Source organism: Myotis nattereri (genome assembly GCF_964212035.1).
Source record: "Myotis nattereri genome assembly, chromosome: 12".
Taxonomy (NCBI): Eukaryota; Metazoa; Chordata; class Mammalia; order Chiroptera; family Vespertilionidae; genus Myotis; species Myotis nattereri.
The window spans coordinates 10,207,971-10,496,328 of record NC_138087.1 but is presented as its reverse complement, the minus strand read 5'-3'; the positions used below and the strand labels follow the sequence as shown (position 1 = coordinate 10,496,328).

Below are 288,358 nucleotides of genomic sequence, written 5' to 3'. Positions count from 1 at the left end.
CCTAACTGCTCCCCTACCTGCCTGGTCACCCCCAACTGCCCTCCCCTGCTGGACCAATTGCCCACAACTGCCCACCCCTGCTAGCCCAAACTGCCCTGCTATGACCCGCCTCCACCACCGGGACCTGCCTCCTCTGCACGAGGTGGTGAAGACGACGGTCCCGTGGAGCTGAGAGATGCCCAGGCCTCACTATGAGGATCGGTCACCGGGCCCGCCTCCACTGTGCGCATGGCCATCTTGTGGCAGCCATCTTTGTGGCAGCCATCTTGTGATGACATCACACACAAGGGCGTGATGCCACCTAGGCTTTTATTAGTATAGATACCCAAATCACCTGGATATATTGCTAAACTGCAAATTCTAGTTCAGTAGGCACTTTAACAAGCTCACAGTTGATGAAAATGCTGCAGGTCCATGTATTTCACTTTGATCATGTTTACCTCAAACAAATAGACAGCCAGATATTTCTCCAGCAAAAATGGTTTGTTAAAGAACAATAAGAATTATATTTTGGGACATGCAAATCACACACAAGTCCAAGAAACAAGAGGGGCTCTTTTACGGACCTGGGAGGGGCTTTTGTAAGTGAAGAGTTCTTTGAAAGAAGCTGAAAGTTTGAAATCTAGTGGCGTTTCATTGGCTGACCTACAGAAGTCTCCCATTTGCTGAGCTGTTACTGGGCAAGAAGAAATCTTTTCTTCCTCCTGCTAAGGCAAGATATGTCTCCTGCCCTTGGGGTCAGTAGTGTGTGTTGAGTGACAAGTGCATGGGAGTTCTCTCTTCTAGCCTGCTGGCCCAGTGTCCATCTGGTAGGAGCATGTGTGGGAGGTGGCCAGTCAATGTGTCTCTCTCACATCGATGTTTCTCTCTGTCTCTCTCCCATTCCTACCTCCCTTCCACTCTCTCTAGAAATCAATGGAGGGGATATCCTTAAGTGAGAATTAAAAAAAAAAAAAGCAGCAAGAGGAAAGCAGTTAGTTACCTACAAGTTTCATATTACTGTCAGCTGCTTTCTCAACAGAAACTTTGCAGGTCAGAAAAGAGTGGCAAGAAATATTCAAAGTGATGAAAAGCAAGGACCTACAACCAAGATTACTCTACCCAGCAAAGCTATAATTTAGAACTGAAGGTCAGATAAAGAGCCTCCCAAACAAAGAAAAGCTAAAGGAGTTCATCACCGCCAAATGAGGAGGAGGAGGAGGAGGAGGAAGAGGAGGAGGAGGAGGAGAAGGAGGAGAGGGAGGAGGGGGAGAAGAATATGAATAATAAAATGGCAACAAATACATATCTATCAACAATTGAATCTAAAAATCAAAATAAATCAACAAGCAGAACAGAACTAGACTCAGAGATAGAGCATATTGACAGTTGCCAGATGGGAGAGGGGGTGGAGAGGAATGGGAAAAAGGGTGAAGCAAGTTAGAAATACAAATTAGTAGTTATAGTGTAGTCATGGGAGTGTAAAGTACAGCATAGGGAATATAATCAATCAATGATATTGTAATAATTATGTATGGTGTCAGATGGGTATGAGATTTTTTCAGGATGATCATTTAATTACTTTTATAATGTCTAATCACTGGGGTGTACACCTGAAACTAATATACTGCATTTCAACTGTAATTGAAAAAATAAAAAATAATGATAAAAGAGTTCTTTCAGAAAGAAAAAGGTTTTCTAAAAGTAGTTTCAATACTATAGAAACAATATTCAAATGGTATTATGAATCAATATCTAAAAGTGAACTCAGGAAAATATCTATCCTATCTAATAAAAGAGAAACAGGGTAATTAGGTGTACGTCTGCTACCCTTCCCATTGGCTAATCAGGGTGATATGCAAATTAACTGCCAGCCAAGATGGTGGCCGGCAGCCAGGCAGCTTGAAGCGAACATGAGGTTTGCTTGATTCAGTGACGGAGGACTCCAACGTTCCCCACCTGCCGCTGCTGGCCTCTGAGCTTGCAGTTTGAAATATTGTTACAAATATAGACCGGAGTTTGCTGCCTCGAACAACCACTTCAAAAATACAACTAAAAGATGGAACAGAAATCGCCCAGAACCACAGGAAGAATGGCTGAGGGGAAATTCTTCAACTAGAAGGAAAGAGAACAGCATACCGAGACTCAGAGGAGGTGCAGTGCAGAAAATACAAAGGTGCGGAGGTGCGCGCGGAGCGGGCTGGTGGCTGAGGGCACAGTTGTCGTTTTAAATCGGGAGGGAGTCTCAGATTCTGAGCTCCAGTTCTGGGAGAGTCTCTAGGGACCCAGACTCAAACCGGAGAAGCGGGACTGTCTGGCATCGGTCGGAACGCGAGGGCAGCTTTCTCTCTGAGGTTTGCAGCGGTTGCTGGGACTCTGAGAGGCAGAGCCTCTGGGGACAGGACTGAGAGCAGCCATAACTGCTCCCTCCACCCACCCTGTTGATCCCGTGCGCCCCGCCCCGCCCAAGCCCTGCACAGAGCCATTTGCCAGATAGCCCCAGGCAAAGGCTAGATTAGCACCTCCCCAGAGGACAGAAGTTTTCCCACTGCAGACACAGCTGATTCTCACAGCCAATTGGCCTGGAGGTCAAATCCCCCTAGTATTAACTACAACAATCAAGGCTTAACTACAACAAGACTGCGCACAAAGACAACTAGGGGGTGCACCAAGAAAGCATAAAAAATGTGGAGACAAAGACACAGGACAAAATTGTCAATGGAGGATATTGAGTTCAGAACCACACTTTTAAGGTCTCTCAAGAACTGTCTAGAAGCCGCCGATAAACTTATTGAGATCTACAAGAAATCTAATGAGACCCTCGATGTTGTGATAAAAGAACCAACTAGAAATTAAGCATACACGGACTAAAATAAAGAATATTATACAGACTCCCAACAGCAGAACAGAGGAGCGCAAGAATCAAGGCAAAGATTTGAAATGCGAAGAAGCAAAAAACACCCAACCGGAAAAGCAAAATGAAAAAAGAATCTGAAAATATGAAGATAGTGTAAGGAGCCTCTGGGACAGCTTCAAGTGTACCAACATCAGAATTATAGGGGTGCCAGAAGATGAGAGAGAGCAAGATATTGAAAACCTATTTGAAGAAATAATGACAGAAAACTTCCCCTTCCTGGTGAAAGAAATAGACTTACAACTCCAGGAAGCACAGAGAACCCAAACAAAAGGAATCCAAAGAGGACCACACCAAGACACATCGTAATTAAAATGCCAAGAGCAAAAGACAAAGAGAGAATCTTAAAAGCAGCAAGAGAAAGAAACTCAGTTACCTACAAGGGAATACCCATACAACTGTCAGCTGATTTCTCAACAGAAACTTTGCAGGCCAGAAGGGAATGGCAAGAAATATTCAAAGTGATGAATACCAAGAACCTACAACCAAGATTACTTTATCCAGCAAAGCTATCATTCAGAATTGAAGGTCAGATAAAGAGCTTCACAGATAAGGAAAAGCTAAAGGAGTTCATCACCACCAAACCAGGATTATATGAAATGCTGAAAGATATCCTTTAAGAAGAGGAGGAAGAAGAAAAAGGTAAAGATACAAATTATGAACAACAAATATGCATCTATCAACAAGTGAATATAAGAATCAAGTGAATAAATAATCTGATGAACAGAATGAACTGTTGATTATAATAGAATCAGGGCCATAGAAAGGGAATGGACTGACTATTCTTGGCGGGGGGAAAGGGGTGTGGGAGATGCGGGAAGAGACTGGCCAAAAATCGTGCACCTATGGATGAGGACAGTGGGGGGGGGGGGTGGGAGGGGGGTAAGGGCAGAGTGTGGGGAGGGAACTGGGTGGAGGGGAGCTATGGGGGAAAAAAAAGAGGAACAAATGTAATAATCTGAATAATAAAGCTTTAATAAAATAAAAGAAAAAAAGAAAAAAAAGAAACATTGTTACAAATATAGAAGCTAAACAAAACCCCAGAAACCTGCTTTCAGCCAGCTGGGATCTCAGAGCTGGAGTTGAAACAGTGTTTCAATTATAGAACCCAAACAAACCAGATACCTGCTTTCAGCAGCGGAGGCCTAAGAGCTGGAGCCAAGCCTCAGAGCTAAAGCTGGCTCAGAATAAAAAAAAAAAAGGAAAAAAAGGAGCGGTTGGGAGCTTCAGTCACCCACCAGCCTGAAAACAGCCCTCAGCCCCTCACCCAGACTGGCCAGGCACCCCAGTGGGGACCCCCACCCTGAAGGGTGTGTGACCAGCTTCAAACAGCCATCATCCTCTCATCCAGGCTGCCCAGGCACCCCAGTGGGGACCCCCACTCTGATCCAGGACACCCTTCAGGGCAAACCAGCTGGCCCCCACCCGGCCTCTATCCTATATAGTAAAAGGTAATATGCCTCCCAGCACCGGGATCAGCGGAGCCGCCAGGCCCCCCGGCAACGGGATCAGGGTGACAGGGGCAGTGCCCAAACCCCCTGATCGCCCTGTGGCTCTGTGTGTGTGACAGGGGGGAGTTCCCCAACCCCCTGATGGGCCCTGCTCTGTGCATGACAGGGTACGGAGCCCCAACCCCCCGATGGGTCCTGCTCTGTGAGTGACAGGGGGCAGCACCCCAACCCCCTGAATGGCCCTTCTCTGTGCATGACGGGGTGGCGCCGCAACCTCCCCATTGACCCTGCCTTGAGTGTGACAGGGGCCAGTGCCCCAACCCCCCAATCAGCCCTACCCTGAGCGTGACTGAGGGTGGCATCACAACCTCCCAATCTGCCCTGCTCTGTGCATGACAGGGGGCGGCGCCCCAACTCCCCAATCGGTCCTGCTCTGATCCCGACCAGGGGCTGCACCTAGGGATTGGGCCTGCCCTCTGCCACCTGGGAGCAGGCCTAAGCCAGCAGGTCGTTATCTCCCGAGGGGTCCCAGACTACGAGATGGCACAGGCCGGACTGAGGGACCCCCACCCCCCCGAGTGAACAAATTTTTGTGCACCCGGCCTCTAGTATATATATAAAAGCCTAAGCAACGGTCGGTCCGTCTGACCGTCTGACCAGCCAGTAGCTATGATGCACATTGACCACTAGGGGGCAGACGCTTAATGCAGGAGCGGAAACCCCAGGTAAGAAACATGGAACAGACTGATGAACCTCAGAGTGAAGTGGGAGGGGGAAGGCGGTAAGAGATTAACCAAAGATCTTATATGCATACTAGAGGCTTGGTGCACAGATTCCTGCACTGGGGAGTCCCTCGGCCTGGCCTGTGGAGATTGGGCCGAAACCAGCTCTCTGACATCCCCTGAGGGGTCCCAGATTGTTAGAGGGTTCAGGCCAGGCACAGGGATCCCACTGGTGCACAAAACCGTGCACTGGGCCTCTAGTATATATATAAAAGCCTAAGGGACCAAATGACAGAATGACCAGTCACTATGATGTGCACTGACCACCAGGGGCAGATGCTCAATGCAGGAGCTGCCCCCTTGTGGTCAGTGTGCTCCCATAGCCAACCTCCCCTGGCCCCTCCTCCAAGCTGGCCAACCTCCTGCGGCCACAATCGGACTCAATCACTGGCCAGACCAAAGGAACCCACCTGTGCATGAATTTGTGCTCTGGGCCTCTAGTCTATAATAAAAGCATAATATGCTAATTAAACTGGACAGCCAAATGCCATTTTGGACATCCTTCTGGACAAAGCTGCGGTGGCTGCAAGAGCCGAGGGCAGGCAGTCGCAGCAGCTGTGAGGGCCAACGACAGGCAGCTCTCACAGTGGCTGGCAGCGGCAGCAGCGGTGGGGTGATGGGAGTGGTGTCTTCCCCTGATCGCCCAGTCACCTCCCACAGATAAGATATCCCCTGAGAGCTCCTGGACTGCGAGAGGGGGCAGGCCGGGCTGAGGGGGGACCCCCCCCCCAAAGTGCAGGAATTTTCGTGCACCGGGCCTCTAGTGAAAGTATAATACACTAGAGGCCGATGCATGAAATTCATGCAAGAGTAGGCCTTCCGTCCCCCAGCTGCCGGCACCTGCTTCCCTCCGGCATTTGGGACCCAGGTTTCCCTGGCAGCTCCAGCTTCGTTCAGAAGGTCGTACAGAAGGATGTCCGGTCTAATTAGCATATTACACTTTTATTATTATAGATAAACTTGCTGGTGCCATATTTGAAGTTTGTCCTATTATCATCAAGCAGGTTTTTCTTGCTTAATTGTGATATAATTGACAAATAACATTATGTAAGTTTAAAGTGTATAATGGGATGATTACTACATTAGGGTAGTTATGAGATCAATCACCTCACACAATTATCTTTATTTTTGTGTTTGAGAACATTTAAGATTTACTTTCTTAGAAACTTTCAAGTATACCATACAGTATTGTTAACTATAGTCACCATGCTGTACATTAGATCCCCAGAACTTATTCATCTTATAACTGGAAGTTTGTACCCTTTGACCAACATCTCCCTATCTTCCCACCCCAAGCAGTTGTTTTATTGCATGACTGAGTGTACTTAAACCTTAATTAAGCACATGAATAAATAAAAAGATGCAGTTAAATAATTTTTATTGAAAAACACTAGGCAATTAAAGAGTCAATCTGAAACAGACATACAAAGGGGATGAAACTTATTTTTGATTTAATAATTGCCAGAATTAATGTAATTATAAATGTGCATTTCTCTTAATTTGGAATTTTTAGTGCTTAATCTTAGCAGTTCTTTAAAATCAATTTTATGCTAAATTAATGATTATAAAGTACTTACGAGGAAAATTATTTTTAAGGCATGTGCTCATTTAAATGTACCTTATTACTTTCCGCAGGCAATACACATGTGCTATATTAGTTACAACACACCACGATTGGTGGGAATGCATGCATGCTCTAAATAGGAATACATTTTTTTACTGAACTAAAGAAAATTAGACTAAAATTGCCTTCACAATTAAAAAACAACAACACACAGGGGGTATCATTGCTCAATGGAAAAAGGACAGATTTTTGTTTTCTGGGAGTTGTGTGTTAGAGATTGCACAATGAGAGAGTTTTCTCCATTCTACAATATTCACAGGATTTTAGTAGGTGGATAAGAGTTTCCTGCCTTCCGGTGTCTTGGTGTGGTTTAGGTCCCCCCCCCACCCCCACCCCCATTTTTGAATGAAACTTACTACTAGGAGTTTATCTCCTTTTGACAGGTACGTATGTTTTGAGCTATGCTGCTGGGAGAGAAGATGTTAAGGAAGACTCCCTTCACTAGAGTAATCTGCACAAGAGCAGAGAACACTCGTCCTTTTTTAATTTTTCCACCACAGTAGCCGAGACCTTGCTATAGTGCCTCAACTGAGTTCAGCTGCTTAGCAACGGAGGTCTAAGACAAAAGTAGTTGAAACAAAATAGATTTTTTATTTATTGTTAAAGAAGTCCAGAGTTAGGCAAACCAGGTAACTCCTGTGATTACTGGGAACCAGGGACCTTCTACTACTTTTTGTTGTTGTTAATCCTCACGCGAGGATATTTTTCCATTGATTTTTAGAAAGAGTGGAAGGAAAGGGGAGACACAGAGAGAGAAACATTGATGTGAGAGAGACACATCAATTGGTTGCCTCCCACCTGGGTCTCAATCAGGGTCAGGGATCGAGCCTGCAACCTAGGTTTGTGTTCTTGACCAGAATCGAACCCGGAATCCTTCAGTTTACAGATTGATGCTCTACCCACTGAGCAAAACCAGCTAGGCCACCTTCTACTTCTTTTGCTCTGCCATCCTTATTCTATGACCATCATCCTTGATTATAGTCCAAGATAACTGAACTACAACCATCTTTCCCTTACAGTAGGAAGCAGTAGAAAGGGGAAAGGGCTACAAAGCTCCTTGCCTATTGCCTTTCTACCTTTTAAGAAGCCTTTCTGAAAGTCCCACCCAAAAGCTTCCACTTATTTCTCATTGGTTACAATTTAGTTACAGTGCCATCCCTGATAGCAAGGCAGTCTGGGAACTACAGTCCTTTTATTGGGCACATTGCCTTGGTAAGTAAATGCAGTGTTCTCAAACTAACAAAGGAAGTGGTAACAAGAAATTAATAAGGACATTGTTCTTTGACTCTCCCCATCTTTTCTTAAAGTTAAAAATTTTTTTTTTAGAAATTGAAATGATGGTAGACCCCTCCCTCCCCAAAGTCTTTACTTGACCAATAAAAAGTTAACTGCTAGTCCTCTAATATTATGTATATTTTACTGGCCCAACAAACCCAAAATCTAGGGAACTCCTGGACCTGTGAGATTTCTCCCAACTCCAAGATACTCAGATGGATCTGTATCTTCAACACAGCCTGTATGCTTCATGTCTTCTGCTGGAAAGGTTCTCACTAGGTACCCATTGATTAGTGTAGGGCGTGGCTATAGGGCTAAGCCTCAGACTGACCTGTTGGCAAAGCCACAAACAAGTCCCAGCTTAGAGGGCACAGTCCTCTTAGCATAATTAGGCTTGACCTTATGATGCTCCCTAGATCTTATCTGAGTAGCTAATGGGCTGAGGGAGGTACAGCAAGTGCTGCCAAACAAGTGAAACTCACAAGAACATTGTAACTATGGTGACCACTACCTTGTTTACCTCTGACTATAAAATAAAGGCTCAGCTTGCCATCTGGATCTCTCTCTGTGGCCTCAGCCAGGAATAGGAAAATCCACCTAGACCCAGCTTATTCTCTTTGTCTGTCATTTTTCCATCCTTCACTGCCCTCGCTCAGGCTTGTGGAACCCTTAGCTGAGCTGGCTTGGCACAGATTAGTGTATCAATAAGGCTCAGACCAAGTGTTAATGCCCAGTGACACAAAAAAATTGATGCCACCTCCAGGTGCTTAGTCAGGGCTTGCTTTGCAGTAAGGTAGAGAAACTCACTGAAGTCAGAATAGGTAAAGAGGTAGTTGTTGTGAGGACATGGGAGAATCTTGTGTACAACTGGGAACCAAAAAAAGAAATAGAGTCAGGTTGCCTTAAAATTATGCTTAAAAATAGAACACGGGGAATGGAAGCTACCCTCTATCTCTCATGGAATAACATGGCCTTTTTTTCAACTTCTTTTTTGCTTTCCTCTGCCAACCAACTTTTATTGTTATACTAGAAGCCCGGTGCACGAAATTCATGCACTGGGGGTGGGGGGGGTGTCCCTCAGCCCAGCCTGCACCCTCTCCAATCTGGGACTCCTCGGGAGATGTCTGACTGCCAGTTTAGGACCGATCCCTGTGGCAGGGAACATCACTCACACAATCCAGGACAGCTGGCTCCCAACCACTCGTCTGCCTGCCTGATTGCCCCTAACTGCTTCTGCCTGCCAGCCTGATCACCCCTTAACCACTCCCCTGCCAGTCTGATCAATGCCTAACTGCTCCCCTGCTGGCCTGATTGCCCTCAACTGCCCTCCCCTGCCAGCCTGGTGTCCCCCAATGCCCCCTCCCAACTGCCCTCCCCTGCCGGCCCGGTCACCCCTAACTGCCCTCTCCTGCTGGCCTGATCAACCACAACTGCCCTCCCCTGCAGGCCATCTGGTGGCCACATGGGGGCGGCCATCTTGTGTGATGGTGTGACAGTCAATTTGCATATTACCCCTTTATTATATAGGATTTTCCCCTCAGTAACTTTGGCTGGCATGGGAGTTTAGCTTTTGTGGTGTACAGTTTCTCATGTACAGTTTCTCAGTTTTTCAATTCCAAATTCCCCAGCAATAGGGTGATTGGTTCACCAAGGGTCAGGTTACCATTCCTGGTTTAAGTAGCTGTGGCATGGAGTGGGATGATTAGTACAAACATGACTTCCTAATATGCATTATTTCAGAGAGCCCAGAGAGTCAGCATGTGGGGAGAGGGGGCTATACTTGCAACATGTTCCTTTTTCCATTAATTTTCATCTTGGGCAGCACTCTGTTTCCTGACCTCAGATCAAAGACCTTCACTGTTACTTTCACTATTTCTTAAAGCATTTCATGCACAAATATTCTTCTTGTTTTCTTCTCTAATTAAATGTACATTTCCTTAGTCAGAATGTATTAAGAGGAAAGCAAAGTAGTAGTTAAAATGCGTAAGAGTCTGGGATCACATCACCCCATCCTCACTGCTACCCTACTTGGGAAGTGGTCTGGTACCTAGCCTGGAGCATGAGCAAGAGCATAGCCTGTGGTTAAGAAGTACAAGCCCCAGAGTCAATTAGCCTGGATTTGAAGGTACAATACACCTACTAGTAGCATTTGCTCTGTGTATCAGTTTCTTCATCTGTGAAGCTGGAATATCATCTACCATATAGTACATAAGATCACTGTGAAAACTAAAGAAAATAATCTGGTCAAGGAGTCAGCTAAATGACTAGATGATCTTAAATGACTAGATGACCTGGGACTTAATAAACACTCATTAAATATTCACAGTTGAGAAACCAGAGGTCAATATTAGAGCCACGGACAAGACAGTGTTAAATGTTGGGGTGCCAACTAGAAACTAGGTGGGTGTTAGGATTAATTCTTGAAATGACAGCTGGAAACTAGGTTGGTATCTGGACTAATTCTGGGAATGAGTCTTACTACAATGGCTAGAATCCAAGACAGCTGATTTTATTTGTTGAATTCTGAAGAAGATTTGATACTGTCAGGAACTCTGCAGCACTCAGTTGTGGTGTTTCCCCCTCTAGAATGTAAAGATTCTAGTGGATGGATTCCATTAGAATGGACTCTAATTCTAATTCTTTCTAAAGATGAAATAATTTTCACATACACATGCCATTTTTCATTTTTGCCACATTATTTAAATGTGATTGGACTTTATACTATGAAAACTTTCTAGAGGCACACGTACTCAACTTTCTAAGCCAATTAAAAATAGGATTTGTATCTATGAATTTGTTTCTTAGGAGACTTTTTAGGCATTTTAAAAAGAGATCATCTAGCCCTAACCAGTTTGGCTCAGTGGACAGAGCGTCGGCCTGCCGACTGAAGGGTCCCAGGTTCGATTCAGGTCAAGGGCATGTACCTTGGTTGCAGGCACATCCCCAGTAGGAGGTGTGCAGGAGGCAGCTGGTCCATGTTTCTCTCTCATCGGTGTTTCTAACTCTCTATCCCTCTCCCTTCCTCTCTGTAAAAAATCAACAAAATATATATTTTTTAAAAAAGAGATCTAATTACTTCTTAAAGTATAAGGATAGCACCATACATATGGATACCAGATGAAGTGAATGTCTATAAATCTCCCTAAGATTAGTTGAATACTTATCCTATATGTGCTACCCATTTAGGTCTAAATTAGGTGTAAATATGTTGTCCTTTATTTACTATAAAGTTGAATGAGCCTAGCAACTCTTTGCTACCCACTGAATGAAAAAGACATAAAACCCGCAATATGGGAAGACCTCAATTATAACTACACTACAAACACTAGAAAGGATTTTTTTTCAGAAAAATATGTAAAAGGACCTGAGTATCAAAATAGATATTTTCTCTAAAGAAACACAGGGTTCAATTCCTTCCTTTGCTATTAAATACAAGACTTAAATATTAAACTGCTCAAATTTATCACCACAAACACAATGACTTCCTTCTTATGGCCAAGGGCCAAGGTGAGTGTTGCTCGTGCATGTGACTCTCGACACTGGCCCACACTGACCTAGGCACACATCAAAAAGCACACACCTCTTTAGTTGCCAGGGAATGAGTATTTTCAAGAATGAATTTCATACCTGATTCCTTAATGCAGTTGCAGATCCTGACAATTTTCTCTGGGTTGGGTTCATAACGTCTACCTTGGTAAATTACCTAATTCCTGAATTCAATTTACTCTTTGGTAAAATGGCTATTCCTTCATTTTAGAAGGCTGGAAGTGTTGGACTCTTTTTATTACACGTTTACACTGCCTTGTAGAACGTTTTTTTGAAAGCACTCCTTAAGTTGTAGTTTTATGAGCATGAGGCATTGATTTAAAAAAAAACTGAAGCTGAAGGCTAGATTCCTCAAATTATTATTTTACAATGTCAACATCTATGAAAAATCTTATGCACTGCTAATTTCTAGAGTAAAAAAAAAATTCACCACGACAAGCTAATACTATTACCATGAATGAATTTTATACAAAATGCTGCTTTCCAGGTAAGTGGTTTAAATTCAGCTTTGAACCCGAAATCAAACGCTGTATGGAACTGACTGGCAGCGGGGAGAGGGTGTCATGAACTCAAGGAGGATTCCTTTTGTGTGCGACCACAGCTAGAAAGCACAGTCTAGGCCAGTGATGGCGAACCTATGACACGCATGCCAGAGGTGACACACGAACTCATTTTTTTGGTTGACTTTTCTTTGTTAAATGGCATTTAAATATATAAAATAAATATCAAAAATATAAGTCTTTGTTTTACTATGGTTGCAAATATCTAAAAATTTCTATATGTGACACAGCACCAGAGTTAAGTTAGGGTTTTTCAAAATGCTGACACGCTGAGCTCAAAAGGTTTGCCATCACTGGTCTAGGCCTTGTTTGGTGGTCTTAGCCCCTTAACACTCAATTTTTCTTAAAAAAAAAAAATCCAATTTCCATTTTACCTCCCCTGCATTGTGAAGACAGCGTTGAAATAATTGGGCCACAACCCGATTAAAACCCCCGGGTTTTTCCTCCGCGGGTCACCCACAACTCGAACAGAGGAAGCAGAATTGGGCGAAGGCAACCACAGTTCGCCCACCACGCCGGCGGAAGCCGGCCCGCCGGCGACTTCCGCCCAGCCGGTGACAGGCTCCGCCCCGCCCCCTCGATTCGTCGGAATTTTCCCGCGATGCCGCGGAGGCGCGGAGGGCCGCTCGCCAGGCCCCAGAGTGCACTGCGGGCGCGCGCGGCTCCACTGCCGAGCGACCGCGGGAAAATTCCAAAAAAGTCAAAACAAGACAAAGAAACAGTAGGAGGCGAAGCCAAGTTTTCAAGCCACAGAACTCAGGCGGTGGCGTCCTTCCCGCCACGGCCCAAACTGCTGAAGCAGCTCCGGCGCGGACCACCGGGTAAGAGGCCGCAGCACCCCGCGAAGGCGGCCGCTTCCTCTGGGGGGGTCTGGCCGACACGTCAGCCCGGGCGTGGGGGTGGGTGGGAGGGAAGACTCGCGAGAACGCCCAGCCGCAGCGCTCGGCGCCCGGAGGTGGGCGAGCGGGCTCCCGCCGAGTGCAGGGGGCGAGGAGGGGAGGTGGGTGGGGGCGTGGGGTGGTGCCAGCTCGCGCAGGGGCGGGGCCGCCGGCGGGGGCGGGGCCGGGAAGGGGGCGGGGCCGGCGGAGGGCTCCCCGGGAGAGGCGGCAGATGCGGTTTGGCTTTATTGTTGTTTTGGTTGGTTGCCGCAGGCTGCCAGGTCTTCCTTGGGGAGGGCCGCAGAGGTGAATTTCCTCCTCCCGGATCCGGGGGCCTTCACCCTCTGCCGCCGGCCGCGCCCTCCGCTCCCCCTCCCCTCCCGCTCCCGCGCCGGAGGGCGAGGCCCAGCCCTCGTGCCCTCAGGCCTTTCGGCCTAGGAGGGGAGGAGGGTTTTGATGGACTTTCGTCTCCCCACCACTGCCTTTGAGCGCCAGGCCAAATCGGGTCCAAAACCCTTAAAAGAGTTTTCGGGGGGTGTTGTTTGTTGGCTTGCTTTTTTTCTATTATTATTTTTTTAATCGGGGGAGTGTTTACAACCACAAACCCTTCATGGTCGTTTTCCCCTGGAGAGGGGAAAGGATTTGGAGTTTTTGAAACAACAGATTTGGGACCAGAATTTTAAGGAAAGGGGCCGAGGAGTTTTCTGGCCAAGGTCTGTGTGTGCGTGTGCTTTTTGTCCTAATCTGAAGCTTGGAAAGCTCCCGGGCTCCTGGGTTTATTCTAACTTGTGTCCCATTTAATGAATGGATCTTAACTGAGATGTGATTGATTGGTTGATCAGAGGAACAGGGCACTTTCGGGCCACCCAACTTCAGCTGTTTGTGGATGTCACTCACCTTCAGTGATGTGCAGCTCAGGACATTTTCTCATTACTCCCCTCAAGAGGGGAGGGAAGGTTGTTACAAGTGGTAGAATTCATACCATGTGTTGGGATCATTTATTACATAAGCTTAGATAGAAAACATGTTCATTGTGACTTTATGCATTAAACTTAAAGCAAATTGATGTTTCAGTCTAATGTACTGTGCCAGATTCACATGGAAATAAGCACATATATACATTACTCATACGAGAAAGATCGCATCCAAAAAGAATTTGCTTTCCCTAGTTAAAGCAAAGGCCTTTTACCCCGGGGTAAAAGTTAGGTCCTGCTTTAGAATTTGAATAATTATATTTTGTTATACATTTTCATTCATTTTTTTCATTATTCAGTCATATTCCTCTTGATTTCTTGAAAAATATTTACTAAGGTTCCGGAAAAGACAGGCAAACTCTGTATTAGACTTTTTTGTTCCGTTCCTTAATAAAAAGCATTAACTTGATTGGCTGAGTGTGGAAGATGTGTTGCTGCATGCATGTGAAACTGTGCATGTACATTTTAAAATAAGTGGTGTTTTAAACTAGTTCCATATTTCAGCAAGTAGTTCCAGTAACAATTATACAAATTTTGTATTTATGAAAACCAGCTACAGGGAGGCCAGCCTAGGCAGTAGAAAGTTGGATTGATTAGCTAGGCTGCATAGAGTGCCAGAGAAATCGCACATGTGTGGCAGTTCCAAGTTGGTAGTGGTGAAGCCTCAAATCAGGCTTGAAATCAGCACCAAATGCATTTGTAAAATTTTATTTTAGCTGGGTGGGGTCTGTATATTCTCTGTTCTTGTTTATGGCTCCCGAATGACTGACTTTTTAAGATGAAAGAACACCTTTGGAGAAGTACATTGCGTTTGTAGTGTTTTAATAAAGATGCATAAGTGGAAGGAAAAAGTTAAAAATTCATCAGAAAAGTTATGTAACAATGCAAATCTAATAAAAGAAAATAAATTCTAAATATCATTTTTGTTTTTTTTTTGAAATCAGTTTAGAAGAGACCTTGCAAAGCTATCTGGTTCATTCTCTTAGGTTCTTCATGATCCCTTCTGGGTATGTAGAAATCATTTTCCTGTCATAATCTCTAATATAGGAGCATCTGTAATCTTCCTGATACCTTTCTCTAGTTATAAGAAGGTACATTTCTAATGGAAATCACCTTTTTGAAAAAATATACTCTGATATATAAAGAATTGTGTTTTTTAGTAAATTTAGTAGATTTTTTGAATTGTGCAATGATCACCACTATTCAGTTTTAAAACATTTGCATCATCATAACAAGTTTGTGTTTGCAAGTTCATACTGAATCCTGGCTCTGGCTTTCAAGACCTCAGACAACCATTGGTTTGCTTTCTGTCTGTGTAGATTAGCCTTTCTGGACATTTCATATGAATGAATTCATAAAGTAAGTGCTGTCTTGTGTTGGGCTTTTTTCACTTAGCATAATGCGTTTGAGATTTATCCATCTGTAGCATGAGTAAGTAGTTCATTTATTTGCTGAATAGTATCCCATTGTGTGGATATACCACATCTTGTTTATCCATTCATCAGTTGATGGACACTTGAGTTGCTTTTACTTTTTGGCTATTATGAATAATGCTGATTTGAGCATTTGTGTGCAAGTCTTTGTGTGGACATATGTTTTCATTTTTCTTGAATAGATACATGAGTGGAATTGCTGGGTTGTATAGTAAGTTTGTGTTAGCAGATTATCTTCGCTCTTCTTCCCATTTTTATTTTACATACAAGTTGTTGGAAATTAACTTTACAATTTAATCTTTAGGCAACGGAATATTCAGTGAGACTATCGCCATACGGTCAGCAAAAAATACAATAACTCTTGGGATTGTGCTTCTGCTCATTTTGGAAAAAGGGTAAAACCTTGTTCTTTTGTAAGAAGGATGGTTCTATCTTGTTAGGTAGCCAATGGGTCAAAAAGAAATTACAAAGAGAATTAGAAAATATCTTGAACTGAATGAAAAAACCACAACATATTAAAATTTGTGGGATGCTATTTAAACAGTGCTTAAAAGGATATTTGTAACTTTAAACAGTTGTATTAGAAAATAATAAAGGCTGCAAATTAATAACTTAAGCTTCTTCCTTAAGAAATGAGAAAAAGGAGCAAATTAAACCCAAAGCAAGAAAAAGGAAAGATATAATAAAGAGAAGAGTGGAAATCAGTGAAATAGAAAACAGAAAAACAGTAAGTAAAATCAATGAAATGAAGAATTGATTCCTAATTTGTAATTAAGATTTTTCCCATAAAGGAAAATCCAGGAATAGGTAATTTCAGGGTTGAATTCCATCAAATATTGAAAGAAGAAATAACACTTATCCTTCACAACCACTTTCAGGAAATATGAGAAGGGAACACTTCCCAACTCATTCTACGATGCCAGCATTACCATAAAACCAAAACCAGACAAAGACATCACAAGAAAATTACCCACCAATATTTGTCATGAACATAGACACAAATATCTTAAACAATATTACAAAGCAAATTCAGTAACATATAAAAAGAATTATATACCATGACCAAATGGGATTTATCCCAGGAATGCAAAGTTAGTATAACATTAAAAAATCAGTTAATGTGATAAATTAATAGAATAAACAAAACCACATCCTCATCTCAATAGATACAGAAGAGCATCTCACAAAATCCAACATTTATTCATGATAAGAACTCCCAACAATCTAGAAACAGAAGGAAAGTTTCTCAACCTGATGATAAACATTTTTGAAAAATGTATGGGTGATATCATAATGTATATTGGTAAAAGATTAAATGCTTTCCCCCTAATATTTGGAAAAAAGTTAACAAAAGAAGGGCAAGACTTGCATAATGAAAATTACAAAACATGGCTGAAAGAAATTAAAGATCTAAATGAACAGACATTCCATCTTCATGTTAAGTTGGCAGTTCTCCCCCAAACATCTACAGAGTCAATGCAATTTCTATTAAAATCCATCCTAACAGGCTTTTTTTTTTTTTCCTTCAGAAAAAATGACAAGCAGTTACTAAAATTTATACGGAAATGTCAGGAACCCAGAATAGCCAAAACAATTTGAAAAAGAAAAAAAGGAATGAAATAATTATACTACCAATTTCAAAATTTACGATAAAGCTATCATAATCAAAACAGCATGCTGCTGGTATCACTGACATAAAAATGAGAGTCTAGAAATAATTGGTCAATTGATTAGCGACGTTGAGCATTTTTTCATATGTCTATTGGCCATCTGTATCACCTATTTGGAAAAGTGTCTATTCAGGTCCTTTGACCATTTTTTAATTGGATTGTTTGTCTTGTTGGTGTGGAGTTGTATAAGTTATTTTTAAGTTTTTTATCTACTTTGAGTTTATTCTTGTGTGTGGTGTAAATTGATGGTCTAGTTTCATTGTTTTTCTTGTACCTGTCCAATTTATTATATAGGGTAGTACTAGAAGTTCTAGCCATAGTAATCAGACAAGAAGAAATAAAAGGCATCCAAACTGGAAAGGAGGAAATAAAACTGTCTTTATTTGTAGATGACATGGTATTATATATAGAAAACCCTAAAGACTCCATCAAAAAACTACTACATCTAATAAATAAATTCAGGAAAGTTTCAGAGTACATAATCAACATCCAGAAATCGATGGTATTTTTATCTATCTATAATAATAAAAGGGTAATATGCTAATTAGACTGGACATCCTTCCAGCCATACTTCCGGATGAAGCCTGGGCTGGAGCTGTCTTTATTTATTTTTTATTTTTTTAAATATATTTTATTGATTTTTTACAGAGAGGAAGGGAGAGGGATAGAGAGTTAGAAACATCGATGAGAGAGAAACATTGATCAGCTGCCTCCTGCACACTCCCCACTGGGGATGTGCCCGCAACCAAGGTACATGCCCTTGACCGGAATTGAACCCGGGACCCTTGAGTCCGCAGGCCGATGCTCTATCCACTGAGCCAAACCGGTTAGGGCTGGAGCTGTCTTTAAAGAGACTGTCTTTACTGCATTGTATGCTCTTGCCTCCTTTGTCAATTATTAATTGACCATAAAGGTGTAGGTTGGTTTCTAGGGCTATTTTTTGTGTTCCATTGGTCTATATGCCAGTACCAGGGTGTTCTGATTACAATGCAGTATAGTTTGCAGTATAGTTTGATATTCAGTATTGTGATTCCTCTGACTTTGTTCTTCTTTATCAAGATTGCTGTAGCTATTTGAGGTGTTTTTGGTTTCATATACATTTTTAGATTATTTTTTCTAGTTCTGTGAAATATGTCATTGGTATTTTAATAGGAACTTCATTGAATCTATAGATTCCTTTAGGTAGTATGAACATTTTAATGATGTTAATTTTTCTAGTACATGAACATGATATATGCCCTCACTTATTTTTGTGTTCCTTAATTTTTTTCTTCAATGTCATATAGTTCTGTCAGTAGAGGTCTTTTATCTCCTTGGTTAAATTTATTCCTAGATACCTTATTATTATTATTTTTTAATTGCAGTAGTAAATGGGGTTGTTTTCTCAGTTGCTCTTTCTGGTAGTTCTTTATAGGTATACTAGAGGCCTGGTGCATGAATTTGTGCATGGGGGGGGTCCCTCGGCCTGGCCGGCAATCCAAACCGATTGGGGCCATCTCGCCCAGTCCTGATCGGGGCCGGCAGGCCAAGGGGAGGGACCACGGGAGGTTGGCTGTGGGAGTACACTGACCACCAGGGGGCAGCTCCTACATGGAGCATCTGCCCCCTCGCTGTCAGTATGTGTTATAGCTACTCCTGTCGTCCGGTCATAATGGTCGCTTAGGCTTTTATATATATACTAGAGGCCAAGTGCACGAGTTTGTGCACTGGTGGGGTCCAGCCGGCCTGCCCCGATCAGGCTGATCATGGCGGGCCTGCTGAGGAGAGGGGCTGCGGGAGGTTGGCTGGCCGCCCCCACGCCCATCAGGCCAGTTGGTCTCATAGTGACCGGTCATTCTGGTTGGTTGGCTTTTATGTATATATATATAGACTAGAGGCCCGATGCATGAAAATTTGTGCAAGAGTAGGCCTTCCGTTTCCCAGCTGCCGGCACCAGCTTCTCTCCAGCACCTGGGACCCGGGCGGCTTTGCTCCAGCCCTGGCTTCATTCAGAAGTACGGCTGGAAGGATGTGCAGTCTAATTAGCATATTACCCTTTTATTATTATAGATAGATAAAAATACCATCGATTTCTGGATGTTGATTATGTACTCTGAAACTTTTCTGAATTTATTTATTAGATGTAGTAGTTTTTTGATGGAGTCTTTAGGGTTTTTTATATATAATACCATGTCATCTACAAATAAAGACAGTTTTACTTCCTCCTTTCCAGTTTGGATGCCTTTTATTTCTTCTTGTCTGATTACTATGGCTAGAACTTCTAGTACTACCCTATATAATAAAAGGCTAATATGCAAATTGACCAAACAGCAGAACAACTGGTTGCTATGACATGCACTGACCACCAGGGGACAGATGCTCAACGCAGGAGTTGCCCCCTGGTGGTCAGTGCGCTCTCATAGGGGGAGCACCACTCAGCCAGAAGCCCTGTGCCCAGCTCACGGCTAGCGAGCACAGTGGCGGTGGCAGGAGCCTGTCCCGCCTCCATAGCAGTTGGACATCCCCTGAGGGCTCCTGGACTGCTAGAGGGTGCAGGCTAAGGGACCCTCCATTGCATGAATTTCATGCACCAGACCTCTAGTATTGAATAAGAGTGGACATCCCTGTTTTGTTCCTGAACTTAATGGAAACACTTTTAATTTTTGACCATTGAGTATGACATTGGCTGTAGGTTTTTCTTATGTAGTCTTTATTATGTTGGGTATGATCCCTCCATTTCCACTTTGCTTACAGGTTTTACCAAAAATGGGTACTGGATTTTATAGAATGCTTGTTCTGCATCTGTTGATATGATTATGTGATTTTTATTTTTCATTTTGTTTATGTGATGTATCACATTTATTGATTTGTGAATATTGTACCAACTGTGTACCCACAGAATAAATCCCACTTGGTCATGGTGTATGATTTTTTTAATGTATTGCTGGATCTGGTTTGGTAATAATTTATTGAGGATTTTAGCATCTATTGGCTTATAATTTTTTTTTTTTTTGCCGTGTCTTTATCTGGTTTTGGTATTATGATAATGTTGGCCTTGTAAAAAGAGCTTGGAAGTCTTCCCTCCTCTTGTATTTTTTGGAATAGTTTGAGGAGGATTGGTGCTAGTTCTTTGAATGTTTGATAAAATTCACCTGTGAAGCCATTTGGTCCAGGACTTTTGTTTGCTGGGAGTTTTTTGGTCTGTTTTTTATTACTCTTTCCATTTTATTAGTTGTTATTGGTCTATCCAGGTGTTCTGATTCTTCCTGATTCAGTTTTGGAAGAGTGTATGTTTCTAGGAATTTGTGCATTTCGCCCACGTTGTCTATTTTGATGACATGTAGTTACTTGTTCGTAATATTTTCTTAAATCACTTGTATTTCTGTGATGTCTGTTGTTACTTCTCCTCTTTCATTTCTGATTTTATTTATTTGGGTCCACTCTCTTTATTTCTTGATGAGTCTGGTTAAAGATTCATCAATCTTGTTTATCCTTTCAAAGAACCAGATTTTGGTTTCATTAATCCTTTGCACTTTTTTAAAGTTTCTATATCATTTATTTCTGTTCTGATCTTTATTATTTCCTTCTTTCCACTTATTCTAGGCTTTTCCTGCTGTTCTTTTTCTAGTTCTTTCAGTTGTAGAGTTAGATTATTTCCTAGAGATTTTTCTTGCTTCTTGAGATAGGCCTATAATGCTATGAACTTCCCTCTTAGGACTGCTTTTACTTTGTCCTATAGCTTTTGGGTTGTTCATGTGTTAATTTTCATTTGTTTCCAGGATTTTTAAAAATTTCTCCCTTGATCTCAATGGTAAACCACTCATAATTTAATATCATGCTACTTAGCCTCCATGTATTTGAATGTTTTTGAGTGTTTTTACTTTAGTTGATTTCTAGTTTATGCCATTGTCATCTGAGAAGATGCTTTATATGATTTCAATCTTCTTGAACTTATAACTTAGTTTTGTGTCCTAATATATGGTCTATCTTTGAGAATGTTCCCTGTGCACTTGAGAAAAATGTATATTTTGCTACTTTTGGATAAAGTATTCTATAAATGTCAATTAAACCATGGATCTAGTGTGTTGTTTAATTTTTCTGTTTCATTATTGGTTTTGTCAGGAAGATCTATCCATTGACCATATATCCTCACTTTAACAGTGAGGTGTTAAAGTCCCTTATTATGACTATATTTTGCTGTCAATATCACCTTTAAAGTTCTCTAAGGTTTTCTTTCTTTCTTTTTTCCCCATATATTTAGGTGCTCCTATATTGGGTGCATATATGTTTATCCTTTTGTTGGATCGATCCCATTAGTATTATGTAGTGACCTTCTTTGTCTCTTGTTATTAACTTTGTTTTAAAGTCTATTTTGTCAGATGTAAGTATTGGTACTCCAGCATTTTCTTTTGTTTCCATTTGTATGGAAAATTTTTTTCCATCCCTTCAATTTCATTTTGTGAGTCTTGTTCTGAGGTGGACCTATCATAAACAGCATATATATGGGTCATGTTTTCTTATCCATGCAGCTATTCTATGTCTTTTGATTGAAGCATTTAATCCATTTACATTTAAGGTTATTATTGACTAGAGGCCCGGTGCACAAAAATTTGTGCACTCGGGGGGATCCCTCAGCCCGGCCTGTGCCCTCTCGCAGTCCGGGACCCCTTGGGGGATGACCACCTGCTGGTTTAGGCCTGCTCCCTGGGGAATTGGGCCTAAGCTGGCAGTCAGATATCCCTCTGGCAGCCCTGGAGCCCTCGGGGGATGTTCACTTGCCAGCGGGGAGCAGGCCTAAGCTGCAGTCGTACATCCATAGAGCTGCTGAGGAGGCGGGAGAGGCTCCTACCACCACAGCTGTACTGGCAGCCATCAGCCTGGCTTGTGGCTGAGCAGAGCTCCCCCTGTGGGAGCACACTGACCACCAGGGGGCAGCTCCTGCATTGAGCATCTGCCCCCTGGTGGTCAGTGTGTGTCATAGTGACCAGTCATTCCTACTTTCTGCTGTTAGGGTAGTTTGCATATTACCCTCTTATTATATAGGATAGAGGCCTAGTGCACGGATGGGGGCCGGCTGGTTTGCCCTGAAGGGTGTCCTGGATCAGGGTGGGTGTCCCGCTGGGGTGCCTGGCCAGCCTGTGTGAGGGGCTGATGGCTGTTTGCAGCTGGTCACACCCCCTTCATGGTGGGGGTCTCTACTGGGGTGCCTGGCCATCCTGGGTGAGGGGATGATGGCTGTTTGCAGGCTGGTCAAGCCCCCCCCCAGTGGGGACCATCACCCCATGGAGGTTTGGCCAGCCTGGGTGAGGGTCTGATGGCTGTTTTCAGGCTGGCCACACCCCCTTTGGGGTGGGGGGTCCCCACTGGGGTGCCTGGCCAGTCTGGGTGAGGGGCTGAGGGCCATTTTCAGGCTGGCCAAGCCTGCGGGCGATGGAAGCTCCCAACCTCTCCTTTTTTTCTTTTTTATTCTGGGATTTATTTACCTTCTATAATTGAAACTTTGTAGCCTTGAGAGGAGCTCAGAGCCGGCCAGCGCAGGCAGGAGGGAAGCTTGGCTTCCTCCATCACCAGGGGCAACCCAGCCTCCTGCTGGCTCCAGCTCCGTGGCCATGGCCAGCTGAAAGCATGTATCTGGGGTTTATTTACCTTCTATAATTGAAACTTTGTTGCTTTGAGTGGAGCTCAGAGCCGCCGCGGCAGGCGGGAAGCTTGGCTCCCTCCATCATTGGGGCAACCAAGCCTCCTTCTTGCTCCAGCTCCGTGGCTGCTGGCCACCATCTTGGTTTGGTTAATTTGCATAAAGTCACTCTGATTGGCTGGTGGGCGTGGCTTGAGGCATAGCGAAGGTACCGTCAGTTTGCATGTTTGTCTTTTATTAGTGTAGATAGGTACTTATTTATTACCAGTTAAAAATATTTTTATAGATTTCAGAGCAGAAGGAAGAGGGAGAGAGAAAGAGAGAGAAACATCAGTGATGAGAATCATTGATCAGCTGCCTCCTGCACGCCCCCTATTGGAGATCGAGCCCGCAAATTGGGCATGTGCTCTGACAGGGAATCGAACCGTGACCTCCTGGTTCATAGGTCGATGCTCAACCACTGAGCCACACCAGCTGGGCTTATTACCATTTTTATTCTTTATGCCTCTTTTCTTCTGTCTGTCTGACTTTCTTTCTCTCTCTTCTCCTTATAGCAGTCCCTTTAACATTTCTTGTCATGCTGGCTTGGTGGTGATAAACTCCTTTAGCCTATTTTCTCTGGGAAGCTCTTCATTTCACTTTCAATTGTGAATGATAGACTTGCTGGATACAGTAGTGTTGGTTTCAGATCCTTGCTTTTCATTTATTTGAATACTTCATGCCATTCCCGTCTGTCTTGTAGTGTTTATGTTCAGAAATCATCTGACAGCCTTATGGTAATTTTCTTGTAGGTAACTGACTATCTCTCTCTTGCTGTCCTTAAGATTCTCTCTCTTGCTGCCCTTAAGATTCTCTCATTTCCCATTTTAATTATCATGTATCTTAGTGTGGGTCTCTTTGCTTCATCTTGATTGGGACTCTGTGCTTCCTGAATTTGTGTGACTTTTTCCTTCATTAGGTTAGGGAAGTTTTCTGTTGTTATTTCTTCAAACAGGTCTCTCTCCCATGCTCACTTCTTTATCCCTCTGAAACCCCTATGATGTGATGTTACTACATTTCATTTGTCCCAAAGTTCTATTAAACTATCCTCATGCTTTTAAATTATTTTTTCTTTTTACTGATCTAATTGAGTGATTTTTTTGTATTTTGTCTTCTAATTTGCTGATTCAGTGCTGTGATTCCTCTAACCCAGTGGTCGGCAAACTCATTAGTCAACAGAGCCAAATATCAACAGTACAACGATTGAAATTTCTTTTGAGAGCCAAATTTTTTAAACTTTAAACTATATAGGTAGGTGCATTGTTATTACCTTAATTAGGGTACTCCTAAGACTTAGGAAGAGCCACACTCAAGGGGCCAAGGAGCCGCATGTGGCTCGCAAGCCGCAGTTTGCTGACCACTGCTCTAACCTACAGTTTATTCCTTCTGGTGTATTCTTTATTTCAGCTATGTCATTCTTCATTTCTGATTAGTTTTTTTTTTTCATGGGTGTGTTTGGGTTTTTCATGCTGTTGAACATTCTTAAAATCACTACTTTGAACTCTATTTCTGATAAATTGCTTGCCTCCATTTTACTTAAATCTTTTTTTGGATATTCCTCTTGTTCTTTCACTTGGGACCTATTTCTTTGTTTTCCCATTTATGCTGTTTGTTTGTGTTTGTTTCTGTGCATTGGAAAGGACTGCTATGACTCCCAGTCTTGGTGCAGTGGCCTTCTGTAGGGGGTGTCTTGTGGGATCCAGTGGTGTAGTCTCCATAATCTTTTGAGCTGGGTGCTCTAGGAATGTCCCTTGTGTGGGTTATGTGGGCCCTTCTATTGTATTTGGGTCTTGATTGTTGTTGATCCCTTCATAGGTGGGATCAGCTCTCGTCTGGCTGACTGTGAGGCGCTATCCTGACCATGTTGTGCTAACTGTTATACAGGTGCTGATAGAACAAAAGAAAACAAAACAAAATAAGACCAAAGCGAAAACAGCATGAAGGAAAAACATACAAATCACCCTGGATATTCTTTTATTGATTTGAGAGAGAGAGGAACAGAGATGGGGGTTTGGAGGGGGGGGCGGGGGGGGTGTGGGGGGGGGGCGAGGAAAGGGGGAAAGAGAGAGCAAGAGAAAGAGAGAAAGATTGATGTGAGAGAGAAACATCAATTGGTTGCCTCCTATGTGTGCCCAGACTGGATATTGAATCCACACCCGGGTATGTGCCCTGTCCAGGATTCGAACCTGCCATCTTTTGCTGTAGGGATGACACTCCAACTGACTGAGCCATCCATCCAGAGCTGGCTTGCATGATGTTTTAAGATTTTTTTTGTCATTTATGAACATTGAAACACTAAGCAATTTCACCTTAAAAGTCCATATTTTCAATTTATTATAATTATTTTTAAGACGAAGGGCGGTCTGACACACTCAGTCTGACACCTCTTTTGTCAGCAGCTGTCTGGAGCTAAGTTCTGGTTGTCTTCTGTGGATGGAGCTTTGTCTTCCAGTTGCCTCGAGCCCATCAGATCGCTTTACTTATTTACTTTGCCCATTGTGGACATGTGAATTTATGACCTTTGTCTAAAATAATTTAGTAACTTTTGAGTCATTTTGAAATGCATTCAGTTGTCAAACCAACACTGAGGGGGAAAAATGGGTAGCTAGTTCAGAACAAATTTATCATACTTATTGGAGGAATTACTAAAATAATCTATGTTCTCTGGCTAGTTCAAAATTTCATACTTGTAGGAAAAAAGCTTATTATTATTGTTCCTTAGCAATAATATACCATATACCCTTTAGATGTCGGCACTTTTGTTCTATTGATTTAAAAATTTATTTTATTTTATTTATTTATTTATTTTTTACCTCTTTTGGTTTCTTGGTTCATTTCTAACATTACTTTGGTCATAAGCCCTAGTAAACGTGTTTCACACTTTCCAAATTAGTTTCATATAGATTGTATGTGATTCTTATAGTAACCATATGTTCCAAGGTAAGGCAGACATTTTAAAAAAAATTGAGTGGAGCTTTTTAAAAAATTGTAATTTGGACCTGGATTAGGGGGTTCCTGAAAGTTTTCCCCAAAAGAGGATAGCTGCTGAAGAACTTCTGGGGTTACTTCTGTTTGTGCAACTTTTAAATGTGTCTCAATTATTATGGCATAATAACCATAATAATTTTAGTTACTAAAAGAGCCAAGCATTTCTTGTTACCCAGACTCAACTGAATTTAGCGGAAAACATTCACCTTCAACAATATGTTCTTTTTGAAATGTTTACAGAGAAGGAAACAGAGGTTGGTGACAATGCTGTTGACCGTTACCCAGGGAAATTAAACTCTTGTCTGGTGCTCTTTTCATTGCCCCAGCAGCCCCATGTCCAAGGGTTGTGGAGGCTTCCCATTGGAACACTCTTAAGCAAGTCTTGGCAGGCTTTTTAGTTGCATCTTTCTACTCTGTAAATAGAGGTATTAGAAGAAATGTAATTTTCTTTAATACTGCCTAACCAGTTTCTGCTTGGTAATGTGCCCTGAGACTCTCAAGGAGTGCCAGCAAACAAATTAGATCCACAGTGTATTTGATATGCATATCTTTTCCCCAAACAAAATTTAAATTCCACAAACACAAATTGAGTCATTTTCCAAATGTTTGTATATGAATGGAGGGTTTTGTCCTATCCCTTTGTAACCAATACCATAAAACTTTTGAAGGTCCATGATGCATTTGTTGTACAATGTTAATCCAAAACAAAACTTTATTCTAACTAAACTTGTAGCAAGGGAGAGATACCAAACTCATTTCCATTGATCAGTACAACATGTTTGTACCAACCAGATCTAAAAACTGCATAAAGGAGTGCCATGCTGTAAAGACGGTATTATAGTTGTAAACACAAGTGCAGCTGTTACAAATCTAGCAAAACCTCAGATTAAACAATTTAAAATTTACTGAAGATGACATTCCAGACCCATTTTTCATAATATAAACACTCTGGGCCATGACTTTGAAATGAGTGGGATTGTCATTAATATTAATGCCACTGAATTCAAGGCTGGGAAGTCATTTCTTTTTGAGCTTTATTTTCACTCCTAATTTTGGAATAAAATATACTTTTAAAAAGCCTGAAGTATGGCATGTTTATTCATGGCCTGAAAAAAAAAAAGAGCCTGTTGCTTTTGAATTGTAGGAATACAAAAATATGGAGTATTTTATCCTTTCTTTATGATCTTTTAAGTTAAATGAGTTTGTTAGAATTAAATTTGGCAAAAATTAGCTATTAATGGAATTTAATTGCATTGGTCAATTAAAAAATGACACTAAAATGGTTGATATTTTAGGATTGTATTAGTTTGCTATTTTAGCTTTATTTAAGGAAATAATTTTATTCTGAGTGATTGTGAGCACTTTTTTTGTGGTGTTACCTTTCAGCTAGACCTGGGTGGGACAAGCCTTTCAATATATGCACCTTTAATTTGTTTTTCTTCTCAGTTTCTACTTAGTGGGATAAGTGGTGAGTTTGGCAATATAATATTTTCTAGAGCTACATTCTGCACTGTGATCCTATATAATAAAAGCCCAGCGACCATAATGCCGTCACTACCAGAATGATCGCTCGACCAGTTGCTATGAGGTGCATTGACCACCTCTCAGTCCCGCAGGCTCTGATTGCCAGATGGTGAATGGTAAACTGGGGTGGGTAGCGGCGGGGTGCAACTGGGGATTGGCGAACAGGTGGAATGACTGACCTCTTGGTCCCTCTCGCCTGCCTGCATGCTCCGATTGCAAGATGGAGAACGGGGAACCACGGGAAACGGGTGGGTGGCAGCAGGGTGGGACTGGGGACTGGCGAGCAGGCAGAAGATGGCCCTGATCGAGGCTAGGCCTAGGGACCCTACCCGCGCACGATTTCATGTGCTGGGCCTCTAGTTTCCTATAAAATCCTATATGATTTCTGTCAAATTTAAGAGTACAAAGGGTCCACTAGAAGTTCTTTGAATGAACTGGGCAAAATAATTTTGGGGTGGGAGCAAGGGTGCTTGTTTTGTTTGCTTGTTTATTGGTGACTGAATTTTAAAATTTCATTTGCTTGTACTGATTTTCTTCACTGGACTTTTGGAGAAGCCTCTAAATTGGGTAACAGAGCAGTTAAATGACGTTAGTCCTTGATTAAAAAGAGGCAACATTTATCAAAAAAAGATAGTTGACAACAGACCTAAATAGATACTTTTCAAAAGAAGACAGAAGAAAGGCCAAGAGACATATGAAAACATGCTCAAAGTCACTAATCATACTAGAGATGCAAATCAAAATGACAATGCGGTACCATCTCACACCTGTCAGAATGGCTATCATCAACAAATCAACAAACGACAAGTGCTGGCGAGGATGTGGAGAAAAAGGAACCCTTGTGCACTGCTGGTGGGAATGCACACTGGTGCAGCCACTGTGGAAAACAATATAGAGATTCCTCAAAAAACTAAAAATAGAACTCCCTTTTGACCTAGTGATTCCAGTTCTAGAACTATATCCCAAGAAACTAGAAACACCAATCAGAAAGAATATATGCACCTCTATGTTCATAGCAGCACAATTCACCATAGCTAAGATTTGGAAACAGCCTAAGTGCCCATCAGTAGATGCGTGGATTAAAAAACTGTGGTACATCTACACATTGGAATACTTTGCTGCGGTAACAAGGAAGGAGTTCTTAATATTTACAACTGCAAGGATGGAACTAGAGAGCATTATGCTAAGTGAAATAAGCCAGTCAGAGAAAGATAAATATCACATGATCTACTCCCTTTATGGACTATAATGAACAACATAAACTGATTAAAAAAAAAAACAAACAGATCCAGAGGGGGGAAACCGAGATGGCGGCACAGGTAAACACCTGAAATTGCTGCCTCACACAACCACTTCAAAAATACAACTAGAAGACAAAACAGACATCATCCAGAACCACAGGAAGGCTGGCTGAGTGGAAATTCTACAACTAGAAGGAAAGAGAAAAGCACACTGAGACTCAGAGGAGGTGTGGAAGTAAAGTGCAGAGTTACGGAGGTGCATGCGGAAAGGGCTGGCAACTGAGGACATGGTCATCTTTTTCAATCGGGAGGGAGACACAAGCTTCCGACTGCTCTGAACTCCAATTCCGGGCAAGTCTCTGGGGACCCAGACTCATACGGGGAGAAACAGGACTGTCTGGCATTGGTCGGAACTCGAGGGCGGCTTTCTCTCAGAGGTGCTTTCAACGATTACCAGGACACTGAGACGGGGGGCTCTTAAGGTAGGACTGAGGATCAGCCATAGCTGTTTGCTTCGCCCTGTTGATTCCCTGAGACCCCGCCCCACCCAAGCTGTGCGGAGAGGTTTTTGCATATGAAAGACCTGGCCCTTTGCAATCTGAAAATTACGTAACAAACTGCAGCTGGGTCAGAGAGACCCAGAATTTCCAAAAGAAGGCCCAAGGCCCCACAGTAGCTTGCATTGCTTCACAGCGGGGCCTCATCTGGGCACCTCCAAACCCTAAACAAAGAAGAGGAATCTGTAGATCTCTCCATAGCTCCTGCTGGGTAGCCTCAGACAGAGGCTAAATTAGCACCACCTCAGAGATTCAAGAGCCAGTGTACCCAGTGGTCAGAGTGGGACCATCCAGATTACAACTCCTCAGATCCATAAGGGACACACTCAGGGGGCAGACTCAGTGAGCACCAAAGCCCCACTGAAGGGTGTCTCCAGCACAGAAGTTCTCCCACTGTAGACACAGCTGATTCTCACAGCCAATTGTCCTGGAGGTCAGTTCCTCCCAATGATACCTACAACAATCAAGGCTTAACTACAACAAGACTGTGCACAAAGCCCACAAAGGGATGCACCAAGAGTGTCCACCTCAGGTAACTGGGGAGGCTGAGCCACTGAGTCCTATAGGACACCTAGCACACAAAGCCACTTTATCAACACAGGGAAGCAGCCAAATGCAGAGACAAAGAAACAGGTCACAAATGACAGAAATGGAGGAAAGCAAATGACTGGATAGAGTTCAAAACCACACTTATAAGGTTTTTCAAGAATTTTCTAGAAACCACTGATAAATTTAGTAAGACCCTCAACAAGGCTAGTGAGACCGCTGATAAATTTAGTGAGATCTTCAAGAAATCTAGTGAGACCCTCGAGGATATGAAAAAGGACCAACTAGAAATTAAGCATACACTGACTGAAATAAAGAATATTATACAGAGATCCAACAGCAGACTAGAGGATTGCAAGAATCAAGTCAAAGATTTGAAATGTGAAGAAGCAAAAAACACCCAACCGGAAAAACAAAAAGAAAAAAGAGTCCAAAAATATGAAGATAGTGTAAGGAACCTCTGGGACAACTTCAAGCGTACCAACATCCGAATTATGGGGGTGCCAGAAGAAGAGAGAGAGCAAGATATTGAAAACCTATTAGAAGAAATAATGACAGAAAAATTCCCCTACCTGGTGAAAGAAATAGACTTACAAGTCCAGGAAGCACAGAGAACCCAAATAAGAGGAACCCAAATAGGATCACACCAAGACACATTATAATTAAAATGCCAAGGACAAAAGACAGAGAGAGAATCTTAAAAGCAGCAAGAGAAAAACAATCAGTTACCTACAAGGGACTACCCATACGACTGTCAGCTGATTTCTCAACAGAAACTTTGCAGGCCAGAAGGGAGTGGCAAGAAATACTCAAAGTAATGAATAGCAAGAACCTACACCCAAGATTATTTTACCCAGCAAAGCTATCATTCAGAATTGAAGGTCAGATAAAGAGCTTCACAGGTAAGAAAAAGCTAAAGGAGTTCATCACCACCAAACCAGTATTTTATGAAATGCTGAAAGGTATCCTTTAAGAAGAGGAAGAAAAAGAAAAAGGTAAAGATACAAATTATGAACAACAAATACACATCTATCAACAAGTGAATCTAAAAATCAAGTGAATAAATAATCTGATGAACAGAATGAACTGGTGATTATAATAGAATCAGGGACATAGAAAGGGAATGGACTGACTATTCTGGGGGAGGGGGAAGGGGTGGGGGGTGCGGGAAGAGACTGGACAAAAATCGTACACCTATCAATGAGGACTGTGATGGGGGGGGTGTGTAAGGGCAGAGAATGGGGTGGGAACCGGGTGAAGGGTAGCTATGGGGGGGGGGGGAAGAGAACAACTGTAATAATCTGAACAATAAAGATTTAATTAAAAAAATTAAAAAAAATAAAATTACGAACAACAAATACATATCTATCAACAAGTGAATCTAAAAATCAAGTGAATAAAAAATGTGATGAACAGAATTAACTGGTGAATATTATAGAATCAGGAGCATAGAAAGGGAGTGGACTGACAATTCTCAGGGGGGAAAGGGGTGTGGGGGGTGCAGGAAGAGACTGGACAAAAATAGTACACCTATGGATGAGGACAGTGGGGGGGGGGGGCATTTAGGGCAGAAGGTGGGTTGGGAACCGGGTGGAGGAGAGCTATGGGGGCAGACTGTAATAAAAGAGGAACTGTAATAATCTGAACAATAAAGATTTAATTAAAAAAAAAAAAAAGATCCAGAGACAGAGAAGCATCGATCAGACCATGAAACCTCAGGGGGAAGGCAGGGGAGGGTGGGGGTGAGGGGGAGAGATCAACCAAAGGACTTATATGCAAGCATATAGGCCTAACCAATGGACACAGACAACAGGGGTGTGAGGGCATGAGTGTGGGGGCGGGGGATAATGTGAGGATAAGGACACATATGTAATAACTTAATCAATAAAGAAATAAAAAAAAAGATCGTTGAATCTCTCTCACATTTGTTCTTTAATTTTTATTAAACATTTTTCTGATCAGGAGAATTAATCGAACCATTGTCAAGTACCATGTTGTAACCTGAAGTTGGTAATTGTGGAAAGACATAACTGATATGGTAATCTCTTATTCAAAAGAACTTTGGATTTTTCTTTCTTTCTCTCTTTTTTTTTGTTGTTAATCCTCACCTGAGGATATTTTTTCCATTGATTTTCAGAGAGAGTGTGGAAGGGATAGAAAGGGGTAGGAGAGAGAGAAAGAGAGAGACAGAGACAGAGACAGAGAGACAGACATTGATATGGGAGAGACACATAGATTGGTTGCTGGGGGAGTGAACCTGCAACCCAAGTACGTGCCCTTGACTGGGGATTGAACACAAGACCCTTCAGTGCACAGGCCGATGCTCTAACCATTGAGGGCTGGATATTTTTTTGTTTTAAATCTTTATTGTTGAAAGTATTACAAATGTCTCCCTTTTTCCCCCATTGACCTTTCTACCCCTCCCTCCTCCTCCCCCTTCCCCTCCACTCCTCGCCTCAGGCCTTCACCACCGTATTGTCTGTGTCCATGGGTTATGCATGTATGCGCATGTATGCGTTCAAGTTCTTTGGTTGATTACCTCTCACCTACTCACCTTCCCCTGCCTTCCCTCTGAGATTCTGCACTCTGTTCCATGCTTCCTTGTCTCTGGAACCACTCTGTTTATCAGTTTATTTTGTTCATTAGATTCCACGTATGAGTGTGATCATATGATACTTGTCTTTCTCTGACTGGCCTATTTCGCTTAGCATAATACTCTTCAGATCCTTCTTTTTTACTGCTGCATAGTATTCCATGGTATAAATGTACCATAGCTTTTTTATCCACTTATATACTGCTGATTAACTTGTATTTATTGATTTTTTTAGAAAAAGAGAGAGAGGGAGAGAGGGAAAGAGTGAGAGAGAGGAGCAGACTTGTTGTTTTACCTATTTATGGACTCATTTGTTGATGCTTATATGTGCTCTGACCTGGGCTCCAACCCGCAACCTGTGGCATATTGGGATGAGGCTGTAACCAACTGAGCTACCCAGCCAGGGCTAGAACTTTGGATATTTATATCAGTATAGAACAGTGATTTTCATCCGATATGCTACAAGAATGTTTAAAACATGTAGCACAGACCTCTTTTCCCTTAGATTGTCAAATAAAAAATGACAGCAGCCAACACAGCAATAGTCATCTGGTATCAATGCCTTATCTTGAACCATATATATATAGGTCATATAATAGAGCTGATCTTATAGAGCTCTATGGTTGCATCTGATTGGTTAATTCGTGGTACCAGAATTCCTTATATACCAATAGGCACCTAATTTTCTAAAAAGTCACTTTGGAGCACAAGGGGTATGTAATTACTTTTATTTTGGTAAATCAATAAAAACTATACTTTTTCTTGTCTAATTGGCTAATATATATATTTTTTGCTGTGCTGCAGAATTTTAGTAATTTGTTTATGTGTACCATGAGATGAAAAAGGATAAATTCGCTGTCATAGAAGGTGGGCATATCGCAATGATTGCATCTGTTGCTTTTGCGTCCTCTTTCATTCTTTTCTTTTTTCTAAATTAGAGTTCACGGAGGTTTAAGTCTTTTTGCACTTATATAATATTTAACTTTTGAGAAAGACATCTGGGCTAGTATAAATAACTAGAGGCCGGGTGCACGGATTCGTGCACTGGTGGGGTCCCTCAGCCTGGCCTGTGCCCTCTCACATCCTGGACCCCTTGGGGGATGTTGGAGAGTTGGTTTGTGCCCGATCCCCGCAGGCCCGAATCAGACAGGAGGGAGCCTGATCCCCGCAGGCCCGAATCAGACAGGAGGGAGCCTGATCCCCGCAGGCCCGATCCAGACAAGAGGGAGCCTGATCCTGTGCGTTGAGCATCTGTTCCCTGGTAGTCAGTGTGCATCATAGCAACCGGTCAACCGGTCATTTAGTTGCTTAGACTTTTATATATATATATATAGTCCTTTCCTGTTTCAAAACTTATTTATAACCATTCTAGGTTTTTCCTTCATTATCATTCATTCTCCTATGCATTCTCTGATATCGTATCTTGTTTACTACCTCTTTCTTGGCTTACTCCCTCGTTTTGGTGGAGTACATCCTCTAGTATCTTTTTAAAATGGTGTGTGGGATAGAAATCATTTTGTGTCACATTTGACTGATGATTTATCTGGACATAGAATTCCAGGTTGGAAATAGCATTGTTCCATTCCCTTTTACCTTCCAGTGTTTTGTTTTCTTTTTGTTGTTGTTGTTTTGTTTTTTTTTTTATCTCTGACATACCTTCCAGTGTTTTTACAATTTTATGATGATGTGCTATGGTGTGGATCTCTTTTCATCCACTGTGTTGGGCAGTTGGTTAGCCCTTCCAATCTAGAAACTCTTGTCTTTTTGTTTTAAGAAAATTTTTGTGATTATATCCTTCCCTCCATTTTCTTTGGAGTTTCTTTCTTTGGAGTTTGATCTTTAGGACTGACCCTCTGATTTTCTTATCTTTCTCCTGTTTTCCATCACATTGTCTTTTGGCTTTTGAGATTTTGTTGTTGTTGTTAATCCTCACCCAGGACATTTTTCCTGTTGATTTTTAGTGAGAGTGGAAGCGGCGGCGGGGGGGTGGGGGGGGGTGGGGGGGTGGGGGGGGGTGGGGGTGGGGAGTGGGTGGGGGGGGCAAAGTTATACACACACACACAGACACACAGAGAAACATCAATGCAGAGACCCACAAATTAGTTGCCTCCTGCATGTACCGAAAGAGAGAGAGAAACATCAATGCAGAGACATACAGATTGGTTGCCTCCTGCATGTGCCCTGACCTGGTGGAGATGGAACCTGCAACCCAGGTTTGCTCCCTTGACCAGGAATTGAACCTGAGACCTTTCGGTGGGCAGACTGACACTCCAGCCACTGAGCACACTGGCCAGGGCACATTTGAGATTTTCAGCTTTAAATACTTTCTTTTCTATTGAGTTTTTCATTTTTGCTATTATATTTTTAATTTCCAAGACTATTCTCTGAATGTCCTTTTTGTTAATATTCTCTTTCTTTCATGGATATAGTATTATTTCCTCTGCTGTAAAGGCACTTAACTGACTTAGGTTCCTATTAAAAAGATCCGGTTGGGCTGAGTGTTCGGGAACCCTCTCATGTCAGTAACTTCAGATCTTATTTATTTATTTATTTATTTATTTATTTATTTATTTATTTATTATTATTTAATATATTTTTTATTGTTGATAGTGTTACAGATATCTGCCGTTTTCTCCTGCTTTCCCTCCTTCTCCCAGCCCCTACCCACCCCTCAGGTCTTCATGACCCTATTGCCTGTAATACCTTTAAATTTTTACTCTTTGGCTTATCAGAGTTGCTTGTCATCTATAAATCAGACTGTCATTGTTCTAGGACCTGAGTAGGTTAGAAAACTCTGGGGGTAGAGAGTTTTTAGCCTTCAGTATTCCAGTTTACACATTTTTATTTAACCCGTGAACACTCCCCCAACTCCCTAATTTGTGGAATTTATCCAGAGAATAAACCACCTCTTTTTGGTCAGGTTGGGGGCTAGGCTGCAAGAAATTGAAATGGAGATCTGGGGTCTAACTGCCTCTTAGATAGACTTTAAACCAGTTGACCTCATTTTAGGTCCTCCTTCATCCTATTTCCAGATGTCTCAGATGTCCTAATTTCCTGATCTTGTTAGGTTAGGGGTCGAGTGAAATAAAATGGGATGTGAAAAGGGCTGGTTTTAGCTTTCCCATTGTTCCTCTCAGATTCAATTTTCTCCGATCTATTTATTCAGTTACCATTTGTCTATCTGCTTTCTAGCTTGTGAAATTCTATTGCTAACTTCTCCTATTCTCATCCTTTTAAGTTTACACCTTAAAAATGAAAATTAAATTTGTTTTATTGTCATTTTAGTGATGTTTTAAGAAAGAATGAATGCATGTCTTCAATCTGCCATCTTTATTTGGATTTCTGAAACACACCCCCCTTTTTTTTTCTTTTAATGATTAAACTTTCACAAGTCTAAAGTTTTCATCCCTCTATATTTTCTCCTTAAAATGGGTAGCTGGCTATTCCAAACCATTTTTTTGAAAATTCTCATTCATATAACTAATAAAGTGAGATTACCAATAGTGACATTTCTAAATGGTGTTCCATTCTGTTTGCTGCAGGTCTGATAGATGGCTAATGTTATTAATTTATTGAATAAATATTTATTAGACGGCTGCTCAGTGCATAGCATTTCACCAAGCTCTACTATAGTAGTGAACTACCAATTAGGAACAGTTTCGCTGGAATACCAAAAAGACATGTTAGGGAAAGGATTCAGATAGTCTTCTATAACTTTGGATTGCTATGATTTAGTACTAGAGTCAGTTCAATTATAAAGCAAACATGTCTAGATGATTTTTTAAAAATCTTGTGTGGCTTAGTTGGTTAGAGCATTGTCCTATGCACTGAAGGGTCATAGGTTCCATTCCCGGTAAGGGCCATACTCAGATTGCAACTGATCTATGTTTCTCCCACGTCGCGTTCTCGCACTCTCTCTCTCTCTCTCTGTCTCTCTCTCTGTCTTAAAAAAAAAGAAAAAAAAGAGAGAACATCAGTCTAAGTATTGTTTGGTAAGGTCCATAGACGTACTTGCCCTCTAGGTGTTTGGGGTAAGATTCTAGGGCTTAGGACAGGTGACTGGGCTAAGTTAAGGATTTAGAAGTTACAGGTAGAAGCTAAAGTTATGGAAGTGAGTGTAAAGGTCCATGGGAAGTGAGATAATAGGGGGCATTAAAACAGTGTTTGGAGGAAGGAGAAACTTCTTTGTGGATTGGAATGCTCTGTACCTTCTACCCTTGCAGAAAGGTCAAGTAAAATGAGGCTAAGCATGGAGAAGCTCCTGGGAACATTATTTTTACTGAAAGATGTAGGAAACAAACAGTTTTATATTGAAGAAGAAAAAATATTCCCTATCTCTTGGATTATATTCACCCTAGTTATAGAAGCATTGACATATAGAGAGGGATTTGATGATTATCTTATCCTAAGTGATTGTGATAATGTAGATTGTAGACTGGATAAGGCCAGAGCTGGGAGAATTATGGGTTGGAATGGAATCTGGGAAGATTAAAATGTAGGAATACAGGGTTCTTTCACTAGGGATAGATGTTTGATGATGTGAATTAAAACAGTGGATTGATTGATGTGTTGGGGGCCCTCAAGACCACCCTTGGGTTTGATGATTCACTAGATAGACTCACAGAATTCAGCATAATCAGCATAAGTCCTCATGATTATGACTTATTACAGAGAAAAGCTACGAAGCAAAATCAGCAAAGGGAAAAGGTTCATGGGATGAAGTCTGGCGGAAACCAGGCACAAGCTTCTAAGTGTTCTTTCCCTGCGGAGTTACACAGGACACACTCAGTTCCTCCAGCAAAATCGTGACAACATGTGTGAAATGTCATCCATCAGGGAAGCTTATTAGAGATTCAATGCCCGAGGTTTTTATTGGGGGCTGGTCATGTAGTCATCCTCTGCTTAGAAGGTACCAAAATTTCAGATCCTCAGAAGGAAAGCAGATGTCCAGCATAAATCACATTGTTTGTACAAACAGTTTAAGCACAGTAAGTCCCTCTTAGCAGTTAGGGAGGAGGAACTCTCCCAGTATCCAAGTTCCCAGATTCTAGTCCAGGGCCAGCCTTCAAGCTGTCCTTCCTGAGGGGAGCAGTGTCAGGCTTGCTACGTTAACTCTTTTCTGCACAATCATTTTAGGAGGTGGGAAGTCATTTTGAGGGCCAAAGCTAAGTTTAACCTTGATAAACTTCACAGTCGTCCGAAGGCAGGGTTAAAGCCTCTCTCAGGTGTAAACTGATGGTGTATTAAAAACAGGCAGAAAACTTAGCCTGTAGAAGATTATAAATTAAGGATGAGAAGCATAGTCCATGCAATATTGGAACTCATAAGAAATCTGGATATGGGAGGGAGAGTGGAGAGTTGTGCTATGGACTGAATTTTGTGTCCCCCTCCCCCTCCCATAAATTCATATGGAGTTAGAGCAGCCTTGGGCAAACTATGGCCCGCGGGCCGGTTCGGCTGTTCTATCCGGCCTGCAGAGCCGAAAGAGCGGAGGGTTCTCTTGCTCGCCCCTCCGCTCCTTCACCAGCAGCAGTGTTAACATGTATTAGTTCACACAAACACTCCATCCATGCTTTTGTTCCGGCCCTCCGGTCCAGTTTAAGAACCCATTTTGGCCCTCGAGTCAAAAAGTTTGCCCACCCCTGAGCTAGAGCCTTTAGAGAGGTAATTAGGTTTAAATGCGGTCGTAAGGGTGGGAGTCCTAATCGGATAGGGCTGGTGGCCTTATAAGAAGGGGAAGAGAGATCTTTTTCTCTGTCTGTGCATATGTACAAAGAGGCCATGTGAGCACACAGAGAGAGAGCGGCCATCTACCAGCCAGGCAGAGAGGATCCTCACCAGAACCAGAGTCCAGACTCTTGATCTTGGGCTTTCCAGCTCCTAAAACTAAGAAAATAAATGTGTGCTGTATAAGCCATCTAGTGTATGTTTTTTTTTGTTATAGCAGCCTGAGTAGACCAGACTAGGACTTTAGCTTTATCAAGATGAATGCTATATGGAATGAGAGAATATGAATACGGTGCTGGTTTTGTGTGTGTTTTGTTGTTGTTGTTTTCTGTTTGCCTTTTTGTCAGTTTGCTTTTTAAACTTAGCTAACGCACCCACATACCACCCTTTTTCATTTAGCATCAGCCATTAACCCAAGTTTCTAGATCTGTGCCATTCAATACCATATTTGATGATGTAAATTTAAATTAATTAAAAAAAATAAAAAATCCAGTTCCTCAGTTGCACTAGCCACATTTCATGTGTTCAGTAGCCACATGTGGCTAGTGGCTATGATATTGGACAGTATATATATATATATAAATAGAACATTGACATCATTGCAGAAACTTACACTTTCTAAATAGTTGACTCACATCTCTCGCTATTTATTTTCTGTTTCAGTGGTTCTGAACTTTTCCAGGCTTAAGGCATGAATATTAACATTTTTGGTTGATATCCTTAAAGGTTTTAAAACAATAGCACTAAAAAAATGAATAATGATTACAGTTGAAACTCTGAAGTGTAATATGTCAAGCTGAGTCTGTAACAATATCATGCTATTCATTTGGTCATGCTTCTACAATATGTGCCTTTAGAAAAGATGTTTTCTACCCCTCCTGGGCTTGCTTATATATTCATAGGACAGAGAACTTGGATACCACAGGTTCACTCTCTGACACCTGCTGGATGTTTTTTTCTGCTGTTTCCTGGAGGTGGTAAATACAGACACTTTAGAAGGAAGCATCAGTAACCAGACTGCTCTGTTGAGCACTGAGGGGTCCAAGGAGTCACAGGCCAAGGGGAGGTCAGAGTAAGTGGCAAGCAATCTGGCATTATATGGAAAAGATTATTTCCTGAGGTAATAAAAAGTATAATATTGGTCAGAAAGGTCATTGGTAATGCACTCACCAATCTGTGTCATTGTATATGGGTACTGTTCTCAAAACAACCCTGTGAGGTATTCCACTCGAGAAGCCAAGTGAAGGCCGCACTCAGAAATCTCATCTAATTTGCTCGGGGTCACTGAATTACTGAATAGAGATGCTGGATTCATACCTTTCCATTGGTCTTCACAGCTTGTGTTTTTTTTCCACCCTAATACAGCTGGGCTTGGCCCCTTCATCCCACTGGGTGAGAACAGCTCTGCCGAAGCTATGTTCTATGTGAAAGGGGTTCTTTGTAAGTTTCATACACATTTAATTCAGTTAAAGATTGAATGACGTGGAAGGGCACATTTTTTCTTTTATTTTAAATAATTGTTATTTTAATTATATTGAAAACAAAAAAAATTTAAAAAGGAAAAATCATTAATAATTCCAGCATTTATTTTGGAGTAACTTAAAAACTTTCCTGTGCTTATGCAGACATATTTTAACAAAAAATGTTATCATGCTATTATGTTTGTCTGAAGCTTCCTAATTTGATTTAAGAATTTAGGATGAACAGCTCTCCAAGTCAGTCAGGAATTTCTTTGTGCAGTTAACTGCTCTGTTAATTTAAAAAGTATGTTTTTTTAAGACAGTTATTGTTACACACACTTTAACCAGTCTTCTTCATTTTAGCCTATAGGTCTATTTTTTTCTTTTTGTGGTGTTACTAACAAATAATTGAAGAGAGGAACAAAGTCTTAAATTTGGCATTCAGTACCAAATAATTCCAGATGTTTGCTTTGCCCTGAAGATAGAAAGGATGCTGTGTTTGTTCTTCTCATCCCCCTTGTCTTGATTTCTCTTTCATTTCATTTAATTTAAATCTTAATACTATAGACTTGTTTTACGCAGCCCTTGGTGATATCTTGGCTCTGGTGATATCTTTGCCAGTGGCTCTCTCTCTACCCCCAGTCACTGATGGGTCTCTTGGCGGGGAATGGTAATAATGGTGGTCCTTTCAAGTTGACTCAGGAGCACCCCAAGTCAGCAGTCATATTTGGCATCACAAGTAGGAGGGTGTGATAACCATACGTCCCTCGATTGTTAGTTGCTCTGTGAGCTGTTCTTTATAGCGATCAACTTAAGCAGGAGATTGAATTTATTTCTTGCAGGTTTTTTTTCTTGGTGATTGCCTGACATTATTGCCTTATTATTATCTATCTTATTCCCTTTTATTATCGTTCTCCTAAAATTTTCTTTTAGTCATTTTACTTTGATCATTTTTCTTATATTCTCCTTCCTATTTGTGATTTCTCAGACTTCTTCCTTTTTCTTAATCAGACTTATGCTAATGAGATTTTTCCTTCTGCTTGATTGTAATGATGTAGTTTTTTAATAAAAATATTTTATTGATTTTTACAGAGAGGAAGGGAGAGGGATAGAGAGTTAGAAACATTGATGAGAGAGAAACATTGATCAGCTGCCTCCTACACACCTTCTACTGGGGATGTGCCTACAACCAAGGTACATGCCCTTGACCAGAATCGAACCCGGGACTCTTCAGTCCACAGGCCGACGCTCTATCCACTGAGCCAAACCAGTTAGGGCATGATCTAGTTTTTTATTGGAGAGGGATGGGAAGGTGAGGTGAGGTAAGAAAGGTGGAGGTAAATATGCCACCTGCTAATTGTTAATATAAAACAAGGTATTAGGGAATCTAATTCCTTTCTGATTTCTTGTGTTTGGGAGACCATAGAATCAGCTGGGTACTTACATCAGTTGGCTTTTGTGTGCAGAGCCTTATAAGAATATTACTGACAAGTCCCTGCTTCCCAGGAGATAGGCCACCTTGTGGGAGAACGGACCAGCCCATGTAGAAGATACAGAAAAATATTCCAGCAAAGGTAAAACAACATGACCGAAAGAAACTGTGATATCAAGGACACATATTGCGAATAAAGGATAGATAAAATGGAAAGTCTTTCAGAAGGAGCTGAGTTTAGATTATACAGAGATGTTTACTTTGGTGATAAACAGGGCTGCACTGTAAGTAACTTCTGTTTGAAGGATAGGACCTATTCTGGGGCTTAGAAAACAAGGCTTTGTTTCCCGAAGACAGTTAAATATGAATAACACTTTCAATACTGAATTAGACAGTTTTTTATTAAAATGTGATCTGAGTGTCTATATTTATTATACCTAACCTTACATCTAGCAGTAGAATAATTGTTAATGAAGCATTTAAAGGAATATACAGATGAACCAGACAGAATTTCCGAACGTGTGTTTTTATCTTTGGGGAAATCATAGTTGAAACTGGAAAAATTTCAAGTTTTATTATTGCTCTTTACAAATTATAGAGATTTTGATATTGTCCAGTTAAAAATTTAATAGGTTTTAGAATCTAGTTATCAATTGACCTTAATTCTCTACAATTTTGTTGCTTTATAAGAGTACTTTTGCCCTGGCCAGTGTGGCTCAGTTGGTTGGACCATTGTCCCATACACCAAAAGGTTGCAGTTTCGATTTCTGGTCAGGGTGTGTACGGGAGGCAGCTGACAGATGTTTCTCTCTCAAGTCAGTCTCTCTCTGTTTCTCCTTCTCCCTTTCTCTCTCTCTAAAAAAATCAGTAAAAATGTATTCTCAGGTGAGGGCTAATAAAAAGAGTACTCTTAAGGTTAAAATCAACTTAAAAGCAGGGTAAATGGTATGTACCTATAAACTCAGACTTGTCAGCACTTGAATAGAAAAAAAAAAATAGTCTCAGACATGACAAGTAGGATATTCCTCAAAACCACATATATTGCCCTAGCTGGTTTAGCTCAGTGGATAGAGCATCGGCCTGCAGACTGAAAGGTCCAGGGCTTAATTCCCATCAAGGGCACATTCACCAGCCCTGGTTGGGGTTGTCTGTGGGAGGCAACCAATTGATATCTCTCTCTCACATCAGTGTTTCTCTCTCTCTCTCCCCCTCCCTTCTACTCTCTCTAAAATTCAGTGGAAAAATATCCTTGGGTAAGGATTAACAAAAACAAAAAAAACCACATATACTACAGTATTTTTAAAGCCTGCAACCAAAATGTAGAATCATTGTGTTTTATAGCACTTGAAACTATATCTGATATTACTGTACGTCTGTGCTGTCCTGATACAACTTTTGGGTTACATTAGGTGCAAGAATGATTCTTACACTTAAGTAACGTGCATTGCTTGAATGCACAGATGACAACAGTGTTGAATCTATTCAGTAAAAGAAAATTAGGACAACTGGTTTTGCCAGTTCATTTTCACTGATATTTGTTTACTTTGTGTGACTATAGTTCTTGTAAAGAAATTACAAAATCTAGAAATTAGAGCCAAGAACAGAGTGGTGGGTGCTCCTTCTGCCTACCACAGGTTGGTTTGAGCATTGTTCCACATACCAAAATGGTTGCAGGTTTGATTCCTGTCAGGGCACATATCCAGGTTGTAGGTTCAATCCCAGATGGGGGTGCATGTGGGAGGCAACCTATTGATATTTCTCTCATGTTGATGTTTCTCTCTCTCTCCTTTACTCTCTCTCTCAAATCAATAAAAAAAAAAATTCTCAGGTGAGGTTAAAAGATAGATATTCAGAAAAAAAACCAACCTAGAAATTTTAAAAATGCAAACTTAAATTTGTCATACGCTGAGCACTTTGCTGAATCCACTTGAAGTGATGCGTAGACATACCTTGCTGTAGCTTATATGCAAATAAAGGTTATACAAATACTACACCATTTTATAATAAGGGACTTGAGCATTTACGATTTTGGTATCTGCTAGGTTTCCTAAACCAGTCTTCCATGAATTTGAGGGATGACTGTACCGATTCATTTCTGTATACTTCACTGGCAAGAGACAGATAGATAGCGCTGTATGTAATAATTATATGTGCTTTAGAGAAGTGGTTCTCAACCTTCCTAATGCCGCGACCCTTTAGTACAGTTCCTCATGTTGTGGTGACCCCCAACCATAAAATTATTTTCGTTGCTACTTCATAACTGTAATTTTGCTACTGTTATGAATTGTAATGTAAATATCTGATATGCAGGATGTATTTGCATTGTTACAAATTGAACATAATTAAAGCATAGTGATTAATCACAAAATCAATATGTAATTATATATTCAATATGTGTTTTCCGATGGTCTTAGGCGACCCCTGTGAAAGGGTCGTTTGACCCCCAAAGGGGTCGCGACCCACAGGTTGAGAACCGCTGCTTTAGAGGAACAGAAAACAGTGAAGAAAGAGGAGTATGATTTGAAATAAGAAGACTGAAGTGCTATAAGATTGGTTAACTGGAAGCACTGGGTGCAAATACTCAACAAACTGTAATCAAGGTTGAAGAGCATAGGAAATATGTGTCATGGCAAGAGCTTGGTAATGCAGGATATCAGGAACCATGTGTAAGTGCTGTAATTATTACCTGTTATGAGAACATGTAAAAGGAAATTTATGTAGGATATAAAGCCATAGATACCTGTATGAAAGTACAACTTGCCAGTGGATATCAGCGCAGGCTAAGATTAGGTCACGGCCTTGAAATTGGTCCAGTGGGTTTCAAGTATGTGGGTAGGTAAAGATCTGCTGGAACAAATAGTTATTACACTAGCCATGGAAAGTTGAGGTTTCTCCTATATATGGTCTTAGTTAAGACAGATCATCTTATATAAAAAAAGACATGCTCAACTTGGGCTGTGAAATTGTAAATAAACCCTACTTTACAAATTATTCTTTCTTGTTGAAACATTAACCTATGTTTTTGAGAAAGCAAAAATGTTTTTAGATTAAAAGGAACAAGTCTTCATTCTCTTTATTAATATTAAATACCAAACATTTTACTTTTATGTCATATAAACCTCTTCTAATGCATAGATTTTTATTAACCTGGAAATGAATCTATGCAGTTGAGAAATGTCAGAGCTCCTGAGAGAGATTATGAATTGAATTTGGGAAAATGGGGGAAACTTATCAACTGGAAAACCTGATTTTACTATTGCATAGCAATTGTTTAAAGAAAATATTATCTGGCATATTTATTTTGGGTATATATCTTGAATTTTTATATGACAAGGGAAATAGCAATAAATTTATATTTGGCCAAAAAAAGGGTGCATGTTATAGATATGCAGCTCCTGCCTAGAATTGTCTGCCTTTTTGTTGTTGACCAAAAATAAACATTTCTGGTTAACTTTTTGAAGGCAATTTGAATAGTTTCCATTTTGGAAATCATGCGATTTTCTATTAAATAGTGGGTGGTAAGGTGGTCAGATGGAAGTGTTCAGTTCATTCAGCAGCATCAGATTGATCTGACAAATGGCATTCTTTTAACTGAGTGGAAAACATTTTGTTTCCTTTATCCTTTGGCAGAAGCAGACATTGTCTGTGGTTTCCTCACAGAAGTTTGGGTGGGTAAACTTGGGATGTGTAAATAGAAACAGCAGACAGAGAGATTGTCTCTGACAGATGGAAAGACCCACTGAGGATCTTAGAAAGAGGCTGATGACACTGATGATGTGGTGTGGGATCGGTTGTTAGAGTCCTGAGAGAGGAATTAAACAATGTGGACATAAATGAGGAATGCAAATGCTCAGAATAAAGTGATGGTTCTTCCTTAAGGAAATAAGCCAAAGATTTTACGTTGAGGTTCCTGAAAAATTTGCTTTTGATATGGATAAGAACAAACAAGTTCCTCTTTATAGTTCACCTCCATTTCCTTCTGTGACGTCATCAGTGATTTCTGATGAGCATGCGATCAATGTGTTTCTCAGTTACTGTCTCTGTCTCTCATTAACCACTCTTTGCCTCAGTTTCTCACCTATAAAATGGGATTGTGGAGACTGAGATATGTCTAAAGCTATTATAATTGTCCTGGACATAGAATGAGCACTGTGTAAGTGTTAGCTGCTATACAATAATTGTTATTTTATCATTATCATCATACTTCTTAATTCAGTAGAAGGAGGAAGCCTCTTGAGGAGAAAGCTATTTGCTTCCTCTAATAACCTTAGTATATTTGATGTATTTTTATAGAAATGAATCAGGAATGAATTGTTTAATGTTTAAAGTGATTTATAACGTATCCATGTTACCTTTGAAAAATTCATTTTTGAAAAATATTAGTAACTATGGATATTTTCTATTTTCTTAGCATTTTTCCAGATTAAAACACAAGCCAATAAATGTCAAATAAAAACCATATAGCTACCTGGGGCCATTTACCAGCACAATACCCCAGTGTTCCCTGAGGGCATTATGTCTTACAAAGCTATGTGGTAATTCTTCTTCTTCTTCTTAATCTTTATTGTTGAGATTATTACAGATGTCCCTCTTTTTTCTCCCCATTGTCCCCCTCCACCCGGTTCCAGTCCTGCCCCGGGCTTTGGACACCCTATTGTCTGTGTCCATAGGTAATGCATATATGCATATAAGGTCTTTGTTTAATCTCTTCCCACCCTCCCACCCCCCTTCCCTCTGAGCATTGTCCGTCTGTTCCATTTCCATACCTTTGATTCTATTTTATTCACCACTTTATTCTGTTCATTGGATTTCTTATTTTTATTTTTTTTGGCAGAATTTTATGATTTCATTAACACAAATACAATGTGTACACAATCTGTCTATTCGTTTTCTTCGCTGCGCAGCCTGGCATTGGGACTGGTGACTGTGAGGGCCAGCTGGGCTGCTCTTTCCACAATAGCTTGCGGTTCTTTGAGGAGATGTGAGCAGTCTCAGCACGGTGAGATTTATTGCACATCAGCAGCACTGCAAGCTCCTTGACGTTAAGGACCAGGAGCTTCCGAAAGCCACTGGGCAGCCTGTGCTTTGTTTTCTTGTTGCTCCCATAACCAATGTTGGGCATTAAGATCTGGCCCTTGAATCTTCTATGCACCCTATTGTCAGTGCCTCTGGGCTTCCGCCACTTCCGCTTAATTTTGACATATCAGTCTGACTGGTGCCGGATGAACTTCTTGGTCCTTTTTTTGACAATCTTGGGTTTCATGAGGGGTCTGAGGGCAGCCATGATGCCAGGTAGGAGATGGCTGCCACCTCCGTAGGCAGCGCCAAGGAAGGGAGGGGCTGTTTATTTTGATTTTTAGATTCAGTTGCTGATAGGAATGTATTTGTTGCAATTTTGTTGTTCATATTTTTGATCTTTTAATCTTCTTCCTTTTCTTAAGGAATACCCTTCGATATTTCATATAATACTGGTTTAGTGGTGATGAACTCCTTTAACTCCTTTAACTTTCTGTGAAGCTCTTTATCTGACCTTCCATTCTAAATGATAGCTTTGCTGAGTAGAGTAATCTAGGCTGTAGGTCCTGTTGTTCATCACTTTGAATATTTCTTGCCATTCCCTTCTGGCCTGCATAGTTTCTGTTGAGAAATCAGCTGACAATCTTATGGGCATTCCCTTGTAGGTAAGTAGCTGCTTTTCTCTTGCTGCTTTTAGTATTATCTCTGTCTTTTGCCCTTGACATTTTAATTATGATGTGTCTTGGTGTGGTTCTCTTTGGGTTCCTCTTGTTTGGGACTCTCTGTGCTTCCTGGACTTGTAAGTCTATTTCTTTCACCAGGTTGGGGAACTTTTCTGTCATTATTTCTTCAAATAGGTTTTTTGAGGTTTCGAGAACAGTGGTTGGCAAACTGTGGCTCGTGAGCCACATGCGGCTCTTTGGCCCCTTGAGTGTGGCTCTTCCACAAAATACCATGTGCGGGCACGCACGTACAGTGCGATTGAAACTTCGTGGCCTATGCACAGAAGTCGGTTTTCAGCCTGGGTGAGTCTATTTTGAAGAAGTGGCGTTAGAAGAAGTGGGGGGTGTTGGTCGGTCAGGCGATGGGAGACGCGGCACAGGTGGGCCGCGGGATACGCAGCAAGGGGGAGGCGCGCGCGATTCATGCATGAGTTGATGATGGGAGAGTTGGAAGGGGTCGACCTCAGCGAACGTACCTCAATCAGATTGAGGACGTTTTTTAGCAAAGCCAGCTTAGGAGTACCCTAATTAAGTTAATAACAATGTACCTACCTATATAGTTTAAGTTTAAAAAATTTGGCTCTCAAAAGAAATTTCAATCATTGTACTGTTGATATTTGGCTCTGTTGACTAATGAGTGTGCCGACCACTGTTCTAGAAGATTCTTGAGTAACCCTATAACCATGGTTTTAAACTCTGTATCCAGTAGTTTGCTTTCCTCCATTTGTGACATCTCTGCATTTTGGCTGCCTCCCTGTGTTTGTTTCTATGTATTGGGTAGAGCTACTATGTCTCTTTGAGTTGGTAGAGTGGCCTTATGTAGCAGGTGTTCTATAGGGCCCAGAGTCTCAGCCTCCCAGCCTCCCTAGTCACCTGAGCTAGGAACTATAGATGCACTCCTTTGTGGGCTGTGAGTACAGTCTTGTTGCTGTTGGTGTCCCTGGGAGGAATTGACCTCCAGGCCAATTGGCTGTGAGGACCAGCTGCGACTATAGTGGGAGAGCTGCTGTGCAGGAGACACCCCTATGGAGCAGGACTTGCTTCAGTGGGGCTTGGGTGCTCATTGAATCTGTCCCTTGAAAGTGTCGTTTATGGATGTGTAGAGTTGTAATCTGGTATGGTCTCACACTGACCACTGGGTACACTGGCTCTTGGGTCACCAGGGAAGTGCAAAGTCAGGCACTGCCTGGGGCCACCCAGTAGGAGCTACAGAGAGATCTGCAGATTTGTATTGGGTTTGGAAGTTCCCAGTTGAGGCCCAGCTATGAAGCAAGGGAGACTGGTGCTGGTGCCAGGTCTTGGGCCTTTTATTGATAGCCTTGGGGCTCCCTGACCCAGCTGCAGCTTGTTTGAGTAAGGACAGGCCATTCATATGCAAAAGCCACTGTACACAGCTTGGGTGGGGTTGTAAATTGATTAGGTGGGGTCTTAGGGAATCATCAGGGCAGAGCAAACAGAAATGGCTGCCAGTCAGCCGTGTGACTGGGGAGGTCCCAGCATAGGAACAATGATCCCTGCAAACACCTACATCTGGGAGAAAGCTGCCTCTGAGTTTCTGACCCGATGCTGGACAATCTAGTTCCTCCTCATATGTGTCTGTGGTCCCCATAGCCTCACCCTGGTGCTAGAGTTCAGAGGAAGCAGGACCTTATAAGTTCGGTTTGTGGTGCTGGCCTTTTAAGAGGAACAGCTGGGTCTCCAGCAGCCTCTGTGTCAGTGAGCCCTAGCCCTCACTGGTTTTTATAGCCTGTAGTTCTTACTGCCTATAGGGACTTCTTTTCCCAGCTCTGGGACCCTGGACTGGGGGTCTGGTGTCGGTCTGGGACCCCTTGCTCCCCTGGGTGGTCTCTGCAGATACAATTTCCCTCCTGATTAAAAAAGTGGCTCATGTGGGTGCCTGATCAGTCTGTTCCACACCTCTGCATCTCCTACCAGTCTGTGTGCTTTCTCCTTTACTTCTCTAGTTGTAGGACTTCCATTCAGCCAGCTTTCCGGCGGTTTTAGATAATGATTGTTCTGTATTTTAGTTGTAATTTTGATGTGGTTGTGGGAGGCAGCGAGTACAGGCGCTTACCTACACCTCCATCTTCAAATCTTCTATGTGGTAATTCTTAATGGTGGCCAGCCCCCAAGTCATCCCAATTTTAGGATGCTGTTTTAAAAGGGAATTGTGTAATTGCTTTTAAAAAATATTTCCATTTGGTAATTAGAATTTCCTCTGTGATTCCAGCTACTTCTGTTAGATTTAGTATATTCTTAGTATAGAGGCACAGAACTCTTAACTTTCCTTCCAGACTTCCATGTTCCTCTTGTCTTTTCTGATGTTGTCCATGAAGTGTTATAGCAGTGATGGTTTGATGTTGCTTTGTCTTGTTGTGTAACCTAGCTTTTTTGTTGTGGTAAGTTTGTTTTTTGTTTTTGTTTTTTTATACAGTACTGCCATTTTCCCAAAAAATTCTTTTACCTGTGAAGAACAAAGTGGAAGATGGATGATAATTAAGAGTTTTGTATTTAACTACTGAAGTTATTATTTTAGCACTCCTAGACATAAACAATATCCATATTTAGAGGTGGCTTAAGAACTGCATAGATATCTCTTTTTAACTTTGTGGTCAGGATAGAGTTACGGACAAGTGGTGTGAGTTTACCCTTGTTGACAGAGGTGGAGTAGATGTTTAGGATGTAAACCACAAAGACCACTGCATTATAAAAATAATACATGATTACATTGGAAATTTGAAGAATAATGGAAAAATATATATAATTAAGAAAACTAAAAATAGCATTACACAGAGAAAACTATTGTTAACAATGTGATATTTAGCTTTCCAGTTTTTGGTTGTATATGTATATATTTGTATGTATAAAAGCAAATTGCAATCTTATTGTACATAGTCTAGCACAATCATTTTTCCTTCCCTCAAATCATTTCTTCTCAAATGAGAGTAGTGGTTCATTGTGTTCCTTTATATGACTAGATTGCAAATTGTTTAATTAATTCCTGTTAGAGATTTAGATCATTAGCAGTTTTTTACTTTTGTAAATATACAGTGAACATCCTTTTATGTCAGTCATTGTGTACATCTCTGGTTATTTCCTCAGACTAAATTCCTAGAAGTGGATTAATGGGTGAAAAGACATTAACACTTTCAAAGCTTTTGATATACTTTTCTACTTACCCTCCAGAAAATTTGTACCAGTTACACTCCCACAAACCTGTATAATAGTGACTATTTAACTGTATTCTTGCCAGCCTGGGAATTATTTTTTTAGTTGCTAATTTTATAGGTAAAAAGTGATATTCCTTTGTTTTACTCTGCTTTTTAAAAATATTTTATTGATTTTTTACAGAGATGAAGAGAGAGGGACAGAGAGTTAGAAACATCGATGAGCTGCCTCCTGCAGACTCCCTACTGGGGATCTGCCCGCAACCAAGGTACATGCCCTTGACCGGAATCGAACCTGGGACCCTTGAGTCCACAGGCTGACGCTCTATCCACTGAGCCAAACTGGTTAGGGCTACTCTGCTATTTTTTTTTTCTTTATTATATATAGAATTAAATACTTTTTTATTTAGTCAACAATCAGTAAATATCTGTTGAATGAAACAATAGAATTTCTTGATGTGTAGATTATTCATATCCTGTACATGGCATTATTACTATTTTTAAATGTTTTTATGCCAATATACGTAACATAAAGAACATAAAGTATGTTAATGGTAAGTGTAAAATCCATAGAATTTTTGACATTCTATTTTTTCAGTGTTACTTTTATTTTAAACTTTATTGTTCAAAGTATTACAAATGTTCCCTTTTTTCCCCATTGCCCCCCTGCACCCCACTCCCACCCATAACATTCTATTTTAAGTTTACTACAAATATTAGTTTACTTAGTTTATAATATTGTAATAATTTTAAATTATAGTCTCTCAGAGCCTGCTTTGGTGGGGTATGTTACTGCATCATAGTTACATCATCCCTGGAGTTTCTAACTACATAGACTTCATCTCTCATAATGACTGAGAAATACATTGTTTCCAGATTTCTTTGTGTTATTTAATAAATATCTATGACTCTTCCTCACACTTCTTTGCTTGTCAACAGCATTTTATTTATCTTTACTTTTTCCCAAGTATCACAATTCTCACCTCCCCTTTTCGTAGAAGGAACCTTAAATTATTTTCTTTTTATGCTTGCCCCCTTATTTCCTGGCTCAGATTCTTTTTTCGTGTGTGTGTGTGTGTGTGTGTGTGTGTGTGTGTGTGTGTGTAGGAGCTAGAGTAAATGATATTTTCCTGAAGTATTTATTGACAGTTACAACTACTATTTATTGTCAACATTTATCTCATTTAAATCTTCTTTTTAGCTCTAAGAGATTAGTATCATTACTTCTTCCTTAGAGAGAGAGATATGTGAAATATTTGGGCTACACAGCTAATAGTGTTAGAGTCAGGATTGGAACCTAGTTTGCTAGTGATGTGTTCTGTTTTCAAATTGTAAAGTATACTGTGTTTGATCTTGCACATACAAAGAGGCTGAACTGAAGTTTCTAAGTTCTGTAGAGAAACTTACAGTTTATTTAAATTTGGTCCTTGCTTTCAAGTAGATTCTTCTCCCTATTATTTACAGCTAGAAAAATAAAAGGCTTCAAATATAATTTAATATAACCAGTAAGAACCGTACCACTTTTACAGTCGTTTTGTAGTAAACTAGTGTTTATACAACCCATGACTTGACAGTCAACCAAACCATCTTATATTACCATCTTCTGAATGTAGCTGGAAGTGGCTTAGCAAAATCTTGAAACCTCTGACTCTAGTATTTGTGGATAGTTAAGCAAACAACTTTGGGGCTTTCAGGTTTGTGTGGTGCATAGCCTGTCCATGACATAGGTGCTTATTCTCACTGTCGACTCCCTTGCTTTCATGAGCAGTTTTGCTGACAGGCAAGAGAGATTATTTCTAGTGGAGAAATCTTTGAGAAAGCCCTCAGCTTTTTTCTTTTTCCATTAGAAATGCAATAACTAATGATAATAGCTAACATTTGTTGAGTGCTGACAATGTTCCAGGCACAGGTCTAAGTGCTTTCTGTATATTTACACATTTTATCATTCATAGTAATCCTACTGTGTTTTCCATTTTACAGATACAGAAATTGAGGGGCAGAAATAACTTTCCAAGGTCACAAGGCTAATATGTGGCAGGTTGGGCCTTCAAACCTTGGCAGCCTGCCTCCTAGAATCAGCCTCTGTAATTGCTCTGTTATACTGATACTTATTGCACGTAAAAAAAAAAAAAAAAGTATGGGTAACTCATAAATAGCTGTTCATGTTTTTGGAAAAGGTTTGACTTGCTGTCTAGTGGCAGTTCAAAATAGTTAAGTGATTGCCATTCATTAAATTCTTAACTCACATAAAATGGGTTATTTGTCTTGTATTTAATATTCTGGTGTAACACTGTGCATTAAACATACTCTTTTGTGTTTATACAGATTGAGGTGAGCTTGCATTTCCAGTAAACAAAATGATTCCATAGAAAGACAGTGTTTAAAACAAAACTTAGAAGAGTGGGTTCAGAATCAAAGTACTAGTATCAGTCACAGAATGATCAAGTAATTTGCTTAATCTATAATAAGTATTGTAAACCATGACTTATTGGTTCTTTACTCACTCCATCCTTTTAACTGAATATTCCAGAAACAGCAAGTAAAATAATTTGGAATTACCCAGGCTGGCTGTAGGCAGAATTTGTCCTTTCATCTATCACAGGCACCTTAGTTCCTCTGCCTTTCCCCATTACTAGGTGGGGTTATGGTGCCAAACTACCTTTATTCACTGTCAACAGTGATATTCACATTAATGTTTAAAAGTATGGTACATTCTCTCTCTGGGCATTTTCATTGAATAAAAAAAAAAAAAATCAAAGTCTGGGCTTTGGGATTACTTTTGAGATTTGCCTCACTCCTTTATGAAACTCAGCCCTAACTGGTTTGGCTCAGTGGATAGAGCGTCAGCCTGTGGACTGAAGGGTCCCAGGTCGATTCCTATCAAGGGCATGTACCTTGGTTGTGGGCACATCCCCAGTAGGGGGTGTGCAGGAGGCAGCTGATTGATGTTTCTCTCTCATCGATGTTTCTAATTCTCTATTCCTCTCCCATCCTCTCTGTAAAAAATCAATAAAATATATTTCTTTAAAAAAAAGAAAGTGCTGAAAGGTATCCTTTAAGAAGAGGAAGAAGAAGAAAAAGGTAAAGATACAAATTATGAACAACAAATATGCATCTATCAACAAGTGAATCTAAGAATCAAGTGAATGAATAATCTGATGAACAGAATGAACTGTTGATTATAATAGAATCAGGGACATAGAAAGGGAATGGACTGACTATTCTTGGGGGGGAAAAGGGTGTGGGAGATGCGGGAAGAGACTGGCCAAAAATCGTGCACCTATGGATGAGGACAGTGGGTGGGGAGTGAGGGCAGAGGGTGGGGTGGGAACTGGAAGGAGGGGAGTTATGGGGGGGAAAAAAAGAGGAACAAATGTAATAATCTGAACAATAAAGATTTAATTATAAAAAAATAAATAAATGCATCAGTTGCAAAAAAAAAGAAAAAAAAGAAAGAAACTCAGATTTCTCCTTCTCATCCTTGTGTCTTTTCTAATAGTCTGTCTGTTTTGTTGTCAAGTCTAGGCCTGAAGAAGGAGGCTTGGGTAGCCCAACTTACTATCAGTGGCATGACATACATAATGATAATAGTGAATGGTGTAAGTGAACACCAGTTTGATCTCACCTTCCTTCCTTTTTCATGGTTGAGAGGTAGTGAATAAGTTAAAACATGGTGTATTATCTCTCAATATTTAGTATTACCCTGTGTCCCATACCAGGCCTCCTCAGTGTCTCTCATCTGAACTATTGAGGTAGGTGAATTGATTACACTGATGATTCCAACCCAGGTTTTGGAAATGGTTGATGGTATAATTTTTGCATATTTGCAAGGCAAATTCAGGTGGGGCACAGTTGCTCCTCTGTTTGTTCCTAAGGCTGTAGTATGTGGTAGAGTAAGCTACTGCCTTGAATTCACCTGATCTAGAGAAATAAATATATCCCTGTCCATAATTGTTTGCTAAGGAATCTCCCATTATCTCTTTGGACTTAGAATTAGAGCCTTTTCTTTGGTAATGGTCAATACCAGTCTACCAGGCAAGGACATTATGGTGAGAATGTTAGGCTCAGCTTTTAAAATGGCAAAGGGACAGGCTTTTGTGGTATTTGGTGAGTGGGTGTATGTATGAGTGTGTGTATGTATGAGTGTGTGTGTGTGTGTGTGTGTGTGTGTGCTTTACACATTTGAAAATCTACTTCAAGATCAGAGAATCCTGGGCATTGCATGACAGCCAGAGGAAGAAGAGCCCTCAGAGGGGTGCCTTAGTAGGAGCTATTGGAGAAAGGAAGAGTGATGCCTGTGAAACAAAGGAAGGAGAGTGTGCTTAGGGCAGGTACTGCCAAGACTGTTTGATGCTGCAGGGCAGGTCAACAAAGTAAGGCCTGCACAGTTAATATTGGACTTGTCCCAAGGTTGGTAGCACAGAGTTAGTGTTGTTGTTTGCCCTTTGTCCAAAAAGCTTCAACATGATGGTGGCAGCAGAAATCATTTCTGGAGGCTTGTGTAGCCCGCCCCCATCCAAGGAACAGCAGCCTCGTGATCAGCACACCCTCTGTCTGAGGAACAGCAGCTGTGTGTGAAGCCTCCCCCCCACCAGCAAGAGGAGCCACCACAACTGTGAACAGCACCCACCAGAGGAGCTGCTACCAACTGAGGAGCAGCTGCTACCACAACCGCCCGAGGAGCAACTGCAGCCCGAGGAGCCACTGCCACCCAAGGAGCAGCCACTGAATGACTCAACATCTAGATATGGTGGTACGATCAAACATTGGTAGACAAAGAAACCCCCAAAGGAAAGAAGAGGAGGACTCACCAGAAAAGCAGCTAAGTGATACAGAGGCATGCAACATGACAGAAAAAGAATTCTGATTAAGGGTCCTAGAGTGCATAAACCGGATGGAGGAAAAAATCAACAATTTATGCAAGAAGCAAGAAGAAACAGATGAAAAAATCAATAAATTATGTAAGAACCAAGAAGAAATGAAGAGTGATATAGCTGCAAAAAAAAACACTATTGAAAGTTTCAACAGTAGACTAGGAGAAGTGGAGGACCGAATTAGCGAATTAGAAGACAGGGAAACAAAACACACCCAAACTGAACAGCAATTGGAGAAGAAAATTAAAAGACAGGAGGAGAGCCTAAGGGAGCTATGGGACAACATGAAATGAAACAACATACGAATAATAGAGGTGCCAGAACAACAGAAAGAGGAACAAGGGTTAGAAAACCTATTTGAAGAAATAATATCAGAAAACTTCCCAGAGGTGGGGAAGAAAAAAATCACACAAGCACAGAGAGTCCCAAACAAGGTGAACCTGAAAAGACCCACAAGACACATCATAATTACCATGGCAAATGTTCAGGACAAAGAGAGAATCTTAAAGGCTGCAAGAGAGAGATGGAAAGTTACATTCAAGGGATCTCCCATTAGATTATCAAATGATTTCTCAACAGAAACACATCAGGCCAAAAAAAAAAATGGATGGAAATTCACAAAGTGATGCAAAGCAAAGGACCGAATCCAAGAATACTCTATCTAGCAAGGCTATCATTCAAAATTGAAGGGGAAATAAGAAGCTTCACAGACCAAAAAAGGCTAAGGCAGTTTATCACCACCAAGCCAGCAATGCAAGAAATGCTAAAGGGACTGGTGTAAAAAGAAGAACTCAAAAGCTCAGAAGTAAAACTGTCCTTATTTGCAGGTGACATGATATTATACATAAAAAAACCCTAAAGACTCCATAAAAAAACTATTAGACTTAATAAATGAATTTGGCAATGTAGCAGGATACAAAATTAATGCCAAGAAATCTATGGCATTTCAATACACCAATAGTGAACTTAACAGAAAGAGAGACTAAAAAAACAATCCCATTTACCATCGCACCAAAAAAATTAAGCTACCTAGGAGTAAACTTAACCAAGGAGGTAAAAGACCTCTACTCAGAAAACTACAGGACGTTGAAAAAAGAGATAGAGGAAGACATAAACAGATGGAAGAACATACCATGTTCTTGGATTGGTAGAATCAACATCATTAAAATGTCCATACTACCCAAAGCAATCTATAAATTCAACGCACTTCCCATTAAAATACCAACGGCATATTTCACAGATCTAGAACGAACTCTCCAAAAATTCATCTGGAATAAAAAATACCCCAAATAGCTGCAGCGATCCTGAGAAAGAACAAAGTAGGTTGGATCTCAATACCAGATATCAAGCTGTATTACAAAGCCACTGTTCTCAAAACTGCCTGGTACTGGCACAAGAACAGACATATAGATCAATGGAATAGAATAGAGAGCCCAGAAATCGACCTGAACCAATATGCTCAATTAATATTTGACAAAGGAGGCAAGAACATACCATGGAGTCAAGATAGTCTCTTCAATAAATGGTGTTGGGAAAATTGGATGAATACATGCAAGAAAATGAAACTAGACCACCAACTTACACCATACACAAAAATAAACTCAAAATGGACTAAGGACTTAAATGTACACGGGAAACCATAAAAATACTAGAGGAATCCAAAGGCAACAAAATCTCAGACATATGCCGAAGCAATTTCTTCACCGATACAGCTCCTAGGGCATTGGAAACTATAGAGAAAATAAATAAATGGGACTACATCAAAATAAAAAGCTTCTGCACAGCAAAAGAAACCATCAACAAGACAACAAGAAGGACCACTGTGTGGGGAAAACATATTTGCCAATGTTATATCTGATAAGGGCCTAATCTCCAAAATTTATAGGGAACTCATACAACTCAACAAAAGGAAGATAAACAATCCAATCAAAAAATGGGCAAAGGACCTAAATAGACACCTTTCAAAAGAGGACATTCAGAAAGCCAAGAGACATATGAAAACTTGCCAAAAGTCACTAATCATCTGAGAGATTCAAATCAAAACAACGAGGTACCATCTCACACCTGTCAGAATGGCTATCATCAACAAATCTACAAACGACAAGTGCTGGAGAGGATGTGGAGAAAAAGGAACACTCGTGCACTGCTGGTGGGAATGCAGACTGATGCAGCCACTATGGAAGACAGTATGGAATTTCCTCAAAAAAAGTAAAAATGGAACTCCCATTTGACCCTGTGATCTCACTTCTAGGAATATATACCAAGAAACCAGAAACACCAATCAGAAAGGATATATACACCCATATGTTCATAGCAGCACAATTCACCATAGCTAAGATCTGGAAACAGTCTAAGTGCCCATCAGTAGATGAATGGATTAGAAAACTGTGGTACATCTGCACGATGGAATACTATGCTGCTGTAAAAAAGAAGGAACTCTTACTATTTGCAACGGCATGGATGGAACTGGAAAGCATTATGTTAAGTGAAATAAGCCAGTCAATGAAGGAAAAACACCACATGATCTCACTCATTCATGGATAATAAAGACTATTATAAACTTATGAACAAAAATACAGAGGCAGAGCTGCCTCGAACAGACTGTCAAACTACAGCGGGAAAACCAGGGAGGGTTGAGGGGCGGGAGGCGGGATGGTAAGAGATCAACTGAAGGACTTGTATGCATGCATATAAGCAGAACCAATGGACATAAGACACTGGGGGGGTAGGGGAGGCCAGGGGATTGTTAAGGGCAGGAAAAAAAGGAGACATATGTAATACTCTTTGTAATACTTTAAGCAATAAAACAATTTTAATAAAAGAAATCGTTTCTGGAAATTAGGAGCAAACAATTACTGAGAAAGTAGAGACAGCAGTGAGAAAAAAGCTTGACTATGAAGGGAAAGATGGGAGTTGGATGACATGATCAAGGAAATGGGTTTTACTTTTACTCATTTTTATAATGGGGGGAAAGGTTTTTTAGTAGGCCAAGAGAAAAGAAGGTGATGGACAGGGAGAAGAATGGATGGAGAAAATCTAAAATGAGTTGAGAAGGGATGGGAATAGAGCATGGGTGGCAAAAGAGAGAAGGCCTAGAGACCTCAGGGAAGCAGGCAAAGGTGCATTTTTATTTGGAAATGAGGCAAGTGTGTGGAAGTTGAAGACATTCAGGACAGTCTGATGAAGAAACTGCTTCTGACTGAGTAGTATACAGTGAATACAAGAATACAACACTTTCAAAAGATTCTGCAATAAAAATTCATATAATTTAAGATTGTACATTTAATTTTTTTCTGAATTATCTCTTTATTTCTAGTACATAATTGATTAAAATAATTTAACGTTTTATAAATTTTGAAAATAATTTGTTAAATATAAACGTAAAATTGTAAAGCAGCTCTAAAGAGCTAGATGGGATGGTGCTGGTGCTGTTTGCAGTGGATGCCTTCAGAAGAGAATCATTATTAGTCGTTTGGCCCCTGTGTGCAGCCCTGGGTTTGCACCTTAGGACTACTGTGTACCATAGTAAGTCCAGAATGGCTTCTGTAAAGGGAAGACATACTTCCCTTCCTGGATGTCTCCTACTCTTAATACTCTATCGCAGATCATTTCTCCTCATTTCTGTTTACCAAACATGTAGGGGTGTTCCCACACGAAGCAATTCTCATACACCAGGCAGGGTCCTACAATTTAACTCAATTCTGACACGACTTACCTAGAGATGGTATTAGATCCCACAGGTCAAGGGCTCAGTTCCACAAGACTACCCACCCTCCCCGCCTTCAGAGACAATCACAGTCCAGGTTGTCACCTATGCTTCTGACCCATCAGCTATAAACCAAAGGTTCCCACGGCCGCCTCCTTGGTTCTGATGAATTTGCTAGAGCTGTTCACAGGACTCAGGAAGACAGTAGTTACGAGATCACCAGTTTATTACAAAAAATATTAAAGGAAACAAATAGCCAGATGAAGAGATACATAAAGTGAGGTCCAGCAGGTCCCAAGCACAGGAGTTCCTGTCCCTATGGAGTTTGGGGTGCACCCCCTCCCAGCAAGTGGATATATTCTTTTTCACCAGCCCAGAAGCTCTTCAAACCCCATGGATCAGAGATTTTTGTGGAGGCCTCACTCTGTAGGGTGACTGATTAAATCACTGGCCATTTGTGGTTGATTCCACCTCCAGTACTTTTGGAAGGAAGGGGTGAGACTGAAAGTTCCTACCTATGAATCCTGGTTGGTACCCTGGCAACCAGCCTCCATCCTTAGGGACTTTCCAAAACCATTAACATAAACTCAGATGTGATTGAAAGGGGCTTGTTATTTAATAAGACAACCTTCACCTTATTGCTCTGAAGATACTGAGAACTAGAGACCAAATATTACAACAAAAGATACTCCCGTTGTTCTCATCACTTAGGAAATGCCAAGGGTTTTGGGAACTGTGAGCCAGGACACTTGGACACAGACCAAAATACATATTTCTTATTACACACCACAACATCACAGCTTCCTTCTACAAAGTGGGAGAAAAATGATTGTCACAGTAGAGGGAGGAAAAGAAAGGTTAGACCTCAATTGTTCTTACAGAATTTTTAGGAAAGAGAATGATGCCACTGACGGAATGTTTGTGTTCTGCTGGATCCCTCCATTTATTTGTTGAAACCTCATCTCCAAAGGAATGGTACTAGGAGGTAGGGCCTTTAGGAAGTGATTAGGTCATGATTAGGCATATTGAGTGGGATCAGTGCTTTTATAAAAGAGGCCCCAGAGAGCTCCCTAGCTCCTTCCAATGTATGAAGTCACAGCAAAAGGATGGCTGTCTGTGAACAAGGGAGCAGGTCCCCACTAGATGCTGAATCTGTGGCACCTTGTTTTTCAACTTTCTAATCTCAAGAATGTAAGAAATAAATTTCTGTTATTTATAAGCCACTCGGTTTGTGGTATTTTGTTGTAGTAGCCTGAACAGACTAAGAGTACATATGAAAAAGTTGAAGATCTAGAAATTGATCTTAAAACTAATTGTGTCTATGTACTCCTTAGGCAATCTCTGTACTATATATCCCCAGTGGTAAGTGTATCTCAAAGTGAAGATTGGTAGTATAGACTAAAGACTGGAAGCATGACATTGGCAAAGCTGGGTCAAGGTCTTTTCCCTCTCTTCAGTATGCTTGTTTTTACTGCTTTGTAACACATGATTTTGAGTGTCCTCATTCAAGTTGGTGATTCTAGGTTTAGTTGGCTCAGTGACTGATATAGGGTCTGAGTCTCCTCATCTGTGAACTTAGACAATTCCTAAAGTTGTTTCTGGTTCAAAAACTATGCTTTCATGATTTAATTATTTGTCAGGCCACCATGCAAATAACATACACATTGAGGTTGGTTTATCAAATTTCCTTTTTTAAGTGAAAGGTAAACCTGGTTACTTTTCCCCTTCTGTATCCTAATGCATTGAAAATTATTGTTTGATTTCTTCAATACTTTGGAATAATTTTTGGACTCTGCTCTTAAAAATATTGGTTAAAGAGTTTATCTTTCAAAATACTAAAAATTAAATTACATTCCTTACACATAGGAATTACTGACAGGTTAGCTATTTTTCATTTGATGTTGGTTGGTATGCCACATATTTGGTTGTTAATACTTTGTTAGAGAACTGATATTTTTATTTAATGAGTACCCAGGTTCACAGGCCTATGTCAGTTCGATGTGGTGGCGATTGTCATTTCTTTGAGTTTTAAGGCTACCTTCCCTTTCTCCCTCCTACAGATACAATATAAAACTAAAGATTTTGACCTAAGGAGCAAGGGAGAAAGCAAAAAAGAAATTAGGGTTCTTCCTATATAGAGGAAAAATATTTTGATATTTGGGAGAAAGTGAAATAAATGAAGAAATTTATTGCCAAAGAGAAAGAATGTAAGAATGAGTGATAGATACTTATTGAATAACATAAAGCAGTCTGGAAAGAAACCATTTATTTTTGGAACATTTTTAAATTGGAAATTCCTCATACGTAGGTAGATTTTTCCGTTACCTGAGTAGGCAAAGCATCTTTTTATAAACAGGCCGAGATATTTCTCCTTGGAAAGACTAAGAGGAAGGATTGTGCTTCTCCCTTACAACTGATACGTCTTTAGCTTTTGGTCAAATTAAGTCATGATTTCTTTGCCAGTTTTGAGTTGATCACAAAAATATATAGAGCCAATTGGTGCCAACCACTGGCCTTCAGGATGCATTTTTTTATACTAACCTGTATTAGTTTCTCATTACTTCTGTAATATATTACCACAAATTTAGAGGTATAAAAACCACACAAATTTGTCTTACAGTTTGAAGGGCAAAAGTATGAAATCAGTTTCACTGGGCTAAAATCAACATGTTGGCAAGGCTGAGTCCTTCTGCAGGCTTCAGGGGAGAATCTGTTTCATTGTCCTCCAGCTTCTAGAGCAGTGATGGCGAACCTATGACATGCATGTCAGAGGTGACACGCGAACTCATTTTTTTGGTTGATTTTTTTTTGTTCAGTAGCATTTAAATATATAAAATAAATATCAAAAATATAAATCTTTGTTTTTCTATGGTTGCAAATATCAAAAAATTTCTATATGTGACACGGCACCAGAGTTAAGTTAGGGTTTTTGCAAAATGCTGATACGTCGAGCTCAAAAGGTTCGCCATCACTGTTCTAGAGGCTGCACGCATTCTTTGGCTTTTGGCCCCACATCACTCCCACCTCTCCTTTCATTATCACACCTTTTCTTACTCTCCTGCCTTAATCCTTCCTTCACAGGACTCTTGTGATGGCATCAGGGCCTCCTGGATAATACAGAATACTAGTAATGTTCCCACCTCAAGATCCTTAGTTTCATCACATCTGCAAAGTCATTTTTAGCATATAAGATAACATATTCACAAATTCTGCAGATTAGGACATATTTGTCCTGATTTCTTTTATTCACTTACGTTAGGTCATATTTTATACTAGAGGCCCGGTGCACGAGATTCGTGCATTAGTGGGGTGTGTCCTTCAGCCCAGCCTGTATCCTCTCACAGGCCACGTGAGTCAGGCTTCTGGCTGAGTGGCTCTCCCTGTGGGAGCACACTGACCACCAGGGGGCAGTTCCTGCACTGAGTGTCTGCCCCTGGGTGGTCAGTGTGCATCATAGCGACTAGTCCTTCCACTATTTGGTCTATTTGCATATTAAACTTTTATTATATAGGATTGTTTAAATGAATGGGTAAATGTTAACCACTTTAAATTTTCATGATACCGGTTGGAGGTGCCAAAAAAAGTCAATGCAATAAAAACAAACATTCAGGAGAGACCATTCAATATGATAAAAACAAATATTCAGGAGAGAAAAAATGGCAGCAGAAAAGGAAGACTTGACCTGCACCTCATCCCAGGGCCAGACTGGGAATACAACTAAATTGGAGAACATTCACATGGAATTACCAACTGAGGTCCAGCTGAGGAGGAGACTTATTTCAAGGAAAGGCAGAAAACACCTGGAGACCAGTAGAAAAGGCAAGCTCACGAGGGTAGCACTGGGCTATAGGAGGATCTGTTCCCTCAGAAGATAGAGGCCATGGACTCAGGCTGACTCCACAGCCCAGAGCACCAGAGCCAAGACCTGCAGCTCATGTAACATCCAGCGGAGAAAGGCGGCAGGGCTGTTGAGTGCAGTGGAGTCTGGAGCTGGTAGACTGGAGCTGGTCAGAGAGAAAGCCGCAGTTCCATTTTGTTTTGTATTTGTTTTGTTTTGTTTTTACCCAGAGCACAGGAGTTTTTATTTGCAGCTACACACCTGAGGCTTTGGTGCAGGGAGGGAGACACGGACTCCAGGAGCCTAAGGAGAGGCTCGGGTGGAAAGCATTCTGGGGAAACTTGGAAAAACACCAGGCAGGAGCATTTAGTCATAGGTCCCCCAAACCAAAATGGCCGTTTTTTCTGAGAGGAGCTAAGCCCTCCCAGTAGTTGTAGGGCAGGAAAAGAAGAAAAACCCTGCCCTAGGTCAGTGGTTGGCAAACCGCGGCTCACGAGCCACATGCGGCTCTTTGGCCCCTTGAGTGTGGCTCTTCCACAAAATACCACGTGCTGGCGCACATATACAGTGCGATTGAAACTTCGTGGCACATGCACAGAAGTAAGTTTTCAGCCTGGGCGAGTCTATTTTGAAGAAGTGGCGTTAGAAGAAGTTGGGGGGGTGGTGTTGGTCGGGCGATGGGAGATGCAGCGCAGACGGGCCACAGGATATGCAGCGCGGGGGAGGTACATTGTTTTGAGGTACGTTCGCTGAAGTCGACCCCTTCCAACTCTCCCATCCACACTCGTATATCTGAAACAAGTATACAAGACGAGTGTGGAAGGGAGAGTTGGAAGGGGTCGACCTCAGTGAACGTAACTCAATCAGATTGAGGACGTTTTTAGCACAGGCCAGCTTAGGAGTACCCTAATTAAGTTAATAATAATGTACCTACCTATATTACTAATGTTGTGGCCCCACCCCATAACAAAGAAACAGAATTTCCAGAGGATGAGGCCCAGAAGTCAGGATTTTAAAAAGATTTCCAGGTGATTCTAATGTGCAGCCAAGGTTGAGAACCACTGCTCTAATTCTTCATTCTTGTTTTCTTTATTTCAGCTGTGCATCTACATACTTCCTCCATTTTTGTTGTTTGTTTTGTTTTCTCCTTGTATTTTTTCTTTTTTTCTATCATTCTTGCTCTCTTTTTTCTTTCCTAATTCTCACTTCTCTGGTGGTTGATTTTGTTGGTCCTTGTGTACATTTTTATTTTGTTTCTTTTGGTTAGCATTTTTTTTTTGTGTTGCATATTGTTCTATTCAGTTAGCACCTCCACAAGAACTTGCACATGTCAGTCGGGCGTGAGCCACATACTCAACCATCCTGAGAGGAGACTCCATCCACTAATGGGACAATAACATTCAAGACCCGACTACAACAGGAGAACCCAAATAACTCAAGTAATGGGCTTTCCTAGAGCACTCAGCTCAGAAGATCTAAGAGACTGCACCACTGGTTCCCTCAAAACACCGAGTACATAAGACCACCCCACTAAATCTGGGAGGCATAGCTGTTTAAACTAATACATAGAAACAAAAACAAAGGGACACCAAAAGTGGGAAGACAAATATCCCCAAATGAAAGAAAAGGGGGAATTGCCAGAAAATGAACTAAATGAAATGGAGGCAATAATTTGTCAGATAAAGAATTCTGAGTAATGGAAATAAGGGTGCATAAACAATTCAGTGAGAACTACAAGCAACTTTATGAGAATAATAAGGGTTTCAATGAGAGCTACACCAAATGAAGAGAGAGCATGAAGAAAAAATCAGTTGGAAATGAGGAATGACATAGCTGAAATAAAAACATCTGGAAGGATTAAATATTAGACTAGAAAAAGCTGGGGACCAAATCAGTGAATTGGAAGACAAGGTGACCCTCCCCCCCCCTTCAGAGCAGCAAATGGGGGAAAAAAAATTTAAGAAGTAGGAGTAGAGTCTAAGGCAGCCGTGGGCAAACTACGGCCCGCAGGCCGGATCCGGCCCGTTTGAAATGAATAAAACTGAAAAAAAAAGATCGTACCCTTTTATGTAATGATGTTTACTTTGAATTTATATTAGTTCACACAAACACTCCATCCATGCTTTTCTTCCGGCCCTCCGGTCCAGTTTAAGAACCCATTGTGGCCCTTGAGTCAAAAAGTTTGCCCACCCCTGGTCTAAGGGGTTGTAGGACAACATGAAACCTAACAACATTTGCATTGTAGGAGTACCAGAAGGAGCAGAATCTGAGAAATGAATAGAGAACTGGCAGAAAATTTCCCTAACCTGTTGGAGGAAAAAGTAACTCAGGTTCAGGAAAGAGAGTCCCAATCAGGAATCAACCCAAAAGACTCACACCTAGGCACATATTAATTAAAATTGCAAACATAAAGACAAAGAAAGAATCTTAAAGTCTGCAAGGGAGAGACAGAAAGTTATGTACAAGGAAGCTCCCAATAGATTGTCAGCTGACTTCTCAATAATAGAAATACTGCAGGCCAGAAGGGAATGGCATGAAGTATACAAGATAATGAAAACCAAGGGACTGAACCCAAGACTACTCTGTCCACAAGCCCATCATTCAAAATTGAAGGGGAAATAAAGAGCTTCATAGACAAAAAAGGCTAAAAGAACTTATTATCACCAAACCAACACTGCAAGACATGGTAAAGGGCCTGTTTAAAAAGAATAAATAGAAAGAGAAGAACACAGGCATAAATAATAAGAATGGTAATATATAACTACCTATCAATAATAACCTTAAATGTAACTGGCTTAAGTGCTCCAATCAAAAGACATAGGGTAGCAGAATAGATAAGAAAACAACCCATATATATGCTATCTACAAGAGACCCACCTGAGAACAAAGAACTCACAAAGAATGAAAGTGAAGGGATGGGAAAAATTTTCCAGGTAAATGGAAATTTGGGGTTAGCAATACTCATATTTGACAAAATAGACTTAAAAGTGAAGGCTAGAACAAGAGATAATGAAGGCCACTTCATAATACTAAAGTGATCAATACAACAAGAGGTTATATGTTACTCGTAAACATATACTGCACCCAATACTGGAGCATCAAAATATATAATAAAACTTCTGGAGGATTTTAAGGGAGAAATTGACAGCAATACAATCATGGTAGGGGACTTTTTTTTCCCCCCAGACAAAACATCAACAAATAGCAATCCTAAATGATACACTAGCTCAGACGGAATTAACATTTTCAGAACATTTTACCCCAAAGCTACAAAATATACATTCTTCTCAAATGCACACAGGACATTTTCAATGATAGACCACATATTTGGACAAAAACTAAGTCTCTACAAGTTCAAGAAGATTGAAATCATATCAAGCATCTTTTCAGATCACAATGGCCTGAAATTAGAAATCAACTACAATAAAAACACTCAAATACATTTAAACACATGGAGGCTAAATAGCATGCCATTAAACAATAAATGGATTACCAAAAAGATAAAAGAAGAAATAAAAAACATCCTGGAAACAAATGAAAATGAACACACAACAACCCAAAATCTATGGGACACAGTGACAACAGTTCTGGGAGTGTAGTTCATAGCAATACAGGCCTACCTCAAAAAACAATAAAAACTTTCAATGTTATCTAACCCTACAACTTAAAGAATTAGAAAGAGAACAACAAGAAAAGCTCAGAGTATGCAGAAGGAAGGAAATAATAAAGATCAGAGCAGAAATAAATGACATAGAGACTAAAAAAAACCAATATAAACTGCCGGGGCTGACCAGCAGCCCTTGAACAATGGATGAATGGATTACTCAGACACAGTTTCACTGTGAAAGAGCAGGCTAAGGGATGGCCCGGCAAAAGGAGGCAGGCAGCCTTGATTGCCTGCCTCGTTAGGCTTTTATTGGAATTTTTATCTTCAGATATAATCAGTAGGGTGAGTAATCTTGTGAGGACACATGTGTTTACATTGTTCTCTAGGCCAGGGCATCCAGACATTAAGCATAAGGATTCTAGTAAACACCTGGGGGTCTGCACATGCACAGACTTGTTTGGAAAGGTCAAGTAATAATTATGGGTGCCACCTTCGACACTCCCCTAAGTCCTCCCCTAAGTTGGAATTCTGATAAACAGGGCAGGCGGCCTTCCACACATTTCCCTTTTCTCAGTATGTCCTCCTTACAACTTTTCAACCATGTGCTCCCCAACAATAAACAATAAAACCAAGAGCTGGTTCTTTGAAAAGTTGTACAAGATGGATGAACTGCTAGCCATACTCACCAAGAAACAAAGAGAGAGAACCCAAATAAATGAAAGAGGTGAAGTATCAATTGACCCCACAGAAATACAAAGGATTGTAAAGAAAATACTATGAACGACTATATTTCAACAAACTGGACAACCTGGACTCAGTGGACATATTCCTAGAAAAATACAGTCTTCCAAAACTCAATCATGAAGATTTAGAAAATCTGAATAGCCGATAACTATGATGAAATTGAAGCAGTAGTAAAAATACAAACAAAACTCCCAGGAAACAAAAGCCCTGATCCTGACAACTTCACAGGGGAATTTTACAAAACATTCAAAGCAGAACTAACACCTGTCCTCCTCAAACTATTCCAGAAAATTCAAGAGGAAGGAACATTTCCAAGCTCTTTTTATGTGATCGATATTATCCTAATTCCAAAACCAGATAAAGACATTACAAAGAAAGAGAATTACAGACTAATTTCCCTGAACGTAGATGTGAAATGAACATAGGTCAGCTGTGGGCAAACTACGGCCCGTGGGCTGAATCCGGCCCCTTTGAAATGAATAAAACTAAAAAATAAAAAGACCGTACCCTTTTATGTAATGATGTTTACTTTGAATTTATATTAGTTCACACAAACACTCCATCCATGCTTTTGTTCCGGCCCTCCAGTCCAGTTTAAGAACCCATTGTGGCCCTCGAGTCAAAAAGTTTGCCCACCCCTGACATAGGTGCTAAAATCCTCAACAAAATATTAGCAAATTGGATCTAGCAATACATTAAAGAGATCATACAACATGACCAAGTGGGATTTATTCCGGGGTTGTAAGGCTGGTATAATATTCACAAATCAATAAATGTGATACATCACTTAAACAGATTGCAAGACAAACATCACATGATCATATCAATTGCTGTAGAAAAAGCATTTGGCAAAATCCAACACCCTTTTTTGATAAAAACTCTCAGCAACCTGGGAATAGAGGGATCATACCTCAACATAATAAAGGCCATATATGACAGATCTACAGCCAACATTGTACTCAGTGGGCAAAAACTAAAGCCATTTCCCCTAAGAACAGGAACAAGACAGGGACGCCCACTTTCACAACTCTTGTTCAACATAGTATTGGAAGTCCTAGTCATAGCGATCAGACAAGAAGAAAAAACAAAAGGCATCCAAATAGTAAAGGAGGAAGTAACACTCATTATTTGCAATGATATGATATTGTACATGGAAAACCCTCAAGACTTAATCAAAAAACTATTAGATTTAATAAACGAATTCGGCAACATAGCAGGATACAAAATTAATACCCAGAAATCTATGGCATTTTTATACACCAATAATGAACTCTCCAAAAGAGAACTAAAAAAAAAAAAAAAAAAAATCCCATTTACCATTACAACAAAAAAATTGAGATACTTAGGAATAAACTTAACCAAGGAGGTAAAAGACTTGTACTCAGAAAACTCAAGACATTGAACAAAGAAATAGAAGAAGATATGAAAAAGTAGAAGATTATACTGCATTCATGGATTGGTAGATTTAATATCATTAAAATTGCCATACTACCCAAAGCAATATATAGATTCAGTGCAATCCCTATTAAAATAACAACAGCTTATTTCACAGACCTAGAACAAACACTCCAAATATTTATATGGAACCAAAAAGGATACCAAATAGCTGTAGCAATCTTGAGAAAGAAGAACAAATTTGGAGGAATCACAATACCAGATATCAAGTTATACTACAAACCCTGTGTACTGGCACAAGAGCAGGCATATAGATCACTGTAACTGAACAGGGAACCCAGAAATAACCCAAGCCATTATGCTCAATTAATATTTGACAAAGGAGGCAAGAGCATACAATGGAGTTAAGACAGTCTCTTCAATCAATGGTGTTGGGAAAATTGGACAGGTACATGCGACAAATAAAAATGAAACTAGACCACCAGCTTACACCATACACAAGAATAAACGCAAAATGGGTAAAAGACTTAACTGTAAGTTGTGAAACCATAAAAATCTTAGAAGAAACCATAGGCAGCAAAATCTCAAACATCTCAATATGTTTACTGATACATCTCCCAGGGCAAAGGAAACTAAGGAGAAAAAAAAAAATGGGACTGCATCAAAATAACAAACTTCTGCACAGCAAAAGAAACCATCAACAAAATGAATAGGGAGCCCACTGCATGGGAGAATGTATTTGCCAATGATGCATCTGTTAAGGGGTTAATTTCCAAAATATATAGGGAACTCATACAACTTAACAGAAGGAAGACAATCTAATTTAAAAAATGGGCAAATAACCTAAATAGACACTTCTCCCAAGTGGACATTCAGAAGAGACATATGGAAAAATGCTCAAAGTCACTAATTTTTAGAGAAGCAAATTAAAAGGACAAGGAGGTATCACCTCACACCTGCCAGACTAGCTACTATCAACAAAGCAACAAACGACAAGTGCTGGCGAGGATGTGGAGAAAATGGAACCCTCGTGCACTGCTGGTGGGAATGCAGACTGGTGCAGCCACTGTGGCAGACAGTATGGAGTTTCCTCAAAAAATTAAATATGGAAATGCCATTTGACCCAGTGATCCCACTTCTAGGAATAGACCCTAAGAAGCCTGAAGCACCAATTAGAAAGGATCTATGCACCCCTTTATTCATAGCACAATTTACAATAGGTAAGATCTGGAAACAGCCCAATTGCCCATCAGCAGATGAGTGGATAAAAAAGCGTTCTTACATTTACACAATGGAATACTATGCACCTGTAAAAAGAAAACTCTTACTATTTGCAACAGCATGGATGGACCTGGAGAGTATTATGCTAAGCGAAATAAGCTAGTCAGAGAAAGATAAGTAACACATGATCTCACTCGTGTGGAAAATAGATCCAGAGACATGGTCATGTAAAGGACTGGACAAATCTCAGAGGGAAGGTGCGGGAGGGTGGGTGGGTGGGTGGGAAGTGATCAACCAAAGAACCTTGAATGGCCCCAGAGTTGGTCTTGTTATACCTAATTTCATTTCTCACAGATTTATAACTCCAGGACAATGTGGGATTGCTTTAGACCAGGGGTGGGGAAACTTTTTCTGCCAAGAGCCATTTGGATACTTATAACATCATTCAAGGGCCATACAAAATGAGCACCTTAAAAATTAGCTTCCTATATTTGGTCAAACATTTAAGTAACTCACCCCTAATGCCTTGGCAGGGCCAAACCAAATGACTTCCCAGGCCTTATATGGCCCAAGGGCAGGACATTCCTCTCCCCTGCCCAAAAGAATGAACTTTATATTTCAAGGTTTAAGGGTTTATTGTGATGTCACAGAAATATGAAGGCCTTTTCTTTAATGACTGTCCTAAAGAAGGAATGATTTCTGGTCCACTTCAGAATTAGAATCAAATAGTTTTAGGCATTGTCTAGAGCAGGGGTGGGCAAACTTTTTGACTCGAGGGCCATAATGGGTTCTTAAACTGGACCAAAAGCATGGATGGAGTGTTTGTGTGAACTAATATAAATTCAAAGTAAACATCATTACATAAAAGGGTACGGTCTTTTTATTTTTTTATTTTTTAGTTTTATTCATTTCAAAGGGGCCGGATCCGGCCTGCGGGCCGTAGTTTGCCCACGGCTGGTCTAGAGCAGGGGTGGGAATGTCCTGTCCTCGGGCCATATAAGACCTGGGAAACCATTTAGTCTGGCCCTGCCAAGGCATTAGGGGTGAGTTACTTAAATGTTTGACCAAATATAGGAAGCTAATTTTTAAGTTGCTCATTTTGTATGGCCCTTGAATGATGTTATAAGTATCCAAATGGCCCTTGGCAGAAAAAAGGTTCCCCACCCCTGCTTTAGGGCATTGTTTCTTAAACTGGTATTCTACAAATACTTTTCCATAGTTTCTTTTTTTTTTTTTTTGGCTTTATTGAGATATAAATCACATTCTGTAAATTCCTCCGCTTAAAAATACAATCATGTTGTTTAGCATTCACAGTCGGATAACCATCACTACAACCTAATTTTAGAACATTTTCATCACCCCAAAAAGAAACCCCTTACCCATTAATAGTCACTTGCCACCTCTCTTTCCCAGCCTTAGGCGAGCACCAATCTACTTTCTATTTTAATAGATTTGTCTATTCTGGAAATTTCATATCAGTGGACTAATATGGTCCACTGATATATGGTCCTTTATGGCTGACTATTTCACTTAGCATAATGTTTTTAGGATGTATCCATGTTGTAGAATGTATCTGCACTTCATTCCATTTTATTGCTGAATAACATACTACTGTGTGGATTTACCACATTTCATTTAATTATTTATCAATTGATGAACATTTGTATTGTTTACATTTTTTGCCTATTATAAATAATGCTATGAACATTAGTGTATATTTTTTATGTAGTGTGTGTTTTCAGTTCTGTTGGTGTATACCTAGGAGTGTAATTGCTAGGTGATGTGGTTATGTTTCACCTTTTGAGAACTGACAATGTTTTCCAAAGCAATTGCATCAGCACATTCTTATCAGCATTGTATAACTGTTCTGATTTCTCCACATCCTTGCCAATACTTGTTACTATCTAACTCTTTCTTCTAACTGTGACTTGTGGGTGTGAAGTAGTATCTTATTGTGGTTTTGGTTTCCATGTCTCTGATGATTAATGATGTCTAGCATATTTTCATGTGTTTATTGCCCATTTGGATATCTTTCTTAGAGAAATGCTATTCATGTTCTTTGTACATTTTAAATTAGGTTACTTACCTTTTTACTAGAGGCCTGGTGCACAAAATTTATGCACAGTGGGCGCGGTTTCCCTCAGCCCAGCCTGCGCCCTCTCATAATCTGGGACCCCTCGGGGGATGTCTGACTGCTCTTTAGGCCCGATCCCCCTGGATATCCCTCTTGTAATCTGGGATGCTGCATGTACCAGTGACCATACTTTTCATATAGGTAAAAGGCATCTTGCTTTTGTATGGGCAGCTACATTTTTTTGCCTTGATTATAAAAAGTAGTACATAACATGATCCTTCTGAGGCAGAAGTACCATTTTCCCCATCTTATGGGTGGAAAAACTGAAGCAGAAAGAAGTTAAGTAATTGGCATTGTCACACAGTTTTAAGTGTCAGAATCAGGGCTGACCACAAAATCTGCAAGCCAGAGTCCATGCATGTCATTGCTGCATCATCCTGTTTTTTCAGTGTTAGAGTAGCCTTGCCAGGTTTTAATTTTTAAATCTAAGAGACTGTTGCCAATATATAGGGTAGGGTCCCTAGGCCTAGCCGATGTGTGGGTTGGCTGGCGGGGTGATTGAGGGGCCCCCCCTGGCACCTGCCTTAGCTGGTGGCCTGGCACCACCTGCTGGCTGGCCCCACCTGAGGGCAGGTCCTGCATTGAGCATCTGCCCCATGGTGGTCAGTGTTGATTTGCATATTAGGGTTTTATTACATAGGATTATTAAGCTGTTCTTTATTCTTGGGTACAAGTCCTTTGCCAGACATATGATCCGCAAATATTTTCTCCCACTCTCTAGGTTGTGTTTTCACTTTTTTTTTTTTTTTAATATATTTTATTGATTTTTTACAGAGAGGAAGGGAGAGAGATAGAGAGTCAGAAACATCGATGAGAGAGAAACATCGATCAGCTGCCTCCTGCACATCTCCCACTGGGGATATGCCCGCAACCCAGGTACATGCCCTTGACCGGAATAGAACCTGGGACCTTTCAGTCCGCAGGCCGACGCTCTATCCACTGAGCCAAACCGGTTTCGGCTGTTTTCACTTTTAAAAAGAATATATTTTTATTGATTTGAGAGAAGAAGGGAGAGAGAGAGAGAAATAGAAACATCAGTGATGAGAGAGAATAATTGATCAGCTGCCTCGTGCACGCCCCTCACTGGGGATCAAGGCTACAACCTGGGCATGTGCCCTAACTGGGAATCGAACCATGACCTCCCAGTTCATAGGTTTCTAGGTCAACCCTAAGCTGGGCTGTTTTTACTTTTTTGATGTGTCCTTTGAAGCACAAAAGTTACTGATTTTTATTAAGTTCAACTTGTTTTTTCTTTTATTGCTTCTGCTTTAGGTGTTATATTTAAGAAATCATCACCAAATCCAAAGTACTGGAAATTTACCCTATATTTTATCCTTACGTTTTTATAATTTTAGCTTTACATTTGGGTCTTTGATCCATTTAGAGTTAGTTTTTTGTATATGGTATGAGGTAAGGTTTTAACTTTGTTCTTTTGTGTGTTCCCAGCACCATTTATTAAAGACTGCTCTTTTTGCCATTGGGTAATCTTGGCTTCCTTGTTGAAAATCAGTTGACTATAGATGGATGGGTTGATTTCAAGGACTCTCAGTCCTTGACCTTTATGTTTGTCCATGTGCCACTACCACACTGCCTTCATTACTACTGTTATATAGTAAGTTTTGAAATCAGGCTGTGTGAATTCTCCATTTTCTTCAAGTTTTTCAAGATTGTTTTATCTACTGCAGATCCCTTGAAATTCCATATTAATTTCAGAATCAGCTTGTCAGAATTTACAAAGAAGTCAGCTGGAACTCTGATAGGAATTGCATTGAATCTGTGGAGTATTGCCATCTTAACAATGTTAAGTCTTCTGGGCCATGAACATGAGGTATTGGTCTTATTTAACTTCTTTCAAATATGTTTTATAGTTTTCAGAGTATAAACTTTGCACCTATTTTGTTAAATTAATTCCTAAGTTTTTATTATTTTTGATATTATTATAATGCAATTATTTCCTTGATTTCATTTTTAGATTGTTCATTGACTTTTGTATATAAATCTTGAATCCTGCAACCTTGCTAACTCATAAGTTCTAATAGTTTTCCTTTTGTGGATTCCTTAAAGTTTTTTCTATATGAGATCATATAATCTACAAGTAGAAATAGTTTTACTTTTTCCTTTTCCATATGGATATCTTTTATACATTTATTTGTTGCCTGTTTTCCCTATGTAGAAACTCTAGTGCAATGTTGAGTAGAAGTGTGAGGTTGAATGTCCTTATCTTGCCCCTGATCTTAGGTCAGATCATCCAGTCTTTCACCATTAAGCATGATACCAGCTGTGTTTTGTTTTTGTTTCTTGCAGATGTCCTTTATCAAGTTCTTTCTATTCCTAGTTTGTTGAGTGGGGTTTGTTTGTTTGTTTGTTTTTGTCAAGGAAGGGTGTTGGATTTTATCACACAGCTTTCTGCAGCTATTGAGATGATCTTGAAATTTTTGTTGTATTCTATTATTTGATTTTCAGGTATTAAACTAATCTTGCATATTGTGATAAATCTATTTGGTTATGTTATATAATTCATTCCTTAGGTTGCTGGATTTGGTTTACTAGTATTTTGGTGACGATTTTTATGTCCATATCTATAAAAGATAATGGTCTGTAATTTTCTTATGATGTCTTTTTCTTGTTTTGCTGTTATATATATAGTAATACTAGCTTTATAAAATGAATTGGGAAGTATTCCATCCTATTTTTTTAAAGTTTATTAAGAATTAGTATTATTTTTTAAATGTTTGGTAGCTCAGTGTTGAAGTAATCTGGTAATGGCTTTTCTTTGTAGATAGTTTTTTAAATAAATTTTTTAAAAAATGTTTTTAATTATTTTAGAGAGAGAGGAAGGGAGAGGAAGAGGGAAAGAGAGAAACAGTAGTATAAGAGAAAAACATTAATTGGTTGCCTCCCGCAGGCAACCTGGCTGGGATTGAACCCACAACCTGGGTATGTGCCCTGACTAGGAATCAAACTGGTGACTCTGGTGAATGCTCAACCAACTGGGCCACACTGGCCAGGGTTGTGGATAGGTTTTTAATTAGTTATTTTATATCTTTACTTGTTATAGGCCTATTCAGTTTGTTTCTTCTTGAATCAGTTTTGGTAGTTTTTATCTTTCTAGTAATTAGTTCATTTCATCTAAGATATCTAATTTGCTGGTGTGTTATTAATAGAATTTCTTTTTAATCCTTTTTTATTTCCATAAGGGTCATAGTAATGTCCTATCCGTTCTTTCTGGTTCTAGTAATTTGAGTTTTCTCTCTTTTTCTCTTGGTCTGTTCATCTAAAATTTTGCTGATTTTGTGAATATTTTCAAAGAACCAACTTTTGGATTTGCTGACTTTTTCTATTGTTTTTTATTCTCTATTTCATATAGTTTGTTCTCCAGTTTTATTATTTCTTTGCTTCTGCTTGCTGTAGATTTAGTTTGATCTATTTTTAGTGTCTTAACCTGGAAGATTAGGTCATTGGTATATCTTTTATCTATCTTAGGATAGGCATTACAGCTGTAAATTTCCCTATAAGCTCTGTATTAGCTGTATCACATGTTTTGGTGTTTTGTGTCCTCATTTTCTTTCATATCCAAGCATTTTAAAATTTATTTTGATTTTTTTGACTTATTGGTTATTTAGCAGTACCTTGTTTAATTTCCATATATTTGTGAATTTCCCTCAATTTTTTTCCACTACTGATTTCTAATTTTATTCCATTGTAGTCACAGAACAGGAATTTCTTATATTATCCATCCATTTAAATATAGATATCCATTTATATATACAGGATTGGGCAAAAGTAGGTTTATAGTTGTGAGTATGCAAAACACAAGAGTTTATGTTTTTAATTTTTTAAAATCCTCACCTGAGGGAATTTTTTCATTGATTTTCAGAAAGAGTGGAAGGGAGAGAGGGAGGGGGAGAGGAAAGGAGGGAGGGAGGGAGAGAGAGAAAGAGAGAGAGAGAGAGAGAGAGAGAGAGAGAGAGAGAGAGAGAGAAACATCAATGTGAGAGAGATACATCATTTGGTTATTATTGACTAATTATTATGTTATTTTCCCTGGAAATAACTGTAAGCTGATTTTTGCCCCACTCTGTACATATCCATGTATATTTGTTTTTTAAAATGGCCTCACATTTTTTTCATTTCTCGATCAATTGTATGTCCACTTTGGATAAGTATCTATTTAGGTCCTTTGCCCATTTTTTATTTGATTATTTGTCTTCCTGTTGTTAAATTGTATGAATTCCTTATATATTTAGGATATTAACCCCTTATCAAATGTATCATTGGCAAATATGTTCTCCCATACAGTGGGCTCCCTTTTCATTTTGTTGATGGTTTCTTTTGCTGTGCAGAAGCTTTTTATTTTGATGTAGTCCCATTTGTTTATTTTCTCCTTTGTTTCCCTTGGCCTAATGCTCAGAGTCACTAATCAGCAGAGAGATACAAATGAAAACAATAATGGCATATCATCTCACACCTGTCAGAATGGCTACCATTAACAAATGACAAGTGCTGGTGAGGATGTGGAGAAAAGGGAACCCTAGTACACTGCTGGTGAGAATGCAGACTGGTACAGCCACTATGGACAGCAGTATAGAGTTTCCTCAAAAAATTAAATATGGAACTGCCATTTGACCAAATGATCCCATTTCTAGGAATATATCCTAAGAAATCAGAAACACCAATCAGAAAGAATATATGCACCCCTATGTTCAGAGCAGTACAATTTACAATAGCTAAGATCTGAAAATGACCCAAGTGCCCATCAGTAGATGAGTGGATAAAAAAGCTGTGGTACATTTACACCATGGAATACTATCTATAATAATAAAAGTGTAATATGCAAATCGACCAAATGGCCGGGCAGCGGAACGACCGTCTGGATGACCTTCCGGACGAAGGCAGGGCTGTAAGGGCCAAGGTAGCAGTCAGGGCTGCGATGACTGAGGCAGCAGGGGCTGCGAAGTCTTACTCTTGCACGAATTTTTTGCATCCGGCCTCTAGTGCAGCAATATAAAAAAAAGGATCTCTTACTCTTTGAGACAGCATGGAGGGACTTGGAGAGTATTATGCTAAGCGAAATAAGCCAGTCAGAGAAAGACAAGTATCATATGATCTCACTTACTAGTACATGTGGAATCTAATTAACAAAATAAAGTGATGATGAACAAAATAAATCCAGGGACATAGAAGCGTAGAACAGACTGATGAATCTCTAAGGGAAGGTGGTGGTGGGTAGGTGGGTGGGGAAAGTTTAACCAAAGAACTCATATGCATATATGCATAGCCCATGGACAGAGATAATAGTGTGGTGAAGGCTTGTGGGTTGCAGGGGTGGGGTTAAGGAGTCAATGGGGGAAAAAGGGGATGTCTGCAGTACTTTCAACAGTAAAGATAAATTTGAAAAATAAATTAAAAATAAAATAAAATGGCCTGGCATGTGGTCTATCCTAGAGAAAAGAGACTGTCCCATGTAATCCTGAGAGGAGTGTATATTTTGTTGAGTGGAAATATCTGTTGATGTCTGTTAGGTCTAGTTAGTTTATAGTGTTAAGTCTCCTATTTACTTGTTGATCTTCTGTCTCATTATTCTATTTGTTACTGAAAGTGGCATTTTGAAGTTTTCAACTATTAACATTAAAATGTCTTATTTCTCCATTTCTGTCATTTCTTTGCTTCATGTGTTAGGTGCTTTGTTATTAGATATACATATGTTTAAAATTATTAATCTACCTCATGGATTGTACCCTTTTATCATTATAAAATAGTCCTCTTTATCTTTAGTAACTTTTTTTGTTTTAAAGTCTATTTTCTCTGATATCAGTACAGTCTGCCAACTTTCTGGTTTTTGTATGTTTGCATGATATATCTTTTTCTATTTTTTTAAAACTTTCAAGCTGTTTATATTTTTGAATCCAAAGAGTCTCCTATAGACAGCATATGACAAATTATATTTTTAACTAGAATCTGATCATATCTCTTTTGGTTGGATTGTTTATTCCTCTCACATTCCGTGATATTATTGATATGATTGGATTTCTATCAATAACATCATCTAACCCTGAGTGGAATTTTTCTTTTTGTTTTCTGTCTTTTGTCTTTTTTATTTCTGTTTCTCCTTTATTGTGTTCTTTTGCATTAAGTGAATATTTTCGAATGTAACATCTTAAATTCTTTAATGATGTTTTTACTATACTTGTTGAGTATTTCTTTTTTCTTAGTGCTTGCTGTAGGGATTACCATATACAGCTTAACTTCAGGTTTAGGCTAGCTTAATTCCATTGGTATTGTAAAACAAATTTAGCCATATATTTAACTCTCCCTTCCTGCCCCATAGCCCCTTTTGTGGCATTATTGTTATACATCTTACATCTTATAATGTTACAAACCCAACAATATGTTGTTATAGATATTACTATATCATATGAAGTTATTTCCTTAGCCCAAATCAGCTTTACTCCCACACTTCTCCTTTGCACTGATATTGGCAAATACCTCACACATATCTTACATTTTATATGTTTATGCCCAATAAACAATTCATATACATAGCATTTTATATAATTGATTTTTATATTAGTTATGAAAAGAAAGAAACGTGAATTTATAATTACATGATTACCTTTACTGGTGTTCTTTTTTTTTCATTGTGTGGATTAGATTTAGCTTCTGTAGTTACTTGCTTTCAGCCTGAAGAACTTACTTTAATATTTCTTGTAAGGTGGGTCTTCTAAGGAACAAATTCTCTCAGTTTTTATTTATCTGGGGAAGTCTTTATTTCATGTTCATTTAAAAAAATATTGAATTCAGAGAAGGAGGAAAAGAGAGAAGGGAGAGAGAAACATTAATGTGAGAGAGATACATTGATTGGTTCCCTCCCATATGTGCCCCGACTGGGGATCAAACCCATAACCTACATATGTGCCCTGACCAGGGATCAAATTTATAACGTAGGTATGTGCCCTGACCAGGAATCAAACCTGTGACCTTCTGGTGCCTGGGATAACACTCCAATCAACTAAGCCACACTGGTCATGGCTTCATGTTGCTTTTTGGAAGATAACTTCGTTGCATATGAAATTTTTGGTTGACAGTATTTTTTTCTGAGCACTTAGAATGTTATGCAACTCTTCTGGCTGCTATTGTTTTTGGCTGAGAAGTCAAAAATCTTATTGAGGTTTCCTTGTAAATAATGGGTTATTGTTCTCTTGCTATTCCTTTTCCTCGACTTTCAATATTTTTTATTATGATGTATCTGTTTGTGGCTATATTTTTAAAAAAATTCTACTTGAAGTTTATTGATCTTCCTTGATTTTTAAAATAAAATTGGGAAAGTTTAACCCTTTTTTTTTGAGAAATTTTATGCTCCTTTATATCTTTTCCTTTTGGTACTTCCATTATGAGTATGTATACTTAATGGTATCCTACAGTTTTCTAAGGCTATCTTTACTTTTCTTCTTTTTCTCTCTCTGTTCTTTGGCTTGATCTCTATCTATCTTAAAGTTTTGTTTATTCTTTCTCTGTCAGTTCATGTCTACTATTGAGCCACTCCAGTGAGTTCCACACATTACCCCATTACTATACTTTTCAACTTCAGAATTTCCATTTGTTTCTTTTTTACAGTTTGTTGATACAACATTGTCATCATTCCTTTCTTCACTTCTTTAATCATGGCTTTTTTTAGTTCTGAGAACATGTTTATAATGGTTACTTTGAAGTCTTTTAATGAGAAATCCAACATCTGATCACTTTCATGGGGAGTTTCTATTGCCTGCTTTTTTTCTGGTGTATGGTCATACTTTACTTGTTTGCATGTGTCATAATTTTTTTGTGTGTTTTGGAAACTAGACATTTTAGATAATATAATGAGCAGCTCTGAACACTGGTTGTCCTTTCTCCCACCACCCTCCTTCTGGGGCTTATTATGTTATTTGCTAGCTTATTTCTTTAGAGTGGCAGGTCTGTTTCCCCTCTCAGCATCATTGGTAAGCCTCTGATGTTGCTCCTCAGCAGCTTTGGATATGCCCATTGTCACCCCAGAATGATAGTGATATTAGTAGGGCTCTTTTCAACTTTCTCTGACCACACCTGACTGGTGAGCGCCACTGATTGCTGCAGTAGGAGTTTGCTGAGTTTAGAGAGGGGAAGAAGGGAGTGGTGGTGGTTCAGAGACCACAGACTCTGCTTTCTTACCAAATTTTCATGAGTAGATACTTTCATTTTCTCTCTGCCCATTGGAGCATTTCTAGAGGCTTTGCATTATTATTGCTTTAATAATATTCACTAGTTTCACTGGGGAGCAGATCAACTGAGCCCCTCACACTGTCTTGCTGGAAGTCTGTCCTCTCTTCCAAAGGCTTTTACCTAGTGTGAAGTGATAACGTGCTTAGGCTCAACCAAGTTTTTGTAATGTTCTTTGATGTTTCCATAGTATTCTTTACTTATTCTTTTATATCACTTTTTATATTTTATTATCATTCCTTGGGTAATATATTTCTTCTCCTAGAGCAGGGTTTTCTAAAATTTTTTGACTATGTTCCACAATAAGAAATATATGTTATATCCTATTTAGAGCACACATATATTATTTTTTACAAACATTTTACTAAACAGCACCTACTTTTTCTAAGTGTGATATACTATGATATTTTCTATCCTATCTTCCTTCATTAAAGAAGAATGCTTGGTTGCTATCCATGTAGTTGATTTCATAACTTGCAATTTGAAAAACACTCTCTAGATAAGACTCCTTGAGGCAAGGGACTGTGTCTGGGGTTGACATCTTATCTCTAATCGCTGGCATAGTGCATTGCACACAGTAGGCACTTAATGAATGTTTGTTGAATGACTGTGTGAATGCTGGATTTGCAGAGTCTTTAACAAGTTAGAATGAACTGAGATGCCTTAAGAGAAATTATAGCATACAGTTAGAAATCTCACTTGAATCCTGAATCCTTTGATTGTGGAGTCCCTATAAATATCTCTCAGAACTAGTGCTTAGGACGTGTCTTTTTAGATGAATAAAAGTATTTCATGGCAAGTTTCTTTTTCCAATGAAAATGAAGGCCAAAATCCAGGAAATACCATGTAAACATTTTGTACTTTCTTAACATCTTTCTTCCCAAATGCTTAAAGGAGGAAATCCGTACTATAAGGAAGGAGGCACAGAAACAAAGAAGAAAACATACACAAAGTAATTATGTGTGGACTAGTTTATTCTCAAAACTTAAATTAACCAAAGGTTACAATTATGCTTTTTATGTTCATAGGAAAACTTTTAGGATCTTTACCCACAGTTGGTAGGCAAAAGGACTCATACTTACTTGTTCTTTGATTTCTTTTTTTCTTTTTTGAGATTCCACCCAAATAGATGTGGTTAAACCTTTTGAGGATTGCCAGACCAAAAATACAATTCTTGGGGCATGACAAGGAACAAGCAGTAGCGCTTTATTAAGACTTAGGCTAGGTACATATGTTATCGTGGAAGAGTGCCATGAGGAAAAGAATTTCCTGAGGCCCCCACGGGAAGCTGGGGTTTTGTGGAAAGCTTTATTGATGATGTAAAATTAAAGGGGTTCCACTCTAAGGTCCATCTCTGTCTGTCTCACCTTGGAAGAAGTCCAGTTTTGTCTTCAGCTGGGCCAGAATAGGCCATTGCCCAGAATTTCTGTTGCATATTAAAGTCCAGTCCAGTCCAGCATCTGGCTAGTTTAGCTTGTGCTCCCAGCTGCAGACCATTGCATGTGGGGTCCACATGGCCATGGGCCATGCGGCTGCTTAAGGCCACACGGCTATGGAGAGAGAACACGCCAACACACAGGCGAGCGCAGGCACGGAGCAAGGGAGAGCAAGAGGGCAAGAGAGGAAGAGCAACAAGAGAGAGGGAACTCTTTGGGGATTTTAACTTTCCCAGATTTCTTGTGCTTCTTTTAGGGTCCACCCCCTAGCCAGTCAATTGTTCCCCAGACTAGACTGACAGGAAAGCACCTTCCTTATATCACCTGACTTCACTGCGCATGTGCCCATCTCTTCCTTTGTTCCATCTATTCCCCCAGAGATCTGTAGGGAATGGACCGGTGGTTCCCTGGGGAGCTTGAAGCTGTAGCATCCTGGTGAAGTTGCCCAGATGACCATACTTATAATGTCTGGCCTCTCATTTGGTTTCTTCCCTTTATTAATATTAACACCTAGCTAATTATGATGATAACACATGCATACAAAATCAAGCTGTTTGTTGAGATTATCTTGCCCCTAAATGATTGGTCTTGAAGACGAGGTAGGGGAGGGTAAGAGAAAGACCAGACTCCCTGTGACATGAAGAGGAGCATCTGTTAAAGAAAAGTTGGCCCAAGGAATTAATGCCACAGGTCATGTGGTACTGTTAGGATATCCTACAGTCTAAGTCGAAATGAAAACTTCTTCAAGAACAAACAAACCCAGCAACAAAAAAACTTCATAGATGTAACAGGAGATCTCCCTTATGAAATTCTTAGTTGACATTGGAAATGAATATTATCTTGGGGGTAGAGTTAGAGGGAGACCCAATAAAAGCTTTGTATTTAATTTCCTGGTGGTTGAGGAGTTCACATACTAGACTTGGAAGCAGATAATACCTCATAGTACAACCAACAGGAATTATCTTCTCTGTCTGGAGAAACCAAGCATGTGGCTCTCTGAATTTATGAAATTGTAACTCAGGGAACTGATTAACTTTATAATGTAGGGTGTGAGGGCTGCGGCTGCTGCCAGATGTAATTGAGGTCCGTTCTTGCCTTTCTCACTCTGCTCCTGCTGTTTCTGATCCTTGTGCTCAGAGTGTCTCCAGTAGGCTTTAGTTTTGTTAGACCAAGGTTGCTCTTATCACATGACCATTTTTATCTTAAGTAAACTTTTTAAAAGAGCAGTTTTAACTTCACAGTAAAATTGAGTGGAAAATGTATAGTTCCCATATATCCTCTTCCCCCACACATCACAACCTCCCCCTATCAACACCCTGTACAAGAGTAGTACATTTGTATAATTGATGTACAGAGTGTCTGATTGATACATCATAATCATCCAGAGTTCATTTATCTCCTGATGTGGTACATTTTGTGTTTGGAGAAATATTTAATGACGTGTATTCACCGTAATAGTATCATAGAGAGTGGTTTCACTGCCCTAAAAATCCTCTGTGCTCTGTCTCCTCCTCCTCCTCCTCCTCCTCCTCCTCCTCCTCCTCCTCCTCCTCCTCCCAACCCCTGTCAGACTTTTTGTTTTTATTTTCAAAAATTTATTGAGGTACCAGTTCTGTTAAAATTCTATGCCTGTGCTGAACTGTTGAACTGTATTTTGACCATGATATAGTTCAGAGAAATTCTACTTATGTAAGGACTGCTGATAACTTTTGTTCCTTTTCTCCCTTCCTCTCTCCAAATAATGGCAAGTCAGTGACCATATTGTGTAAAAACAGAATTTTTTTTTTTAAATTTCCTGAGATTTTCTTAATAGTCTACTAATCGAAGATACTTCTGGACAAAAGATAAAATCTGATAATACAGCCCTAAGTAGTAAGGTTTTGCTCTGGACCTATAGAGCTGGAAGCAAATTTAAAACTGGTTTCTTTTCTCTATTTACAGGTAATGGTCATATTTTCCACAGATCTCATATACATAAATGGCAATCTTCCTGGGTGTCATTTACTAAAAGACTATATAACTCTTGGGTACCTTAATGCCCATCCAGATCATTTCCTCTTGTTGCATCCCTTTTTGAAGAATCTGCCCAGAGTTTAGTACCTGTCAACCACCAATCTTTGTGGGAGGAGCAGCTGACCCAGTCAAACCAATGTAGAGACTTTGTTGTCTAGATTGAACCAATTAGATTCTTTCCTGAGAATGGTAACCTTGAGATATTGAGTTCATTAGATGATGGCTGAAAGATCATGTAGTGTTGTGACCAGATTCTTAACTATACCATAAAAACCATGTGCAAGCCCTGGGAAAGAAGAAAAAGAGGAAGCTAGTCCATAGAGAGAAGCTGTGGAGCGGAGCAGACATGTGGAGACCCATAGGAGATGGTGGTGGGAATTTTAGTCACAGTTTTTATTTGGTCCAGCTAAACTCTCTTTTCTTTCCTTGAGTATCCATGAGATCTTTTATTGTAGCTTTTTCATAGCAACACCCTCCCCCATTGGACTTGAGCTAGTTGTATGGGTTTTTGGTCTACAACTGAGATATAGTACCAGTAGAATCTAGTATAATGATATGATAGAACCTTACATAATTAAGGTCTTGAAGACTCTTTGGGTTGCGAGACACAAAAAGATAGAAAACCAAGATCTAATTACCAGTGCAGAATAAGTGTAAGTTGAGGCAGCTCTAGTCAGTCATTGTTTTCTTCACCTGTAGGCATTTATTAATTCATTAACCACCCTTTCCTTTTCTAATCTAAAGAATGCCTATATCATTTCATCTTTTCTCAAAAAAGAAAAAAGTTCTGCTGTTTTATGTCTCTTTATTCACTTTTTTTTTTTTTCAATTCCTTCTTATAACCTCAGAACATGGGGCTAGGTGCTGGGAGACTTCGATTCTGTTCTGGTTGGAATTCTAACAACATGGGTGGTTTAAGGAAGGTACTTCATTCCTCTGCACCCTCTTACCTACCCTGTGAAATGAAAGGGTTGGTTTGGATCGTTGACTTCCAATCTGTAACTCCTGCACTCCTTAAAGGTAATATTAATAGGTTCCAGGGATTAGGGCATGGACATGTATTGGTGGGGGGGCAGGGAGAGGGCAACATTAAACTAGTGTTAATGAGATGGCGTGGTTAACCATTTTAAAAATCTTTTTCTCCCATATGATATTCTTGACAAGGTATTAATGAAGAGGGCCAAGAAATCAAGCTACTAATCATGCATTTGCTATAGGTGGAATAAATATACCTATTTTTTACTTAATGACTTCAATTCATTCCTATAAACCCTGTCACTAAGTGAAAAGTCTGTAAAGAAAATAATTATTTCTGTTAATTTATTCTGTGTTTCAGGCCAACCCAAGATATCCAAGTATTTACCACAAATAATAAAAAAAAATTATCATTGAGCAATGAAAACATTTTTATGTCATAAGCAATAATTTAAAATTTAATAAATACAGTTTGTATATAAATATAATAAAATATTGCTTTGTCGCCTCAATAAAGGAGAAAGAGAAGGCTTGACAGGATGTGGGGATTGATGGAGGCGGGAAGGAGCATTCTTTGGAAGATGGTGGAGAGCATGCATTCGTATCAGAAGTGCATAATGGTCATTTTTTTACCCCTTTGGGCTTTGACAGTGAAAATACTCCTAATGTGGAAACCTTTGTCATTTCCGTAGAAAAGGAATCTTTGGGTTTCTTCCCTGCAAAAAGCAAGATGTAAATTTGCTTCCCTTCTTGTGGCCTGCAATTTCTATACCTTCTTGAAAGATGCTGCATTAGTTTCCTGAAGCTGCTATAACAAATTATCACAAATTTAGTGGTTTAAACCAGTGGTCGCCAACCTTTCAGACCACCAGTGTTCACGGACCACCGATTGGCAAACGCTGGTTTAAACAACAGGTTTATTCTCTTACTTTTCTGGAGCAGAAAGTCCAAAACCTGGCAAGGCTGAGTTACCTCTGGGAACTCTAGGAGAGAACTCTTCCAGCTTCTGGTGGCTGCCAGCATAGCATTCCTGGGCTTGCGGCCACATCACTGTGGCCTGTTTCACATTGCCTCCTCCTGTGTGTGTCTGGCTCCAAGTCCTGCTCCCTCTCTCATAAGGATACATATGATTGCACATATGGCCTGCCCTCATAATCCAGGATAAGTACCTCTTCTCAGGAGCCTTAACTTAATCACACCTGTTGCCATACAAGGTGAATATGAATTTACTCTTAAGGTAATGAGGGTTAGGACATAACATATATTTGGGGGGGGGGGGGGCGCACCATTTAGCCTACTAACAGATGACATGTGATATTTGAACAATTTTTAAAGTCTTTTTGTTCCATATGATATTCTTGACAAGAAACTGCTGTGTTGAGTAAATCAGTGAGTCTGTTCTTTATCTGAAACCATAATATTGAAATATTATGTGATTTCCTTAGTGTGCTGTGTGGTGAAAAGGTCATTTAATGAAGGGGAAAAATGAGTCATTGTTCAAAAAGTGGTATATCTTTTTAAGAGCCCTTACGGCAAAAGTCATTTACCTGAACTCTGTGTTTGCCTTCTATACTTCACGCTGAGGCTGGCTTCCTGCAGCAACTAGAGCTGTAGTTTCTTTCCTCACACCTGGCCAGGAGAGCCTTTTTCCAGTAGCTCCTGTGTGAGCGATAGTGTTGTAGCATGGGTAGGGCCCAATGATTTTTTAAAAAAAATCCTCATCTGAGGATATCTTTTCATTGGTTTTGAGAGACAGGAAAGTGTGTGTGTGTGTGTGTGTGTGTGTGTGTGTGTGTGTGTGTGTTGGGAGGGGGAGGGGGAGAGAGAAAGAGAGAGAGAGAGAGAGAGAGAGAGAGAGAGAGAGAGAGAGAGAGAGAGAGAGAGATAACATTGAGAGAGAGAAAAACCCTGTACGCACCCTGACCAGGAATCGAACCAGCAACTTAAGTATGCGCCCTTGACCGGGAATCGAACATGCATCCTTTGGTGTATGGGAGAACACTCCAACCAACCAAGCCACCTGGCCAGGGCAGGCTCAATAATTTTTTATCGTAGGGGACTGTCCTGTGCATTGTAGGGTCTTCAGCAGCATCCCTGACCTCTACCCACTGGATACCAGTGGCACAGTCCCCCCATCATGACAACCAAAAATGTCAAACATTGTCAGAGGGCCCCAGAGGGTCAAGATTGCCCGTGACTGAGAACTGCTGCTTGAACACAATTAGAGCCCATTTTCTTCTCACCAAAATCTGGTGGCTAGGAAGTTTTGGTTTTATAAGAATGAGGAAGGTAGAAAACGGTTGGTAGATTAACTGCAAGTGTCCACTTCATCTGAAATTCTAATGGACCAGAATTGGGTCATATTTAGCAGACTTACAAAATTTTTGCTAGGCCCCTATTGGTATATTCTAACATTAAAGTCTTTTATATTGGACAACTAAAACCCAATATTATTATGCCTTTAAAACATTTTATGGGCCTATCAATCCCAGCTTGGGCTCTTTTCTTCTTTAGTCAATTAGTCAGTTGCTCTTTAACTTAGAATTTATCTCTGTATAACCTCATTCTTTTTCAACAAATATCTCCCCTAAGGTTTTCACATTCAGTGGAACTCACCCCCCTGTGACACTGCCCTGGGTCCCCTTGCCCAGGGGCGTTAGCAAACAGAGTTCTGCAGACTGCCCATTTTGCTAGCGGTTTAGGTACTAGAGAACTGTGATTGGAATTTTTCTAAAGTATCATTTTTCTTTTCTTGTGAAGTAATTGAAACAGAATACCGACACATATATTGTTTTGAAGTTTTTATGATTTCCAAGTTAACAAATTTGTATTTTTACAGGCATCAGATGACTGATATTTTGAGGATACATGTTATTTCTTCCCTGAATGTGCTGTGTGGAGAATCTCTTCTCTATTTTCATGTGCGTGTTCTGGCTGTAATGGAAACCCTGACTAGTACTAGATGAGAGGTGTGCAGCATGATGGGAGTAAATACGAACTGCTGCTTTTTCATCACCACTCAGGCAGAGGAGAGGTTACACATGCAGTGGCTCATAAATAGAGTGCCCCCACCAGACCAATAAAAAATAACAAAGCTAACTGACACACAGGCTGGACTTCATGTGGATTGTTCAGGGGAGTCTGTCAGGATTTTTATAGTTGGCAATACCTAGAAAGCCCTGAAGGGGGCTCCAGAAAGAACCCTGTGTTTGCCATGGCTTTAGTTGTATTCTGTGTGTATACAGCACAACAGAAACAATCAGCTCTACCCTGCTGTTACTGATGATATCCCATAAATTGTTTTTCCCAGGTTATTTTCTTTTTTATTCTATTTTGCTAGTGGTTCATTTCTCTGTGTTTATTTTAAGCTCCTTAAGGGGAGGGGAACTATTGTATTCATCTTGAAATGAGTTTTCAAAAACACTATTCCCCAGTCTTTATAAGGGTATTGTAGGGCTTAAAATTTACATGACATGTATCCTTCAGACCCGTTTGAACTACTGCAGCTCTCCCCTTGAGTTTTCCTCTGCCCCTTGGAAACGTGGAGGGGACGAGCTCTAGGCATATCAGTATTCACTAAGATAGCTGCCTGGGAAGGAAAGGGGACATTATTAAAGCAAAAATGGGGGTCTTGGCAAAGGCCCCAGTTTTAAAAGAGAGAGACAGCCAATTAGGTTGAAATGATTTGAAGTCCATCCCTCCACAGTCATTTTTCTGAAGCAAGGTAAACATTTGGGTAGAAGTGGGTATATAGCCATTTTTCAATAAATGGACTAAATTGTCCCTTGGAACTATTACAGTAGGTGGTGCTCTTGTGCCATAGCATAACAGTTTTTAGAAAGGTTTTGAAACTAGGGCCTATTTCCCTATTGATCCCTTTGAGTGACTGCAAGGTACACAATTGGGATAGCATCATCTGGGTGGTTCCGGTGAGAGGTTTTTCTGTCTGGAAATGTGGTGAATTCTGGTCTTTACCTTTTCTAGCTTGCCTGAGTGCTGTCTGCTTTCCAAGGGTACCTAAATGAGGGGTTTACTAAACTGTTTTTTTAAATTATAGCTTTATCTGAACAATTATGTGTTACCAGTTTTCTGATACCATTTTTTTTCCCATTGGAAATCATCTGTGATCTTCCAAATCAAGCTTCTTTCCAGATAAGTAAGCTATCATTCTTGTTTCCTTTTTCTTTTTGTTTTTTTTGAGTAGGTTTTAAAAATAAATGTTTTCATTGATTTTGAGAAGGGGGGGAGGGAGGGAGGGAGGGAGGGAGAGAGAGAGAGAGAGAGAGAGAGAGAGAGAGAAAGAGAGAGAGATTAATGAGAGAGAAATATGAGTCAGTTGCCTCCTACATACCCCCTAATTTGATCGAACCCCCAACTTAGGCATATGCCCTGACCAGGAATTGGACTGGTGACCTCTGTGCATGGATGATGCGCCCAACCAATTGAGCCACACTGGCCAGGGCTCATTCTTGTTTCTTTATGTTTTCTTTCCTTTAGCTTCAGAGAAGATGCAATATAATGAAATAACATGTGGTAGGGAAATTGTAAGTGATGAAGGAATATAGATGAAAAAGTAGTTAACTAGCCGCTAGTAATAACTGTAGCTGACTGTGAACCCTGTTGGTATCAGCTCCTTTCCTCACTTCTTGTACTATATAATGAGTTTCTTGGTCTAAAGTTGGTTGATGGTGAACAAAGGCATCCAGTAAAGTTCATATTTGGTGCTGCTGGGAGAAGCCTGGTGGGAAAGGAAGAGAAATTTAAGCCCAGAGCTGAGTATCCATTCCAGGGAGGACAAATCTCTTGTTGCCAGAAGTTGCCTGAAACATTTAGGGGTCTGCTTTTTCAGGAGGTTTCTTGGGGTTGTCTCTAATGTGAAGGAAAGTTGCTTTACCTTGTATCCACCAGCTGTTAAGGAAGCTACAAAATGCTTATGGAGCTTCTGTATCAGCCTGGGTGTGAGGATCTGAGCTGCCGGTTGCCTGCTGTCTCCACAGGCAGCCAGGTCTCAGTGGGCTCAGCTGGTCAGGCTGCTGCACCAGAGCCAGCCTCCCTGAGGGCTTTGTGACCCCCTGGCCAGTGGGTGTACAGGTGCTCTCCAGTAGCTTTTGTGATTTTTAAAAAATAATTAATATTTTTAGTTTGTGTGGCTTTTAAAAATTGATTTATTTATCTGCTTACTTGTTTGTTTAAATTATCTTTCTCAGTATTTAGAATGTACTTTTAATCTAAAACCCATGTATTTCTTGAACATTCTTAGCTTATCTTTAAGTATACTTAGTTTTATCTCTTTAAATACTGCTTCTTTTCTTTTCCATCCTCTTCTCTTTCATTTGCTCTGATGCCTTCCAGATGTTTGTGGAGCTGTCCTTCATGTTTCTTAAGTACTTTTTATATTTTTCTTCCTTATCTTTTGAGTTGCAATCTGTGTGAATTTCGTCGTGTTAGCTTCAAATGTGCTGGTTCTTACTTCAGTTCCAGTCTAAAGTATCTTGGGTACTGAGTTTTTTATTTCAGTGACTATTCTTCATTATATAATTTCCAACTGATTCTTTTTTAAACATCTCTTCTTGTTTTAATTTTGCCTTTTTTGGTTTATAATTTCTTACTCCTTTAAAATTATATAAGTACTAGAGGCCCGGTGCACAAAAATTTGTGCACTGGGGTGGAGGGGTACCTCAGCCCAGCCTGTGCCCTCTCGCAGTCTGGGACCCCTCGGAAGATGACCACCTCCTGGCTTAGGCCTGCTCCCCGAGGGACTGGGCCTAAGATGGCAATCAGGCATCCTTCTGGCAGCCCGGCAGCCCTCGGGGGATGTCCACTTGCCAGTGGGGAGCAGGCCTAAACTGCAGTCAGACATCCTTAGTGCTGCTGAGGAGGCAGGAGAGGCTCCCACCACCACCGCTGTACTGGCAGCCATCAGCCTGGCTTGTGGCTGAGCAGAGCTCCTCCCATGTGAGGGCTCCCTGACCACCAGAGGGCAGCTCCTGCATTGAGCGTCTGCCCCCTGGTGGTCAGTGTGTGTCATAGTGACCAGTCATTCCCAGTCTTTCTGCTGTTAGGGTCAGTTTGCATATTACCCTTTTACTATATAGGATAGAGGCCTGGTGCACGGGCGGGGGCCGGCTGGTTTGCCCTGAAGGGTGTCCCGGATCAGGGTGGGGGTCCCACTTGGGTGCCTGGCCAGCCTGGATGAGGGGATGATGGCTGTTTGCAGCTGGTCACACCCCCTTCAGGGTGGAGGTCCCCACTGGGGTGCCTGGCCAGTCTGGGTGAGGGGCTGAGGGCCATTTTCAGGCTGGCAGGTGACTGAAGCTCCCAACCTCTCCTTTTTTTCTTTTTTTCTTTTTATTCTGGGATTTATTTACCTTCTTTGGCTGTCACTGGAACTGAGAGCTGGCTTTAGCTCTGAGGCTCGGCTCCAGCTCTGAGACCTCGGCTGCTGAAAGCAGGTATCTGGGTTTGTTTGGCTTCTATAATTGAAACACTGTTGCAGCTCCAGCTCCGAGGCCGGCTGGCTGAAAGCAGGTTTCTGGGGTTTGTTTAGCTTCTATAATTGCAACATTGTTTCTTAGAGTGCAGCTCAGAGGCCGGCAGCGGCAGGCAGGGAACCTTGGCTTCCTCCATCACTGGAGCAAGCAAGCCTCCTGTTAGCTTCAGCTGCCTGGCTGCTGGCCGCCATCTTGATTGGCAGTTAATTTGCATATCGCCCTGATTAGCCAATGGGAAGTGTGTCGGAGGTAAGGTTAATTACCGTGTTTGTCTATTATTAGATAGGATACTTATTTTGGACTGTTTTATACTATTCATTTCATCTGAAGTAAGTTAGTGATCTGATAGCTGGTTTTTTAAGTTGCCTGTATTGGCATTAGATTTCTTTATATACCTTAGAACTTTGGTTTTGAATAAGGTATTTTCATTTATTTTTTTATTTCCCACCACTTTTTCTCCCTCTGTGCTTACTTTTCTTTGTTTAGCAGTATTACAGTCGTCTCTCTGGCTTACATGGAACCCTAGTCCAGAACCAAAGCAGTGATGTAGTTACTCAGGCAATCATAGGCTGCTTCACTGAGTTCCTAGTCGCTGGATGGCCTGTGTCCTGCCCTGCTCCCTGGGCCACTGCTCCATATGAAACCAGGAATGGGGAGCCCACCTCCAATGATCACCTTTGACCCTGCCTTCAAGCAGTGATGCACTCTCCTTTGTGGGTTATGTTTGGCCTCGAAACCCTTAGGTCTCATACTTCCAGTTTTGGTGCCTATTTTTGGATCCCGAACATTGGAGGCTCCAGGCTTTAACTTCGAGGACTGACCTCTTGGTGTCTGCACCATATCTATTTCATAGAGATGTTTATATTATTTTTGAATTTGCCTGCATTCTTTTAGTTTTCTTGTGTTTCTTTTCATTGCTGTGTGTTTGGAGTAGAGAGAATCCATCAGCGTGATTTTCTGTGCCATCTTAACTGGAAGTCATGTGGGCTGATGTTTTAAAGGAAATAAAGTGAGATATTTGGTTTTACATAGTACTAAAAGCTAACCACAAAAATGCTTTTCTGTGTGAGTTCATTGACCCATAACATACAGTTATTTAAACTCCTTCAGAGGCTGGCAGCCCCCAAAAGATGGGATTTATTAGGGATTAAGCAGGTGGGTTTTATTAGGATTCGATGGTTCTCTATAAGGATTTTACCTTTTATTTGTCATTTTGGTGGTAACTTAAAAAAATCGATTGTTTCCAAGCAACCAAATTTTAACTAAATGGTGTCTTAAGATGTCAGTGTCTGCAGTTGTGTTTGTATTGGTGCCAAGGAGCACTACTTTTAGATATTGAAAAATGAACAGAGGTGAAAATGTAAATAATGTGCTTGAGCTGAATGAGACATTGCTGTTTCACGAATTGAACTATCCCCAGCAAACATAACAGAAGCTGCCAGTAGCAGTCAGTACCTGACTAGTCTAAGTTAGGCTTAGTAATCTACATTATTGATCACATTGAAATCACTTTGTCAATTGAAATTTTATTGATTTTGTAGAGTTGTTGGTATTTGTGCATTTAAAAATATCTATAGTTGTATAAGTTATAAGTACAATACATATTTTGCTAGTTTTATGTTTGTTAGTATTTAATAGAATAATGATTTTAGACGATTCTAAGAGCTCTCAAGAATCTTTCTTATTTTATTTTTTCCATCACCATTTATCCCCGCTTTGCCGCGTGCACACCCCCCACCCCCGCCCATATCATATCACTACACTGTTGTTCGTATCTGGGAGTTCTCTCTGTCTTTTTTTTTTCTCTTTCACTCAATCACTCTACCACCCCACCACCACCCTCCCCCAACCAGAGCTGTCTGCCTGCTCTTCAAGAATCTTTTTCTTCAAGTTTGAGAAACATGAATCAAAGGTAACTTAACTCTTCCTATGAAGTGTAGTAGCATTCTGGGCTTGGTTTTGATGTTTTGCCTGGTTCACCGCTGCTCATACTTCATTGGCTTAGCTCATGCATCGTTTCTGTCTGCAAGGGTCTGCCACCTCCATAATGTCCCTTCTTAATGCTCCCTGCAGCTTCCCATGGCTCCTTCTCGCCTAGCCCTTCCCACAAAGGATTATGTTTTATCTGTTTATAGACCCCGATTTCCTCATTAGCCACAGGTTGTGTTAGAGCGAGGAACGCTGCCATCTTTTTATTTGCAATGTTTTTCAGAGTTCTTGTCATAAAGTAAGTTCCCAATAAATGAGTGGGATTTTTGTTTGTTTTTGTTTATTTAGTAATAAATTACCGGTGGAACAAACCAACGGTGGAAAGAGGCACAAGTAACTTGGAGCCAAGTCACCAGTGACAGAGGCAAGAAGAAGATTTCTAGTATTTTAACGTCTAATGTGCCCCTTAGCCCATTTTTCTAACTGGTCTCACCAAAAGTTCACAGTCTGACTGTCAGGTAAGTGAATTGAAGACAAGAATGCAAGGAAAGAAATAACAGAATGTGTGCGCGAAACGTGTTTGTCGAGTCCCAGCGAGAGCTGTGCGGTGCTGAGGGAGAACAAGGTTGGCGTTTCTAGCTTAGTAGCCTGAAGGCAGCACTATCTTGAAAGGATCCACTTGGAAACCAGGTCCAGAGAGTAGCTCTTTCCCCCGCATGGTGGGGACATGGGTGGAAGAAGGGAGCTCAGGAAATCTCCAGACAGATTGAATTTCCTTAATTCTTTGCAAAGCCATCTGAAGAGTGTGTACGCTCTGCACCTGGGTTGCAGTTGCCTCTGCTGATTCCTAAGACCCAGATTTTGTTTATGATTGAGGTTTGTTTGAAATTATCTGCAAATTTCAGGTCTGTGTTTTTGATTAGGGTATCTCAGAGGTGAAACACTGCTGACTCAACAGAGAAAAAGCCAGCTCCTCCTAGTGGAAATTTTCTTAACACTTCATTGTTTTAAGGGGATAAATATCATTTGTTTCTTTCATAAACACTTTATGGAAATTAGAATATTTTATTGTAACTTCTTTTAAAAAAACCACAAACACAGGGACAGATTGATCAATCTTAAAATAATGAAGCAAAGAAACATTACTTTAGAGTAATTTAAAAATACTGGCATCAGGCTCTCAGTAAGGAAGAGGAAGAATGTTGTTAAGCTTAAGCATAGTTGAACATAAGCTTCTTAATTTTATATTTGATTATATTTCTAGAAGTTTTAAATATTTTCTGACAAGGCCATTGTGCCCCTAGCTGATGACATTAATTGAAGGCTAGGTATTTGGTTTGTCTTTTTTTCTTCCATAAACAGCATGTTTTGTAGCATTCTGTTCACAAATCTGTTTGGTGCTTATTTCATGGAGCAGCTACTTCAGTTGATTCATGCTCAGGGGAAATGGAAAGTAAGTAGTGCTCTTTCTCAGGTTGCCACTTTGAGCAGGTTGTGGTCTGTATATGGTATGTATAGACAAGTGATGGCGAACCTTTTGAGCTTGGCATGTCAGCATTTTGAAAAACCCTAACTTAACTCTGGTGCCGTGTCACATATAGAAATTTTTTTATATTTGCAACCATAGTAAAACAAAGACTTATATTTTTGATATTTATTTTATATATTTAAATGCCATTTAACAAAGAAAAATCACCAAAAAAATGAGTTCGCGTGTCACCTCTGACAGGTGTGTCATAGGTTCACCATCACTGGTATAGACTTACCTTTCATACCCCTGGCTTTTAGTTGGTGCAGATCAAAGGAAAGCGATTTTGAACCCTCTTGGCTCCCTTGACAAGTACTGTATGCGACCATTTTTGATGCTGTGACATTCATAATGACCTTTGTTGGAAATATTGACGATCTGGGAACTACATGGTGTCTAGCAACACAAAGTTGGTCAGAATTTTATTATTTTATCTACCGAATCCACTAAGGTTTGTGTACTTATTTATTCACATATTTATTCAACAAATATATATATATTTTTAATTCAACAAATATTTATTGAATTCCTACTGTGTGCCAGGTACTGTGCATAGCAGTGATTTTCAGAATGTGTTCAGCAAACTAGGTTTTGAGATGTGCCAGCTAGAACATGTTTGACTACAAGTAACAGAAAATCCAAAGAAAGATGGGGTAAGCCCAAAGGAAAATTCCAAGGTTGGCTACTTCATTGCCTCTGCTATGCTAGTTGAGAGGACCCAGGTCCATCTTTCTGCTTTGCTACTTGCAGCAGGTTGATCAGTCCTGGGAGGCTTACTTACTCCTGGGTCCCAAGGTGACTACTGCTGTTCTGAGTGTCACATGAAATGTACAGTGTCTAGTGTGGAAAAGCTGTATTTATTTAAGATTGAGACTCTCTCAGAAACCCTCCAGCTAAAACTAGTTCTCATTTCCCAGAGTTGCATAATAGTGCCCGTACCTATAGTTGGTAGGGCAAATGGGAATACCAGGGCTGGTCTACAATAGCCATTCTCAAAATGTGTGTGGGGACCCTTTCAGGAGGGCCACAAGAACAACACTATTTTTATAATAATCCTAAAGATATTATTCACGTTTCCTACTCTCATTCTCTCATAAGTATACAGTGGAGGTGTCAAGAGGCTGCATGATGTATGATGATGTCATCCATCTGGCAGCTAATGGAATATGTGTGTATGTGTTTTTTTGTGTGTTTTTTGTACATATCCTGCCTCAGGCTTATTTGTACAAATAGCACAGGAGTACACCAGCTCCATGCAGAGAGCAGCCCAGGGGGCACATCTGTCCTTTCCTCCTTACATTGGCAGACAGAGGCCTCTACTTTGGAGCCTTCATGTGGGCCTGGGCACCACTGGGAGCTGGAGCTGGAGCTGCGGCCACCTTAGTCTTGGTTTGAACCTTGGCCTTTGGCTAGCAGAATCTGAGAGCATGTTTCCCAAGCTTGGGGTGAGCGATGTAGGCAAGTCAATTGAGCTTGCAGCTGCCACCCTTTGGGGTCTTGAGCTTGACCTCCTTGGGCTTAGGAGGGCCTCCATAGCTTTGGCACATGCACTTATGGCCTTGGCATTGGCCTGCATCTTCTTTAGGCCCTTCTTGTGCTTCTTGACAAAGCGCATGTTCCTCAGGAAGTTGGGGTCTACCCCTTAAGAGATTCATATCTTTGTGATTGGAGTTTCTTGATGCCATTTCTGTGCCATATTCAGGACTGGTTGTGCATGGTGTGGTCTTGAACTTAGCCATGTCTGCACTGAAGCCTGCACTCCCTAAGCGCCCAGAATCAGAAGAGTGTATATGTATATTCTTAGATTTTAATTTTTTTCTCATTTTAAATTCTAACATGGTAAATATTGATAAACATAACCTACATAAACAGAAGCTCTCAGTAATGCCCTCAGTAATGTTTAAAAGTGAAAAGGGGTCCTGAAAACCCCACTGCTCTACACTAATCAAGATTCACCCATGGCATTGGGGAAGATCCACCAACACTTCTTGTCATGCGAATCCTGGATAAAACGTTTTTGTTAACAAAAGAGCAGCAGAGGTGTTAGGGCTGTTGGGTGGGCAACCATCAGTGTATGCAGGACTGTTCTAAGGAGGGGGCCTCAGTGGGGGGCTTGGCAGGGATATAGGGTATGCTCCAGGCCCTGCCCCTGCTCTGACTGGAGCAACTTCAGGTCTGTCCTTTTTTTTTTTTTATTAATTCTGGTAAAATGTACATACCATAAAACTTACCACTTTAGCCATTTTTAAGTGTAAAATTTAATGGCATTAATTACATTCACATTGTTGTGCAACCATCACCACCATCCTTCTCCAGAACTTTTTTGTCTTCCCTAACTGAAACTCTGTACCCATTAAACACTAACTCTCCACCTCCCCCACTTTCCTAGCCCCTAATATCACCATTCTCTTCTCTGCCTTCCTGAGTTTGACTACTCCCGGTATCTCTTATAAGTGGAATCATATTATATTTGTTCTTTTGTGTCTGTTTTTTCTATACTCTTTTCAAGGTTTATCTATGTATGTATTAGAATTTCCTTCATTTTTAAGGCTAAATAATGTGCCATTGTAAGTATATATTCATCTTGTTTATTCATTAATCCGTCGGACATTTGAGTTGTTTTGATCTTTTGGCTATTGTGAATAATGCTGCTATGAACATAAGTATACAAATATCCGTTTGAGTCTCTACTTTCACTTCTTTTGGATATATCCACAAAAGTGGAGTTGCTGGGTCATATGGTAATTGTTTAATTTTTTTTTAGAAATCATCGTACTCTTTTCTAAGGAGCTACACTCTTTTGCATTCCCACCAGCAATGCACAGGGGTTTCATTTCTTCCACATCCTTACCAACACTTGTTGTTTCCTATGGTTTTTGCTAATAGCCATCCTAATGGGTATGAAGTAGTATATCATTGTGGTTTTGATTTGCATTTCCCTAATGATTAGTGATGTACAGCATCTTCCTCATGTGTTTATTGGCCATTTGTATATCTTTGGAGAGATGTTTGTCTAAGTACTTTGCTCTTTTTTTTTTTTTTTTTTTTAATAAATTGCAGCCCTGGCTGGTATTTCTCAGTGGTTAGAGTTTCCGCCTGTATACCAAAGAGTCGCAGGCTCAAATTCCCAGTCAAGGGCATGTACCTCTGTTGCAGGTTCCATCCTGCCACATTGGGATGCATGCAGGAGGCAGCCAGTCACTGAGTCTCTCTCACATCTATCTCTCCCTCTTTCTTTGTCTCCCTCCCCCTCCCTCTCTTCTAGTCTCCCTAAAAATCGATGGAAAATATATCCTTGGGTGAGGACTAACAAACAAACAAGTCTGAGTTGTTATTTTTTTGTTTTTTAAAAAATATATTTCGTTATTGATTTCAGAGAGGAAGAGAGAGGAAGAGGGAGACAGAAACATTAACGATGAGAGAGAATCACTGATCAACTGCCTCCTGCACGCTCCCCACTGGGGATCGAGCCCCCAACCCCTGCGTGTGCACCTGGCTGGAATCGAACCTGGGACCCCTCAGTCCGCAGGCCGACGCTCTATCCACTGAGCCAAACCAGCCAGGGCACAAGTCTGAGTTTTAAGGGGATGTGTCACCGACCTTATCTTTTATGTCCTTAAATAAAAGATGCTAAACAATATTTCTCCAGTTCATATGAAATGAATATAGGCATAGACATTCACTTGAAGGCATGTGCACTAAGCAGAATTGTAAAGTAAGAGAGTCAAGGGTATACACTCGGGTCAATATCAAGGATGTTGGTATCGTTCAAAAGATGTGTAGTCAGCTCTCAATTGTCTAATAAGTGTGCTGCTTAACAAAAAAATTAGTGCAGTTGTGAAAAATCTTGAAATCACCATGAATCTAAAGAATCATCCCATTTTACAAGGCGTGCATTTTATTTATTTATTTATGTGACCTGCATGGCACTGCCTTATTTTGTCTGCTGGAGCACAGACCATCTTATTCTCTTGCCAGTTATTCTCCCTAGTGGTGAATTGGATGTCTCTCCCTCCTGTGTCTCCCTCCTTGTGACAATAGCCCTCTCTGGGCAAAGCAGTAGCCACATAGCTAAGGGATGGTGGAGGCACAGGCAGGAGAGAAAAAGATTGTCTCCCCCCCCCCCCCCCCCCCGAGCCAGGATGGGAAAAATAGAGCCATTATTCGAGGACATGAAGTAAGAAGAGGAAGCAAACACTGGGACTCTATCTCTGGTCAATTCTGGTGGCTTTAATATTTTCAGAGATCTCAGCTAAAAAATAGAGAAAACTTACAGACTGTTTCAACAATTTAAATCCTTTGATTGATTCCATCAAGTACTTTGTTTTGATTAGCATTTATAAACTATAACACTTTTTCTTTTTTCGCTTACTTTGGGGTAATGTCTATATGTTAACGTACATCTAGAAGTTAAATGTGGTTTTTTGTGTATGTGTGATTGTGGAAAGTAACATCTAGAAAAGCACATAAACATGACTTACACTTTAATAAATTATTAAAATATTAGTACAGAGATTATTGCTGTCAAGGTCAAGACATAGAATATGGCACCCTTGAGAGCCATTCACACGTACCCTCCAGTAGCACGTCTTCCCTTCCTCTAAAGCAGCGGTTCTTAACCTGTGGGTCGCGACCCCTTTTGGAGGTCGGACGACCCTTTCACAGGGGTTGCCTAAGACCATCGGAAAAACACATATATAATTACATACTGTTTTTGTGATTAATCACTATGCTTTAATTATGTTCAATTTGTAACAATGAAAATACATCCTGCATATCAGATATTTATTACGATTCATAACAGTAGCAAAATTACAGTTATGAAGTAGCAATGAAAATAATTTTATGGTTGGGGGTCACCACAACATGAGGAACTGTATTAAAGGGTCGCGGCATTAGGAAGGTTGAGAACCACTGCTCTAAAGTAACAGGTTTCCTGACTTTTTTTAGGATAATCACAGCAGTTTAGTTTTACTTGTTTTTGAACTTTTTACAAATGAATCATATCTCATAGGTTGGTTTCTTTTTCTCAACATTATGATGGTCCGTTCAGTTCTATGCCTGTAGCAGTAGTTGCTAATTTTACGTATTCATTCTTTTTTTTTTTCTTTTTCTTTTTTTTAATATATTTTATTGATTTTTTACAGAGAGAAAGGGAGAGAGATAGAGAGTTAGAAACATCGATGAGAGAGAAACATCGATCAGCTGCCTCCTGCACATCTCCCACCGGGGATGTGCCCGCACCCCAGGTACATGCCCCTGACCGGAATCGAACCTGGGACCGCAGGCCGACGCTCTATCCACTGAGCCAAACCAGTTTCGGCCGTATTCATTCTTTTGATGGCATGTGGGCTCTTATTAATTTGAAAGCTTATTAAATATTTATGTATACTATATTCTATACACTATGAGCAGAATGTTCATAGCAGCATTATTCATAATATGCCCAAGGTTATCTTCAAACAGCAGATCATCCACAAAAATCAGCTCTGCAACCCACCATAAACCAGCTGCTTATATAGTGTAGGACAAAGATTACATGGGTAAGTAGGAATTATAGGCATGGGGAAGTAGGCAATGGGGGCTGGGGTGGGATTCCATTCTTTGGGCAATAAGGTTGTTAAACTTTCCATGATAATAGGCAGTTCTTGAATGAGAATGGACCACATTCCAAGGTTGACTCCCAGGTCCAAGTTTGACAGCCAGGTCCGTGGTTGACTCTCAGGTCCTGGAGGTGTACAACTCCCAGCCAGATTAGAATGTCCTTTCTTTAATCAGAACAGGGCAATCATGGTTAACAGAGTATTGTTACAGAATTTACCAGGCGACCGAAAAATACACAGGGAGTACTTAGAGATTCAGGAAAAACCCGTTTATTTTCAGATGTACTAGCACAGTGACTCGGAAGCCTGTTTCCAAATCCTGAGTGAGTGAGTATGGAGGAAGCTTTCCCTTTATACCCTTTGGTTTCTTTGTCCCCCAAATATGGATCAGGCTTCTGGACCTTTCACGGGCTTTGCAAAAAGCCCCGTGTGTTGGGATGGGGGCCATGAGACCACACCTAAGGGCCTGGCCTGGCGCCAATGCTGATAACCCCTCCGGGGTTTGTGTATGGTTCATGGTTATGGCCTCTGTAAAATGGGAGTATTCTGGGAAACAGGTTCTGTAAGACAGGACAGGCATCAATGGAGCTAATTATCCACTAGCAAGAGTGTGCATTAGAAGGCAGGTACTGGCACAGATTCAGATTGCTAGCCCCCTCTCCCCCCAAAATGTCTTATATTCCCAATCAGTAAGATTGCTATTTCTTGTAATATAGGCAGTCCCCAATATTCTGTTTTTGCCCCTAGCAGGATCATCTTAATTCATTTTCAGTTTCATACTTATTCTGTAGTCTCTATCGGGCCTGGCTCACTTCTACGTCACCTATACTCTCAGGGTTCACCCAACCCAAAATGTGGGGTGGTTTATCAGGAACTCACTTTGGCAGCCCTGACATCCTATTTTTACTCTTTAGTAAGACTTTCAAAAGAGCTGCTTTCCCTCTTAACTAGTTATTGAGTATCAGAAATGCCTGCTTAGGCCTTTGCAACCATATGTATGCAAGGCCTTTCTCTGATAATTCCACATTGTTTTTCTGGTTCTTTGATGGTTTTGTGTTATGTTATTATATTTCATGTAGCCTTATATAATAACCTGAAGCAGAAAGGTTGGTCTCCAATAACTTAAGTAGAATTGATATTGGATGCAATTTTAACTTAAGTATGTTTACATTAAATATATCCTGTACCATATTTTTATTTACCAATTTTCTTTAATCATGAGAACTTATTATAGACTTTCACTTTCAGCTATTTTAGAGTGGCTAGAAGAGCCAGGTAAAACATGTTTTGAAGATATTGGAAAATTGCAAAGGTACTCTGGACTCAAGGGTAATACCTTGGAGCTAAGGGAAAGTACGTAAGTACTAGTACTTACTGAGCAGACATTCTACAGCAGCTTTTCACCCTCAGGGCATTTGCCATTTCTTGCGAAACTGGGAGACCTAGAACCTGAGGAAGAGGTCTTGTGCTGAATAATTTCATGGGACAGTTTCAGGGGATTGAAGAGACATTTATTGGAGTTCCAAAGGGAAAGGTTAGTCTGACTACCTAAATATATAAAACTTGTGTATATTAAGAAACACAAAAGTAGCAGAATGGATAAAGTTAGAAAATCACTATTTTTCAACTCCTTGTGGGACTAAAATGATCACCAATAGATCCTAAAACCATTAGTGAAAGGGTTAATGGTGAAGTAAAGTTGACAGTATCTGAAACCACTGGTCATTTTCAACATTAAGGTACATGAGAGGATCTGGTTGACAATACCTGTAGGAAATAGGCCTCTGTGGTCCATCTTCAGCATAGTCAGCTTTTATCAGAAACGGTTACTGAATTCCCCAGGGCAAACGGAGAGGGTATAAGAACAAAGAACTGCGTAGTGAGCCAGCGTCAGGGTGGAAACCCCGAGGCACCCAGGACAAAACACCTCACACCCACCTCAACTAGATGGAGGAGATAACTAGGAAAGGCCTCAGCCCACCTTTTTTTAATGGCCCGATGGGAGACAATGAGACCCAGATGGTGTATGAGGAAAAGTATTAGCTCCATAGCACTCAGCCAGTGAGGAGCCGGAGGAGGGACTCTCGCACCCCAGGGAGAAATAGCCTGTGATCGCTGCTCTGTGTGCGCCTGTTCACCTGGACACCCGCTCTTGCAAGAACGTATGAAAGGTCTCCTTTCCGCCATACTTCTGTCTCCAAGTCCGTTATTTGAAGTCAGACAGGTGAGCATTTGTCTGAAACCACTGGTCAGTTTCAACATTAATGATACATGAAACAAGCAAATATTATGTGGCTTCAGATTTGATTGAAAGTACACAACACCACAAATTAAGTATTCTTGCAAAAGAAATCACCCTGAATCGAATGGAACTTGTAAGTCTAGCTTTAAGTTTGTAAGCAATATAGGGTATAGCAAACATGTTAACACCAAAAGGGATGCAATCAGCCATATGCCAATGTGAGACATTCTGTAGGTCAAATGTATTGTTTTATCCAGGGAATAAGTGATTTGAAAGGTTAAAATGATAAAGAGGGGTAATTGTTACAGATTAAAGGAGAAATGTGAATACTGACCTGATGCAATGAATGTGTGAGTCTTAATTTGAATCTAAATATAAACAACCCAAATATAAAAGGGAATTTTAAAGAACTCTGAACATAGATGGGCTGTTAGATGATAGTGTTGGCTTTATTGGGTGTGAAAGAGCTAGATTGTAGTTAAGGTTCTTCTTTGAAAAAATCTTTATAAAAAAGAGATACAAATCTAAGTATTTTGTATAAAGTTATAGTCTTTGATTTGCTTTAAATACGGAAAATTTTAGTAATTATTTGAACTGGTTAATGGATACATAGGGATTCATTTGGCTGTTTTCTCTACTTTTTAGTATATTTAAAGATGCTCATTGAATGGGTTAAAAAAAGGATCATTAAATTCCGCTTGTACCACGTAGCCTGTTCTAAGTGAGAATATTATAAGCTGCTCTCCTTGTTGGCTGAAAGTCTGTTGCTTATGAGTGGTGTGAGACAAAGAAGCATAAACTTCATTTTCTTTGAATAGTGCATTTCCTTGCTGTTAGTTTTACCTGTAAGGAGGCACACCGTAGTCACACTAAAACTGTATGGAAAGGAAGAAGGGCAGTTCTTGAAAGCAAGCGTGGGTGCATATATATTAAAAGGACAGGAAAATGGTGCTGGGTGGGCAAAACCCACTGATATCTACTACCTGTAGTTACTCAGAACATTCAAACCTACTGTTTTACACACGTAGAATTTTTGTTGTTGTTAATCCTCACCCGAGGATATTTTTTCATTGATTTTTAGGGAGAGTAGAAGAGAGACAGAAAGACAGAAATATTGATGCAAGAGAAACACTTCGATTGGTTGCCTCCTGCATGAGCCCCGATCAGGGCCTGGGCTGGGGAGGAGCCTGCAACCGAGGTACATGCCCTTGACTGGAACCCGGGATCCTTTGGTCTATAGGCCGAAACTCTTATCTACTGAGCCAAACTGGCAAAGGCCACATGCAGAATTTTTAAAACATTTCCAACTAACATAATTTAGCTCGCTCTTTCTTAAGAAAGGGAGGTAACCCAAAGTAATGCCTGGTTAATGTACCTAGCTTCATGTCTTGGAGTTTGGCTAACATTAGTTCCTCTTCCCATGTCTGTTTTGTTCTGTGAATTACAGACTTTAGAAAATTTGTCTACTAATAATATACTCCCTATGCAGTAGTAGGGCAGAGAAAAATGAAAGGGAAGGGAATTTTTAAGTATTATATGACAGTGCAAGCAAGACTTATGCAGATAGTGTCCAGAAACCTCACTCATGAATTTTGACCAACAGGCATAATTTGGACTTGATGGTAGATTGCTACTGGGCACACCCGGCTTTGTCGCTTGGAAGATCAGTCCAGTGAGTGAGGCCCGCCATAGCTCTTCCCAGAATACGGACCTTTTACATGTGCTTTAAAGCAGCAGTCGCCAACCTTTCAGACCTCACGGACCACCAGTAGTCCACAGCCCACCAGGTGGGGACTGCTGCTTTAAACAGTACTAGAGGCCCAGTGCACGAGATTCGCCATCTCGCAGTCTGCGAGCCCTCGGGGGATGTCTGACTGATGGCTTAGGCCCACTCCCCACAGGAGAAGCAGGTCTAAGCCAGCAGTTGGACATCCTTAGTGCTGCCATGGAGGTGGGAGAGGCTCCCGCCACCACCGCTGCATTCACCAGCTGTGAGCCCTGCTTCTAGTTGAGCATTGAATGTCATAGCGACTGGTTGTTCTGCCGTCCAATCAATTTGCATATTAGCCTTTTATTATATAGGATTGGATCTGCTGGGTCAAAGAGCTGAGTAGAAGAATGCTTCAGCGTGGACTCTGAAGCACTCTTCAGTGCAGTGTACTCTTGGTCTGTGCCCTACCCATATTTTCTCATTGGGAGGCAAATGGGTAGAAGCTTATAAAGGTCTAAAACTTGTGCAATATGTGTTGCCTTCAGAATCCCTGAGCTATCAGCCAAGCATTTTTCATCTTAGCAGGTATAAAGGGCACAGTTATCATTTACTTTATTTTTATGTTTATTATTTTTGAGTAAGTAATTAACGTACATGACATTTGATTGAAAAGGTACAAAAAAGTATACTGTAAAATCGAAGTTCTTTTTCTGCACTTATTCAGCTACCTAGGTCTCCACACTGGAGGCAACCACTGGTACTTGTTTCTTGTGTATCCTCATTTAAGGGCATATCCTGACTTGACACAGACCATTGGATTACAAGAAACTTCTTAAAGTGGAGGCCCTCTGTCTGTGGGATTTATATTTCACCATCTGAAATGCATGTGAGGCTCCTGTATCTTCTTACTCTCCTGGTTCTATTAGCCTGACAGCTGCAGTGTGGTGGACCATTGTAATGTGCTGTGTCCTGAGTTGATACCCCTTAGGCAGGTGAAAGGAAGCTACTTCCTCATGTCTTCAGTTTATCTCAATGGAGAAATGCATTTACTGGCTCATCACTGCATTCTAGGTGCCAAGGATGGTATTAATTTCTCCAGTTAGGCCCTGCACTGAAAATGCAGTTTGAGTTGGAGTCACCATTTGATTATGTTTATGATAGTCTAATATTATTGAGGGCCGTTTGGCCCCTCAGTTGGGGAGGTGGGGTTCTCTGAATCACCAGATGTGTGGCATTGTTCTTTTTATAGTCCAGTGGCTTTCTCCTGGTCATTCCTACTGGAGGAACATGAGTCAGGGGCCCCGATTGCAGGTGATACCCTATAATCTGTATTACCTTCTTGTTCTGTGGACTTCTGGTTTCCAATTCCCTAATACGAACAGGAGTTCCACTCCCATTTTCCCTGACTTGGGCAAGCAACCAGTCCTAAATTTCCATCCTGTCTTCAAAGGTCTGTTGACTGTAGCCCACTATCTGGTATCAGTTTGTATCAGGCACTGTATCAATTTCAGGCTGTATCAGTTGTTTTTGTTCTTTGATTAAAAATTAGAGAAAGCAGCAGTGGTTAATTTAAGGGGAATAAAAGGTGTAAAAGAAGATTTATTGGAAAGCCGCTGGATAGATAATAGAAATAGAGAGAGAAGCACATAACACAGGGTAGCTCCAGGGATCTAGACCAATCGTCTCTGAATGACTTACTTCCACCCTATGTCACTCTACTCACGGTCCATATTCCCAGCAGAGTCTGGTTTGCCTAACCTGAATTAGCGTCCCACCCTTGGCTGATGGCACAAGGTGCCTTGATTAATAGACCCACCAAGACTTGGGGAATAGAGGAGTGATACTTTCCTAAATGAGTGTAAGGAGCTAAACCAAAAGAAGGGAGGAGGAATGCGCAACACCAGATGCCTGTTCGTAGTATTCCAGTCAAGTCAGTGCTTCTTGTTGGGGAATTCCATTTTTCTTTGTAGCTGCTATCCGTCTCAGTGCATTGCACATGTTCAACATCCTTGGCTACTGGTCACTAAATGCGTGCAGCTCTCCCACTGCTACCATCACAACCAAGGCACCACTGCTTCCTGACCACTACCATCTCCTCCTCCCCAACTCCTCCCCCCAACGTGCCCTCCCCAGACTAGCTGTGGCGTTGAACATCTGTACCTGCACTGCACACGATCCCCAAAACTGTTGCCATTTAAAACAAGCGGATTTATTTCCATTGCTAAGCAAAAGGTTGTTTGTAATTTTGTTATGACAAAATAATGTTTCTTTCTATCAAAAAGCTCTTCATTTTGTTCCAGTTATGAAACAAATAAGTGATGGCGATATATAACATGGTGATTATAGGTAATCCTGTATTATATATTGAAAAGTTGTTCAAGAGTAGATCTTAAAAGTTTTCATCACAAGAAAAAATTTTTGTAACTATGATGACAGATGTTAACTAGACTTATTGTGATGATCATCTCATAATAAATACAAATATTGAATTATTAGGTGGTACACCTGGAACTAATGTTATAATTCAATTGTATGTTAATTTAAAAAATGAAAAAAAAGTTCTTCAATTCAGTGTCTCCAAATATCTGAACTGATTTGTACCTAGAGCCATGTGAAATTATAACAAATTTATCAATTTGTTCTTCAGTTTAGTTCTTTATTTAAGGGCATCAACTTTAGAGCCAGACCCTCTGAATTCAAGTTCCACAATTGTAGCTCTGCTGTTTACAAGCAGTTACTTCCTTGGGGCTTTTATGTTCTCTTTGGGCAATTACATAATCTCTCGGTGCTTCTGTAAAATGATGACTACCTATTTCATAGGGTTGTTGTGAGGATTAAATTAGTTAGATACATAAAGTATTTAATATATTCCCAAGAGCATAGTAAATATGTGTATGTAAAAGCTATATTTCTAAAATGGGGTATTAATAATTAAGTTTAACATAGATAACATAAAAATACCTTACATTTTTGGGGGGTTTTTTATGTAATCTTTGGGCAATTACATAATCTCTTGGTGCTTCTGTAAAATGAAGAACTTATTGAATGGCCACTGGATAGATAATAGAATAATAGAGATAAAAAATTAAAATGCTTTATCTGGAAAAGCATTTTGTTATGGCATTTGGCTCAGAATTATAGTTGAAAAATATCAGTGAATTATTCATTTCTTCATTTAGTATTTGTTGAGTGTTTGCCAGACGTGGCAGTTTTAGGGAGACAAGGAATTTACATACTAATCCCCTGAGGAAGCAGTAACTAAGTGAATACATGAATGCAGGTTAATTACCAGTGTAATAGCTGTGGAGAAATCAGCAGAAAGATCTGGAAGCAGGGAGTGGTTTGGTTTGTTGGGGGAGCAGATGAGAGACCTGGACTGGACCGGGCTCAGCTGGGGAGAGGAACATGGGAGACCGGAGGGTTGCTGGATCTGCATTTGCAGGACCTAGGAGACTCTGGTAAGGAGCTGGGATTTTTCATTTTACAAGGAATTAGGGTTTCTTTGCAAGGAAGTTATTGGGAGGGAATGGGAGAATTTAAGCAGGAATATGCTGGGTCAGGTATACATTTGGAAAAGTTGTTTCTGTCAGTTGTGTTATTGGAGTTGTTTTTGTCATTGAAAATAAATTTGAGAGGGGCAGGTGAAGACATGTATGGGGATGGGATGGGATGGAGGCAGTAGAAGTGAAAAGAAGTTGATGAGATCGAATCAAATCACACATACAAGTGTACTTAGGAAATATTGTGGATTTGGTTCCAGACCACTGCAATAAAGTGAATATTGCAATAAAGCGGGTTGCACGAATTTTTTGGTTTCTCAGTGTATATGAAAGTTATGTTTACACTACACTGTGGTCTATTAAGTGTGCAATTAAAAACATTTTATTGCTAAAAAATGCTAACCACCATCTTAGCCTTTAGTGAATCATAATCTTTTGGCTGGTGGAAAAGATTATGATTCACGGGTGGAAGTCTTGTCTCAGTGCTGATGAAAGTGCAGTTTCTGGAAGCACATAAAGTGGAGAGCAATAAAATTAGGGAGATAGAATTGACAGGTATTGGTGATGACTGGATGAGGAGGACAATAAGAGAAGGGGAAGAATCATTTTTGGCTATTATATGCCATTTGACAATATGCATATATTCCCTCTATTCTTAAAACTCCCCCCCCCCCCCATTTAAACATGAACCTATTTTAAAATTAAAATTTTAGTACCATTTTAAAACTTTAATCTTCCTGGTCTAGAAATTTTATTGAATTTAGAGAGAGAGGAGGGAGGAAGGAAGGGAGAGAAGAAAAGATGAGAGAGAGAGAGAGAGAGAGAGAGAGAGAGAGAGAGAGAGAGAAAGGAAACCTTTTGGTGTACGGGACCACGCTCTAACCCACTGAGGCACACTGGCCAGGGCAGTTATACAATCTTTTAATTTTTTTTTTTTTTTTTTTTTTTTAGTAATAAGAACCTCCTTTGTTGATGTTTTTGACATTTAATTGGCAGCATTTTATCTGTTATTCCTTGCCGATGAGGATTTAAACTCATCACTTACAGAGAAGTCTTTTGAAATTAGATAGCTGTGTTATCCCTGCCTAGGAAAGTATGTCTTTAAAGGCCTACACCTGTTGAAGCAGCCGTCCCTTCTCTGCCTGGTGTGCTTCCCATGGTGAGGAGGCCAGGAGGCTGGGATGGTAGTGAAGCACCTGGAGTTACTTCCCTAGCTCTGCCTGAGGCACATGCTCACTGCCTGACCCCGCTGTTCTATTTAATATGCACTTCAGGTATGGTAAGTCAAGGTTATGAGGTTTTATTTTCTTTCACTTAGGACTAGTACACCCCCTCAATAATTGGAGTTTATCATATTTTACTAAAATATGATTTTTGTCTTGTCAATGAGATCAAGCATATACAGCAGTTTTTAAGCAGATTGTTCAAATCAATACATGTGAAATAAATTCTTTTCCTTTTTTCTAAGAACGAGAAACTGGGAAGAAAATTCATTAGACAGTGATGCATAGAGTTTTTTTACACCTATGAGAAGCCAGAAATGCACATAAAGCATAAGAACTTCAAAAACATTTCTTAGACACAAACTATTAAATGCCCGTAGATGTTTTTGATTTCCCACTACATTAAAATACACAAAGGAATTTCATATTCTGAACATTTAAAAATAGCTCAATCTTAAAAAGAAAATACAAAGTATTATCAGCTGTGCTTTTTGTACATAATTAGCATGTGCCTGTGGAGGTATAATGACTTTTAGTGTAATGATATTACTCATGATAAAAAGTTCAGATGGTAATGATTGGAGCTACAGCTGGGTGACACATTTAAAAATAATTCAAAATGACTCCACAGAAAGCATGCTATTTTAGTCCCTAGTAATCCCCTTTTTACTCATCAGTGAATTTAAAGGCACCAATAAAATATCCTTTTTAAAATGTTTCATTTTCCATTTTTATACACCAATAATGAACTATCAGAAAAAGAAACTAAGAAAACAATCCCGTTTACCATTACAACAACTACAACAAAAAATAAGGTCCCTGGGAGTAAATTTAACCACGGAGGTAAAAGACCTGGACTTGGAAAACTATAGGACGTTGAAAAGAGAGATTGAGGAAGATACAAATAAGTGGATGCATATACCTTGTTCCATGCATCATTAAAATTAAAATGTCCATACTACCCAAAGCAATCAATAGATTCAATGGAATTCCTATTAAAATGCTAGTGGCATATTTCACAGATCTAGAACAAACATTCCAGAAATTTATATGGAACCAAAAAAGACCCAAAATAGCTGCAGCAATTTTGAGAAAGAAGAACAAAGTTGGAGGCATCACAATACCATATATCAAATTATACTACAAAGCCATTGTAATAAAAACAGCCTGGTACTGACAGAAAAAAAAGGCATGTAGATCAGTGGAACAGAACAGAGAGCCCAGAAATCATCCCACTCCTTTATGGCCAATTAATAATTGACAAGACCATACAATGGAGTAAAGACAGTCTCTTTAATAAATGGTGTTGGGAAAATTAGACAGGTACACGCAAAAAAATGAAACGAGACCACCAACTTACACCACATACAAGAATAAACTCAAAATGGATACAGGACTTAAATATGAGTCACAAAACCATAAAAATCCTGGACTAAGACATAGGCAATAAAATCTCACCTCTCATAATATTGTTGCCAAGGGAAACAGGAAAAAAACAAATGGGACTACATCCAGCTGAAAAGCTTCTGCACAGCAAAAAAACAAAAACAAAAACTATCAACAAAATGAAAAGAGAACCAACTGTATGACGGAATATATTTGCCAATGATATCCTATCTAATAAAAGAGAAACATGGTAATTAGTGTACGACCGCTACCCTTCCCATTGGCTAATCAGGGTGATATGCAAATTAACTGCCAGCCAAGATGGCGGCCGACAGCCAGGCAGCTTGAAACTAACATGAGGCTTGCTTGCTTCAGTGACCCAGGAAACCCAACGTTCCCCGCCTGCCTTGCCAGCCTCTGAGCCTGCAGTTTGAAACATTGTAACAAATATAGAAGCTAAACAAAACCCCAGAAACCTGCTTTCAGCGAGCCGGGATCTCAGAGCTGGAGTTATACATTGTTTCGATTATAGAACCCAAACAAACCAGATACCTGCTTTCAGCAGCAGAGGCCTCAGAGCTGGAGCCAGAGCTAAAGCTGGCCGAGAATAAAAACAAAAAAAAGAAAAAAAGGAGCAGTTGGGATCTTCAGCCCTCAGCCCCTCACCCAGACTGTCCAGGCACCCCAGTGGGGACCCCCACCCTGAAGGGTGTGTGACCAGCTGCAAACAGCCATCATCCCCTCACTCAGGCTGGCCAGGCACCCCAGTGAGGACCCCCACCCTGATCAAGGACACCCTTCAGGGCAAACCAGCCGGCACACACCCGTGCACCAGGCCTCTATCCTATATAGTAAAAGGGTAATATGCCTCCCAGCACTGGGATCAGCGGAGCTGCGAGGCCTCCCAGCACTGGGATCAGCGGAGCCAAGAGGCCTCCTGGCACCGGGATCAGCGTGACAGGGGGCAGCGCCCAAACCCCCTGATCGCCCTGCGGCTCTGTGTGTGACAGGGGCGGGGCCACAACCTTCCTATCTGCCCTGCTCTGTTCGTGACAGGGGAAGGCGCCCCAACCTCCTGATCAGCTCTGCTCTGTGCCTGATACGGGGGTAGCTCCCCAACCACCTGATTGCCCTGCGGCTCTGTGTGTGACAGGGTGCAGCGCCCCAACCCCTCCCCCACAGGCCCTGCTTTGTGTGTGACAGGGTAGAGCCATAACCTCCCCATCGGCCCTGCCCTGAGTGTGAGAGTGGCGGCGCCCCAACCCCCTGATCGGCCCTGCTCTGTGGGCAACAGAGGGCGGCCCCCAACCGCCCCCCCCGCGGGCCCTGCTCCGTGTGTGATGGGGTAGAGCCATAACCTCCCCATTGGCCCTGCCCTGAGTGTGACAGTGGCGGTGCCCCAACCCCCCAATTGGCCTTACCCTGAGAGTGACTGAGGGTGGCATCGCAACCTCCCAATCCGCACTGCTCTGTGCATGACAGGGGGCGGCGCCCCAACTCCCCAATCGGCCCTGCTCTGAGCCCGACCAGGGGCTGCGCCTAGGGATTGGGCCTGCCCTCTGCCACCCAGGAGCAGGCCTAAGCCAGCAGGGCGTTATCTCCCAAGGGGTCCCAGAGTGCGAGAGGGCCCAGGCCAGGCTGATGGACCCCCTCTTCCCCCCGAGTGCACAAATTTTTGTGCACCGGGCCTCTAGTCTATATATATAAAATCCTAAGTGACTGTTATGACCGAATGACTGGAATGACTGGTTGACCAGTCACTATGATTCACACTGAGCACCAGGGGGCAGACACTCAATGTAGGAGCTGTCCCCTGGTGGTCAGTGCGCTCCCACAGCCAACCTACCATGACCCCTCCCCCCAGCCAGCCAACTTCATGCAGTTGGCCAACCTCCCATGGCTCCTCCCCCCAGCCTGCCAACCTCCCACAGTCCCTCCCCCCAGCAGGTCCCTCTGCCTGGCCGGCTGGCCAACCTTCCATGGTCCCTTCCCCTGGCCAGCCCCTCCCTCCAGCTGGCCACCCTGATCGCCCCATTGGGGCTGACCAGGAACCCTCCCACTATCCCTCCCCCTTGTTCCTCCCCCCAATAGGGACTGGGCAAGATGGCCCTAATCCCCAGCCAAGCCTAGGGACTCCACCCATGCACAAACTTGTGCACCGGGCCTCTGATAAGGGGCTAATTTCCAAAATATACACTGAGTGGCCAGATTATTATGACCACCTGATGTTTGTAGGCAAATTAGCTATAATTTCGCGCTGAAGTTATTAGAGAGCCAGACCATTATAAATAGGGAAGCAGGTTGTTTACCACGACAGTAGAAGTGATTTTTTTCCTGAAGATATGGGTAAAAAATGCGATTTTACAGCCTTTGAACATGGGATATATATTATTATGAGTGGCCAGATTATTATGACCACCTGACGTTTGTAGGCAAATTAGCTGTACACTGCATCATATGGGATATGGAAGCCGAAGGCCTGTTCGAACACCTTTGTTGTCAGCAGTTACCAAGATAAAACATCTCCAATTCGCATAGGAACACAAGGATTGGACAGTTGAGCATTGGAAAAAAGTCATGTGGCCTGATGAATCATGTGTCCAGTTGCATCATGCAGATGGCAGAGTGAGAATTTGGCAGAAACAGCATGAAAGCATGCACCCCACATGCATGAGTACAACCCTTCATGCTGGTGGGGGCAGTGTTATGGTTTGGGGCATGTTTTCCTGGCATGATTTAGGCCCTTTAATTCATGTGGAACAACGTCTGAATAGCACAACATAACTAAGTATTGTTGCTGATCAAGTTCATCCTATCATATACATAGCGTATCCCAATGGAGATGGCTTCTTCCAACAAGACAATGCGCCATGCCACGGTGCTCATATTGTGCAGGAGTGGTTTCAAGACCATGAGGGAGACTTTACCTTGCTTAGGTGGCACCCACAATCACCAGATCTGAATCCAATTGAGCATTTGTGGGACGAAGTTAAAAGAGCCATCAGGCAGCTGGTTCCACAACTATCAAATCTCACAGAACTGGACAGTGCTATTCATCAGGCATGGTGTCAGATTCCTTGCATCACCTTTCAACATCTCGTGGAGTCAATGCCAAGAAGAATCGCCGCAGTATTGAAGGCAAAAGGTGGCCTGTCCTAACCGGTTTGGCTCAGTGGATAGAGCGTCGGCCTGTGGACTAAAGGGTCCCCGGTTTGATTCCGGTCAAGGGCATGTACATTGGTTGTGGGCACATCCCCAGTTGGGGGTGTGCAGGAGGCAGCTGATCGATGTTTCTCTCTCATCGATGTTTCTAACTCTCTATCCTTCTCCCTTCTCTTTGTAAAAAAAAAAAAAAAAATCAGTAAAATATATTTAAAAAAAAAAAGGGTGGCCCAACGAAGTACTGATGGGGTGGTCATAATAATCTGGCCACTCAGTATATATATATATATATATATATATATATATATATATATATATGTATGTATGTATATGTATATGTATATGTATATGTATAGATAGATAGATAGATAGATATAGGTATATATCTATATATCTATATATAAATATATAGATACATATCTATATATCTATATATATGTAGATATATATAGATATATATCTATATCCCACATTCAAAGGCTGTTAAATCATGTTGTTTACTCATATCTTCAGAAAAAAATCACTTCTGTCTGGTAAACAACCTGCTTCCCTATTTATAATGATCTGGCCCTCTAGCAACTTCAGCACAAAATTATAGCTAATTTGCCTACAAACATCAGATGGTCATAATAATCATCTGGCCACTCGGTGTATATGGAACCTATACAGCTCAATACCAAGAAGACACACAATCCAAAAAAAAAAAAAAAAATGGACAAAGGGCCTGAATAGACACTTCTCCAAAGAGGACATACAGATGGCCAATAAACATATGAAAAAATGCTCACGGTCACTAATCATCTGAGAGATGCAAATTAAAACTACAATGAGATCTGATCTGACTTCATACCTGCCAGAATGGCTACCATCAATAATCAACAAACAACAGGTGCTGGAGAGGATATGGAGACAAGGGAACCCTAGTGCAATATGGTGTGAATGTGGATTGGTGCAGCCATTGTGGAAAATAGTATGGAGGTTCCTCAAAAAATTAAAAATGGAACTGTCTTTTGACACAGAGATTCCACTTCTGGGGCTATATCCTAAGAATCCCAAAACACCAATTCAAAATACATGCACCCTTATGTTCATAGCAGCATTATCTATAATAGCTAAGATCTGGAAACAGTCCAAGTGCTCATCAGTAGATGAGTGGATAGAGAAGCTTTGGTACATTTACACAATGGGATACTACTCAGCTGTAAAAATAAAGGAGCTCATACCTTATATGACAGGACTAGAGGCCCGGTGCACGAAATTCCTGCACGTGGAGGGGTCCTCAGCCCAGCCTGTACCCTCTCCAGTCTGAGACTCCTCGAGGGATGTCCGACTACCGGTTTAGGTCCAATCCTGCAGGGTTCCCTCTCACAATCCGGGACCGCTGGCTCCTACCTGCTCACCTGCCTGCCAGCCTAATCCGCCTAACTGCTCTCCCATGCCGCTTGATCACCCCTAACTGCCTCTGCCTCGGCCCCGCCACCATGGTTTTGTCCGGAAGGACGTCCAGAAGATATCCAGTCTAATTAGCATATTACCCTTTTATTAGTATACATGGATGGACCTGGAGATTATTATCAAACACCATATGTTCTCACATGTGGCATCTAGTGAACAAATTAAACTGATGAATAAAATAGAACCACAGGCATGGATACATGGAACAGACTGACAGATGTGAGAGGAGGTGGGTGGGGAGGACTGGATGAAAGAAGGTGAAGGGATTAGCCAAAGAACATATATGCATAGCCCATAGACACCGACTATAGTGTGATGAGGTCTGAAGGGAGAGGACAGGGTCTGGTGGAGACTGGCAAATGGGGACATTTATAATAGTGTCATCGATAAAAATTGTTTCATTTTCCCCCTTTCTTACAGATTTGATATGTGCTTACTGTTTCCTTCAGTGCTTAACAGTGAAGGTACATCACCTTTGCCCCTTTTTTGAGATGGCTCAAGATTCAGTAGGACTTCCTTCTGATTATCAGTTTTGGATGCGGAAGCTGTCTGTATGGGGCCAGGCCTCCACTTTGGAAACCCAGCAAGACATCTGCTATCACCTACCTCAGTTCCAGGAGTTCCTGAGGCAGATTTATGAAACCTTAAAAGAAATGGTAAGTAGTGGACCAAAATTAATGCCAGCAGGGACTGTACCAGATTTCACCAAGCCTTAATTTTATCCAAGGTTAGGAATTTGTGTTGTTGAGCTACTGTACTGAAGGAGTAGAAAGACGAATTTTACCCTTAGGTAATACAGACAGGAAGTGGTTTCCTGTCTGTATTACCATAATGGTCTCTGATTCGTTATGACTTTGTCTATCCTTCTTGATTAGTTATATTGTCACATAAGACTTCCTGACCGTCAGATTGTTTTTTAATAAATAAAACTTGGGCACTTGTTGTCAGGTAATAATTGGGATTCTTTTAAAGGCCTTTGCCTCTCTTAAATATTGATGAGTTTACTGAAATGCTTACCTTTTCTCAATCCTGTTTTAAAGTGGGCTCTACCAAAAAGTGATACATATTAAGATCTCTTCTTTTAAATATTTTAAGTGGCCTTTTCTGGTAAATATTAAGACTTTGAGTGTCTTTACAATTGTCATATAACTTATTGTATTAAGAGTTGATGTATTTTTATTTTGGTATGATTTGTTTTTATTCTATAGATGTATTTGTAAACTAATGTATTTTTATACTATCAAAATATTATTTGTTTTATACTTATTGTCTCACTTCAAGATGCAAAGCAAAATTATGATTCAACATAGACATTCTTGTGTTATACTTTTACTCCCATAATCATAGAAGCAAGTAGGAAATTTGAAGGATAATTCATATTGGTGGTTTGAGTTCATATGTCTTTTGACACTGCAAAGAAAGATGCAGTCTGTGCCAAGACCGGTTTGGCTCAGTGGATAGAGCGTCGGCCTGCGGACTGCAGGGTCCCAGGTTCGATTCCAGTCGAGGGCATGTACCTGGGGCATGTACCTGGGTTGCGGGCATATCTCCAGTGGGAGATGTGCAGGAGGCAGCTGATCGATGTTTCTCTCTCATCGATGTTTCTAACTCTCTATCTCTCTCCCTTCCTCTCTGTAAAAAATCAATAAAATATATTAAAAAAAAAAAGAAAGATGCAGTCTGTATGAACAACCAATGCTAATATCAAAATTGTTTTTTATAATAAGACTTTTGTAACCTGATCTTAAAGTGGTCCTAGGAAGTCTAAGACTGGCCTCGATGCTGAGACAATGTGAAGAATTTATTGCAGCAGCAGTAGGAAATGCTTATCATTTCACCCTGTGTGCACATTATCTCAGTTTGGTCTCATTTTTGAACTTTATTTGAAAGATAAAGAAGTGGGAAAAGGCCACTGTACAACAGCATGCATATTTTTAAATCTTAAGCTGTTTTCTAGTTAGTTGGCCGATTTTTGTCTCAGGTTTTAGGTTGTTGTAGACTGAGTCTGGTGCCATTTAGCATATAGTAATCAAAGTAGTAATAAACATAGATAAATATCTTTATGCTTTGGCTGCTTTTATTTCTTTTTATAAGTTCCAGAGTTTTTGTCCTCTTAAACCTTCTTTGAAATAGCCCTTCTGGAGCTGAGTTAGGATCATCTTTTATTTTGTTAGAAAAAAACTTCAGGATAAAGATAAGAGATTATAAAGATATTAATCACCCATAATGGTTTTTCACTGTTATGTGGCCTTTGTTATTTTTAAATAAAGTGGCATTTCCTGACTGTTAAGTATGAATGAAGTTAATTTGGTAACAAAATTGATGTTACTAAATGTGCTGTACATCTTACTTAGTGGTGGTGACCTGATTTAAGGATGAACAATGGTGGTTGTTGTTAGAGTTGCCGAAGGAGGAATGCATGAGGCAAAATGGTAAAGAATCATGAATTTATTAGGTTATCTGGAAAACCAGATGGACTGAGCCCCAAAATGGCACCAGCATCCAGGGACAGGAGTCAGAGATTTTAAAGGACTCTAGGTGGGCTTTTCTGGGCGGAGAAGTCTCTGGGAGAGTCCCCAGGGGAAAGATAATGGTCTTAGCAAGTGGAATGTGGTCTAAGCAAAAGGGAATGTTGGTTATGAAATGACCTAAAGGTCAGTTCCCAGGGGAGAGGGTATCCATTCGATTATTTGATCAGACCTAACAGTTGCTTGTTAACCTTTTATTTGAATAACATACCGAAAGATCTTTTCTAATTCTGTTTTCCTTACTTTTCTGAAATATATACAAAACAAGAAGCATTCAAGTTCCCTCAAACCATAGTGTCAGTTCAGTCTTTCTGAGTGATATAGGGCCCTTTTACTGACCAAAGCATAATTTTCTTTTACAGGATTCAAGTACAATCATTGAAAGATTTCCCACAATTGGTCAACTATTGGCAAAAACTTGCTGGAATCCTTTTATCTTAGCATATGGTAAGAATCCAAAGCATGCTCTCTCAAAACACAAACTTCTAATGATAACTTTAGTCTGCATTGTTTAATAAAATACAGAGCTTTAAATTATAAATCTGTTTTCTGTATTTCACAAAGCAAATTTTTAAATGTATATTCTTTGCTCCATTACAAAATGGCATCCTTTATTGTTTATATATGTTTATGTATGTTTGTATAGATAAACACACACACACACACACACACACACACACAGATCTGTAGGGAATATAATTCTTTGTGTTAGAGGGTAGAAAGTCCCTGATGATTATCATAACCTCAATTTTAATTCAGTATAAAATGGTTTTAATAATGAAATGATTTTTATTTCCCAGTTTCATATTAGCACACGTACTGTTTTTCATGTGTAAAATTAGTCTTCAGAGTCTGAATCCTTCATGACTCTACCTTATTTAGGGATGACAACTTGGTTTTACCAAAGATTAAGAGGAATTTGGTATTCATTGGGGAGGTGTAACTTTACTGATCCCCTGCGTACCTGTCCCACCTCCTTTCCTGTTTAATTCCCCACAACTACACCACATGCATGGTAGCCAGGTCAGATTACTAACTGTTCCTGAAGTACATGCTGTTAGAGCCTGTGACATGCAATTCCTGATGCCTGGAACTCTGTTCTCTCTCCTCCTCATAAACCTTTTAAATCACCTTGTTGGGGCTGAGTTGGAAACCTGTCTTAGTATTTCCATATCCACTAGCATTTCCCTTAATTATACAGTAACACTTACTACACTGTTTATAATTGTTGGTTTGCCTGTCTGATATCCTGGAAGACTGAATGTCTTTCAGGAGCAGAAACTGTGGTTTTAGTTCTTTTGTTGTCCTAGGGCAAGGGTGGGCAACCTTTTTGTGAGTGCGTGCCAAAACCAGCAAAATCTCTGACTCAAAATTATTCTGCGTGCCAGCCCTAATTTTTTGAGAACATGTTACGCCTACTTGTTATCTCTTAAGGTGTACGTATTTGAAGAACCTTGAAGAAATAATAAAATTCATTCGAGCGACAAAAACACAGTATATGATGATGAAACATACATTTATTTTTTTAATGTATACATGTTATGTAAAATTATTTATTTATCTAAGATGCACCTACACTAAATTTATCTGAAAAATAAAAAAGTCGATATTAAGAAAAAAATTGTAAATGGAAGATTATAAAGAGGGTTTCGCGTGCCAGCAAAAGCTACTGGCGTGCCATGTTTGGCATGCATGCCAGGGGTTGCCCACCCCTGTGCTAGGGCCTATGGTAGGGTGGAGCAGATGCATCTGAAGGTGCACAGTTGAGGCTTATTGCCTTGAATTGACTATATTATTAGCTAATGTAATATTTACTTTTCATATTTTTAGTCAAAGACTCATTGTGTAACATGATATTAGAATAAGAAATAAAATGAATATTTCTCTTTGATGTTTTAAAGAATTATGCAGCTTCTCTCTTCTAACCTGACATACATAAGTTATTATAAGAAACATAAACTAGGTGGGGAAGGGACATCAGCATTTGGTCCTGTGAGCATACATGCATGTGTGCATTGAACACACTCAAACTCACTTTCTCTGGCCCCACCCTCATCTACTTCTTTTCCTCTCCACTCTGCCTCTTGTTGCTGCTTCTCTCTTGAGTTGATTCTACCTACCTCAAATACTGAGCCTGTTCAAGTTATATTTTTTAATCCTACTTGAGGATATTTTTCCATTTATTTTTAGAGAGAGCGGAAGAGAGAGAGACAGAAAAATATCGATGTGAGAGAAATACATCAATTGGTTGCCTCCTGTACGCACCCTGATAAGGGCCTGGGCTGAGGAGGCGCCTGCACCAAGGTACATGCCCTTGACTGGGACTGAACCCGGGACCCTTCGGTTCACAGGCCTACGCTCTGTCCATTGAGCCAAACCTGCTGGGACCTGTTCAAATTCTTGACCTGAAATGGCAAAGCCTTCTTTGTACAGCCATTACTGTGCTTGCCACTCTTACCAGGGCCACACATCCCTGTCTTGTATTTATATATTTTAGTGGTGCCACTGAAATGTACTGCTAATGAGCTTACTTTGTTTTAGGAATTTACAGATGCAAGCCATCACTTGTTATTCATGGATGCCACAAGCACACTACAGGGGATGGCCTGTCTCAGGATTCTTCCTGGAGGTCCTGACTTTGGGACTGGAGCATCCAGCCAGGCAATTAAGTGAGATGGGAAACTGACAGCAGATCTTAGTGCAAGGTTTTTATTCTGAAAAAGAGTGTAAATGAAAGGAATATACCAATATATATTTGCCACCTAATATTTTATTTTTTTATATCTTAAACTGAAATTTCAAATAAAAGTTAATTCTTTAAACTTTAATTCTATAGTTTAAAAGCACGAAGGCAGCATATTTTGAGACAATAAATATTTTTTCAGCTGCCAAGTTTGGGGGCTAATTGTTACACAGCAATAGATAGCAAATAGTGAGGAAGAGAGGTTATAGCTGTTAAGTTTAATTATGAATAAAGAGATAGAATCAAGGGTTCCAAGGAGGTAAGGCACTAATTCAGAGAACACCACTGAATAAAAGGTGTCTCTCCCTTTCTGTTATTACCTACTTTGTCTCTTCTCTTTCTGGTGTCTCCATTTCCAAATACTTCTTTCTTCCTTATTATTCTTATTTCAGATCCTGTTCTCACTTAACATTATGGGAAACTTATTTCCTTAATGGAAACTGTTTATGTTTACTGTATTTAAAAAATAATTCTGATGTTATGTAATTGTAAAAAGACCCTTTCCTGAGAGAAAATGCCCAATCAGTGAAACAACAGCATATAGCAAGTCCTTCTATGCCTGTCAGTCTTTTCTATGAGCTCAGAATCAAAGATGTACCTCAAACAGGAAACTGAAATTTAATGGGCAGTTCAAAAGGCAGTGCAAGCATTGAAACAGAGAGAGATGGAGAATTTGTTTCTGGTTGTCAGAGGGGGCCAATGTAATGAAGATGAGGTGCTAAGGAAAGATCACAGACGATACAAGTTAAGCCCAAGGGATAAAATTAGTCCAGCCTCCACTTTTACAAATAAGGAACCAGAAACCCAGAAAGTTCCATGACTTGTCTTAAAAACCCCCATCTCATCTACTGTCCTCCAAGAGTCAGTCAGCTCTAGCCTGAGTTCCCCTGTGAAATTCTTCTTCTCCTCAGATCCTTGTTCTGACTTCTGGTCTCTTTTTTCCTTCACTGAAAAGTGAGCAGAAATTGTGAGCCGTGTTTTCCTAGGCCTTGCCATACAAAAACAAACAAACAAACAAACAAAAAAACAAAACAAAAACCTCAGTAAATGTCTGTGCAGTGAACATATGCATTCAGGTGAAGCTGGCCAGTAGGAAAGCCAGGATTGGAATGCTTCCATCACATGGTGTGATCTACTGGGGGTTAGATCATTACAACGTGGCAGACTTTAGAGGGCTGGGCTCCTGACTCTTACTAGCTTTGTTCTCTGGGAAAAGTGTCTTCTTTATTCTAATCCATAATTACCTTTTCTGCAAGACTATCATCAAGAACTCCTTTCGATCCACTGTGCAATCCATGGAGATCAGCGCAAAACAAGCGATGCCTCTGATTCTACTTCTTCAATTCTATAACACAAACTTTCCCACATTTTAACATTCTGAATTAGGATGTCCTACACGTACCATGTATACTTAAAGGTTGGGTGAAAATTTCTTTGGCTTTTCTTTTTCTTTCTTTTTTTAATTTTTTGTTATTGTTAATCCTCACCTGAGGATTTTACTAGTATTTCCATTGGCTTTGAGAGAGAGAGAGAGAGAGAGAGAGAGAGAGAGAGAGAGAGAGAGAGAGACATCAATGTGAGAGAGACACATCAATTGGTTGCCTCGCGTACACTCCCTGACTGGGATGGGGATTGAACCTGCAACCTAGACATGTGCCCTTGACCAGGAATCAGACCTGCAGCCCTTTGGTGCATGGGCTGATGCTCTAACCCCCGAACACACTGACCAGTTTCTTTTTTTCTTTTTGATAGAAAAATAAATATACTGTTGAACTAAATATGTGAAATATCTCAACACCTGGGAAAAACTCCTATCTTTTGTATTATTTTAGATTTAAGCTCCATGCATTAACATTCTCTTCTTTTTCTTTCTTTTTTTAATCTTTTATTTTAGTGTTGAATGTCTGCATTTTGGAAATGCATTCCTTTTTAACCCAGGAAGCTGTTTGTGTAAGCTTGTCAGTGGACCGGCTCCAAACCAGGGGTTCTGTCCCCCACCCCCATATGGTCCGGGACCTCAAGGCTCTTGACTTGTGTAGGAAAGAATTCAAGAACGAATCCCAGGGAGAGCGAAAGCACATTTTATTTAGGTAGAGAAACAAAGAGGTCTGGATGTGGGTTCCTGGAGACAGGATTGGGGGTTGGGCCCAGGATTGGCTGCTGCCACCTGGTGCCCCCGGGTTGTAAGTCTCACAGGGCATGGACATGAAACAGTACATGTCTGAGTGGACATGTAGAACTTGTGAGTTGTGCCTTGTGTGGTCAGTTAGTTCCTGGGATTTTGTGTGTTTTCAGTTTCTGAACTTTGTGGCACCAAATTCTGTCTTTGCCTTTGGGTTGAGAGGGGGTCTTGTCCCCAACATGGTCCCTTCTGCAAGTGTCATGGTGTTTGTCCCTCCCCTCCCCCCCTTGTACTTGTAATGTCAGTTTCATTATAATCCTATCTAATAAAGAGGGAATATGCTAATTGACCATCACACCCTCACAAAGATGGCGGTGCTCACACCCAATAAAGAGGGAATATGCTAGTTGACTGCCACATCCTCACAAGATGGCGGCACCCCCACCTCATCCAGTCAGAGTCCCACAGTCCCCTCAGCCCCACCTCATCCAGCCTCAGTCCCTCAGTCCCCACAGCCCTGCAGGGGAAGGCAGTTGGGGCGATTGGCCTGCAGAGGAGGGCATTTGGGGACTGTCATGCCGGCAGGAGAGCACTTGTCAATCATGCTGGCAGGGGAGTGGTTAGGGGGCTATCAGGCTGGCAGGTAGAATGGTTAGGGGCATCAGGCTGGCGGGCAGGTGAGTGGTTAGGAGCCAACCATCCCGGATTGTGAGAGGGATGTCCAACCGGCAGTCAGACATCCCCCAAGAGGTCCCAGATTGGAGAGGGTGCAGGCTGGGCTGAGGGACACCCCCCACCCTGTGCACGAATTTGTGCACCAGTCCTCTAGTGATGGTATAATGGACTTTGGGGTTGGTCTTTGGTCATCTTTTCCTCCATCGTGGATTGATCTGATTTTAGCCAGTACTTGTTGATTACTCCTGTGAACACCACAGGAGTTCCCTGCCATAAACTGTTTCCCTTTGACCATGTGTGGAGGTGGGGGCTTTGATGAGAGGACCTAGCTAGCAGCTTATCAGCCTGTGATGTTGCTTCTACTTCCTCATTCCCCTGGTTGGGAGTTTTTCCTAACTTCTTTCTGTCCTGTCTGAAGCTTATCATTGGATGTGTCTGTCACACTTGTGACATGAAGATGGAATTTCTTCTAATATTTAAAACATAGGCCATATAATAGTCACATTTTTAATCAATGGGATTGGTTCAACCTGAAGAACCCTAGGATCATTAGAGGTTAAATTATATGATAATTGAAATAAATTGATCTCAGGCAAGCTCATAAAAACCAGGGGAAAAAGTGAATCCCTCTGAATAAATCCTGATGAAGTTTGTTTAAAGATGTTATTAGATCATAAGCCTATAGATATTTATGGGTTTAAAAAATACTGTTAGTGTCTTGTGTTGTGTGGTTGAAAATAAAGAGATAGTTTTCTGTAGTTTGTATTTTCCTTTTTTTTAAAAAAAAATTAATCCTCACCCAGGGATTATTTTTTCATTGATTTTTAGAGAGAGTGGAAGAGAGAGGGAAAGACAGAGAGAAATATCGATGTGAGAGAAATACAATGATTGGTTGCCTTCTGTATGCACCCTGACCAGGGCCTGGGCCAGGGAGGAGCCTGCAACCAAGGTACATGCCCTTGACCGGAATTGAACCCGGGACCTTACGGTCCACAGGCTGACACTCTATCCACTGAGCCAAACTGGCTAGGGATTCTTTATTTCTTACTAATGAATCCCTTAGAGATGCTTTGTTTATGAGATAACAAAAGGTAAGAAGGTAAAGGGTGAGAAGTTGAGTTTTTCACCCCAAAATATGCTTTTGGAATACTGATTATTTTAAGCTGGTTATTTTTAATTAACAAAAGACGTAGATAGAAAATTTGACCTCCCCTCCCTTCCCCCAACTACTAAAAGGATTTAGAGAGGACCTGCTCCAGGAAGGAAGCTATTATAGATAGCTATAGTTTACCATGAGCTAAGTGTGCTAGGGAGGAACCCAGGAAGGCCCCTTGATCAAAGTCCTCTCTGTGACCCTTGTTAAAGACAGTCCAGCAAACAGTTACTTACCAAACATTTACTTTCCATCTCCATGTGAATTGTCTTGCTGCCCTTTAAAGTCCAAGACCATCATCGTCATCCTCTCTCCTTAGCTCAAGGTGGCATATAAGCCTTAACTGCCCTACTTCTCCTTGGGTCCCGTATTCTTTTTATTTTTTGAAAACATATTTTGTAGTGATTTCAGAGTGGAAAGGAGGAGGAGGAGGAGGAGGAGGAGGAGAGAGAGAAACATCAATGATGAAAGAGAATCATCGACGGGCTGCCTCTTGCACGTCCACTACTTGAGATCGAGCCTGCAATCGGGCATGTGCCCTGACTGGGAATTGAACTGTGACCTCCTGGTTCATAGGTCGACTGTCAACCACTGAGCCAACTCCGGGAGAGCAAGCGTCCCTTATTCTTATGGAACCCCCATATGTGCATACATAATAAGTTTGGTCATTTTTTCCTGGTAATCTGTCTCATGTTAATTTGATTATTAGTCCAGACAGAAGACTTTAGAAGGCTAGAAGGGAAATTTATTTTTCTGCCCCCACCAGGGCATCAGGTGGTTCTGCAGAGCTTGATTCCAGGTGCTGGGTTTCCTCAGTCTCACCGCCATGGCCTTGTGATAAAGTCCATAGCTGTTTGGCTCTAGCTCAGGTAACTGATATCTTCAATCTTTAGCCCTCCTTTTGCTTTTCAAACCTGTTACAAAATTTCCAGCTGGAATGGATTCAGTTTCCAAAAGAAAAAAAAGGCTCACTAAACAGTTATTCCCATCGAATACAAGATTTCAAAATTCAGCATTTTCATCACATATTTACTAAAGTTTTAAATTTCAGAGTAAAAAATTAAGAGCATGTTAAGAGGCTTCTATTTTGTGCAAACCATTTGGTATTAAGCAGTCTTTTTGTTGAGTTTGTTTTTAAAAAGGGAGGGTGTTTGGCAAATTAGAAAGTTAAAAGATTAAATATGAAAGATTGAGTGCTGCCTGTAGTAATTATGTTGCCTTAAAGAGGTTGAAACTACTGATGGTTTGAAATGAGAAATAAAGAACGGATCTTGAGAAAAGCCCAGTTCTTTTAGTCCTTTCCATCCTTCTCTTTTGGCTTTAAAAGTTGCTGCTGTAACAGAAAGGGAATTGACCACACAAGTGCTGAGCATCCATGATCCCAAACCCACAAGAAGAAAAAACCCCACAAGTTGTTTCACACGTGGTCCTGAATGCTTATTCTGTGAACTTAGTAGTTTGAGATTTACCTAAAATATAATAAACATTTTCTGTAAATATAATGCTTTACATTTTTTAATACTGTTTATCTTTCCCTTTTAGTTGATTAAACCTACTCATTTTAGCTTTTCTCTTTGCAGATGAAAGCCAAAAAATTCTAACATGGTGCTTAGGTTGTCTGATTAACAAAGAACCACAGAAATCTGGAGAATCGAAACTGAACTCCTGGACACGGGTAAGAGCATAAACTTGCCCTGCGCTGCTTTGAATTAAATTGTTTAAAGGTGCGGCTGACTGTCCACTTCCAGGATGTTTTAGAAACATTTCAAACATACCCTTTGCTGTTACATTGCCTTGCTGAGTGTAAGGTTAAAGAGATTTTATTTTTGTTTGTGAATTCTGTAAAACATTGGTCTTTAGGGTGAACTTTCCTATGCCTCCAAGACCTCGTGTTGAGTGGTTTTGGAAAGTTACTTTCAGGTACTGTAGAAGAATGCACCCTGTTTCCCTCCAGCAATTGCTATCCTTCCAAAAATTGTTCCTCCCTACCAACCTAGTTTAAATACTGTAATTATGTAATTCCTCTCCAGGTGCTTCTCTGCCTCTTTCAGAATCTATTCTGTAGTAAAACTAAAATTCAGAAGTTCCCTGGGAATAGTAGTCTTTATTTTGTGCCCCCAAGTTGGTACCCAGGCCAGTATGCTCAGACTGGCACCTGGTGCTAGTTGGCTGCTGTTGCTCACAGCCAATTGGTTACTCAGCTGTGCTAGTCCAGATAGCGGACAGCTCCCGGCATTCACCATGGCTGTTTCTGCTTCCTCTTGAAGGGTAGACGCAAGTTGCAGACTGTTGTGAGGCTGGGCTATGACTGCCCTCCACACCAGCAAGTTGGCTATTCTTTTCTCTTACTCCCCACTGTCTTGCTGCCATAACCCCAAGGACTCGCTGAGGCCTGTCAGACTACTTAGAATGCACATGGCTCAGGTTGCTGTTTAGTATTATGAAATCACCCACCTAGATTAATGCATGTGGTTTTGTCTATCAATCTGACTGGTGATATACTATCATTTACTGTTTTTTGACCATTCCTTTGTTTAATACAATATTGCAGACAGAGATGGCAAAGACACTATTTGCAATTTCCTGTTATATTCAAAGAGTAGAAGGGAAAGGGAAAGAAGAAGTGGAAAGGACTGGGTGAGGGAAGGAAAGAATGCAAAATTTAATTAGAAGGAAAATTAATGCAAAGAACTGAAGAAAGGAATGGATAAGTGGAATTAGAGTTGAAATAATATGAAAAATAAGGTTATAGGATAACATATTTATTCTTTAAGGTTTTAAATTGTTGCTTCTGTTGAGTATGTGATATTTTAATGATTATTTAGGATATTTTTTTATTGCCTAGCTCAATACGTTCTGACATAGACCATCTAATTAAATTTTTTGGATGATTGGGTTAACTTTTTTTATTTCACTGACTCTATTAGCCCATTAAAAATGTTCTAGCCTTGCATTTTATTCTGTGGGTTTCCCTTATGTAATGTAGTGTGTTTATCCTTAGGTAATTATTAAGTATAACTCAGGGAGATAAAGTAAAAGCACTTCATTCCTATCTTCAGAGAACTCTCAGACTGGCCAGGTCATCCAAGGGCAGTGTGTTGGGTATTAGTAGAGCTGTAAATAGGTGTGATGGCAACACAGAGGAGGAACACTTGCTCAGATTTCAGGGTTTGGAGACATTGCCTGGGGGAGATGATGTATTAGCTGAATTTTAAAAGATGACTAGAGAGCAGGGATAGAGTTTTAGGAGTGATATTGCTGTCAGCAGATAGCGTATGTGCAAAAGAAAGCATGGTGGTGAGAAAGCAAATGTTGCATTTGGGGAACTCAGGTACTTACTAGGTATACCCGTTAATAATGGCAGATTTTGTAATCAAAGAAAACATGATAATTTCAAGAGAAACATCAAAAAATGCTTTATTCAAAGTAATGTTTATTGCTAGCTACACATTTCCCCCATCTTTCAGGTAATTTGTGGATACCATCCCAATAGAACTTTTCTTATTTTGAGGCAGACCATTCAGAGACCCAATTTTCCACTTCATATGTTTTGAAGTGCTGCTCAAAAAGTGCATGTGCCATCGATCAGAACAAGTGGTCATCTGAAGGAGCAAGGTCTGGTGAATACGGTGGGTGGGTTAATACTTCCCAGGCAAGATCTTTTAACGTGTCTTTAACTGGTTTTGAAGTGTGTGATGGTGCGTTATCATGAAGCAAAATTACTTTGCCGTGTCTTCTGGCCCATTCTGGTCGTTTTATGATTAAAGCGTGGTTCAGATTGATTATTTGTTGTCAGTAGCTATCAGTATTAATGATTTCACCTGGGTTTAGAAACTCATAATACACCATACCTTCCTGATCCCACTAAACACAGAGCATTATCTTCTTTCTGAAGCCATTTGGCCTTACAGTCGATGTTGATGGTTGACTTGGATCAACCCTTGGTTTTGTGCATTTGGGAGTCTCAAAATAAATCCACTTTTCATCACCAGTAACAATTCGATGCAAAAAAGACTTTCTTTCGTGCCGTTGAAGCAACATTTTACTGATGACTTTTTGGTTTTCCATTTGTCTTTCGTTCAGTTGATGTGGCACCCATTTTACTTCCTTTAAAATCTTTCCCATTGCTTGTAAATGATCGGAAATTATTTGCTGAGCAGTGTTTAATCTTTCTGCAAGTTGTTTTTGGTTTGACACCCATCTTCATCCAATAATGCTTGTAATTGTTGGTCTTCAAACTTTTTCTGTTGACCTGGATGTTCTTTGTCTTTCACATCAAAATCATCACTTTTAAAGCATTTAAACCAGCGTTCACAGGTATCTTGAGATGGAGCATGTTCATCATAAGCTTCCCGAAGTATATGATAACTTTTTCTTCAAAATAATGAATTAAAACTTCCCGCAAATGCTCTTTTTTTGGCACAAAATTTGACATTTTTAAGCATAAAAATATCTATGATGTTAACACCTTCAGCAAATTTAACATAAGAAGTTTTGAAGCTTGTTGTCAATACAACAAAAGAGCATACATATCAAATCTCATATATATCAACATATGTGTAACTCCATCTAGTGAAAAAAATCTGCCTTATTAACCGGTACACCTAGAACATGGAATATAAAAAACAACAAACAAGCTCATAGATACAGAGAATAGACTGGTGGTTGTGGAGGGTTGGGTGGGGAAAATGGGTTAAAGAGTAAACATTTCCAGTTATAAGAGAAATAACTGGGATGTAATGTGCAGCATGGTGACTATAGTTAATAATACTGTATTGTATATTTCAAAGTTGCTAAGAGAGTAAGTCTTAAAAAAAGTTTTCATCATAAGAAAAAAGAACTGTTTTGCAGTTGTGGTGATGGATGTTAATTGGACTTATTTTGGTAATCAACTTGCAGTACATACAAATATCAAATAATGTGCACTTGAAACTGTTATATGTCAACTGTTATATCTCAATAATAATAAAAAAGTCACATATGCCAAAATAAAGGCGAGGAAGGGAAAGAGATGATGACGTTTCACGATTAGAAATGCTCTCCAAGGAGGTGACTTTTTAGGAGAGATTTAAATTAGCTGAATGAATAAGCCCTATTTTTTTTTTTTTGCAGCCTATCAGTGCCTCTCTCCAGCATCTATGACTCTCTCTCTCTCTCTCTCTCTCTCTCTCTCTCTCTCTTCCTCTCTCTTCCTCTCTCTCTTTCTCTCTCTTTTGGGGGAAGAACTCTGACTTCTGCCACTCCGTCCTGCATCCAAAAGCCTGTTTCCTTGCTCATGGAGGTTCTCCTACTACCTGTGGGATATTCAGCCCTAATTTTTTTTTTTAATTCTACTTGGTTATCTTTCTTTTTCTTATTGATTTGTAGAAATTCTGTTTTTAAAAATATATATTTTATTGATATTTTACAGAGAGGAAGGGAGAGGGATAGAGAGTTAGAAACATCGCTTAGCTGCCTCCTGCACATCTCCTACTGGGGATGTGCCCGCAACCAAGGTACATGCCCTTGACCGGAATCTAACCCGGGACCCTTCAGTCTGTAGGCTGACGCTCTATCCACTGAGCCAAACAAGTTAGGGCTGTAGAAATTCTTTATATGTGTTGAATATAGGTACCATTTGTATTGCATGTATTGCAGCTATTTTTTTCCACACTATGGTTTATGTTTTTGTGTTTACATTTTCTCATTTTCTTTTAAGGAAGATTTTTAAAAAATTGATTTTAGAGAGAGAGGAAAGTGGGGAGAGAGTCAGACAGAGAGAGAGAGAGAGAGAGAGAGAGAGAGAGAGAGAGGGAGGGAGAGAGAAAGAAAGAGGGAGAGAAACAGTGACATGAGAGAGAAACATTGATCGATTGTCTCTCTTATGCATCCCGACTAGGATTGAACCCACAACTTAGGTATGATCCCTGATCAGAAATCAAATGTGCAACCTTTTTGGTACACGGTATGACACTCCAACCAACAGAACCACCCGGTCAGGGCTCAAGGAAGATATTTTAAATTTTATTATAGTCAGATTTATCAATCTTTTCCTTTGTGGTTAATAACTTCCTGTCTTATTTAAGAAAGTTTTCCCTACTCCAGGGTCATGAAGATCTTCCATCTTCTAAAAGTATATTGGTTTGCCTTTGCCATTTGGTCTGTGATCTACCTGTAACAGTTTTACTGAATGGTCTAAGGTGGGTGTCTATATTTATTTTGCTTCCATATGGATACCCCATGCCCCAGCACCATTATTTCAAAATCCTTTCCTCACTGAGGGAATAAGCCCTATTTTGCTACCTTCATAAAAAATAGGGTGTATTTGTATTTAGGTGCAAGTATGAACCTAAATCTCTTGATTAGTCTCATTGTATCTGATGGTTAATTTTATGTGTCAGCTTGACTAGTCCATGGTGTGCCAGCTGTTTAGTCAAACATTATTCTGGGATGTGATTAACATTTAAACCAGGGATCCTCAAACTATGGCCCGCGGGCCACATGCTGCCCGCCGAAACATTTATCCGGCCCGCCAGGTGTTTTTGCCGCCGCTGTGTGCATAGGAATTTGTTCATAGTTTTTTTTAAAACTATAGTCCGGCCCTACAACGGTCTGAGGGACAGTGAACTGGCCCCCTGTTTAAAAACTTTGAGGACCCTTGATTTAAACTGATAGGCTGAGTAAAGCAGATCATCCTCCCTAATGTGTGTGGATTTCACCCAATTAGTTGATGGCCTGAATAGAACAATAAGGGTTTTCTCTATACTGGACTCTAATAAACATTGGTCCTTGAGTGAACTCCAAATTGTATGTTTGCTTTTATTTTTAGTGTAACACATCATTGCCAGAGCATTCTACAGAGAGTGCCCTGCATTTTTACAAAACCAGTTGCCTCAGAGATGATGGTGTTTGTACATTGAGATGCAAGATAGGCAGTGGACTCAGAAGTAGACAGTAGGTTTGATGCTGGCAAAATGGCACTAGGGATTGGTCAGCCAAGGGGCAGACACAGATATTTTGGAAACATGATTATGTCTACGGCTGTTGCTAATTTCTGTTGTTATAGTAGTCCCCCTTATTGGCGGTTTTACTTTCTGCAGATTCAATTAACTGTGGCCATCCAAACATATTAAATGAAAAATTCCAGAAATAAGCAAGACATAAGTTTTAAATTGCATACTGTTCTCAGTAGTGTGTTGAAATTTTGTGCCATTTTACTTCACTCCACCTACGATGTGAATCGTCCCTTTGTCCAGTGGATTCACCTCACTTTTTCTCACCACCCGGGCATTGTGTCATCTCACATCATCACAAGAAGAATGGTGACTACAGTACAATAAGACGTTTTGTCTTTTATTACAGCATATAGAATGATCATTTAAAAGGTAAAAGAGCATCATTCCTGAGGCCAGTTAGTGAAAGGCAGCAGAGGCAAGGTGATATTCAGGGACAAGGCAGGTACTCCTTCAGGGAGCTGAAGATTCCTCTTCCAAAGCTCCACTCTTGTAAAACACTGCCAGTTGTGAACGAATGCTCTCTCTTTTGTTTTACTTTTTCTTTCTTTCTTTTTACTATTTTTATGTGACTGTTTATTTACTTATTTCCCATCCTTTGACCCCTTTTCTGTAGTATTGTTCTCTATATCTATGGGTCTGTTTCTATTTTGTTATTTCATTTGTTTTTAGTGGTGTTAGTGGTCATCCTTTTCTTGTTCCTGATCTTGAGGAAAAGCTTTCAGGTTTTCATCACTGAGTATGATAGTAGCTGTGGGTTTGTGATATTGGTTTTATTATGTTGAGATATGTTCCTCCTGTACCTGCTTCATTGAGAGTTTTTTCATTAAAAGCAACCTTCATTTTTCCTGTTTCTCAGGTCAGAAATTCTGGAATCATCTGTGGTGACCCTTGTGCCCTTATATCTCACATCTAGTTTATCAACAAGTCTGTCAGTTCAGTCTTTGAAATATAACCAGGATCTGAATACTGCTCACCAATTTCACTGCTTCTACCTCCATTCAAGCCACTATCACCCCTCATGAGGGCCATTGCAGTTTTCCTCATCTGTCCCCTGCTTTCACCTTTGCTCTCCTATGTTCTTCATCCGAAAGATCTTTTAGAAGGTGCCTCTGCTCAGAACCTTCCAGTGACAAGTCTGTACTTGACTTATGAGAACCTCCACAACCTCACCCCATGTGACCTGGGTAATCTTCCCCCCATTTTCTCACTTCACTCCAGCACACACTGGCCTCCTTGCTGCTCCTCTGGTACCCAGAAACCTTGCCTAGGGCGTATGCATTCACCTTTGCTCACCTGTTCTCACAGCTCTTCCCCAGAGAGCCACATGACCCCTTCTTGTACCTCTTTCAGGGCACTGCTCAAATATCACCTTCTCTGAGAGGCCTTCCTCATTACCCAGTCTCAGGAATGCAGTGTCTTTATTTTGACTTATTTTTCTTCTTAATGCTGACCACCCCTGACATAACGATTTTTTTCTAACTTTTCATTACCTCCCAAATAGGTTACAAGTTCCATGAGAACAGAGACTTTTTTAAAGCCTAGAAAAAGTGCCTGGCACATAGTAAACATTCAGTGATTATTTGCTAAATGAGTAAATAAGGGAGTAAAAAAGTAGTGGGGTTTCCACTTGGAAAGAAGTGAATGAACAGACAGAAGAAAAAATTATTATTCTAGTTAGGCCTAAAACTAAGTTATTTGTGGAGGGAATTGGAAATTAAGATTAGAAAAATGGTTTGGCAGATATTTTGGAGGGCCATGAGTGCCAACTTGTGAGTTTGTTCATAAATTAGTGGTATAGGGCAGTTGAAGGAGCTACTGCAAGTATTGGCATTGAGAGAGGTGTATTTGTCATGATTAGCATGCCTTCCCGCTTTCTCCCTTGCTCTCTAGTTTTTCCTAATCCTTCCTTTATTCATATATTCCTTAAATATATCCTGAATACCAACTCTTTACAAGCAGATTTGGGGGAATGTGAAGATCTTGCCTTCAAGGATCAAGTTGTTTTATTACAGTTTAACAAGAAAAGGAGAACAGCATATCGAAGGTACTGTGGGAGCCCACAGAAAGAAGGAAAAGCTTTGTTGAGAGGAGATTAGGAAATATGCAGGGGTGGTCAGAAATGCTTTCAGAAGATGAGGGGAAAGTGGCCTCACGATACTGTATCGTGAAGCATGAGTTTCCAGGTAAGCAGAAGCCCAGGGCACGCCTGGAACTTGGAGAACTGAAGGTAATTTGAGGAGCATGTAGGAAAGTAGACAGAGGAAAAGCTAGAAAAGGTCTTCTTGTTAATGATATTAAGAATGGGCTGTCCCATTTATCACATACTAGTGGTACATGAGAGTTACAAAGAGGTAGATTCTGATATAGGCAAAATGGCTCATACTAAAAAATATTTTCTTAACCTGGAAGGCAAGGATTTTAATTAGTAGAGTTTAAATGGTAGTTGCAGGGTTTGAGGGGGAGACACTTGGATTATATAAATATAAATAAGATAGTGGATTCCAAGATGAATTCAGAGTAGGTAGAAGCTACATCCACTTGTTCCTGGCACCAAACTAGATTTACAGCTAAATTACAGAATCAACCTGAATAACCCATTGAAGGCTAGCTGAACTGAAATGTAATAACCAAGACTTAACAGAAGAAGCCACATCAAGACAGGTAAGAAGGGTGCAGACATGGAAAGACATAGCCCCCCTCAACCCCTCTATCCCCTCTACCCCCGCATACCCCCCACCCCCACCCCACTCCATGCTCAGGTGCAGTGGTGGCTGAGCAGCCGGAGAGTTATGGTGGGTGCCAAACTCTCCTTCCCCTAGGAGCATGTGTCCTTACCCCCGCACTGGGATCCCCAACTCAGAGCAACAGAGGTGGTAAGAGGAGCTTCACAGCATCAGGTGGTGGAAAATCAGTGGAGATTCAGTCTGCCTGGGAGAACCAGACCACCTGGTTCTTTGCCAGAGTCTCATTGAGAGCACTCATTGTGTTACAGCACCAGCTGGGAGTGAATGGTCCAGACTCTAGCTGCTGGGGAGGCCATGCTGCTCAACTGAAGTCTCCCAAAGGGCTCTGCTGACTACACCCAACAGTGACTTTAAGGGGCCCTCTTTTTTATTTCTAGGGAGACTGTTGGCAGAGACCCCGTTACTGAACTGTATGTCTTGGGAAAGAAGGCCAGTCTCCCCAACCTCAAGGGTACAGCCAGTGCCCCTCCCCCAACCTGTTGAATCATTTCGCTGACCCCATCTTGCTGAGTTTAGCCATGCAGAGATCAGAGTGCTGCACAGAGCTGAGACTTTCGGCCCCATCCTGCCAAGTTCAGTGGCACAGGGGAACCAGAAAGCCCTGTAGAGCTGAGATTTTCAGACTGTGTCTCCTAAGGAAGCTTTTGTCCAGGAACCAGATGGGTGAGTGCTGGACTGTGTGGCTACATTGTGGGGAGGCAAATCCAATCTCCCCTGTGAGTTCAGGTTTTGCTACCCCAGGAAGGGGGAAAAGTACCTGCCCCCTCTTATAGACTTGTGGGAACCCCCCCCCCCCACCCCCCACCATGGGAGACTGGATGAACCCTGCCAAGTCCTAGATACCTGCCTGCTGGGCACAGTTCCATGGGGAACAGGGACAGTAGCTTAGAGCTGGGATATTAAAAATGAGAGACCTTTGGAGGCTATTATCTGGGACAGGGGTGAAGTGCTTAGGGTCCTCATGTGGATAGGGCCAGTATCATTCCCAATGGAAGACTCTTGACCTATTGCCCTGAGCCCAGGGTGGCTGAGCTTGCTCCTGCAGAGAGGACTGCTGGCTGCATCCAACCTGATCCTGCAGTCTTCCTTCAGAAGGCTCTGGAGGAAGACCAACAAATCTCAGCGGTAAGCAGAATAGCTGATAGGTAGAAGCAGACCTCAGGGAGCCTGTCATTTTACAGGTCAGCCCCCAGCTCTCAGCTGGAGGAAGACGACCTTTTTACAGAGATTAGCCCCTCCCACACACCCCCAGGTCCAGTAGATGCAGACACAAACATTGAACAACATGGCAACTCCAGACAGGTAGCCCAAAGCCAGTAACACACAATGTCTGACAGCGACCTATACCTGAACCCAACCCAAGTAACTCAGAACCAACACAACCAGTGGTGGGCTTCAGACCACATGAGAACTTGACCCAATGAGGCACACAAGCAGCATACCCAGTGGGAGATTCCGGCAGGTACCAAATCCTACTGGGAACAACTCCACCTTGGGGCACAACCCTTGTACAGCATCTCATGTACAATGATGGAGATTTACCCTTATAGTCAACCAGCCTGAAGGGCTAACTCCACTCATAAAGGGCCGACAGCATTTAAGACTTACCTATAACAACAGAGGGTGCACATAACCCCCAAGAAACATTCCTGGAGCACTGAGCTCAGGTGATTGGAAGATTGTGCCACTGAGCTCAAAAGACATCTTCATCATAAAGCCATCATAACAAGTTTTGGAGTCATAGCAGATCTACCTAATACACAGACAAAATGGAGAGACAAAGAAAAATTTCTTAAATGAAAGCAACCCAAATACTAAATGCAGAGTTTAAAACAGTGGATGAAACGATCCTCAAGGACCTTAGTGGAAGAATGGATGATCTTGTGAGAACTTAAAGAGGTATTAAGAACCCAAAAGAACATAGAAACCATAAAAAAGAACCAGTCAGAAATGAAGAATACAATATCTGAAATGAAGAATGCATGAGAAGGAATCAACAGCAGGTTAGATGAAGCTGAGGATCAATTCAGCAAATTAGAGGGCAAGATAACAGTAAGCACCAAAGCAGAGCATCAAAAAGAAAAGAGAATTAAAAGAAATGAGGAAAGTATAAGAAACCTCTGGGACAACATCAAGTGTGACAACATATGCATTATAAGGACACCAAAAGGAGAAGAGAGTGAGCAAGGGGTAGAGAATCTGTTTGAAGAAACAATGGCAGAAAACTTCTCCACATGGTGAAGGAAAACTTCACACAAGTTCAGGAAGCACAGTGAGCTCCAATCAAGATGAACTCAAAGAGACTCAGACCAAGACACATAATAATTAAAATGGCAAAGCTGAAAAACAAAGAGAGACTTTTAAAGGCAGCAAGAGAGATGTAGTACCTGTGAGAGAGCTCCTGTATGACTGTCCACTAATTTTTCAACAGAAACACTTCAGGTCAGAAGGGATTGGCAAGAAATATTTCAAGTAATGAAAAGCAAGTAACTACAACCAACACTACTCTCTCCAACTAGGTTAGGCCATCATTTAAAGTTGAAGGGAAAATAAAAAGCTTCCCAGACCAAAAGAAAAGAAGAAAAAAGGCTGAAGGAGTTCATTACCACCAAGCAATATATATATCCTCTACATCCTTGCCCAAGGATTTTTTTTTCCATTGATTTGTAGAGAGAGTAGAAGAGGAGGTGGGGGAGAGAGAGAGAAACATTGATGTGAGATGTTTGGGGTATGTGCCATTGACCAGGAATCGAACCCATAACACTTCAGTGCACAGGCCGGCACTCTAACCACTTAGCCACACAGGCCAGGGCCACTAAACCAATACTGTAAGAAATGTTAAAGTAACTGCTAGAAGAAGAATATGAAATAGAGAAATGTAGGTATAAAGAAAAAATGGCAGTCAATAAGTACCTATCAATAACAACCTTAAATGTAAATGGATGAAATGCTCCAATCAATAGGGTAGCTGAGTGGGTAAGAAAACATGACCCATATATTTGCTGTCTGTAAGAGACCCACCTCAGAACAAAAAATATACACAAGCTAAAAGTGAAGGGATGGAAAAAAATATTCCATGCAAATGGAAACAAAAGAAGTGGGGGTAGCAATACCTATAAATATCTGCCCAAAATGGACTTTAAAACAAAGGCCAGGACAACCAAGATGGCAGTATAGGTAAACACCTGGACTTGCTGCTGCTCAAAACCACATTAAAACTACAACTAAAAGACAAAACGAGTATTATCCAGAACCATGGGAAGGCTGGCTGAGTGGAAATTCTACAACTAGAAGGAAAGAGAAAAGCGCATTGAGTCCAGTAGGAGGTGCAGAGGTGTGGAAGTGTAGAGATATGGAGGTGCACGTGAAAGGGGCTGGCAGCTGGGTATGCTGTTGTCTTTTTCAATCAGGACGGAAATACAAACTCCCGACTGCTCTGAACTCCAGTTCCGGGCGAGAATTTGGGGGCCCAGACTCATACGGAGAGAAACTGTACTGTCTGGCATTGGACCGGAACGTGAGGGTGGCTTTTTCACAGAGGTGCTTGCAGCATTCATTGTTCCTGTACGGGGCCGCGGACACAGATCCTGGGACCTCTCCAAGGCAAAGCAGACTGGCACCCATTGTGGTTTGCTCCACCCTGGTGATTCCTTGAGACCCTGCCCCACCCAGTTTACAACCCCACCCAAGCTGTGGGTAGAGGCTTTTGCATACGAATGGCCTGGCCTTTCTCTATCTAAAAACCTGTCAAACTGTAGCTGGGTCAGAGAACTCCAGAGCTTCCAAAAGAAGGCCTAAGGCTCGTCAGCAGCCTGCAGTACTTCACAGCTGTGCCTCATCTGGGCACCTCCAAACCCGAAATAAATAGTAGGAATCTGCAGATCTCTTTGTAGGTCCTGCTGGGTGGCCTCAGGCAGTGGCTGACTTTGCACCTCCTTGGAGATCCAAGAGCCAGTCTACCCAGTGGTCAGAGTGAGACCATCCAGATTACAACTCTTCACATCCATAAGAGACACACTCAGGGCAGACTCAGTGAGGGCCAAAGCCCCACTGAAGCAAGTCCTGCCCCATAAAGGTGTCTCCAGCACAGAAGTTCTCCCATTGTAGACACAACTGGTCCTCACAGCCAACTGACTTGGAGGTCAATTCCTCCCAGTGATACCAAAGCAATCAAGGCTTAACTACAACAAGACTGTGCACAAGGCCCACAAAGGGGTGCACCAAGAGTGTCCACTTCAGGTAATTAGGGAGGCTGAGCCACTGGGCCCTATAGGACACCTACCACACAAAGCCACTCTATCAACACAGGGAAGCAGCCAAAATGCAGAGACAAAGAAACATGTTACAAATGACAGAAATGGAGGAAAGCAAACTACTGGATATAGAGTTCAAAACCACAGTTATATGGTTACTCAGAAATCTTCTAGAAACCTCAGAGAAATTTAGTGAGACCCTCACTAAATTTAGTGAGACCCTCAAGGATATGAAAAAGGACCAATTAGAAATTAAGCATACACTGACTGAAATAAAGAATAATATACAGAGATCCAACAGAAGACTAGAGGATCCCAAGAATCAAGTCAAAGATGTGAAATACGAAGAAGTAAAAGACATCCAACCAGAAAAGAAAAAGGATACAAAAATATGAAGATAGTTTAAGGAGCCTCTGGGACAACTTCAAGCATACCAACTTCCGAATTATAGGGGTGCCAGAGAAGAGAGAGAGCAAGATATTGAAAACCTATTTGAGGAAATAATGACAGAAAACTTCCCCTACCTGGTGAAAGAAATAGACTACAAGTCCAGGAAGCGCAGAGAACCCCAAACAAAAGGAATCCAAAGAGGACCACACCAAGACACATCATAATTAAAATGCCAAGAGCAAAAGACAAAGAGAGAATCTTAAAAGCAGCAAGAGAAAAAGTTAGTTACCTACAAGGGAGTACCCATCCGACTGTCAGCTGATTTCTCAACAGAAACTATGCAAACCAGAAGGGAGTGGCAAGAAATATTCAAAGTGATGAATAGCAAGAACCTACAACCAAGATTACTTTATCCAGCAAAACTATCATTTAGAATTGAAGGTCAGATAAAGAGCTTCACAGATAAGGAAAAGCTAAAGGAGTTCATCGCCACCAAACCAGTATTATATGAAATGCTGAAGGGTATTCTTTAAGAAGAGGAAGAAGAATAAAAAGGTAAAGATAAAAATTATGAACAACAAATACATACCTATCAACAAGTGAATCTAAAAATCAAGTGAATAAAAAACCTGACGAACAGACTAACTGGTGAATAGAATGGAATTGGACATAGAAAGGGAGTGTACTGACAATTCTAGGGGGGAAGGGAGGTGGGGGGGTGGTGTGTGGGAAGAGACTGGACAAAAATCGTACACCTATAGACAAGGACAGTGGGGGGGGGGGGTAAGGGAAGGGGATGGGGTGGGAACCCGGCAGAGGGGAGCTATGGGGGGGAAAAAGAGGAACAACTGTAATAATCTGAACAATAAAGATTTATTAAAAAAATAAAAAAATTATCTATACATTTTAAAAAAACAAAAACAAAAAAACAAAGGCAAGAGTCTAAAAAGGTCACTACATAATACTAGAGGGCTCAATCATACAAGAGGATACAACCTTTGTAAACATTTATGCACCAGTCTAGGATCACCTAAATATATAAAGAAAATATTGCTGGACTTTGAGGGAGAGATCAACAGCATTACAGTCAAAGTAGAGGATTTTAACACCCACTGTCATCAATGGATAGATCTTGCAAAAAATCAAGGTAACAGTGAACTTCAATGACACACTAGATCATATGGATTTAATTGATATTTACAGAACATTTCATCCTAAAGCAGCAGAATATACATTCTTCTCAAGTGCACATGGAACATTTTCAAAGATAAACCACGTATTAGGACACATAATAAATCCTAACAAATTTAAGAAGATTGAAGTTATATCAAACATCTTCTCAGATCATGTTGGCATGAAAGTAGAAAACAACTACATTAAAAACACTGAAAAATATTCAAACACATGTTGGTTAAATAGCTGTTATTAAACAATGAATGGGTTATCAATGAGATCAAGGAAGAAGTCACATATTACCTGGAAACAAATGAAAACGAACACACAACAACCCAAAAATCTGTGGGACACAATAAAAGCAGTCCTGAGAGTGAAGTTCAGCACTATAGGCCTACCTCAAAGAACAAAAATTTCTAATAGACTAACCCTACAATGTAAAGAATTAGAAAGAGAACAAGAAAAGGCCAGAGTAAGTAGAAGGAAGAAAATAATAAATATCAGAGTGGAAATAAATGACACAGGGACTAAAAAAACCCAAAAACACAATACAAAAGATCATTGAAACCAAGAGTTGGTTCTTCAAAAAGATAAAAAAAATTGACGAACCTTTAGCCAGACTCACCAAGAAACAAAGAGAGGGGAACCAAATAAATAAAATCAGAAATGAAAGTGGTGAAGTAACAACTGACAACCACGGAAATACAAAGGATGTAAGAAAATACTATTAACAACCATATGCCAACAAGTTGGACAACGTGGGCCAAATGGACAAATTCCTAGAAAAATACAGTCTTCTAAAACTGAATCAGGAAGAATCAGAAAACTGGAATAGGCTGATAACTGATGAAATTGAAGCAGTCATAAAAAAAAAAAAAACCTCCCAGCAAACAGAAGCCCTTGTCCAGATGGATTCACAGGGGAGTTTTACCAAACATTCAAAGAACTAGGACCTATCCTCCTCAAACTATTCCCAAGAAATGCAAGAGAAAGGAATACTTCCAAGCTCTTTCTATTAGGCCAGTATTACCCTAATTCCAAAACCAGATAAAGACACTTTTACAAAGAAAAAGAATTAGCCAAATTTCCCAATGAACATAGATGATAAAATCCTCAACAAAATATTAGCAAATCGGGTTTAACAATATATTAAAAAGATCATACACCATGACTAAGTGGGATTTATTCCAGGGATGTGAGTCTGTTACAATATTCTCAAATCAATACATGTGATACATCACATAAATTGAAAGACAAAAATCACATGATCATATCAATAGACACAGAAAAAGCACTTGACAAAATCCAACAACCATTGTTTATAAAAACTCTCAGCAAAGTGAGAATAGAGGGGTGATACCTCAACATATTAAAGGCCATATATGACAAACTTACAGCCAACATTTTATACTTGATGGGCAAAAACTAAAACCATTTCCTGTAAGAACAGGAATAAGACGGGGATGCCCACTTTCACCCACTCTGATTCAACATAGTACTGGAAGTCCTAGCCACAGTGACCAGACACGAAGAAAAAATAAAAAGCATCCAAATTGGAAAGGAGGAAGTAAAACTCATTCCCAGATGTCATGATATTGTTCACAGAAAATCCTAAAGACTCCCCCAGAAAACTACTAGATTTCATAAATGACTTAATCAGTGTAGTAGGATACAAAAGCAACATGCAGAAATTAATGGCATTTTTATACACCAATAATAAACTCTCAGAAAGAGAACTAAAAAAAAAAAAAATCCCATCTACCATTGCAACAAAAAAATTAAGATACTTAGGAATAAACTTAACTGAGGAGGTAAAAGACCTGTACTTATCAAACTACAGGACATTGAAAAAAGAGGTAGAGAAAGATACAAACAAGTGGAAGAATATACTGTGTTCATGGATTGGTAGAATTAACATCATTACAATGTCCATATCACCCAAAGCAATTTTATAGAACCGGTGCAATTCCTATTAAAATACCAATGGCATATTTCACAGATCTAGAACAAATACTCCAAAAATTTACATGAAACAAAAAGACCCCAAATAGCTGCAGCAATCTTGAGAAAGAAGAGCAAAGTTGAAGGGATCACAATACCTGATATCAAATTATGCTACAAAGCCATTGTAATGAAAACAGCCTGATACTGGCATAACAACAAGCAATAGATCAATGGAATAGAATAGAGAGCCAAGAAATCAGGCCATGCTTTTATGGCCAATTGCTATTTGACAAAGAAGGCAAGAGCATATAATGGAGTAAAATAATCTCTTCAATAAATGATGTTGGGAAAAATTGGACAGGAAAATGCAAAAAAAAAAAAAAAAGAGTGAAAGAAAGAAAAAGAAACTAGACCGTTAACTTACACCATACAGATGAATAAACTCAAATAGATACAGTACTTAAATGTAAGTCTCGAAACCATAAAGTCCTAGAAGTAAATATATGCAGTAATATCTCAGACATCTCTCATAGCAGTATTTTTGCTGATATATCTCCTAGGACAAGGGAAATATAGGAAACCATAAACAAATAGGACATCAAACTAAAAAGCTTCTGCATAGGGAAAAATATCAACAAAATAGAAAGGGAACTCACCCCACCATATGGGAGATATATGCCAATGATACATCTGATTAGGGGTTAATTTTCAAAATACATAAAGAACTATGACAATCCATTTTTTAAAAAAATGGGAAAATGACCTGAATAGATAGTTCTGCAAGGAGGACACAGAGATGGCCAATAGACATATGAAAAACAGCTCAAGGTTGCTAATCATCAGAGAGATGCAAATTAAAATCACAATGAGATAACACCTCACACCTGCCAAAATGGCTACCATCCTATATAATAAAAGCATAGTATACAAATTGTCCCCTCAACCGGGAGTTCGACCAAGAGTTCTTCTGGGAGTTTGACCAGGGGGCAGGACCAGCCAGGGGAAGGCAGGGAGTACCTGGCCAGCTGCTGCCAGCCACTAGGGACCCTATCAGTGCACGAATTTTGTGCACTGGGCCTCTAGTCAGTAAATAAACAGCAACCCTTGGCAAGGATGTAGAGAAACGAGAGCCCTCATGCACTGTTGGTGAGAATGTAGATTAGCATAGCCATTGTGGAAAACAGTATGGAGTTTTCTCAAAAAATTAAAAATGGAACTGCCTTACTATCAGCAATTTCACTTCCAAAAAGCTGGAAACACAAATTTAAAAGAATATATCCACCCCTATATTCATTGCAGTGGTATTTACAATAGCCAATATTCAGAAGCAGCCCAAGTACCCATCAATAGATGAGTGGATAAAAAAGCTGTGGTACATTTACACAATGGAATACTACTCAACTCTTAAAAAGAAGGAACTCTTACGTTTTGTGACGGCGTGGATGGACTTGGAGATTACTATGCTAAATGAAATAAGCCTGTCAGTGGAAGACAAATACCATATGATCTTACTTATATGTGGAATTTAATGAACAAAATAAACTGATGAATAAGAGAGGCATGGATACATAGAACAGACTGATAGCTGTTGAGAGGAGGGGGAGACTGGATGAAAGAAGGTGAAGGGATTAGCCAAAGAACATCTATCCATAACCCATCGACACAACAGTGTGGTGATAGCTAGAGGGAAGGTGGGTGGGGTCTGGGTGGAAGTGGGCAAAGGGTTGGGCATTGGGGACATCTGTAATAGTGTCAACAATAAAAATAAAGTTAAAGATAAATAAATAGGGTAATGGCTTTGAAATTGAAAATGCCTTTGAGAATACAAGAAGGCAGGACTTGTACTGATTCCTTGTTTGGGAAAGGAGAGGGGAGCAGTTAAGGAAAATGTGGAGATTTTAAAGGACTAATAACACTTCTGTCTTCTGCCTAGTTAGGGACCAGTTGATACAACATATTGGAGATAGGTAGTTGAAAATCAAAGCATTCATCCTTTAACTTTTAAAACAAAGTTAGGAATCTGACTTGTGTCCCTGGTTCCATTGGGCCTCTGTAGATTTGATAGATGAATAATCCAGACACAGTAAACTGAACCCGACAGGCATGGGATGAGCCTGTGACTGAGCATGTTGCAAGAGCAGAGCAGAGCTCATCCTTTCTACGAGTAAGGCAAGTTGGAAAGCCAGAGAGGAGGAATGTATGGAGCTGGGCATTTTGGTCAACTAGGTGAGTTTTGCTCCTGGAGAGAAGTGAGTGAGGAGATTGATGTGACGTTGGGCTCTCAGGAAATACGATTTTGAGATGGAGATTAGTATGCAGGGAGTACTGTGCGGAGTGACAGCTGTGGGGGCGGGGGGGGGGATGAGGCAGGATTGTGTAGAGGGAAAAGGTTAGCTGCAGAGCACTTCTTCAGGAACCTGTTCTGTGCCTACAGGGACAGAGATGGGAGACCCTTTATTGCTTTCCCGCATTGGGACAGGCGGGCAGGGTCTTTATACCTCTGCATCTGTCAGTCATTGTGATGTGGCCACCTGGGAAGCGGGTGTCATCTTGGGCGAGGTAGAGACAGCTGAGGTTGATATGGATGTGACTTTACAACATCCTTCAGAAACACCCAAACTCTTTCTTCTTTTCTCTGCTGGGGACTGGGTTTGACATTGTGTCTTCTCTGGAACCAAAACCCTGGGCAATTCTGTTTCCCTCTAAGAGAGAACAGTTTTTGGACTAGGGCGTCAAGTTGGATGGTAGTACCATTCACTGAGAAATGTAAGGGGGAGAGGTGGCAGGATCCTTGAAATAAACCAAGGAAGAATGTACAAGAGGGAGAGAAGGATACCAAGTGATCCCAGCAGTTATCCCATATTCCTCTTCTGTACCATGTTCTAGGACAGTGGCATGGAGAGACCCTGACTTTTCTCCTTCCTTCCTTCCTGCCTTGTGGTGTTCCTTTACATCCTTGGGACCATTGCTCAGTGGATGCAATGCAAATTGAGTCCTCCTCCCTTTCTCTGCCTGTCTATTATTGAATAGAACTTCCTGGGAAACAGCAATAGAGAAAAAAAAAAAAAGCACGTACAATTTCTCCATAGTTTTGTAAATATATTTTCCCCAGAGCTTCGGAAACCACCAAAGCTGTCTCCATACTGTGAGGACAGTGGAGTCTGGCATTGGGCTACCCAGCTCTGCAAGTGCTTAAGTAAAGCCATCAAATGGCAGCCACCTTACTAAATATCCTATTTTTATTTTGTCTGATAAAGTTTTCTCAGCATTTCATAGTTTTGCAGTATAAATATGGCATTAAGCATTTTGCAGGGCTTGGGACGTGTGGAAATCACTGCTATTCTCATTCCCAGGTCTTTTAAGTTCATAATATGATCAGCAGTTCATTCCCTACGTGAAGCCTAATTGTGAATGTTTTTATGTCTATGTGTGCATGTTTTTGGGGAGTGGTAACTGTCTTCTGAGTCATTAATGTGAATGCATTGAACTTATTATTAAACTTCCCAGAATGAAAATGGGGCAAAATGAGATACCATTTGTGTTCTTGGCTAACTTTTTCTTTTTTTCATTTCATTTAGATGGAGGTCTGCTTATTATAACTCTAAATTGTATCAGATTGTTTTTTAGTAAATTGCCACTGCTCAAATAGGCCAGATCAAGACATTTATAGCCAATTAGGAACAGGATGTTTGAGATGTTTAGTGATGTTCTCCGGATGACCTGTTTTCTGTTTATTTTGTTTTATTTTTGTTTTATGATCATGTTGGCTTTTCCATTAAACTATAACCTTAATTGAGTTGTCTTAGTTAATAGAACATTGACCAGATCCACTTCTCTAAGTCCCAGTCTCTCCGTATCCCACCTCCACCCCCAGTTCTCCTATTGGGTCCCAGCCTCAGCATGGAGTGAAGGGAATTCTTAGGTCTGTGCCTTTCAGATATATGTTTCCAAGACAGGCACACTGTATTTCAATCTAAATTGCCTGGATAGTGCTCCTTGGGACCTTTAGGGCTAAATCCCTGTGAAAAGTAAATTTAAACAGTAATGTCTACAGTGGGGTATATTTCTTAGTGAACCGCCACTGGTAAGGGCTATGTGGATGTCTGTACTACATGTGGCAGCATGATCTCTACATCTGTTTTGAAGTTCAGTTGTTGCCAAGACCACATGTGCATTCTTTAAGGGGCTGACATCCATCCCTCCCAGAATCCAGGCACTGTAAACTGGTAACTGTAACTGGCTTACTCTTTTTGACTTAGAGATTTGTTATACTTCGTCTTGGTTTGACTGTTGTTCCTATTAGTTCTAGTTCTGTTTAATATTGGCAACACTGGGTTTTTTATAAATCAGCAGCATGGCAAAAGAACCTGGCATATTTGAACCCATAAATCTTGATTTCTAGGTCTTTTAAAAGCTTTGTGGTTTAAATAGAGCTTTACTCTATGGTAGATAGAAGCAGTACTTGTGAAAATCCTGGCTATCAGAAGGCTTTCATATTTCAACTGGAACTAAAAAGTAACCTCAGATGAGTCACTGTTTTAAGAATCAGAAAATCCAGATCTCTTCTGGCTTTGCTAGTGAGATCTTTCATAAGTTACATACTCTCATTGACATCTCTTTAAAAAAGGATAACAAGTACTATATGCCTCCATGTACATGCAGTAGCTAAGTAATCAAATTCATAGAAACAGGAAGTAGAGCAAGGGCTGGAGGAGAGGGGGGAACGAGAGTTGTTTAATGGGCCTGTACTTTCAGTTTTACAAGAAGAAAATGTTCTGGAGATCTTTTACACAACAGTGCAAATATACTTAACACTGCTGCATGTACGTATAATTAAAAATGGTTGTGCTGGTAAGTTTCCTATTATATGTTTTTACCACAATTTAGAATACATTTTTAACTGGATAGTGTTACTGTTAATTAAGTGCTTATTTTGTGCCTTCAGTGTGTTACCTCATTAAATATTCATAAGCCCATGAAGGTAGGTAATATTACCTTATAGGTGAAAGAACTTAGGTCTAGAGAAGTAATGTACTAGCTAGTAAATGGCAGACCATTTTGGACCTAGATGTGACTCTAAAGCCACTCAAAAAATATATTACCACCATCTAAACTTAAGCCAGGCTACCTCGAAGTCTTTTTAGCACTGATATATGTGATTCTCTGATTCTGCAGAGACTCTCCAAGTGAGAAAAAAGTTTAAAGGTTTAGGTGTTCAGAAGCTACCCCTTTATCATTTACAGTAAATAAAAATTGCCATATTAGATTTAGTCTTTGTACAGCTGGACCAAATGGTGTTTATGGGAGGCCAAGATGTTGTTCAAATGTTAGGAAAGTTAAGGTGTTAATAGTGATTACTTCTTTGGAAAGAGTTCGTAGAGAGTCATAATGGCCTTCACTTTTTCATTGTATTTTTTCTGCCTTTTAATAACAAGTGTAACTTCTCTTTTGGGTTGAATTGCATTCCCCAAATTCTTTTGTTAAAGCCTTAACCCCAGTACCTTGGAATGTTGACCTTATTTGTAAATATGATCACTGCACATATAATTAGTTAGGATGAGGTCTGCTGGAGTACATTAAGCCTCTAATCCAATATGAGTTGGTGTCTAAATAAAATGGGAATATTTGTAAAAAGAGACATGCACAGAGGGACAACCTCATGTGAAGGTGAAGGCAGAAATTGGGGTGATATTTCTGTAAGCCAAGGAATCCCAAGTACAGCCAGAAAACCACCAGAATCCAGGGAGAGGCATGAAATAGATTATTCTTCACAATCTCAGAAGGAATCAACCCTGATGACATCTTGATATCAGACCTCTAGCATTCAGAACTGTGAGATAATACATTTCTATGGTCTATCTAAGCCACTCAGTTTGTGGTACTTTATTACACAGCCCTAGCACTCTAATAAAACTTTTAAAATAAAATAAAAAAAAATGGGGAGGGGGGGAGTTAGCTGTGGTTCCTGGTAGTTTATCCCAAGTGATATTCAAATTAAAAAAGGATCTTTAACACGTGATGCTTATTATAATAATTTTCATAATTTGAAATAATGGAAAGCAATCGGAATGTCTAGGCATCAGTGAATAACCAAATTATAGCATGTGAACTTGATGAAATAGTATGTTGTCATTTTGTATAGCCAATGAAATAATGTGATAAATGTGTATAACATAGATAAAAAGTTGCATGTAAAATTGTTTATATAAAATGATAACTAACAGCTGTGCAAAATATACATACATCAACCAAGATTAGAAGGGAACACAGAAAATAAAAAAGCTTTGTTAGGATAGTGGAATCTAGGTAGATTTTTTAAAAATGTTTTTTATTTGTTGATTTTATTATATAGAATTATGATGTATTATTGTGGTTATAATATCTTCTAAAAATCAACTTTATTTAAAAAAAATTTTTTTTAATTTATTGATTTCAGAGAGGAAGGGAGAGGGAGAGACAGAAACATCAATGATGCGAGAGAATCATTGATTGGCTGCCTCCTGCATGCCCCCTACTGGGTATTGAGCCTGCAACCTGGGCATGTGCCCTTGGCCAAAATTGAACTTGGGACCCTTTAGTCCGCAGGCCGATGCTCTATCCATGAGCCAAACCAGCTAGGGCAAAAAAATCAACTTTATTGAGGCAAATTTTAGATGCTATAAAATGTACCCTTTTAAAGTGTACTATTGGGTAGTTGTTTGTTTGTTTGTTTGTTAATCCTCACCAGAGGATATTTTTTCCATTGCTTTTCAGAGATAGTGGAAGGCAGGGTGAGAGGGGGAAGGAGAGAAGTATTGATGTGAGAGACACATCAACTGATTGCCTCCTGCACGCACCCTGACCAGGGAACGAGGAGCAAACCTGCAACTCAGGTACATGCCTTGGACTGGGAATTGAACCTGCAACCTTTCAGTGTGCAGGTTAACCCTCTGACATTGAGCAATACCAGCCAGGGCGCTATTTGGTAATTTTGACAAATGTATACATCCTTGTAACCACTACTAGAAATCAAGAAATGAAACATTTCCAATACAAGGGAATAGAAACAAGGGAGATAGAGAAAACAAAGATAAAATGGCTGTAGTAAGTCCTTATATTCCAACAATCACCCTAAATGTAAAAGGACTAAATTAACCAATGAAAAGGCACAGAGTAGCAGTGTGGGTTAAAAAATAAGACTGGACTATATGTTGCCTTCAGCAGACCCATCATGGCTACAAAGACAAACATAGGCTCAAAGCGAAGGGGTGAAAGATGATACTCCAAGCAAATGGCATCCCAAGAAAAATTAGTGTAGCCATACTTATATCAGACAAAATAGTTTTCAAGATAAAAATGTTAACAAGAAACAATGATAGAAATGTAATAATGATGAAGGGGATAATTCATCAGAAGATATAGCATTTATCAATATACACTTAGTGGCCAGAATATAATGACCACCTGACGTTTGTAGGCAAACTAGCTATAATTTCACGGTGAAGTTGGTAGAGGGCCAGACCATTATAAATAGGGAAGCAGGTTGTTTACCACGACAGTAGAAGTGATTTTTTTTTCCTGAAGATATGGGTAAACAACACGATTTAACAGCCTTTGAATGTGGGATATATTTGAACGTGAGTGGCCAGATTATTATGACCACCTGACGTTTGTAGGCAAATTAGCCGTACACTGCATCTTATGGGATATGGAAGCTGAAGACCTGTTCGAACACCTTTGCTGTCTGCAGTTACCAAGATAAAATGTCTCCAATTCGCAAGATAAAATGTCAAAAAGGATTGGACAGTTGAGCATTGGAAAAAAGTCATGTGGTCTAATGAATCATGTTTCCAGTTGCATCATGCAGATGGCAGAGTGAGAATTTGGCGGAAACAGCATGAAAGCATGCACCCCACATACATGAGTACAACCCTTCAACCCTACTGCACCCCACATACATGAGTACAACCCTACTGGTTGTAGGGCGATGTTATGGTTTGGGGCATGTTTTCCTGGCATGATTTGGACCCTTTAATTCATGTGGAACAACGTCTGAATAGCACAACATACCTAAGTATCATTCCTGATCAAGTTCATCCTATCATGTTGATGGCGTATCCCAATGGAGATGGCTTCTTCCAACAAGACAATGCGCCATGCCACGGTGCTCATATTGTGCAGGAGTGGTTTCAAGATCATGAGGGAGACTTTACCTTGCTTAGGTGGCACCCACAATCACCAGATCTCAATCCAATTGAGCATTTGTGGGACGAAGTTAAAAGAGCCATCAGGCAGCTGGTTCCACAACCATCAAATCTCACAGAACTGGACAGTGCTATTCATCAGGCATGGTGTCAGATTCCTTGCATCACCTTTCAACATCTCGTGGAGTCAATGCCAAGAAGAATCGCCGCAGTATTGAAGGCAAAAGGTGGCCCAACGAAGTACTGATGGGTGGTCATAATAATCTGGCCACTCAGTGTATATATTAGAGGCCCAGTGCACAACATCCTTTTTTAACAAATCCTTATCCTAAGATACATTTTTATTGATACTTGAGAGAGAGGGGGAAACAGCTTGGTTGCCTCCAGTATGCACCCTGAACGGGGATCACACCCAAAACATAGGTGTGCCCCAACTGGGGCAGAATTTCCTTCCCTTTAAGACTAAAAAATATTCTATGGTGGGTGTATAAATATGTATATGTATATATATATATATATATATATATATATATATATATATATATATACACTCACACACACACACACATATACATACACACACACTCTCTCTTTTAAAGTTTATTAAGGCTTGTTTTCTAGCTTAATGTGTGAATTATTGTGGAGAGTGTGCATTTGAAAAAAATGTGTTTTCTTCGTTGTTGGTTGGAGGTTCCATTAGTCTAGTGTTTTCAGGTTCTGTGTTTCCTTAATGATTTTATGTCTTGTTATTCTGTCCATTAGGGAAAGTGGGATGTTGGAATATCTTACTACTGTTATAGAGCTATCTATCTTCCTTCAGTTCTATCAGTGATAATTTGCTTCATGTAGGAGCTCTGATGTTTACAGTTGTTATGTTTTTTGGTGAATTGGCCATTTTATTATTATACTAGAGGCCTGGTGCACGAAATTCCTGCGGGGGGGGGGGGGGATGTCCCTCAGCCCGGCCTGCACCCTCTCCAATCTGGGACCCCTTGGGGGATGTCCAACTGCCAGTTTAGGCCCGATTCTAAACCAGCAGTTGGACATCCCTCTCACAATCTGGGACCGCTGGATCCTAACTACTTGCCTGCCTGCCTAATTGCCCCTAACTGCTTCTGTCTGCCAGCCTGATTGCCCACAACTGCTTTCCTCTGCTGCGACCTGCCTCCTCTGCGCGAGGCGGTGGAGACACTGGGACCAGCCTCCTCCACGCCGCATGGAGCCACAGGACCTCCAGGCCTCACTGTGTGGAGCAGCCACCAGGCCCTGCCTCCACTGTGCGTGCAGCCATCTTGTGACGACGTTAGGGCATAATGCGTGAGGGCGTGACACCACTTGGGCTATTATTAGTATCCTATATAATAAAAGCCTAATATGCAAATTGACCAAACGGCAGAACAACTGGTTGCTATGGTGAGCACTGACCACCAGGGGGCAGATACTCAACACAGGAGCTTCCCCCTAGTAGTCAGTGAGCTCCCACAGGGGGAGCGCTGCTCAGCCAAAAGGAAGGCTCACAGCTGGCGAGCACAGCAGCAGTGGCGGGAGCCTCTTCTGCCTCTTCTGCAGGCGGGCAGTAAGGAATGAGGGCTCCTGGACTGTGAGAGGGTGTGGGCTGTGCTGAGGTCCCTCCGATTTTCCTTCACGAGGCCTCTAGTACAGTGATGGCGAACCTTCTGAGCTCGGTGTGTCAGCATTTTGAAAAACCCTAACTTAACTCTGGTGCTGTGTCACATATAGAAATTTTTTGATATTTGAAACCGTAGTAAAACAAAGATTTTTATATATATATCTTTAATTTCTTTATTGGTTAGGGTATTACAAATGTGTCCTCATCCCCACATTAACCCTCCCCCCCCCACTCATGCTCTCATCCCCCTGTTGTCCGTGTCCATTGGTTTGGCTTATATGCATGCATACAAGTCCTTTATTTGATCTCTTCCCCTTACCCCCGGCCTCCCCTACTTTCCCTCTGGGGATTGATAGTCTGATTGCTGTTTCTCTGTCTTTGGATCTGTCCCTGTTCATCAGTCTATGTTGTTCTCTATAATCCACAAATGAGTGAGATCATGTGATACTTATCTTTCTCTGACTGGCTTATTTCACTTAGCATAATGCTCTCCAGTTCCATCCATGCTGTTGCAAATGGAAAGAGTTCCCTCTTTTTTACCGCAACATAGTATTCCATTGTGTAGATGTCCCACAGTTTTTTAATCCACTCATCTGCTGATGGGCACTAAGGCTGTTTCCAAATCTTAGCTATGGTGAATTGAGCTGCTATGAACATAGAGGTGCATATATCCTTTCTGATTGGTGTTTCTGACTTCTTGGGATATATTCCTAGAAGTGGGATCACTGGGTCAAATGGGAGTTCCATTTTTAGTTATTTGAGGAAGCTCCATACTGTTCTCCACAGTGGCTGCACCAGTCTGCATTCCCACCAGCAGTACAGAAGGGTTCCTTTTTCTCCACATCCTCTCCAGCACTTGTTGTTTGTTGATTTGTTGATGATAGTCATTCTGGCAGGTGTGAGATGATACCGCATTGTCGTTTTAATTTGCATCTCTCAGATGATTAGTGACTTTGAGCATGTTTTCATATGTCTTTTGGCCTTCTGTATGTCCTCTTTCGAAAAGTGTCTATCTAGGTCCATTGCCCATTTTTTGATTGGATTGTTTATCTTCCTATTGTTAAGTTGCATGAGTTCTCTGTAAATGTTGGAGTTTAAACACTTATCGGTGATATCATTGGCAAATATGTTCCCCATGCAGTGGGCTTTCTTGTTGTTTTGTTGATAATTTCCTTTGCTGTGCATAAGCTTTTAACTTTGATGTAGTCCCATTTGTTTATTTTCTCTTTAGTTGCCATTGCCCTAGGAGCAGTATCAGAGAAGAAATTCTTTCGGCATATGTTTGCAATTTCGCTGCCTGTGGATTCCTCTAGTACTTTTATGGTTTCCCGTCTTACGTTTAAGTCTTTTATCCATTTTGAGTTTATTTTTATGTATGGTGTGAGTTGGTGATCTAGTTTCATCCTTTTGCATGTATCTGTCCAATTTTCCCAACACCATTTATTGAAGAGACTGTCTTGACTCCATTGTATACTCTTGCCTCCTTTGTCAAATATTAATTGGGCATAGTGGTTTGGGTCGATTTCTGGGCTCTCTATTCTATTCCATTGATCTATATGTCTGTTCTTGTGCCAGTACCAAGCTGTTTTAAGAACAGTGGTTTTGTAATACAGCTTGATATCTGGTATTGAGATCCCACCTACTTTGTTCTTCTTTCTCAGGATTGCTGCAGCTATTCGAGGTCTTTTTTTATTCCAGATAAACTTTTGGAGAGTTCGCTCTAGATCTGTGAAATATGCCGTTGGAAATTTAATGGGGATTGCATTGAATCTATAGATTGCTTTGGGTAGTATGGACATTTTGATGATGTTGATTCTACCAATCCATGAACACAGTATGTTCTTCCATCTGTTTATGTCTTCCTCTATCTCTTTTTTCAGTGTCCTATAGTTTTTCGCATATAAGTCTTTTACCTCCTTAGTTAAGTTTGTTCCTAGGTATCAATTTTTTTAATGCGATGGTAAATGGATTGCTTTTTTAGTCTCACTTTCTGTAAGTTCACTATTGGTATAAAGAAATGCCATAGATTTCTTGGTATTAATTTTGTATCCTGCTACATTGCCGAATTCATTTATTAAGTCTAATAGTTTTTTGATGGAGTCTTTAGGGTTCTCTATGTACAGTATCATGTCATCTGCAAATAAGGACAGTTTTACTTCTTTTTTTCCAATTTGGATGCCTTTTATTTCTTCTTCTTCTTGTCTGATCGCTCCCCTGTGAAAACGTCTGGCCCTGGGCTTTTGTTTGCTGGGAGCTTTTTGATGACTGCTCCAATTTCTTCCATAGTTATTGGCCTATTTAGATTTTTAGATTCTTCCTGATTAAGTTTTGGAAGGTTGTATTTTTCTAGGAATATGTCCATTTTCTCCAGGTTGTCTAGTTTGTTGGAGTAGAGTTGTTCATAGTATTTTTTAACATTCCTTTGTATTTCTGTGGGGTCTGTTGTTATTTCTCCTCTTTCATTTCTGATTTTGTTTATTTGGGTCCTCTTTGTTTTTTAGTGAGCATGGCTAGAGGTTCATCAATCTTGTTTATCGTATCAAAGAACCAGCTCTTGGTTTTGTTGATCTTTTGTATTGTTTTTTTTTTTGGTCTCTATGTCATTTATCTCCACTCTGATCTTTATTATTTCCTTCCTTCTGCTTACACTGGCTTTTCTTGTTGCTCTTTTTCTAACTCTTTGAGTTGTAGGTTTAGGTAATTTATTATCATTGTTTCCTGTTTTTTCAGTAGGCTTGTAGAGTTATGAACTTCCCTCAAGATTGCTTTCGCTGTGTCCCATAGGTTTTGGATTGTTGTGTCTTCATTGTCGTTTGTTGCTATGATGTTTTTTATTTCTTCTTTGATCTCTCTGATAACCCAGTCATTGTTTAATAGCATGCTATATAGTCTCCATGTGTTTGATTTTTTTGGATTGTTTTTATTGTAGTTGATTTCCAGTTTTATGGCTTTGTGGTCTGAGAAGATGCTTGATATGATTTCAATTTTCTTCAATTTGAAGAGACTTTGTCTGTGACCCAATATATGGTCTATCTTTGAAGATGGCAAATGTGCACTTGAGGAGAATGTATATTCTGTGGCTTTGGGGTGAAATGTTCTGAAGATGTCAATTAATTCCATCTGATCTAGTGAGTCATTTAGGATTGATGTTTCTTTGCTGATTTTTTGTTTAGAGGATTTGTCCAGTGGTGATAGTGGGGTGTTAAAGTCCCCTACTATGATTGTATTGCTGTCAATCTCTCCCTTGATCTCCTCCAGAAGTTTTCTTATGTATTTGGGTGCTCCTATATTGGGTGTGTATATGTTTACCAGAGTTATGTCTTCTTGTTGGATTGCTCCCTTTAGTATTATGAAGTGGCCTTCCTTATCTTTTTTTATGTCCTTCACTTTGAGATGTACTTTGTCAGATATAAGTATTGCTACCGCAGCTTTTTTTCATTTCCATTCACCTGAAAAACCTTTTTCCAATCCTTCACCATCAGTCTGTGTGCATCTTTTTTTCTGAGGTGGGTTTCCTGTAGACAGCAGATATATGGGTCATGTTTTCTTATCTACTCAGTTACCCTATGTCTTTTGATTGGGGCATTTAATCCATTTACATTTAAAGTTATTATTGATAGATATTTGTTTGTCGCCATTTTTATTCTTTACCCCTGTGTTCCTTCTTTGTTTCCTGTTTTTTTCTTTTTACAGCAGACCCTTTAGCATTTCTTGCATTGCTGGTTTGGTGGTAATAAACTCCTGTAGTCCTTTTTTGTCTGTGAAGCTCTTGGTTTCACCCTCAATTTTGATTGATAGCCTTGCTGGGTACAGTATTCTTGGATTCAGACCCTTCCTTTGCATGACTTTGTATATTTCATTCCATTCCCTTCTTGCCTGATGTGTTTCTGTTGAGAAATCTGTCGCTAGTCTGATGGGGGATTCTTTGTAAGTAACTTTCTGTCTCTCTCTGGCCGCTTTTAAGATTCTTGCTTTGTCGTTGGTGTTTGCCAATTTAATTATAATGTACCTTGGCGTTCGTCTTTTGGGGTTCATTTGTTTGGGACTCTGTGAGTTTCTTGGATTTGTGTGAGTTTTTTCTTCCCTATATCAGGGATGTTTTCTGTCATTATTTTTTCAAACAGGTTTTCTATTCCTTGCTCAGTTTCCTCTCCTTCTGGCACCGCTATTATGTGGATGTTGTTTTGTTTCGTGTTGTCCCAAAGTTCTCTTAGGCTCTCGTCCTGCTTTTTAATTTTTTTTTCTAGAAGCTGCTCTGTTTGGGTATTTTTTCCTACCTTGTCTTCTAGTTCACTGATGTGGTCCTCTGCTTCTTCTAGTCTACTGTTGATACTTTCTATTGAGTTCTTTATAGCAGTGATGTCATTTTTCATTTTTTCTTGGTTCTTCATTTCCTCTTGCTTCATACACATATTGTTGAATTTGTCTTCCATTCTTTTCATCCACCTTATGACCATTTCTCTGAATTCTTTCTCTGACAGGTTCCTTGCCTCCATTGCCTCCATTTCGTTTGCTTCCTTTTCTGGTGATGGCTGTTTTTCTTTCATTTGCGGGATGTTTCTTTGTCTCCCCAGTATCTCTCTTCTCCAGATGTTTGGTTAGGTAGTTCTCTCTCTGCTGCGTTGATTTAACAGCACAAAATACAACACAACAAAGCACAACGCACAAGGCATAGAACACAAATGTATTCACTATACTAATAACCCCAAATAAAGGTGACCACCAGAGTAAAGAGAATTAGAGGATAAAGAAGAAAGAAGAGAAAAAGAAAAAAAGAAAGGAGTGCAAAAATGAAATGGGAAAAGGAAAAAAAAGGAAGAGAGAAAAGAAAGAGAATGAAATAGAAGAGGGGAAGAAACTATTTATATGGGGAGAAAACTCTAATAGAACAGCCACTAAGCCCAACAAATTCCAGCAACAGATCCCTGGAGATTAATTCAAACTACAAACAACAACTAATATCAAGCAAGGCGAGGGAACACAAAAGCTAAAAAATAACCAGGGGAAAGAAAAACCATCAGAAAAATAAAAAGCAAAAGCAAAACAATCTCACAAACAAGCATGAAAACTCCCAATATACTCAACAATCAAGCAAACAACAACAAAACGACAGAGAGGGAAAAAAAAACATTGGATAGTGAAGAAAGAGAAGAGAGAGGTGTATATGGATTTAGAGCAGGAGATTGGAAATTAGATATATAAGTAGGGTGAAATTTTAACAGGGGGTAAAAATAACGAATAGGGAAAATCTAAAGCAGGAATAGGGTAAGAGAAACAGGAAAACAAAAGGGGAAAAGTGAGGAAGAGAGTTTTAGCATAAAGGTAAAGTTGAGGTAGAGTAAAAGGTTGCTAAAGGAAAGATGAAAATAGACTGTAGAACACTAATCCCAGAATATTCACCTTAACAAGACATGACCCAAAGGGAACAAAGAATGAATGTACTCACGGCACCGATAACCCCAATATAAGCAACCACCTGAAAAAAGATAATTAGGGGAGAGAAAAGAGAGCACAAATGATATCTAAGAGAGAGGAGAAAAGATAGGAGAGAAAAGAAAAAGGAGAATATATATTTATGGAGAAAACAGTACAGAGCCAATAGATAAACCAAACAAATACAAACACCAAACACTCAGTAAAGGGGGTAGGCAGAATCTGTAGAGGCTGAGCTGATATAAAGAATTGGATAAATATGGGGAGGTGAGGAAGTATAGAGGAAGTAAAAAAGGATGAGTGGATAAGAAGAGAAAGAAGGGGGACAAAATAATATATTTACAGAAAAATTGATTTAAAAAATGGTATAAAAATAAAAATAGCAAGTAAAAATAAAATAAAATTGAATGATTGAAAAAATAATGTGAAAAGTAGAAAATAAAGGAACAAACAAAAAAGGAAAACAAAGAAAAAAGCAAAAAAAAGAGAGCAACAAACAAAAAAAGGAAAACAAAGAAAAAAGCTAACAAAATAATAATATAAAAATAAAAATGGAAAATTGAAGTGTCAGTCCTTTGGCTGACTTAAGATCCCAGTTTTCTGGAATGTCTGTGATTTTTTTCTGTTTCTGGGATTGAAAGCCAGACCCTGTTAACTCCCAGGGACTAATCATATTATTTTAATCCTTTGTACCATTCAGGGTGGAATCTGGGTGTGGCTGTATTCCTTGCCTGGGGGCTGGAGGGAGGAGTTATATCCTCAGGAGAAAATGGCTGCCCAGGTCCTGGGCTCAGGTGTGACTCAGCACTCAATTTGCTGTCACCTCTTCTGGACCCCCTTCTCTCCCCAGCCTCTCCCCAGATTCCACTTGTCTGCACCTTCTCCTGCTCCTCAGCACGGGTGAGTGTTTGTATCCGAAATGGCCTATGTACAGGGTTCAGTGAAACAAACAAACAAACAAACGTCGGCCGCAGAAACGGGGAAGACTGAGTCTCTGTGAGCTCCTCTCTTACCGGCACTGCATGGTCTGGTCAGCACTTCAGGCTGCCCCCCTCTGGGCTCAGTCTTTGATAATTATGGAGTCCAGATCTCAAATCCCCCGGCACCAACAGTCCTGCGGCTCCCCCCCCTCCCCACTCCCCCCTCACCGTCAGAGGCTCTGCCTGTCCCAAGGGATGCGGCTGGGTTCCGAGCGATTTCCCTCTGACCCTCTGGACTCAGAGATCTGGCAAACTTTCCTGCCCAGAACCCTGGTTTTTACCTTTCCAGGGGAACTCTTCCCTTCTCGGCTGCAAACTGTCTCACCAGCTGAGTCTGCTTCACCAATTCGGGGTGGATATTATTCGTTTCAGCTGCTCATTCTATTTGCTCCAGGACAAGCCTTGGGACACGTCTGCCTATTCCACTGCCATCTTGTCTCTTCTGAAGATTTATATTTTTGATATTTATTTTATATATTTAAATGCCATTTAACAAAGAAAAATCAACCAAAAAATGAGTTCGCGTGTCACCTCTGACACGCGTGTCATAGTTTCGCCATCACTGCTCTAGTAGATAATATTCTTTTTTGTCTCTTGTACCAGTTTTTGAATTAAAGTCTATATAGTCTAATATGGTATAGCCACCCCTGTTCTCTTTTGCTGATGGTTTCCATGATTAATCTTTTACCATTCTTTTGCTTTTCAGCCTATGCCTGTCCTTAGATCTATTGAGTCCCTTGCAGACAGCATATAGTTGAATGCTATTTTTTAAAATCTTTATTATTGAAAGTATTATATATGTCTCCCCCCCCCCCCCCATTGACCTCTTCTAGCCCACCCCTGCTTCCACCCCAGGTCTTCACCACCTGACTATGTCCATGGGTTATGCATATATGCATACAAGTTCTTTGGTTGATCACCCACCCACCCCTGCCTTCCCTCTGAGTTTCAACAGTCCATTCCATGCTTCTATGTCTCTGGATCTATTTTGTTCATCAGTTTATTCTATTCAGTAGATTCCACATATGAGTGAGATCATGTGATATTTGTCTTTCTCTGTCTGGCTTATTTCGCTTAGCATAATACTTCCAGGTCCCATGAGGGGAAGGAACCAGTTAGAGTCAAGGGCAAGTGGAAGAAATGGCTCTTGTCCCAAGGCCTCACAATTCAGTCACTCACACCTCCTGAGTCTGTCCAGACCTCTATATCCTGGCCCAGGCAGCTGATTTCTCAGCAGGGTATGAGCTTCACATAGTGGGGAGACAGGAAGTCCAGAGAGTGGGTCTGTTGCATTCTCCCAGGCTGAGAGCCGTATGGAGGGGAGTACTCCACCCAAGAAAGATGGTATCTGCAGTGTAGGCAAAGAACTCAGCTCAGGGATCCTGTGGCTGTCCCTTCAGCTCTCTCCCAAGAGCCTCAAACCCCAGTGTCTCCTGTTGGATCCCTAGTCTGCTCTGCCTCCCTCCACTAGAGCCCAGAGTAAGGGCTTCAAGCAGGGTTTTGTGTTGTCCCTTTAAGAGGGCTCCTGTATCTGTAGTGTAGTGCTGTCTCCTTGTTGGGCAGAATCCCCGCTGATTTTCACAGCCAGGCGTCATGTGGGCATCTCTTCCCAGCTCTGGTGCTCTGGGCTGGGAGTTTGGGTTGGGGTTAAGACCCCGTGCTTCTCAGAGGGAACCTTTGTGCTGAGAGATCACTCCAAAATCTCAGCTGCCACCCGCAGGGGTGGGGCCAGGCCTTTTCACATCTCTGCCCTTTTTACCAGTCTCCATGTGGCTTCTTCTGTAAATCCTTGCTTATAAGACTTCTCTTCAGCTAGTCATTAGTTGGTTAGTCAGGATGATTGTTGTATATTTCAGTTGTAATTCCATTTTGTTCCTTGGAGGAGGTGAACGTAACATCTACTTACTCACCAGGTTGGATCCCTCTCTTTTTTTCTGGTTCATAAACTGGGACTTAAATATTTGATCTGACACTTTTCTCCATTTATATTGTAAATCTTAAAGCTATATATTTTCCTCTAATCACTGCTTTAGTTGTTTCTCCTGATTTTTGATACATTGTGTTTTTTCTATTCATTTTTCTCAAAATATTTCCTAATTTTCCCATGTATCTTTTCCTTTGACTCATTGGTTAAGTAGAAAAATGTTATTTAATGTCCAATTATGTGAGGATTTTCCAGATAACTTTTCTGTTAGGAATATACAACTTAATTCAGTTGTGTCTGAATAAATATTTGTACTATATCAATCCTTTTTAATTTTCTGGGACTTGTTTTATGGTCTGCCTTGGTGACTGTTTCATGTATAATCGAAAATAACATTGGTTTGGTATTTTCTAGATTTCAATTGGGCCATGATGGTGGTTGATAGTTGTTAGAGACTGTGAAGGGTCTGAGATTGTTTTGTCCTAACAAGTTTTTTGCCCCTGTTTTATGCCTGCTGGGAGAAGACATGGAACTCCTTTGTCAAAGACACAGGATTTCATTACTTACAGCACAACAAACTTTGATGTTCATGTCTATTCCCCATGTCTGCCGTGTCCCATGGGGGAAATGCAGAGTCTGGGTAAGTACTGGTCATATATGAGTTTGAGTCACAGCTGAGGAATCTTCTATAGTAGGCTGGAGAGATATTATATTGGATGTAAACAAATCTGTCCTTTGAGACCCTTATCTCTCTCCTTTCCAAAGCTGTTTGCTATAGAAACATCCTTGTAAAGATATTCAAACACAGAGGCCATCAGAGTCTCTGCTCACAAAAACGTCTCCAATTATAATTAAAGTTATTTCTGTTTTCTTGCTTTTTTTTTTTTTTAATACTCAACCAGGGATATTTTTTCCATTGATTTTTAGAGAGAGTAGGAGAGGGAAAGACAGAGGGAAATATCAACGTGAGAGAAACACATTGATTGGTTGCCTCCTGCATGAGCCCTGACCAGGGCCCTGGCTGGGGTGGCGCTTGCAACCGAGGTACATGCCCTTGACTGGAATCGAACCCTGGACCTTTTGGTCTGCAGGCCTATGCTCTATCCACTGAGCCAAACCGGTTAGGGTCATTTTCTTGTTTTTTTCATTGTTGACTCTATTAGAGATGCGCCAATCCCCCCTCATCCCCCACTTTGCCTCCTTCAACCCTGGCCCCACACCCCCAGGTCTTTATCACTTTATTGTATGTGTCCAGGGGTCATGCATGTCTACATATTTATTCTTTGGTTGATCTCTTCCCATTCTCCTTCCCTCTGGGATCTTTCAGTCTGTTTCATTTATCTGTGCCTCTGGTACTGTTTTGTTCTTCAGTTTATTTTGTTCTGTATATTCCACATAAAGTGAGTCCTCTATAATTTTCTGTTTTCTTCATTTTGAAGCTTTGTTAGTGGGCACAAACACATTTATAATGATATCTTTTTGATTAATTAACCCTTTTATTACTGATGAAATTTCTCTTTTTCCGGGTAATACTTTTTGTTCTGAAATTTGTTTTCTCTCGAATAGAAAGGCAAAAAAAAAAAAAAACCACCCTGGCTTCTTTCAGCTTAGTGTTTGCATGGTATATCCTTTTCCATTCTTTTACCTTTAACCTATCTGTGTCTTTATATTTATTTATTTTTAAATTATATCTTTATTGATTTCAGAGAGGAAGAGAGATAGAAACATCAATGATGAGAGAGAATCATTGATCGGCTGCCTCCTACATGGCCCACACTGGGTTTCAAGCCTGCAACTCAAGTCATGTGTCCTGACCTGGAATTGAACTGTGACCTCCTGGTTCATAGGTCGACACTCAACGACTGAGCCACACAGGTCGGGCTCGTGGTTTTATATTTAAAGTGGGTTACTTGTAGGTACCATATAGGTAGTTGGTTCTTGGTTTTTATCCATTCTGTCAACGGCTGCCTTTTCATGGAGTATTAAACATTTCTAATTAATGTAACTATTGATGTGCTGGATTTTGTACCAGTTGCTATTGCCAAGTAACAAGCCATCCCAAAATTAGTGGCATAAAATAATAATTTTCATGCTTGTGGGGATTCTGTCAGTCAGAAACTCAGAAAGAATATATAGGGGAATGGCTTGCTCTGCTCTTTGTTGTCAGAGACCTCAGCTGGGAAAACTTGAATGCCAGACTGAATGACTTGGGTTTGGAATCATCTCAAGGTCTACTCCATTAATGGCAGTTGATGTCGCTGTCAGCTGGTATCTCAGCTGGGCCTATCAGCTGAAACCCACCTACACATATCCTCTTCATGGGGCTTCTTGGTTTCTTCACAGCATAGTGACTGAGTTTCAAGATAATATCTTCAAAAGAACCAGGTGGAAGCTACCTACTCTTTGTAATCTACCCTTGAAAATCAGTGTTATTTTCACTGGGCTCTCTTAGTAGGATTAGTCACAAGTCCCCACCCAGATTCAAGGGAAGAAGACAGAAACTCCACCTATGAATGTGAAGATTCTCAAAGGTTTTTAAAACCATGTTTTAAGACTGCCATATCTGGCTAGCATTTTGCTTCTTGTCTTCATTTTTTTCATTTGTTCTTTCTCTCCCTCCACCCCCCCCCCCATTTTCTTAGTTTCTTAAAACATTTGTTTTACTATTCCATTTCATCTCCACTATTAGCTTAATAGCTATACCTTTTTATTGTATCTTATAATGGTTGCTCTAGCATAACACTGTCCAAGAGAAATATAAGGTGAGCCATAATGGTGTGTCTTATATGTAAATTTAATTTTTCAGTAGCCACATTAAAAATTAAAAAGAAAGAAGAGAGCTTTAGCTTGTTTGGCTCAGTGGATAGAGCATTGGCCTGATGACTGAAGGATCCTGAGTTCGATTCTGGTCAAGGATACATGCCCAGTCCTATAATATGTATGAATTATGTCAAATAAGAAGCTATATCGTATAGGAAATTAGACCAGGGTAGGATCAAACTCTTCTTACAGGAAGGATATAACTTAAAATGGAGTCACTTTAATGAATGTTATTCTCTGCTATGTCTTTGGAATTGAAATTGGAGAACATATGCCAGTCAACTGTGGAATGACTGCCGTCCACACAGATGCAGTTTTTGAGAAAATGCAAAATTCCTGAAAAATATGGAACCCAGATTGCTTTGATTAAAGGTACATAGGAGAGCCACTGAAAAGGCCACACCTCCTAAGGATGCAGGAGCACCTTGTAAGCACCACAGCCACCCCTGAGTTCCGATCCTTCAATCTTGACTGATGGAGTAAACATGAAGATTTTAAATGAAATTATGTAATATGTATTCTTAGTGTTTCCAATGCCTTTGTCAGCTACTACTTGTAGTTTGTTTGTTTGTTGTTCTTTTTTTTTTGAACCACCAGAACACTTGCAAACTTGTGACTTGTGAAGTTCATTTAAGGAGGAATTTCAAAATGCTTGAAAATAAAAAGTTGTATCAGGGGGGAAAGAAAAGGATACATGCCCAGGTTATGGGCTCGATATTCAGTAGGAGGTGTGCAGGAGGCAGCTGATCAATGATTCTCTCTTATCATTAACTAGAGGCTGGTGCATGAAAATTCATGCACTGGAGGGGGGGTCCCTCAGCCCGGCCTGCCCCCTCTCACAGTCCGGGATCCCTCAGGGGTGATCAGGTGCAGTTGACAACCCCATCAAACCTCTGCTGCTGCCACTGCCAGCAGCCCAAGCCTCGGCCAGCCCTGGGCGGCTGGGCAGCCAACAGCTGAGGCTTGCCTGCGCCTCGGGCCAGCCCTGCAAGGCTGGGGAACTCCGACCTTGCTGCGCATCTGCTGCCCCAGCGGGGCTGAGGGGACTGGGCAACGCCATCTTGTGGCTATGGGCACTGCCATCTTTGACGGTGAGGCAGCAATTAGCATATTCCCTCCTTATTGGCTGTGGGTGCTGCCATTTTTGCGATGGTGTTAGGGTCAATTAGCATATTTACTCTTTATTAGTTAGGATGTTTCTCTCCCTTTCCCTTCCTCTCTGAAATCAATAAAAATATATTTAAAAAAGAAAGAAGTGAAGGTAATTATAAAAATATTTATAGTTAACACAATAAAAGCCAAAATATTATTATATTAATATGTAGTCATTGTAAAAAAAAAAAAAAAGAGAGATTTTCTTTTTTCTTCATACTAAGTCTTTGAAATTTTTTACTTATATTTATAGCAAATATCAACTCAGACAAGTTTCAAGTTCTCATTTGCCACATGTGGCTAGGGGCTAATGTATTGGGCCTCACATTTCCAGGATTTATAGTATTCATATTTTGTATCACAGAAGACTGTATCACTGAAAGTATAGTATCTAATGTAATAATAGACAAACATGGTAATTGACCATACCTCCACTACGCTTCCCATTGGCTAATCAGTAGGATATGCAAATTAACCCAACCACGATGGGGGCCAGCAGCCACACAGCTGAGGCTTGCTTGCTCCAGTGATGGAGGAAGCCAAGCTTCCTCCCTGCTGCGGCCGGGCTCTGAGCTCCACTCTAAGCAACAAAGTTGCAAATATAGAAGCTAAACAAACCCCAGATACCTGCTTTCAGCAGGCCGTGGCCTCGGAGCTGGAGCAGAAACAAAGTTCAATTATAGAAGGTAAATAAATCCCAGAATTAAAAAAAAAAAAATAGAGGCTGGGAGCTTCTGTCGCCAGCTTGGCCAGCCTGAAAACAGCCCTCAGCCCCTCATCCAGACTGCCCAGGCACCCCAGTGGAGACCCCCACCCTAAAAGGGTGTGGACAGCCTGAAAATAGCCATCAGCCCCTCATCCAGGCTGGCCAGGAACCCCAGTGGGGACCCCCACCCTGAAAGGGGTGTGACCAGTTGCAAACAGCCATCAGCCCCTCACCTGGCTGGCCAGGCACCCCAGCGGGACCCCCACCCTGATCCGGGACACCCTTCAGGGCAAACCAGCTGGCCCCCACCCGTGCACCAGGCCTCTATCCTATATAGTAAAAGGGTAATATGCAAACTGACCCTAACAGCAGAAAGACTGGGAATGACTGGTCACTATGACACACACTGTCCACAAGGGGGCAGACGCTCAATGCAGGAGCTGCCCTCTGGTGGTCAGTGAGCTACCACATGGAGGAGCTCTGCTCAGCCACGAGCCAGGCTGATGGCTGCCAGTACAGCGGTAGTGGTGGGAGCCTCCCCTGCCTCCTCAGCAGCGCTAAGGATGTCCGACTGCAGCTTAGATCTGCTCCCCGCTGGCAAGTGGACATCCCCCGAGGGCTTCCGGGCTGTCAGAGAGATGTCTGATTGCAAGCTTAGGCCCAATCCCCCGGGGAGAGGGCCTAAGCCAGCAGGTGGTCATCCCCCAAGGGGTCCCAGACTACGAGAGGGCACAGGCCTGGCTGAGGGACACCCCCCCCCCCAAGTGCACAAATTTTTGTGCACCAGGCCTCTAGTCTTATCTAATAAAAGAGAAACATGCAAATTGACCGTACCTCCATTACACTCACAAGCCATGCCCACAAGCCAACCAGAGCGACTATATGCAAATTAACCCAATCAAAATGGCGGCCGGCAGCCACGGAGCTGGAGCAAGCAGGAGGCTTGGTTGCCCTGGCGATGGAGGAAGCCAAGCTTCCCGCCTGCCCTGGCCAGCTGTGGCCTCCGCAAAAGGCAACAAAGTTTCAATTATAGAAGATAAATAAATCCCAGATACCTGCTTCTAGCCAGCCTACACTGGGAGCTTGGGTGGCTGGGGGCTGCGGACAGCCTGCAAACAGCCATCAGCCCTTCACCCAGGCTGGCCACACCCTCATGGGGTGAGGGTCCCCGCTGGGGGTCTTGGCCAGCCTGCAAACAGCCATCAGCCCCTCATCCAGACTGGCCAGGCACCCCAGCAGGACCTCCCACCCTGAAGGGGATGTGGCCAGCCTGGAAACGGCTCTCAGCCCCTCACCCAGGCTGGCCAGGCACCCCAGTGGGGACCCCCACCCTAAAGGGGCTGTGGCCAACCTGCAAACAGCCATCAGCCCCTCACCCAGGCTGGCCAGGCACCCCAGCGGGGACCCCTACCCTGATCTGGGACACCCTTCAGGGCAAACCAGCTAGCCCCTACCCATGCACCAGGCCTCTATCTTATATAATAAAAGGGTAATATGCAAACTGACCCTAACAGCAAAACGACTGGGAATGACTAGTCACTATGACACACTCTAACCACCAGGGGGCAGACGCTAATGCAGGAGCTGCCCTCTGGTGGTCATTGCACTCCCACAGGGGGAGCTCTGTTCAGCCACAAGCCAGGCTGACAGCTGCCAGTACAGTGGTGGTGGTGGGAGCTCTCCCACCTCCTCAGCAGCACTAAGTATGACTGCAGCTTAGGTCTGCTCCTGTTGGCAAGTGGACATACCCCGAGGGCTCCCGGGCTGCCAGAAGGATGTCTGACTGCCAACTTAGGCCCAGTCCCCCAGGGAGCGGGCCTACACCAGCAGGTGGACATCCCTCGAGGGGTCCCAGACTGGGAGAGGGCACAGGCTGGGCTGAGGGACGCCCCCCCTCCCGAGTGCACAAATTTTTGTGCACTGGGCCTCTAGTATAGTATGTAGTAAAATCATACATACATATGATTTTAGGACCTTCAGCAGTTTATATCTATTTTTTGTCTCCCAGCTTTTCATTCTTTTCCTCATTAAACTTTGTTTTAATGTGTCTCAAAAGTCTGTGACAGATTTTTGGTCAAGTTGTTTCCATTACAAGTACTGATTCTAAAAACTAATAATGTTGACCACTCTGGCCAGTGTGGTCAATGATTATGCTGTCAGACCGAGCACCAAAGGGTTTTGGATTTGATTCCTGCATTGCAGGTTCTCCCCAGCCCCTGTCGGGACATGTGCAGGAGGCAACCAATCAATGTGTCTCTCCCACACTCTCTTCCTTTCACTTTCTCTAAAAATAAGTGGAAAAAATATACTTGGGTGAGGATTAACAACAACAACAAAAAAATTAATGACTTAAAAACCACCACATACATAAAAAACCCAAATGGTCCACAAAATATTCTCCTCTTCTGAATGTTTTACGATGATGCACTGTAATCATTAAGCAGCCTTTTCTATTAAACTAAAATGGCCAATTGAGACAAACAGTCCTGAGACTGTTCTTACACCACTGATTAAGGCGGGGTGGTGGCAGGTATTACGGATAATACTCATTTAGCTTCTGAGCTTTCTGGGCAGGCTTGGCGATTTTGCCAGTTCCAGCTGCCTTCTTGTCCACTGCTTTGTTAACACCCACAGCATCTGTCTGTTTTGTGTCACGAATAGCTAAACAGCTCAGAGGAGAACAGTCAGAGGAGCTCTCAACACACAGGGCCTTGCCAGGAACCATATCAACGATTTAAAAAACTTCAGTGGTTCTCAACCTTGGCTGCACATTAGAATCACCTGGGAATCTTTTTAAAATCCTGATTTCTGGGCCTCATCCTCCGGAAATTCTGTTTCTTTGTTATGGGGTGCGGCCACAACATTAGTAACAAAGAAACAGAATTTCCGGAGGATGAGACCCAGAAATCAGGATTTTAAAAAGATTCCCAGGTGATTCTAATGTGCAGCCAAGGTTGAGAACCACTGCTTTAGGCCATCTTCCAGCTTTTTCTCAGAACGCCAATCAATCATCTCCTTCAGCTCAGCAAATTTGTAAGCAATGTGAGCTGTGTGCCAATCCAGCACAGGTGCGTATCCAGCACTGATTTGGCCTGGATGGTTCAGGATGATCACCTGAGCTATGACGCCAGCTGCTCCCATTAGTGGGTCATTTTTGCTGTTAACAGCACAATGCCATGACAAACATCTTTGAGTCTGGAGGCTCTAGGCATGTTTCCTCGCATCTTTCAGGTTCGAGGCCGCCCCATGTTCCTCCATTTTCAGAGCCAACAAGTCATCTGAGACTGCTATCTCTCTTGTTATCCCTTTTTGCTCATATTTCACTCACGTGGGCAACTTGAGCAGCTTTCTTATCTATGAAAAAGTAATAATTATAGCAACACCCATCTCTCTAGATCAGGGGTCCTCAAACTTTTTAAACAGGGGACCAGTTCACTGTCCCTCAGACCATTGGAGGACCGGACTATAGTTTAAAAAAAAACTATGAACAAATTCCTTTGCACACTGCACATATCTTATTTCGAAGTAAAAAAACAAAATGGGAACAAATATAGTATTTAAAATGAAGAACAAGTAAAGTTGAATCAACAAACTTACCAGTATTTCAATGGGAACTATCGGCCTGCTTTTGGCTAATGAGATGGTCAATGTCCGGTTCCATATTTGTCACTGCTAGTCGTAACAAGTGATGCAAGTGTGCATCAGTTAGTCTAGATCTGGTTGGAGATTTCAGATGTTTCATTCTGGAAAAAGACTCTCCTCACTTCAGAAAAAAAGGCCCTACTAACTGCAAAATAAAATAAAAATAGACCTCCTAACTTCAAAAAAAAAAAAAATCCTAACTTGTTCTTACCTCGGTCCTCAGGCAGCAGCAGGCTCTGCACAGGCAAGCTCGTGACTCGTCTGATCACACCTGAGACTGAGAGGAGGAGTCAGAGACAGAGAGAAGGAGGGGAGTCGGAGAGTGAGGCGCACATTCCACACGTGCGCACTGCGGGCCTTGGACGAGTCGGCTGCTAAGCAACAGGCAGCGGCGACAAAAACACCCAGTGGGCCGGATAAATGTTTTCGGTGGGCCGCATGTGGCCTGTGGTCCGTAGTTTGAGGACCCCTGCTGTAGATGAACAGTGTTTTTGGAGGACTTTAAAAAATAGAAATGTTGTAAATGTTGCAGGAGTTAATTTTGTTGTAATTTACAGTGAAGTCAGTATATGATACAGGAGGACACTTAAAGGCTCATAATCCACTTCAATCTTTTATCTGTGTGTCTGTAAATAAGGCACCTTAAAATTCAGGAGATGTGTATGAATTGTAGCACATTTTGTATAATGTGTATAAATGAGATATTTAAAGCATGTGTTACACAGGTTCTAATCCCTATTTAATGTTTTCAGCTAGCTACTGGGGCCAGTAACTTTATGGGCTCTATTGAAAACTCCTTAAACTTGAAATTGTATTAGATTTATTAAAAAAAAAAAAAAGAAAGAAAATGCCCTCCCAATAAGATGATGGCAGTATAATAAGGCATATATATGAGTGACTTGTCTCTTTAAATGTAATACTTTCCTGTCCCTTGTCCCCTTCCTCAAAAGTTTATTAGAAGATGGAGATAAAGAGCCACACTAAAATATTGCAGTCAGAGACATAGTGTCATACTCTTGAACGCGGTCCAATAATCTGTATGAGCGAAATTGAAAATAACAGAAAATGATCTCGCACACCAGAGGCCTTAACCCAAATGCATAATGTTATAACCTAGGATGTATACTTTTACTCTTTTGTTTTCCCATCCTTGGAAAAGTAAATTTGTTAAATTAAGCCTAGACACAACCTGCTTCATGGCTGTAAGGTCAGCTCGTGGCTCACACAGCCGTGTGTCATTTCTCCTCCTCGCAGCACTTGCCATAGGTAAAGTCCATACTGAGGTATGTGGGGTGGGAAGGCGGTAACACTGATAGAGGTGGACACAGAGACCCGTGGGATCGTCCCTTCTCCCCGCGGCCCATGGTCCATAGCATACCTCCAGGAGGAACGGGAAGTGCGGCCTCCCGGAGGCCAGCACAGTTCCAAGCTGGTTTTCTCAGTCTGACTCTTGTGGTTTGGGGACTTTATGACTGTTTGAGGTATGTTTGGGAGAGAAGGATCCCCATTCCTTGCTTAACCTATGCAAACAATCTTCAGGGACTTTGATCAGTGGGAAGAGGGGACAAGACTGTCATCTGTCCTCCAGATGAAAGGCTCTTCGAGGCAGGAGCCGTACAGAGATGGGTTATGATTTTTTGGATGTTTTGATTTTATGCTCCTAGAAAGGATCTTTTAAAAAATTTGTATGGTTGTTTATTTTCTTTTATTCTTTTTTGTTTGTTTCCTTTTTAGTGATAGAAGGCACGGCCAGCTGTCTGTGTGAGCTCACTCGCACACCCTCCCAAGGCAGAGGCTCTGAGGTAGAGGGGTTTAGGTGGCGGTTTGGAGGTCTTCCTTACCCGCCTTTGGGCCAAACCCACCTCCCAATTTCTGGTTGAGCTGACTTGTCCTCTTAAAAAAAATACTTTTTAAAAACTTTATGTTATCTTGGCTCCTACAGAGAAGACCTGCTATGCTGCAGTGATGGCTTCCTCAGTGGGGTTAGGGGAGTTTTTGAGCCAGAACTTGGCCACACTCCCATTCATTTAATTCACATCTTTTTCTGAATGCCTGTTCTGGTTGTCCTGACTGACATTCACGCACCAACTGGAATATTGCTTCTTGAAATCTATATGGTCTTATAAGCCACGTTACTGTTGTGAAAAAAAATTAGAATGGAAAGCAAACTTGATAGAAAACAAAGTTGGGGGGTAAAAAGACCTGCAGAATTTTACAACTGCTGTATTCCTTGGTATCCTCCTGTGTATTTAATCAGTGGGCAGATGTAAGGGTGAATTGTTCCTTGGTGTATGTTTCATCTACATCCTAGCAACTTATTAAGGGGTTTAACTTGGGCTGTATCTCTTTTTTAAGAGGAATGAAAGGGAATTGGAGTGGCATATTTGGTTTCATTGTAGCATTAAATGTATGGTAAGTTAAACTATTTTTGTGAACGTTGAATGTGTAATATTAAAAGTGTTCTGTTTTCAAGCCATTTGTGCACATTGAAAATAACTTGCTATTCATGTTCAGTGGTTTTCTTGTTAGACAATGTAGGGGACTTGCCACAACACATGCAACAGATTATAAAAAGACTGCAAATTTAATAATTACAGCATGGCACAGACCGCGCTGGCAGATACTGGAGCACAGCGCTCTCTTTAATCATGGCGCTTCCCATAGTGTGGGTGGTCACGGTCCGCAGACAGTTCAGGCAGGCCAGTCCCCTGCTAGAGGGATTGTGAAGTAGAGCAATTAAACAGCATTCCACAGGCTTTTCAGGATTTTCATTTTACGAAAGTGTAGCATTGCTTTTAGGTTGCTTTTCACCTTTCTCTCCTTCTTCAGCCTCCTCCTTTAAATTGTTGTTTAGACTGTTAGCTTTTATCAGATGAAATCTTACTGAGTTGTTTTTGCTTTCTTTTTCCATCATTTTTTTGCAATAATAAAACATGTTCAGCATTTCAAAAGGCTATTTCAGCACAAAAGGTGAAAATGATCAGTAGGATATTGTGATCATCAGAAGTTAGCCATTTATCATAATAAGCCTTCGTAAAAAGAATTTAATCAATTTACTATTTTATTTTTAAAAGCATTTAACTTCTGCCCCTTAACTAGTTCCTTTAATGTTTGACTGAATGAAAATTTGAATCATTAGCAAAGTTTTTCTTCCTCATTCAAAAATGTTGTCCTTGCTAGTCTATTTTATTCTTTAATTTCTATTTTCCCTTTTTATAAGTTGTTAATTGTCTTAGTCTCTAATTCTTATGAATATTGATGAAAGAAACAAGTTATGGAAATGTGAAGTCACTGGGTTTTGCCCATTCAATTCATGAGAATTATGGGGTTTATTAAAACGCTTGGTCAATTTCTCTAGGGAGGGTATTTTAAATGATAAATGTGTACAAATGGTAGTGTCTTATCTCAGGCTTTAACATTTCCTCCCTGAAAAAGTGATTTTTAAAAGGAAGACTTGGAAAATATATATAAATGTTAATAAAAGAGCAGTTAATTTTATAAATGTGTACCCTTACCTCCTTTGATTTCTTTGAGGGGATACTTTCTTATTGCTTACAAGTATAGACAGGTTCTTCCTAATCTTCACATATAAAATTAGCAACAGGGTGTTCCTTGTCTTCATATATAAAATTATAGACAGAATGTTCCTAGTCAATCATTTTTTATATAACATGAATTTTATTTGATATTTTATATTAGCGTACATAGTTAATATAAGGAGGTATGTAAAAAATAGTCTGCATACTTGTATATCAGAAGACATAATCCCTAAAATAGTCATATTTTACTGTACTTTTTTCCCATAAGCTGATAAAAAATGAATTGTCTACAATTACAGTTTATAATGACATTGTCAAAACCAACTTAAAAAGAAGTATAGTAGTTATACATTTTAGAAGGAATAACTTCTTTTTGAAATCATACCTGTAAAAATCCAGTGCTATACATAGATTTTTGGAGAATTTTATTGTTGTTCATGAAAGCATTTTAAAAATACTTTAGTCATTTTCATTTATGATAAAGCTAATCTAATTCTCTGTTCTGATGCTGCTTGCCAAGCTTTAGATCACAAAGGCTTAATTTAAGAAAAAATTGTTGGCTAATCCCCTTTGGTATTTTGGAGCTATTTTGGGCACCCTTTGTTGTATGGTACATTATAGTCTGTTTATGGGGAGCCATCGGGCGTTTGATGTGGGACCCTCTGGCAGAGGGGATTGGAACTTCAGAATCTGGGTGCAACTGGGACAAGTTAAGGATGCTGACTCTAACTTTCTTTTGGAATTGTCTTTCATGTATAAATTGAAGGATTACATTTAATTTAAAATGAAGCAGGAGTGAGGTAGGTTGGTTTTGGTTTTAGAAATTAACCATTTGGAGTTTAGTAACCATATCAAAAGCAGGGATATTGACATTTTAAATTTTGATATTATTGGTTAACATGCTTATGGCATGAGCTTCCTGATGGGTCTCAGAATTTGCCTTAAGACACCAGGGCAAACCCTTCACAGAAAATATGCCTTAGAGTCCTTAATGCCTCATTTCAGGGTCATTTTGTGGTTCCCACAGAATGGGCTGCATGAGGTTCAGCAGGTTTTATTCACAGACATGCTTTCAAAACATTCCCCCAGTTCCCAATTTCTAATTAAGCTGATAATATCCTCATGACAGGAATTCATGGGTTTATACAGATGTAGCCCCTTGAACTCCTTTCATAAAAAAATACCTAGCAATATGAAAGACCTGAGTAATAAGAAGACTAGAATAGAAAACTGTTTCTGTATATAATTTTTTGTGGGTTACTGAATGAAATCAAAGCACGAATGTATTACATGGATTTAGACTACTGTTCTTGAAATCAATTTCCTTTCCCAGCCTTTGGTTTATAAAGAACACTAGCATGTAACAACATCGTATTTATATGCTCCTGGTGATAACTATAGTCCCCTACCCCCCTTACTCTATTCTAAACATAAATATTCATTACTATTTTTTGTGTTATTAATTAGCAGCTCTCAAAGTTTGGTGCAAGGACCCTGGTCTCTAAGATCCTCTCAGGATATCTGCTATGTCCTTCCTTTCTAGCTGTCTTAGTGATGCTGGATTTTCTTCATAAGTTGAACCAAAGCAACATATCACAACAGGGTGACTGCAGCAGCAGATATGAGAACACAGTTCTCTTCTATTAAGCCAGACATTAAAGAGATTAAAAAAAGAAGAAATGTAAAATCATGCCACTCTATTCAAAATGTTTTGTTTTGGAAAATATATTTTTTTCTCATAAATAATATTTCTGGTAACATGTAAAAGGCTTAATATTATCTCTAATGAATTAATAGATAATACTGTAAAAATTTTTGATTTTTAAAAAATATATTTTTATTGATTTTTTACAGAGAGGAAGGGAGAGAGAGAGTTAGAAACATTGATGAGAGAGAAACATCGATCAGCTGCCTCCTACACACTCCCTACTGGAGATGTGCCTGCAACCAAGGTACATGCCCTTGACCAGTATCTTACCTGGGACCTTTCAGTCTGCAGGCCGACGCTCTATCCACTGAGCCAAACCGGTTACGGCAAAATTTCTGATTTTTACAAACTTTCTAATACTGTAAAAATATTATTGTATAAATATCAATATGTAAAACCCAATTAAACAAAATCTCTTTGGAATCTTATGACTAGAAAATTTAAGAACTGGTATTATAAATAATTGGGACTATTGCTGTAGTCCTCAAATCAGTCTTCTGTTGGTTTCTTTGAGAGTCTTATCCAAGTGAGCCTCTAAAATACACAAAATTAGCCACCATCATGAGGTTTTAATTAACTATCTCTTTAAATTTTCAGGACATTTTTATGATGTGTCTTTATAAATGTAGTGTCTATCAAGCAAAGCTGCAATGTCCTCTTATAAACTTAAGAAGGTTTTATTTAACTGATATTTCTGTGTAGTTTGACATAATCTAAACCCATTTGTATTTTAATATATGGTTTTTAACAAACATGGTAGGTTGCCATCTTTTATATATGAGTCCATGGCAATAATAGAATCTATGAGAACTGTAATAAGCATAGAATACTTGTTCTTATGTGTATTTGTGATGTTTCTAATCACATTTGCCTCAGTTACCTAGTATTTTCTTATCTTTCAATGGATTTTTAGTTTGGGGATGAAGTAGAAAAAAGAAAATAACCTGACAAAATAACTATTATTTTTGCCTTTATTCTCACCTTAACTCTTCTCTTTTTAGTTTATCTTGCTTTGTAACTAATCCTTTAGAATGTGGTTCCTTCTGATTTGGAAGGGGTTAACTGCCCTATCCTAAGCAAACTTAGTATTGGTAATGGAGTCAGGTAAAATTCTACCTGTCTGTCTGTTTTTTGCTTCTATTTATAATTATTATCTTAAGTCTTTAGAACAAGTGATTGATGGCTTATCTTTTAAATATCTCCAGAAGCAGAGAGTGTCCAGTGGCAGCTATGGCAGGGTTGGTCACTGATCTGCTTGTGAGCTCCTGCCCCTTCGGCCTGGTGCTGGGAGAACTGACTCTTAGATGGGCCGTCCTCGCTTCTTTCATTGACACCCGTCCACTCTGCTAGGACATCTCCGCCTCTGCTGGGGGAGTTCCTCATTCTGCACACAGCCGGCAGCACCCTGCATTCTTCCATTTAGTCTCCAGTTATGTGGGTGGAGAGGAAGTACTCCTCCTTCTCTGAGCTTAATACAGCAGTTTTATATATTTGGCATTGGAGTTGATTTGCATGAGAATGAACTTATTTTGTTGGTTGTTGAGTTCTGCCAAAATACCGAATTGATTTTTTTCCATTTTCTTCCAAGATTATAGTAGTCAGTAAACATCTGCCTTCTATATTGCATGGAGACAGCTGTAAATGCTTCTTTAAGTGAGCAAAATGTAGCTGTATATCTTAGTATAGAAAGTAATACAACATTGCTAATCTGAGGTTTGGAGTCTATTAAGGGACTCGGTTTCTGGAAATCTTCTTAAACTTGGAAACCTTTTAAACATGCTATTACCTATCACTTAAAAATAAGCATATAAAACTGTCTAAGTAGGTAGCCTCTGTGTCTTGGCTGGTATTAGAGTGTGGTGTTTCTTACACATAAAGGAACACATTTAAGTCACTAGGTGCTAACCCAATAGATTTCAGTGTGGATTAGTTAGGAACTATTGTAGTTCTTGTTCTGTGGTTGCATAAACTTTGTTGTTGTTGTTTTCATATTTAGTTTACACAGACTCTGTCTCTGTTCCTTCATCCTTTTTTCACTGAAAAAAGAACTAGCAATTTGTTAGTGGATTGCTTTGAAGAAAATGCAGAGGGAAGGAGAGAAGGGGACCTGTGATTACTTTTCCTATGTGTGGATAAGCATAGGCTCCGGGGCTTGCCAGACCTTCAATTCTTTGGCTTTTTTTTTTCTTCCTTTTTCAACATTTCTAGAGGTTTTGTTAGTGACTTTCAAATGGAAGTTAGAGCCGTGGAACAGTTCCATTAAAAAGTTCTGTGGTCTTAGCCACAGTAGCAGCACAGGTTTTTTTTTCCCTTTACCAGTTTCACAGAGGTTAACTGAGCTAGACTTGATGAGAGACCAGCAGTACAAGGGAGTATGTGTATGTTAGATGTAGGCTTTCCCCCTCTTAATTGTGTAAAAAAGAATGCTTTAGTAGAATTAACATTTACCTATTGCTTTAAAAGGAAGCAAATCAAATGATTCCATAAATGCTTAATACTTCATTATTAAAAGCTTTCAAAAATGATCTCTTTTTTATTAATTATGTCTTATATTGCATAGTAACAGATTGCACTGTGTGGGTTTGCTCTCTGGTTGGGAGATGGACTACAGGGTACAGCTCAGCGTAATCTTAGTTGGCTGGTTCTAGAGAGCACATTTTGATTGTATGAAGCAAAAAAACACGTGACTATGTTCAAGATTGAGACAGGTTTATTCTTAGTTCAGTAAATATCTTGAAGGTAAAATAGGTGCCTTTTAATCTTTAGATTGCTATATTTTTAAGAAAAAAAGTGATTTGCCATTTATATGTGATCTACTTATTATACCTACAAGTTATTGAGGAATAGTAAATTTCTAATGAAAATAACAATTATATTAATACTAGAGGCCTGTTGCATGAAAAGATTCGTGCAGTAGGCCTTCCCTTCCCCTGGCTGCCGGCACCGGTTTTCCTCTGGCACCCGGGACCCAGGCCTTCGCTCCGGCCGGAGCCGCCTTCGGTCTTTGCTGCTCTAGCCAGAGCTGCCTTCAGTCTTTGCTCTGCTGCTTCGTGCCTGTGTATGCAAATTAACCGCCATCTTTGTTGGCAGTTAGTTTGCATATCTCGCTGATTAGCCAATGGGAGGCATAGCAAAGGTACGGTCAATTACTATGTTTATCTATTATTAGATAGGAGGATTTTAGATTTTGATATTGTTTGGTAGATTTTAACGCAAATTCATATATTATATCAATTAATTCTTACAATAATCTTGTGATACCTTAGGGCAGGTATAATTGCTTCCATGCCATGCATGAGATGTGACATAGGAATTTACCTAAAGTTCCTCATTTGGCAGTGCAGCTTCTCCAGTAAACACCTCGCTGCTCTTCTGTGAAAGTGAGACAGCACTCTGGCTTCTAGTCAGATCTCCTTTCTGTTTACACAGTGACGCATAGGCGAACAGCGGCAGTAATGTTGTGAATACTGCACATGTGTTGACTGCTTACAAAGTGTCACACCGTTTGAGATAATGTCTTGTCTCATTTAATCCCTTCAACAACCTCACTATTTTTTATTTATTTCTTAAAAATATATTTTATTTATTTTTTACAGAGAGGAAGGGAGAGGGATAGAGAGTTAGAAACATCGATGAGAGAGAAACATCGATCAGCTGCCTCCTGCACACCTCCTACTGGGGATGTGCCCGCAACCAAGGTACATGCCCTTGACTGGAATCGAACCTGGGGCCCTTGTGTCTGCAGGCCGACGCTCTATCCACTGAGCCAAACCAGTCAGGGCAACCTCACTATTTTTTAGATGAAAAAACTAAGGTACAGAGAGATTACGTAGCTTTCCTAGGGCTAAGCCAGTAAGTTGTAGGCATCAATATGAACCACAGCACTTCTGCTCTAAGATTCAGGACTCTTAACTCTCGATAATGGTTCAACTGCACCGATTTCATTCACTGCTCTTTCTAATAGCATCTACTTGAATTTGTCTCTAATCTTGAAGATTTGACAATGAAACTTTAGAATGAGAGGTTTTATTGTCTAGATTTACACCAAATGAAGAGAGAAAACATTAAAAAATATCTGTTATTGTGAGTAGCTATACTCCATGTAGCGTATAGATAGATGCCAGCTAGTATAAATTATTCTAAAATAAGACAAATGTTTGCTAAGAAAGAAGGCTCGTATGAGCTGTGAAAACTTTTACCTAATAGATGTTCTCACTCATGTATAAAGGGTTCTTATAAAACTTTGAGGGGGAAGTGAAATATGGAAGAGTCTCATCTAAATAAGAGTCACTGTACCAGAGTTAATGCGTACCTCCCAGAACCCTGGGGGGATGTCATTGCTACACATGCTCATTCTTGGAATAAAAACGGGCCTCTATGCTGTTTCCTTCTCTGTTCTTCCATCTCTTCACTCACCAAACAGAATGCCTGTGCTCTGCTGAACATACAGTGGTGCTTGAACTGACCCAGACCCTGCCCTGTGGAGCATATTGTCCAGGGGGCAGACTGCATCAATCAGTGCTCATGCAGACCAAGGGACGGTGCCTGGGAGAAGGGTGGCCCGGGAGGATCGTGGCAAGTAAACATGAAGTGGTCTTTGCTGTAGCTGCCATTTGAAGAGGGGTTAGGGGTTTAGTAGGCGAGGACCAGAGGGAAGGGGATATAGGAAGTGGGGAACATGGCAAATATGAGGGGTTGAAGGAGACTGAGGGATGTGAGGTACAAGGTGGGGCTGTGGAGGCTGATTCTGGGGAAGCTTGCTTATATCTGAGCACCAGGAGGGCGTGGAAGGGATTTTAAGTAGGCGAAGGGCTTTGAAAGTGGCCTGAGTACAGTGTGTGAAACAGGTGGTTTTAAAGGCAGAGCAAGATTGTCAACCCTTTCAGACCCAGCACCCAGTTTTTACAATAGATCTTTTATATGCCTCCTTAGCTGAAGTGAAATTCATAAGTACTCTTCCTTAAAAAAATCAGTGTATAGCCTTTATTATACTATAAAGGAAAATACAAGGAAGTAATATAAAATAATATACAGTGGGGCCTTGACTTACGAGTTTAATTCGTTCTGTGATGGAGCTCGTAACTCAAATTACTCATATGTCAAATCATAAAGTGAACGAGTGAGACACGTGATGCTGGGCTGATGTGGTGTTCGCTGTGACGTTTGCTGCGCCAACTAGCGGTGGGGTATCTGAAGCTGGCTCGTAACCCGAATTTTAGCTCACAACTCAAAGCAAAAAATCGGCCGAGAGATGGCTCGTATCTCAAAAAACTCGTTAGCCGGGACACTCGTAAGTCAAGGCCCCACTGTACACTTCAAAATGTAAATACTTGGACATTACAACCCTGGAAGACATAATAAACAAGCTGATATATGCATCCATACACCAGTTCTCTGAGAATGTAAGCACCACAAATGCAGACGGAGAGGAAGGGAATGTGCTGGTGAGGCAAACACCACTGAGCAGTCTTGTTTTCTGGGGGGTAGATTTCCAAAGTGATAGCACCTGATAAAGCTCTGACAGCAACATCTCCCCCAGTAGACAGGGTAATTAACATTTTTGGGGAAGTCAGGAGATGTCAAAACATGCAAAAATGCTTTGTGTTTGTGTGCAAAACAGATTTAGGCTCTGAGAGCAGGTTTTACATGCATGAGGGTACATTGGGATGCCTAAAAATTGTGTGTGACAGTTCATCGTCATAAGGTGTTTTAGAGTCATACACACTAAGTGGCCCCATTGAGAACTACATTTATGTTCAATAGCCCTTTTCTGTCAAAATCTATAACTTTTAATGCTAGTTAAGTGTGGTAGCATTCTAGATACTCTTATCATCGCCATCTGGGTCATGAAGCATGTCTCACTCCTGTGAGTGCTGGCAGAGGGTGCCTTTAGCAGACCTTTAGGCCTACTGAGCTATGGCTGTTGCCTCTGGTGTGGACCCATGTGTCCATTCTAGGAGTGAGTCTCAACCTCTGATTGTATTCTTGATTGTAGGTCATCTCCCCTGCTGAGGTTGGCCCCTTTCTGTAGGGACTCCTGGCAATTGGCCACTGTTGCCCTCTTGACTACAATTTTTGGGTCCTACAGGTACCTTTGCTGCTTTGTGCCACCCACCAGCAAGGTCCCTTTGGATGGCTCCACCCATTCACAGCATGCCCAGATTTGAGACACTGTTCCCTGGCCTTCTGCCTAGTAACTTTATGTTGACTCGGGGTCATCATCCCAGCACCAGCAGCAGCAGCAAAAAATTCTCCTGGCCCTGACACCACTGGTTTTCCTCACAAACCAGCCCAGCATTTTCAATACCAATGAGCCATGCTTCCTGCAGAGACTGTAGGGGGCTCTGTGCAAAAATAAGCATGATAAAAGGGCTGTGCTGTTAGCATGGTGCCTCACACAGAGAAAGCCATCAGTACATGTTAACTATGATTACTGCATAGCCCCCCCCCCTTTTTTTTTAACTATCTGAGGCTTTTTAACTGGAAGACCTTGAACCCTGAGATTCATAGGTGGGCTTCAGGGGGTCAGCAAACTCAATGAACTTGTATTAAAATGTTGTAAGTTTGTATAGTAGAAAAGGATTTACAACATTCATCAAATACTCAGAATAAGTCATGAGGGACTTCTGTTTCTAACAATTGCAAATCAGATGAGAAAACTGGGACAATGTATTAAAAGCATGGCTGAAGGCATGAAAAAGCTCATCTATCTGTCTATATTAAGAGGTAATATGCTAATTGGTCCTAACGGTGTCACAGTCACGACCGCTAAGGAGGAGGCTGCCTGCACATGTGGAGTGGGGCATTGCTCCCGGAGACAGGGTGGAAGTGGGGAGGTGCCCGGAGGAGACCCGTGCCTGGGAGGGTGGGGGTGAGAGCCCATAGCGCCCCCCTCACCAGTCCTTCACCACCCACCGCTTGCACTCAGAGTGGCCCACCACTCACCTGCCTGGGGAAGGAGCACAGCGCAGCAGGTGGGAGGTTTCCATGCTCTCCTCCGGCGCCATGACAGGCCGGAGCCACCGCGTTGCTCCAGAGACAGGGTGGAAACAGGGAGGCACCCAGAGAAGGCAGGACCAGCCCGAGGCGACTCAAGGGACTGAGGGCGGGCTTGAAGTGGCCAGAGAAGGCCAGAGGGGTCGGGGGGCTGGGCCAGGTGCATTGGAGCTCTGCATGGAGAGGTTCGAGTGTCAAGGCAGAGCAGTGGGTGGGTGGGTGGGCGGGCCGCACGATTTCATGCACTGGGCTCCTAGTGTATATATATAAAAGACTAAGTAACCATTATGACCGTTACGACCAGAACGACCAGTCAACCAGTCGCTATGATGCGCACTGACCACCAGTCGGGGAGACGCTCAACACAGGAGCTGCCACCTGGTGGTCAGTGTGCCCCCACAGCTGACCTCCACAGCACTCCCCACCCCCACCCGGACTGGCCAACCTCCCATAGCCCTGCCCCCCGGCCAGCCAGCCAACCTCCTGCAGTCCCTCGCCCCTGCCAGCCAGCCCCCCAATAAGCCCCGATTGCTGGCCAGGCCAAGGGACCTCAGCCGTGCACAAATTTGTGCACCGGGCCTCTAGTAAAGTAGTGAAAACCTTGCAGGTCAGGATCCAAGGAAGGACAGAGGCCAAGAGAGGTGAACCCATTTTTGGGGCTGGAGTGTCTTCCAATTCCAAAGGGGGCAACCTTGAGTGCTTTTGATAGCATTGCAGGACTAGGAGGACAGGAATTAAAGTCCATGTCCTGCCAACTGAGGGAATCCTGGTGAACCCTTCGCTTTAGGTTGAGCCCCTCAAAGGATGTACCTTAAGAGTAAGTGTGGCCCTAGCTGGTTTGGGTAGAGTGTCAGCCCACAGACTGAAGAGTCCCAGGTTAGATTCCCATCAAGGGCATGTACCTCAATTGCAGGTTCCCCGGCCCTGGGCGGGGTGTTTGCAGGAGGCAACCAATCAAGGTGTCTCTCTCACATCAATGTTTCTGTCTTTCCCTCTCCCTTCCCACTCTCTCTAAAAATCAATGGAAAAATATCCTCGGGTGAGGATTAACACACACACACACACACAATAAAGAGTAAGTGTGAACTGCAGTAAACAGGCCCTCCCAAGGAGTGCAGCTTAGCTTTGGATGATGTCAGTCACTTAAATTGGATGAAGGTGACCTGGATCAACTAGTGCTTTAGGTCTGGCAGAGCCTCTCTCGAGGAAGCTAATGTCATCTTAGTGCCTCAAATTATTTCTAGCAGTGGTTTTTCAAATATTGTATTTGGCATAAAATAAAAATAACTAGACACACAAAGAACTAAGATGGAGAAATGGGATCAGTAGAAATGAAAGACAACAAAACTGATACTAAAGGGCCCCAGATACTAGCATTGTAAGACTCAGACTTTAAATATATTTTATTGATTTTTTTACAGAGAGGAAGGGAGAAGCCTAGAGAGCCAGAAACATCGATGAGAGAGAAATATCGATCAGCTGCCTCCTGCACGCCTCCCACTGGGGATGTGCCCGCAACCCAGGTACATGCCCTTGACTGGAATCGAACCTAGGACCCTTCAGTCCGCAGGCCGACGCTCTAGCCACTGAGCCAAACTGGTTAGGGCAAAGAGAGAATCTTAAAAGCAGCAAGAAAAAAGCAGTTAGTTACCTACAAGGGCACGCACATAGGACTGTCAGCTAATTTCTCCACAGAAACTTTGCAAACCAGAAGACAGGGCCCGGTGGCTGCTCCACACAGTGAGGCCTGGGGGTCCCGTGTCTCCACATGGTGAGAAGGAGGCCAGTCTCAGCATCTCCACCATGGAGGAGGCAGGTCATGGCAGAGGAGGGCATTTGGGGGCGATCAGACTGGCAGGGGAGGGCAGTTGGGGGCGATCGGGCTGGCAGCAGAGGGCAGTTTTGGGCGATCAGGCCAGCAAGGAATGGCAGTTGTGGGCGATTGGGCCGACAGGGGAGCAGTTAGGCGTCAATCAGGCTAGCAGGGGAGTGGTTAGGGGGTGATCAGGCTGGCAGGCAGAAGCAGTTAGGGACAATCAGGCAAGCAGGCAGGCTAGTGGTTAGGAGCCAGTGATGCCAGATTGTGAGAGGGATGTCTGAGGGGTCCCAGATTGGAGAGGGTGCAGGCCGAGCTGAGGGACCCCCCCCCTTGTGCATGAATTTTGTGCACCGTAAATAAATAAAAACCTAAATAAATGGAGAGACATATAGTGTTCATGCATTGAAGGACTCAACATAGTAAAGATGTCAGTTTTCCTCAGATTGATCTATAAGTTTAAAACATTTTCTATCAAAACCCCAGCAAGGTTATTTGTAGACATAGACTAATTCTAAAATTTGTCTGGAAAGGCACAAGTCCTAGAACAATTATATCAATCTTGACAAAAAAAGAATAATGTGGGAGGAATTGCCCAGCCGGCGTGGCTCAGTGGTTGAGCGTTGACCTATGAACTGGGAGGTCACAATTCAATTCCTGGTCAGGGCACATGCCTAGGTTGTGGGCTCGATCCCCCTAGTAGGAGGTATGAAGGAGGCAGCCAATCAGTGATTCTCTCTCATTATTGATGTGTTATCTCTTTCCCTTCCTCTCTAGAGTCAATAAAAATATATTTTAAAATAATGAAGTGGGAGGAATCACTCTATTTAACATTAAAGCTTACTATAATAGCTACAGTAATTAGAGCAAGTGATATTGGCAGAGGCATAAACACATAAATGAATAAATGAATGGAACAGAACAGAAACTCCAGAAATAGACACCCCCCCCCCAAAATAGGCTCAACTGATTTTGTATAAAGGTACAGAAGCAATTCAATGGAGAAATTTTAACAAACGATGTTGGTGTAATTGAATATCACCCTAAACCTTACAGCTTATATAAAATATTAACTCAAAATGGATGAGGTATTTAAATGTAAAACTGTAAAACTTTTGGGAAAAGATAGAAAATCTTCAGAACCCAGAGCTAGACAAGTTCTTAGACTTGATACAGTCCATAAAAGGAAATATTGGCCACTTAGACCTCATCAAAAGCAAAAACTGTTGCTCTGTGAAGGACAATGTCAAAGGAAGAAAATACCTGTTACAGATTAGGAGAAAATATTTGCAAACAACAAAGGAGTAGGATCTAGATTTTATAAACTCTCAGAGCTCAGCAGTAAAAACATAAATAATCTAGTGGGCAGAAGACATGACCACAAAGGAGGTGCATATGGCAAGTAAGCACATGACAAGATGTTCAGTCTCATTAGCCGCCAGGGAAATGCAAGAAACAAAACCACAGTGAACTGTCACTACATACCTATCTGGATGCCTAGAATGCACATGGAGCACTGAACGCTGGCGGGGATGTGGAGGAGCAGTATCAGACATTTCTGGTAGGAATGTGACAGTGGGTATAGTTTTGCATTCAAGGCAAGGGCCTTACTTGGATCGCTCTAGTACCAGCTTTGACCACTAGACTGACAGACTGGGGACTTCTCACAGAAGTAATGAAAGCTCAGTGACAGTGAAATGGTATCTTCAAATGCTGCAGGGGGGAGGGGACACTGTCATTCTTTAAAAAATGAGCTATTTAAAGACAAAAAGTGGGGAATTTATCAACAGCAGAACCACAGTCTGGTAAAGGAAATACTGAAGTTCCTCAAGCATAAGGAAAATGACCCAAATAATCCTCCACCCAAATAATACAAGAAATCAATCTTGTTTTTGTACTCTGCACGGGCCAATGAGTTTCAGCCCTCGTACGTCAGAGTCCCCAATGGTATTGTAAAGAAATAGCCGCCACATCCTTCTCCAGTGGGCGTGGTGTGTGGCATGGTGTGTGGCGTGGTCTGATGATGTCGGTGCCCAGCCTTGGATGAGGAGCACTGGAATGCTGGGCTGGAATAGTACAGTGAGGTTGCGGGGTGGTAACTGCAGAATGAGAAGGAAGTGGGGTCTTGGCTAAAACTGAATGCATGATCTTCCCTTCACCCAGGCCCCTGCCTTTATACTAGTGCGTCTTCCTTACAGCAGCATCCATTTAGCCTCTGGTTGAAAGCCCGGTCCACAATTCCGACTCCTCTTTTGCTCCAGTCAAGCCAAATCCTGTTCATTCCACCTGTGTGGTGTATCTCCCTGTCATTCTTTCCTTCTTTTTCAGTCCTTTGCTATCATTATAGTTCAAGCACTTAGTACATTTTGACTCTATATAATGGCGGCTGTGGTGTCTCTATCTTCAATATCTTCTTCCTCTTCCTGGCTATCTTAAACCATGTTGCTAATAACCTAATCTTCACAAAGTAGGGCTCATGCCACCGCCCTCTTCAGAAACACTTGCATTGCTCCTCACATGTAATGCTTTTGAAAATATAAATCAAATGGACTGACTTTCTCTCTAAATACCCTTTAGTTCCACCCTTTGCACCTGAAATGACACCCACAGTCCCCATTACCATAGTCTGCGGACCTGCTCGAGTGGACCCCTGTTTCGTCTTCATCCGCCTCACCATTCTTCCCTCTGCTCACCACAGCTCTTTTTTCTTTTTAATATATTTTCTTGATTTTTTACAGAGAGGAAGGAAGAGGGATCAAGAGTTAGAAACATCGATGGGAGAGAAACATAGATCAGCTGCCTCCTGCACACTCCCTACTGGGGATTTGCCCGCAACCAAGGCACATGCCCCTGACTGGAATCGAACCTGGGACCCTTTAGTCCGCAGGCCGATGCTCTATCCACTGAGCCAAACCGGTTAGGGCTCACCACAGCTCTTGATCCCGTTCTCAGTCTTCAGAGTCACCCTCCCTTACTTAGCAGAGTAGATCCATTCTTTCTCCCGTTTTTCTGTAATTAGAGCACCCTGATCACTTCCTCTGTAGCACTCATCGTTGTCATTGTCTTGCTTCTTTACTCATTTCTTCTCTCTCCCCCTCCCCTCGCTGGGAAGTGCACTCCAGGGGTGCAGCGCCTAAACTGTCCCTCAGGGCCGCATCTCCCAGCGAGGCACCAAGTAGGCGCTCTCCTTCACCGTGAATATAGAGACATTGTGGTTCAGTTTTCATAGTAAAGCAACGCTCTGACAAGAGAATCTTATTTTTCCATTGATTTTAATAATATATTAATTTATGGTTGTTTAATGAAATTCTGCCTATTCCTGTTCTTACATGTAACCTTTGGATAAACGAAGGCTAGAGAAGGTGATGGAAAATGAGACTACGGAGGAAATTACTGATATCTAGAGGAAAACAGGCTGGAAATAGAAGTCCGCAATTACTGTAGGATCCAAGAATCTTTAGCTAACGAGCATAGCTCTATATCTTTGAAATTTTCATGATCTTTACTCTGTGGCTCTTATAATGATAGTAATAATAAAACACTTCAGTCAAATTAAAAGTACTTTTTCTTTAAAGGGCATGTACTAAATGTACTTTAAAGGGCATGTACTTTAAAGGGTGTACTAAATATGAGTTATAGTAAGAACTTATATTTGTATGCTGTTCTATAATTTGTTCATACATACATACATTTAGCAACCCTCTGTGAAAAATACTGTATCGTCACTTTGAAAATGAAAGGAGTGACTAGTTAAGCGTTTAGAAAGCTGGCTGGGACCTAGGTCTTTGAACTTTACTTTCTGTTTCACTACTGGGTTTCCCATCACTGGGTGTAAAGTTTCAGCTGAGAGTATCTGTAGCGGGAACTGGGTAGTGAACACACTGGCTTGTCCTCAAACCTGGGAGGAGGTGAAGGTGGCCGCAAGGCAGCAGTGTGCACCGCGTGCTGCCTGTCCAGTAACGTCCTCAGCGTCCCTGGCCAGAGCTTCTTGCTGCTCCAGGAAGGAAGGGGCTTGTCCGTCGGCGCCTGGGCTTCAGATTGTCACATCCTCGGTGCTCTTCCCTAGTCCTCTGTTCTCGAATAGGAAACCAGTGTCACTGCGTCAAACTCACAGAATTCCTCACCCACACCTCTGCCTCGCCCCTAAGAGCTACCCCCGATGTCCCTTCCTCTTGCTGCCTATGGAAATGGGGCCTTGGGGAAGGAGGCAAGAATAAAGAGGGAACCCAGGAGGGAGATGACAGGGCTGGGGTGGGAGTGAAAGGCGTGGCAATGGGAGAAGCACACTGGTGCAGAGTACTTCTCGTCTGGTGGGAAAGGAGGCTGGATTGGCTTTGATGGGGGTTAGAGAATGGGGTTTGGGGCCATAGTTGCCCTGTGTAGCCCTTGAGGTTTGAATCTCCCGCTGGTGCCACAGGAGGGACTAGCAGACCTTCTCATCAGCTTCCTTATCACTTGTGCAGATGTGTGCAGTGGTGGGGGGGCAGGGGCGGGGCGCGGGTTGCGGGGGGAGCTGTGGGACGTGAAAGCTGTCAGCAGTTAGACCAAAAGTGGATTTAGGCTATTGACAGAAGACGCAGAAGACGTCAGCAGTAGATGGTATGTAAAAACCTTGGGACTAGGAAAGATCTGCTGGGGGGATCACTGAACTCAGATTCCAATGTTTAAAAATCAGGTGGAGGAGAGAGGACTAGCAAATTAGACCAATCAGGGAGAAACACGTTATGGGCCACCCGCTGAGACAGACGTTTCAAATAGTCAGGACACCATGTGCACCCGCACGGGTTGTGCGCCACCCAGCGCCAGGGTGTGTGGCGCCTGTGTATGAAGGGGGTGTGCCAGGTGTTGGCCCTGAGAAAAATCAACACCAGGTACTGCTGGGGGGTGAGCGGGGAGTGGGCAGAGGTGGATCCCTGGGTTTGCATCATGGATTCTGACGAGTGCATTGGTAGGAAAGAAGCCATAGAGGAGAACGTATATGCATGTATATACATAACCCATGGACACAGGTAACAGTGCGGTAGGCCTGGGGGAGCCCCCTCCACTATTGACCCCTCCCACCCAGCACCCATCCCTTCCAAGCCTATTGTCTCTGTCCCTGGGCTTGCATATATGCATATAAATTTCCTGGTTAATCTCCCCCTACCCACTTCCCCTCCTTACACCCCCTCCTGCCTTCTCTCTGAAATTCTTCAGTCTGTTCCATGATTCTGTGTCTCTGAATCTATTTTGTTCATTAGATTCCACATATGAGTGAGATCATGTGGAAGGGATGGGGAGAGACAGAGGAGACTTCTGTAATATTTTAAACAATAAAGATAAATTTTTTAAAAAATGAATGTGAAGTGGGGAAGTAGAGAAGGCAAGTTGAGATGACTTTCTCAGGACACTGCGAGATGGAGAGCAAAGAAAAGGCAATAACTAGGAGGGAAGTGCAGGATGGAGGAGGACATTTTTAAGTTAGGGAGATCTTAGAGCATGTTTGTAAACTGATGTGGGTAACCCAGTGAGGCTGCCAGGGAGAGCTGGGTCACTGACAAATCAGGAGATGTTGTGAGAACCCACATGGTAACTTCACTTTATAGGTGCAGACACTTCTTCCATCAGGAAGGAAGACGGAAAAGAGCGGTATGTGTGGTGTGTGCGTAGCTGTGTAAACTGGTTGGTGATGAGATGAGAGAGTTTCTACTAATTGCTGTTTAGTCAACAATATATGAGACCAGGTCCTTAGCCAGGAGTCGTGGGGAAGGGGCAGTGATGGGGTAAGAGAGAAGAATGAAATAATTGCTCAGGAAGTTGCCAAGCAAGTTGATAGGGAAGCATGGGAGGGGTGTGAGGCAGTGCTGAGCCCATCCCAGGATCAGGGTCATGAAAGCAGAGCCAAAGCGACCGGCTGCTGTGTCCGATGCTCTCCGCAGTGTCAGCTGCGTGGGCACTGGTGAGGAGAAGTGCACAGTTAGATTGCAAGGGTCCGGTTTTATAAGGCGCGCCCTACAGCACCTTAGAATGGGCGCAAGCAGGGAGCCTCAGGAGGTGCTTGCAAAGGAATGATCATTTACGTTTGGCAAAGTATTTGTCAAACACATGGCCTGCTTAGTGAGTATATTTTGTAAAGCATACGTTTTTAGGTCTGTTTACCTGTGTCTTTGTGTATTACATGATTCTAGATATGTTTCAGCAGCATTGTTTGAATCCCTCATACTGCTGTTCAGTTCAAGCTTATTTTCTAAAGCCCTTTGATTTTGGAAAACCAACTCTGTTCCCCCCTCCTCTGCTGGAACTAACGAGTGAGCAAGCAAGAGGTTCTGTAAGCAAAGTAAAAATTGCAGACTTTGTTATGATTGGACCTGTGTTTGGAAATTTTGTGAATTGTGTTATGTCAGCATTCTGCTCAGGGAATAGGCTATGTAAACAATGGGTGTTGGGCAGTTCTGTGAATGAGCAGCCTTCCTTCTCGCCCACAGACTTCACCACTGCAGTTCTCCAGATTTCTGCGTGTTTATTTCATAGTAAAAAGGGCTCTAAAAATGCCAGGCCACTTAGGTTTTTATTGTAGACTCGAGACCCGGTGCATGAAATTTGTGCACTCAGGGGGTTTCCCTCAGCCTGGCCTGTGCCCTCTCACAGTCTGGGAGCCCTTGGGGAATGTCCGACTGACAGCTTAGGCCCGCTCCCCCTAAGCCTTCAGTAGGATATCCTTAGCACTGCCACGGAGGCAGGAGAGGCTCCTGCCACCACCACTACGCTCACCAGCCCTGAGCCCAGCTCAGGGCTTCTAGCTGAGCAGCGCTCCTCCTGTGGGAGCACACTGACGACCAGGGGGCAGCTCCTGCGTTGAGTGTCTGCCCCCTGGTGGTAAGTGCATGTCATAGCTACTGGTTGTTCTGCTGTTCTGTTGATTTGCATAGTAGCCTTTTATTATCTAGGATTATTATATAGGATCACTTCATTTAAACTGCATGAGACATATAAATATTAAAAAGAAAAAAAACTTTGAAAGCAGGAACTTGAAGGAAAAGCAACAGAAATCTGTCTGCAGTAATTTGTTTTGGCAGTTAGGTTTATATGAAGTCACGATGGGAGGCAGAGGCAAGAGCCAAGGGGAAGTTTTATGGAGAGGACTGTATGGAAGATGTCAGCTTGCATGCATCCTGATGCCGTGGCCACAGTGACACCTCTGTCTTCCTGGGAAACAGGCCTTCGGGAGAGAAAGTGGAGATCATGTCCTAATTTGGGGAAAATTTTAAATATTTAAGTTTAGTATAAGCAATTGTAATGTTTGACTTGCAGGCAAATAGAAGTATGAATCAGAATGCATCTCTCTCCTCCTAAGGTAGCTTCTGGGCATTGGGCCTATCTCAGAGAAACTGGGGCAGCCCTGGCACTGAGCCCTGGGAATTAAGATTTACTTGGCACCTGCTCTGAGCCAGCTCTCTAGCCAGGTGATTTCCATACATGGTTTCTTCCAGTCCTCCTAACCGTGAGGTATTATTTTCTTCATTTTAAAGATCGTTTAGAAACTGAAGCTTAGTGACTGGAAGTGATTTTCTCCACTGAGTGACAGGACTCACGTCATGGGATGTTTCCTCTGGAAGTGTTCTAACTTAGCACCTCGAGTGATCATACTGCACAGGGTGCTCTAGGCTTGTCTGGACCACTGTGACAGTCGATTTGGGACCAGAGGAAGGATTAGCTCCAGCAAAGGTAGCGAGGTTTCAGAATGACCTGGGCTTCTCTCTGTTCTCTCTTTTTTCCCCGGTACACAGGAGATAAATATACATAGTGTTTGGGCCATGGTCAGGTGCTAAGGTGGTGACCTTCAAACTTCACAGTGCAGGGAGGTGGGTGGTAGTCCTGGTGGAAAAACAGATTCTAGGTCTCACGCTCAGAGGCTTTGATTCAGCAGAGGGTCTGCACGGTAAGAAGAACCCCAATGATTCAGATTTAGGTGTCTCCACATCACACCAGGAGAAACACTAAGGTAGGTCACCCAGTTTTTCAGCATTGCTCCTCCTCGTCTCTTTATACCTGTTATTTGATTATGGTAAACCTAGAGATGATACCCTCACTGTCACATAAGTGTATGGGAGACCAGGCATTGGTGATGATTCAGAGAGCAGGCAATGAACCTCAACCAGGACAGTGAAGTTGGGAAGGTTAAAGGTACGTAGAGCCCAGGAACAGAGTTACCTGGCTTTCAGATTGTATTCCATCCTTACCCAAACTGAGACTTAAGACATAGCAGCTACTGATGATCGAGGAGGTGCTACGAGCTCCCAGCACACCGTTTTGGCTCCTTCCCACAGATGGGCTTCACTTAATTTCGTAACAAACCTATGAAATCAATTTTATCATCTACACTAGAGGCCCGGTGCACGGAATTCATGCACGGGTAGGGTCCCTAGGCCTGGCCAGCGATGAGGGCTGATCTGTGGGGCTGCCAGCGGGGTAATCGGGGCCCCCGCTCACACCCGCCTTGACCTGGCACCACCCGCTTGCCACTCACCTGCTCCACCATCCCATTGTGGTCCTGTTCTTGTCAGGGACCATTGGGGCCGGCAGCACTTCCACTGCTGCCAGCACTGCCTCACTGACACCTGCCATGCTACGTGCCGCCCCCTGGTGGTCAGCGCACATCTAACTCTGGGTCAGTCAAACTCCCACCTGTGGGGACAATTTGCATATTAGCCTTTTATTATATAGGACTAGAGGCCCGGTGCACAAAAATTTGTGCACTCGGGGGGGAGGAGGGGTCCCTCAGCCCGGCCTGTCCCCTCTCGCAGTCTGGGACCTCTCGGGAGATAACAACCTGCTGGCTTAGGCCTGCTCCCGGGTGGCAGAGGGCAGGCCCAATTCCTAGGTGCAGCCCCTGGTCGGGCTCAGAGCAGGGCCGATTGGGGAGTTGGGGCACTGCCCCCTGTCATGCACAGAGCAGGGCGTATTGGGAGGTTGCGATGCCACCCTCAGGCACGCTCAGGGTAGGGCCGATTAGGGGGTTGGGGCACCACCCCCTGTCACACTCAAGGCAGGGTCGATGGGGAGGTTGCGGCGCCACCCCCTGTCACGCACAGAGCAGGGTTGATCAGGGGGTTGGGGAGCTCCCCCTGTCACGCACAGAGCTGGGCCCATCAGGGGGTTGAGGAGCTCCCCCCTGTCACTCACAGAGTAGGGCCAATAAGGGAGTTGGCACACCGCCCCCTGTCACACACAGAGCAGGGCGGATCAGGGGGTTGGGGCGCCGCCCTCTATCACCCACAGAGCAGGGCCAATCAGGGGGTTGGGGCGCCGCCACTGTCACACTCAGGGCAGGGCCGATGGGGAGGTTATCGCTCTACCCCATCACACACAGAGCAGTGCCCGTGGGGGGGGGGGGTGTTGGGGCGCTGCCCTCTATCACCCACAGAGCAGGGCCTATCAGGGGGTTGGGGCGCTGCCACTCACACTCAGGGCAGGGCCGATGGGGAGGTTATGGCTCTACCCCGTCACACACAGAGCAGGGCCCGTGGGGTGGGGGGGTTGGGGCGCCACACCCTGTCACACACAGAGCCGCAGGGTGATCAGGGGGTTGGGGAGCTCCCCCCTATCAGGCACAGAGCAGGGCCGATCAGGGGGTTGGGGAGCCTTCCCCTGTCAGGAACAGAGCAGGGCAGATAGGGAGGTTGTGGCCCCGCCCCCTGTCACACACAGAGCCGCAGGGCGATCAGGGGGTTTGGGCACTGCCCCCTGTCACGCTGATCCCGGTGCCGGGAGGCCTCTCAGCTCCGCTGATCCCGGTGCTGGGAGGCATATTACCCTTTTACTATATAGAATAGAGGCCTGGTGCATGGGTGGGGGCCAGCTGGTTTGGCGTGAAGGGTGTCCTGGATCAGGGTGGGGGTCCCCACTGGGGTGCCTGGCCAACCTGGATGAGGGGATGATGGCTGTTTGCAGCTGGTCACACACCCTTCAGGGTGGGGGTCCCCACTGGGGTGCCTGGCCAGTCTGGGTAGGGACTGAGGGCTGTTTTCAGGCTGGGACTGAAGCTCCCAACTGCTCCTTTTTTTCTTTTTTTTTTTTTTATTCTGGGCCAGCTTTAGCTCTGAGGCTTGGCTCCAGCTCTGAGGTCTCAGCTGCTGAAAACAGGTATCTGGTTTATTTCGGTTCTATAATCGAAACTCTGTATCAACTCCAGCTCTGAGATCCTGGCTAGCTGAAAGCTGGTTTCTGGGGTTTTGCTTAGCTTCTATATTTGTTACAATGTTCAAACTGTAGGCTCGGAGGCTGGCAAGGCAGGCGGGGAACGTTGGTTTCCTGGGTCACTGAAGCAAGCAAGCCTCATGTTAGTTTCAAGCTGCCTGGCTGCCGGCAGCCATCTTGGCTGGCAGTTAATTTGCATATCGCCCTGATTAGCCAATGGGAAGGGTAGCGGTACACCAATTACCATGTTTCTCTTTTATTATATAGGATTTTATAGAAGAGGGAACTGGGAGTCCTAACACTATTAAAATTTTACCCCAAGGTCATGTAGATAGGACTCAAATCAGAGTCTGTTTAACTTTAAAGTTCCATGACCTTTTTTCTTTCTTTTACTTTATTTTTTTAAATTATACAATTAATACTTTAAATGTAGTCTCACACACACAAAAATTAAACAGTCTAAATAGCATTACACTGGAATTATGCAGGGTGTATTTTTCTGCAACTTAATTTCTTCACATAATACTGTCTCCTGGAATTACTTCCATATCAGTCACAAAAGTCTTCTTTATATTGCCAATGCTCACCTTTATACCAGAGGCAAACCTATAACCCAGACTAACTTTCAGAAGCAGGTATGTGTCTAAACCAGAGCTTCTTGGCCAGGACTGCTTTGCTCTTCGGGGACTTGGCACTGTCTGGAGGCATTTTTGGTCGTCACCTCTTGGAGGGGTTGTTACTCTATCTGATGGTAGATACCAGGAGTGTGCAGGGCAGTCCCCCAGCAAAGAATCATCAGGCCCCAAATGTTAATAGTGCCGAGACTGGGAAAACTGTTGGTTTGAACCTACTTATCTTAAGGGTATTTCAGCAGCCCCATGATGGGCCTTGATCAATACATTTTCTCAGCACTCCCCTTTACCTTAGAGTGTTCAGCAATAAATCCGCTTGTTTTAAATGATGGGATTTCAAGTTTCCTCAGGAAAAAAACATTTATACTCTGACTTCTTCCCAGATTTGAAATCATATTTGAACTCTTCGACATCTCAATGTGGCCAGTGAAAGTAGCAAAATAATCAATGACTAACCACTTACTGAATCTTGTTTTCTAACCACGTAATGGGGGGAAATGTTTATTTTTTTTAAATATTTTCATTGTTTTAGAGAGAGGATGGTAGAGGGAGGGAGAGAGGAAAACATTAATCAATTGCCTCCTGCATGTACGCCAACCCCCCGGGGATCAAACCCACAGCCTGGGTATGTGCCCTGACCCAGAATCAAAGTGGTGACCTTTTGGTGCATGGGACGATAGTCAACCAACTGAGCCACACCGGCCAGGGTGGGGAATAATGTTTTTCAATGCATGTTTTATATGGTTAGTTTTCCTTCAGTGGTAAATTGTTTACTGAGTTAAACTTTGTCCACTTAAGCTAAGTAGATACAGAGTTTGTAAAATTGTAAATCGGTTAATAGTTTATATATTGGATTGAAATAAAAGGAACTGTGGTGATTGCACATCTATTAGATTGACCCTGTTATGCCCTAATAAGACTAAGGAGCAAGATTGTTAGCTGTTAGAAACAAGTTGTTCAGTTCCAGGTTGGAATTGAGGCATTATTTGCTTCCATAGCATTGTTTCCGTTCATTTATTTAGACTGCCATTTTGTGTTTGAAGGAAATAAGCCTAAGCCTGTTTTCATTCCTTAAAATGTCTAACCATTTCTTCTATGTTGTTAGGGGGAAATGACCATTTAAGATTTGTTGTTAAGAAAATTTATTGTTTAGAAAAATGTAAATCACTTGCTGATGATTTAATTAATTTGGAAATTTTAATATTGCTTAAGTAAATAGTTTCAGGATAGTAACATAAATGTTTTACTGAATGTATAAAAAAACGCAATGGGAGCATTAAAAGGGAAGTCACTAATCCAGTGTTTGGGTGCAAGTATTTTACATGGTAAAAGAACCTGCCACATATTCAACATGGTAGTATTTCTGGTGACCAAGGACTGAATAGACCATGTGCTTACTTCTGTGGAAGCTTGGGGAAGAGAAGATTAAACATGTGTCCAAGGATTAAATTTTTCAGCCAAAAATAATTGAATAAATTGAATTGAACTATTCAGTTTTGCTATTCAGATTTGCAGGAAAATTTTTTAAATGTGGAAATCTATCCTATATAATAAAAGGCCAGGAACCATAAGCAGAATGACCAGAATGACCACTCGACCAGTCGCCATGAGATGCATTGACCACCTCTCGGTCCCTCCCCTCCCCCACCTCCCTTACCCCTGACCCCTGCCCACAGGCAAATGAGGAACCACAGGGAATCGGGTGGGTGGTGGCGGGGTGGGACTGGAGACTGGCAAGCAGGCAGAACAGCTGACCTCTTGGTCCCTCCCCCAGGTCCACAGGCTCCGATGGATCAGTGATGGTGAATGGCGGACAGGGGAACGGGGGATGGGTGGCAGGAGGACCGGGCTGGCTGGCTGGCCATTGGGATACCTAGCTCATCCCTGGCTGCTTGGGGGCTCAGGCCACTGGGAAAGCAGGCACCGGCGACTTCACCTCCATGCGCACAGTTAAATATTTTACCCTTTGTCCTCCCTGTGTGATCTACAATAATAATCTGCTTCATGTTGATATTTATTGCTGTGTTGCTGACAATTACCTGACAGAGAAGTTGGCGTGCTTCCCTGGACTGGAAAAAATTTAGCTACATCAGAAAGCAAGTCTAACTCAGCAAGCTTATCCGTATATACTAGTATAAAGCTTTCACTGTCACCAGTCCCCCTGCGTGTGTTTCGATCTGTCATTGTCAGTCGTGAATTTGGTTGACACTTCTATTATAGAGAAAAGGCAAATAATGATATTAAAATATTTCTTCTAATTTCCTTTCAATGTGCACAAATTTGTGTACCAGGCCACTAGTATTATTACAATTTTTATTTAGGTACACCAAGTCTGATTGTATTTACTAGTATGTATAGCTGAGACTGTAATTTTCCAGCATCCCGCCAGCAAGATGGTTCTTGCCACTGCTGCTCTTGTCCCTTCTGAGTGCTCTGATTTTGTGGTATCCCCATATGTCGGCGCAGGCTGAGTAGCACCAAAGCACATATTGTTCAGTGAAATTACATCCAAATCAGTTGCCAGGTTCCAGTCAGTTTTACCAAATTAAGTAAAACTCTTTGAAATAATAGTACATAGTAATGTCATTTTTTCCAGTATTCTGTGGGTATTTTATGAATTGAAACTTAAGAAAGCAAATTGTGAAAAGGAAAATTTATCATTTTATACTGTAACAAGGCCACAAAGGAATCTGCGGTAATTATATTATTTAATAACTATAAACGAGCAACCCATTCTGTTGAGCTCGACTGTCTAGTGTTTATTGAACACCTATTATGTGAAATGCCATGGGCTACTTCACAGTTGCTCTAAAGAGAGTCCCTTGCTTGGAGAGCCTGTGGACTAATAAGTAGAATGATGAGACTTGTAACTAAAGCACGTGGCAGACCTTGGAAGGTACTGTTAGAGAAATATAAATAGGATGCCATAGAGATCTCAGGAGAACACTGTCTCATCTCATCCAGTTGGGAACTGAACAGGAGACTTGGAGAGATGGATTTTGAAAGATAGGTGTAATTTTGGCAGCTAGGGATGGGTGGGGTTGTTGGATTTCTGGGGAAAGGTGGAATAGTATGGGGGTGAGAAAGGGATAGAGAAAATGGATTAGGTGACTACCAGGGAGTCTGATGTCACCAAATCACAGGCTCAAAGGGAAAGACTGGGAGAGTTTGAAGGTGGGCTGAAGGCCTGTAGAAGCAGGCTGTGCTTAGGCCAACTAGTGTTCCATTGTATATATTTACTGTATCTTCTTTATCCAATCCAGTAAAGGCTTGGAGTAGTTGGGCGACAGGAGCATTTTCCATGTCTTTGCTTGACCACTATGGCCCCTTTCCCACTGCCTCTCCCTCCTGCCTCTCAGTCTGTTTTCTCTGTCCATCCAGCCAGCATCAGGCACACAGTCCTTTTCTCTTGCCTGTACTTGCTTCCCTCACTGTTTCTCTCCTTGTCTGTCAGAATCAGCTCAGAAATCATCCTTGGAAGCACTCTGAAACCCTACAGTTGGAATTAATCATTACTTCCTCTGTTCTCACAGTGACTGTCTTACCCCCTCATAGCACTAACTACATTCTGTCTTACATTATGGCTGTTTCCATCACTATCTCCCTTCATCATATTGTAGGGGTTCTTGCTCCAATAGCTTAAATACAGATCAACTCATGTTGTTGAATGAATGAACAAGCGATCTTGTTTACAAACAAGATCACCATATATATATATATATATATATATATATATATATATATATATATAAATTAGGCCAGGACACCATAATGGTCATGACCAGCTCAGGAGGAGGGGCCTGGCATGGGCCCAGAGCCTGAGAGAATAAGAGACAGGGTGGCCCAAGCCCGGAGCCAGAGAGAAAAATCTGGAGGGGGGCTGGCCCCCAGCCCCAGCCCCGTGGTCGCAGCGCTAGGATGCTGGGGCCGGAGTGGAGACACAAACCCCCCGGGGGGCTGGGTTCGATTCTGATCAAGGGCATGTACCTAGGTTGCAGGCTCCTCCCTGGTCGGGACCCAGGTCAGGGCTCATGCAGGAGGCAACCAATCGAAGTGTGCCTCTCTCACATTGATGTTTCTCTCTGTCTTTCCCTCTTTCTTCCATGCTCTCTAAAAATCAATGGGAAAATATCCTCATGTGAAGATAAAAAAAAAAAAAGAAAGAAAGAAATGTCATATCCTATGAAAGAGACATCTTGAAAATGCCTAAAGAAAGTTGTCATTTTTTCGTGGTGAAGGGACTGGAGTCTGTGTTGATGAAAACACCTTGGTGGCTGCAGCAGCTGGCTGTGGCAGTAGCAGCGGGGTGATGGGGGTGGCGCCTTCCCCTGATCAGCCCGGTTGCCTACCGCAGAGGGAGGCCTAAGTTGTCAGTAGGACCTCCCCTGAGGGCTTCCAGACTGTCAGAGGGGGCAGGCTGGGCTGAGGGATGCCCCCCTCCCCCCTCATGAATTTCGTGCACCGGGCCTCTAGTTATGTATAAAGAGATAGGTGCATTAGAGACCAAAGTGGTGGCAATTCTAAAAGACTTTAATGATTAGCTGAAGAAATTGTTTGGAGAAGCACAAAATATGTGCTCAGTCTCAGTTCAAGAATATTGACCACAGTTTGGCTCTCCTAGTCCGTTGCCTGAGCAAAAGCACAGCCTTTATTCCACACCCAGACCCTGTGCCAAACCACAGCCGCCTCCCTGCTCCAGCTTTCCTAAACGCCTGCTGCTGGTACAAGATGGAGCAGTTATGGTGAGGCGAGGACAGAAAAGAACACATGAAAGCAAGGCAGTGGATTTCCCCTGATTTAAGACTTCTCCTTGAAAGTTCACCTTCATGGTAGAAGCATTTTTAAATGACTTTTCAACCATTAGCAGAGTTCTCAAAATTCCTACATGAATCAAAATTAGGCTTAAAATGTTTTATATATAGTTGTATTGGTTCCCGCACTTTTCCATCCTTGAAGGATTTTAGATCACAAGTCAGGGTGATATATTTGCATGTTTTTTTATGCCCTTGAAATTCATTTACACCTACTTGCTTTTTGTGGTTATTGATTCATGTATTCAGAACCCCAGTTCCTCATCAGTAAAGTGAGGGAATTGAAGTAGAGTGTCTCCAAGTTTGTTCTGTCAGCATTTATCATAAAATCTATTATATGACTGTAGGGATTAATTTTTGTCCAAAAGCCAATGCCTACAGAATATTTAATGGTTTTGTGTTTAGACTGTTTGCCACTAGATGGCAGTAAAAATGTTATTATTGGCAGTAAGTGCTTATCAATTTTTAAGGGGTTTTTTTTGTTTGTTTTTTTCCTTTTTATTGAATTTTATTAAGGTGACATTGGTTAACAAAATTATACAGGTTGCAGGTGCGCAGTCCCAGAACACATCATCTGTACACTGTATTGTGTGTCTGCAGTCTCCCATCCCCAATTCAAGTCTCCCATCCCCACTTGCCCCCCATGCCCTCCTCCACCTCTTCCCACCTCCTCTCCCCCTGTAAGTTTGCTTTAAAAGAGAGACTTGGAGGTCTAAAGTGTAAGGTGTCTGTTTTGAAATTATCTAACCATAGCCAAGTCTCACTATGTTCTTTCCTAGGGCCCATGCTCATTTTATCCAGGGATAAAACTCGTATGGCCCTCCATAGCAATTTGTTTTAGGGAATTGGGGGGGGGGGGGGATTCATAAATTAAAGTAAGTCATTTCATTTTACAAAACATTATTTTATGATAAAAGTAAGATATAGTAATTGTAACTTTAGAAATACAGGTATTTTGAAGAAGACATTTTAAATTACTCCTAGAAATAATATATGCTAACTATTCGTAAAGTTTATTCCCAGTATTTTTTTGTGCATACAAAATTAAAATCACATGGACCATATAGTTTTGCACCTTATGTTTCAAACTAATGTTGCATAGTATTTTCCTGTGTTATTAAATGGTTTTTTTACATGATTCACACTGTTGGATAAACCATAATGAATTCAACCAGTCCAATGTTGTTGGGTTCTTTAGTTCTTCTAGTTTTTCACCGTTACAAGTAATGCTGCTATGAATTAAATCTTTCCTTAGGATGTATTATTGGAAATAAAACTACTGAATAAAAGGATACCATTTTTCATGCTTTGGCTACATGTCATAAGTGAGTTCCTAGAAAAGCTTCACAAATGTGAGCTCCCAGCAGCAAGAGTGCCCCCCTCACCACTTCCCTGCCGACACTGAGCATTATGGTGGAGGTTGGTGGTTTTTTAACAGGGCATGAGGTGGGCTGGGGAACTGATTTTTGTAATATTTAATGTTTAAAAAATCAGTTTCTAACAATATCATTTGGAAATTTGGGCCAGGACACGTCTCCCAATTAAGTTATTTTTATGTTTCCAAGACCTTAAGTGTTACAGTCAGCTTGTCTAATGCAGGTGTGTGGATACTCTCTAGGGAACTGTTTATGGCTATTTTAAACATTACTCAGAAATTATTTACACTCCCTCATCACACCTTCTGAATCTGTTGAATGTCCTAGGTTTGGGGATTTTTTTTTTTTAACTTTCACTGGCATGGCTACCAAAGTAATCCATGCAGTTGTGGGAAGCCCCCACCGCTTGTATTGGTCCCAAGGCACAGGATGTGAGTGCCTCTTGGAGGCTCGGGCGAAAGCCTTGGCATGGGTTTCCTTTAGACCCACAACCTTAACTGACCCTGGTCCACCTATTGTACACACACTACACTACCTTTATCCCAGCTGAGTCTGTAGTCCTGTGTGCTTTAATTTGTTAAGGGTCAATCATGTACGTTATGATGAAGCCATCTTTTATAGGTGGCTTAATTGAAACTTTGCTTAATTGAATTTTATTAAAAACTGACTTTTAAGGGAGGTGTCATACTTAGAAAGCTTAGCACAATGCTTCACACAATAGTGAGCACTCAATAAATTTTAGTTCATAACTATTAGAACTAGAAATAGTTCATAACTATTAGAATTCCCTCAAGCAGCCACACTCATGGGGATGCAGGGGCTGAGAGCTCTCCCTGCAGAGGGACTAGACCAGACTGAAGCCTTGAGTGGCTGAAGACCTGTGACCCTCAGGGGCCTCACACAGGGAAAGTCAGCCCCAGGTAGGGCTTTGGGAACTAGTTTGGGCTTCATCTAAGAATAGTTGGGAGCCTTAAAGGGCCCCCAAAGGGCCTTCAGCTGAGGACCAATTAGATTTGCATTGTTTAAAAAAACAAATCAAAACAAGGATTCCAACTGCCTCCTGCAGAGAGGTTGCAGGGAGGCTCCTTTTAAGGTGGTTTAGAGTAGCCAGCCTTGGGCATGTTACTAAGCTCTGTGTGTGCCAGTTTGCTCATCTAACAGATTCAGCAATAGTACCTGCCCTGTAGGCCAGCGATGGGAACCTTTAGAGCTGGGCGTGTCAGCATTTTGAAAAACCCTAACTTAACTCTGGCGCCGTGTCACATATAGAAATCTTTTGATATTTGCAACCATAGTAAAACAAGACTTATATTTTTGATATTTATTTTATATATTTAAATGCCATTTAACAAAGAAAAATCAACCAAAAAAATGAGTTCGCGTGTCACCTCTGACATGTGTGTCATAGGTTTGCCATCCCTGCTATAGGTTGTAGGGATTAAATGAGTTGCTATTTGTAACTTTCTTTGAACAGCTTCCTAAACAGCTTGAAATGTGTGTTTTTGTTATTTTAAATAGAATGCCAAAAGTCTGGTGGCAGAAGGCTAATCACTTCCAGTTCCGTCCCCCCTCCATCTAGCATCAGAATGACCCAAACTACCCCGACTGAGCCCCTGGCCACCAAGTTTTCAAATCCAGCTCAGCCTCCTCCTCCCCTGCCTGGTCTGGTGTGGGTACCTACACATGGATGTGTGGCATATGGCAGACCAGGCCTGGCTGGTCTTTCCTTGACCACACCACCTGCATTGCCCCCCACACAGGGGTCAGGCCCAGTGCCCCTTGCTGAGTGCACCACCTGTGCTTCCTGCTGTGGTAAACTAGGCAAATCCTCCAGGAAGCTCTGCCCTCAAAGGATGACCCCTGGCTGCCATTTACCTCTCCTGGCTTTGCCGCCCTCACCACACTGCTTGCTCTCACCCAGACTGCACTTGGTGTTTGAAAATAACTGAGCAATGGACTCTCCTGGGCTGTCATCAGCTCCTGTTTGCTCTCCGTTTCCATAAAGGACATCTTTGAACTGGAAGGAAAAAAGGACAGTTAGCATGCAGTGGCTTCCATCCAGCCTTTCCCATGCTAACCAGGAGCCTCTGCGTTATCTTAGACTTCATAAGTTCACCTTAACGCTGTAAACGTCCTGTTTTTCTCCCTCTCCTGTGGATGCATTCTTTGTAAATTATGTTTTACATGGAAATGTATATCTGCAGCAAACTTTAATCATAATATCGTCACTGAGTAGTACTATCTCAAAGCTGCTTTGTTAACTTGCTGTGATCTTTGCTAATTTGAAAACAGTGGACGGGATCTCATTGAGGGACAGCAGTTTGAACCTGTGTGCCTCGGCAATGTTGCCTGGAGTCCTGTTCTGAGGCTACTGAGCGATTCTGAGCTCATGGAGGAAGGACCACACTCCACCCGGGAGGGTGCATGCCAGGTCTGCAGTGGGCCCTTCCTCCCGGAGACTCCTCAGGATTGTGGGGAGAGGGAGAGGCGGCACAGAGGTCTCCTGGGTGTTTCCAATGCATGATTACGGTTAATGGGGGGCAGCATTTTCAATTTATTTTACATCATTGTGAAATAGTTTGATAAAATTGAAAGGAGTCCAGGACACATTAGTGATGCTCGCCCTGGGCTCTTCCCTCGATGTGACTGTCTGCATGTCTATTTGTGTGTGAGCTCACACATTTATATGCATATATTTGTTTTATCTTGTAATATCCTATATAATAAAAGGGTACTCTGCATATAGACTGAAAGGCAGAACAACCAAACAACCAAAGGTGTAATATGCTAATGATATGCTAAGGCTGCTCAACCGCTCACTATAATGTGCACTGACCACCAGGAGGCAGATGCTGCAACTCGTAGGTTAGCTTGCTGCTGGGGTCCGGCCAATCGGGCCTGAGCAAGATGGGCTGGACACGCTCTGGAGCCCTAGTGGGGTCCCTCAGCCTGACCTGCGCCCTCTCGCAATCTGGGACCCCTTGGGGGATGTTGGAGAGTTGGTTTCAGCCCGATCCCACAGGCCACTCCACTTGGGAGGGCGCCAGACACAGGGCTCATGGCTGGCGAGCACTGCTGCGGCAGAGCAAGCCTCTCTGGATCGCGACTGATTGGGCGGGAGCCCACGGCAGGCACAGTGGAGCCGGGATGAGCGGGAGCGGCAGGTAGGAGCTGCAGGCAGCGTTGGACTGTGGCTTTTGGCCCGATCCCTACAGGCCACCCAGAGGGACCCCACCCGTGCTTGAATTCTTGCACCGGGCTTCTAGTGTACTTATAAAATGTAGTGCAGGATTTAAAAAATGTAAAATGACTATTTCCCTGGGAATATACTGAAAACCACTGGGCTGTACACTTTAAAATGGGAGAATTTTATGGTATATGAGTTATATCTCAATAAAGCTGTTAAAGAAGAGAATGTCCCATCAGTCCCAGTTCTCAGCCTGAATGCTGTCTCTGGCAGAAGACACAGTGTCTTCAATCCAGGGCTGCGCCGGCTCATCCAGGTGTCCCCGCCTCTGTCCGCCCGGCTGCCTCTCCAGGAGGGGGTGGTTTCTGTCTTTCTCTTTGGTGGATCCTGGCCTGGCCTAGACCTCCTGCCCCTCTCTTTTGTCAGAAGCCTTAGACTTAGAGCATTAAGCAGCGAGCGCCCTCTCTGGGGATCGAGTTTCCCCTGGAAAAGGCAGCAAGAACAGTGACCAGGAGCCTGTCCTCAGTATTGTGACCACTAGGTTTCAGGGGGAAAAGGAAGAAAAATGTTTCCTATATAATAGCATTTTACTTCTCTCTCTTCCTTTCTCAGTTCTTCCCTGCCTTTAACTAATAAAGAATGTGGAGGTAGAAGCGGTTCTCTCTAAGGTTCTCCTCATTGTGACTGAGCGTTCTTGGCCTGGGTGGGGCCGAGAGCTGATGCTGGAGAGCTGAGGACCAAGAGCCTCCCTCTGGGCATCAGTGTGGAGTTAAACAGAAAACGCAGGTGACATTTGTCATGTTGGCTATTTTTAAAGTCTGTCATTAATATAAGAAACTTCATATTCGTAGTATGTAATCTGTCTTGTAAAGAATAAGAAAGACAGAAGGTAAATATTCCTCTAGAGAATAGCAGAGTTTTAAGATTCGTTTCCAATTTAAGTCCATTTGTTTAGCCAGTGTATTCATGTTTAGATCTGTTATATTAATGTTATTAATTTTTTCATTTATATACACAGTTAACTAAAGAGCTTTTTCAAGCACCCATGTCTGTATTTTTAAGTAAAGTTTCTTTTGTTGTAAAAAAATGTTTTCAAATACACTTTTTCAAAAAAATTATTCTTTCTTGATTATAAAAGCAGTACATTCACATATAAGAAAGTGGGAAGTATATTAAAGTAGAAAGAAGAAAGAATATATAGCACCACCCTAGAGGCTGTTAACATTTGGTGACACTTTCTTTCATTATTTTTTCATTCTCATGTATAGATTATTTTTATGGATTATTTCATGTGTGGATTGATGTGATCTTTTCTGTGTATAAAATTTTACATCTTTCTTCATTTAACATCCTATCTAATAAAAGAGAAACATGGTAATTAGCGTACGACCGCTACCCTTCCCATTGGCTAATCAGGGCGATATGCAAATTAACTGCCAGCCAAGATGGCGGCCGGCAGCCAGGCAGCTGGAAGCGAACATGAGGCTTGCTTGCTTCAGTGATGGACTCCAACATTCCCCGCCTGCCTTGCCAGCCTCTGAACTTGCAGTTTAAGAAACATTGTAACAAATATAGAAGCTAAACAAAACCCCAGAAACCTGCTTTCAGCCGGCCAGGATCTCAGAGCTGGAGTTATACACTGTTTCGATTATAGAACGCAAACAAACCAGATACCTGCTTTCAGCAGCAGAGGCCTCAGAGCTGGAGCCAGAGCTAAACCTGGCCCAGAAGAAAAAAAGAAAAAAAGAAAAAAGGATTAATTGGGAGCTTCAGTCCCAGCCTGAAAACAGCCCTCAGCCCCTCACCCAGGCTGGCCGGCACCCCCGTGGGGACCCCCACCCTGATCCAGGACACCCTTCAGGGCAAACCAGCCAGCCCCACCCATGCACCAGGCCTCTATCCTATATAGTAAAATGGTAATATGCCTCCCAGCACTGGCATCAGCGGAGCCGCGAGGCCTCCCGGCACCGGGATCAGTGTGGCAGTGGGGAGCGCCCAAACCCCCTGATCGCCCTGCGGCTCTGTGTGTGACAGGGGGCGGGGCCACAACCTCCCTATCCGCCCTGCTCTGTTCGTGACAGGTGAAGGTGCCCCAATCCCCTGATCAGCCCTGCTCTGTGCCTGATAGGGGGGAGCTCCCCAACCCCCTAATCGCCCTGCGGCTCTGTGTGTGACAGGGTGCGGCGCCTCAACCCCCTGATCGGCCCTGCTCTGTGTATGACAAGGTGCGGCGCCCCAACCCCCCCCCCCCCCCAACAGGCCCTGCTCTGTGTGTGATGGGGTAGAGCCATAACCTCCCCATCGGCCCTGCCCTGAGTGTGACAGTGGCGGCGCCCCAACCCCCTGATTGGCCCTGCTCAGTGGGTGATAGCGGGTGGAGCCCCAACCCCCTGATCGGCCCTGCCCTGAGTGTGACAGGGGGCGGTGCCCCAACTCCCCTATCAGCCCTACTCTGTGAGTGACAGGGGGGAGCTCCTCAACCCCCTGATCGGCCCTGCTCTGTGGGTGATAGAGGGCGGAGCCCCAACCCCCTGATCGGCCCTGCCCTGAGTGTGACAGGGGGCAGTGCCCCAACTCCCCTATCGGCCCTACTCTGTGAGTGACAGGGGGGAGCTCCTCAACCCCCTGATCGGCCCTGCTCTGTGCATGACAGAGGAGAGCTCCCCAGCCCCCTGATTGACCCTGCTCTGTGTGTGACAGGGTACGGAGCCCCAACACCCCCTGGATGGGCCCTGCTCTGTGCGTGACAGAGGGGAGCTCCCCAACCCCCTGATTGGCCCTGCTCTGTGCATGACAGGGTACGGAGCCCCAACCCCCCTGATGGGCCCTGCTCTGTGCGTGACAGGGGGCATCGCTCCAACCCCCTGATTGGCCCTGCTCTGTGCGTGACGGGGTGGCGCCGCAACCTCCCCATCGACCCTGCCTTGAGTGTGACAGGGGGCGGTGCCCCAACCCCCCTAATCGGCCCTACCCTGAGAGTGACTGAGGGTGGCATCGCAACCTCCCAATCTGCCCTGCTCTGTGCATGACAGGGGATGGCGCCCCAACTCCCCAATCGGCCCTGCTCTAAGCCCGACCAGGGGCTGCACCTAGGGATTGGGCCTGCCCTCTGCCACCCGGGAGCAGGCCTAAGCCAGCAGGTCGTTATCTCCCGAGGGGTCCCAGACTGTGAGAGGGCACCGGGCCTCTAGTGATAATATAAACATTTAAAATGCTGTTATAAATTTTTCATAAACATTTTAATGGCTTATACAATGAGCCACTGTGTGAGACACTGTAAATTAATCATTCCCTGCTGTTAGACATCACTAATGAGAAATAGCACTGTAATGAACATCTTTGAGCATAGTCCCATTGTCATATTTGGATTTATTTCCTTAAATGTAAGCCAGATATATTAAAAGTTTTTTTGTTGTTGTTGTTTTTTTTAATATATTTTATTGATTTTTTACAGAGAGGAAGGGAGAGAGATAGAGAGTTAGAAACATCGATGAGAGAGAAACATCGATAAGCTGCCTCCTGCACATCTCCCACTGGGGAGGTGCCCGCAACCCAGGTACATGCCCTTGACCGGAATCGAACCTGGGACCTTTCAGTCCGCAGGCCGGCGCTCTAGCCACTGAGCCAAACCGGTTTCGGCAAAAGTTTTAAATGCTTTTAAAGCCTTATCATATTGCCTCAAGTTGCCTTCTGTAAGTCAGGCATCTATCAATCTATAAGGCGTCTTTGTTCAGGTTACCAACCTCTGGGCAGACATAGCCCTGGCAGTCCAAGCTTGAGGGTGTATTGTAGACTGTTACGCCTGCCCCGCTCTCTGTGGGTGCCTCACTGTGCCACAGGAGCACTGATGCGTGGATGCTCATTTATATTCTTTCCATGGCTCACCCTGAGTACTTATTTCTGAGAACCCAGATTAGTATTAATTAGGTATTCATATCTGTAAAACCTTTAATTTGTTAAGTGAAAAAGTAAATGTTGGTATGTTGATATTTAAATTTACCCATTTTGATTATGAGGGTGAGCATTTATTCATGTGTTTCTTGGGCATTTGTATTTTCTCTTATGAATTATCTGTTTATACTCATTTTATACTCAGTGTTTGTCATTTGATATTTTGGGTATTACTTTGATTACATATGATCTGAATTATTTGTAGTCAATATTCCTGGTTTATACTTATTTTATGAAAAACAAAAGGTTTTATTTTTATTTAGAATAATCAATTATTTGCTTCCTTGATATTCAGTTTACAAAGTTCTTCCCCACTTAGACATGTGAAAAGCACTTATATTTTCTTCTTGTTTATTATTTCATTTCATTTTTACATTGACCTCTTGAATTTATGTTAAATTCAAGTATATTTTGATGAGTAGCATTAGGTAGGAATCTAATTTTTTTCAAAGTTTTCTCTGCACTATTTTTCACATAATCTTTCCCTAGTGATTAATGTGTTTTTTTGTCATTTGATTATCATCTATTCTGATAAAAATATTTTGCTGAATTTAAAACCAATAAAGATTACATTCTCAATATGGTTAAATCACTGTTCTTTATATATTTTTGTTTCACTGTTAACATTTGTTTAAATTGACTTTGAATTTAATAATTGTATTACTAACTTATTTCTTCTTTTTATGAATGTTTTTATTGATTTCAGAGAGGAAGGGAGAGGGAGAGAGAAACATCAATGATGAGAGAGAACCATTGATTGGCTGCCTTCAGCACGCCCCCTACTGGGGATTGAGCCCGCAACCCAGGCGTGTGCCCTGACCAGAAATCGAACTGAGCCACGCTGGCCGGGCTATTTCTTCTTTATACATTAAATCAAAGTGAGCTGAATATAAGGGCACATTAAGATTACTCATTTACAAATGACCCTGACTCTAGGCATTAAACATAAGAGGCACTTGCATTCACATTTAAGAACTTTTTTCTCTTTCTGTTCATGTTTTTAGGGGTGGTTATCTCATATACTTTCAGCATTCAGATTTGATATAAAAGAAGTTGGTCTTTTTACTCAAAGTCTTGGGTATGCACCTGCAGATTATTATCCTGGTTTGCTAAAAAATGTGAGTATTTTTAACTTATTAGTATTAACATTTTCATTGGTTAATATATCTCCAGCAAAAAGAATAAGTGGAAGTATATCACTTCTCCAGAGGAGATGTTTAACTTTTCTATGTTTATCTCTTCTTACGTTGGGCGGACTTATGGCCATGTAAGGAAGAAATGTGAGATGGGAGGTTATGGGAAAGAAGAAGGAAACCAGGAGAGGTTATTCTAAATCAGCCAACTTCTCTGTCTCTTAACATATTTCATTTATCCTCTCAAAGATTTTTAGGAGAAGAAATTCGTTAACCAATGTAAATACAGTCTTCCATTGTTAGACAAATTTTGTATTTAAAATGGCATGGTAGGAATTTTGTGCTAAAGCAAAAATAAAATCTAATAACAACCTTGTAAATACTACTATATATTTACATCTTAGTATTAAAGCTGTGTATTCTTCTGCCTTTAATTTTAGCTAGATTGAAGAAGTTTTAATTTTGATCTTAACATAGCTCTTCTAAAAACTGTTAGGAGATTTTTCAATATTTAACTATTCTGGTCTTTTGGATGCTTTATACATGAATAAAAAATAAAGATTAAATTAAGAAAGAAAAATAAAGTAATTCTAACGTGGTTTTATTTTTAATGGGTTCGGTTTTAATTCTTAGGAAATTACTGATCTGTCTGTTGTTTAAGTAGGAATCTGCTTAAGTAGGAATTCAGAATAACAGGCAGTAAACACAAAATTCAAATTATTAGTAAATAAGTTGGCACTGCCTCTTTTCACTTTGACAAAGTACAAGGAGAGAGCTGGCGGAAGAGGGTAGGGAATCTCAACGGAAATACCACTCACATCAGGAAAATGGAACTGATGTCATCCTGTTTGCAGTGCGAGTTAACCTGCAACTGATTTTGTTTTACAGATGGTTTTATCATTAGTGTCTGAACTCAGAGAGAATCATCTTAATGGATTTAACACTCAGAGGCGGTAGGTGTGGAACTAAACAGCCCTCTTCTCAAGTTTCAAAATGTATGTTTGGTTATGAGAGAAAAAGTTATAATTCTTAGGAAATGCATGTTCATAATTATAGTTATATCCATTGTGGAAAGATTATTTTAGTTGAATACATGGAAAATTGGTGAATTTTACAAACTTTCTTTTTTAAGCCCTGTTCTCAACTTTCATAAGGCAATAAATTGTGTAATGTGTCACATGTTCCCATGGCGTAAAAAGCCCTCCATATACAGTAGGGAACACAGAACAAGTGCTCAGCTCCATGTGTGTGTATCATTTACACACACACACAACCAGGATGTTTACAAGACAGCAGACACTTGATGTGCACATATGACTTATATGACTATTTTAAGAAACGATATTCCAAAATTTAGACTAAACAAATCAAAGAGTCAAATTAAATAGCAGTTAATCACATTATAAAATGTTTCTTCACTATGAGAAAGAATTCAAAGTTGTTTTCATTGGTGAACATTTTATTTTTAACAAGTCATTCACTAAAAGAATCTAGGGACCAAGGCACGTTGTGATTTTTTGTAAAGCCATTGCCGGTGAAAGCTCTATCAGGTATGGTGTTTGCTCTCAGACTTAGAAATCCTTTGCATCTAACCCAGCCATGGGCAAACTACGGCCCGCGGGCCGGATCCGGCCCGTTTGAAATGAATAAAACTAAAAAAAAAACACAAACAACTGTACCCTTTTATGTAATGATGTTTACTTTGAATTTCTATTAGTTCACACAAACACTCCATCCATGCTTTTGTTCCGGCCCTCCGGTCCAGTTTAAGAACCCATTGTGGCCCTCGAGTCAAAACGTTTGCCCACCCCTGATTCTAACCCTTAGTAAGCTATAAAATTCTTAAGCAAAAACATGAGAAAATCTTCATTACATTGGATTTGGCAGTGATTTTTTGGATATGACATCAAAAGCACAACAATAAAAAAGCTAGATAACTCGGACTTCATTCAAATTAAGAAGTTTTATGAATCATAGGATATTATCAAAAAAGCAAAAAGCCAACCAACTGAATGAGTAGATTGGAAATCATATATCTGAAATCATACACCCAGAATGTATAAGAATTCCCAAAATTCAATATTATAAAATTAAATTTTAAAAAAATGGCCAAGAGACTTGACTAGACATTTCTCCCAGGAATATGTACAACAGGCCAATAAACACATGAAAAGATGCTCAACATCAGTAATTATTAGGGAAATGCCTATCGAAATCACAGTGGGATACCATATCACACCTACTAGGATAGCTATAATTTAAAAAAACAAACAAAAATGAAAATTAACAAATCTTGGTGAAAATATAGAGCAGGTAGAACCCTTGTGTTTTGCAGGTGGGAATGGAAAAAAGTACAGCCACTGTGGAAAACAGTTTGGCAGTTCCTCAAAAAATTAAATACAGCCCAGCCAACATGGCTCAGTGGTTGAGTGTTGAACTATGAACTAGGAGGTCACGGTTCGATTCCCAGTCAGGGCACATGCCTGGATGTCCAGGTTGCAGGCTCGAATACCCAGTGTGGGGCATGCAGGAGGCAGCCGGTCAGTGATTCTTCTATCATTGATCTCTCTCTCTTCCCCTCTCAGAAATAAATTAAAAATATATATATATATTTTTAAAGTTAAATGCAGAATAACCATAAGACCCAACAATTCTACTCCTAAGTACATATTCAAAAGAAATGAAAGCAGGGGCTCAGATATCTGTACACCAAGTTTATAGTAACCCAAGTGCCTATCAACAGATGAACAGAGAAACAAAATGTGGTTTACAAATACATTACAATACTATTCAGCCATAAAAAGGAATAAAAATTGTATATATGCAAGAACATGGATAGACTTTGAAAACATCATGCTTAGAGAAGCAAGACACAGAAGGATAGATAGTGTATGATTCCACTTATATGAGATACCTAGAATAGGCAAATGAATAGTGACAGAAAGCAGACTATCTATAATAATAAAAGCATAAGATGTTAATTAGACTGGATGTCCTTCCTTTCGGACAAAGCTGTGGCAGGCGGGGGCCGAGGCAGAGGCGGCCGCCATGGCAGTGGGGGCCAAGGCCCTTGCACGAATTTCATGCCTTAGGTCTCCAGTGGGTTATAAGTGTCTAGAGCGAGTGGAGTGATTGCTTAATAGGTACCTAGTGTTTGGAGGGGATGAGGAAAAGCTTTGGGTATAGATTGTGGTGATGGGTACACAGTTTGTGAATGTATCTAATGCCACTGAATGGTTACCACTTACATATGGTTAAAATAATAACTATTATGTATGTTTTATTGCAATAAAAGAAATTAAACTTGAAGAAAAAACAATTGTGATACCATCTATAAACTCCCTCAAATGACTAAAATGTAAGACACATTAGCATGTGTTGGAAAGGATATGAAATTACCGGATCTTTCATAAACTGTTTGGGAGAATGTGCATAATATAAACATTTTTGTAAACAGTGTGGCAGTTTAATGTAAAGTTAAACATAAACTTACCATATGACCCACCAATTCCATTTTTGAGTTTTTACTCATGACAAGTGAAAACATAGGTATTCACAAATATTTCTGTATAAATATTCATAGCTGTTTTAGTTGTAATAGTTCAAAACCAAAAATAATCCAAAGGACCATTGACAAGGGAATGGGTATTTTTAATTATTTTAATAAAAATTAGGGTATTTTAATAAAAATTATATATTACCACCATTGAAAAAAATGAAAAAACAAGTCATAAACTGAGAAAGTATTATGAAATTGCACATCTGATAAAGGGCTCAAACTCAGAATATATAAAGAATCCAGTAATAAGACAAATAACCCAGTTTAAAAACTGGCAAAAGATTGGAATACATGTCACCAAAAAATGTATACAAATGGCTTATTTCAAGAACATGAATACTGGTATATAAATGTTTATAGCAGCATTGTTCATAATAGACAAAAAGTGGAGGCAACCCAAATATCCATCAACTTATGATTGGATAAACGAAGTATGCTATGTGCATACAATAGAATATTATTCCTAAGAAAAAGGAACAAGGTACTGATTCATGCTGCAGCACGTGTGAACCTCAAAAACATGCTTAGTGAAAGAAGTCAGTCATAAAAGAACACACATTGTATGATTCCATTTTTTTATAAAATGTCCAGAATATGCAAATCTATATATATGTTGTTGCCTATGGCTAGAGGTAGGAACAGGGATTTCCTACAAATGAACACAAAAGATGGAAATGTTCTAAAAGTAGATGATGATTGTTGTCCAACTCAATAATTTATTAAAAATCTTTGGATTGTACATTTTAAATATGTGCATTTTGTGGTATATAAAGTATATCTAAAAATATAAGATGAATCCCTAGGGTGCATGGAAAGCATTTACAGTCATTTATTTAAATACTAGGTAAGGACTTTGATTTAGCTTTGTGGTGAATGTTGAATAATGGGTCTTTTGAGTAATAAACTTAAAAATTTATTAAAGGGAACTTGAAAAAATCAATAGAAGGCAATTTGTATGTATACCCTATACCAAATCTCAAAACATGGTTTTATTTATTTATTTAGCCTCACCCAATGATACGCTTTATTTTTATTTTTTATTATTTTTTTCATCAAAATGTATACTTTATTTTTTTTTGCTGTGACTCACTTTATTGCATTTCAAAGATATCACTTTTGTTTTTTTAACAAATTCCTATCTTACCTTAAATTTGTTTTATTAATTTTTAGAGAGAGAGGAAGAGGAGGGAGAAAGAGAGCGAAACATTGATGTGAGAGAGAAACATCGATCAGTTGCCTCCCACACGCACCCCCACCAGGGATTAAACCTCAACCTAGGTATGTGTCCTGACTGGGAATTGAACCTGCAACCTGTTGGTGTACAGGACAATGCTCCAACCAACTGAGCCACCCAGCCAGGGCAAGTTGATGATTTTTTAAAACTTAGATGACAATAAACTAAAACTAACCCTCTCTCTCTCTCTCTCTCTCTCTCTCTCTCTCTCTCTCTCTCTCTGGAAGATATCTGCAACCTATAAAACAGACAAATATAGAAATGCCTCCTGCAAATGAATTATAAAGAGACAAACACTCCAGTATGGAAATGAACAAGAAATACAAGCAGGTTTTTACAAATGAGGCAAACTGCATAAAAATAAATATTTAAAAAATTCTTCAGGAGTGACATCAGCAGGATAGCAGAGTAGGAAGCACCAGACCTTGCTTCCTCCTCCCCCCGCCGCCCCCCCCCGCCCCCCTGAGAAACACTGACTTAACAATAGGATATGGGTCAAAGGGCCTTTATGAGAACTCCAGAAACTGATTAGAAGTCATAATATCCCAGGCAGGCTCAAAGTCAAGAATAGCCATATTGAAACAGGAAAGAAACCCATGTCATATAAACTACAGCAGCCCTTCCCCTAAGCCAGCCCAGCTTGGTGTGATTGGGAGGGAAAGTCCGGCTTGTGGCTTCTCCCTTGTAAGGGAAAGAGAAGAGTGGAGTGTGTCCAATGTTCCGGCTTTTGTGGGGCTGCCTGAGGGACTAGTATTTGTCTTGCCTGACTCTGATCACTGACTGGTCACCGCCGTACTTCCAATGCCTGGCGACAGTGGAGCGTTAGAGCTCACTGCTTTTTGCAGCACCAGAGATCTGGAGTGCTATAGACGGGAAGTTGTCTCAGGTCAGCGTGAATAGGGGACAGCACCCAACTCTGGTAAAGACAAATATATAAGCAAATACAAAATCCTATAATAACGTAATATTGGTTCATAAATTACTTTTAATTCTGTAGTAAAATTTAAATGATAAAAGTATAAAAAAGAACCATAACTGTAAAACTGTGTGAATGGATACAAAATACAAAGACATATAACTTATGACATCAATAACACAAAACATGGGAGGAGATAGAAAGAATAAATTTTTTGTATGCAACTTAAATTGTTATCAGTTTAAAATAGATTGTTATAACCCCGAGGTATCTTACCAAATCCCATGATAAAACAAAACAAAACAAATAAAAAAAAAACTACAGAAGTTGCACAAAGAAAAATGAAAAGAATCAAAGTATATCACTATTTTAAAAAAATCAGTGAAACACAAAGGAAGGTCAGCGAGAGAGAGAAAAAGGATCAAAATAACTACCAGACATACAGAAAACAATGAAATGGCAGTAGTAAATCCTTCTCTATCGGTAATTACTTGAATGTAAATGGATTAATTTCTCCAATCAAAAGGCATAGCATAGCTGAATGGATTCTAAAAAACAAGGCTCAACCATCTGCTGTCTACAAGACTCATTTTAGATGTCAGGATATACATAAGCTGAAAGTAAATGGATGAAAAAATATATTCCATACAAATGGCAAGCACAAGAGAGCAGATCTGGCCATGCTTATATTAAACAAAATATAGTTTATATAAAAAATTATTACAAGAGACAAAGAAGAGCATTATATAATAACAAATGATCAACTTACCAGGAAGATATCCTATATAATAAAAGGCTAACATGCAAATTAACTGAACAGTGGAAGGACTGGTCACTATGATGCACACTGACCACCAGGGGGCAGACGCTCAATGCAGGAGCTGCCCCCAGTGGTCAGTGCGCTCCCACAGCCGGAGGGCCGCTCAGCCTGAAGCCAGGCTCACTGCTCCTTAGCACTGCCTCGGTGGTGGCAGGAGCCTCTCTTGCCTCCATGGCAGTGCTGAGGACCCCTTGGGTGATGTCCGCCTGCCAGATTAGGCCAACTCCCTGTGGAGTGGGCCTGAGCTGGCAGGCAGACATCTCCCGAAGGGTCCTGGACTGTGAGAGAGCACAGGCCAGGCTGAGCCCCCCCTTCCCCCGCGCCCCCCCTCCTCCCTGCCAGTGCACGAATGTCATGCACCAGGCCTCTATAACAACTATAAATATATATGCACTAACAGCAGAACACCAAAATATATGAAGCATACATTAATAGGGTTGAAGGGAAAAATAAAAAGTAACACAATAATCATAGGAGATTTCAATACCCACTTTAAATAATATATGGATCATCCGGACCAAAGATGAATAAGAATACAGAGGATTTGGAAAACATTATAGATCATTTAGACCTTGTAGATATACACAGAACACTCTACCCAATAATAGCAGGATACACATTCTTCTCAAGCACACACACACAATGCTCTCCAGGATGGATCACATGTTAGGCCACAAAACAAGTTCTAACAAATTTAAGATTGAAATCATGCCAAGTATCTTTTTCAACCATGATAGTATGAAACTCAAAATCACTAATAGGAGAAAAATGGGAAAATTCACATATACATGCAAATTAAACAACACATTCTTGAACAATCAGTGGATCAAAGAAGAATCACAGGGGATATTGGAAAATATCTTGAGACAAATGAAAACAAAAAAACATTATACCAAAAATGATAGGGTGCAGGAAACAGTACTAGGAGGAAAATATATAGTAGTAAATGCCTTCATTAAAAAAGAAGAAAGATCTCAAATAAACAGCCTAAGTTTATACCTCAAGAAACTAGGAAAATAAGAACAAACAAAATCCGAAGGTAGCAGAAGGAATAAAATAATAAAGATTAGAGCAGAAATAAACTAAATAAAGAATAGAAAAACAATAGAAAAAAATCAAAGGTGAATATTGAGGCAAAAAAAAACACACAAATAAACAAATTACCACCTTTAATGAAATACTAGCAAACCAAACTCAATAATGCATAAAAACAGATTATGTACAATGACCAAGTGGGGTTTATTCTTAGCATGCAAGGATGGTTCAACATACAAAAATCAATCAATATAATACACCATATTAACAGGATTATGGACAGTACCACATAATTTCAATTGATACAGAAAAACAGTTTGATAAAATTCAGTTTGAACCCTTTCATGATAAGAACATTCAGCAAACTAGGAATACAAGGAAATTACCTCAACATAATAAAGAACATATGTGGAGAGCCCATAGCTAACATCATACTCAATGGTGAAAGACTGGAAGCTTCTAAATCAGGAACACCGCAAGGATACCCTCTCTCACCACTTTCATCATAGTACTGGACCTCTTAGCCAGAGCAATTAGACAAGACAGAAATAGAAGGCATCTAAATTTAGAAGAAAGACATAAAACGTCCTCTGTTTGTAGATGATAAGATTTTATATGTAGAAAACCCCAGAGATTCTACAGAAAACTATTAAAATTAATAAATTCAGTAAAGTTGCAGTATATAAAAAATCAACATTCAAACATCAGATATGTTTCTATGCACTAACAATGAGCAATTAAAAAGAAAAATTTTTTTTAAATCCCATTTACAATTGCCTCAAAACAGACAAAATACTGAGGAATAAACTTAGTCAAGGAGATATACACTGCAAACTACAACACATTGGTGAAATAAATCAAATGAAGACCTGGAGGGTGGGTAGGGGCTGGGAGGAGGAATGGGAGATATCTGTAATACTATCAACAATAAAAAATGCATTTAAAAAGAAAAAAATTAAATGACACAAATAGATGAAAAGGTATCCTATGTTCATGGACTGGAAGACCTAATGTTTATACTACCCAAAGCAGTCTATACTACCCAAAAATAATTGTTAAAGAGATTTAGTTATTTTTCTTTTGCAGAAGTCGGAAAAAAAATCCTAAAATTCATGTAGAACCTTAAAGCACCTAAATAGCCAAAACAGTATTGAAAAACAAAGCGTAAGGCCTCACACTTCCTGATTTAAAAACATTACAAAGCTACAGTCATCAAAAGTTTGGTACTGACATAGAGCCAGACATAGATACATGGAAAGAATAGCAATGAAGTTGCAAAAACATATCCATAATATATCTTTACTTATATGAAAATTTAAAACACTCAAAACAATACATACTTATAAAGTGAAAGTCTTGAAGCTAAGGATCTGCTTCTGGGGAGTGGAAGAAGGAATGGGATGGGAGCAGGGTGTTTCAACTGTAAATGAAACATTTTATTTCTTTAAAATATCATATAAATATATTAATAAAATGTTACTGCAAAGTCTGAGCAATGGGTACATATAAGGTAGGGCAGAAGTAGGTTTACATTTGTTCATATTGAAAATAATACAATAATAATACAAGAATAAACTTTCGCATACTCACAACTGCAAACCTACTTTTGCCCCACCCTGTAGTTGATATAGTAGTTCTCTGTTTTTCTGTACATCATCAGTATTTTAGAATTAAACTTTTAAAAACACAATGTAGTGTTACTTAGTAAAATATTGAAAACAAAAAGGTAATACTCATTTACTCATTTTTGGACAGAAGAAGACAGTAGTTGAGAAAGGTGTCCAAATTCTACTGACCATAATCAGGAGATTCTGATGGAAGATATTAGCTGAAATGTCCTTTATGCTGAAATACTTCCATTTGTGCCAGATTGGGCCATTTTGGGGGACAAGTTCATTCCTAAATTCATCACTGTTTCTTCATGAAGGATGTTTATTTTTCAAAAACAATATGGACAACTTCCATGGTAAGGAGCACAGTCTACTGAAGGTGCCCATGTTGGCACCCCACTGACAGTAGCAGCAAGGATAAAGTGGCAGTTAACTTGGTGAATAGTTGAAGACATTCTTAGTCAAAGCAAAACTGTGATGTAGTTAGTAAAATTTTTAGCAAATTTACCAAGAATATGAGATGTCTGTGCTAGTAGAACGTTCTCTGCACACTGGCACATCTGATACATTCCTAATTTGCTGTAATTGATGTTTACTATGGAGTCCTTTGCTTTTTTAGAAATTTAGAATTCAATAAGATAAATTTCTTGCGGGGTTTTGTTTGTTTGTTTTTGGTGTTTTTGTTTGTTTGTTTTTTAATGTATTTAGCCCACATATATTTTTAAGAGAAATTCAATCTCTTGGATTAGGTTCAATTATTCTTATCAAAAGATTGAATTTAAAAAGCAATTTGATACCCAGCATACATTTGAGTCTCTTTATGAGCTTTTAAAGTCTTATTTTTAAGACATAAAGCCAGGAAGCTCTGTTCTCCATCCATAAAAGAACCTGGATCTTTAAAAGCTTGTGCGAGACTCAGAACTCTGTAAGTCCACAATTCTCTAGTGAATTACTAGTATAAATTCAACCAATGTATGCTCATGCCTCACATAAAAAACTGATTTTATGAAATCAGGTAGTAGAATACATCATGATAACATTTGAAAGAGCTATTAAACATACTGGAGCCATTATAGTTGTTGCTGTTATAGTTATAGTAATTAAAATATGTATTAATAATATATAAATCTATTCTACATACCTGATGTTATCTATACTTTTATATATATACAAAAAGATTTATATATATACAAAAGATTCATGCAATAGGCCTTCCCTTCCCCGGCTGCCGGCACCGGTTTTCCTCAGGGACCCGGGACCTGGGACCCGGGACCCAGGCCTTTGCTCTGGCCGGAGCCGCCTTCAGTCTTCACTCCACTGCTTCGTGCCTACATATGCAAATTAACCACCATCTTTGTTGGTGGTTAATTTGCATATCTTGTTGATTAGCCAATGGGAGGCATAGAAAAGGTATGGTCAATTACCATGTTTGTCTATTATTAGATAGGATATCTTAATTGATTTTAGAGGGGAAGGGAGAGGGAGAGAGAAACATCAATGATGAGAGAGAATCAGTGATTGGCTGCCTCCTGCAAGTCCCCTACTGGGGATTGAGCCACAGCCCAGGCATGTGCCCTTAACCAGAATCGAACCCGGGACCCTTCAGTCCACAGGGCAATGCTCTGTTCACTAAGCCAAACCAGCCAGGGCTTATCTGTACATTTTTAAGGTTTAAAAATAAAAAATGTTGAGTCAGAATACTGCATAGGTCAAACTACTTCTTGTACACTTGACTCTCCAGATACTTCCATTATTTATGACACTTGAATTTCATCATTACTTTCTTTCCACAAGTATGACCATAAGTGTTCAAGCAGCCAAGAGGCCCCCAAACTTAAACCCCTTATAAACAAGGCTACAGTATTTTTCTTTCTCTTTTTTAATAGAGGGCATTCATACATTTTTTCACTTTTTGCCACTCAGATGTTTAAAGTTCATTTCAAAAGATTCAAAAGCCTGATAGAAAGTATAGAAATTAATCTTATAACTTTGATACATAAATTGTCAGAGAAACAAAACAACAACAACAAACAAACAGGAAAATCTGTTTAGTTTCTTTCTGCATTATTTTTAAAGCCCTGATATATGGTCTTGTCATAGCATTTTAAATAGAATTTCACTTACCACCAAGTAAAATCAACAACTCAGTGACAGAATGTTTAAACTCTCTCTTGTTCTTTGCTACACACCGTCCAGAAGGAGCGGCATCCTGGCCTCTCTGAACATCGTCAGTGTATCATGCTGTTCTGTGTTTTGGCAGCTCCAGTGCACCCACGTGGGGAGGGTGTTTCCAGCTGTCTGTGGTTGCCGTTGAGCCTTCTGCAGTTGAATTCTTGTACAGATATCATTTGGAAGTGCTGCTCTGGCTGTCAATCAAGACCTAATGCTCAGTGTAATCCAGTCTGTAAAGCACCACATGGCTCCTGTGGAGTTGGATCTCCGTGCTGCAGACCAAAAGGAGCCGTGAGGGCCATGAGCACGTGGAAGCCAATCAGATTCCCAGTTGGCCTACCTGCATTTTGGTAGAACCAAGAATTACCTAAGTTTACGTAAGACTTTAGAATTTTTCCAGGAAAGTTATCTTGGACCTGTTTCACCGCAATTGGGAGATACAATCAGCAGCCTTCTTCTGATTGATAAATGCCCTGTTGCCAAGGTCATCTTTTCCACCCACCCAGTCACCAGTGATAGTTGCTGATGCTTCTCCTTTCTTTTAAGAGAGTGAGAGAGAAGTTGCACTTGTTAGTAGTCATTTAGAGAGGAGGACTGATAAATCGAGGAGGAAGGACAAGACCAATACACTCTCCCTGCTTCTTTATTTCAGAGTTCTGGATTTGTTATGAGCACACATAACTCTCAAACACTCATCTCTCGCACACATATACAACAATAACAACTTACCCCCTCTCCTAGCCCACCCAGTGAACTCATATTCCAAAAATTTAAGGTATTTACGACTCAAGCTCAATATGTCTTTTTGTCACAACTTAGATGATGGACTCAAAAACATCCATTTAGGTGGAAAAACTACTTTGACAGTGAGTTAGAGAAAGATGTTAGAGCACTGTGGAAGGTAAATGTTGAAGAGACTCAGTTATTTAGGTAAGTGGTAAAGAACAAGAAGTGGATTTTAGAGAAGGTGAATATTTGAGGAGAAAAGACAAACTGTTTATACATAAGAAAATTATTGTATAGTTTGAAAAAAATATCTGAGATTTTTACTGTTGATTATCAAGAAAATAATATAGCTAAACTAGCAATTTATAGGAATCCATTAATAAAATGTAATTCCATCATGTTTCCTTAAAATACAGGTTGTCCCCAAAAATGTATACTCACTTTAACAGCTCATAGCTCAGTTTTGAAATGTATTATATACATTTATTTTAAAATGAAATGTATTTTAATAAACACTGCCTTTATAATTATTCAAAGTGTGTGTATACGTTTTTGGGGACACCCTATATTCAGATTATGACTAGAGATTAAAATCTGGTTCTGGGATTGCTACTGAAGTAGTGTAGAGCAGCACTTTTCAAAAGTGACTGTGCAGAGGAATACCCAGGGAAATGGCCTCACCTCCAGGGATGCTGATGTGCTGATTGGAAGGAACATAACTTGAGACTTTGAGTAGTTCCAATGTAGAAAACTTGGACAGATCCTGAAGACCAAAGTGCATGACCTATGAGAAATGGCAGCTCTCATAATCTAATCAGGAGAGAATAAGATGAAAATGTACTGTGAGAAACTAAGCCAAGTGATGAAGCACACACCTGAATGTCCTAGCATTCACTTCATACTCCCAACTCTTAGAAATGACAGGAAATTTTAACAAATACTGTATATAATAATGTAAAATGGGCTTGGGGAGTGTGCTTTTGATGACCCACAGATTATGAGAAAGGTTTACAATAGATGACGGGATATATCTGAAGGAAAATATCACAACCCAAAAAGCTTGCAAGAGAAGACTACTGCAAAAGATAGAAATCACTTTGGGGGTGGACTCAAGTAGGAGGCTACCTGGCAGCCCACAAGATAACCTGTTGAGCTATAGTAGTAGCGGCCAGCTGGCAAGGTCCTCATATACTCCTCCTTAGTCCCTATCTCCGGAGAGAAACAACAGAGGTGTCCTGTTTCCAACAAAAAGAGGGAGGACACTTTAGTGGAGACGCAAGCAACAAATGGCTATCCCAGGAGTTGAAGCATGGAACCAACTGCCGAATCTCAGAGGGAAGGCTTGGGTGAGGGACTGGATTAGGGAGAGATTAACCGGGGAATTTATCTGTATATAAGATGGAGTAGGAAGTTCCAGGAATCTACCTCTTCACCTTGACAAAAATTTTACTGAGAGAGTCTATCTATATATATAAAAGGCTAAGTGTCCATCCAACCAGTAGCTGTGATATGCACTGACCACCAGGGGGCAGGCGCTCAACACAGGAGCTGCCATGACGCACAGTGGCCATTTAAAAATAAACGGCACCATGGACCTGGCACCAACAAAGCAACGCTTGGCTTCCCCCAAGGGGGACACAGGCCACGCCACCACCCTTGAGCAACACCCCACCAAATCGTAGCCAATGCTGCCAAGACCCCATGGCACAAAATGCAGCCCACAGCCCAGCCCACAAACAGTCATTGTGGTCACCAGGTAATGATGTCACATAGCAACGCCTGGCTTCCTCTCCCTAGCGACTAGCCTCAGAGTTTCCTCAGCCTAGGAACACAACTTGCTTTGTAGCCAGGTGCAAACATTTTACGCTTTACCCAAATGTCTGTGAAGCATTCTCCCATCCTCATCTCATTTTATCCTCACAGAAGTCCTGGAGTAGATAGATAGGAGACTCGGTGGAATCCTATTTTCTTTTCATTAGCCAGAAAATGGAGATTTAGAAAGTTTAGAAACTTAACCCAACTAAAAAGAAGTAAGAAATGGTGGACCTTAAAAATAACTTCAGGTTTCTTCACTGTGCAGAATGTAGTCAAACACTGCTGCAATTAAATATTTTACCCTTTCTTCTGTCTGTGTGATCTACAATAATAATCTGCTTTATGTTGATGTTTACTACTGTGTTGCTGACAATTATCTGAAAGAGAAGTTGGGGTGCTTCACTGGGCTGGAAAAAGTTTAGCCACATCAGAAAGCAGGTCTAATTAAGCAAGTTTATTCTCTATAAATAAAACGCTAAGTTGACTTGCTCATTCATGATACATATAAAGCTCTTGCTGGCGCCAGTCGCAGGCATGTGTTTAGATCTGTCATTGTCGATCGTAAATTTGGTTGACACTTCTATTATAGAGAAAGGGTGAATAGCAATATTAAAACATTTCTTCTAATTAATTTCCTTTCAATGTGCACGAATCCTTGCACCAGGCCACTAGTGTAATATAAAAAAGTAGAAACCAATAAAAATAAAGATTATTCAAAGAAAAGAAACTCAAATAAATTAATATTGATTTCTCCATGAAAATAAAGGTAGTGTATTCATTAAACAAGAACAGGGTGCTATTTTTTAAAAAGAAGGAGTATCCATAGGATAAAAAAGGTTTTTGGGAATTAAGAGTGGTGATGAAAACATAATAAAAGGACTGGAAAATAAAGTTGAACAATTCTTTCCAAATCTTGAGCAAAAAGACTAAGAGATGAAACATCAAGTAGAAAAGATACTGTCCAGGAAGTTCAATATCTAAAAAATTAGAGTTCCCAGAAAGAGGGGACAGAGAAAAGAATGGGTAGAAATCATCAAAGAAATAATTCAAGAGAACTTTCCGGATTGAAAGTTCACTGAGTGCCCAGCATATTAAATAAAAATAAGTCCATACCAAGATACCTCATAGTAAAACTTCAAAGAGCATGTGCAAAGCCTCGACGGGGTAAACAGGACTTACAAATGTAAGGGTTAGAACTCATAATAGCATGGGACTTCCAAAAACAACACTGAAGCTCAAGGACGGTAGCACCACACGTTCACACTTCGGTAGACAGTTACCAGAATTCTACCCTCAACTGAAGAATCAACCAAATGTGAGAGGAAAATAGAGATACTTTCAGACACACAAAATCTCAAATATTTTACCTCTCATGTATCTTTTCCTACATAAGAAGAATGAACCAAGAAAGAAGATATGGGATCCTGGAGAGACGTGAGGAAATTCATAGGATGGAGATCCCAAGACAATAACTGCACAGTGGGAGTCAAAAACAACCTGTCCAGAATGGAACAGGTCAAAATGTCCAAAGAAAAATTTATTTAGGAAGATGAAAATGGTAGAAACTCAGATATGTTTGAATATATTGCAAGAAGATTATACATTTGGGTGGAAGTTTGGGGTTAAAATAATCATTGCGAGGGAAAAATGAGCAAACAGTCCAAATAACAAGTCATTAAACCTAAGACAAACAGCATTGATATTAAGGAATGAGTTGGGCCTCCAAGATCAGGATATGGGGGTGGGAGTGCTCTGCAAAAGCTACTGATTTTCATAAGCTTTGAAAACTGACTATTTAAAACAGTTGCATCTGTAAGTTTGATAAAAATAAAAAGTAAGTTAAAAAGAATATCCCAGGCTCTTCCAGTAGTCTACAAAAGCCTGACTTCCTCAGGCCCTCCCACATTCAGGGTGGTCTGACAACCTCAGCCTCCTTGCTATATTCAGACACTCATTGCCTTTACATTTGCTTTGTATCTGCCTGCAACGTTTTCCTCTCAGATATGTACATGGTTTGTTCATACACTTCCTTTAGATTTCTGCTCAAATGTTTCCCTCATTAAGTCCCTGCCCTCCTTGACCCCTCAGTGTGCTTTACTTTTACCATGGCACTTGATATCATCTGGCTCCATTACTAGGCTTTGTGTTTGCTCTTGTGTCTCAAACACTTGCAGACAACCTTGAATATAGTAAGTGTATAGTACTAAATACACTACTTTAACCCTACTAGACCGCTGTACCGATTTTTCGGTAATTTCCACACAAGGGTGGAATATTGGCACTAGATGAAAGGTAGATGAAAGGTAGACCTATTTTCTACAATGTCTCCAAGTTCAATCTTATTCTAACTACTTGTTTGCATGTAACTAACATTTTTCTATATCATGTCGGTTTTTTCTCTTTAATGCTCAGGAGCCCAGGTATAGGGGACAGTTAGGTTCAGGGCTTCAGGTCTGGTAGGATTAAAAACAAATTCACTGAAGAGGAAATACAAGTGGGTAACAAACATTAATAATCTAGAAAGTTAGGAAAGTGCACATGAAAGCAATGGGATAATTTTGCCCAGATTAGCAAGAAATAAAAAGGCTATATAATAAAGGGCTAATATGCAAATGGTCGTCACGCCATCATGCTGTAACGGCCCATCAGCTGGGAACTGAGGCCGCGCCCCCCGCCCTGTGGGGCTTGATGGGGGTGAGGCCAGCCTGGTCTGAGTCTCGCGCAATTTCGAGGTGTACGTGGGTTGGTGGGGACTTGACTCTGGATCCCTCAGCACGCCCCAGCCTCTGACAGGAGGGAGATTTTCATATACATTTTGCTAATTTTCTTTCATCTCTGACACTTCTATTATAGAGAAAGGGCACCTAGCAATATTAAAACATTTCCTCTAATTAATTCCCTTTTAATGTGCACGAATTTTCTGCACTGGACCACTAGTACTGATAATAATATCACTGGCAAGAGTGGAAAAGTAAGCTGGTAGTCTTTTGGAATGCAATCTACTACACAAATATTTACATGAGACATAGATAGGCACATGCAAGGATGGGAACCCCTGCAGCAGTGTTTATAATAGTGAACAATTGGAAGCAAGCTCAGTGCCTATAAATAAGGACGTTGTTAAATTATAGCACTCACGTGCTCTTTTAATAATAGGCAGCAAGTAAAATGAAGGACAGCTGTAAGTTCTACTGTGATTCCATTTGTGTTTCACAAAATATAAGACTACAAGATTTGTGATTATATATTCCTAGGAAAACATCTAATTGCATACATTTCAAACTTTCATTTTATTGATCTCTAGTTCTTATCTATTTCTTGAGCATGTAATATGTATAAGGAGTTGTCCCTACGTGCTAGGAATAGAGCAGTGAGCAAAATAGAAAAAATGTGCCTGCCCTTACAGAGCTGATGTCCTAGCAGGAAGAAACAGACCGTGAACACTAAACAATCAGATACATTATAGTATTCTGAAGAAAAGTAAAACAGGGTGAATGAGATAGGACGTACACAGTGGGCTGGCAGGGCTCTTGCTATGTTAAACTGCTGACTAGTGGAGCTTTCTGCTCTAAATTTGCACTGTCCAATATGGTAAGCCATTAGCCTCATGTAACTGTTGAACACAGGGGAATGGGATTTTAAATTTTATTTCATTTCAATACATTTAAATTGCCACATATGCTGATTGCTTCCATATTGGTCAGTGCATTTGTATGGGATGGTCAGGGAAACCCTCACATGAAGCAGCATTGGAGCTCAGGCCTGTATGATGTGAAGGAGCTAGCCATGTGTTCCAACAGGACCTTACCTGGTGTGGGTGGAGACCTGTACAGCTGGAGCAGAGCAGGCAAGGGTAAGAGTGGGAGGAAATGAAGCCAGAGAAGCAGAAGGGGCCCACCATGGAGGGCTTTCGTGGCTAGTATGAGACTGCTTATTCTGTGTGAGTTGGGACGCCATTGCAAAGCTTTGAGCAGACAAGGGAAGTGATCTGCATGTTTAAAGATTTGCTGGAACTGTTCTGATGATAAACAGTGGGGGATATGGCAGAAGCAGGGAGAAAGTTAGGAGGCTCCTACTGTAACCCAGACTGGGAGTGATAGTGAATTAGGGGGTAGCAATGGAAGTGTTGAAAGGTAGTCAGATGAATAGACAGTATTTACTGCTGGATCAGATAAGGGGCATAAGAGAAAGGGAGCTATCAAGAATGGACTTCAAGGGTTTTGGCTTGAGCAAATGAGAGAGGTAAGCACAGGGTAAGAGAACATTTGGGGAAGGAATTCAAGAGTTCCGTTTTGGGCAGGGTAACTTGGAGATGAATATGTGGGTCCTAGAGCACATTGTCTGAAACATTGCTGAAGGTAGAAATGGCAAAACTGAAGCTGTCCTGCTTTGGGTACATCACAAAAAGGCAGGGTTCTTTGGAAAAGATGATAATGCTGGGGAAAATAGGTATCAGGAAAAGAGGAAGGCCAATTACAAGATGGACTGATTCCATAAAAGAAGGTATGAGTCTACAGGAGCTGAGCAGGACTTTGGGGGCAGGACATTGTGGATACTAATTCATAGGGTTGCCAGGAGTCAGAGCCAACTCAGTGGCATTAAAGCATAAGTTGGAGCCCGGCCAGTGTGGCTCCGGGGTTGAGTATTGATCTCTTTACCAGGAGGTCATGGTTTGGTTCGATTCCCAGTCAGGGCACATGCCTGGGTTGCAAGCTCAATCCCCAGTGGGGGCGTGCAGGAAGCAGCCAATCAATGATTCTCATCATTGATGTTTCTATCTCTCCCTCTCCCTTCCTCTCTGAGATCAATTAAAAATGTGTATTTTTAAAAGGTTAAAAAAACACACACACGTTAGAGGTGCCCATAGTGAGTTATGACAAAGTCCTGAAAATAAGTGATGTTAAAATGAGAACTGCAGATGGGGTTTCTTTCTAGAGAAGTGAGTAACAAAAGAGCATTCACAGATGGTGTTAGGATGGTCCTCTTTAGGGCGGGGCAGAGCAAGTCACTGTCATCAGCCTGCTCAGCATGAAGATGTTACATGTCTTTAATTACACGTGGCTCTAAGATTGGCTAATTATTTCTTATTTTATTTACTCTGTAGAATGGCTCCTGAACGAGTAAGGTCCCTATCACGAGTTTGTATCCCACTTGTTACTCTGCCTGATTTTGAACCACTGGTGGAAGCTCTGCTCACCTACCATGGCCATGAACCTCAGGAAATGCTCTGGCCGGAGTTCTTCGATGCTGTAAATGAGGCCTTTTTGCTGTAAGTGGTGTCCGTTTATCCTCTCACCCAACCTTGTTTTTTCCTTTTCTTAATTTCTGCAGTGTGTTGGAAATTCAGTTTTCAGATGTTTATGTCTGAGTACCCACTTTATGTTCTTAAAAATTATTAGGATCCTAGTGAGCTTTGTTAACATGTGGGTCATATCTGTCAATATTTATCATATTTGAAATTATAAGAAAATTTAAAAATATTTTACTTCATTTAAAAATAACAAAAAATTGATTACATGTTAACACAAATAGCATATTTTTATTAAAAACAATGACCTTTTCTCTTAGCATAATACTCTGTAGGAGCAAATAAGCCAGTCAGAAAAAGACAAATATCACACAATCTCACTTATATGTGGAATCTAATGAAGAAAATAAACTGATAAACCAAACAGATCCAGAGACATTGAAACAGGCAACAGACTGGCATATTTCAGAAGGGGGGTGGGATGGGAAGAGATTAAACAAGGAACTTTTATGCATATATGCAAAGCCCATGGACAAACAGTTCAGGGAAGGCCTGGAGAGGGAGTGGGGTGGAGAACGTCAAAGGGGGGGGAAAAGAGGACATTTGTAATACTTCTATAATAATAAAAGTGTAATATGCAAATCGACCAACTGGCCGAACAGCCAGACGACCTTCCGGATGAAGCTGAGGCTGTGAGGGCCGAGGCAGCCAGGGCTGTGAAGGCCTACTCTTGCATGAATTTCGTCCATCAGGCCTCTAGTTCAGTAATAAAGTTAAAAAACAACAATGACCTTTTCCAAGCAAAATGTTGTTTAACAAGAGTGGCATTGTTTTACATTTTTGTACATCTCTTTTATTGTCTAACTTAAAAGGAGATAGCTGGGTCCTCATGTATGTTTCTGTATTCTGTCTGGTGTGAGATGTTGTCTTGGTTGAAGTATATGAAGAAAATCTAGCCTCACACAGACATATAGTTGGGAAAGGCAGGAGTATTTAATAGATATCTCAGAACACTGGATATTCTCCTTGCAAACTTCACCAAAATTTGAAAATGGTGGTTTTTTTAAGTTACTTGTAATGTAGAATATAAAATTGTATCAATGAGCTTTTTATACTGATACATTAAAACCTACTGGTGTGTCTTGCACTGTTAGTGGGTTTTTGTCCAAGCAGGACATTGTAGCTCTGTTTATGGTTCATTGCGAAAATACTGGTTCATTGTTATGCAGATATCCCCAACATTGACATGTTTTGATTTATAGTATCAAAACTTACATTAATTAATTTCTGCCACCACCAGTCTCATCAGGAATGTCTTTAAGTATTGGGAAGCTGTCAAGCTCATGTTGACAAAAATGAATTTTCCAAGATTCTAATTTCTTTTTTTAAATTTTTTTATTGTTGACAGTATTCCCCCGTGTCCCCCTTCCTTTGTTCCCCTCCACTCAGCCCCTACATCACCCCAGGCCTTCACCACACTATTGTCTATGTCCATGGGCAGTGCATATAAGTTCTTTGGCTAATTTTCTCAAATTTATCATTGGCTACAAATACTGAAGTTGTTGTATTTGAGGTATTTAGTGTTCATTAATTTTTGAGAAAGATGTGCAAATACTCAAGTCTAAACAACCATTGTTTGTCTGCCAGCTATTCTTGGAAATTTACATTTTAAGAAGGCTAGTCATCTTGCAGCTCAAACATCTGTGCCAGTGCTTTTCCTTTAGGCAACCATTTTTGTTTTTTGTTATGTAACGGAAGTGCTTTATGCATACATTTTTTTATTGCAGAAGGACCACCACCTTCATGTCACGTAAGTACCATTTCTTCTTTGCAGTGAGAACATCGAAGTTCTCTCTTAGTGACTTTCAAGTGTTGAGTACAGTGTCATTACCTATAATCACCATGCTGTACATTGGGTCCCCAGAACTTACTCATCTTATACATGGAGGTTTGTATACTCTTTGACCAACCCCTCCCCATTCCCCCAGCCTCCAGTCCCTGGTAATCATCATTCTAGTCTGTTTCTGAGTTCAGATTTTTTAGATTCCACATAAAGTGATATCATATGGTTTTTGTGTTTCTCTGTCTGCCTTAATGCCCTCATAGGTCTATCCATGTTGCCACAAATGAGAGGATTTCCTTTCTTGTGGCTGAATAATATTTTATTATGTACACATATACATATATATAATATAGATATCACATCTTTTTTTATTCATTCATCCATTGATGGACACTTAGGTTGTTTCCATATCTTGACCATTGTGAAAAATGTTGCAATAAACAAGGGAGTGCAGATATCTTTTTGATAATTCTGTTTTCATTTCCTTTTTGTATATGTATATATACCCGGAAGTGTGATTTTTGGTTCATATGGTAGTTCTATTAAATTTTTTAAAATATTTTTTTAATTGATTTCAGAGAGGAAGGGAGAGAGAAAAAGAAACATCAATGATAAGAGAGAATCATTGATTGGCTGCCTCCTGCACGCTTCCACTGGGGATTGAGCTCACAACCCAGGCATGTGCTCTGACTGGGAATCGAACTGTGACCTCCTTGTTCATAGGTCGATGCCCAACCACTGAGCCATGCCGGCCGGGCTATTTTTAATTTTTGAGGAATCTCCATACTGTTTTCCATAGCAGCTGCACCAGTTCGCATTCCCAGTAACTGTGCAGAAGGATTTGCTTTTCTCCATATTCTCACCAGCATTTGTTATTTCTTGTCTTTTTTATGATAGTCATCCAATAGAAGTGAGACGATATCTCATTGTAGTTTGATTTGCATTTCCCAGATGATAAGTTGTGTTTAGCAGCTTTCATGGATCTGTTGGGCATTTATTTGCATGTGTTTTTGTGGAAAGGTCTATTCAGTTACTCTGCCCATTTTTAATCAGATTGTTTGTTTTCTGTTGAGTCATATGAGGTCTCTGTGTATTTTGGATATTGATTCGTTATCAGATATATGGTGTGCAGGTATTTTCTTTCATTCCACAGGTTGCCTTTTATAGAAGCTTTTTGCTCTGCATACATTTTTTAGTTTGATGTCGTCCCACTTGTTTATTTTGGCTTTTGTTGCCTTTGTTTTTGGTGTCAAATCAAAAAAATCATTGCCAAGACCAATGTTAAGGAGCTTATCCTCTATATTTTCTTCTAGGAGTTTTATGGTTTCAGGTCTTATATTCTGTTCTTTAGTCCATTTTGAGTTGATTTTGCATATGGTATAACGTAGGGGTCCAGTTTATTCTTTTGCATGTGGCTATTCAGTTTTCCCAATACCATTTATTGAAGCAACTGTCTTTTTCCTATTACATACTTTAGGCTCTTTTTTTTTTTTTAACTTAACCATTTACACGTGGGTTTATTTCTGTTCCACTGACCTATGTATGTGTTTTAATGCCAATGCCATAAGGTTTGATTATTATAGCTTTTTTTAGCAATCTTTTTTAAAAATATATTTTTATTGATTTCAGAGAGGAAGGGAGAGGGAGAGAAAGATAGAAACATCAATGATGAGAAAGAACCATTAATTGGCTGCCTCCTGCATGCCCCACACCAGTGATCGAGCTCGAAACCCAGGCATATGCCCTGACTGGGAATTGAACTATGACCTCTTGGTTCATAGGTCAACACTCAACCACTGAGCCACGCCAGTTGGGCAGTATAGCTTTTTAATAGAGTTTGAAATCAGAAAGTATCTGTCTCCAGCTTTGTTCTTCTTTCTCAAGATTGCTTTGGCTCTTAGGGCTCTTCTGTGGTTCCATACAGATTTTAGGATTTTTTTTCTGTTTTTGTGAAAAATTGAGTTAGAATTTTGGTTGGGATTGCATTGAATCTGTAGATTGCTTTGAGGAGTATGGATATTTTAACATTAATTTTTCCAGTCCATGAGCGTGGAAGTCTTTCCATTTGTTTCTGTCTTCGTCAGTTTCTTTCCTCGGTGTCATAGTTTTCAGCTGGAAGACTGTTCACTCCTAGATATTTTACTCTTTTTTATGAAATTGCAAATGGAAATTTTTTTAAAAAAATTTTCAGGTAGTTTATAATTAATGTATAAAAACACAACTATTGTTTTGTCTGTTGATTTTATATCCTACAACTTTAATGAATTTGTTTATTAGTTTTAACAGTTTTTGGTGGATTCCTTAGGATTTTATATATTCTGTAATATTCTGTCATCTAGAAATAGAGACAGTTTTACTTCTCCCTTTGAGAACTGAGTGCCTTTTTTTTTTCTCTTTCTGATATCTCCAGCCAGGTCTTCCAGTACGGTGATGAATAAAAGTAGTGAGAGTAACCGTCCATCTTGTTCTTGATCTTTGAGGAAAAGCTTTTAGTTTTTCATCATTGAGTGTGATGTCAGCTGTCAGATATGGCCTTTATTCTGTTGCAGTACATTTCCTCTACACCTGCTTTGTTGAGAGTTTTTGTCGTGAAGGGATGTTGAATTTTGTTCAGTGTTTTTTTTTGCTTCATCTTTTCAAATGATATGACCTTTTTACCCTTAATTTTGTTAATGTATATCACATTGATTCATTTGCAGATGTTGAACCATCCTTTTATGCTAGGAATAAATCCTCTTGGTCCTTAAATTAGGTTCCTGGACCCAGTATGTGTGTGTGTGTGTATGTGTGTGTATGTAGGCTTCCTCGCAACAACAAGCAATTTTCAGACACCAACAGGGTGTCCAGTAATTCAGCTCAATTTTCACACTATACACCTGGAGATTGCATCAGATTCCACAGGTAAATGGCTCAATCCTATAAGACTGCCCTCCACTTCAGATGCTAATCACAAACCCAGGTTATTATTTGTACTTCTGACCAACCCACTTTAAATTGGGGGTTCTGCTGACACCCTATAACTCAGGATACCAATCACAGGTCCAGGTTATAACTCATACTTTTTTTTTTTTTGCTTAAAGTATTAAAAAGGGTATTACATATGTGTCCTTTTTTTCCCCCGCCCTTGACAGTCCCCTAGCCTCCCCTATCCCCCAGTGTCTTATGTCCATTGGTTATGCTTATATGCATGCATACAAGTCCTTTGGTTGATCTCTTACCCCCCTCCCTCCTGCCCCCCAACCCTCCCCGGCCTTCCCGCTGCAGTTTGACAATCTGTTTGAGGCAGCTCTGCCTCTGTATCTATTATTGTTCAAAAGTTTGTAATGGTCTCTGTTGTCCATGAATGAGTGAGATCATGTGGTATTTTCCCTTCATTGACTGGCTTATTTCACTTAGCATAATGCTCTCCAGTTCCATCCATGCTGTTGCAAATGTAGTTCTTTCCTTTACAGCAGCATAGTATTCCATCGTGTAGATGTACCACAGTTTTCTAATCCATTCATCTACTGATGGGCACTTAGGCTGTTTCCAGATCTTAGCTATGGTGAATTGTGCTGCTATGAACATAGGGGTGCATATATCCTTTCTGATTGGTGTTTCTGGTTTCTTGGGGTATATTCCAAGAAGTGGGAGAACAGGGTCAAATGGGAGTTCCATTTTCAGTTTTTTGAGGAAACTCCATACTGTCTTCCATAGTGGCTGCACCAGTCTGCATTCCCACCAGCAGTGCACGAGTGTTCCTTTTTCTCCACATCCTCTCCAGCACTTGTCGTTTGTTGATTTGTTGATGATAGCCAGTCTGACAGGTGTGAGATGGTACCTCATTGTTGTTTTGATTTGCATCTCTTGGATGATTAGTGACTTTGAGCATGTTTTCATATGTCTCTTGGCTTTCTGAATGTCCTCTTTTGAAAGGTGTCTATTTAGGTCCTTTGCCCATTTTTTGATTGGATTGTTTATCTTCCTTTTGTTAAGTTGTATGAGTTCCCTATAAATTTTGGAGATTAGGCCCTTATCAGATATGACATTGGCAAATATGTTTTCCCTATAACTCATACTTCTGACTGACAGGCTATAAATCAGATGTTCCCACGACCCCTCCTTGGGTTTGATTAATTTGCTACAATGGCTCACAGTAAAATATTTTCTTCAGAGATTACCAGTTTATTATAAAGGATATAACTCAGGAATAGCCATGTGGAAGCAATGCATGGACAAAGGGCATAGAGCTTCCATGCACCTCTCCAGGTGCCTTTCTCCCCAAATCTCCACTTGTCCACCCACCTGGAAGCTCTCCTTTTGGACTTTTATGGACGCTTCATTAATAGGTGTAATGGATGCAGTCCGTGGCCATTGGTGATTGATTCAACCTCTGGCCTCTCTTCCCTCCTGGAGGTCAGGGGGATGGGACTGAAAGTTCAGACCTTCTAGTCCAGAGGTGGGCAAACTTTTTGACTTGAGGGCCACAACGGGTTCTTAAACTGGACCGGAGGGCTGGAACAAAAGCATGGATGGAGTGTTTGTGTGAACTAATATAAATTCAAAGTAAACATCATTACATAAAAGGGTACAGTTGTTTTTTTTTTTTTTTTTTTTAGTTTTATTCATTTCAAACGGGCCGCATCCTGCCCACGGGCTGTAGTTTGCCCACGGCTGTTCTAGTCAGATGGTTGGTTCTCCTGTCAACCAGCCCCCATCTGTAGGTGAAATCCAAAAGTCACCTCATTGACATAACAAGAGACACCTTGACAGATCTCAGCACTTGGAAAATTTCAAATTTCACTTGGTCATGGCCCCCGCAGGTTCCTTATCTGATGTATGTGTTACTTAGAAGTATATTATTGAATCTCCATGTCACTGGGATTTTCAATTTTTCTTTCTGTTATTCATTTCTAGTTAAATTCTTTTGTGGTCTGAGAGCAAACTTTGTTTGATTTCTGTTCTTTCAAATTGTTTAAGGTATGTTGAATAGCCCAGAATGTGGTCTATTTTTGGTGAATGCTCCATGTGAAGCTTAAGGAAACTTTATATTCTGCTGTGGTTGGATGGAGAAATCTGTAGATGGCAGTTATACCCAGTTATAGCTCAACTATGATAGTGGATTCATTTATTTGCCTTTGTGATTCTATTAGTTTTTTTCCTCATATAATTTGACATTCTGTTGTTAAGCATATGCAAGTTAAGGATTTTCATATCTTCTTTGAAAATTGACCCCTTTATCATTATTTAATGAGCTTCTTTATTGCTGGTAAGTTTTCTTGCTTTGTTTAAAATTAATCTCGCCACTTTTGCTTTCTTTTGATTCGTGTTAGCATGGTATATCTTTATCCATCCACTTACTTTAATCTATGTGTGTCTTTATATTTAACAGGGGTTTCTTGTAGACAAGGTGTAGTTGGGTCTTGTTTTTTAATCCACTTTGTTAATCTCAGTCATTTAAAAAAATTTATTGATTGATTTGAGAGAGAGAGAGAGAGAGAGAGAGAGAGAGAGAGAGGAGAGAGAGAGAGAGAGAGAGAGAGAGAGAGAGAGAGAGAGAGAGAGAGACATCAGTTTATTGTTCCATTTATTTACACATTTATTGGTTGATTCTAGTTTGTGCCCTGACCAGGGACTGAACCTACAACCTTAGTGTATGAGGATGACACTCTAACCAACTGAGCTATCTGGCCTGGGCAAAATACAAGTTTTTGTTTTGTCTTCAGGTAGTCTCTCTTTGATGTTCTTTATGTAGATCTGAGTTTCTGACCCTTCTCTCTAAAGAACTTCTTTTGACATTTCTTGAAAGGCAGTTAGGTCTACTAGCAACAAATACTCTCAATTTTGTTAGCCTCTGAAAAATCTTTGTTTCTTCTTCACATTTGAAGAATAATTTTGCAGGGCACAGAATTCTACACGGTGCTATTGCCCCCTAGCACTTTAAATATTTCATTCTACTCTCTCTTGTTGCTTACATGGTCTCTGAGAAGTTGGAGGTAATTTATGTTTGTTCCTCTGTATGTAAGTTTTTTTTTCTTTTGGCTTCTTTCAAGATTTTTCTTTGTCTTTCATTTTTTTTTGTAATTTCAAAATGATATGCCTCAGTGTAGCGCTCTGGCATTTATCCTGCTCGGTGTTCCATAAGCTTCCTAGAAGTGTGATTTGGTATTTGATGTTAATTTGGGAAAATTCTCAGTCATTATTGTTTCGAATATTTCTTTTATTTCTTTCTCTTTCTTCTTCTGTTACACCCATTGCATGTATGTTACATCTTTTGTAGTTGTCCACATTCGTTGACTATTCTATTTTGGGGATTTTTTCCGTCTTTGTTCTCTTTGCTTTTTGGTTTTTAGGATTTCCATTGATAGATCCTGTAGTTCTGAGATTCTTTCCTCAGTTAAGCTACTAGTAAGTCCATCAGAAGCGTTCTTCATTCCTATTACAGTGTTTTTTATCTGTAGTATATTTTGGGGGATGGATTTCCATCTTTCTGCTTACATTACCCATCTGTTCTTATATATTGTCTGTTTTATCTATTAGAGCCCTTTGCATATTAATTACAGAGGTTTCTTTAAGTAATCATGACTAACATTTATTGATTGCTTTATGTTTCAGGAGGTGTTCTAAGGGTTTTTCATATAATATCTCATTACAACTTCACAACAATCCTATGAGGAAGTTACTATTTTTTTTTAAAGATAAAATAGGTATCTAACATTATGTAAGTTGCAGGTGTATAACATCCTATATAATAAAAGGCTAATATGCAAATTGACCAGAAGGTGGAACTACAGGTCACTATGACACACACTGACCACCAGGGGGCAGACGCTCAACACAGGAGCTGCCCCCTGGTGGTCAGTGCACTCCCACAGGGGAAGTGCCGCTCAGCCAGAAGCTGAGCTCATGGTTGGTGAGTACAGCAGTGGTGGCTGGATCCTCTCCTGCCTCTGCGGCAGCACTAAGGATGTCTGACTGACAGCTTAGGCCCGCTCCCCCCGGGCCTAAGCCTTCAGTCAGACATCCCCTGAGGGCTCCCGGACTGCAAGAGGGTGCAGGCCAGGCTGAGGGCCCCCCCCCCCAAGTGCACAAATTCTGTGCACTGGGCCTCTAGTTATAATATAATATTCATGAAATTCGTGAATGGGGGAGGATGTCCCTCAGCCTGGCCTGTACCCTCTCCAATCTGGGATACCTCTCACAATCCAGGACCACTGGCTTCTAACCACTTGCCTGCCTGCCTGCCTGATTGTCCCTAACTGCTTCTGCCTGCCAGCCTGATCGCCCTCTAACTGCTCCCCTGCCAGCCTGATTGACGCCTAACTGCTCCCCTGCCATCTTGAACGCCCACAACTGCCCTCCCCTGCCAGCTCGATTGCCCCCAAATGCCCTCCCCTGCCAGCCCTATGGCCCACAACTGCCCTCCCCTGCTGGCCCTATCACCCACAACTGACCTCCCCTGCTGGCCCTATCGCCCACAACTGCCCTCCCCTGCTGGCCCTATTGCCCACAACTGCCCTCCCCTGCCGGCCTGGTCACCCCCACCTGCCCTCCCCTTCCACAACTGCCTCCTCCACGCAAGGCAACAGAGACGCCAGGACCGGCCTCCTCTGTGCCGAGCGGAGCTGCGGGACCCCCAGGCCTCACTGCACGGAGTGGCTGCTGGGCCCTGCCTCCACTGTGCACACGGCCATCTTGTGGTGACCATCTTGTGGTGGCCATCTTGTGGTGACCATCTTGTGGTGGCCATCTTGTGGTGACCATCTTGTGGTGGCCATCTTGTGGTGACCATCTTGTGGTGGCCATCTTGTGGTGACCATCTTGTGGTGGCCATCTTGTGGTGGCCATCTTGTGGTGACCATCTTGTGGTGGCCATCTTGTGGTGGCCATCTTATGGTGGCCATCTTTTGGTGGCCATCTTGTGGTGACCATCTTGTGGTGGCCATCTTGTGGTGGCCATCTTGTGGTGGCCATCTTATGGTGGCCATCTTGTGGTGGCCATCTTGTGGTGGCCATCTTGTGGTGGCCATCTTGTGGTGGCCATCTTGTGATGACGTTGTGTGCGAGGGCATGAGGACCACCTAGGCTTTTATTAGTATAGACTAGAGGCCCAATGCATGAAATTCCTGCAAGAGGACTCAGCCCTCACAGCTGCGGTGGCTTGCCTCGGCCCTCACAGCTGTGGCTTCGTCCGGAAGGTCGTTTGGCTGTCCGGTCTAATTAGCATATTACACTTTTATTATTATAGATGTGATATTTGTATACACTACATAATGATCACCACTATAAGTCTAGTTACTATCCATCACCAACATTTGATCATCTTCACCTATTTTACCTACCCACAAAATCCTTCCCCTCTGGTAACCACCAATCTGTTCTACCTGTGAGTTGTTTTTGGTTTTTGTTTGTTGAGTTATTTTGTTTTTTAGATTCCACATATAAGTGAAGTCATATGGTATTTGTCTTTCTCTGTCTAACTTATTTCACTTAGCATAAACCCTAAAAGTCCATCCCTGTTGTCGCAAATGGAAAGATTTTCTTCTTTTTTATGGATGAGTAGTATTCCATTGTGTTAGTGTGTGTGCACGTGAGCGCGCACGCACGCGCGTATCTGTGTGTGTGTGTGTGTGTGTGTGTGTGTGTGTATCACATCTTCTTTATGCATTCATCCATGGGTGGACACTTAGGTTATTTTCATATATTGGCTATATTTCAGTGAACATAGTGGTGCATATATCTTTTCAAATTAGTTTATTCATATTCTTTAGATAATTATCCAGAAATGGAATAACTGGATCATATGGTAATTCTATTCTTAATTTTTTTAGGACTCTCCATACTGTTTTCAACTCATACAACTTAACAACAAAAAAACAAACAACCCAATTAAAAAATTGGTGCCCAGCCGGTGTGGCTCAGTGGTTGAGTGTTGACCCATGAACCAAGAGATCACTGGTTTGATTACCAGTCAGGGCACCTGCCTGGGTTGCAGGCTCAATCCCCGCCCCCAATGGATAATGTTTCACTCTTATCGATGTTTCTATCTCTCTATCCCTCTCCCTTCCTCTCTAAAAATCAATAAAGGAAAAAAATTTTTTTTAATTGGCAGGGGATCTGAATAGACATTTTTCCAAAGAGGGCATACAGATGGCCAATATGAAAAGCTGTTCAACACTACTAATTTTCAACAAAATGCCAAATTTCTGACCATCGAGTTATTAAATTCTTTGAAATATCTTGTCAGTTTTTGGACATGGTAAACATCCTTACAGAATGTGGAAAATATATAAAATACTCCAAGTTGCCAAAAGTAAACCTGAACAAATAAGAAGATAATAGCGTTCTTGGTCAGGTGCATAGAAAGCCTAAACATTATAAAGATGCCAGTCCTCCCTCAGTTAGTGATAAAATGTGCAACCATCCTCCTAAACTCCTGCCCCCTTAAGATGCTCCTTTCATCGAATACTCCATTTCTGTATGTAGTTGGGCTATTTTGTTATTTTCTCTTCTGATTCTTTGGCGTATTGTATATTCATGTACCAGTATACTTTGTTTTAGGGCTTGTTCCCACACTTTTTTTTCAGGGAATTCTTGTTTTATCTTTCAAATAAACATTGAAACCAATTTATCTAGTTTTAGGAAAGACTAATGCTCTTTCTGAAGAGGCTCATGTTAAATATATAGTTTAACAAGTATGTAGACATCTAATATAATTTTTAAAGTATCTCAGTAGACTTTAAAATATGTTTTGCACATTTCTCATTCCTAAAGTTTTATTGTGTCTTTTATTTTGTTTCTTGGCTGTCATAAGCAGCTCTTCTCACCTTCAGATTGACTTTTATTACAGTGTTACATTTGGAAAGTGCTCAACCTCAGAACCACTGTCGTCCTGTCACTCAGAGGAGAGCTTAGTGCAGGGTATTTGTCGTTGTTCATATCACTCTCAACAATTGGAATGCATATTGTAATTTTGTTTTTTATGAAGTGTTATAGTCCAGGAATTTGTTAAGGTGAGATTTAGAAAGAGAAATAGAAAGTTAAATCATTTGATTATTTTTAAAATCAGAACATAATTTTCATGATTAAAATGTAAAGTCTTTTTTTCTAACTACTCTAAACCTCTGTTAGAATTTACCCAGTAAGTCAGTCATCCTTGCTGTTTATGTCAGACATTGAGTAAAAATTCATTTGAAAAACCTGCCTAATATGATAGGTGTGATTCCCCTGCTTGTGCCCTCAGTCATTTACTGGAGTACACACTGCAGGTTACAGTGTGTAAGCTCTACTCTACCATAGCTTACATTTTCCACACTCCAAACAGTTTTTCAAAGTATTTACTTTTAAGTAAAATGCTCTTTGCCTTTCACCTTTGCAGTTCTATTTCTGATTTATTTAGTAATGCATTTTATTGAAAAACTAGAGGCCCAATGCATGAAATTCATGCAAGGGGCTCGGCCCTCGCAGCCCTAGCTGCCTCGGCCCTCAAGGCCCCAGCTGTCTTGCCCACTGGTCGTTCCAGAAGGTTGTTCCGCCGTCTGGTCTAATTAACATATTAGCTCTTTATTATATAGGATATGATCTTAGCATCCAGTATTTCCAACCTTACTTTTTCTTCAAGCATTGAATTAAAAGGAAGAGGGATATTGGCCCTCCACTTCCTCTGTGAAACCCCAAAACTGTTTTAGAAATTATTGGCGAGGAAGAGAGATGCTTAGAGAATAGCCACTCTTACTCTACCCACAATGCTCAGATGGAAAGCAGAGGCAGCGGTTCCATGACCAGGTCTGAACTCCTTGCTATTTATTTTACTTGTGATAACACATTCTCCCTCAGCAACTAATAAAAGTTATTCAGTTTGGAATTCCGTACAGAACAGACTGTCCAGAAATGCTGGGTGGTCTTCCACTTGTCCAACTCCTATGGCTTCAGCTCAGCAAGTCCCCTAAGCGGTGGCGTAAGAGCTGGAGCCTCTCCATGGACACATTCCGTAGATGGAGCATCCTGGCCACATGTTGACACAGGACGGCTGATTCAGTCACTCAGAGTAAATACCACCCCCACCCCCAACGCCTGCCTTCCCCTGGCTCCTGGAGTTGTTCCCCAAATGTGCTGCCTGGTCATTTAGAAACCAAATACTTTTTTTGACCAGTGTGCCTGCCCTGTGTTTAGCCTTCCAACTGTTTCCCACAATACACCAGTGGAATTTCATCTGTTTTACAATTGGCTGAGTGTCTTTGGCCTTGGCTTCTAAACGCAGTCATGTCTTTTCAGAAACGGGCTGCCTGTATTCTTTTAAGCAACAGATGTATGCCCCTCTGTGTAGTTTATATAACCTAGGGAATTTTTTACTTCTTGGCCTAAATGTCAACCTAACTTTAGAGTCTCTCCCTGGGATTGCCATCATACCATCTGCAGACAGCAGAGTGCGTAAAACCTTCCTGGGAGGGCTGCTGAGATCCTTTCTCAAGTCTGTGGAGTACAAGTAATTCCACAAGACATGTCCTCTAAAGCAAATCTATATCCATTGCTTCAAAAATATTGAGAAGTTTGGACTGGATAGAGTATTTTTTTTTTCTATACGCTGGAATGAATGAGCCAGTGAACAAATGAAAGAAAGAATGGGTGCATGGCTGACCAACCAACAGACCTTATGGGGTAACCGTGAGTGTTAAGTAGAGTAACTATGCAGTTGTAAATTGTGGACCATGAAACTTTTGAGAGTGAAACAGGGCGCCTTTTATAATTATGGTGAGATGGCAGATATACACTTGTCCCAGGCACACTGGGACGTGTTTAAGTGGGTCCAATGCCTGTGATATGCTTAGCACACTGCCTGGCCCACAGAGTAAACAGCCAAAAACTGTTAACAGTTGTTGTTATTGACTTTGATAAAAAGTTGTTATTTTTTATAATGTTTTGTTAGCTTTCTTAAGCTTATATCTTTTCTTCCTAATGAAAATGTCATGGAACTAAGGCCAGATGTAAGCTAAATTCCAATCTGAAAGAGCTAATAATACAGCCTCCAAAGATGCTTAAGAGAAAACAAAAGGAATTGCAAGAAAAATCTAACCTTCAACCAAGCTTCTAGTTCTGTTTTTTCAGCTCAGATGAGAAAAATCAGGCTTTACATGTTGTCAAATAATATAGGTGAATGTCTAAGTGAAGAAAGGCTAGCGTAATTTCAAAAACAGAAAGTTAGCAAAGTAGTAGTAACTGAAACTCCCATTTCTATTTATTCATTTACTAGAGGCCCGGTGCACAAAATCATGCACTTGGGGGGTGTCCCTCAGTCCAGCCTGTGCCCTCTAGCAGTCCAGGAGCCCTTGGGGGATGTCTGACTGCCGCTTAGGTGGGAGAGGTTCCTGCCACCGCCACTGTGCTCGCCAGCTGTGAGACCAGCTTCTGGCTGAGTGGTGCTCCCCCTGTGGGAGCACACTGACGACCAGGGGGCAGCTCCTGCATTGAGCATCTGCCTCCTGGTGGTCAGTGCACATCATAGCAACTGGTGGTTCTATCTTTCGGTCAATTTGCATATTAGCCTTTTATTATATAGGATTGAGACTTCCTGACTTTTTAAAAATCTTAATAAGACAGTCATAAAATTAGTCATTGCAAAGTTTACTTTTCAAGTAAAAACCTGCTGGTATTGATTGTAAGAGATAGTCCAGTGTGTTTGGGCTTGGACATATCCTTCGCTAGGTGTAGTTGCTCTTTGCTTAGAGAAGTGACTTTTCTGCAGGTTTAAGTGATAATGATGGCACAGTTTCCTCAGTTTAATATACAAGGGTGGGCAAAAGTAGGTGTACAGCTGTACATATGGAGAAATATATAATGGAAAAATAAATAAGAATAAATGTTAGCATACTCAGGACTATAAACCTACTTTTGCCCATCCTTGTACATGCTACATCAGGTTTTAATGGATGTATACCTTTGAGATCTGATAGCAAGTATTCTTTCCAGTTTCTTGGAATTAAGTAGTTCTCCAGAGAAGCTGGTCTCAATTTGTGTGGGCTTCTCTGGCAGACAAGGTGGTCCTTGATCTCTCTGGTTTAGTGAAGAACTACAGGTGTTTGTCTCATCCAAGGAGGCCCTTCTCCTCCCCCGCCTCTCAGAGAGCTTTGGGACCCATTTCCACAGAAGGCACACTCTCATCAGGAACCTTTCTTACAAAGAACCAGATCCCACATTCTAGTTTTTTATTGTAGCTATAAAAAGCACTTGGTGATAAAATTAGCTGGACTGATTCCTTTACCTACTGTCTCCTTTTGCAGAGGATGGGACCAATGATTGCCTCACTAAGTTGAGTATTTCAGGGAAACAAAGTACAGTTTTCTTTTCTTAATGTATTTTTATTTATTTCAGAGAGGAAGGGAGAGGGAAAGAGATAGATACAACAATGATGAAAGAAAATCATTGATCGGTTGCCTTCTGCACGCTCCACACTAGGGATCAAGCCAGTAATCCAAACATGTGCCCCGACCGGAAATTGAACCGTGACCTTGTGGTTTATTGGTGGATGCTCAACCACTGAGCCGTGCCGGCCAGGCTTATCTCTTTTCTTGCCTAATTGCTTTGGCTGGGGCTTCCAATACTATGTTGGATAAAAGTGGTGAGAGTGGGCATCCTTGTCTTGTTCCTGATCTTAGAGGAAAAGTTTTCAGCTTTTCACCATTGAGTATGGTATTGTCCTATATGGCTTTTATTATGTTGAGGAAATATGAGTGTTTTAAACAGGACAGGCCCTGTATTTATTCATCCTTAACCCCCCTCCACCTGGCACAGTATTCCACATATGGTTGGTGTTCATCTGATAGTTGATAAATGTGGAATTTAGGATTAACCTTTGGGATTAACCTTTGCGTCCTAAGGACTGCCCCCTGCTACTCAGTGCCCCGCGCACTTTTGAGAACTGACAATGTTTTCCAAAGCAATTGCATCAGCACATTCTTATCAGCATTGTATAACCGTTCTGATTTCTCCACATCCTTGCCAATACTTGTTACTATCTAACTTTTTCTTCTAACCGTGACTTGTGGGTGTGAAGTACTATCTTATTGTGGTTAATGTTTCCATGTCTCTGATGATTAATGATGTCTAGCATATTTTCATGTGGTTATTGCCCATTTGGATATCTTTCTTAGAGAAACGTCTATTCATATTCTCTGTACATTTTAAATTAGGTTCCTTGTCTTTTTATTATTAAGCTGTTCTTTATTTATTTTTGATACAAGTCCTTTATCAGACATATGATTCACAAACATTTTCTCCTACTCTCTAGGTTGTGTTTTCACTTAAAAAATATATATAGATATAGAGATAGAGATAGAAATAGAGATAGAGATAGAGATATATGGATATATATACACTTTTTTATTGATTTGAGAGAGGAAGGGAGAGGGAGAGATAGAAATATCCATGATGAGAGAGACTCATTGATTGGCTGCCTCCTACACGCCCTCTATGGGGGATTGGGCCTGAAACCCAGGCATGTGCCCTATCTGGGAATCAAACTGTGACCTCCTAGTCAACGCTCAACCACTGAGCCACACCGAATGGACCAAAATTGATTTTATTTTATTTTATATTTTTTTAAATTAAATCTTTATTATTCAGAGTATTATAGTTTTCCTCTTTTTTCCCCCCATAGCTCCCCTCCACCCAGTTCCCACCCCACCCTCTGCCCTTACCCCTGCCACCCCCTGTTCTCATCCATAGGTGTACAATTTTTGTCCAGTCTGTTCCCACACCCTCCACACCCCTTCCCCCCCCCCGAGAATAGTCAGTCCACTCCCTTTCTATGCCCCTGATTCTATTATATTCACCAGTTTATTCTGTTCATCAGATTACTTATTCACTTGATTTTTAGATTCACTTATTGATAGATGTGTATTTGTTGTTCATAATTTGTATCTTTACCTTTTTCTTCTTATTCCTCTTCTTAAAGGATACCTTTCAGCATTTCATATAATACTGGTTTGGTGGTGATGAACTCCTTTAGCTTTTTCTTATCTGTGAAGCTCTTTATCTGACCTTCAATTCTGAATGATAGCTTTGCTGGGTAAAGTAATCTAGGTTATAGGTTCTTTCTATTCATCACTTTGAATATTTCTTGCCACTCCCTTCTGGCCTGCATAGTTTCTGTTGAGAAATCAGCTGACGGTCATATGGGTGCTCCCTTCTAGGTAACTGAGTTTCTTTCTCTTGCTGCTTTTAAGATTCTCTCTTTGTCTTTTGCTCTTGGCATTTTAATTATGATGTGTCTTGGTGTGGTCCTCTTTGGATTCCTTTTGTTTGGGACTCTCTGTGCTTCCTGGACTTGTAAGTCTATTTCTTTGACCAAGTAGGGGAAGTTTTCTGTCATTATTTCTTCAAATAGGTTTTCAATATCGTGCTCTCTCTCTTCTTCTGGCACCCCTGTAATTCTAATGTTGGTACACTTGAAGTTGTCCCAGAGGCTCCTTACACTATCTTTGTATTTTTGGATTCTTTTTTCTTTTTGTTTTTCCAGTTGGGTGATTTTTACTTCTTCATATTTCAAATCTTTGACTTGATTCTTGCGATCCTCTAGTCTGCTGTTGGAACTCTGCATAATATCCTTTATTTCAGTCAGTGTATGCTTAATTTCTAGTTGGTCCTTTTTCATAACCTCAAGGGTCTCATTAGATTTCTTGAGGGTCTCACTAAATTTATCTGCGGTTTCTAGAAAATTCTTGAAAAACCTTAAAAGTATGGTTTTGAACTCTATATCCAGTAGTTTGCTTTCCTCCATTTCTGTCATTTGTGACTTGTTTCTTTGTCTCCGCATTTTTTATGCTTCCCTGTGTTGATAGAGTAGCTTACTGTGCTAGGTGTCCTATAGGGCCCAGTGGCTCAGCCTCCCCAATTACCTGAGGAGGACACTTTTGGTGCACCCCTTTATGGGCTTTGTGCACAGTCTTGTTGTAGTTAAGCCTTGATTGTTGTCGATATCACTGGGAGGAATTGACCTCCAGGCCAATTGGCTGTGAGAATCAGCTATGTCTGCAGTGGGAGAACTTCTAAGCTGGAGACACTCTTCTGGGGCAAGACTTGCTTCAGTGGGGCTTTGCTGCTCACAGTCTGCCCCCTGAGTGTGTCCCTTATGGATCTGAGGAGTTGTAATCTGGATGGTCCCACTCTGACCACTGGGTACACTGGCTCTTGCATCTCTAAGGACGTGCTAATTTAGCCTCTGCCTGAGGCTACCCAGCAGGAGCTATGGAGAGATTCCTCTTCTTTGTTTGGGGTTTGGAGGTGCCCAGATGAGGCCCAGCTGTGAAGCAATGCAAGCTGCTGTGGGGGCCTTGGACCTTCTTTTGGAAGTTCTGGGTCTCTCTGATTCAGCTGCAGTTTGTTAGGTAATTTTCAGATTGCAAAGAGCCAGGCCTTTCATATGCAAAAGCCTCTGTGCACAGTTTGGGTGGGGCGGGGTCTCAGGGGATTAACAGGGCGGAGCAAGCAGCTATGGCTGCTCCCCTGTCCTACCCTAAGAGGCCCCATGTCTCAGTGTCCCGGTAATTGCTGTAAGCACCTCTGAGAGAAAGCCGCCCTCGAGTTCTGCCCGCTGCCAGACAGTCCATTTTCTCCCTGTATGAGTCCGGGTCCCCAGAGACTCACCGGGAACTGGAGTTCAGAGCAGTCGGGAGCTTGAGACTCCCTCCCGATTGAAAAAGACAACCGCGTCCTCAGCTGCCAGCCCTCTCCAGGTGTGCCCTGTCCTCAGCTGCCAGCCCCTTCCACGTGCGCCGCGTCCTCAGCTGCCAGCCCTTTCGGCATGAGCCTCCGTACCTCTGCACTTTACCTCCGCACCTCCTCTGAGTCTCAGTGTGCTTTTCTCTTTCCTTCTAGTTGTAGAATTTCCACTCAGCCAGCCTTCCTGTGGTTCTGGATGATGTCCATTTTGTGTTCTAGTTGTATTTTTGAAGTGGTTGTGTGAGGCAGCAATTTCTGGTGTTTACCTATGCCGCCATCTTGGTTTCTCCAAAATTGATTTTATTGATAATAGATGATTCACATATTGAACACTGGATCCATAAATGTAATCATTCACAGAAGTCAAGGCACTAATCAAAAGACAGGTGTTAATGTACACATTTTTCAAACTGTGTCTGAGAATATATAGAACAAAAATATTACAGTAGCCCCCAATTATTCATGGGTTCAGCTACCTGCAGGCAACCGCAGTCCAAAAAGATTAAATGGAAAGTTACAAAAGTAAACAATTCATAAGATTTTAAATTACATGCCATTCTGAGTAGCATGATGAAATCTTCCCTTTGTCCACCATATTCACCCCACTTATTCTCATCACATAGGCATTGTATCATCTTTCATCATCCTAAGAAGGGTGAGTACAGCACAATAAGATATTTTGAGAGAAAGACCATATTCACATTAACTTATCACATATGTTGTTATAATTGTTCTATTTTATTAATTGTTGTTGTTATTCTCCTGCTGTGCCTAACTTATAAGTTAAACTTTATCATTGGTATGCATATGTAGGGGAAAACATAGTATATATAGGGTTAGGTACTATCTGCCATTTCAGGCACCCACTAGGGGTCCTGGAACATACTTCCCATAGATAAGGGAGGACCACTTACTGTACGAACTGTCAACCGATGGCCATTGGCACCAATTCAGTGCCAACAGGAACCCCCAATTTGGGAGTGATGTGAAGAAGGAAACTATTCAGTGCGAAACTGCTCCATTGTGATACAGCAGAGCTGCGAGGCAGCCCCAGGGCCAGGCCCCTGGCAGGCTAGACGGTTCTGCTCTGCTCTCTGCAGGTTTGCGTTGTGCTATGCTGGCCAGTCTGCTCCACTCTGCGTTGCCTGTGCCATCTGCTCTGGCCTACGCCGGTCTGGTCCTCTCTGCTCCATCCAGACATTTTCCATGTTTCAGCTCAGCTGGAAAACAAACACAATGCCCTGTTTTCAGTGGAAAGGGAACGTGCGCTCTCAGAGCTAGAGGGGACCTCTGGGCAGAAGCCTCTGTCTCTGGTCCCTGGTTTGTCCTCATGCAAATGAGGCCTCCAAATCCTTGCAGTTTGATTGATCCAAAAGGCACTGTCCCAGTTGGTCAGAATAGAGCCACTCTGGTTGGTCGGAGCTGCACAGCTCTGACTGGATGGGGAAAGCCTCAATCCTATTGGTTGAAATAGGACTCCAGGACCGCCTTACAAGGGCTGGCCCAGGTGGCAAAAACAGTGCTGCGGGCAGTTCAGTGAGGGCCTCTCCTTGAAGTGGCTTGTGTGAGAGGCCCCTGTGTGAAATGGCTGCGAGGCTCTGGCTTTTATTGGTTTGTTTTTTGTTTGTTTTTATTTGAGCCCCGTTAGCAACCAGGAGCCCTTCTTAGTCAGTGTCTTCTTTCTCGGGGTTCACAGTACTTGCTGACTTGAGTGTAGAACTTCTGCAACTCTTATTTAAATTTGTAACTAAGCAGAACCTTTTAATTCAGATAGTTGATGGATCTACCATTTTACACTAGTTTCATTTTTACACTTGTTCATATTTATCTACTGTTCATTCTTAACAGCTCGTACCTTGGTGCTGCTGGGCATGGCTCAGCCACTGTGAGCTAAAGGTGGAAATCACACGTCATGCAGACGGCTGCTCAGAGGGTTAGGGGTAGTGCTGCCTCTGAAGAGCTCTCACTGACACGAGAAGCTTGTCTAATGGTGCACATATTTGTTTCTGTGGATCCTGAAAAAGATATGGTGTCATGACAGCAGTTCTGACACCGTCCCTGCTATTGGGGAAGGTAGGAGCCACTGAAGAGCCAAGTTCTCCCCTCTCACCTCAGAGCTCTCTGCCTCCTGGGGGGACCCTGGCTCTGTGATGGGGGCTCCAGAACCCTCCCCAGGCCAGACCCCCCTCCTCTGAGCAGCACCCTCCACTCCCCTGCCTGCAGGGTGGGGAGACATGTAACCGGAGGCTGCAGGCCAGCTATAGTGTCAGACCTCCGGATTCAGATCAGAGCTGTCAGTCCTGGTCCCTCTCTGACCTCAGTTGCCTTGTCTATAAATTAAGGATAATAATGGTCCCTGTTTTATCCCTGTAGGTTGTTATGGGGGTTAAAATACAGATAAAATGCTCACATCCTCCCAGGCAAGCCCTTAGTAAATGGTAGCAATGGCTTCTCCAGCCTCCCTGGGTGCTCCTCTGCCTCTGGCCCTTCAGCAGTCAGCGCGCTGTCCCCAAACACCGACACCGCTTTGCAGGAGCACAGGAGGCCACCACCCCGTGCGGCCTTCTGGTGGCGCTCCCTTCTCTGCCGTCCTTCTGACTCCATGCTGCTGCATTCCCACCCCCTCTCCTCATCGACCCCGCCTTCCCCTCCATCGCTCATCAAAACAGTATTCTTGGGGAGGCCCAGCAGGGCCTGCGCAGAGCAGAGCTGTTCCCCTCCGCGTGGCCCAGGCAGCCTACCTCTGTTCCTCTGTGATACTGCTCTCTGCTTGCCTGTCTCCCCCTCCCGTCTGCAATCCTCTTCCTCCATGCCGTTGGCAGTGCTCAGGGCACAGGCCCGGCCCTCTGCTCCGCACTCAGACCTCTCCCCGCAGATCCATTCATTCTCTCGCCATTCCATACACCTGGCAGCGCCCAGACCTCTCCCCAGAACTTCTGACTTGGATATTTGAGGACCTATTTCATACCTCCTTTAGATTATGCTAAATTCACACATCCCGACTGAGCTCTTAGTTAATCCTTCCCAAGTCTTGTTACCGTCCCTTCTGTCCATGTGACTAAACGGTATGTCCATCCATCTCCTTACTCAGGAGACCTGGGGTAGCCATGGTTCCTCCCTCACCTGTTGCACCTCTCATCGAGCTCATTGCCAGTTCCTCTGGGTACAAAATGCATTGCAGGTGCTCTCCACTCTCTCCCACGGCCACGGTCCCAGCCCCGCCAGCTCCTGCCACCCTGCACGCGCGCTGGCCTCACTCCGCTCTCCATGCTGCAGAGCGATCTGGAAGGTCACCGCATGCTGGCACTTTGTGTAAGTCCTGGGGCCAGAATAATCACAGAATAAGCCCGAAAACATAACCTCGGCCTGTGGGACTGCACAGCCGTGTCACTCCTCACCTCACCTCTGCCCTCGGGCTTCTCTTCCTCTGACCTTGCTCCTCCCCTCTCAGCGCCACCACGGCTGCTGTTCCTCTGCTAGAAAGCTCTTCCCGCTGCTCTTCACCTCGCTAGCCCTGACCACCTGTCCTCACCCGAGCCTGCCCTCCCTTCATTGCCTCACACGCGTCCCAGAGGCGGGTGTGAGGATGCACGCCTCCCGTGGGGCCCAGAACTGCTAAGGCTACACGTTAGGGCTGCTTTGCTTTCATTGTTTGGTCTGCGCCTGGCACCTTGAGTTCCACACAGGAAGTGCTGAGCCATCTTTGACTGAATGGCCACCAGCTCCTGCCATAGAGTACAACAGGGTGGGAGGTGGCGGGGGAATGGCAGCCAGAGCTCTGGCGCCACAAAGAGGACATCCATCGCGTGGCCCAGGTGTGCCGGGTGGTGCAGGGTTGGGGGCATGGTGGCAGCGCTTCTTTGCCAGGTGTGGGAGGTGGGAGAAGGGGCTCCTGCCAGACTTCCCAGAAGAGTTGACGCTCAGGATGAGAATACGAAGTTAGCACGAGGGTCGGACGAGGCCAGCCCTCCAGCCCTCCCTTTCTCCTGCCTCTGTCTGCCCCTGCGACAGACCCTACAGAACTTCAGCTTCAAGTCTTGCCCCAGGGTTAATCCAGGACAAGGTCTACAGAGTTATCTGAGGGAGAAGAGAAGGAGAAACTACTAGAAATTGCTACCCTGTGTCTCCTGTCTTTCATTTCCTGCCCTGTACCCATTCCCTGGCTCCACGCCAGCTCCTGCAAAGAAATGGCCCAGAAGTGTTGATGAAGGGAAGACATCGAAGGAGTTGTTGGGTAGTGGGGAACCTCTGCACCCCAGCGTATGTCTTGCTTATTAAAAACAGTGCACATCTTTGGAGGAACATGGAAAACACTGTGCTGTCTGTGATGCCACCGGTGAAAGGCACCTTCAGAAAAGCAGGGCTGGAAGAAGACAGATAACGCCCGACAGGCCCGCATAGGCCAGTGGCTCAGAGTTAGACAGATGTCCCCTCACGCTCTCCCCAGAAGGGGAAGGAGGACCCCTCGGACACACAGGAGGAGCCTCCAAAAAATGTTCCTGTAGAAACTGCGCTGCACAAATGGTTGCAGTCTATAGAGCATCATGCTATGGATCAGCTATGGATTGAAACAGGTCATAACCACCGTCTGTGAAATTGTTATTAAAGAAAAATACTTCTTAACTTTCAAGCAACAGGTTTACAAATACAATTACTGGATATTTACTAGGTGTCAAGCACTGTGTGAATCACTGTACGTGTGTTGTTATTGCATTTGATCCTTCTGACAACACTGTGAGAGAGATAGGCCCATTTTACAGATGAGTAAACTGAGGTTTAGAGGGTAAGTCACTTTCCCAAAGTCATACAGTTAGTAGGTGGTAGCCCTGAGAGTCAGACCCACTTTCAGGCATAACTGTTTTTAAATTAGAGGCTGCATGTACCTAGATACCTTAAGGCAGCAGTTCTCAACCTGTGGGTCGCGACCCCTTTGGCGGCCGAACGACCCTTTCACAGGGGTCGCCTAAGACCATCCTGCATATCAGATATTTACATGACGATTCATAACAGTAGCAACATGACAGTTATGAAGTAGCAACGAAAATAATTTTATGATTGGGTCACAACATGAGGAACTGTATTTAAAGGGCCAGAAGGTTGAGAACCACTGCCTTAAGGCCTCTGCCCACCTCATTTTTTCACTCTCTTCCATCACTATACATTTGTTTAACCTTTTTGAAAGCTTTCCTTTTTCTTCCCTTTGAGATTTCCCTAGTTTCTTAAATTGTAGCGGAAGCAGATTCACATTAGTTTGTAAATACATACTTGGTCACTATTCATTGATACTAAAAATATTAATTGCTGCTGTGACCATGAGGAAAAGAGTCACAGATTGCATTCATTTTTGCATTTTGAACTCTCTTAATCTCCTTTTTTCTGTAACCTGTTTCTATTTAAAATTTCTTCCCTCCTGAAAGGAAGAAGATTTCTCTCCCCAAGTCAGCGGTCGTCTGCCTCTGGCTTCGACACCTTCCCAGCCTTGAAAAAGCAACGCTGCATCTTTTCGAAAAGCTAATCTTCAGTGAGAGAAATTCTCTGAGAAGGACCGAACGCTTCATGAAAGAGTCATTGCTGGTACGTGCCTGACTTTGATGAGGAGAAAAATCCTTGAAGAAGATGCTGAGTATCATTTATCATTTCATTAGAGCAAGGGGGAAAATGCAGGGTATTCCCCCCAAAATGTACACACCTTGAATAATTATTAATTCCAATGGATTAAATCTGAAAAGAAAGAAACATCAGTTGAACTATCAAAAAATGTATGTGTATACATTGTTTATATACCCCACATAAACAAAAGAGCAACTGCTACCTTTTGAAATAGTGATGTATTTACATTTTATTTTAAAAATACCTAGCATAGGTCTTAGGTTTTACGCCGCCGCAAGGAAAAACCGTGAGTCCAAACAGAGACCAGATGAAACAGGCTTTATTGGGAGCACACGGGCGGGTTCACCGGCTCAGAGAGGGGAGCAGGAGAAGCCGCGCCCAACCTGGGCAGGGGCAAAGTTTTATACTTTTCTGAGGCAATTGTTGCTGGCCGAAACTGGTGGCAGTCGGGGCTTTCCAGGGTCAGGTGAAACCTGCGGTCTGTCCTGCGGTTTGGTCATTTTCCGGGAGCCGTTTGTCCGGCAGGGATTTTTCACCGGGGTGGGGTGGTTTCCAGACGTCAGTGTGGACAGGTCAGCTTCTCACCGGCCCAAGAGAGGGAGGGGGTCCTTTCGCCCCGGGGCAGGGTGCCAGCGAATACCAGACAATAGGAATCTTTTCTGCGTATTTAGAGCATATTTCAATATGGAGAGATTCAAGATTTATTGGATTGCTGCACCTTATAAGGCATATTCATAAGACCTGACATGTGGACAACTTTTTAAATACAGTATTTCTTATTTCCACATGAAAAATAAGTTTTAAAAATAAAGATTTTAAGAACTGGAGGAGGAATCAATTAACAATGAAAAACTTTGAAAAATAAACATTTAGCTCTTCACTAGAGGGAAAAAAATACTCAAGAGACACAAAACAGAACTCCAGGAAAATGGCTTAAACAATGAAAACAACTAGGAATTTTGTAAGTTTTCTTTGGGCATAAGCCTGCCAGGCTTGAAACCTGGCTCTGTACAGTGGCCGCCTTGTTCTCAGGCCTCAGGCCTGGGCGGTGAGGCTGGGGCGCGGCAGGCGGCCCTCAGAGCCTGGCCCGTGGCAGGCCGCCCTGGAGGAAAGACTCGTGCCCCCTGAAGAAACAGTTCAGGAACTCCAAGGAGGTACCGTGCTCAGGGACCCGGTGGCTCTACGAGCTTTCTCCCTAGCTCTGGGAACGGGTGCAGCACAGAGACCGCCTCCTCTGTGCAGATGGGAACATGAGTTCACAGCTTAGGTTGGTGGCCAGGAAACTGGGCAGAGTGCTCATCCTCCCCAGGAAGTTGGGACTGGGGAGGCGAGAAGCTCTGTGCAAGGCATGGTCTGAGGTTGGCTGAGTTGATGCAACGCCCATCTCTCAGGCACTTTCTCTTTGTCAAAACATTTGGAACATCCTGTTTTCTTTCTTTGTCTTTCAAATTGGAGGCTGCATAAGGGAATCCTCATTGAATCAGCTGCCCTCTTCCTCGATCTGACTTCTCCTTTTAGGTCCCAGTCATTCCCGCCAGCGGGGGGTGTGCTTGCCCATGCCCATGCTCAGCTTTGTCCAGTGTCCTTGGCTCCTCTCTGCCTTCACCTTGTGGGTCCTCTCAGGTGGCTGAGGGTAGTGTTACAGTCATCAGTAGCCGTGCTGCTTTCATCCATAAGTTAGGTGGCCCAAAGTGAGCCCAACTGATTTGGAAACTTAAATTGTTTGATTCAGGGCGGCAGGTGGGGGCGGGTGAGAGAAAGAAGGAAGGAAGATAGGTATAAAGACTGGGAAAGCCGAAACCGGTTTGGCTCAGTGGATAGAGCGTCGGCCTGCGGACTCAAGGGTCCCAGGTTCGATTCCGGTCAAGGGCATGTACCTGGGTTGCAGGCACATCCCCAGTGGGAGTGTGCAGGAGGCAGCTGATCGATGTTTCTCTCTCATCGATGTTTCTAGCTCTCTATCTCTCTCCCTTCCTCTCTGTAAAAAATCAATAAAATATATTTTTTTAAAAAAAGAAGAAAAGACTGGGAGAGCTCTGGCTGGTGTAGCTCGTCTGGTTGGGCCTCATCCCGTGAACCAGGAGGTTGCCAGTTCAGTTCCCGGTCAAGAGCACATGCTCAGTCCCTGGTAAGGGGTATGCAGGAGGCAGCCATTCATTCTCACATCGATATTTCTGTTTCTCTCTCTCTTTCTCTCTCTCTCTCTCTCTCTCTCTCTCTCTCTCTCTCTCTCTCTCTCTCATATATTTTTACTGATTTCAGAGAAGAAAGAAGAGGGAGAGAGAGATAGAAACATCCATGAGAGAGAATCATTGATTGGCTGCCTCCTTCCTGCCCCCTACTGAGAATCAAGCCCACAACCCAGAATGTGCCCTTGACTGGAATTGAACCCAGGACCTTTCAGTCTGCAGGCCACCGTTCTATCCACTGAGCCAAACCAGCTAGGGCTCCTCCTCTCTCTTGAAAAATCAATAAACTATTCTTTTTAAAAATGTTTAAAAAGAAAAAGAAAACCAACTCTTTGACTTAAAAAATAAAAATAAAAGTCTGAGAGAGCCCAAACAGGTGTTGTTTTTTAAGGGATTTCACCATTCAAAAGACTTCATGTTAAGGTGAGAAATAAGAATGTGCCTTATATAAAAATAATTACAATAAAATTCAAAGTAAACAAAGGCTTTAAGAAGCCCCCAGCACCCCATTCCAAGCACTACCTTCATTATCCGGGAATCTCTGTTTCTAACCCAAATGAACATGCTCTAATTTAATTTTCTCTGGTCCTTTTTTCAGTGGCTATTTCCTTGCTTTCAAGTTCTTTATTAAATTTGCTTGTCTTTTCTCTGTAGAAGAATTCCAGTTCCATTGAATTTTCTGATTTGACTTGAATCTGCACCCTTTCACTGGTCCTTGTGGTGGTTTTCTGAACCGTCTCCATGCCCCTCTTACCTGTGGCCATCAGGCCTGAGCAACACTTCCGCACGCACAGATTCTGCAGCGAATGGGGAGAGGGAAAGCAGGCTCTCCCATACACACCGCATCCTATAACCTTCCGGCTCCGGTTTATCGGTTAAGATAATCTTCCCCAGCCGAAACCGGTTTGGCTCAGTGGATAGAGCGTCGGCCTGCAGACTGAAGGGTCCCAGGTTCGATTCCGGTCAAGGGCATGTACCTGGGTTGCGGGCACTTCCCCAGTGGGGGATGTGCAGGAGGCAGCTGATCGATGTTTCTCTCTCATCGATGTTTCTAACTCTCTCTCTCTCTCTCCCTTCTCTCTGTAAAAAATCAATAAAATATATTTAAAAAAAAAAAAAAGATAATCTTCCCCAGTGCAGCAGCTTGGAAGTCAGTCGATGCACAGAAGCATTTATCGGATGATGTGTAGAGAGTCAGAGCTTCCATCATGGTTAAAGGGAAATTCCAGAGGGTGTTATTTGGCTTAATTTATTGTGGCATTGGCAGGATGTGACCTCTCTGTGCCTTGTGGGTCAAGGAGGCAATGGCAGTACAGAGCTGATTGGAGGGGGCGGCTCTCCTCAGCCATCCTGGCCTGCGATGCCAGAAGACCAGGCAGACTGGAGTGCGCGTGTGACGTGGCTGAGTGATTAGAGGGTAACCTGAAGAACAGGCTTCCTAATTGCATCATCTGGCTCATGTATCGCCGCGCAGCATCTTGGTGCAGTGACAGGCCCGTGCGGGGGTATGAGAGGCCTGGGAGGCTCAGGTAGCCGGCGGCTGCGCTTTCCTCCGGAAGAAATGTGATGCCTATTACATTAGAGTTGGATTCTGAGAGTAATTAGAGTGTGATGGTCTACGTAACTCGTGTTTTATATGGAGCATTGTTAATTATGTTTCCGTCTCTCGGGACTATGCAGAATTAGCCCTGGAAATTCTGTAGTTGCCAAAATGTTGGGGGGAAAGTGTGGTACAGCTTGTACAAAGTGACATGGTCTCCCCAAATGTTCTTTGGCCTTTAAGAGACTCAGAGGCCTGATATGTTCCATTAAGACTGTGAATAATAAGGCACTAATTGAATGTTACCTGAATTCTAACTGCATGTTTATATGCATATATGACTTCTAAAGTAAAAATAAATTCACTTTTGAGGCTCACCGCTAGGCTGGACGGCCCCAAGTACATGGCCACCTGTCACACTTTGTGGCTCCTACTAGCAAGTAAGTCACGGTATTAAACTTATTTTGTCATTTACTGTGCGGACTGACACTTTTTAAAAGCAGATGGTCTTTCCTAGCTGAAATCAATAAAAGTATTTATTTTTTAAAAGTCCTCTCTGATCTCAATAAAAATATATTTTAAAAGAATAAGAAATAAAATCAGATGGTCTTGTGTTTCCCGGGACAGAACAGGCATGGGGAGACCATAATGCATAGCTTCCGGCCTGACCTTAAAGACTGATTTCACCAAACGCAGTGAAAGCCACTGGTAATGACGCAGCTTTCTTGACGTCTGGTTTCCAGAAAGGCTATTGTTTATACCCCACATTTGAATGGGAAGTGCTGGCTGAGTAGCAGGTGGCACTGTGCCTAGCTGCCCTGCTGCACGCCAAGGCCAAGAGGTACCCTGGTTTCCATGCCCTCCCTCCGCTCCTCGCTGGCAGGCCTCCCGCACCACCTGCCTCACGCTGGTGAGCGGAGCAGCCCCTTCACCTCCCCAGGACAGACTTGCCCACCAGAGTACAAGGTCTCAGGAGAGTAGAGAGGGGAAAAGGAGGCAGGGGTGGGTTTTGTTTTTGTTTATTCAGATTTTAAATTAAATAATACTCCTCAAAAAAATACTCCTTGTATTCTCTCCTACCTGAAAGTCTTCACAGCTCAGTTAAAATTAGTTCTTTATCCCAAGTATGTCTTGATTAAACTGGGGCCGGGCGGGGGGGAGGGGGTGGGGAGTGGGGGGGGCTTAGTACTTCATCTAATAAGAGCTTAAGAAACAAAAAAACATGTCGCCTTGATGTTAGGTAGGATACCTTCTTGTCTTCATCCTCCAGAGAGTAATGGTAGCCACTTCAGAAAAAAAAAGAACTCCCTTTACACAAAATTCCAAACACAATTTCCCTTTAATAAAAGATCATGTTGCCGAAACCGGTTTGGCTCAGTGGATAGAGCGTCGGCTTGCGGACTGAAGGGTCCCAGGTTCGATTCCGGTCAAGGGCATGTACCTGGTTGCGGGCACATCCCCAGTAGGAGATGTGCGGGAGGCAGCTGATCGATGTTTCTCTCTCATCGATGTTTCTAACTCTCTATCTCTCTCCCTTCCTCTCTGTAAAAAATCAATAAAATATATTTAAAAAAAAAAAAAAAAAAGATCATGTTGAATTTAGCTCCACATCCTGGGTTCTGTCAGTTGTCTGTGCTTAAGTAATTCTTACTAATGCTCTAGGGCTCTCTTTTCCTGCTTTTTCATTAGCAGTCTTTTGAGCATTTCTTTTCTCAGTTCTTTAATGTGATGCATGTAATTTAAGAAATGCGGAAGTAGATAATTTAGCAGTGGTCGAATAGGGAAGTGCGGTGGTGGCCTATGCTTGTGCCTGCCTCTCCCACAGTAGTTGCACTTCCCAGTGTCCACCTCAGGGGGGCACCAGATTCCCCAGCATTGTTTCTGTGAAGAAAAAGGCGCAGATTGCAAATTCTGTTTTCACTGTTGGGGATGAAGGACTTTTCAACCAGAGATGAAGGGAGAGAGAAAAATTAAAAAATAAATAATAAAAACAGGGCAGGGGTCGACCTGGGAGTCATTGCCACTAAGAGGCTGAGCTGAGAAGCAGCAGGGGGCTCAGGCTGCACCAGCTCACTGGGCAGAGGCCACTGGGCCAGGCTAGGAGAGGAACCTCAGACTTGAGGGGTTTTGTTGAGCATCTTGAACGCATGCCTGTGTCTGAATGCTCTGAGAGAACACGGGTAAATTTAAAACACAAAAGTACATTTGGTACTTGTTAAGTTTTTTGGGTTTTTCTTGAAGCCTAGAAATGACAGATTTATCACTAATTAAACAATAATTGTATTATGGGGTACTGAAAAAAGTTGCTTGTAGTATAAACAACATCTGGTAAAGATTATAAAGAACGAATATTTTTCCATCTCAAATTTATTGAAAGAAACTTGAATCTTTTCAAACAAAATAGATCCTAAAAATGTAAAAGGGATATTTATAGTCTTATGTTTAGTACAGTCAAACCTCGTTTCTCGAACTTCTCCCATCTGGAACAGCTCAGTTCTCAACCAAGTTGTTCACAGAAAAAATGTCTCCATTGTTGAACCAAACTTTGGTTTTCGAACTGACAGCCCTGTCCAGCTGATACCTCAGCATGACGAAGAGCATCTCTCAGACAACAAATAGAGGACAGAATGCTTTGGTTGCTGGAGAAATCCATGATTAGCACAATTTTAAAACACAAAAGGCCATCGAGAGTGCTAGTGCTGCTAAGGGTGCCACAAGGATCACGGCAATTGAAGAGCTCAGAAACTGTTGTTGATGGGGATAAAGGACACACCGCCAGCTGGTGACAGGTTCCGGAGGCAGCGATGAGCGAACAAGCAAGACGCTGCACACCGGCCTGAAAGACACCGGACCGAGCGCTGCAGGGACTCGTTTCAGGCCAGCAGGAGGTGGTTCGATAATTTTAACAAAAGTGTTTGTTTAGATCAAACAGTACATTAGACATGCACTGTGTGTAAGAAAGGTTAAAAACAGGGAATCATTTGGGGTCTGGAACCGATGAATTCAATTTACATTATTTCTAATGGGAAAAAATAATTCCGTTTTCAAACAAATTGGTTCTCAAACAGCCTCCCCGGAACAAATCAAGTTCCAGAACCCAGGTTCCCTGTATTTTGAAAGTAGAAAAGGAGAAAATGGCATAATAAAAAAATACATATTTATAAAGACCTTATTTTACATGATAGAAGTGAAGGTTTTATGTAAGTAGATTTTTTTAAGCCAAATTATTTTGAACTCAATAAAGGGGTTTACTGTTGAATTTTATGAAGAATCCTCTTTTAAGAAGAGAGTTGTTTTTTTGTTGATTTTACAGAGAAAGAGGAAGAGAGAGAGAGAGAGAGAGAGAAACATGGGTTTGTTGTCCCACCTATTCATGCATTCATTGGTTGATTTTTGTATGTGCCCTGACTGGGGATCAAACCCGCAACCTTGGTGTGTCAGGATGACACTCTAACCAACTGAGCTACCCAGCCAGGGGGAAAGGTATTTTTTGATGACTATGGTAACAGTTTAATTTATATACATATATGAACACAAGGGCCTCTCAAAAGAGTCATTTACACAGTGGGACAGGATTGCTGGTTGGTGGGTAAACTGGAGGGAAAGCTTCTAATCAGTCATTCTTTAGAAAAAAGGCCATGCCTGAGTTAAATATTTAAACTACATTAAAATAGGCTATAAAAGAGGGTCTTTTCCAGGCTTCCTGAACTTCAGCTCTTATCTCTCACGTGCAGTTTCCCTTTTTATTTCTTAGGAAAAAATGTCTATGAAGGGTGATCAATGAAAAGGCTTTAGAATTTTTTTGTTTTGTTAATCCTCACCCAAGGATATTTTTATTCCACTGACTTTTAGAGAGAGTGGAAGGGAGGGGGAGACATTGATGTGAAAGAGACACATCAATTGGTTGTCTCCTGCACATGCCTCAACCAGGGCCAGGGAACAAACCTGCAACTGAGGTACATGTCCTTGACCAGGAATCGAACCTGAGACCCTTCGATGTGAGGGCCAATGCTCCAGTCACTGAGCATACCGACCAGGGCTTTGTTTCCTTACTGCCTTTTTATTTTTTATAAGAGGCACTGCGTTTTGTCTGTGAATTACATCAGATCATAGTAAAATTTCCCTCTCGTGTGTATTCTCTTCCCCTGCCCCACCCATACTCTTTCTCTTGCATACACATGCACACACAATCAGGAAATGATAGAGGGCAAGATTTCTTCCTGATAATTCTGCTCTTCCATGTTCTCAGGCCTCCTTTAAGTGGCAGGTGGCTTGTAGTGGTCGCTGCCCAGCCAGGATGAGAATAACGGGAGACCCTGAGGGCAGAGAGCAAGCACTGGCGTCATTTGTAGCGTTCACAGTCCAGAGCGACCGCTGGCCTCTCCCTCACCTCTGCCCGCAGCCCCGGCCCCGCGGGCTCAGCCCCTGGTCCCTGTGCCTCTCTTCTGTGCTGGCGTTGTCTTTCCTTGAGTTGCTGAGGTAGGAGGTGAGGGCAGAGGGAAGGTAACCAGTGCAGGTCTGGGAGCTGTGGGAGATAAGAAGGGGTGCACACCCCACAGAAAAGCTGGTCCATGAGAAAGGAAGCCAGTGTCCAGAGCCCCCCATCATCCTCATCTGTTCATCCCCCGAAGTTTAGTGAAAGGACTGGGGCAGTGAGAGGCGGCGGGAGGAGGGCAAACCTCGTGCTATGGATGGCCTCCTGGTGACATTTCCCAGACTGGAAATCATGTGTACATGGACATCGCCAGGCCAGATGGGGAAGACAAGAGCGGGAAGGAGCCGATTTTGGTAGGATGGAGAAAACATGCCAACAGATGGGCTCCAAGGAAGTTCTGTCTTTCCTCATTTTTACAGGAAAGATGCGAGCCTGGGTTGTGGGGCTTCAGAGCGTGGGTCTGGGCTCTGGGCTGCTGCATGGATTGTGGGTGTTACGGTGGGTCCCATTTTAGCAATCAGACAGGACACAGGGTTAAAGGTTTGCCTCTTCCCTCACAAGGATGCTATAAGGGTTCAGGGGGAAGTGATGGCTTCCAAGGAAGCTTAAATTAAGACTTTCATTCTATTTGGAGGATTCCCTTGATAAGAAAAGCAGCTTAAGTTCGCTTTTGTGATTTGATGTCACTGGAACGCATGCCTGGCCTGCGAGCACGCTGGGCTGATGAGGGGAGTCAGTGACCCTGAAATTATGTGCGCGGGAAGTGTGAAGAGTCTCATTCTAAAAGCCATCAGTCAAGGCCAGGGATGAGAACAAGCTGCTCACAGCTCTGGGGCGGCAAGGGAGACTGGTTTCAAAATAAAAATTTCTGCCCCTGCTACCTCAACAGAGCCCCTCTGCCTCCTGGCATCTTATCCATTTTAAAAACTAAACACGTTGTGGCAGCAGGTTGCGAGCAGCTGAAGGTCTGAAATACTTGGATAGCAAGAAAGTGAAGAGGCAAGTGCACTTCGTGGAGCGAGCAGGCGGGTTCCACCCAGCCGGGGGGCATTTACGACGTGGATTGAGCTGATTTGCTAGAACACATTGCATAAAGGAAACGCAGGTCCAAGCTCTCATCTTTTAATAGATTGAGTTAGAACTTCCCTGCTTCTCCCTTTGATTTCCGTGGTAGTCTGATTCTACACCCAGGTCATCCTTTCTTTGCCATTTGGGACACTCGTAGTTAGTATCCAGTGGTGTCTACTAGCATCACATTTATAGAGCGGCTCTGGAGTGGTCAGACAGGCTAGAACTCTGGGACAGCAGGAATGTCCTATTTTACCATTTAATTTGGTTTTCCACCGGGGCATTTTCAGGCTCGGCCTACCTGTGGGCACACGGCAGTGGCTTCATCTTCAGCACTCATATTCAGGAGGCACGTGGTCTGTGTGTGAATCCCAAAAGCTGTTCTGGCAAATCTGATGAATCACTTTTCTTCCAGACATGCACTTTGCTTTTTCTTTCTTGTTTGACTTTTCCATTCTGAATACATAGAAACTTTTATGATATTTTCAGGGCGTATATCCAGTAACCTGTTAATAACTGTTATTATTTACAGTGAAGCTGAGATCAAAACCAAGAAATAACCCACCTCTCTCCTGTTGAGACATGGTTCTGCAAGCTAGTTCCTGAGCACATAATGGATTTATGTGTGGACATTGTTAGTTGGTTTCTTTTAGCATGCACATCAGTAGAGGATTATGGAGTGTGGGTTCTCTACTTAAAGAGTAGAGATTTATAATTTACAAATCCCAAATCTCTTCAAAGAATTAAAAGGGAATCATCCATCACTTTAACAAGTGGGGATGCTCTTGCCCGGGCCTTCTCTGGCAGCCTGCAGTGGCGGTGTGAGAACACTAGATGGCACACGTTCAATGTTGCAACTCAAAACGCCTGCGCAGAACCCACAGTGAAAAAGAAAGGCTGGGTGCATCTGTCCAGTTTTCCCAACATGAATGGTGTTGGGAAAATTGGACAGATACATGCAAAAAGATGAAACTAGACCACCAACTCACACCATACACAAAAATAAACTCAAAATGGATAAAGGACTTAAACGTAAGACGGGAAACCATAAAAATACTAGAGGAATGCACAGGCAGTGAAATCGCAAACATATGTTGAAGGAATTTCTTCACTGATACTGCTCCTAGGGCAATGGAAACTAAAGAGAAAATAAACAAATGGGACTACATCAAAATAAAAAGCTTTTGTACAGCAAAGGAAACGATCAACAAAACAACAAGAAAGCCCACTGCATGGGAGAACATATTTGCCAATGTTATCACTGATAAGGGTTTAATCTCCAACATTTACAGGGAACTCATACAACTTAACAAAAGGAAGATAAACAATCCAATCAAAAAAAGGGCAACGGACCTAAATAGACACTTTTCGAAAGAGGCCATGCAGAAAGCCAAGAGACGTATGAAAACATGCTCAAAGTCACTAATTATACGAGAGATGCAAATCAACACGACAATGCGGTATCATCTCACACCTGTCAGAATGGCTTTCATCAACAAATCAACAAACGACAAGTGCTGGAGAGGATGCGGAGAAAAAGGAACCCTTTTGCACTGCTGGTGGGAATGCAGACTGGTGCAGCCACTGTGGAGAACAGTATGGAGTTTCCTTAAAAAACTAAAAATGGAACTCCATTTGACCCAGTGATCCCACTTATAGGAATATATTCCAAGAAACCAGAAACACCAATCAGAAAGGATATATGTACCCCTGTGTCATAGCAGCACAATTCATCATAGCTAAGATCTGGAAACAGCCTAAGTGCCCAGCAGATGAGTGGATTAGAAAACTGTGGTACATCTACACAATGGAATACTACGCTGTGGTAAAAAAGAAGGAATTCTTGTCATTTGCAACAGCATGGATGGAACTGGAGAACATTATGCTAAGTGAAATAAGCCAGTCAGAGAAGGATAAATACCACATGATCTCACTCATTTGTGGAATATAGAGAACAACATAGACTGACGAACAGGGACAGATCCAGAGACAGAGAAGCAGCGATCAGACTGTCAATCCCCAGAGGGAAAGTAGGGGAAGGGGGGGAGATCAACCAAAGGACTTGTATGCATACATATACGCCAAACCAATAGACACAGACAACAGGGGGATGAGAGCATGAGTGGCGGGGGGTCGGGGGAGAGTTGGGGGTTCATGGGGGGATGAGGACACATTTGTAATACCTTAACCAATAAATAAAGATTTTAAAAAAAAAAAAAGAAAGGCTGGGGATAGGCACCATTCTCTCTTCGGCGTGATCAGAAAGCTTGAGGGACGAAGCACACCCTTCCTTCTTTTTCTCTTGGGGCAGATGGGGTATGAGAATGATATTTCCCAAAACTAGTCATACCACGCAAACTGTGACACCAGGAAATTCCCTGTACAGCCTAACCTACTATCACTGGGCGCTACTACAAATACCTTATTTAGAACACAAGTGGCATTTCATCTGGCCTAATCTCATGCTCTCATGTCTGCCCAGGAAGATACAGAACCTGGGTCAGGCCTGCTAATGCCTCACCTAGGCCACGTTTAAACCATCAAAACCTGTCACAAAAATATTTAGGGAATAAATTAGATCACTTCCATCATTTGAGTTGATGGTATGTTAAATTTTGTATTAACCCTCTTTTCATCCTAAATAATTTAAACTGCTGCATTCATGGTGCACTGAGCTACGACATTACCTAGTCCATCATGGCAGTGGTCACTGCTTTCCTCGGTATGAAGCCATGGTGACCTCAGCACCTAATAGGCGGGAACGGGAAGAGCCCGCCCAGGTCTGACCTGAAGGTCCTTCTAGGCCAGTGATGGCGAACCTATGACACACGTGTCAGAGGTGACACGTGAACTCATTTTTGGGGTTGATTTTTCTTTGTTAAATGGCATTTAAATATATAAAATAAATATCAAAAATATAAGTCTTCGTTTTACTATGGTTGCAAATATCAAACATTTCTATATGTGACACAGCACCAGAGTAAGTTAGGGTTTTCAAAATGCTGACACGCCGAGCTCAAAAGGTTCGCCATCACTGTTCTAGGCCCTGTGAGGTCAAACTCGTTACCAACACTGGCTGCACAGGCAGCTCCGTGTCCTCACTGCCGCGTGCTGGTGGCTGCACAGGCAGCTCCGTGTCCTCACTGCTGCGTGCTGGTGGCTGCACAGGTAGCTCCGTGTCCTCACTGCTGCGTGCTGGTGGCTGCACAGGCAGCTCCGTGTCCTCACTGCCGCGTGCTGGTGGCTGCACAGGTAGCTCTGTGTCCTCACTGCCGCGTGCTGGTGGCTGCACAGGTAGCTCCGTGTCCTCACTGCCGCGTGCTGGTGGCTGCACAGGTAGCTCCGTGTCCTCACTGCCGCGTGCTGGTGGCTGCACAGGCAGCTCCGTGTCCTCACTGCCGCGTGCTGGTGGCTGCACAGGTAGCTCCGTGTCCTCACTGCCGCGTGCTGATGGCTGCACAGGTAGCTCCGTGTCCTCACTGCTGCGTGCTGGTGGCTGCACAGGCAGCTCCGTGTCCTCACTGCTGCGTGCTGGTGGCTGCACAGGCAGCTCCGTGTCCTCACTGCTGCGTGCTGGTGGCTGCACAGGTAGCTCCGTGTCCTCACTGCAGTGTGCTGGTAGGAAGTGTTTTACGTTTGTCCACGATACTGGCTCCTTTCTTTGGGATCCTAGGGGCTTATTGCAGAAAATGTGGGACATACCTGAACCTGAAGAGAAAGTAAAGCATGCCTGTAACCCCTTGCCCAAGGAGAACCACTGTTTGCATTTGTGTGCAGGGTTTTGTCCATTTCTTCTAACCCAAAGGACTGGGCCCATTTTCTAGGCACCGGCAGTTCCAACAACTCCTTTGCCTGATAATAGCCGGATGTTACTGATGAAATGCTTCTGATGTTTTACTGTCTCCTGGTCTTTCCTCCAGCCTCAAGCAGCCTGCCACCCTGCCATCTTCAGAATTGTTGATGAAATGTTCAGGTAAATGTTGTGCTATTTCTGCTAATAATTGGTTTAAAAATGCTTAATTTCCAAATATAAATAAAAACATTCTGGAGTGATCTCTGGGTGTGTTGTGGGGTGATCAGTTTCTGATCCCATCTTACCCTCTGAGCTTTTTGGTAAAATCCAAATGTCGGTGTAAATTTAAAAGACAATGCTTAAGAATTAAGATAATTTTCTTTATTTACCCTTTTAAAATTCTAATAATAATGCTAGAAAAGAGTTGAACTAGATTTTAAATAAATACTCGTAGCACTTTTCTCAGCTCAAAATAAAGTGTAGCAGTGTGCTCCCTTCACCACACGAGGGCTGACCAATCTTTTTAAGGGATTTTTTTTAAGCTAAGGAAAAACAAGAAGAATAAGTAATAAATGCGTTCTTAACAGAGCTCTTCTGAAAGTTAAAATCAGCTATGTGAGTTATAACATGTTGACTTTTATTGGGCGAACCAGAGTACCTCCTGGAAGTGCTGAGAGAGGATGCACTACTAGTGATGGCGAGCCTATGACACGCGTGTCAGAGGTGACACGCAAACTCATTTTTTTGGTTGATTTTTCTTTGTTAAATGGCATTTAAATATATTTTAAAAAATAAAAAATGACTTTGTTTTACTATGGTTGCAAATATCAAAAAATTTCTATCTGTGACACGGCGCCAGAGTAAGTTAGGATTTTTCAAACTGCTGACACGCCGAGCTCAGAAGGTTCGCCGTCACTGCCCTAGACACAGTTAGGGGATGCTGCAGCTGTGGGGACGGCCTCTCTGGGAGCTGGTCTCAGGAAGGGTCTCCAGCTTCCGCGGGGCAGCTGGCCCAGGTGCCTGCCCTCCGCCCCACCCGCGCGCTCAGCCGCAGAGCAGCAGACCTGGGAAAGCCATGCTCACACAGCAGATAACCCAGCAGATAACCGAGACATACCAGCTTCAAGCTAGATAAGCATAGAAATAAGTCAGGATGCTGTTTTTATTTTTATTTTCTTTTAGTCTTTATTGTTGAAAATATTACATAGGTTCTCCATTTCCCGCATTAACCTCTCCCAGCCCGCTCCGTCCTCCCTCCGCCCGGGACGCTGTTCTTAGTTTAAAGCTAGCAGCGTTTGAGCTGCTTTTCTGTTTGCACATAAGAAAAGTTGGTTGTATGGAAAGAAACCAGCTCCGCGCAGTCTTCCCACTTGGGCGGATGGATTTGTTGGAGCCATTTCCCCCTTGGGCAGCTCTTTCTCCCCTTGAAAAAGCAAAAGGCCAGTTGCTGCCGCGCGTCTGGGCATACAGTGCGCACATGCTTGCAGAGCACACCCAGGCCTGTGTGGGAAGGGTGTGCAGGAGGCGAGTGCAGCTCGCTCCAGCCTTCAGAAAAGGGGGAGAGGTTCTCCTGCTTCCACACAGGCACTGCGGCCGGGGAGGGAGATGCTGCTCAGCTTACGGCCCAGAAGTGTCTCCACTCTCCCCGCCACAGTTTAGGCTCCCGTGTTCGCAGATCGTCATTAAATGCCTGTGCCCCGCCATTGCCCGCTCAGGTACGCGCTCCTGCAAACCGACGGAGCCCCAGAGGTGCTGGCCGCCCTTCAGGTGTTTACGTGCTGCTTTGTGGAAGCTCTGGAAAAAGAAGACAACCAGGTTCGTTGTCCTGCACAGATTATTCATTTACCCAAAGAAAGGAAGGCTGCTCAGAGGATGTGGCTCATCACCAGAAAGGAGCCTTTTATTTTCAGTGACTCTGATAAGACTGTTTGCTCACAAAGAAAGCTTCCAAGTGTATGCCCAGCAAAGGTAAAACTATCCTATATAATAAAAGGGTAATATGCAAATCGACCAAACTGCCAAACAACTGGTCGCTATGATGCACTAAGATGCTTGATGCAGGAGCTGCCCCCTGGTGGTCAATGCACTCCCACAAGGGAAGCACCATTCACCCATGGGGAGCAGGCCTAAGCCATCAGTTGGACATCCCCCAAGGGCTCCCAGACTGCGAAAGGGCGCAGGCAGGGCCGAGGGACCACCCGCCTCCCTCCCAAGTGCATGAATGTCATGCACCGGGCCTCTAGTTTTAATTGAAAATAACAAGGTAGTTCCTGTCAGCCCTGCGCCCAGAAGCATTTACTCTCTGTGTGTCAGAGCCCGGCCGCACCACCCTGCGCGAGCTGTCTGCCCAGCAGACTCCACCCCTCCCAGGCCAGCAAGAGGCATTCTGGGGTCTGTACGGCATGTGCTAAGAAGGAATGCCACTTACTACAAAGCAATTCTGGACATTCTTAATTATTAGAGTTTCCATTCCATTGAGACCCAAATGTGAATTGGATTCCAAGAGAGAAAGGAAGTAGTGAGGGTGATAAGGGAAGACTTGAATAATTGTAGAGGAGGAGCTAGAAATGGCCGTGACGAAGGGGTGGGACACCATCGGCAAGCAAGGAGCCAGGCCCAGGGCCTGCAGGAAGACCTGCTCTGCAGGGCTCCATCCACAGAGACCAGGCGGCGGTGGCCAGGACCGCTGACCAGTGAGTGACCCTGGAAACAGGGCCCTCTCCCACCGAGGGCTCTCGCCTTTGGGCATTTTACCAGCTGTGCTTCTGTGTGGCGCTCCGCCTGTTCAAGGACCTGGGCCTGCTTCCTGGAGGGAGGCCGTCCGGTCCCTGATGCTTCCAGCACTTGGACCTGGCGCTCAGGTTTATCATTGTTGTTTAAGGCAATGACAAGTATTTCTGATGCATCTTTTCCCATCATCTCTTTCCCTAGGAAAGTTAGCTAGACTGCAGCAAACAGCCTTGTCCTTGGTGCCCGGCTTGGGATTTGGAAGGTCTGCAGAAAGGCACTGACTGGCTGGCCCTCGTACTCAGTTTGAGGCATAACTGTGAATATCTGTTCTCCTCCCTGGCACATTCTGTCACCTCCCAGTTAGGGACCAGCCACTGGAAAACCTCTCCCTCGCCTGGGGGAGCACACCTCGGCGGGGCGAGACTGAGAGCTGTGTTGCTCTGTCGTGTTAGCGCGAGTCTGGTTTTCTTATCCGCTTTGCTCCTCCTGAGTGCTGGACTGGGCACTGTGGATTTGGACTTGATGTGCAGTTTCTTTTAATTAATTAATTTATTTATTTTTCTTTATTTTTTATTGAGGTTTAATTGACATATTCTACTAGTCGCAGGTGTAAAACATAATGATGAAATATTTATATATACTGTGAGATGATCTCCACAATAAGTCTAGGTAACATGTCACCAAATATACTTACAAATTTTATTTTCTTGTGAGGAGAACTTTTAAGATCTACAGTCTTAGCAATTTTCAAACATGCAATATAGTCTTGTAAACTGTATACTACATCTACACATGACATCCCCGTGACTTCCTTAATTTGTAGCTGGAAGTTTGTACCTTTTGACTTCCTTTACTGATTTCCCCCACCCCCTACCCCCACTCTATCAACCACCAGTCTGTTCTCTTTATCTGTGAGCTTGGTCAGTCCCTTCCCCTTCCCTTTCCCCTTTCCTTTCCCTTCCTTTCCTAATTGCACATATGGCATCTGTCTTTCTCCATCTGACTCATTTCACTGAGCGTAATACCCTCGTGGCTCACCCATGTTGTCACAAATGGCAGAATTTCATTCTTAATGGCTGATTAATACTCCATTCTGTACACACACACGCACACACCACATTTTCTTTATCCGTTCATCCACTGATGGACACTTAGGTTGTTTCCATATCTTAGATATTGCAAATAATGCTGCCATGAACATGGGGGGGGGGTGCATATGTCTTTTTAAATTAGTGTTTTCATTTTTGTCAGACAAATACCCAGGAGTGGGATTGCTGGATCATATGGTAATTGTATTTTTAACTCTTTGAGGAACCTCCATACTGTTTCCCATGGAGGCTGCACCAATTTACATTCCCACTAACAGTGTGTAAGGATTCCCTTTTCTCCACGTCCTTGCCAGTATTTGTTATTTCTTGTCTTCTTTATGATAGAAATTCTAACAGGTATGAGGGGATAGCTCATTGTGGTTTGATTTGCATTTCCCTAATGACTAATGATGCTGAACTTCTTTTCATGTACCTGTTGGCATCAGCATGTTTTCTTTGGAAAAATGTCTATTCAGTTACTCTGCCCATTTTTTAAAAAAATATATTTTATTAATTTTTTACAGAGAGGAAGGGAGAGGGAGGGACAGAGAGTTAGAAACATCGATGAGAGAGAAACATCGATCAGCTGCCTCCTGCACACCCCCCACTGGGGATGTGCCCACAACCAAGGTACATGCCCTTGACCGGAATCAAACCTGGGACCTTTCAGTCCGCAGGCCAACGCTCTATCCACTGAGCCAAACCGGTTAGGGCTACTCTGCCCATTTTTAATCAGATTGTTTGAGGGTTTTTTCTGTTGAGTTATATCAGTTCATATATTTTGGATGTTAATCCCTTATCGGATATATGTTTTTCAGATATTTTCTCCCATTTCAGTAGGCTGCCTTTTCATTTTGTTGATGGTGTAGAAGCATTTTGCTATGTAGAAGTGTTGTAGTATGATGTAGTCCCACTTGTTTATTTTTGCTTTTGTTCCCTGTGCTTATGGAGCCAGATCTGTTTTGAGTTAGTATTTGCATATAGTGTAGAATAGTGGTCCAGCTTCATTCTTTTGCATATGGCTGCGTAGTTTTCCACCACCATTTATTGAAGAGACTGTCCTTTTCACATTTTATATTCGTGGCTCTTTTGTTGTCAATTAATTGACCATATATGCGTGTGTTTACGGTATTTCTGGGATCTTGAATCTGTTACATTGATCTGTGTGTCTGTTTTTATGCCAGTTCCATTCTGTTGAGATCACTATAGCTTTATAATCAAGTTTGAAGTCAGGGAGCATGATAACTCTTGCTTTGTTGTTTTTTCTCAAGATTGCTTTGGCTGTTTAGGGTCTTGTGAGGTTCCATACCAATTTTAAGATTGTTTGTTTTATTTCTGTCACTTTTAATTTAGAACAGTACCCTGACCAGGTTACATGTATCTGGTGGTGCGGGGCGCACTGAGTCCTAGTGCAGGACAAGGCAGGGTCTAAAAGGACAGCAATTCAGCGCCCTCCCCTTTGACTCAGAATCAAAGGACAGTGACCTCTTACCTTTGCAAATGGCTACATATGCGCGTATTATATCATTTCTCTTCCCAGGGCTATTCCTGAGGGCCTGCCTTTCTGATTGATAGCCTTTATCGTCATGGATGCCCTGCCTTCTTGTGTATCCATTTTTAGATTAATCATGATCCTTGATGCATAGTATCCTTTGTCCTGGGTGTTCCATGCATCACCCTCTTCTTTCTGTGTTCTCTTTGTTCATTCACGTATTCATTCTTAATAAAATGAGTATCTCTGAGCCTGACACCCAAACAAGACCTGGATTAATCGGAATCAGCCGTGTCGTGTGCTCCTCCTCTAGCCCAGCATCGCCAACCTTTCGGACCTCGCGGACCACCAGTGGCCCAGGACTGGCTCTAGCCAACCGCCCTGCCTGTCTTCCCCCGGGGAACACTATCTTGAATTTATGTTTACCATCCTTTGCTTTTTCCAAAAATAGCCTGGTCACATAGGTATGATTCCCTAAACCATGTTTTCTTTACTTGTGCTTGTTGTTGAACTTTATGAAACAACCAGCAAACAAGAGTAGCTACTGTATGCGTCTTTGGAGCTTTGCATTTTTCACTCAGCTGTTACCAAGGTGGCTTTCTGAAGGATGCGCCGGCGGGTGCTGCTGTGTGCTCACGGAGGCGCCCAGGGCAGCCATTTCCTGGGCGTGGGCTGGCGGTGGTTTCCAGATCTCGTTTTCTCTTACCAACAGCGTTGCTCTGCACATCCTCGGGTACATGCACAGGAGCGGAAGTGCTGGTCGTTAGGAGTGCCAAGGCCTGCTTCTGTAGATACTCCAAAGCACCTTCACTCCTCTCCCCCAGCAGTTTATGAGACTCATTAACCCCATTCTTCCCGTTGTCGGGCCTGTTTATCTCACTGCTTCTCCTCTCTGCGCTGGAATAGAGCTCGGTGCACACCGCCAATCAGTTCAGGTTCTGGGTCTAGTGGTGGCAGGACCTAATGATGTACTGGGCTATCCACGCGTGAAAGCATGAACTCCGCGGGAAATATTGGGGTTTTGTTGTTGTTACTCCTCACCTGAGCAGATTTTTCACTGATTTTTAGAGAGAGTGGAAGGGAGGGGGAGAGAGAGAAACATTGATGTGAGAGAGACTCATCAGTTGGTTGCCTCCTGCCCGACTCAGTGGCCAATGCCAAGTATTGGGAGGGAGCGGGCAGCAGAGTTCACATAGACTCCTGGGGGGGGGGGGGGCATGGTGCAGCCATGGGGGAAACTGTATGGCAGTTTCCTATAAACTTAAATAGCATTTACTCTGTGACCCAGCAACTCCACTCCTGTAGTATTTACCCAACAAAAATGAAAGCCCTTGTCCACAGAAAGACATAAATATGAGTGTAAATCACAACTTTATTCATAATAGTTCCAAACTGGAAACAACCCACATGCCCAGCAATAGGAGAATGAATAAACAGATTATGGCATATTCATACAATGACTGCTTCTAAGCAATAAAAAACATAATGAACTACTTACCCACAATAATATGGATGAACCTCAAAAAGACATGTTGAGCCAAAGAAGCCAGACACAAAAGAATATGTATTCTTATGATTCTGTTTATATGAAATTCAAGAATAAGCAAAACTAACCTCTCACTGAAATCAGTGCTGGTTGCGAGGGCAGGTGGAAGGCTGCCTGTCACAGCCACAGGGCACCATTGTGGGACAGGAAGGTCGGGTCCCACTGGGAGTGGTGGTCACGGGTCCACACATTTACCACAGCTTGCCACTTTGTACCCTTAACGCCCGTGCACTTCACTGTCTAGATTTCACCTCCACTTTTTACAAAAGTCTCGTGGAGCTTCTGTGCCTCCGTGGCGATGGCGGTGAAACACCGTCTCGACTGCCTTGGAGACTCACTTACGTAGAAGAGTCCTGTGTATAATCAGGCCCATGTGAGGTAAAGAACTTACATAAACACATCAGGAGCAGAACTTTATTTTCCTTAAGCCCCAGATGGCTTCTTTAAAAGGTTTATTTTTCTAGAATGTATTTACAAGATTGCTGGGAGCATCTTTTTTTAAAAAATAAAAGAAAAACATTTGGCCACGTTAGTACTAGTGGGTCCTTTTGGGCAGAGGGTGTGAGGCTTTGTATTTTCTTAACGCTCCTTCCGGTCCTGATGTCCATGCGGTTTTGAATTTTTTTTTCTATTGCAGCTGAAGTTTGCACTCAAGACCTACTTTCCTTACGCTCCTCCGTCTCTGGTCATGGCGCTACTCCAGCACCCGAAAGGTATGATGTGGTTTCCGGAGCACCCCCCTCCCCTTCCTCCCTAGGAAACAGGAGAGAGGGACCCTCATCTCAGCGCCCAGTCCGCTCTCAGGGTCTCAGTCTGTGGATTTTGTCCTGACAAGTTGCTTGACTTCCCTGTTAGGATCATTTACCAAAAGAAAGAAAACAGCATGAGAAAAAAGGCCTCTTGTTAAGTTTTGATAGTCTGCCCCGGATACCACAGTCCTCTGGTGCCAGCCAGGCCCACCTAGATGCCAGGAACAAGCTAAGACTTGGCTGAGTTAGAATACAACAGTGCATTTATTTGTATTTCGTTCGTTCTACTCTATCCCGCTTGTTGGAAAAGGAAAGATAAAAGGATGAATGAAGCCAAGGAAATTTGGGGGAAATTTCTCCTAACCAAGCCAGGGAGGCCTGGGAGGAATTCGGGGAGCGTCAGACCACAGCCTTCTCTGACTCCCTCTCCCAGAGGTCTCACCAGCTGGGGAAGTGATGGTTCCATCCTTAAGTCAACTGGTGTTGGTCCTTAAGGCACCTGTGAGCGCATGTTTAGCAAACATTTCAGTAGAGTAAAGCCTGAAATCCGAGGGAGAGGCAGCACAGGCGCCGCGTGCTGGAAAAGGCATCTTACCTGCCAGTGGGAGGGAGAGACAGGGAAGAAGGAAAGAATCCATAACACTTCCTTTTCGCGCCATTTTGGCCTGCCTTTTCCCTGAGACTTGGGTAAGTAGATTCATTTAAGGACAGTAGATGTTTCAGAGTTTCACAGCATTTTATAAAGTCGGGCTTCCTCTTCCTTTTTTCTAAAAGGTAGATTCTCATCCAAGGTGACCCACCCAACACTGTCTCCTCAGAGGCCGGAGCTGGAGGCGGGATGGGCCTGCCGGGTCTGGAAACAGTTTTGTGAAATGTAACCTGTGGAAACACGATGGGAAGACTAATAACAAGACAGAAAAGTCAGTAATTCACCTCCCAGGGCTACACCGCACAGCTGTCGTCAGGTACCACAGCCTAAGGCCGCCTGCGTGAGAAGCCCATGAGCTGCAGGAACAGTACTGGAGTTGTTCGTTTTACGTAGGGAATCTGTAAGCAAAAGATCCCGGTGGCACACGGGCCTGGACCCAGCCTACTCTCTTCTCCTTGGTGTGACTGTCCTGGATTTATGTCCAAAATAAGTAAATTCAGGCAGAAGTACAAGAGCCTCTTATGCTAGTTTCTAGAACAGTTTTCTGCATATTTTAGAAAAAAAAAAAAAAACCAACAGCGCTATACGTTCGCAAATTGAAGTGTTTTTAATAGTAGAATCTTCTATTTGTCAGAAATTGATTTTATGCCCGCTGTAAAGTGCTATGGGGCATAAAGATGGATCCCTGATGAGCCCTGACGCTCCAGGAGCTGAAAGTTGAGGGAACATAAAGTACCCACCTAAACAACTGATACAGGAAGACAATGAAAACGCTGTCAAAGGCTGCACATCCAGAGTAGGGAGCTCAGAGGAGGAAGGGAGAGAATACATGAGCCTTTAATCCGAAACATTTGTGGAGCAGCAGTGGTTACTGTTACTTACGTTATCTTCCTCGTGTATTTACTTATAGAATCTTTCACTACATGCAAATATGGTAACCTTTTTCAGATGTTGTTTCAAACTGCAGATACATACCGACTCAGATGTGTTTAAAATCACAGGATAATTGTGAAACCAGAAAAACTAACTCAAGAAAAGACATTTGTTTGTGTATATTTTCCTGGCCTTTTCTTTACTATTCCCTGTAATCATATTCGGAATTCGTCACAATCATAGCAAGAGTTGGGCAGCCCAGGCCCAATTCCTTTTCAGCGGTGTTTTAGCCTCCACATACTTTGAAATCACACATTGTTAGCGATCGAGGAGGGGACAGGTCGGCAGAAAAGAGAAAGCCTGGACCTCCCAGCTGGGCTTGCCCGGCCTCGGGCTGCACGGGGGCTTTGCAGACTCCACGGCCGGGTTCAGCCCCTGCGGCGCAGCTTGTGTGACTGACGGATCTTTCTCCCTGGGAACAGCAGAGCCGTGGGGTGGGATCCACGGGCCAGGAGAAAAGATGGCCGTCCCCCGAACTCTTCCCGCCTAGCTGCAGGGACTCCACCGGGAGGCTGAACTTGTCTCCCGTTCCCCTCTGTTCTCCTTCCGCCCACAGACATCCCACAGGCACTGCGGCACCAGCCACTGAGGCGTGTTGCTGAAATGCTCAGAGAGTCGGTGGAAGACCAGACTCACGGGTAAGCACACACTGACGACCCCCGGTCGGCCTCACCTGTGGTCTCCCCGGGGCCTTCCCTTCCCTTCACAGGGCCGATGGAACGGCGTTGTCGGTCTGCAACCATCCAGACGCAAGCACACGCATGCATGTGTAAAGCCTCGGCAGCGTAAGGTCCTGCACTCATGAGCAAGAGAATAGATCCTAGAGGAAAGCGTTGCCGCGGCTGCGGGCTCCTGGCCGTGCAGAGGGGCCTCGCTGGCCCTGTGCTCCTCTTCTCCGCAGGGAAGGAGTCCTAAACCGCTCCTGCACGCGGTGCAGCGTTTCCTTTTCCTCCTCTGTAATAAGTATCTCATCTAAAACGCAAACATCCGCCCTAGCGTCATGATATTAAGTACCTTCTTGTATGTGTTACTGTCCTAGAAGCATTCGCTTTAGGCTCTAAGTTCTTTGTAACATAACACCCTTCAGCTTCCTCCTAAATTCCTGGCTTTTAGAGTGTATTTTATTCATTGTCTCCACTAGCCTTCAAGGCTGCCTTCATTTGCACCGTTTGCCAGTTTTCCCTCTTGGGATTCCCTGTGACCTGTCACTGAGCATCACAGGCGACCCGCAGTGCCCCTGTCACTCCCGAGGCCAGCACTCCCTGCCCTCCACCCAGACTCCCCGACAGAAGAGACAAGGACTGGTGGCCAGGCAGGGACTCCAGTGTGGCCACCGCAGTGCCCGCCACACCTGGCGGCCCTCCCCGCACCCGTTCTGGTCGCCTCTGCTGCAGAGCGGAGCTCAGGTTCCACACCCCCCAGACACCTGCCTGACCTGGATCTGCCTTAGCTAGACTTCGGGGTCCACCTGCAGGGAGGGTCCTTCTCAGGCTGGCACTTTCTCAGCCCACATGGACTACCTTGCATAGGTGCTGGTGGGACACAGGGAGAATGGCCCAGCCCGTGATCCGAGCGTGCAGCCCACCTGGGAGCAGGGAGCATGAGAGCCCCCTGCTCAGCTCACTGCCCAGGAGGTCTGCTGGGAGGGACCCTGGGCATCTTCCTTGCTCTGGGCGCATATTGCAGCCACCACTAGCAGGACCGGGGAGCAGCTGCTCTCCCCATGGGAAGGAGCGAGACAATGCTGCCTTCCTCTCACTCCATTGTCCTGGGAGCTGCCTTCAGAGCATTTCCTCAGCAGCGGCCAGGAGAGCTCTCCCTGCACTGCCCCGGCTGCCCTGCTCCAATTTCCAGGGGCGCTGTTAACCCGCTGATGCTGCCCCTGTGAACTGTGGGTCCTCACCTTGAGCTGACTTTAACAGCTGTCACAGCGCCCAGTTCTCAGTGAGCCCAAGGATGGCCTCACACTCACAGAGGCTGGAACCTCTCAGCTCTGAGGCCTGCGCCGACAGAAAAGGAGGCCATATACAGCTCATTAAAAATTCATAATTGCCAGGGTATCGTCCAGAGGCCCGTGTTTTGTCAGAAAAGCAGCAGCACATGTTTCTGCCTGTGCCCCTTCGGTCTGCTTCTCGCCTGGGGGCACCCGGGGCTGCTGGTGGTCGGGAGCCCGCTCCACAGGCAGAAGGTTCTCATCTTGCATCATTCCTGCTGTCACGGGCCAGAACCTTCCTTCTCTGCGGGCTGGGCTCACTCACAGTTCCTGGATGGGAGGACTTTGGTGTCTGGGTTCTTCGGGCCCTGGGCCTTGAGGCATGCCTGTGAGGGCCCTGGGGGTGCAGGCGGCCCGGGAGCTGGTTTTCTGAGGCTGGCTCGGACTCCTGTGTGCTCCAGCGGGTGAGAACAGTGTGAGCAGGCCGCTCGCAAACATTACGTTGCTTAAGAACCAAAAGGGAAAGAAACCAGGTTGCCTGGCTGCCATGTGTCTGGTTCTGTTCCAGGTCCTGCGGAGGCCCCTTTGAGAGCTGGTTTTTGTTCGTTCACTTTGGAGGATGGGCTGATACGGTGGCTGAGCAGTTACTGCTGTCAGGAGCCGAACCCCCCGAGGCCTTGCTATGGCTCTTGGCATTCACCTACAGCCCACGTGACGGGAGCCAGCCGAGAGCACAGACCATGGTGGGTGGCGGTACGCAGTGTGGGTGGCATCCAGGGTGGGTCTTTCCTGAGCTGGAAGGATCTGACGGGAAAGGGCCCAGCAAGGGGCTTGGCTTCCAGTAACCCCAGGTACCCAAGTGTGAGCGCTCCCGGTGCCCTTTGGCAGCACCTGGATGTCCCCTGGGGGAGGTGCTTTCCTGGGTCCAGCCGCCACCCTCTGCTCTGGCGGCACTGAGGGGAGGAGTGCAGGCTGTGCCAGGCCTCCTCTCTCTGCTGGCTCAGCCGCCTGGCCCAGGGGATGCCAGGCAGAGTCTGGCCACTCGTCTGAGGAGCTCTGTCCTCTGACCAGCGGCCTGGCTGTGCTGCTTCCGTCTGCGCTTCCTGCTTTCCTGGGCCCGTCAGCAGTCCTCACATGGCTGCTTTGTTTAGAAGCCTTACTAAGTAATCACATGCTATTAACCACTTTGCTTCTGAAAAGGGCCTCGGTCATTTCCTAAATGACAGGGCAGCTAAACACAGGCCTGGCGAAGGTCTGTGGCAACAGCGTGGTTTTTTATGTGGAATATAATAATTGCAGGAAGCAGTGCTTTGATGAAAGGCATTGGCACCTGCCTCGCAAACATTTATTTGTTGGTTTTTAAAACTTCAACTGCCAGCGCTTCTTGCTGATTTTAATAATTAAAGGGAGCAGGTTTCATTAGGCGGAGCGCACTGCCGTGGCGTGATGTCCTCTGTCATTCGAGCATCGCAGACGGGGCAGGGACGTCTGATATTTGACTTGGTCAGAGGCTTGCATGCAGTGGGAAAAAAGAGTTTGGGATTTAAAAAGCTGAAATTTGGTGATAATATATTTTGGATAAAAAAATAGAACACTATTTAGAAATTAACACAATCCACATATGAAATTGAGGATTGCTATCTGATTAGAAAGAAAGCCTATTTCTTCCCTCTTAAAATATCACATTAAACTAATTAAGGAAATTTTTAATTTGTTTCCATCATCTTATTTTTAGTACATGTGCTGCCGAAGCGAGCACTCATCATCTTATTTTTAATAATAATTAAAATATATGAAGCCCTATTCGTTTCTGGAGCCCTTTTATATATACACTTTATTTTATTCTGTGTAAGCTAAGCTGGTAGGTTCTGTGTCAAATTCCATGTTAATCATAAGAAGAGTTTCACTTTCTTTTTTTCTTTTTTACTGTTGACAGTATTACATATGTCCCCTTTTTTCTCCCCATTTTTCACTCAGCCCCCCACCCTCCCCAGGCCTTCACCACCCTATTGTCTGTGTCCGTGGGTTATGCATATATGCATGTATATTCTTTGGTTAATCTCTTCCCACCCACCCTCCCCACCTTCCCTCTGAGATTCTGCAGTCTGTTCTATGCTTCTATGTCTCTCGATTTATTTTGTTCATCGGTTTATTTTGTTTATTAGATTCCACATATGAGTGAGATCATGTGATACTTACCTTTCTCTGACTGGCTTATTTTGCTTAACATGGAGAAATAAACTGTCCTGTAAGATTTACTTTCTAGAAAGTTTTCGTTGGCACATCTTTCTACTTGTCAGCTTGGTCCTTTCCATACTGAAACCTACGCGTAGTTTTCTCTGCGGTGCTCCATCGCGTCCTTCCTGGCTGTGCTGTCAGGGCCCCGTCCCCGGGGAGTGAAGCCTTCCTCCTGGGTGCCCCACCGGAGGCGCTGGTGTGTGTGACGTGGCAGGAGTGGGCGGCCCCACTTCCCTCCTTAACTAGTAGCCGTGCCTCCTGCTCCCCAGGTTCCATGAGTTTAATCCTTCCCATGGTCAGGCGGTCGGGGACTTGGGAAACAGACTGTGAACCGCCTTTGAAAGCGCAGTGGCTGAGAGCGATGGAGCCTTAGAAGGCACAAGTCGCAGGTGCTGCCCGCGCACAGCGTGCCCTGTGGCCGAGCCTTGCCGCTGCTGGCCGTCCTGGAGGCTCAAGGTCGTGAAGCAGGAATAACTGTCTGCCCGGGATGCATTCCCGCCACCAGGGTCCTGGTCACGATAAAAACAGGAGAGGTTTGTGTTTGTCTACCCTTAGGATTAGGGGGGTTCATGCTCCAACCCTGTCGTTCCGTTCCTAGGGGTTACCCTAAGGAATCAGGGATCATACAAATATAATCATCAAGAATAATCTCACAGCATCATTTTTAATTGCAAAAACTGGAAGTGGCCTAAACTTTCAACAGTAAGGATACTGGCTAAATATTATGGTATATTCCAACTACAGGGTAGCATTCTACCATGAAAAATCATGTTCCCCAAGAATATGTGCTGTAGGTCTGGTGAGCTGCTTCAAATGCATTGTGAAGAGAAACTGTAAGATACAAACTATTGTGACAGTGCGTGCTGTGTTCACATGCGTAGAAAAAGGATGCGTAGAAAAAGCATGAATGCATAGAGAAAGGATGAGGAGGCAATAACCGTGGTTTTAACAATGAGTCTTTTTAGCTGGTAGTGTTATAGGTCATTTTAATTTTCTCTTTTTACTTTTTTGTTAGATTTTCTACAGTGAGCATATATAAATTTTCATAATGCAAAATAAGAAGCAATACTTAGAAAAGAAAGTTTATCTCTTTCTCCCGAAACAATTAGAAAGCTTCGTTTGGGGGAGGTCAGAAAGGCAGGCTAGGATGGGGGCGCCAGCGAGGAGGCAGGCAGGAAGGCTGCAGTGTGGCAGACCTCCCAGGGCGGCCAGGCGCAGCCACCAGAAGGGAGGCGGCCGGAGTGCCTCTCCCGCAGGCACTGCCGCTCCGGGAAGAGCCGGTGCGGTTTCTCACGGTCTCGGATTGTCACGGTCGCTCACGGCACCTCGTGCACTGGAGTTTACGACAGCCTTCACTGAAGGAGCCTGAACATCCAGAAGGGGGCTCACACTAAACCCGTAAAATTGGTCGTGGGAATTCTCAGAACAGGCCTAAGTATTCTTTCGTTTGAAACTTAGCTGTTGAGTTCTGTGTGGCATTTTGGGTCCGTGGCTATCCGTTTTTCCTTCTTTTCCAAGTCACAACTTGATGTCCCATTCCCGTAGCATGCAGAAGTCTCAGCATGAAATCAATGCTTTAATGCAAAAATAACCCCAGACCTATAACAATCACCTTTAGTGTGTGGATGCCACAGACTCGTGACCTCCTCTGGGCTTTAAACATGTATGAACAGATGGTCCAGCATCTAGAACAAAACTGTGTGTGTGCGTGTGTGTGTCCTCCCCCACCCTGCGCCCAGAGATGGCCAGGGGAACAGCTCCTCCTCAGACAGGCCGGCGGAGTCTGGGCGCATGGGCTCCAGCTGATTTGTGGCCGTGATAGTGAGCGAGTCCTCAAGGAGCCTTTTGTTCTTTCCCCACAATATAAAACCTGACCGCATTCTGCTAAGGACTTTTCTCTGTTTCTTTTCATACAAGAAAAGGTCAGGTCCTGGCCTGGTGCCCAGCTGCTTAGTGAGCAAGACGAAAGAAAGTCAAGAAAATTCCATTACGCCCACTGGGTTTGTTTGGAGCGATGTGGGAACCCAGACACAGGCGGCCTCCCTCCGCCCTCCTCGGGCCCTGGTCCCTTCTCTCTGAGGGATGCCTCCAAGTACCAAATAGATCCCAGATCTGTGTGTCCCAGCGCTTCCTAACCTCTCCCCTTTGAAATGACACCCCCAGGCAGAGGTGAAAGCAGTGCTCGGCCACCTCCGGAAGCTGCTCAGAAGCCCGACCCTGTCGGCCAGGGATCTGCAGGCAGCAGCTGGAGAGCGCCCAGGCGGGGCCCCCAGGCCGCTGGCCGGTGGGCGGCTGATCAGGCACCTCCTCCTGAACTTCCTGCTCTGGGCGCCTGCAGGCCACACAATTGCCCCGGAAGTCATCAGCCACGTAAGTGTCCCCATTTTTAGCATTCTAATTTTCATTCGTATTTCGCCCAAGGGCCTGGCCTTTGAAGGGTGTGTGTACCAGGCTGCTGTCCACACATGTATGGTGGATAGGAGGCGGGCAGCGGGAACAAACCCTATAGCCTGCCCCGGCAACACCCTGTCACAGAAGAGACAGTGGAGGCTCAGAGGAAGGAGGTGACTCCTCCCAGGCGCAGGGGAAAGCGAGGTCTCCTGTCGCCCAGCTGCTCTCCTTTCAGCGGCGCAGCCCCTCCTCCCCAGGATTCCCGAGGAACAGGCTGCGGGAGGATGTGCGGTGCCCGTGCAGAGAAGCCATGGCTAATACACAGGGCCGTCCCCAAGCCCCGCCAGGCTCCCGAGGGTGGAGGGTGAGGAGCAGTCCCTGGCGTGGGCTTGCGCAGTGCTGTTTTAGAAAATGACAATAAAAGCATGGACAACAAGAGAGAAAAAAAACAGGCAAATTGAATTTCATCAAAATTAAAAGCTTTTGTGCATCAAAGACAACTCACAAATAAAGGAAAATATTTGGAAATCACATATCCGATAAGGGTTTGGTATCTAAACTACATAGGGAATTCTTACAACTTAACACACACAAACAGCCCATTTCAAAAATAGGCAATGGATTTGAATAGACATTTCTCCAAAGAAAATGTACAAACGACCACTAAGCACATAAAAAAGTGCACAATATCATTTGCTGTGAGGGAAATGCAAACCAAAAGCACACCACTCACGCCCACTAGGACGGCTGTGATCAACGGAACAGCCCAATGGAAACAACCCAACGCCCATCAGCCGGTGACGGATACCGACACGTGGTCTGTACCCACAATGGACTGCTCAGCCTTAAAACTGGCACTTTGACATGTGCTGAGACATGGATATACCTCCAGGGCATCATGCTAAGTGGAGTAAAAGGACAAATATTATATGATTCCACTTACACACGGTACCTAGAACAGGCAGATTCACGGAGACAGAACGTGGGGGTTTTCGGGGCTGGGGGAAGGGACAGGGAGCCACTGTTTCGGGGGCACAGTGCCTGTGTGGGGTAAGGAAGAGCTCTGGAAGCGGCTGGTGTGACAGTTGTACAGCACTGTGAATGGACTCAAGCCGCTGGATAACACACTTAAAAATGGTTAAAATAGCAAATTTTATGTTTATTTTACTATGATGAAAATGCTATTCAAAAAAAGTTTGGTTTTGCTTGTTGTTGCCGTAAATATACATAATGAAATGTATAGCTTGGTGAGTTTTCACAAACTGAAACACACCGCAGCCAACAGTCAAGAAGGGCTGTTCCAGCGCCAGAGGTCCTGTGCCCTCTGGTAAGGCTGCGTCTGAGCGTGAGCGTGAGCGTGAGCGTGAGGGAGGTCACAGTGACACGCGGGCCGCCCAGAACCTGAGAGGCTCTCCTCGGTCCCGTGGAACAGCCGTGGGAGTGGTGGGCCATCTCCCAGAGCCGGGGCGTGGCCAAGAGCGGAAGAGGATGTGTTGTCGAGTGGGGGTGCCATCTCCTCGGGGCCCCATCACGGTGACCTGCTGTGTACTTCTGTAACATGCACACCTCACTTACTGTGCTTCCAACCCTCTGGAGCCGAGAGAGAAGAAATATGTGTACAGAGCTTGGCCCGGAGTCAGGTGTAACAGTCACTTCTCAGCCACTCCCTCAGGTGACCAAGGTCAACATCAACATGGATAAGTGGTGGACAGCGTGCACCCTGGATGTGCCCTGGACTAACCCCGAGAAAAACCAGCGATGCCCCAGGGCTCACCTCTGCCTCGTGTCCCACTCGGAGCTCACCCCACGCCTGAGGACAGTCAGTGTGAGGCCAGGAAGCTGTCCTGCTGCTGTGGCTACAACCATTTGTTGGGGATTCTCTATTAACTGACGCCCACACACAAATACATAGATGACTGTGATACCAAGCAGGCAGCTGCTCAGTGTGGCTTGTGTCTAAAAAGCCACAGTAAACTCTCTGAGCAGCTAAATGGTAAGATTCTTGCCCTGCCCCTTTTGCTGAAGTGACATTCTCAGGAAAACACTTACGGGCACCAACAACTCAATCTCTTGAGGCCGTATTTAGCAGAACTAACAATTCCTGTGATTCCTGCTCCCTCACGGGTCAGGTGTTAAAACCTTAGGTGCCTGTGAAAACAAACGGGTCCAGTCGCTGGCCAGGAAGGCCGTTAGGAACCGGCTCCTGTGAAAGCAGGTGGCGTTTTCCTTGCAGCGTCTTCTGATTCTCATACTAGTGAGTAAGCCTTTCAGCAGATCGAGCCCCAGTTCCTGGTGTGCCTTTGCTCCCCACCGCAAGTCACCCCCAAGCTGCACCAGCACCACCTCCGCCCAGCATCCCAGGAAACAGTGCCCGCGGCCTCGCAGGAGAGGGTGCGCCTGCGGAAATGCTCTCGCCCAGGCCAGCCCCCGGCAGGCGAGCCCCGCTGGTGCCCTCGGAAACGGCTGACAGGGACGCACTGCCTCTGGCAGGATGGTGCGGCTGGCTCACTGCACGGAGGAGATGTGTCTGGGAGGGTTTAACTTGGCTCCTCTTGTCCTCATTCAGATGGCGCAGACTGAGGAGACAGCCCGGGAGACCATCGGCTTTCTTGACCAGACCTTGGACAGATGGGATCGTCTTGGCATGGAGGCCCCGGCATCGAGAGGACTGGCCCGGGAGCTCCTTACGGAGCTGCGCACACGTCCAGCGCAGGCCCGTTGACCGAGCACCGCCCTGTGGGCCCAGGTGGCGGGGCCAGGGATGCAGCGATGGGTTTCTGTGGCAAGGGTGCCCTCTGTGAGGACTAACAGTCAGCCGGGACTACCCTGGCAAGCCCTGCTAGGAGAATTCTACACGAGGAGACAGGCTCCTTCGCCCAGACTCAGTCAGGTCTCTCCACTGATGACTGGAGTTTACGCCTTCAGCTTTCTCTTGACCAGCTCAGCTGGGTGTCAGAGAATCACTGAGCAAAGGCTCGGATGGGAGAACCAATTTTTATTTCCTTTTCTCCCTTATCAAACAAAATGCACAGCTATTATCTAAATGTTTCCATCTTTGGACCAAGAAATGGGTCAGGAACCACTGTTCAGTTTAGAAAGTAATTTAGCCCCTGCCCCAGGTCTGTTAGAAGTCAGGTCATTGGTGTTGGTGTTCCTTTGAACCCACGGGGATTTGAGATAAAGCCACTTTTCCTAGTTCTCTAGCAAGGAGAGTCCCTTGGGCACCCCGTGAGCAAGCCGCGGGAAGGAGCGAGTAGGGACAGGGCCCTCTGGTCCATGCCGCCTGCCGTGGAGAGCGGCCCTGCCGGCCGCCGGCCACCGTGGAGAGCCAGTCTGTTGCTAAACGCTCGCTGCTGCCTCAAAGCCCCGTTGCCTAGAGACGCTGCTGGAGGGCGAGGACGCGTTCCAGAGACACTGGGAAAGGGTGTCAGCAGTTATCTTGTTCAGTGACCTGGAAATGGAAATTTCTAATAAAGGACTGGTAACCCCAAGGTTAATATTTATTTCACATCAGTTAAAGATTGTTTCTTTTCAGGTTTATTCTTAACTTGTATCGACTGTATGCTCTTTTCTGTATCTTCTGCGTGTCAAGTGAGTTAAGACTTTTATGTCCCGCCATAACCGGTTTGGCTCAGCGGATAGAGCATTGGCCTACGGACTGAAAGGTCCCAGGTTCGATTCCGGTCAAGGGCATGTAACCTTGGTTGCGGGCACATCCCCAGTAGGGGGTGTGCAGGAGGCAGCTGATCGATGTTTCTCATCGATGTTTCTAACTCTCTATCCCTCTCCCTTCCTCTCTGTAAAAAAATCAATTTTATATATATATATATATATATATATATATATATATATATATATATATATATATTTAGAAAAGACTTTTATGTCCACTTTGACTTGCGGGTTGTCATCTCTGAAGCTCCCGCAGGCTTGGCTCCTGTTTGAGGTGCTGTCAGCATCAGTGGCTAAGTATTAATGAAGGGAGAGAGCAGAGGAAGCCTGACATTATTCAGGCTGATCAATGAGGTGGCATAAGCCTGCTCCCTAGGAAGTTGCTGCATTCATAGGCACCCCAGGGGGTCGCAGCCTGGCCCAAAGGGGGATGCACACCCCACGCTCCCCTGTATAGGGAGGAAGGACCTGCTTTTCAATCTCCCCACCCACTCACCCAGACTGTGAGGGAGGTGAGCACATGTGCCATGGGAGCCAGGACTGCAACCATAGAGGCCTGTCCGTCAAGCCTGGGAAAGGGATTGGATTGGATAGAGGACACAGAACCCCAGAATATCTAGGAAGCAGATTGGTTAGAGGGTGTGCCTAGTGCAGTGATGGCGAACCTATGATACGCGTGTCAGAGGTGACACGCGAACTCATTTTTTGGTTGATTTTTCTTTGTTAAATGGCATTTAAATATATAAAATAAATATCACAAATATAAGTCTTTGTTTTACTATGGTTGTGAATATCAAAACATTTCTATATGTGACACGGCACAGAGTTAAGTTAGGGTTTTTCAAAATGCTGACACGCCGAGCTCAAAAGGTTCGCCATCACTGGCCTAGTGCAAGCCCAGGAAAGCTTTAAAAGTTGATTGGTTATTTTGAAAAAGCTCCTGGTCTTTCCCAAACCCAAGATAATATAATCCCAGCTAACAAAAGAGCATCCTCCCTCCCCCTTTCTCGCTCTCCCCCCACTCCACCCTCCTGGTAACAGGCACTGGCCCCTTTGGTTTGCTTGTTCTCCCCATAGCAACCATGTGGCCCTAGCAGCTGCCTGGGGGCCCGAGTACAGCGCCAGCCAGGAACAGAGCAAGCCAGCCAGGTCAGGACAGGGACATGGACTGAACCAGTGGTGCACATGTCTGGACATTGGCCCTATTCTGGTCTTGATGAAAACAAGACAGACTTTTTCCACAGCAGGAAGGATGGAGATGACGCAGTGGGAACCCAGGGGCAGCCTTCTCTCTCCACCTCAATGACCCTTACCACTCAACCTCATCTTTCCGCGTGGGGCTCCCCAAATGCTTTTCTCGAGGCTCCATGAAAGGAACAGTATGAGTCCATTTTTTTTGGATTCGATAGAGGTTGAGCTTTCAGAGCAAATACTTGTTTCGGTAGATGGATCCACGTGAAGATCTGGAAAATCCCAGTAACTTTTGACCTGAGCCTTCCTTTTGTTACAGTATGAAAGGTGTACTGTTAAAATATTTTATCACAACTGCCATCATCATCATCATCATCACTTTCACATGCTTCAGCTGGCGTTGACGCCTCTGGTGTGGACTCTGCCATGAAGGCTGTGACCAGCCTCTGTGGGCCAGTGTGGTCGCCACGAAGGGGCACCCCCTGGAACTGGCCTCCCTCTGGGGGGTGCTTTCACGTGGACACCTATTCACACTGTATTTTTTTCATCTTTATTGTTGAGAGTATTACAGATGTCCCCCCTTTTCCCCTTTTGTCCCCCTCCACCCAGTTCCCACCCTGCCCCAGGCCTTCACCACCCTACTGTCTGTGTCCACAGGTAAGATCTGTGGTTAATCTCTTCCCATCCCCCTCCCCTCTTCTCTGAGATTCGTCAGTCTGTTCCATGCTTCCATGACTCTGATTCTATTTTATTCACCAGTTTATTTTGTTCACTAGATTTCTTGTTCATTTATCTTTTAAGTTCAATTGATGACCGGTATTTGTTGCCATTTTTTATCTCTTCCCTTTCCTCCTCCAACTCCTCCTCCTCCTCCTCCTCCTCCTCTTTCTCCTCTTCAAGAAGACCCTTCAACATTTAACGTAATACCAGTTTGGTGGTGGTGGTCTCCTTTAGCTTTTTCTTGTCTGTGAAGCTCTTTAACCTTCAATTCTAACTGATAGCTTTCCTGTGTAGCCTAGTCTTGATTGTAGGTCCTTGCTTTTCATCACTTTGAATATCTCTTGCCACTTGCTTCTGGCCTGCAAAGTTTCTGTTGAGAAATCAGCTGACAGTCATATGGCGCTCCCCTGTAGGTAACTAACTGCTTTTCTCTTACTGCTTTTAAGATTCTCCCTTTGTCTTTAACCCTTGGCATTTTAATTACGATGTGTCTTGGTCTGGGCCTTCACTTTGAGTTCCTCTTATTTGGGACTCTCTATGCTTCTGGACTTGTAAGTCTATTTCTTTCACCAGGTAGGAGAAGTTTTCTGTCGTTATTTCTTCAAATAGTTTTACAACATCTTGCTCTCTCTCTTCTCCTTCCAGCACCCCCATAATGCGAGTGTTGGTATGCTTGAAGTTGTCCCTGAGGCTCCTTACAGTATCTTCACATTTTTGTATTTTTATTTTTGCTTTTTTCATTGGGTGTTTTTTCATCCTCATATTCTACATCATTGATTTGATTCTATGAATCCTCTACTGTAGGATCCCTGTAAATTTATTTCAGTTATCGTATGCTTAATTTCTTACTGGAACTTTCTCATGTCTTTGACATTCTCACTAAGATCCTTGAAAGTCTCATGACTTTCCTTGAGTAACCTTATAACCATGTGTTGAACTCTTTATCCAGTAGTTTGCTTGCTTCCATTTCCTTCATTTGTGACATGTGTCTTTGTCTCTGCGTTTTGGCTGCTTCCTTGTGTTTATTTCCATGTATTAGGTAGAGCTGCTATGTCTACTGGAATTGGTAGAGTGGCCTTGTGTTGTAGGTGCCCTGTAGGGCCCAGTAGCTCAGCATCCCCAATCACCAGAGCTGGGCACTCTAGGTGCACCCCTTTATGGGCCGTGTGCAAAGTCTTATAGTTGAGCCTTGATTGCTATTGGCATCACTAGGAGGAGTTGACTTCCACGCCAATTGGCTGTGAGGACCAACTTCTACTGCAGTGGGAGAGCTGCTGGGCAGGAAATATCCCTATGGAGCAGGACTTGCTTCAGTGGGGCTTTGGTGCTGAGTCTGCCTCTTGAGTGTGTTGCTTGTGGATGTGTAGAGTTGTAATCTGCTATGGTCTGAAACTGTCCATTGGGTGCACTGGCTCAGGCTTCCAGGGAGGTGAAAAGTCAGCCACTGCCTAGAGCCACCTGGCAGGAGCTACAGAGGGATTTGCAGACGGCTGCTATTTGCTATTTGTATTGGGCTTGGAGGTACCCAGGCAAGACCCAGCTGTGAAGCAAGGCAGGCTGTTGCTCTTGCCAGGTCTTGGGCCTTTTATTGATAGGCTTGGGGCACAAGGTCTCCAGCTGCAGCTTGTTTGAGAGGTTTTAGCAAAATCTGAAGCCTGAGCCAGGACAGGCCATTTATAGAAAAGCTGCTGCAAACAGCTTGGGTGGGGCTGCAAATGGGATGGGGCGGGGTCTCAGGGTGAAGCTCACAGTGTGCTCCAGGCTGATGGAGACTCAGATATGGCTGCCAGTCAGCCCTGCAGATGGGGAGGTCTCAGCGCAGGAACTGTGACCCCCGCGAGGAAGCTGTCCTCTAGTTCCTGCCCAAAGCCAGACAGTCCAGTTCCTCCCCGTATGTGTCTGGATCCCCTAAAGCTGCCACCTGGTGCTAGGAGTCCTGATAAGTTCATGCACTGGCCCTTTAAAAGGAACACTTGGATCTCCAACAGCCTGTGTGTCACTCAACCACAATCCCTGCTGGTTTTTACAGCCGTAGTTGGGGGACTTCTCTTCCCAGCTCTGGGACCCTAGGCTGAGGCTCTATTGTGGGGCTGGGACTCCATGCTCCTCACGGGCAGCCTCCACAGACGATCTCCCTCCTGATTTACAAACAGCCCCTGTGGTGTCAGACAGCCGGTCCGCGCCTCCGCCTCCTACCGGCCTCTTCGGTAGGAGAAGAGGCTACTGTGCTTTCTTCGTTACTTCTCCAGTTGTAGGACTTCCATTCCACCAGCTTTCAGGCGGTTCTGACTGATGGTTGTTCTGGATTTTAGTGGTAATTTTGATGTGGTTGTGGGAGTACCAACATTTACCTACGCTGCCATCTTGGTTTCTCTCCACATTGCATTTCACAGCAAACAATATAAACAAGATTGTTTTCCACCTCAGCTTTTGAAGGTGCATTTCTGGAAGATTCTTTCCTGCCTTGACTGTACCTCAGCCTTCTTGTTGTATTTCTCAGTTCCTGTACAGTTCCTCTAAGTGAGTGGTTCTCCACCTTCTGGCCCTTTAAATACAGTTCCTCATGTTGTGACCCAACCATAAAATTATTTTCGTTGCTACTTCATAACTGTAATGTTGCTACTGTTATGAATCATAATGTAAATATCTGATATGCAGGATGGTCTTAGGCGACCCCTGTGAAAGGGTCGTTCGACCGCCAAAAGGGTTGTGACCCACAGGTTGAGAACCGCTGCTCTAAGTTATCCCAAGCCTTGGGCATTTGTGTTGGCAACTGAGCAGACCAAGCTGGCGCCTGTGAAGGCCCGGCAGCCCGGCCCTGTGCCCGCGAAGGCCCCGCAGCCCGGCCCTGTGCCCGCGAAGGCCCCGCAGCCGGCCCTGTGCCCGCGAAGGCCCCGCAGCCCGGCCCTGTGCCCGCGAAGGCCCCGCAGCCCGGCCCTGTGCCCGCGAAGGCCCCGCAGCCCGGCCCTGTGCCCGCGAAGGCCCCGCAGCCCGGCCCTGTGCCCGCGAAGGCCCCGCAGCCCGGCCCTGTGCCCGCGAAGGCCCCGCAGCCCGGCCCTGTGCCCGCGAAGGCCCCGCAGCCCGGCCCTGTGCCCGCGAAGGCCCCGCAGCCCGGCCCTGTGCCCGCGAAGGCCCCGCAGCCCGGCCCTGTGCCCGCGAAGGCCCCGCAGCCCGGCCCTGTGCCCGCGAAGGCCCCGCAGCCCGGCCCTGTGCCCGCGAAGGCCCCGCAGCCCGGCCCTGTGCCCGCGAAGGCCCCGCAGCCCGGCCCTGTGCCCGCGAAGGCCCCGCAGCCCGGCCCTGTGCCCGCGAAGGCCCCGCAGCCCGGCCCTGTGCCCGCGAAGGCCCCGCAGCCCGGCCCTGTGCCCGCGAAGGCCCCGCAGCCCGGCCCTGTGCCCGCGAAGGCCCCGCAGCCCGGCCCTGTGCCCGCGAAGGCCCCGCAGCCCGGCCCTGTGCCCGCGAAGGCCCCGCAGCCCGGCCCTGTGCCCGCGAAGGCCCCGCAGCCGGCCCTGTGCCCGCGAAGGCCCCGCAGCCGGCCCTGTGCCCGCGAAGGCCCCGCAGCCGGCCCTGTGCCCGTGGAGGTCCCGCAGCCGGCCCTGTGCCCGCGGAGGCCCCGCAGCCGGCCCTGTGCCCGTGAAGGCCCGGCAGCCCGGCCCTGTGCCCGTGAAGGCCCCGCAGCCGGCCCTGTGCCCGTGAAGGCCCCGCAGCCTCTTGCTGGAGTGAGCCTCCTGAGGGCTTTCATCAGGAGAAACCAGGTCCTGGTTTGTTTACTGATTCTGTCTTCCCCCCTTGCCCTTCCCATTCGACAAAGGTGCTAACAAGGGGAGGAAGGCTCCACTGTAAACCGAGGACGCAGCATGGGTGGGCCGCTTGCTCCGTTAGCAGGGGCCACCCCTCTATCCCTCTGGGAGGGACTGCACAGTGCAAGGGCGGGCGTCACACCCACCCCTTGAACCCAGAGACAGATGGCTTGTGGGTCCTCGGCTCCTGGCAAGCCCAAGCCCAGCCGCCAGGAACGAGCCGCCAGGCAGAGGTTCGGCCCGGGAGGCATCCGGTCAGCTCCACCTCCTCATCCAGGTGCCTTGG

The 288,358-nt window shown here is 42.3% G+C and overlaps 1 protein-coding gene and 1 pseudogene across 2 annotated transcripts; one reads left to right on the top strand and one right to left on the bottom strand.

Moving 5' to 3' along the window:
- Nucleotides 1–45,690: 45,690 nt before the first annotated feature.
- Nucleotides 45,691–46,109, bottom strand: LOC308528191 (large ribosomal subunit protein eL32-like; annotated as a pseudogene). The gene has a single exon. The product of its transcript is annotated as a large ribosomal subunit protein eL32-like (transcript).
- Nucleotides 46,110–114,543: 68,434 nt separating this feature from the next.
- FANCC (FA complementation group C) lies at nucleotides 114,544–282,199 on the top strand. The gene is made up of 14 exons (XM_081103534.1): nucleotides 114,544–114,776; nucleotides 117,011–117,095; nucleotides 124,922–125,016; nucleotides 206,507–206,620; nucleotides 207,524–207,588; nucleotides 225,627–225,791; nucleotides 249,726–249,882; nucleotides 263,071–263,123; nucleotides 264,659–264,758; nucleotides 270,437–270,512; nucleotides 272,687–272,768; nucleotides 274,632–274,806; nucleotides 278,465–278,671; nucleotides 281,259–282,199. Exons 1-14 carry the CDS (start codon nucleotides 114,612–114,614, stop codon nucleotides 281,412–281,414), a joined length of 1,695 nt encoding a protein of 564 aa, XP_080959660.1. The 5' UTR covers nucleotides 114,544–114,611; the 3' UTR covers nucleotides 281,415–282,199.
- Nucleotides 282,200–288,358: the final 6,159 nt, after the last annotated feature.

Bases quoted from the DNA above. Each gene is read 5' to 3' on its own strand.
- FANCC (XM_081103534.1), top strand. From the start codon at position 114,612: ATGGCTCAAGATTCAGTAGGACTTCCTTCTGATTATCAGTTTTGGATG. The intron at 207,589-225,626 runs GTAGGTGTGGAA...TTTACTCTGTAG, and splicing joins GGATTTAACACTCAGAGGCG to AATGGCTCCTGAACGAGTAA. The intron at 278,672-281,258 runs GTAAGTGTCCCC...GTCCTCATTCAG, and splicing joins CCCCGGAAGTCATCAGCCAC to ATGGCGCAGACTGAGGAGAC.